At 44.3% G+C, this 288,358-nt stretch overlaps 2 protein-coding genes across 2 annotated transcripts; one reads left to right on the forward strand and one right to left on the reverse strand.

The window, feature by feature from the left end:
* The first annotated feature begins 51,329 nt into the window (after positions 1–51,329).
* R3HCC1 (R3H domain and coiled-coil containing 1) lies at positions 51,330–116,355 on the forward strand. Its single transcript, XM_082256026.1, has 8 exons — positions 51,330–51,426; positions 65,761–65,905; positions 78,938–79,075; positions 80,418–81,891; positions 83,853–84,025; positions 85,833–85,903; positions 96,394–96,489; positions 116,195–116,355. The coding sequence occupies exons 2-8, from the start codon at positions 65,853–65,855 to the stop codon at positions 116,308–116,310; spliced, it is 2,121 nt and encodes a 706-aa protein (XP_082112152.1). The 5' UTR covers positions 51,330–51,426; positions 65,761–65,852; the 3' UTR covers positions 116,311–116,355.
* Positions 116,356–117,276: 921 nt separating this feature from the next.
* LOXL2 (lysyl oxidase like 2) lies at positions 117,277–180,869 on the reverse strand. The gene is made up of 13 exons (XM_082253159.1): positions 180,482–180,869; positions 178,810–178,985; positions 168,645–168,856; positions 167,859–168,066; positions 165,988–166,171; positions 163,464–163,615; positions 155,760–155,927; positions 152,587–152,752; positions 151,415–151,658; positions 130,015–130,130; positions 129,754–129,890; positions 125,226–125,337; positions 117,277–118,261 (listed from the first exon to the last, which is right to left on the reverse strand). The coding sequence occupies exons 1-13, from the start codon at positions 180,816–180,818 to the stop codon at positions 118,182–118,184; spliced, it is 2,292 nt and encodes a 763-aa protein (XP_082109285.1). The 5' UTR covers positions 180,819–180,869; the 3' UTR covers positions 117,277–118,181.
* Positions 180,870–288,358: the final 107,489 nt, after the last annotated feature.

Consider the following 288,358-nt stretch of genomic DNA (forward strand, 5'->3'; position numbering starts at 1 on the left):
AGAAGGCTTTACAACTACAGTACATTATATATACGACTCCGACAGTTTGACAATTTGCATAAAAGTTGGGTCTATATAATTTTCCGTTAGGAAGAATAATTTCACTCAGATTGGGCAAATATCTGCAGAAGTTGCATCTTCTGCAAGAATATGTGCCCGTCAGTGACCTTTTACATTTACTTGAGGGGGTATAATGACTATGGACTAATTGGTCCCTTAATGATCGAGATCTTTTAAATGTTATCTGAGGGCGGTCTCCAATATGTTTGGATACCTTTTCATCAGCCTCCAAGAGGTACCAAAACTTTTTTAGGATTAATCGTACCTGGTCATGTTGGCCAGAGTACCGTGTAATTAAACGTACCCCATCAGTGTTGGTTGTTTTTTTATTTTTCTTTTTGCCAAAGATCAAGTCAGTCCTGTTCCATTTTTTTTGCTCTGTGATAAGATCTTTTAAGACAAGCCCTACTATAACCTCTACATAAAAGTTGTCTCTGTAGATTTTTTGCCTCTCTCTCAAAGTCTTCTGATTTAGTGCAATTACGCCGCAATCTTAAATATTGGCTATATGGTATACTCGATACCAACGGCTGGGGATGGGAGCTATCTGCCCTCAAAATAGTATTGCCTGCAGTGGTTTTACGAAAGAGGGTGGAGCCCAAAACTCCATCCTCACCTACATAGATTGTAATATCCAAAAAATCCAAGGATTTTTGGTTATATGCATAGGTAAATTTGAGATTAAAGTCATTGGTTTTTAACACCTCAAAAAATCTCAATAACATGGTCAAAGGACCTGTCCAAATCATAAAAATGTCATCAATGAATCTTCACCACAGGAGAGAAATGACTCAAGATCGTCCCTAGAGAAGAGATCACGTTCCTATCCCCCCAGGTGCAGGGGGGGGCGTTTTCACATTTTTGCATTACAGTCATTTTTTGATATCACATTTTTAAATGTTTGCTGTAACATACTTACATTGTGGCATTACACGTTTAGATTTGCAGGGTTTCACTGTTTTGGCGGTCTATATCAGGTGTGTAGTCACGATCAAACAGCTGTGGAGGTTAATGGTAAGCTTTCAAGAGACAGCCTGTAGCTTGCTAAACCTAACTGATAGATTTGATTTGAGAGAGAATAGTACAGCACAATCACTTTGCAAAATGACTAGGCAGAAAGCACATGACAATGTATTTGTCTTAGCAGTAGTTAAGTCCAGTCCTAAAAATAAAAAAGCTGGCGCCCCTGCATGTTTACTCCATAATGTAAACGTATGCACTGCACACTAGTACAATATGATAGACTTACCTGCAAATAGAGCCCTCCAACAGAGAGCTGTCACAGCTCCCCTGGCACTTCTATCTTCCCCCGGTGTTCCTTCTGGGTTTCCCATGTTTGGCCGCTTGAGTGGCCAGGATGCTGTGACGCCCCTCCCGCGCATGCGCACGGTAGTGACTTTGCTGCAGGCTCACAGAGCCGGCCGTAAATGTGATCTGAGCTGCGCATGTGTGGTTTAAATCACATTACCCACTGACAGGCAGGGGGGACACTTATGACAAAATAAATCTCTATAGTCTCTTCTGTTATCAAAACCCTGTCTGTCAGCGGATTTTAAACACACAGACTTTACTATCACTTTAAGGTAATATGGTTCCTTCCATGTATATATGAGGTGAATGATCATGGATTTAATATATTTGTATTTTTGTGTAAAGGCTGATCTCTATCTTTTAGTGAAGTTTGCTTGGACCAAGCCTGCTGTTAGCGCTGTATGTATCCTCATCTTCATACAGTATAAGGCCAGTAGAAGGAGCTGTAAGCTCCGAGTTCATAGCCTCTGCCTCCTTGCGTGATAGCCCATGGTCTAGACTTCCACCCCGCACCAGTGACATCATTTCCATTTCTGCGTTCCACTCTGGTCAGCGTGGAGGTTCACTGCTGGATATCCAGACATCAACAACCTTCTTTTGGTGTTTGGGGAGATTGTGAAGTTCACAGGACTTCTACAACCATCAGGAGCACACAGCTTATTGCGGGCTTGAATTGTTTCTCTTTCGTTCATTGACCGACACAGCTCCTTATCATCTTGAGCATTGGGTTATACTGCCCCATATGTGAGTAGGACACTAGGCATTTTTTTCCTATCTTTTGTTATTTTGTTACTGTGAGAATCTACAAACAACTGCCGGACTGGGCGACGGACTGGATAATCTAGATCCAGAGGGTCTCCCCAGTCTGGCCAGCGAGGGCGTGCAGGCCTCCGCTCCGCTCCGCACTAGGTCAGCCGCTACATAGCCCCTCTGGACGGGGGCTGGCCTGCAAGTTAAACATCTCAAAAGGGCGCACACAACCTGGTCTTGGCCTTAATCTCAGCATTCCTCCTGGCAGACAGCCCCCCATTTCGATGGAGCGGTGGTCTGTCAGGAGTGGTGCCCACCCTGTTCCTGGTATGTTAATTAACTGTCCCCCCTATTCCCCTGGAGGGTTTCGGGGTGGACGTGTGCCCCTCCCTGGGATGGTGGGACCCTCAGCTTCCCCTCCTTCCACCCCTCCCAGCCCCTCAAAAATCTCAGTGGTCACTGTGGGTCTTATGCCCCCCCCTTCTCTTGGGGAGGTTATGAGCTGTCTTTTACCCACAGGCTCTTAAGGGGGGCTTGTTGAAGTTGCTGCTGGCTGGGTTTTTCCTGGTGCGCAACTGGCCCAAGCGGCTGGGCGTCCACAAGAATTTAAGCCGCGGCTTGCGGCCTACTAGGCCATGCGCCTCTGTTGGGGGGAACCCCAGTGAGGTTAGCTGAAGCTCCTGCTCTTTCTTTTGGGCATCTGTCTGGCTGGGATCCGTGCACTTGTGGCTGGGCCCCCCAAAAATTTTAGGCTGCGGGTTGTGGCCTACTATGCCATGCGGCCAGCTTAGCGCCTCCCTTGGAAGGGGTGGTGCTGTGGGGGCGGTTTTATTTTTTGATGTTAGCCGCCACTATTGTGTAGGGCATATGCCCCTTTTTAGAACTGTGGGACCATCAGTCGGCGGCCCGCCGCTGATTGTTGATATTTTTTCCGGGTGAGCTTAGTATATAGCGCCCTCCCCTGCCTCATCTGTCTCATCAGATCCTGAATCTCTTTCGGCCGCCCCGGACGTGAGTCACCCTACTGGGTCTACGTCCACACACCCTGGGTGCTCAGATAGTTTCATCTTCTCCTCTAGCATGCATAAAAAGGATCTGGTGGATTCACGGATTGTGTCAGTGCGTGAACTTTAAAAATGGATGATGCGGCTGATGCTGGGTTGGAGGCGCCGGTACCTTTTGACACCCACAGCACCTTCAAAGAGGCAAGGGTGTTGCCCTTTTCCGCTTACTTTGACAACATTGTCACAAAACAGTGGGGTTGTCCAAAACGTACTCTTGTGGCCCTTAAGGGGTTGTCCAAAACGCACTCTTGTGGTCCCTAAGAGTTTTGCTATGCAGTATCCTCATGAGGATTCCCTGCTTAAAAGTGTAGGGTCCCACCTGTAGTGGACTCTCCAGTTTCCAGGTTAAATAAAACTTCCTTAATTCCATTTGAGGAGTGCCCCCCCTTTATAGACCTGGCTGATAGGAGGGTGGAGGCTCTTGCCCGGCGAATGTTCGCTGTGGCTGGTTCGGCACTTAGGCCGGTATTTACCGAGTGGGCTAAACTTTTACGCCGAGACTGGAGGGGAAACCACTTCCTCCTGCCTTTGTGGAGCAGTTCGTCCAGGGGCTACAGTTTATCTGTGATGCCTCTTTGTATGGGGCTCCTTTGATTCTAGGCTGTCTGTATCAGCAGTGGTTCTTCGGCGTATTATCTGGCTGAAATGCTAGTCTGCAGACCAGACGTCTAAGAAGGCCTTATCTGGTCTCCCCTTTGTAGGGGATTGCCTGTTTGCAGCTTCCTTGGATGACATAATGGTCTCACAGGGGGGAAGAGTACTCTTCTTCCGCAGGCTACCAAGGGCAAGGATCCCCGTCTTACAAGTGGACCATTCTTCTTGGCTTAAAGAGGACTTTCCGTCCCTCAAGGTCTCAAGACAAGTGATCAAAGCCCTTTAGGGCCTCCACCGGAGGCTCCAAGAGAACCTGGTCTGGCAAGCCACGAGCGGGCTTTTCCAGACCTGTGGACCAGGCTTCCTCTGCATGAGGTGGCGCCCTCACCTGTATCTGGAGTGGGGAAACTTCTTTGCTGGTTTCCGGATCTGTGGACCTCCCTGGTACAGGACAAGTGGGTCCACTAAGTCATTCGGTCTGACTACAAAAGCAAGTTTCGGTCTTATCTTTCAGAAAGGTTCTTCCCTTCCAACCTGCACTTGTCCCCAGATCGCTTATGGGGTTTCTTTGGGCAGTGCAAGACTTGTTACTTTAAGGGGTGAATGTTCCGGTTCTGCCTTCTGAACGTTTTCAGTGGTTTTACTCAAACCTCTTTACAGTTCCCAGGAAGGAAGGCAAGGTATGTCCACTTTTGGACCTCAAGGCACTAAACTGCTTTGTATGGGTACAGACCTTCCGAATGGAGTCCATTCGCACGGTAGTGGTGTCCCTATATCGGGGGGATTTTCTCGCTTCTTTCGACATTGAAGCCTACCTTCACATTCCAATATGTGCCAGACACCTGCGCTTCCTCCGCTTTGCCGTGGGCGAGGAGCATTATCAGTTTGTGGCATTACCCTTTGGTCTTGCCTCTGCTCCTTGGGTTTTCATAAGTGTTGGCCCTGGTGCTAGCATTGTTACGTCAGTGGGGGATCGAGGTACTGGGGTACCTGGATGATCATCTTCTGCAAGCAGGGCCTCCGACTGCTCTGATGGATAACTTGGAGATTACTCTGCAAAGTCTGAGGGAGTTCGGTTGGATTCTGAACCTTCAGAAGTCTGCTCTGGTTCCATCCACACATCCACAAAACTGGACTATCTGGGTCTGACTCTGGATTCGGCCTTAGCCAGACTGTTTCTTCCTCTGGAAAAATTCCAGACATTGCAGGAGGCAATTCAGCTTCTGTTGTCCAGCAGACAGTGTCTACCTTCGAGGCAGTTCCATTTGCACAGTTCCACTCGAGATCTCTGCAAAAAGAGATTCTGGTGAAATGGGACAAGAATCCACAGTCTCTAGAGGTGTCTTTGTTCTCTGTCACTTCGAGAGGGAAAATCCTTTCTCCCCCCTGTACTGGACGGTTCTCACCACGGATGCCAACCTGTCTGGGTGGGGAGGTGTCCTCGGCACAGATTGTGCTCAGGGGGGGTCTGGACTCTTCAAGAGTCCAGACTGTCGATTTAATGTACTGGAACTCCAAGCGATCAGACTTTGTCTGGATCATTGGGCAATTCGTCTTCAAGGGTGTCTGGTACAAATTCAATCGGACAATACCACGACTGTGGTCAATGTCAATCACCAAGGGGGCACAAGAAGTGTCCTGGTGGATCAGGAAGTAGCCGGCATTCTAAGGTGGGCAGACCGATTCTTTCCAGCCCTCTCTGCTGTACACATTTCAAGGAAGGTACAGAGGTTTGTGGCACGGTCTCGGTATCCTCTGGCCAATGCCACAGAGGCATTCTAGTGGCTCCAGACTTTTCTCTCAGGGAAGGTATGCTGTCTCTTCCATTCTGCTTCACAGTTGCTGGCTTTAATGGTTTTGCTGTTTTAAAGCCAGGTGCTAAAGGATAGGGGTTAGTCTGAATCGGTGATTCCTACGCTGTTAAAGGCTAGAAAATCTACCTCTAGGAGGATCTGCCATCGTACTTGGAAGACGCACATTACGTGGCGTGAGTCTTTTGGGGATCCCCCTTTTCCTCCAATGAGGGGTTGAGCAGCACCTGGCCTTGGGTACCATTAAGGGCCAGGTTCCGGTCTTGGTTTTCTTTTGGCGGCAAGGTTTTGCAGGCTGCTGTTTAGAGGACCTGGTCCTCTTTGAGGATGTATTGTTTTTTTCAGGTGAGCTCCAGTTGTTTATGATTGTGCTCTGTTACCTGGTTGGCTACCGTTTAGCCTTGGGAATTTTTTTTTCTCCTTTCACCCTTCCAGGACGGCCTACATATGAGAGATTGTGGCTCCGCCTCACAGGAAACACAACTAATTTGCAGCTGTTAAAAAGGTCCCACCCATCCTTGAGCTTCAGTTCAGTTGTGTTTCCAACCTCACATCGGAACGTTTGTTTTTTTTCTGACCTGAAGGCAAAGGACTGTCTGATAGGTACCCCTGGAAGGCAGCTATGGACGGCCTAATGGCAGGTTCCTCCCTATCTGCATCCTGGAAACAGGAACTTTCAGGTGGCCAACATGCCAGGTAGTCGGTTTACCTTACAGTGAAGGTCCCTCTATACCTGAAGTCCTGTTGTCTCTGCAGGAAAAGTCTCCTCCATTTGCTCCTCTAAGGCGGTAAGGATTTTGAATTTCCCGCCAAGGAGCACGCCTCAAGCCTCGCTGTGAAGACCGGAAGTTCCGGGCGGAGAGGAGCGAGCGATACCCGGAAGAGAGCGCAGCATGGAGGAGACGCCGGGTCCATGTGAATTCATGGCAGAATCTCCGGCTACGAAGGGGCTGAAATTGCCCCAAAAAGAGACCAAAGCACAACGCATCCCTTAGAGGTATAAGCCAGTACACAGGTGACTGCAGGGACATGAGACCGGGTAAGTGAATTTACCGAATAATGGGGCCTACTGATGCCTACGGTCTAGGATCAGCAAGCCTTTAATTGTTCCCTTACTGACAGCCCTGTTAATTATCTGTGTCTGGGAGTAGCACATATGTTAAATAAGAGAGCGAGTTAATCACTTTGTTTCTCTCTTTATTGTTGCAGGTCGCTCCTCGGCCCAGAAGGCTTCTGTCAGACCCTCCTCTACTTTAATAGCACGAGCATGCTGGAAGTGCGGTACTGTGGGGAGTCTGTTTAAGCCTTGCACACAAACCCTTTGAGCCATACATGTGTTGGTAAATTGGCTGAGAGTATCTGTTTTAATGAAGATTTTCTTAAATCAGTGCAGGAGGGTTGCCTAATCCAGTCCTTGTGGACTACAGCTGCTACTCATCAGAGCTTAACGCATGTGATCACAGATTAAGATAGTCTGTCTGCTCAGGAATGTATGTTCTCTAGAGCAGGACCCTCTTTCCTCTTTTCAGAATCTCAAGCCATCTCCTCTGCAAGCAAGGGATGAACGAGATCCAAGGAAAGACACTAGCCAGCCCAGGTCCTTAACTAAGTTCCAAGGAGGGCTCAGGCGGTAACAGATTTAAAGAGAAAAAAGTTCCAAAAAAGGACAAAAATCTTTTTCCTGGAAACTTTGGTGTAGTGGGCTATGCTCGTAAACAAAGATTGCGGGGTCATGAGCCAAGACCCAACCAGGCTAAACACCCTGTATGTCACAGTTAGGTGGTGTGATTAGTTACTATGGAAGGACTCCTTAAAGCAGTGTACACCACTAAAAGGATCCCTAAACCAGCCTAGAATGTACAAGGACTTGGGGACACCCAGTCCAGAGTTATTTCTATTCACAATCCCTGAAATATATCATTTTTTCAGGAATGGATTCGCTGGTAAAATACTCTACTTAGGCCTAATGGGCCATACACACTATAAGATTTTCGGAAGACTTTTTCCGTTAGACTTGCCAAAACCATATGATATGGGAGCAGACCTAAACACTTTGTATTTGTATGCAATGGCAGGCCCTTGCACTACATTGAAAAGGTAAATCTAAAGGAAATCTACCAACAAAGGTTGGATAGTGTGTTTCCAGCTGTAGACTGGCCACGTAACTACACGGCATTGGGGTGTGGTGATATCTTGCACAGGACCTCTGATTCATTATCTTAATCAGCTGTAGGTGCAAGTTTAACCATCCCCACTTAAAGTGGAAGTAATCTCCCCTAAACAACTTCCCACGTACGAAGTATTTAGGATTTGAGATCTTTGGAGTGCTGGTCACATTAAGGACAGAATCCTTGTTAAAAGAAGGCATGAATTGCTAATTCTTATAATGTGGTTACAGCTATAGCAGATATCTGCTTACTATCTGGCCAAAAAATTTGGAATTCAGGAGCTTACTAAGTTTATCTCAGTAATTAAAAGCTCATAAGACATCTTAAAGTTCCCTGTCTGTAGTTGGGGGGTATGATGTCGTACATAACAGACTCAGCTGTTCAGTCAGTTATAGCCTCTGCAAGAACAGCGGCTCTTGTGAATGCTGCTAGGAGAGCAGTGTGTGTAAAGCTTGAGAAGGAGATGTCTCTTCCAAGTTAAGACTTTGTGCCTGGCCTGGCAAAGGGTCCTTTTTGTTTGTTCAAGGCTTGGAGGATGTTTATCCAGATCCTTAAAGAAAGGGAAGAAATTTCCTGCTAACAGGAAAAGAGAAGAAGGGAGATATGCCTTCGGAACTCCCAGAATAGACACCCGCGGCAAGGTGGGGGGACAGGTTATCCCAATTTTTTTCCCGCAATGGAAAAACATCTTAACCAGCCCCTATGTCCTCCGGATCATTCGGAGAGGATACAGACTGAAGTTTTTCTTCTCAGCCAATGGCAGAGATAACTGTATCATATCCCTCAAAGAAGAAACCCTGTTAAAGGGGATTCAAGAGTGGGCGGAGCAGAGGGTAAATACCCCTGTACCGTGAAATCAGGTCTTCCAAGATTTTTTACTCTCACGTATTGTGGTACAAAACCCGCAAGTAGATGCCGTCGTGTTATATATCCCAGAAAGCTAAACAAGTACCTGATATACAAAAGATTCTCAATGGAGAATATTCAGGTAGTCAGAAAAGGATCGGTAAAGAGACGTTTTTTTTTTATGACTACCCTGGATTGAAGAGACGCCTACCTTCATGTTCCAAATTCATCTGGAACTCCAAGCATTCCTAAGATTCGCAGTGGAAAGGACTGCAAATAGGACCGCTTCATCTTCACCTGGGCAATAAGTTGATCTTTGCAAGATCAGCAAAACAGGCAGACACACAAAAAGTGATGTCAGTCCTACAGCCGGCAGGGTGGCTGATAAATGTGGAGAAATCCTCAATAGAGCCGGCTCAGGTTCAAGTCTACCTGGGGTATAAGATAGATTCCAGAGTAAAGAAACTGTTTTTCCCAGAGGAAAAGGAAAATTGGTCTCGGCGGTGGAAAATTTCGGTTTTCATCCTCGGTGTTTCAGGAGACAGATCATGAGGATGTTGGGTCTGATGACAGCTTGTATCCCAGCTGTAGAGTGGGCCCAACTACACTCACGAGACCTTCAATATTTCCACCTGCTCTCTTGGAACAAGAGACAGAAGTCCCTAGACAAAATAAATCACGCTCTCCCCTCTAATAATATCATCATTAAGATGGTGGACAGTTCCCCAAAACCTTAGGGAAGGCCTACTCTGGGGTCAAGAACAACCCTTAAAAAGTCACCACGGACGCAAGTTCCAAAAGGGGGGGAGCTCACCTAGAGGGGGCTCATACCCAGGGTACCTGGGATATACAGATAAGTCAGGCCTCATCCATCTACAGAGAGCTAAAAGCTGTGGAAAAGGCCATAAAAGCTTTCGGAAAGGAAATTTTAGGAAAAAAAGTCCAAATCTATTCAAACAATGCTACAACAGTAGCTTACCTGAATCATCGAGGCAAAGACCCTATTAAAATTAGCTCAGGAGACACTGAGCTGCGCAGAAAAGAGAATAATTTCTCTATCGGCAGTGAACATAAAAGGGAAGGACAACTGGGAAGCGGAGTTCCTCAGTCGTCATTCCATCAAACAGACAGAATGGGAACTGAATCCCAGAATATTTCAACTTCTAGTCCAAAAGTTGGGTCAACCAGAAGTGGATATGTTTGCCACGTGACAGAGCAAAAAAGTAAGCCAGGTCTTCGCCTGGACATAACAAAAGGATATGTTAGGCTTGGATGCTCTAGCACAGCCATGGCACGTTAGGCTAGCCTATGCCTTTCCTCCTCAAAATCTGATTCCAAGAATTATACAGAGACTCAGTGGATGGCTGCAACTGCGTCTCATAGTGATTGCCCCTTGGGGGCCAAAGAGAACGTGGTTCGCGACTTGATATCCCTATCAGTGACAGCTCCTTATTCACCCCAGGCCACAGTTTTTTTCATTTAACAGCCTGGGTAGTGAGCGCCAAATCCTAAAGGAAAAGGTTGTTCAGATAGGGCCATTGATACCCTCCTTCTAGTAGAAAACCAGTGACTAGGAAAATTTATTCCAAAAAATTTTGGAAAAAATCCTGTACTTGACAGAGTCAGAAGAAGAATTCCTCTGCCTCAATCCCCATTATCCTGGAAACTTTACAGGATGGGGTAGATAAGGGGGTGGCAGTTAACACCCTTAGAGTACAGGTAGCGGCACTTCTGTTTTCTTAGATAAAAGTCTGGATAAAGAGCCTTTTTAATTAAAAAGATTTGGTTAGCTCGGGGATGAACGACCCCGATCAATAGAGCTAATGTTTCAGTATGGAACTTAACGCAAGTACTAGAGACATTATCTTGTGAACCCTCTGAACCTTTAGAGAAGGTTACCCTGAATATTTTGTCAAATAAGTTAACTTTGCTGTTGGCAATTACCACAGCCAGAAGAGTGGGAGATTTACAAAAGTTGTCCATAAAGGAGCCCTTTATGCTAATTCTATAAGACAGAGTGTTTCTTAGACCAGACCCACTGTACCTACCCAAGGTAGTTTCTTCTTTTCACAGAAATCAAGAGATGGTCTTGTCACCTTTTTTGTGAAAAACCTAGCTGTGCAATAGAACGGAAATTCCATTGTCTGGATTTAAGAAGGTGTCTTCTCACAAATCTGGAAAGAACCAAGGGGTTTAGAAGGTCTAGCCACCTGTTGGTTCTACATTCTGGACCAAGAAAGGGATTGCAAGCATCAAAACCCTCGTTCTCTAGGTGGATTAAGCAAGCCATTAGCATGTCATATAAGGTGTCAGGTAACCCCACACCCGCAAAACTAAAGGCACATTCCACAAGGGGCATGGCAACTTTCTGGGCCGAAAAAGCCGGAGCATTCTGGGAGCAGATCCGCCATGTATCCATCTGGTCCAGTCAAGATACATTCCTAAAACACTATCGTGTGGAAGTACTGTCTCAACAAGACCTTGCCTTTGGCAGAAAGGTTTTACAGGCAGTGGTCCCACCCTAACGTAGGCCAGTATGGATTCCTTTATTATCCTCTCATATGTAGGCCGTCCTGGAAGGGTGAAAGGAAAAAACTTACCGTTAGTGTACTGGTAATGGCCTTTCTCTTAATCCTTCCAGGACGGCCGGCCTACTTCCCACCCAAAGGTGGTGGTGAGTTAAAAAAAAAAAAAATATATATATATATATATATATATATATATATATATATATATATATATATGTGTGTGTAACTGTATGTTATGGAATAACTGTGTCCCTTGGTTCGGTTGGAAAGGTACTTTTCTATTACTGAAGCTCAAGGATGAGTGGGACCTTTTTAACAGCTGCAAATTAGTTGTGTTTCCTGTGAGGCGGAGCCACAATCTCTCATATGTAGGCCGTCCTGGAAGGATTAAGAGAAAGGCCGTTACCAGTACACTAACGGTAAGTTTTTTTGCTGTTCTCACCCCTCGTGTTTGACACTGCTTTGGAACGTCCCAATGGTCAAGAAGATAAGAAGCGGTGTCTGTCAATGAACAAAAGAGAAAATGGGATTTCTGACTTACCGTAAAATCCGTTTCTCTGATGTTCATTGACGGACACAGCACCCACCCCTCTGTGGAGTTGGCTTTCTTCTGACACTGCTTATAACAAAACTGAGTGGCTATAGTGGAGTGTGTAAGTATACCCCCTGGAACTGCCCCATAAGCGTAGTCAAGCTTTTTCCTGCCTAGTGTCCTACTCCTATACGGGGCAGTATAACTCAGTGGTCAAGAAGATAAGTAGCTGTGTTTGTCAATGAGCATCAGAGAAATGGACTTTACTAAGTCAAAAATCCAATTTTTCTTTTATCTCTTGTGTTTTTAACCTTGCACAATAAATGTTTACAGTCTAATACTACACTTAGTGGCCTCTCCCCCCTCCTTGCTTTCCACATGTTTTCCAGAGCTTCTGGACACACTCTGGGGATGACTGCCTCGTTTTAAGTGCACATTCCCATCTGCCTGTACAGCAGACTTTTACTATACCTATTTTAAACAGTCTGTTCGGTAAATTTTCACTAGCACATATCCGCCCATCCCCCTCCCCAAACTTACAGGGGGAAGCCACTAAAAAGCCAGGAGGAGGTGCGCTGTGTTGTACTCTCCCCTCCAGTCAAAAGAGCGCTTGTTCATAGAGCACGAGACCGGATCGCTCTTACTATAGATGACATTGCACTGTACACACACCACCCCCTATCTCCTTTAAGGGCTGCTCTTGTCCCTGCGGCAGGAAATGTGGATAGGTGGGGTGTGTGTGTGTGTGTGTGTCAGTGCAATGCGATCTACAGTAAGAACGATCTGATCCGGAATGCTCTTCTGACAGGAGGGGAGAGCACAACACAGCCACCTCTTCCTGGCTCTTTCCTCTGACTCCCACCTCTTCTCTTTGCTCCAGCGTCCCGTCTCCTTGTCCCGGCAGTGAATGCGGGCGTGGGGGGAGAGCTCAGCAGCGGCAGAGGGCCAGACTTCTCATTCAAGGAAGGGCGGGCCTTGGCCCTCCGTGTCTCTCACCCAGCAGCTAAAAGCCAGCAGGAGGGAGAGGGGGAGAAACCTGCTTTCAGTTGCTGGGTGAGACACACGGAGGGCATTGTTCTGTCATCATTCCTTCTCTGCTTTACTGATCCTGCTGCTGTCCGGGTCCCCTACAAGAGGACCGGTTGTCTCCCCCATCAGCAGCCCTGCTGCTTTGAATAAATACAAAGCTTTCTCTGATTGGCTGAGGTTGGCTGACTCATTTGTAAAAGGCAAAGCTCCCTGTGAATGGTTGAGTGGTGCTCAGCCCAACTCAATTTTGTTCTGGAAGCGGGACTAGATGGTCTTGTTCGTCCAAACAATTTAGGGTTCACTAAAAGATGGAGATCCGCTTTAACACAATCCCTGCGTTTTGTCAATCCAAAAAGCAGTGGGCAGGACTAGGGATGGCCAGATTTTGACTAAAGAGCTATAGGCTTGTGAATAAGGCTTGACAATTCCCCCTGCAACGTTTCTTTTATTCCACTGTAGTGCATGCAAGTACTGCCTATTTGAGAGTTGCAACTCTGCTCTGAATTCAGGAGCACTGCAGCATAGTTGCCACACCATCACGGGAAGCTGCTTTAGGATCAACAGGTATTTGTGGGATTTTGCAGGGGTGCTAAGAGAAAACTGAAAGTGCAGATGAGCTTATAATAAATATTTAAATGGGATGCAATTGCTCCACTTTAGTCACACATGATTTTGTGATTTTTTTAAAATCTGTTCTGCAGATCTCCAGCCACTTCATGTCCATTTGCTCCAGTATTGTCTGCACATCATTGCTCAGAAGAGTCTTACTGTTACTGACAATGGACCACTTATGTGCAATGTGTGTCGGCTTTATCTAATGCTTCTACTTTTAGTCGTTCATTGACGGACACCACTCCTGATGTTCTTAACCATTGGGTTATACTGCCCCCTACAGGAGTATGACACTATGCAGAAAAAAAGTCTGGCTACGCCTATGGGCAGTCCCAGGGGGTATACTCCTTCTCCCTGCTATAGGTATATTCTGCCTAGTCAGGAGTAAGGACCTAGTTCCTTGCTGGGATCTCTGGTCCTGGAAATTGTTTTCTTTTTACACAAATTTTTTTTTCTGGATTTTTCCTGTGAGATCTACAATTAACTGCTAGACTGGGCGACAGGCTGGATAATGTAGATCCAGTGGTGACCCCAGTCTGGCCAGCGAGCGCACACAGAACTTAGCTCCGCGCTAGGTCGGCTGCGAAATAGCCCCACTGGATGGGGGCTGGCCTGCAAGTTAAACACCTTGTGAGGTCGCATACGACTGGGACTCAGCCCGAGTTGTAGTGTTCCTCCTGGCTGACAGCTCCCCTGTTTCGATGGAGAGTCGGGGCAGGGCACTATATTAGCGATGGGGATCTGGGAGGGTGCGCCGCCGGCGACGGGACGATCGGCTGTGCGGGTGGGATTGCACCTGGTGGGGGCTCCTGCTGGGGCCCCCCATTCTGCCTGGGTCTGTCCATGAGGCCTGATGATCCCTCCTGGGTCCCTGGAAGTCTTGTGGGGCCGCCATTTTCTTACAACCTGTGTTTCTTTGCCTGGCGGCTATGTGTGTGTAGTCCGGCGGCCATTTTGCAGTGGTTTGCCATTTAAAATAGCGGCGGCCATGACAGTGGGGTTTTAGTGGTAGGAGCCCCTCCTTATCCCCTGGTGTTGATGCCTGGATCCTTTTACTTCCTGATTACCGCGCATGCAGTGCAGATTATGCTGGAGGCTGCAGGTGCCTGTTTCTGCTGGGTGGTGAGTCTGGTGGGGTTCTCTTCCTCTCTGCTGAGGATCGCTCGGTGCTCTGTGCCTGGCAACTGGGTGGTGCTGCCAGCGCGGTGAGGTTGTCCCTTGCAGTGTTTTTACAACTGTTTTTTGGGGTTCCCCTGGTTACTCATGGAGTCTTTGGAGCACATCTTTCCATCTGATCCCCTCTCTGAGGCTGCAGGGTCCCAACCATCCATTGATGCACTAACGGCGGTCCTGGAGTCCTTTGTGTCCCGGGTGGAGGTGGCTTTTAGGCGACGGGTTAGCAAACCCGCACCCCCCTGCCTCATCTGTCTCATCAGATCCTGAAGCTAAATCGGACGCTGCGGACGTGGGTCACCCTGCTGGGTCTGCAACCACGCACCTGGAATCCTCTGATAGTAAGAATGATTCCTTCACGTCTGCAACCGTGCACAAAAAAGCGATGGTGGAAGCACTGTTTGTATCTGTACGTGAGACCTTGAAGATTGAGGACGCAGCTGCAATGGGGGCAAAGGTTCCCTTTGGCACTCACAAGCCATCCAGAGTGGCAAAGGTGTTTCCTTTCCCTGCCTATTTTGACAGAAATGTTGCTAAAGAGTGGGGACGTCCAAAGTGTCCCCTTGGGGTCCCTAAGCGCTTTACTAGGCATTGCCCCTATGAGGAGTCCCTTATTAAGAAGTGGACTGTTCCACCAATGGTGGACCCTCCGGTTTCCAGGTTGAACAAGGCAACCATGATTCTAGTTGAAGAGTCCCCGGCCTTTAAGGATCAGGCTGACAAGAAAGCGGAGGCTGTGGCCCGCAATGTGTACACTCTGGCTGGTTCGACACTGAGGCCAGTATTCACCATTGCCCTGGTGTCGCAAACTCTGACGAGTGAGCTAAGATTTTATGCCGTGACCTGGAGGGAGAACAGCTCCCCCTGCCTTTGCTAAGCTGGCAGACCAGCTGGTCCAGGGGCTGCAGTTTATCTGTGATGCCTCTTAAGAATTTTTTTCGTCCCTCGGGGGCAACTGACAAGGGCTCAAAGCCTTTACGAGCCTCCTCTGGAGAATCCAAACGAACCTGATCTGGCAAACCGAAAGCGGGCTTCTCCAGACCCGCGGACAAGGCTCCTTCAGCATGAAGGTGCGCCCTCACCTGTAACGGGGGTGGGGGGGACATCTTCGCTGATTTCCGGATCTGTGGACTTCCCTGATACAAGACAATGGGTCCTCAATGTCATTCGGTCCAGGCTACAAGATTAAGTTTCGCTCTTGTCTCCCTGGCAAGGTTCTTTCCTATCCCCTGACCGCTTACAGGGTCTGTTTGGGGTGGTACAAGACCTGTTGCTTCAAGGGGGTGATTGTCCCGGTTCCGACTTCGGAATGTTTTCAGGGTTTTTACTCAAACCTGTTTACAGTTCCCAGGAAGGCAGGAAATGTGTGTCCAATCCTAGACCTCAAGGCGCTGAACTGCTTTTGTGCGGAGCAGAAGTTCCGAATTGAGCCCATTCACATAGTGGTGGCATCCCTGCGTCGGTGATTTCCTTGGTTTTATCGACATCAAGGATGCCTACCTTCACATTCCAATGTGCAAGTCACCAGCGTTTTTCTCCGCTTTGCTGTGGGAGAGAAGCATTTTCAGTTTCTGGGGTTAGCCTTTGGTCTCGCCCCCGCTCCTAGGTATTTCCCAAAAGTGTAAGCCCCACAGCTAGCTTAGTTATGCCAACAGATCCGAGTGAGTCGGGGAATGAAGGAGTCCCTGATTAGTTGGCTATGTTCTCCGGCGCTTCGGCTGGGCAAATCCTTCCTCCCCTTGTATTGGACAGTGGTCACCACAGACCCCACCTTTGAGAACATCATCTTTGATGAAACGTGTCAGTCACGGCGTGCTGACGTCACCTTTACGCTATTGTCCTACGAAGGAACGGGCGAGCGGAGCCGTCCGGCCGGTGGCTGTTTACCTCTCTCCTTTCTGGCATTTGACATTCGATGTTTGTAAGTGTTTGCCCTTTTTTTACCAATAAATTATCCGTGGGTGTTACGCTATGGTCTGCCTTTCTATATTTTACGGTTGACATCTTCACCTGCATGCTGAGTCCCTATCAGTGTCCCCAGTGGAAGTATATTGGTCGATCCCGGAACCCTCCTGCCTCATACAATTTGGAATTGGTAAGGGTATATATACGGTTAGCCTTCTTCGTTTGCACGGCTGGGACTTCATATATGTTCATCACATTTGTTCCTTTGGTAAGCTGCAGTCCTATCGGAGGCTTTCCTGACTTTATTCTTTGCTGATCACTTCTCATTACTCTGGTAAGGAGTACCTATTGGGTTCTAGTGGGATCTGAGCTTTTCACATCTACTCACCAGAATCATTTCAGCACCTGATTTTTGGCATTCCTATCACTTGGGGTGTTTTGGTTTTCTTTTGTATTTTTGGTTTTACGCTATGGCGTTTGCACTTTTTGTATTTCACATGTTAATACTACACTGAGGAGATCCATCCAGGAAATACGAGGTTCATTTGACGTCTACTTCCTGAGTACTTCTGGAGTTCTTTTGGCCTATATACTATTAGTTTCCGGTAAGCGGTACCTGCACAGTTATTTCATCTGACGTGCTGTTTTGCTTATACATGGACTTAATTACGGACTTTCACAACATACAATCAACATATGTTTTTCATTTTTTAGCGCAACTTATTTCTATATTGTTTTTTAAGGTGTCGGTCACACTTGAAGTTTGCAGCTTTACAATTTTTTCTTTGGTCTAGCGCAGTTGTTTACTTTTACTTCACCACAGACCCCAGCCTGTCCAGCTGGGGTGGGGTCTTCTGCAAGCATTCTCCTCAGGGGATCTGGACACTGGAAGAGTCCAGACTACCGATCAATATCTTGGAATGCCAAGTGATCAGACTGTGCCTGGACCATTGGAGGAATCGTCTTCAGGGATGTCCAGAGTGCATTCAATCAGACAATGCCATGGCCGTGGCTTATGTCACTCACCAGGGGGGCACAAAAAGTGTCCTGGCGGCTGTGGAGGTAGCTGAAATTCTAAGGTGGGCAGAACGATTCATTCCAGCCCTCTCCGCCGTACACATTTGCAGGGTGGAAAACTGGCAGGCAGATTACTTCAGTCACGGGATCCTTTAGTGGACACCACAGACGTGCTGGTGGCCCAGTGGGTCAGTATTGTTTATTTTATGCCCCCCCGCTAGTTTCTGACAAGACTTCTACGCAGGTTCGAAGCAGAAGGGATTCCGGTCATCTTGGTGGGCATGGACTGGCCTCGCGGGGCTTGATACGCCGATCTGGTGCTGCTGGTCGCCGACGTACCTTGGAAGCTTCCTCCTCAAGGAGGATCTGCTGTCCCAAGGACCGATCTTCCATCCTGCTTTACAGTTGCTGGCTTTGACGGCTTGGCTGTTAAACGCCAGGTGCTGAAGGATAGAGGTTTATCTGAGTCGGGATTCCTACACTGTTAAAAACTAGGAAATCTACTTCTAGGAAGATCTACCATCGTACGTGGAAGACGTACATTGGGTGGTGTGTCTCTTGGGGTTCATCCTTGCTCCTTCTCGGTCGGTGGCTCGGATCTTGACCTTCCTTCAATGGGGGGGGGGGGGGGGTTGAACAGAAATTGGCCTTGAGTACCATCAAGAACCAGGTGTCAGCTTTGGCGGTCTTCTTCCAACGACCTTTGGCCACACACACTCCCTGGTGTGTACCTTTCTTCAGGGTGTCCGACATTTGGTTGCTCAAGTGCAGTCTCTGTTGCCGCCTTGGGACATCAATTTGGTCCTTTCGGCCCCCATGAAGCCTCCCTTTGAGAATCTTCGGGAGATTCCCTTGCTTACGCTGTACCAGAAGGTGGCCTTTTTGGTGGCTTTCACCTCTCCATGCAGGGTGTCGGAACTGGTGGCGTTATCCTGTCATTCACCTTGCCTGGGGATTCACAGAGAAGCCCCTGTCCATCGTTCCTTCCACAGGTTGTCTCCGCTTTTAATTTGAAAAGACATTGTGTTGCCTTCCCTGTGTCCCAGGCTTAAACATCCGAGGGGAATTGCCTTGCATGCCTTGGATGTGGTCCGGGCAATTAGGGTGTACCTGGCAGCTATGGAGTCTTTCAGGAAGTCGGACTCACTATTTGTGCTCGCAGATGGGCCTTGTAAAGGGTTGTCCGCTTCCTCTGTCTGATCCATCTGGAAATGGTCGCAGACAGTGATTCAGGCTTATTCCATCAAGGGTCAGGTTCCTCGTTTCCCTGTTGGGGCGCACTCATGAATGTAAGAGAAAATAGGATTTTTGACTTACCGTAAAATCCATTTCTCTGATATTCATTGACAGATACAGCACCCACCCCTCTGTGGAGTGGTAATTTGTCTGACACTGCTTGTAACCAAACTGAGTACCTATAGCAGGGAGAGGGAGTATATCCCCTGGGACTGCTATAAGGATTTTTTTTTCTGCCTATTGTCCTACTCCTGTAGGGGTCAGTGTAACCCAATGGTTAACCCAGGTTGAGAGGAACCAATGCTGAGAGATCTTACTATTGGAGTATCCTAGATACAGTAAAAGAAACCAGAATAACTTGGGCCATCCATAGATACACTATCACTTGGGGTTGTGTGAAGCTGTGAGACAGGAACATTTTCATCAACAGGACACATATACTTAGGCAAATATGATGCACTAGACAATTTATTGCAAAAGTGAACTAACCCATTAAAAAGGCCTTGTAGGAAAATGCTGCTTTTGCCTCCCCTCCCCATAAGGAGCCCATAAGAGAAAAAAAACATTTACCTAAAGCTTCAATTTCAGAGGAGCTCAGCTAGGTGAGAAAGCTGTCTCTGTGCCTTTTTCTCTGGATCTTTGGGAAGCTGAGGTGCGCAAATCTCATGAGAAGTTGCTCCTAGACAGTGTTCTAGTGACTTCATAAGATTTGAGTCCCTCAGCATTTTCAGGATCTCTGGTGAAGATCGCAAGACACCACCCTTGCCTTTAGAATAGGAAATCATCGGAAGCCAGGATGTAAAGTAACCTTTTATTTTTTTTTCCATTTCACATAGGGGTCTATTTGTTTGTTTGTTTTTTGTTTTTTTTACAATCATTCAACCTTAAAAAAATCATTCAACCTTTCCAATAGGAAACACATAGGGGCTATTTTTATTTCCCTCTCCAATAGAAAACACATACCACCCCTGGCAAAAATTATAGATACACCACTCTTGGAAAATGTTCATTAAATTATTTAATTGTGTAGAAAAAAAAAACTAATTACAGACATGCCTCAAAAACTATTTTCATTTAACGTTCCAACCTTCTGGCTTTTTAAAAAATTAAAAAAGAAAGAAAACTAGTTAATTGCAACTGTTTTTGCAGATCAAGTAGAGGAAAAAAATATGGAATAACTAAATTCTGAGGAAACTTTTATGGAATCCTGAAAAAAAAAACCACTACAGTGCAGTACACCACTAGTACTTTTACTTTGTTGCACCACCTCTGGCTTTTATAACAGTTTTAATTCTCTGAAGCATGGATTTAACTATCGACAAACAGTATTCTTCATGAATCTGGCTCTAACTTTTTCTTATTGCAATTGCAGGATCCGCTTTGCAGGTTGGAGCCTTGTCATGGACCATTTTCTTTAATTTCCACTATCGATTTTCAATTGGATTGACATTATATATCTTTTTGAAGGAGTTTTTTTTACAGCTTTTGCCCTATGGCAAGATGCATTATCATCCTGAAAAATGATGTCATCATCACCAAACATTCTTTTAATTGATGGAATAAGAAAAGTGTCCAAAATCTCAATATAAACGAGTGCATTTATTGAAGATTTAATCACTGTCATCTACCCGTACCTTTACCTGCCATGCAACCTCATATCATCAATGATTGTGGAAATTTCCATGTTTTCTTCAGGCAGTCATCTTCATACATTTCATTGCAATGGCACCAAACAAAAGTTCCAGTATCATCACCCTGCCCAATGCAGATTTGTGATTTATCACTGAATATCACTTTATCCAGTCATCCACAGTCCATGATTGCTTTTTTTTTTAGCCCACTGTAACCTTGTTTTTTTCTGTTTAGGTGTTAATGGTTTTCGTTTGGCTTTTCTATATGTAAATCCCATTTCCCTTAGGCGATGTCTTACAATCCAGTCTCAGACATTGACTCCGGTTTCTGACCATTTGTCCTACATTTGTTTTGTTGTGCTTTTTCTGTTTTCAAGGCATATTGCTTTACATTTTCATCTTGACGCTTTGATATCTTCCTTGGGCTACCAGTACGCTTCCCTTTAACAACCCTCCCATTTGATTTGGTCCAGATTTTAGATGACAGCTGACTGGGAACAACCAACATCTTTTGTAACATTCCATGATGATTTACCTTCTTGAAGAAGTTTTATAATCCTCTCCTTTGTTTCAATTGACATCTCTCGTGTTAGAGCCATGATTCATGTCAATTAGATTGGTACAACAGCTCACCAAGGTGTGCAAGCACTCTTTTTAACTGCAGACTAATTAGCAGATGTAATCTAATGCAGATATTTATTTTAGAACTGCAAAGTACATATTCAATAATATTTTCCTCAGAATTGAGTGATTCCATATTTTTTTTCTCTGCTTGATCTCTGCTTGATCTGCAAAAACAGTTGCAATTGACTACAGTTTTCTTTCTTTTTTATTTTCTTTTCAGGCGTTTCTTAAATCCAGAAGGTTGAAATGTTAAATAAAAATAGTTTTGAGGCATGTCTGTGATTAGTTTTTCCTACACAATTAAACAATTGAATGAAGATTTTCTAATCTTTCCTTTTTGCCAGGGATTGTAGGGTAGTTTCCCTCTCCAATAGAGACAATTGAGTACTGTCCGGGATACTTTTTTTATTTGCACTAACATACAATTTTTCAGGACAAGCTTTCGGGGTATGTCCCCTTCTTCAAGATCCAAGCAGTACTGATTCACAAAATGTTTAGCAGAATGGTAAAAAAACACAAAATCTCTAAGCCAAAGAAAAAAAAGAGAAAACCAAACAAACATAAACAAATTTAACTGGCAATGGTAATAAAACTCGCATAGTTAGTGAGATAAGACAGAGGGAGAGCTGAAGCCAGGGGGGAAGGTGGGGGGGATAGTCACAGAGGGGGTCATAAAACTGTGGGATAATGAGAAACCCATATCAAAATTTAAGCAGCTATTTTTTGTGTCAAAAAGAAGTATCATTCTTAATTCAAAAGTTTTCCTTTCCTGGATAGTTCTGAAATTCCCTTTAAGAACTAAAACATTGAGGTCTTCTATAGTGTGGTCCGCTTGTGAAAAATGATGTCCCACAGGTGTGCAGATAATAATGTAACACATTGTACGGGACCCGTGGGAGGATCGTATGCAATGTGTTACATTATAAATAGCGTGCAGATAGATGCGGACATTGCCTTTGAAGATGTCCTAGTTAGGACGAAACGTCAGGCACGCCCGCATGTCTTCACGCTTTCCATGGTTACTATTGATGCGCATTGAATTGTCCTGAAATGTAAGTTGCCATTCTTTGTATTATTTGTCATCAATAAAGATGTAAAGTTTACTATGCCATTGGAGTCTCCCTCTTGATTTTGAGGTCTGCTATCATCCCCACTTACTGCTCTGGCGTATCTGGAAGTGTGTCCAATCTGAAGTGAGTTTAACAGGATCGGATTCCTTTACTTAGAGGACCCTCTCCTTGGATTTCTTTACCATCTGCTCATTTGACCCGCCTTAACAGGGGGTCTGGAGGATCTGGTAAGCAGACATCTACTACACTTTGTTGCACGCGGTGGTGATGTTTCCATCTAATTGACTCCATCTTGGGTGGCTGGACTTATTCATCTTTTTTGTGGATCATCATTTGTGTATTGTTGGATTTATACCTCATATTGTCTTGTCCACACACCTATGATTGGCGCTGTACTTGTATTTATATTTTTATGCTAGTTTTATTACCATTGCCAGTTAAATTTGTTAATGTTTGTTTGGTTTGCTCTTTTTTTTTTTTCCTTTGGCTTAGAGATTTTGTTTTTTTTTTACCATGCTAAAAAATTTGGTGAATCAGTACTGCTTGGAGCTTGAAGAAGGGGACATACCCCGAAAGCTTGTCCTGAAAAATTGTATGTTAGTGCAAATAAAAAAAGTATCATGGACAGTACTCAATTGTCTCTGTCGCAAGTGCGCTAATACGGCTACAATGACCTCTCCAATAGAAAACACATAGGGCTCTATTTATATTTTCTTCTCCAATAGGAAACACTTAGGAGTCTATTTATAATCCTTCTTCAATAAGAAACGCATAGGGGTCTATTTATAATATTTCCGCACTAAGAAAAGCACTTTGGGGTCTATTTAAAAAACATTTGTTGTGCAAATGTCTCAAACATTCACACAGCCATCACAAATAATTCCTGGATTTTACCTGGTATGTTTATTTGCTATGATCATCAGCTCAATCTGGAAAGATGGATGGATTTAATAGCAGGCTTCAATTTCTAAGGGGGTAATGTCTGCTTCAAGTATAGTCTGATTCAGCGGGCAGAGACAGGCTAGAAAGAAGAGCTGTGCCTTTTCATTTAAAATTTTTAAAAAAATGTAGTATGCTTTCCCAACCCTAGGCTTATAAACTTAAAGCGGAACTTTACCTCTAAAGGGAAGTTCTGCTTTTTTGCCACCTCCTCTTCAACTTTTGACACTTTTTTTTTTTTGGGGAGGAGCGGGTACCTGATTTGACAGATCGCCTAGGCTGTCCAAGCGGACGTTTGAAACCTGCCTGCAGCTGCTTGGGAAACATCACAGGTCCCAGGAGTTTGCGGCACCATTCACAGGGCACAGCAGGGACTGTGAAGCCACAAGGTGTCACAGCTGGCTTCCCACAGTTTGCATGGAGACTCCGGTGACCCAAAGACATGTGCAGAACTGACTCAGGTGAAGACAGGTAAGCATCCTTTTAATATTTTGGGGGAAGACTGAAGGGTTAGTTGATCTGTTGAATCTATTATTCTGTGAAACAGAGTGAGTTTGTCATGGAAAAGCCGTGAAGATCACGCTTTTATTTTTCATTGAGCAATAAAAATCTAAGCCACCAAAATGCTTGTCTGACATTGTTCTTGCATATAACAAAAGAAAAATGTGTCACAAATCAAGAAAATAAATGTAAAAAATGAAAAAGTTATTCCAACCAAAGACAGCAGCACTAACTCTATTTCACATAGCAATACAAAATTAACAACTAAAGAAAATGTGTTGCTCTATCGAATAAAGTGCATTAACAATTCATACCATAATTCATGTGCTAATAAATAAAAAAGAATGAATACAAAATATATCAGTGTAAATGAAGAATAATATTTAGAAAAAATAATACATTTTCTCGAAATTCTTATAGAATGAAACAGATCAGTCCCAAAGAAAGTGCTGGAAAAAAAATCAAGATGCTCTACTTATTCATCTGAAAACATCCAAAAAATGTTGTGCTTCCAGTGATCACTAGAATGTACTCCACCAAGAGGAATATTAAAGTCTATTACCAGATTCTAAGATGTTCATGAGAAAGGTGCACTTAAAGGAGAAAACCCTCCTATGGATGGAATGCAGCCCCGCTCCAGTCTAGGGTCAGCTAGCGTGCCAAGCAGTCACACATATCCTCATTAGGTGCTTCCCAAACCGCCGTCATACATTGGAGGAAAGACAATGTAGTCTCAAACCAGGTAAATCCAGACAATCGTATGCTAAGAGGAAGAGGAGCGCTTATTGTGCAGTATTAAAAACCAAATTTATTAAAAAAAAGGGTATCTACTTACTTTACAGAGAAGCATAACAAGTATAGCATAGAAGAAGGAAAATTCCCCTGGTGATGGGACTTTAAAGGCACTTGTAAAAATAACAAAAAATTGAATATACTATTATAATTTGTATTAATGAAAAACAAAGACAATAAAGCAAAAACCATTAAAAAGAGCAAGCAGTGTGTTCCAGAAACTATACAAAATGCAATAGATGATCAGATTTATAGCACACAATGTATACCAAATGCATTTCGAAGCGGATGCGCTTCTTCTTCAGGGGTGACACTGATGGCTACAACTGTTCCTCTAAGATTAAGTCATACAAAGCAAGATTAGTAAATTTGTTGTTGCAATATTACAATAACATTTTTATATATGTAAATGTACATGCATATGATTATAACATCAATAGAGGAATAAACACTTACATGCATTGTGTTAATGTATATTCTATTAACATTACTGGCTATATATAGCTCATTATTTTGTGGATTTTCTTTGATGCCAGGGCTCCTGACTTTTTTTGGACTTCATTCATCCACAAGGTCCATCCCTTGTAGCATAGCCCCTTGTGGTAAAATTGCTGGTGATATACTACTCCTTGACATTTGAACTATGGTGATCCATCGGGCAGACGACTTCTGACTGCTTGTTTTTAAAGTTCGCAAACAGTGTAAATCATACATTAACACAATGCATGTAAGTGTTTATTTATTCCTCTATTAATGTTATAATCATATGCATGTACATTTACATATATGAAAATGTTATTGTAATATTGCAACATTAAATTTACTAATCTTGCTTTGTATGATTTAATCTTAGAGGAACAGTTGTAGCCATCAGTGTCACTGAAGAAGAAGCCTATCCGCTTCGAAATGCATTTGGTATACATTGTGCTATAAATCTGATCATCTATTGCATTTTGTGTAGTTTCTGGAACACACTGCTTGCTCTTTTTAATGGTTTTTGCTTTATTGTCTTTGTTTTTCATTAATAAAATGTATAATATTATATTAAATTTTTTGTTATTTTTACAAGTGCCTTTAAAGTCCCGTCACCAGGGGAATTTACCTTCTTCCATTTAAATAGGGATGTGGCACGACTATCAGGGGTTCTGCTGAGGTCAAACTATTTTACGAGTGTAGCATAAAACATTGAGCTCCCCGGCAGGTGTAATCATGTCACCGCTGAAACGGTCTGAAAGGATGTCATCACTGGGGCAACAGGTGAGTATTTTTAACCACTTACCGACCGCTCACTGAGCTTGTATTGTGGCAAAGTGGCTTGTTATCATCCAGCGACGTAGACCTACATCGCTGGACAACGCCCCCTCTCAGCGGCGCGCTCCCGCTGTATTCAGACACAGCGGGAGTCGGGCCAGGGGAGGAGAGGCGGTGATCACCGCCGCTCTTGCCCAACCGTCGGGGATCGAGTGAGGAAATCCGCCCACTTGTGTAAACAAAGCGGGCGGATCTCCTCTGTGACAGACAGTCACAGATTACAGGATTCAGCATAGCTGAACCTGCGATCTGTGTCACAATCCTATCCCCCCACACACGTCAGTAAGCATGAGGCATACATTTAACCCCTTGATCACCAATAAAGTTAACCCCTTCCCTGCCAGTGTCATTACAGTAACAGTGCATATTTATAGCACTGATTACTGTAGTAATGTCACTGGTACCCCCAAAAGTGTCAAAAATGTCAGTTAGGGGTCCGATCTGTCCGCCGCAATGTCGCAGTCGCCGCCATTACTATTAAAAAAAAAAAAAAACAATAAAAATGACAAATCTTTCCCGTAGTTAGTAAACGTGATAACTTTTGCGCAAACCAATCAAAATACGCTTATTATGATTTTTTTTACCAAAAATATGTAGCAGAAAACAAATTGCCCTAAAAATGTTAAAACATTTTGATTTTTAAACTTTTTTTGGGAATGTTATATATCAGAAGGTAAAAAATATTGTTTTTTTTTTTTCAAAATTGTCGCTCTTTTTTTAAAAAAATTAAAATCGCACAGGTGATCAAATACCACCAAAAGAAAGCTCTCTTTGTGGGGAAAAAAAGGACATAATTTGGGTACAGAGTCGCATGACCGCGCAATTGTCCGTTAAAGTAACGCAGTGCCGAATCGCAAAATATAGCCTGGTCAGGAATGGGGTAAAATCTTCCAGTCTTACAGCGGTTAAAAATACGCTCATTGAGGATTTTTTTGTCACAGACATGTAGCTAAATACATTTTGGCCTAAATATATGACAAAAATTGAATATAGTGGATATTTTTAACTGTCAAAGTAGAAAATGTCAATTTTTTCGCAAAATTTTCGCTCTTTTTTTATTAATATCGCAAAAAATAAAAAGCGCAGAGGGGATCAAATACCACCAAAAGGAAGCTCTGTGGGGAAAAAAAGGACGTAAATTTTGTTTGGGTACAGGGTTGCATGACCGCGCAATTGCCAGTTAAAGTCGTGCAGTGCCAAGTTGCAAAAAGTGGCCTGGACGTAAAGCAGGAAAATCCTCCGGTGGTAAAGTGGTTAAAAACAAATATGCTTTTTATATGGTGCACAATAAGCGCTCCTCTTCCTCTTTGCATATGATTGTTTGGATCCATTGTGTTTGAGAGTACCTTTCCTTTAACGTATGAAGGAGGTTTGGGAGGCACCTAATGAGGATGAGTGTGGCTGCCTGGCACGCTAGCTGACCCTTGCGGGGCTGCATTCCATCCATACATCCATTTTAGGGTTTTCTCCATTAAGAGCAGTTAGATCATTCTCATGAACATCTTAGAATCTGGAAAGAGGCTTTAATATCCCTCTTGGTGGAGTACATTCTGGTGATCACTGGAAGCACAAGAATGTTTGGATGTTTTCTGATGCACAAGTAGAGCATCTTGATTTTTTTCAGCACTTTCTTTGGGACTGATCTTTTTCATTTTATATGAACCTTGTGCATTTCAGGAATATGTATAATTTTTTTTTATATATATTATTCATCAATTCACTTATATTTTATATTCATTAATTTTTATGTATTAGCATGAATTATGGTATGAATTGTTTATGCAATTTAATGAATAGCGCACCACATTATTTGTTCTTACATATACTTGAGGAAAACCTTAGGAAACAGTGCTTAACCACTTGCCGACCGCCGCACGACTATTTACGTCGGCGGTCAGCCCCTCACAGGCAGAGCGACGTAGTACTACGTCGCTAGCCTGTGAGGGTCTAGGGAGCGAGCCGCCGGAGGCTTGCTCCTGCTCCCGCGTGGTCACGGACCCCCCCCCCCCCCGCGCGTGTGACCGGTGGACCCGATGTCCGCCGGTCACTCGCGATCGTCGGGTGGAGAGGGAGAAAGGCAGACGGCTGATGTTAACAAGCCGCCTGTCATTCCTGTCATTCTCCCCTGTGTAGGAATGGTGATCATAAGGTTCTACTATGTAGGACCGTTGATCACTGTTCCTACACCTCAAGCCACAGCCAATCACAGTTAGAAACACGCCCCTAGGGATACACATAACCCCTCTCTCTCAAAAAAAAAGTTAACCCCTTCACTGCCAGTGTAATTTTACAGTAACAGTGCATATGTATAGCACTGATTACTGTAGAAATGTCACTGGTAACCCCAAAAGTGTCAAAAATGTCAGTCAAGGGTCTGATCTGTCCGCCGCAATGTCGCAGTCCCGCAAAAAAAATTGCAGATCGCCGACATTACGCGTTAAAAAAAAACAACAAAAATGACAAAAATCTTTCCCTTTGTTAGTAAACGCAAAAACTTTTGCGCAAACCATTCAAAATATGCTTTTTGAGATTTTTTTTTACCAAACATATGGTAAAAAAAAATTTGGCCCAAAATGTTAAAAAATTTTGATTTTTACTTTTTTTTGGGGGGGGGGGGGATTTCGTATAAAAAATTTGAAAAATATTGTTCTTTTTGCAAAATTTACGCTGTTTTTTTGTTTATAGCACAAAAAGTAAAAATCGCACAGGTGATCAAATACCACCAAAAGAAAGCTCTGTTTGTGGGAAAAAAAGGACGTCAAATTCGTTTAGGTACAGCGTCACACGACCGCGCAATTGTCCGTTAAAGTCACGCAGTGCCGAATCGCAAAATAGGCCCTGGTCAGGAAGGGGGTAAAATCTTCCGGGGCTTAAGTGGTTAAAACAATATCCAATTAACAATATTACAATTTTACATGCATTTTTTTTGCAGTACATAAAGTGGTAAATCTCTGCTTTGCGTACAAGAGAAGTGCAATGCAAATATGGCAAGTACTTCACCAGCCGAGCTGTGGATATTCTAGAGTCTACTGCAGGCTGTGTCATTGGTTGTTTTGGCAGAGATTTGGATGCCTTTGCCAGCCCTGCTGAACCAGGAAATCTGGGGTGCTGAGACAGAGGCTTTAATTTCCTGCACAAGCTCCAGACGCTCTTGCCTGTGATATTTAATTGTCAAGAAGGAATTTGCATTTGATTAAAACCTTATGTGGATATGCAGGTTGTAAATATTTAAATGTTATAAGGATAATAACCATTTCAAGTACATATTAGGACATTTCCCAAGTATTAGAAGGATTTAGAGTTATCAGGCCAAATTGTAACTAATTAACCAGATTATCACTGGAAATAGAGTTTATTACAGGAGGAGCAGTTCTCAGTAAGTGCACAATACACAATCTCCAGCACACAGCAGAATAAGAGTCCATTCACACTTGTGCGATTAAAAAAATGTGCGATTTTCATTGCGACTTTACTGTGCACTTTGGTACGATTTTGATGCACTTTTGGATTAGTGCGACTTTGTTACGACTTTGGCTTTGACCAATGTGATCGTTTTGTTTGTGCCCCACAAAGTGGCTAGACCTGCAGAACGATAAAATTAGTTTTGTTGAATTTTTTGAATTTCTAATGAATTCTAAACTTTCAGAATGATTCGAATTGGAATCAGTCGAAAATGTATCGACCAGTTTGAATTCTGTGTGCAGATTGGCTGGTTGTTAAGGAGCAGGCTGAGAAGCCGGCTGCCATGTCCCTTACAAGCGCTGAATCATCAACGTGGGGAAACCCACTGACAGCCAAATGTAGAATGTAAAAAAAGAATGCCAGCAATGAAAAATAAATGAAAAAGTTGGCGTGGGGTCCCCCCCAAAACCTATACCAGACCCTTATTTGAGCATGTAGCCCAGCAGGCAGTAAAAGGGGAGGGATGAGCGAGCGCCCCCCTCCCGAACCATACCGGGCCACATGCCCTCAACATAGGCACCTTGTGGGGGTCTGCAGGCCCCCCAGATCCCCCCTCAATGTGAAGGAGTATGGGGTACATAGTATTCATTCACCAAAAAAGTGTAAAAAAGTCAAATAAAAACACGACACGTTTTTGACAATTCTTTTATTAAAATATAACAAAATGTCCCTCGGTGTAAATTCATCATCAATCATGCCACCCGCAGCCACCGTCAACCCAAAAAAAGAAAACAAATAACTTCTGGCCCTGATTATTGAAATCTGGAAGCTGACTTTAACAAGGGGGCTCCCAGATCCTGTCGCCCCATGTGAATGAGTGTGGGGTACATTGTACCCTAAGGGTCCTTTCACACGGAGCGGATCATTTTTTGATCCGCTCCGGCACTTTTTTTTTTTTTTTTTACGGACACGGATGACACTTGTGTCATCCGGTTCGTATGTCCGTTTATCATCCCATCCGTTTGCGGAAGAGAAATGGAGATAATGTATGTCAATGGGATTGGGGATGTCAGCTGATGACACCGCTGACAACCGTTTTTGCGTCCGTTCCGTTTTTTTAAACGGAAGAAAAATAGGGTTCTCTTCCGTTCCAAAAAACGGAACTGATAGGAAAGGACGCAAATCGGATGTCAGCTGATGGTCATCCGCTGACATCCGCAATCCCATTGACATGCATTATGTCCGTTTTTCATCCGCAAAAAAATGGGATGAAAAACGGACATACGGACTGCCCGTGTAAAAGGACCCTTACTCATTCACCAAAAAAGTGTAAAAAGTAAATTAAAACACAACACAAGTTTTTCACAATTCCTTTATTAAAAAATCAACAATAAAAAAAGATGTCCCCCGGTGTAGATCCATCGTCAATCAAGACTCCCACGGCCACCGACGAAAAAAATAAAAATAAAAAACTCCTGGCCCTGATCATTGGAATCTGGAAGCTACCTTTAACAAAGGGGCTCCCAGATCCCACTTCCCCCATGTGAATGAGTATGGGTACATTCTACCCTTACTCATTCACCAAAAAAGTGTAAAAAGTAAATAAAAACACAACACAAGTTTTTAAAAATTCCTTTATAATAAAAAAAAACTTCCCCCGGTGTAGATCCATCGTCAATCACAGCGCCTGGTGCCACCGACAAAAGCTAAAAGAACCTCTGGCCCCAACAAAGGCTCCTGCTGTCTGCCAGCTCCTAAATAACTAAGGGGTGGGATCATAGAGTAACATCATTGACCTATGGCATGCTGGGTTGTTGACGTCACAAGGGGGCAGTGCCATCTGGTGATGTAATGGTGGCCCTGCTCCTTAGTTATTTAAAAGCTGTCAAACAGCAGAGCTGGCAGATGGCGGTTACGGAGTAGAAGCCATCCACAAAAACCTATAAACCAAAAATACAATAAAAATTGGATTATAGCTCTAACTACTCCACATCAGTAATAATGTAGGGTAGTTCAAAAGAAGGTATGCGACCAAAATAAATTACTCCCTGACAGATGTCATTACAATAACCTTTATTAACAAATACATAAAACTTAAAGTGAGAACACATAACAGACAGTACCTAACAAATCATAAAAACACCACCCATCATGTCCCCCAAGAATATAAATATTAATCATATTTTGAGATAATGATGTAAACTCAAAATAATCTATATCCATATCAAATAAATATAATGGCTATAAATAGGCTGCTGAAGGATAGATATATTTATTCAAATATGTCTTGTAAATAGAAGTGGCTTTACTGATGTTGATAGTTGATGAACTCAGGGAATTTGTAGTAACAATCAAACGTAGCTATAGAAAGGCGGTCCAGAGGGGGAGTATGGGCTGGCGGGTGTTTACAGTCGATCAGAGGCAAGTGATTGTTTAAGCATAGCCCCTCTCAAACTCCCTCACACCTGAAACAAGGAAACACCACTCGAAGGTACTTCAAGAAAAATCGATCCTCATATATCCAGGGTAAAAACAATAAATTTGCAAGCCCACTATGGAAGCAGATGGGAAACCAATCCCTGTTGTCCAGAGAAAGTAATGCTGTTGATATTATGCATTATGCACTGTACAGTGGGGATCGAATGTTTGGGCACCCCAGGTAAAAATTTGTATTAATGTGCATAAAGAAGCCAAGGAAAAATCTCCAAAAGGCATCAAATTACAGATTAGACATTCTTATAATATGTCAACAAAAGTTAGATTTTATTTCCATCATTGACACTTTCAAAATTACAGAAAACAAAAAAATGGCGTCTGCAAAAGTTTGAGCACCCAGCAGAATTTATAGCATGCACTGCCCCCTTTGCAAGGCTGAGACCTGCCAGTGTCATGGATTGTTCTCAATCATCGTCTGGGAAGACCAGGTGATGTCAATCTCCAAGGTTTTAAATGCCCAGACTCATCTGACCTTGCCCCAACAATCAGCACCATGGGATCTTCTATGCAGTTGTCTAGAACACTGAAACTGAAAATAGTTGACGCTCACAAAGCTGGAGAAGGCTATAAGAAGATAGCAAAGCGTTTTCAGATGTCAATATCCTCTGTTCGGAATGTAATTAAGAAATGGCAGTCATCAGGAGCAGTGGAAGTTAAAGCAAGATCTGGAAGACCAAGAAAAATATCAGACAGAACAGCTCGCAGGATTGTGAGAAAAACAATTCAAAACCCACGTTTGACTGCACAATCCCTCCAGAAAGATCTGTCAGACACTGGAGTTGTGGTACACTATTCCACTATAAAGAGATACTTGTACAAATATGGTCTTCATGGAAGAGTCATCAGAAGAAAATCTCTTCTACGTCCTCACCACAAATCAGCGTTTGAACTTTGCAAATGAACATATAGACAAGCCTGATGCATTTTGGAAACAAGTTCTGTGGACCGATGAGGTTAAAATTTAACTTTTTGGCCGGAATGAGCAAAGGTACGTTTGGAGAAGAAGGGGCACAGAATTTAATGAAAAGAACCTCTGTCCAACTGTTAAGCATGGGGGTGGATCAATCATGCTTTTGGATTGTATTGCAGCCAGTGGCACAGGTACATCTCACGAGTAGAAGGAAAAATTGATTGAATAAAATTTCAGCAAATTTTGGATGGTAACTTGATGCCATCTGTGAAAAAGCTGAAGTTATAGAGCAGGGGTATCAAACTCTAATTTAATCGCGGGCCGCATCAGCATTATGATTGCCCTCAAAAGGGCCGGTTGTATCCGTAAGACTAGATGTCAAGGGCATCCCCTACCCTTACATAAGACGTCAAAAGCCTCTCTACCATCACAAGTTGAGTCCCCTACCCTCCCTTACATCACAGTGCACCTCCCTTAGCTTGTGGTGCTGCTGGGAAGAAGCTGGAGGCATTGCTGGAAAGCAGAAAGTATAAGGTCTGGAGGAGGACTGGAGCTCTCCTGCAGCTACAGGAGAGGTGCGAGGGCCACATAAAATGGCCTGGAGGGCCGCATTCGGCCCGCGGGCCTTGTGTTTGACACCTGTGTTATAGAGGATGGCTTCTACAAATGGATAATGATCCTAAACACACCTCGAAATCCACGGGGGATTACATCAAGAGGCGTAAACTGAAGGTTTTGCCATGGCCTTCACAATCTCCTGACCTCAACATAATTGAAAATCTATGGATAGACCTTAAAAAAGCAGTGTGTGACAGACAGCCCAGAAATCTCAAAGAACTGGAAGACTTTTGTAAGGAAGAATGGGCAAAGATACCTCAAACAAGAATTGAAAGACTCTTGGCTGGCTACAAAAAGCGTTTACAAGCTGTGATATTTGCCAAAGGGGGCAGTATAAGATATTAACTCTGCAGGGTGCCCAAACTTTTGCAGACGCCATTTTTTTGTTTTCTGTTATTTTGAAAGTGTAAATGATGGAAATAAAACCTAACTTTTGTTGACATATTATAAGAATGTCTAATCTGTAATTTGATGCCTTTTAGAGATTTTTCCATCTTTCCTTGGCTTCTTTATGCACATTAATACAAATTTTTATCTGGGGTGCCCAAACTTTCGATCCCCACTGTATATCAATGAGGTTAAGTCATTCAATGCTTTTCTTTATACCTTCAATAACCTCCCTCGCACAAATACTTGGTATATTTAAAAGAGGCATCCACAGTAAGTTCCTCAATATACAGTATATAACAATCCAGATTAAGAGATCTACACTTAATTGGTCTTTCCCTTAAGGCCCTTTAAAGCAGCGAGAGCTAAGTAGATACATAGTTCATAAATGCTTCAATATACTTATCAATCTTCCATAATAGTGGTGAAAAATGAGGTCCATGGTGGGTGGGATGAGCCTGACTGGTTTCGCCCATTCCACCAGCTACATCAGTGTGCTAATAAAGTTTATTGTAATGACATCTGTCAGAGAGTAACTTATTTTGTTCACCTACATAATAATTGATGTTGATTAGTTAGAGCTATAATCCAATTTTTATCGTATTGTTGGTTTCTAGTTTTTTTTTTTTTTGCTGTTTTTCCATGTTGGAGACATGTTTGAGACAAGGGATCCAAACCCTTCAGGGCCTTCACTGGAGGTTCCAAGAAGTCTTGGTCGGGCAAACTGAGAGCGGGTTCTGCCAGACCTGCAGATAAAAATTCCACTACATGAAGGGGCGCCCTCACCCGTATCGGGGGTGGGGGGACGACTTCACTGTTTGCCGGATCCGTGGACCTTCCTAATCCAGGACAAGTGGGTCCACGAAGCAATTCGCTCCAGCTACAAGATCGAGTTTCAATCATATCCCCCGGAAAGGTTCTTCCCTTCCAACCTGCACCTATCCTCAGATCACTTAAAAGGATCTCTATTGGGCAGTGCAAGACTTGTTACTTCAAGGGGTGATTGTTTTGGTTCCGACGTCGGAACGTTTTCAAGGTTTCTACTCAAACCTGTTTACGGTTTCCAGGAAGGAGGGCAAGGTGTGTCCAATTCTGGCCCTCAAGGCGCTAAACAGAAGTCCTGAATGCAATCCATTGGCACGGTGGGGGCTTCCCTACATCAGGGGATTTTCTCGCTTCCATCGACATCAAGGATGACTACCTTCACATCCCCATATGTGTCGCCCATCAGCGCTTCCTCTGCTTTGCCGTGGGTGAGGAGCATTATCAATTTGTGGTGTTACCCTTTGGTCTCACTTCCGCTCCTCGAGTCTTCACAAAAGTATTAGGCCCGATTCTGGCATTACTGCATCAGGGGGGGGGATCACGATACTGGGGTACATGGACGATCTGCTTTTGCAAGCAGAGTCTTCGACTGCTCTGTTGGCCAACTTGGAGATTACTCTGCAAACGCTGAGGGAGTTCGGTTGGATTCTGAATCTTCAAAAGTCTGCTCTGGTCCCATCCACAAGCCTGGACTATTTGGGTTTGACTCGGCCTCGGCCAGAGTGTTCCTTCCTCTTGAAAAATTTCACAAGTTGCAGGAGGCAATTCGGCTTCTGCTATCCAGCAAACGGTCATCTCTGCGGGCTTGAATGTGGGCGCTGGGCCTGATGGTGTCTACCTATGAGGGGGTCCCTTTTGCACAGTTCCATACGAGATCTCTGCAAAAGGAGATTCTGGTGAGGTGGAACAAGGATCCTCAGTCTCTGGACGATCTGATCTTGTTGAGCCGGAACACAAGGGGGTCCCTGGTTTGGTGGTTGCGTTCTCTGGCACTTCTTCTGGGAAAATAATTTCTTCCCCTGTACTGGACGGTTGTTACCATGGATGCCAGCCTATCTGGGTGGGGAGGCGTCTTCGGCACAGAGTGTGTGCAGGGGGTCTGGACTCTGGAAGAGTCAATGTACTGGAGCTCCGAGCGATCAGACTGTTTCTGGATCATTGGAGAAATCGTCTCCAGGGATGTCCGGTACGGATCCCATCGGACAATGCCACGGCCGTGGCTTATATCAATCACCAAGAGGCCACAAGAAGTGTTCTGGTGGCTCGGGAAGATAGCCGGCATTCTAAGGTGGGCAGAACTGTTCTTTCCAGCCCTCTCTGTTGTGCACATTCCAGGAGTGGAAAATTGGCAGGTGGACTATCTCAGAAGACAGGCATTAGACCAAGGAGAATGGTCTCTTCATCCGGAGGTGTTCCATCAGTTGTCTCTCCAGTGGGGAACTCCCAAGGTGGATCTGTTGGCCTCTCGCCTCAACAGAAAGGTACAGAGGTTTGTGGCACGGTCTTGGGATCCTCTAGCCAACGCCACAGACGCCTTGGTGGCTCCCTGGAATCAGTATCGTTTGGTATATGCCTTTCCTCCTCTCAAGCTTATGCCAAGACTCCTGGGCAGGATCGAGGCGGAAGGGATTCTGGTCATCCTAGTGGCTCCAGACTGGCCTCACCAGTCTTAGTACGCCGATCTGGTACAGCTGGTCTCCGATGCTCCTTGGAGACTTCCGCTCAGGGAAGATCTGCTGTCCCAAGGACCGATCTTCCACCCTGCTTTACAGTCGCTGGCTTTAATGGTTTGGCTGTTAAAAGCCAGGTGCTGAAGGATAGAGGGCTGTCTGAATCGATGATTTCTATGCTTTTAAAAGCTAGAAAATCTGCTTCCGGGAAGATGTACCATTATACTTTGAAGACGCACAGTGCGTGGTGTGAATCCCTATGAGTTCACCCTCGCTCCTTTTCAGTGACACGGATTTTGGCCTTCCTCCAGCGAGGGGTCGAGCAGCCTCTGGCCTTGATTGCCATCAAAGGCCAGGTCTCTGCCTTGGCAATTTTCTTTCAACGTCCATTGGCTACATACTCCTTGGTGCGTACCTTTCTCTAGGGAGTGAGACACTTGGTTCCCCCTGGGGTGGTCTCCATTGCCGCCGTGGGATCTCAATTTGGTGTTGTCAGTTCTCCAGAAACCTCCCTTTGAAAATATTCCAGAGGTTCCCCTGCTTACGTTGCCCCTGCTTACATTGCCCCAGAAGGTGGCCTTTTTGGTGGCTATTACTTCTGCGCACAGGGTATCTAAGCTGGCGGTGCTGTCTTGCCGTTCACCTTACCTAGTGGTTCACAGGGATAAGGTGGTTCTTCGGCATGTCCATCGTTGCTTCCAAAGGTCGTCTTCGATTTTCATCTGAATGAAGACATTGTGTTGCCCTCCCTGTGTCCCAAGCCTAAGCATCCTAAGGAAGATGGTTTGTGATCCCGGGGTGTGGTTCGGGCAATTAGGGTGTACCTGGCAGCTAGGGAGTAGTTTCGGAAGTCAAACTCACTATTTGTCCTTACAGATAGACCTTGCAAGGGGCTGGCTGCTTCTGCTGCGACCATTTCCATTTGAATCAGACAGACTGTGGTTCAGGCTTATTCTATTAAGGGTCAGGATCCTCCTTTTCCTGTCAGGGCACAGTCTACTCAGGCGCTTAGTGCCTCCTGGGCCTTCCGTCATCAGGCGTCAGTGGTGCAGGTTTGCAAGGATTTTTTAAAGTGGATGTGTTGGCATCTGCAGATGCTTCTTTTGGCCGCAAAGTTTTGCAGGCTGCTAATTAGAGGACTTGTCCTTTTTGAGGGTGTTTTTTTCAGATGAGCTCCAGTTGTTAATAGTTTAGCAAATAACCTGATTGGCTATGTTTAGCCTTGGGAAGTTTGTTTTCTGCTGTTCCCACCCCTCATGTTTGGCACTGCTTTGGGACATCCCTACGGTCATGAAAATGAAGAGCCATGTCCGTCAAGGAACGAAAGAGAAAATGGGATTATTGACTTACCGTAAAATCCATTTCTCTGATGTTCATTGACGGACACAGCACCCGCCCCTCTTTGAAGTTGTTTTTTTTTCTTCTGACACGACTTGTTACAAAACTGAATACCTATAGCAGAAAGTGGGAGTAAACCCCCAGGGACTGCCCCATAGGTGTGCTCAAGCTTTTTTTTCTGCCTAGTGTCCTACTCATGTAGGGGGCAGTATAACCCATGAAGATGAAGAGCTGTGTCCGTCAATAAACATTAGAGAAATGGATTTTACGGTAAGTCAAAATTACAATTTTTTGCTACATAGTCTGACGAAGTGATATTGTTCAACTCCTAAATCAAATTATTAAAAAATGAAAAGAATTATGTATTAAAATATTCCCATGATTTGTGCACTCAGCACCTTTTGGGATGTATATCAGAATACAGGATAGAGACAATGGCCATTGTGTTTATGTCATGACATCCTACACTTCTCACTTACAAGTCACCCCCATGTCTGTGCTCCCGGGCCCAGAGTAAAATTACAGTGCCGGTTATTGGGGGGTCCTGAGAGACCTATTTCTCCAACAGTCTTGCTCGGGTGAGCGCGGGTAACTCTAGTTGCATTCTGCTGGGGACTGCAGGGACATAAAGACCGCAGTGTGTGTGTCTGGGCAGGGAATAAAGGAGACATTATCCACTGATAGGATCTCTCCCAACGCATTTCCAAATCCATCAAGATCAGCTTACATGCTTGGATGTGACTGCTTCTTGTGTCTTCAGCCAGGGAACAATTACAATGAATGTGTCAGCACAGCAAGGCCCACACAGTGTGTTGGTCATATAATAAAACATATAACAAAAGTCGACGTAAAGACTTCTCATACCATTCCCAAACAAATATTGTAATATTTAAAAAGCTCTGACACATGGGATATCTTGCCTTATAGTAACTATGAAGCTAATTGCATGTCAGTCATTTTAGGCTAATAGAGATATCGTTTTTTTTTCTTTTTTTGCTGTTTTTCAGCTTTTAAAAATTAGGGTTATCCACTTTCTTGTCAAAGTATTGATGGAAAATCTTTTGTTAACTAAGGTTTTGTTACCAGATGCTTCAACTTGACTCCGTCTGAGTCACACCAATTTTGAGAGTAGTTCTTGCACTACTTTTTGCAACTTCAGGTGCGACTTACATAGACATCTGTGCATGAAGTCACACAGATGTCTTCCAAGTCACCCCTAAAGTAGCATTGAAATGCTAATTTGAAATTGTGCTACTTTAAGTAAAGTAAACTTCAATGTCAGGATTGGTGTGACTGGGGGTGTAAAGTGGTTGTAAAGGCAAGACATTTTTACATGCATTCCCTGCATTAAGGTAAAAAAATGTCTCTGTTAGTATATTGCTTCCCACCTCCCTATATACTCATCTGAGTCCTATATTGATCCAGTGCTGTGCCTGTCTGCAGCCAGTTCTGCTCTCTCTCCCTTACAGCTACAGAGACAGCAGTGGGAGTCATTGGCTCCTGCTGCTGTCAGTCAAATCTTGTGAGGAGGGAGCGGAGGTGGGGCTGAGCCATACTGTGTGTGTCCATAGACACATACACCCAGTCTCGAGAGCCAGCCCGCAGGTGTGCCCCTTATGGTGCTTCCTATGGTGGTACGTGAAGAAGAGGAGGATTCGAGAGTGTCAGTGGGAGACTCCAGAAGAGGAGGATTAGGACTGCTTTGTGCAATACTGCTTCATTAAAAGCCACACAGGGAGATCAGTGCTAGTAAGTTTCTAACTCCCCCCACCGCAGCACAGATCAGTGCCGGGGACAAAACGGAAACAGACTTGGTCTGGGGACAGTGTCTTCATTCCGGGGACTGTAAACCATCTCTGGGTGCAGCCCTGAACTCTGCACTCTGTACATAGTGCGACTCCGCCCTTTTTTGGTGAGAATAAAATACAAAATATGCATTTAACAGTTTTTACTTTATCTTATCTTCTTAACATTTGGTAGTCATATTTCAAAAAATTCTAAGAAGTATCTTTTATTAATCTCATGGACAAAATGTGAGAAATAATGTATATATCATACAATCATTCCATAAACACATACCACATATACTGCATATATCATTTTTTAGAAATTATGCTTATAAAATAGTATAAAAAAATATGTCCCCAGATTTCATTTTACAAATCTGGTCACCTTAGTAGTATGGGCAGGAGAAGAGTGTGAAGTATATGGTGGTAGGTAGTATGTGCAGGATGGTGTCAGTAGGGCAGTGGATAGTATCAATAGAGCAATAGACAGTGTAAAAAATTTTTTGGTTTAACCACTTAAGGACCAGGCCTATTTCTGACACCTGTTGTTTACAAGTTAAAATCAGTATTTTTCTCTCTCATTCATTGATGGACACAGCTCTTAACTATTGGGTTATACTGCCCTATACAGGAGTAGGACACTGAGCAGAAAAAAAAGTCTGGCTACGCCTATGGGCAGTCCCGGGGAGGGGGGGTATACTCCCTCTCTCTGCTTTAGGTAGTTCCTTGCTGTGATCTCTGGTCCTGGCAAATGTTTTCTTTTTATATAGAAATTTTTTTCTGTGAGATCTAGGCTGGATGATCTAGATCTAGTATTCACCCCAGTCTGGCCAGCCTCCTCAGCCCCGCGCTAGGTCGGCCGCGATATAGCCCCACTGGACGGGAGCTGGTCTGTGAGTTAAACGCTTGCGAGGTCGCATATGACCAGGTCTCAGCCTGAGTTGCAGCGTTCCCCCTGGCCATTTTGATGGAGAGGGGTTCTGTCTGGAGCGGTGCCCACCTGGTTCCTGGTATGGTGAGTAGCTGTCCCCCCTCTCCCCCTGGAGGGTTTTGGGGTGGACACTGACCCCCTTCTTGGGATGGTTGGACCCCTGGGTTCCCCTCCTTCCCATCAGGCACCCCCTTTCATCTGTCCCCCATCCTACCCCCCCCCCACTTATGCTGGGGTTGTTTGGGTGGTCTGCTCCACCTCCTGGGGTGGGGGCAGGGTGCTATACTGGAAATGGGTGCTGGGGGGGGGTGCGCCGCCGGCGAACGGACAATTGGTTGTGCGGGGGAATTATACCTGGTGGGGGCTCCTGCCAGGGCTCCTGGCCTGCCTGGGTCTGTCCGTGAGGTCTAGGGATTCCTCCTGGGTCCCTGAAAGCCTCGTGGTGCTGCATTGGGCCGCCATTTTCTTGTAGCCTGTGTGTTTCTACGCACAGCGGCCATGTTTGTGTAGTCCGGTGGCCATTTTGTGGTGGTTTCTCATTTAAAATAGCAGCGGCCATGACAGTGGAGCCCTGTGGGCGGCAATTTCGTGGTGGGAGTCCCTCTTCATTTCCTGGTGTTGACTCCTGGATCTTTTTATTTCCTGATCGCTGCGCGTGCAGTGCAGATTATCTTGATGGCTGCAGGTGCCTGTTTCTGCTGGGTAGTAAGTCTGGAGGGGTTCTTTCCCTCTCTGCTGAGGATCACTTGGTGCTCTGTGTCTGTTGACTGGGTGGTGCTGCCAGTGCAGTGGGGGTGTCCTTTGCAGTGTTTTACAGCTGTTTTGTGGGGTTCCCCTGGTGACTCATGGAGTCTTTGGAGCACATCTTCCCACCTAATCCCCCCTCTGAGGCTGCGGGACCCTCTGGGTCCCAACCATCTATCGATGCACTGACAGCGGTCCTGGAGTTCTTTGTGTCCTGGGTGGAGGTTGCTTTCAGGTGACGGGCAAGTAAAAGGTGCCCCTCGCCTTCCTGTGCCTCATCTGTCCATTCTCATCTATTTTTTTACAAACATTTTATGAGGGCAGTGGGCAGTGTCAGTAGAGCAGTGGATGGTGTTGGTAGTTTTTTTATTTTTATTATTTTATTTTGTATTATTTTTTACAATTTTGTTTTTATTCTTTTTTTTCAAATATTTTTTTAAAAAGTGCAACAGTTGGGGTGGGGGTTGTTGACAGTTATGGCTGATTGGTGTCAGTAGAGAAGTGGACAGTGTCAATAGTTTTTTTTTTTATTCATACATATTTTAAAAATAACGGAAAATTCCTATCAGATACTTACCGTAATTTTCCTTTCCTGATGCTCTCCATGGCAGCCTACATGTGGATTTAACCCCGCCTCCGCTCCAATGGTATAGGACCCCCCTCTATAAATTTCAGCTTGCAGGTACAGCCAGTGTTCCATATCTTAGCCGAATCCAAGACCAGAGGGTGGGAACTCCGGCTGCCATGGAGACCATCAGGAAAGGACAATTACGGTAAGTATCTGATAGGAATTTTCTGTTTTACTGACAGTCTCCATGGCAGCCTACGTGTGGGAAATAACTAGCCCAAACCACACGGGTGGGAATGCTTCAAACAAGGAAAATTTAATTCAAATTATTAGCAGACAAAACAGTCAAGCCAAAATTAACTGAAGACATGGAGGCTGGCTCCACACAATAATGTGTCATAAACGTATTGACAGAAGACCAAGAAGCTGCTCTGCAGACTACTTCTGGAGCCACGTGATGTGAAGCCGCCCAGGACGTCGAGATGCTTCTCTATGAGTGGCTGTCACCGCCTCTGGAGGAGCCAAACCCTCTACACTTTAAGCTTGTTGAATAGCAGACACAATCCAGGCTGCAATAGACCTCGACGAGGCCCACTTCCCTCTGTTCCTGCCTGAGAAGAGGACGAAGAGGTTGTCTGATTGCCTGAAAGGAGCTGTTGCCTGAAGGTAGTCCCTTAGAGTTCTACTCACATCCAGGGGATGAGGTTCAGTATCATCAGAGGACCGAAAGGTAGGAAGAACAATCTCTTGGTTCTCATGAAAAATCGATGTCACCTTAGGATTGGAATTGAGCATAGGAATGAGGACCACACGATCCGGAAAGAACGTGAGGAATGGTTCTTGGCTGAAGTGATTGCCACCAAAAAGGCTGTCTTAATGGTAAGATCCCTGATAGAGATGGAGTCTGTCGGACTAGTTCTTTAGAAGACGTTGAGAACAAGAGGAAGGTCCCATTTCAGAAATCTTGGTTTCCTTCTGAGGTCTGAGTCTGACCGCTCCCTTGAAGAATTGTTGGACAAGTGCATGCTGGGCCCAAGGAAAACCGGAAAACACAGACAAGGCTGATATTTGAACCCTGAGAGTGCCAACTGAGAGAGACTTATCCAGACCTGCTTGGAGGAACTTCAGTACTTCTTGTACTCCAAACTCCGAGGGTGAATTTCCTTCCGGATATGTGAATTCTAAGAATCTGGCCCAGACTCTGCAGTAAACCTTGTTCGTGCTTGGTCTTCTAGAATTCATCAAGGTAGGGATTGCTCCAGGAGGGCACCCGAGGGATTCCAACCTCTCCCTTTCAAGAGTCAGACTGTCAACCGGAGCAGAGCAGGGCAGGGGTGTAATGTCGTTCCCTGCGAGAGGAGGTCTGGTCTGAGAGGAAGGGGAATCGGGTTCCGATAACTGAGCTGCAGGAGAAGTGGGAACCATGGCCTGTTCGGCCAGTGTGGGGCCACCATGACGATCTCCACATCTTCTGCTTGGAGTCTTTGCAGAAACTTGAGGATAATTGGATATGGGGGAAAGGCATATGCCTTGCTGAATTCCCATCTGTCGGTCAGAACGTGGAGGCCACTTCCCCTGAGCCACTTCTGCCATACAATGGGCTTCTCAACCAGAGTTGCTGGCGTCTGTTGTGATAATGGTCCAGGAGATGGGAACTAAGGAATGACAGTTGAGCAGGTTCTTGCGTTGTAGCCACCATAACAAGATTGTTTCTCATATTGTGGGAGATAAAGATACGCTGCTCATGTTCTTCCGGATTCCATTGATTGAAGGAAGCCTCTTTGAAAAGGCCGTGTGCGCCATAATGCCCACTTGACCATAGGGGCCGTTGAGACCATAGTGCCGGTGATCTTGAGACACTGGGATGCCCTCGGAAAGGAGGAGGAGAGGGCTGGTAGGACCCTCTCTCGTACCACCGGAATTTTCTCTAGAGGTAAAGAAATTGTAACTTGAACGGTGTTGAATTGAGCCCCTAGATAGACCAGGTGACATGCTTCGTCAGTCTGGTGACTGCCAGACTCCAAGGGAGCTGACTCCAGATGACTAACATCTTCTGATTTGAAGGGGTATAGTTTTGCCAATTTAGAGGATAGGAGGCCTTGCCGTCCCCTTTGCTCCATTCCTCCAATATGACATCCTTTAACTCTGAAAGGAGTGGGAAGTTCAGACGCTCTTTCCCCAAGTGTTTGAAGAACTTGCGCTGTTTCGTCTGCGGAGTGACGGGATCTTCCCATTTCAGAGCTTCCTTGACTTCTCTGATAAGAGGTGAAACAAGGGCAAAATAAAAACCCCCAACTGCACCTTCTTCTTCTTCCGAGTCACTTTCTGAAGATCTACCGGGAAGCGAAGCTCGGTTGAGAGGGGCCTTGGTCTTCAGGGGCCTCAGCAGGAGAGCTGGATGTAGCAGGACCAGGTGCGGGACTAGTACCCCATTCTTTCAGGGATTGTTGAACAAAAACAGGGCTCGCAAAGGGACTTATCCTCCTGGACGTGCGCCCCACAACCCCAACAGGCTCTCTGGGCCGTATGGCTACTGTGACGGTGTGTGCGGTGTCTGGAGGAGGAACTTGAGCGTCTCCTCTGAAGCCTGCTCCCTGTTGGAGACTCATGGCGTCTGGACCTTGAAAATGATTCTCTTCGTGGCCTGACAGGGTCTCTTTCATGAACATCAGACCTGGAAGAGCTGGGAGAAAGAGAGATCCAGGGAAACACAGGATTTAGCCAGGAATCATGAGCCAGCATCCCCCTTCACGCCCCCCAAAATGTACCAGCACTCACCTGTTGTGAGAGGGCTGGCCACATGAGGGCGGTGACACAGGATCCATGCTTCAGGCAAAACCACAACTGACAAGGGAAACATAAAGGATCATGAACAAAAAAAGCATAGAGAGCTATGAAATGTCTTCCCCCATCCATCCATCCATCCATCCACCCCCCCCCCTTTTCCACACCGCCAGTAACATGCAGCATCGGGCCAACCAGTCCCCACATACCTGGATCACTCAAGGTAGAGGCACAGGGAAGCTGTCGCTATGCCCACAGTACTTCCCAATAGCACTGGGGCTGACAGCTGTTTAAAATTTTGCGCCAGGATGATGTCAGCGGTGACCTGGCTGCGATCACGACTGCGCATGCGCGAACCAGGCCTCTATTCAGATCGCAGCAAACTGCGCATGCGTGAGCTGGGGACGGAGCCCCGTTCCCCTACTGCGCAAGCGCGCGCCGGACCGAGCGGAGGGGGGGGAGCAGGAAGAAGATGGCTGGAACGCAGCGAGCGTTCCAGCGGCCATTGGACCACCAGGGATACATAGGAAAGAAAGTAGACAAATAATACAAACACACTGCCATGGAGGAAGTAAATATCTTCAGACCCTGCCAGGATGTCCGCCGACCAAATGAAGCACCAAATGAAGCACCGCACAGAGCCAAAAAGGAATTAAGTGTCACTCACCCGCCCGTGGCTAGGCCCTGGAAACAGACAACGCATTGAATCCTGAGGTAAGCCGGCCAAAATTTTCACAGGAATAATCCAAATAGGGTCCTTGGAGGAGGAAAAAAAAAAAACACTGGCTGTACCTGCAAGCTGAAATTTATAGAGGGGGGTCCTATACCATTGGAGAGGAGGCGGGGTTAACCCACACGTAGGCTGCCATGGAGACTGTCAGGAAATATTTATTTATTTTTTTTACAATTTTTTTTTTTCTTTTTTTTTTTTCACAATTCTTTTTTGGGGAGAGGAGGTTGGCAGTGGATTGCATCAGTAGGGCTGTGGATGGTGTCAGGAGAGAAAAGGTTGGTGTTAATACATTTTTTTTTTCATTTTGTTTTTGTTTTTTATTTTATTTTTTACAATTTATATTTTTTCTTTATTATTTTTAAAATGTCATTTTTAAATATTTATTTATCACAGTTCTTTTTTATTATTTTTTTTTTATCAGCCCTGTCTGGGGGCTTTGGTGAGATATCAGGGGTCTAAACAAAGAAAGAAGAAAGGGACTTAGGGCACAGATTCCCCAGTCCCTTTCTCTGCAGCCTCAGCTGCACTGAAGATGAATGGACAGGAGACATAAACTGAAGCTCAGTTATGAAAGAACAGTCAGTGATCACTAACTCTGCTCATTCAGAAAAGGAAGGAGCCAGTAAATGAAATATTTACCGGCCCATTCCTCCGCTCTCCATCCTAACAGATCCAGGACAAGAGGGGGACCGGAGGAGCACAGAGGGGGGCCGAAGGAACACAGAGGGGGACCGAAGGAGCACAGAGGGGGATCATGAGAAGCCCAAAGAGGACCAGAGGATCACAGAGGGGGACCCGGAGGAGGACAGAGGGGGACTGAATGAACACATAGGGGGAGCAGAGGAGCACAGAGGGGGACCATGAGGAGCACAAAGGGGGAGCAGAAGAGCACAGAGGGGGAGGAGCAGAGGAGCACAGAGGGAGACCAGAGGAGCACAGAGGGGGAGCGGAGGAACACAGAGGGGGACCTGAGGAGCATAGAAGGGGACCATGAGGAGCACAAAGGGGGAGCAGAGGAGCACAGAAGGAGACCAGAGGAGCACAGAGGGGGACCAGAGGAGCACAGGGAGAAAAACAGCAAGATCCTTATTAAAAGCAGCACACATTACACACTGTTAGGCACACAATTAACCCCTTGATCTCCCCTAGATATTAACCCCTTCACAGTCCGTGTCATTAGTACTTAGCACTGATCACTGTACTAGTGGCAATATCAGTTAGTCAGTTGGTGTACCCCACAGTCAGCGTCAACTAGTGTCAGATTGCCCGCTATAAGTTGCAGATTGTGGCCATTACTACTAGTTTAAAAAAAAAAATTGAAATACAATTTCCAGTATACTATATATATATATATATATATATATATATATATATATATATATATATATATATATACCATAGTTTGTAGAAGCGGTAACTTTCACCCAAACCAAATAATATACACTTATTAGGATTTATTTATTTTTTTACCAAAGACATGTAGCAGAATACATTGTAGCCTAAGGTCCGGTTCACACTTATGCGAGTGCGGGAAGGCTGCGAATCCGCAGCCTGTTCCCGCATCGCACACGCACCCCCGGCAGTTCACACTGCCATATGCGATACGCTGGGGGTGTCAATGTAATCTTAACGACACCCCCAGTTTGATCGCATATCGCAGTGCGGTCGTGCAGTTCGCACAGGATCGGATCGCACAAGTGCGAACCGCTGTGCGATCCGATCCTGATGCGGCTAGAAAAAAGGGTCCCTGTGCGTGTTTGGAGCGGCTGCGGTGCGAATTTAGCCATACAAACTGTATGGCTAAACTCGCACCGCACAGCCGTTCGCATGTAATGTCGGAGCAGTGCGCTCCGACATTACATGTGAACCCCGCACACGCACAAGTGTGAACCGGGGCTCAAAATATTGTTTTCTTTTTTCCACATTTTTGGTCTTTTTTCAATTATATAATACAAAAATAAAAGCCCCAGTGGTGATCAAATACCACCAAAAGAAAGCCCTATTAGTGTGAAAAAAATAAATATATACTTCATTTGGGTACAGTGTTGCATTACAGTGCAATTGCCAGTTAAAGTAGCACAGTGCATACTACTGATTTTGCAAGTCTGTCTATTCATGTGACCTTGTTATGCACTATTTTTGCACATGTTTGAAAATGTAATTTTTTGTTAAATAAAGGAATTACAAAAGTAGCGCAGTGCAGAATATAAAAATATGGCCTGGTCATGAAGGAGGTAAAAGCTTCCAGAGGGCAAGTGGTTATAGAAGGACACAAAGTAACATAATGTTGCTTTTGTATCATTCTGTTTATTTATCTGTGGGTAAAAGGGATGAACTTAGATCTGGAAATGATGTTAGCTAAAGCAACCTGACAAGTAAAAAAAAAAGTTTAAATAAAATGTTACTCTGTTTAACCCCTTACTAACCCTTAATTTACTCTAATTATCTCTTTTAGCCCTAATTATGTCTTTAGGCCCCTTTCACACATACGGTCCGTTCAGTTCATCATTTCAGTCCCGTCAAAATGTATCAGTTTTTCATCTGTTTTTCATCCTTTTTTTCATCCGTTTTTCATACGTTTTGTCATACGTTTTTTTTCATGCATTTTTTCATACGTTTTTTTTTCATCCACTACCAATGCAAAAACGGATGAAAAACTGACCATTTGTCCATTTACATCCGTTTTTCGACCGATCCGCTTTTTTGACGGATTAAAAATAGGGCATTCATCCGTTCTAAAAAAACGGACACTGACAGAAGCGGATGAAAACGGATGTTAACGGATGATCATCCCTTGTCATCCGTTTTTACATAGAGATGCATTGATGTCCGTTTTTCATCCGTCAACGGATGGATGAAAAACGGACAAACGGACCGGACCGCATGTGTGAAAGGGGCCTTATGCCCCATACACACGTGCAGATTATCTGCAGACTTTTGTCTGCAGACTTACCAAAACCATATAATATGAGGTCAAACCTAAACACTTTCAATTTGTATGCAATCCGGCAGGCCCTTGCACTACATAGAAAAGGTAAATCTGAAGACAAAAGTCTGCAGATAATCTGCACGTGTGTACGGGGCATAAGTCTCCTCACCCTTCAATTTTAGTCTCATCTGACCATAACATCTTTTTCCATGTGGCCTCAGAATCTTCAAGGTGCATTTAAGGTGGTCAGATAAGACTAAAATTGAATGATTTGGCCTGAACACCAAACAATATGTCTGGTGGAAATCCAATAAAGCTCACCATCCAAATAACACCGTTCCTACAATAAAGCATGGGGGTTGTGATATCCTGTTATGGGGGTGTTGCTCTGCAGCAGGGACTAGAACGCTTGTCAGGATAGAAGGAAAAATGGATGGGGCAAAATACCATCAAATTCTTGAGGAAAATCTGCTGCTCTCTGCCAGAAAGTTGTCAATGGGAAGAAGGTTTACCTTCAAACAGGACAATGACCCAAAGCACACAGGAAAAATGCCCACACTGTGGTTGAAGGAGAAATGGGTGAATGTTTTTGCATGACTTAGTGAGAGCTCAGACTTAGGCTCGGTTCACATATATGCGATGCGGGAAGGCTGCGAATTCGCAGCCTGTTCCCGCATCGCACACGCACCCCCGGCAGTTCACACTGCCATATGCGATACGCTGGGGGTGTCAATGTAATCTTAACGACACCCCCAGTTTGATCGCATATCGCAGTGCGATCGTGCAGCTCGCACAGGATCGGATCGCACAAGTGTGAACCGCTGTGCGATCCGATCCTGATGCGGCTAGAAAAAAGGGTCCTGTGCGTGTTTGGTGCGGCTGCGGTGCGAATTTAGCCATACAAACTGTATGGCTAAACTCGCACCGCACAGCCAAACGCATGTAATGTCGGAGCAGTGCGCTCCGATATTACATGCGAACCCCGCACACGCACAAGTGTGAACCGGGGCTTAAAGCGGAATTCCGGCCACAAAATCGACGTAATCGATTTTGGGCCATCCGCTTGCTATTTGTCACCTGAAAAAGAAATGGATAGTTACGATTTTTTTTTTGTTTACTTACCTTGTTATTGAAGAAAAATATACTCACCTTTCTTCCACTTACTCCCTCTGCGGCCGCGGCCCGCGCCGTCACTTCCTCTTTGCATTGATTCCTGGGAGCTGAACGTCATCACTCCCAGGAATCATTGCGCTCGCACCGGCCCCGCTCGTCACTTCCGGTGCGGCGCCACATTCCCTGCTAAACAGCTTCTTGACACCTCCATGGGTTGACAATGTTTATGTGTTTAAAACCCCTTATTATGGGTGGCACCCATCCTGACCGGTCATCTGTCAGTCATCTGCCCTTGTTATAGGTGTAGGCCATTTATGTACCTCATGAAGCCTGAATGGAATATTCCTAGGACGTTACTAAGAGATGCCTAGCTGTTACTGTTCACCTCCATTGTCACATGAGCGATTCAAACCCCGCATATGCACTTTCTTTCCCCTGATGCAGTAGCTCTGAGCTCAGGTGGGGTTCACATATATGCAGCCGTGGTTCACAGCATGGGGTCCTGTGCATCCCTGTTCACCGGTTTCTATTCAGGTCTAAATTTTTGCCTGAATTTGCACCTGAACCGGACCTAGTGATGCACAGGACTCTTCTGCAATGGGGACCGCATCTGCCCAGACCTGTGTGAAACGTCTCCATTGTGAGCCGGTCACACTCGCCTGTCATGCGAATTGGATGCAGGAAACCTGTACCTAATTTGCATATATGTAAACCTGGTGTTCTAAAATTTAGTCCGACCCGTGAAAATTCCGGACCCTCGTCACTTCCGGTGATACTACGTCACCACCAACTGGAGCGACAGCTGTTGCGAGCCCCAGTGCGCATGCATACAAGACATTTTCCAGGTCCGATGAGATTTTAAGACTTTGCTAACAGCTGACTGAGAGGAGGAGGAGGGGCTGAGGTAGGACGACAACACCGCCGTGGGAAAATTTTATAACACCACCGCATCACCGAGCAAGGAACATGTTGCAGAGCTGACTTAGAGGGGTTCTCTATTGGTTTCCATAGAGAATGTGGAATTCACTTCTATGTGAGGGCGGAAGTCTATGGACCTCAGGCGGAGGTATGTGTCAGTAAGGGCGGAAGTATCGGGAGAACAGGCGGAAGTGGCTCTATGTGAGGGCGAAAGTCTAGGGACCTCAGGCGGTGTTCTAAAATTATATATATTCACTTCCTTCCCGCCTCCTCGGGACGGACAGTCCCCTCTAAGTCAGCTCTGCAACATGCTCCTTGCTTGATGATGCGGCGGTGTTGTAAAATTTTCCCGCTGCGGTGTTGTCGTCCTACCTCAGCCCCTCCTCCTCTTCTCAGTCAGCTGTTAGCAAAGCCTTAAAATCTCATCGGACCTGCAAAATGTCTTGTGCGCATGCGCACCGGGGCTCGTCGCTCCAGCTGGTGGTGACGTAGTATCACCGGAAGTGACGAGGATTTTCACGGGTCCGACTAAATTTTAGAACACCGGTGTTCCGTGAAAAAACCATACCCGTGAGAAAACCATACCCTCGTCACTTCCGGTGCTCCTACGGAGGGTATGGATTTCTCACGGTAGTTCCATTTGCGGCGGTTCGATTAAAACAGCTCCTCTGCAACATACATCATCTCCGCTCCTTCCCCTGTCACTTCCCTCATCTCCGGTAATAAATATAAAAGCGGATCACGGAGCCGCGATCGCCGTCATTTACATCTCATACACCCGCCGCCGCTTTTATATTTATTAGGGGAGATCAGGGAAGTGACAGGGATTGGTGAGGAGATGATTGATGTTGCAGCCGAACTGTTTTAATATACCCGCCACAAGCATTAAATTACACACAGTGCCGTGAGTATTTCATGCCCTCCGAGCATGCGCACTTGTCAAATTCTGTGATTGTCAATTAGGTATCCGGGGCTCTGAGCATGCGCACTGCTGCGCTGCTCAGCTGTTTCCCACAGGAAGTGACGAGGGTATGGTTTCTTCACGGGGTATGGTTTTTAACGTTACACCGGCCTCATTGTTTGAGAGCTCACTCCTGTGATGGTGAACAGTAACAGCTAGGCTTCCCTTAGAAACGTCCCAGGAGTTTTCCAGTTAGGCTTCATGACCTATGTAAATGGGCTTCACCTATAACAAGAGCATTATTCAACTTTAACCATGTTTTTTTCTACAGTTCTTCCTTATCTGCATAGGTAGGTTCTTGGTAAATGTGAACTTAGCCTTTAGGGACAGCATATATTATATATATATATATATATATATATATATATATATATATATATATATATATATATATATATATATATATATATATATGTGTGTGTGTTTGTGGATTAGAATTCAGTTACTGTGTGCATTTCTGTTCTGTTTTGCACACGATAAACTCCAAAAACCAGATGCATGAGGTAGATTTGGAAACCTGAGGAAATCCTTAAAAGCAGGAAGTTAGGGGCAGCAAGCACAATATTGTGGGCAGACGGGGGCCACTGTGTGGGAATTTTTATTTAAGCTTCCCTGGCAAGAATCGTTGGAGCACCCATATCTCTGGGCTGGCATGCTCATATACTACATCTGACCATGAGGAGTGTGACACAGCAAACACCTCAGATATAAGCCGTGCTGTCATTGGAAGGGGCCACCGGAGGGCGCTGTGTTCCGGTGCGGCCGCGGGAAAGCCGGGGTGAAAGAGAAGGACGGTCTATCCCGGCAGGTACTGGAGGGAGCCGGGTGAGGGGTCGGGTAGATTGCACAAGGTGGGAGAGTTGTACACAGGGGGGGACTGGGGGTGCAGAGTCCTGTACAGGGTGCTGGGATGGGACTGCGTGTTCCTAAATGTTCTGATAGCCACACGTGTATTTCCAGCTGCTCTGGTGTTACCTTCTGCATGGGGCATGCTGGGACTTGTAGTCCTTCCATAGAGTAGCCTTATAATATATGAGGAGGGGGGCTGTTGTCATGTGCTTCATGTAAAGAAATTCTTCACTGGAAGGAATGTGGAGACTGCCATTGCTGAGCACAGGCTGAAAATACTAGTTACCTGGCTGCCTGAGAGCCAGACTGGGAATAGGAGTAGAGCCAGGTAGGGCAGAGCGCCTGGTCTGTTCAGGGGGAATTGGCTGTGACTATGGAATCATTGTAGGAGATAGGCAGTAGTGATGTGTGCATTATATATGATTCCCTCACCTAAGGCCCCTTTCACACCTGAGCGTACCCTTTTCAGGCCTTTGTAAGGTGTTTTTTTGCAGGTGTTTGGAGGCAGGCATTGACCTCTAACAAAAAAATTGTAATCTGCCAAAAAAAAGCTCATTTACCCTTTTTAGCTTCAGGTGCCAAAATGCTCATATGTGAACAGGGGCCATTGAAATGAATGGAATTTTGCTTGTTGGGTGTTTTGAGACTTCAGAGATTTACAAGCTGCAATACGGAGAGGTGTGAACAGGGCCTTCACTCCATAGCTGCAAGGGACCCCTTAGTTCTACCCCTTTATAGAAGCGAGGGAACCCTTAGTTCTACCCCTTTATAGAAGCGGGGGACCCCTTAGTTCTACCCCTTTATAGAAGCGGGGGACCCCTTAGTTCTACCCCTTTATAGAAGCGGGGGACCCCTTAGTTCTACCCCTTTATAGAAGCGGGGGACCCCTTAGTTCTACCCCTTTATAGAAGCGGGGGACCCCTTAGTTCTACCCCTTTATAGAAGCGGGGGGCCCCTTCTACCTCTTTATAGAGGCGGGGGGCCCCTTAGTTCTACCTCTTTATAGAGGCGGGGGGCCCCTTAGTTGTATCTCAGAAGCCGCATGGGAGCTGCTAGTTTCGCCAGGTAGCCACAGGGGAGCCTGTAGTGTCGCCAGGTAGCCGCAGGGGAGCCCCTAGTTGTATCTTTTTATAGAAGTAGAGGACCTTTAATTTTACCCCATAGTTGGAAGGGATCCTAATTGTATCTCAAAAGCCACATTGGGAGCCCCTGGTTTCACCGGGTAGCTGCAGGGGAGCCCCTGGTTGTTCCTCAAGGCAGTAGGGGGATTAATAATTGTGCCAGCATCCCTTTGTATAGCAGTGGTGTTCTGCACCCAATGTCAATTTTTCAGCAGCAATGGGAGTGCAGTGTTGCTCCCCATTTACCTTTATGGTAATTAGAGCAACAAACGGACATACTTGTATACACTGCACAGCAGGCACATGGCAAGCTTTGTTTATCATATATATATATATATATATATATATATATATATATATATATATATATATATATATATAGTGAAAAGATTGCTATCCTGTACAAATATCGGTGCCCTGAGTTACATGTAGTCTGTATAGACTGCGCTCCCCAAACTATGTGAGGCCCCAGTATGCGGACCCCTGTGGCTTTCTAGTTTCTTGGCACTGTTGCCTGGCTTATTTATGGCGCTTTTCCACTGCATAGAACCGTACCGGCTCGGCATGCTTTTGTGCTTTTCCACTGCGGTACCGCATGGTATAGGGTCGGTACGGTATAGGTTTGCTTTTCCACTGCATGGAACCGAACGGTACGGCTCTGAAAAAACAGTACCTACTCGATTGTGGTTCCAACAGGTACCAAACTGGTACCATATCCCACAATCCTTTGCATGCAGTCACTACTAGCCACTGATTGGTCAGAGAATCATACCCACCCCGTTGTTATCCCACCCACTTAACTTTAGTACTACTTTAGTGGAAAAGCAAACCTATACCGTACCGTACCGAACCATTCCGACACTATACCATGCGGTACCGCAGTGGAAAAGCAAGCAGGGCCGAGTAGAGCCGAGCCGGTACTTGCAGTGGAAAAGTGCCAGTGCTCCATAGCTGGAGAAGGCTTGTACCCAATCACCCTTTTGAAAGTTTTGCACTCCGTGTGTCACATAAAACAAGAAGACAGCCTACAAACCACTCGCACCCTTATTTGATAAAGTTTTATTTAGGTTCAGTAACCCACAGCAACCATGACCTGTCATCTTGTATTGGTTCACTTCAGCAGTGATATTGGCTTGATTGCTATGAGCTACAGCACTTAAAGAAGAATTCCAGGTATAGATATTTTATATATACAGTAGATTGGAACAAAGTAACTGTATATACCATACCCGATAGATGCCCCTGAAAGCTGGACATCACTGTAGAAGTCACAGCTAATCTCCAGTGATGTCCACTTTCCTCTGGGTCCCATGCCGTCCAGCTGGCCTGCTGCATTCTGAACACAGGTGGTTGGCCACTTGGCACAGGTGCTATTCAAAGAATGCTTTGTATTTTCTGAATGAATGGCATTGGGGGGGGGGGGGGGGGGGCTGTTCCCTACTTTTATCAAAAACTAAAACCAGTCAGCTATACATGCACTTTGGAGTAAAATTTCCTTTCGCTGTAAACAACCATTTTAGTTTTATTTTGGAAAGCAAACTTTAGGAATTATGGTTGAAAGCTGATTAGTGGGCAACAAGAAAATGTCTACTATTTTTTATTTTTATTTTATTTTCTGATTTAGCAACTGGTATTTGGTTGATCCCAACTCCTTTTATTTTAGTTTGTTGGTACAGAAGGGTGTTCAGATTGCCCCTGGAAACTTTTTGTTTTTGGACACAGTGGAGAGGGAATAGAACACTTGTTAAGTTTATATTGCTGTCTGTGCCACCGTAGGGGAGATTATGTGGCGGTTCACACATATGCCATGCGGGAACCCTGCAAATCCACTGCGGGTACCTGCATCGCATGCAACTTGCAGGCAGTTCACACTGCCATATGCGAATTGCTTGGGGTGTCAGTACAAAGTTAACACCCCCAGATCAGTTCAGATATCGCAGTGCGAACTGTCGGTTCGGACATAAATCGGATCGCATAAGTGTGAACACCCATGTGATCCAATTCTGTTGCAAAGCTAAAAAAGGGTTCTGTGCGACTTTGGTCTGAATCCGATGCAAATTCAGCTATTCAATCTGTATGGCTGGATTCGCATCGCACAGACATTGCATGTGATTTGCAGAGTGGTGCGCTGTGAATCACATACGATGTCTGTCATCGCATATATGTGAATCGGCACTCCCTCTCTCTTTTGTCCTGTTTTACCATCATCAGTACCATCAAGTGGAACTCTTCCAACGAGGACACTAGTTTGGATGACCCTGCTGACAACCAAGAGTTTCCTTCCAGGGAATTTCTCTCTTTCTATCTTGGCTATAGGACACAAAGGGAACAAAAAAAACACTTTTTCTCTTACGTCCTCCGACAGTCGCCGCCTCTTCATATTCGTCACATATGGGGTATTAGACTTTGCTCCGAAGGCGTAGCTAGGCAACAGAATATGTTAACATTAAAGCTTTTAACATATCCCACCCTCAAGGGGTGGTCCCCTCAGTCAATACCCTCCTACTTCCTGCAACCATATCTCAGTTTTAATGTCTAGCTTGTCAGGAGTGGCTGGCTCTCTCTGTGCTGGGGCTTTGTGCCCCAGACTCTTTCTTCTTTTTTTGATTTTTGTTTGAGTTTTCTCTCTACCTTTACTTAGCTGTTCTTTTTGTCAGCGTTAGTTAGTTCTTTGGATGAAGAGGATCATGCGGGCTGGGTCTCGGGCTGATCCCACTGGTCGCAGGTCGTGGGTCAGTGGCTTCCCAGCCTGCCATCGAGCGTTCAGCCAGGTAACGCTCCTGGCACAGTGAACGACCCATCCCTGTTCGGTGCAGGAATGATTGGTGAGGTGGCTACCTCACTGGACGCTGTGCGGTTTCTTAACCCCCATTCTGTGCGTCTTGTATGCGACTCTCCCTGCCTCATGTGCAGCGGCTTGTTCGCCTGTGTGGGTCCCCCACGCCATTGTGAGGTAAGTGTATCTATGTGGGGACCTGTCTGTCTGGGGGGGTGTCAGTCTGGGACTGTGTAACCTGCCTCTATTCACACTGTTTGTCTCCCTATCTCTCGGCTGCATGCTGCGGGCTGCAAAGGGGGGGGGGGGAGCTGTGTGACACTGTGTGTGTCAGCCTTGTCAGTGTGTGAAGCTGTGTGCTGTGGGGCATGTTTTGTGGCATGTTTGGGCACTATACAGCGATCGCTGCGGCGATCTCACATGTTGTTTTATACATGGATGACATGTGTGTTTTACTGTACTGTGGAGCGGCGGTTTCGGCGCCATTTTGCCTATCGCTCCGGCCGCATGTTCTACATGCATGGCGGCCATTTTCTTGTAGCCTCCCATAGGCTTTCATAGAGCGCCCTGGCAGCATCACTTCCTCTTCTCCAGGAACACCGATCGAGGCAGCAGCAGCGGCGAGGGTCTCCTCAGGTTATATCCTTCCTATCCATTGCCTGTGTCAGTTTTATTGTCCCTGTGGGGGTCTCATTGTGCTTGTGTGTGGTGCGGTGGGCTGCGCTCGCCGCGCTTGTTAAAGGGGCAGTTAACCCTTTATTATCCGGCATTTGTTATAGGGGCAATGGATTCTCAGGAGGGCAAATTTCCTACTGCCTTGGTGGAAAGCCAGGGGACCGCTGTTTCCCCCCCCAGGGGGGGATTTAGCCTCTATTGTGGCTGGCCTTGCTGCTCAGGTGCAGATGCTGGTGGCTGCTTAATCTACTAAAAGACCCAGAGTTGCTCTTTCCTCTGATTCTGAGGGTGAAGGTGATGGGGCTGTTATGGCGGGGGCCTCCTTATCGGGGTCCCGCTCCTCCCTGGATCTAGTGGGGTCTGAGGTGGAGGCTGAAGTTGAAGGGGTTGATAATTCTCCCCCTGGCTCGCCTGAAGAGCTTGCAATCATGGATGAATTGATTGCTTCCATAAAGCAAACGCTGCGTTTGCAGGATGAAGTGTGTCCCCCCGCTGCCTTGGCGGCTTATGGGACGCAGAGAAAACGCAGGACGCCGCAGGTTTTTCCCTGCAATGATGATTTTCAGCGCGCTGTTAAGGAACAATGGCGCAATCTGCGCAAACCTTTTGCTGTGCCTAGTAGGTTCGAGCTGCGTTATCCTTTCTCGCCTTCCACTGATGAAAGGTGGTGTGTGCCTCCCCCAGTGGATCACGCAATTGCGGTTTTAAACAAATCCACTGCGATTCCTGCAGAGGATTCCCCTGTGTTCCGTGATGCCACGGATAGGAGATTGGAGTCTCTTGCCCGTCATACTTATTCTGTTACGGGTTCTATGCTTAAGGCTCTGTTTGCTTCTCTCATGGTGGCCCAGGCGATCGCAAGTTGGACGCAGATGCTTAGGCGCGTCCTAGTGGCCGATTCGGCCTCGCCGGCGACCCTGGATATGGTGGATCAAATCCACCAGGGTGTCATGTATCTGTGTGATGCGGACTTGGACCTAGTTCCGTTGGCTGCACGTGTGCACAGCGTGGCGGTGTTGTCTCGCCGCCTGGTTTGGTTGAAATGTTGGTCGGTGGACCAGTCTTCACGTAAGACCTTAGCCAATCTGCCTTATGATGGGTCTCGCCTTTTTGGGGAGTCCTTGGATGTGTTGATTAAGGGGATCACCGGAGGTAAGAGCACTCTCTTGCCCCATTTCCCCAAGGCTAAGGGGGCTTCTGGGAAGAAGCATGCTAATTTTCGGCCCCCTCAGGGGTCCTTTCGTGCCTTTCGGTCGCACTACAAAGGCAAACCGTTCAAAGGTCAAGGCTCTCAGAAGAAGCCCTGGTCTGGTAAACAGAAGTCCGGTCAATCCGGATCCGCAGCCCATAACAGTGCGGCCTGAAGGGGCGCCCTCACCCAGTTTTGGGGTGGGGGGACGCTTGCTCGGTTTTCTTCAGCCCTGGCTGGCCCGCGTGCGGGACAGATGGGTTCAAGAGATCGTTCGATCTGGTTACAAGATCGAGTTTCTCTCTCGGCCGGAGAGCAGATTTTTTCCCTCAAATCTTCAACTGTCTCCAGAGCGTTTACGGGACCTGCACCTGGCGGTGCGGGACCTGAGGGCTCAGGGAGTGGTAGTTCCGGTGCCTCATCGGGACAGATTTTGGGGGTTTTATTCCAATCTGTTCACTGTGCCCAGAAAGGAGGACAAGGTTCGTCCAATTCTGGACTTGAAGGCTCTGAACCGCTCTGTGCGGGTTCGCAAGTTCCGCATGGAATCCCTGCGGTCGGTGGTGGCTGCCTTGGTTCCGGGGGAATTCATGGCCTCCATCGATTTGAAGGATGCGTATCTTCACATCCCCATTTTCGAGGGTCACCAGAGGTACCTTTGATTTGCCATTGCGGAGGATCACTACCAGTTCGTGGCGTTGCCTTTTGGTCTCTCCTCGGCTCCGCGGGTCTTCACCAAGGTGCTTGCACCGGTTCTGGCATTGTTGAGGGCCCAGGGCATTTCTGTCCTGGGGTATCTGGACGACATTCTGGTTCGGTCTGCGACCAGCCAGGGTCTGGAGAAGGACCTGTCTGTCACGATGCAAACTCTGCAGGAGTTTGGTTGGACGATAAATTTTCCAAAGTCGACGCTGAGTCCGTCAGTTCGTCTTCCCTACCTGGGAATGATTCTGGACTCGGTGCAGGCGAAGGTCTTCCTGCCGGAAGACAAACTCAGAACTCTTCAGGAGGAAGTCAGGTCCCTCAGGGACGTTCCGCACTCGTCTCTGCGGACGTGCATGAGATGTCTGGGATTGATGGTCTCGGCCTTCGAGGCGATTCCCTTCGCCCAGTTTCACACGCGGGGTCTCCAAGCGGAGATCCTGTCCATGTGGGACGGGCGACCTCAATCTCTGGATCTTCAAATCTCGTTGAGTCATCGCACCAGAAGAGACCTTCTGTGGTGGCTCCAGTCCCCGATGGTGTCTGGGGGCAAGTCGTTTCGTCCTGTCTCGTGGACGGTAATCACCACGGATGCCAGCCTGTCGGGCTGGGGTGGTGTTCTGGGCGTTCTGTCCGCCCAGGGGACTTGGTCGGAGGGGGAGTCCTCCCTTCCGATCAACATTCTGGAATTGCTTGCGATAAATCTCTGTCTTCATCGCTGGACGGCCCGGCTGCAGGGCTGCCCAGTTCGGGTGCAGACGGACAATGCCACGGCGGTGGCCTACATCAACCACCAAGGGGGCACCAGGAGTGCCCGATCGGCTCGAGAAGTGGCCGACATTCTGTCCTGGGCCGAGGCTCATGTCCCGGCGATAACGGCGGTTCACATTCCGGGGGTGGAGAACTGGCAGGCGGACTATCTGAGTCGCCAGACCCTGGATCAGGGGGAATGGTCTCTCCACCCGGCTGTCTTCCAGATGTTGTGCGCGAAGTGGGGTCTTCCAGATGTGGACCTGTTCGCGTCTCGTCTCAACAACAAGGTGAGAAGGTTCGTGGCAAGGACGCGCGACCCTCGGGCAGACGCGTCGGACGCGTTAGTGGCCTTGTGGCATCAGTACAGGCTGATGTACGCGTTTCCACCGATTCAGTTGCTGTCCAGGTTCCTTCGCAGGTTACACTCGGAACGCAGCACGGTGATTCTTGTGGCACCGGACTGGCCTCGCCGGTCCTGGTACGCAGACCTCGTGAATCTGGCGGTCGACGCCCCGTGGCGTCTGCCTCTTCGAGACGATCTCCTGTCTCAAGGACCGATATACCATCCTGCTTTACAGTCGCTGGCTTTGACGGCCTGGCTGTTGAGACCGAGGTCCTGAGGGAGAAGGGTCTCTCCCCAGAGGTCGTTCATACCTTGATCAACGCGAGGAAGTCTTCCTCGGGGAAGGTTTATTACCGTACTTGGAAGGCCTATTTTGCTTGGTGTGAGTCCAGGGGATTTTCTCCCCGCACGTACTCGGTTTCCCGAGTGCTGTCCTTCCTTCAAACGGGTGTCGATCAGCGTTTGGCGCTGGCTACGATAAAGGGTCAGGTGTCTGCGCTGGCCGTTCTGTTTCAACGTCCCGTGGCTTCCAACTCCTTGGTTGGCACCTTTGTTCAGGGTGTGCGGCATCTGGTTCCTCCTAGGAGGGATCCTCTGCCCCCTTGGGACTTGAATCTCGTTCTATCTGTGTTGCAACGTGCTCCTTTTGAACAGATCAGGGAGATCTCGTTGTCTATGTTGTCCAAAAAGGTCGCCTTTTTGGTGGCGATCACTTCGGCTCGCAGAGTGTCGGAGCTGGCAGCTTTGTCCTGCAAGTCTCCGTATCTGGTTGTTCATTTGGATAAGGTGGTCTTGCGACCTAATCCTTCTTCTTTTCTTCCGAAACGAGTCTCGGAATTCCATCTTAATGAGGATATTGTCTTGCCTTCGCTGTGCGCGAAGCCTAAACATCCAAAGGAGGTGAGATTACATTCTTTGGATGTTGTTCGAGCGATAAGGGTTTACCTTAAATCAACTGAGTCTTTTCGAAAGACGGATTCCTTGTTTGTTCTTCCAGAGGGTCCTCGGAAGGGCATGGCGGCGTCGGCCTCTACCATCGCCAAATGGATCAGGCAGACCATTGAGCAGGCCTATGCTTTGCAGGGGAAGGTTCCCCCTGTGCCTGTGAAGGCGCACTCTACTAGATCTCTGAGTACGTCTTGGGCCTGTCGTCATGGGGCTTCTGTAGCCCAGGTGTGTAAGGCGGCGACTTGGTCGACCGTGCACACTTTCACAAAATTCTACAAAGTAGATGTTCAGGCATCGGCGGATGCTTCCTTTGGCCGCAAGGTTCTTAGTGCGGCAGTTCCCTATGGTCCCTTGTGGGGACCACTGGCTGTTGGGATAAGTTTTTTTTATCCCCTGGTTATTTGTTTTTTCCTGGGTTGTTGCTCCTGTTGAGCACCTTTTTTTCCTGTTGCCCAGCTGGGTTCCTTCCTTTGGTAAGGTTCCTTTCTTTGATGCGGAGACTGCGTTGCCTTTCGGCGCGGATGCGTTTCCCTCCCCTCATGTTTGCACTGCTTTGGGACGTCCCCATATGTGACGAATATGAAGAGGCGGCGACTGTCGGAGGACGTAAGAGAAAACGGAATTTTTGTAAAATCTTACCTGTAAAATTCCTTTCTCTGAGTCCTCCGACAGTCGCCGCCCCCGCCCCTCTTTTGGGGTTTGGTTGTATACTCTACTGCTATTCCACTAAAACTGAGATATGGTTGCAGGAAGTAGGAGGGTATTGACTGAGGGGACCACCCCTTGAGGGTGGGATATGTTAAAAGCTTTAATGTTAACATATTCTGTTGCCTAGCTACTCCTTCGGAGCAAAGTCTAATACCCCATATGTGACGAATATGAAGAGGCGGCGACTGTCGGAGGACTCAGAGAAAGGAATTTTACAGGTAAGATTTTACAAAAATTCATTTTTTTTTTTCAAGCTAGTGGTAGTTATTCACATTCAACTGGACTTGTTCTGTAATGTTGGAAACACTTCATACCTTATCAAAGCCATTTCTTCTAGCCAGTTTCACTGAGTGTTAGGAAAATACCACGGCATCCCTGACAGTAGTGGCAGGGCAGTGATCAGCGTATAGTGGGGTGGCAGGGCAGTGATCAGCGTATAGTGGGGTGGCAGGGAGGTGATCAGCGTATAGTGGGGTGGCAGGGCGGTGATCAGCATATAGTGGGGTGGCAGGGAGGTGATCAGCGTATAGTGGGGTGGCAGGGAGGTGATCAGCGTATAGTGGGGTGGCAGGGCGGTGATCAGCGTATAGTGGGGTGGCAGGGCGGTGATCAGCGTATAGTGGGGTGGCAGGGCGGTGATCAGCGTATAGTGGGGTGGCAGGGCGGTGATCAGCGTATAGTGGGGTGGCAGGGCAGTGATCAGCGAATAATGGGGTGGCAGGGCAGTGATCAGCGTATAGTGGGGTGGCAGGGCGGTGATCAGCGTATAGTGGGGTGGCAGGGCGGTGATCAGCGCATAGTGGGCGTGGCAGGCAGTGATCAGCGCATAGTGGGCGTGGCAGGGCAGTGAACAGTATCCAAGGTTACAATGGAACAGAACTTCCCAAGGCATCAGTCTGTCAGCAGCGTGGTGGGCAGGGGAATTCCTGCAGGAAGAGGTTTCTCCCTCCTCATTGGTTGGTTGGAGGTAGAAGACTTGCCCAGTTGCCATCTCTGTTGCTCCGACGTGTCATCCCATTTTAGGCAGCAGGATCAGCCAGAGCAAGGCTACATTCACACTTGTGTTTTGCAGGAACATGTGTAAATCATGCGCTTTCCTGCAACACACAAAAGCACACCGCTCTTTTGCAGACGCTCAGTGGTGCCATTAATTCTTCATGACAAATCTTTGCATCTTGCTAACACGAGCACCAAACGCATGGTAGCAAGGTGGCATGCATTATTTGAAATTATTTGGCTGTTTTAAAGATGACACAATGTAAATGAGCAAAAACGTGCATGCGTTCCGCTGCAGCTGCAAAGGTGTGAACAGGGCCCAAAGCATCCAACTGTGTGAGGCGGTCACACACCCTGGCACCCTCTGAACACTTCTGCCTGTTGCACTTTCAGAATGCGTCCACCAGCTGCCAGCCCCAGCGCAATCCCGGGGAAGAAATATACAGGAGCCCACAGGGACACAGCCAGGCCCCTTTGGTGACCCAGTGGGCTCGGAGCTTAGTACAGGAGGATGGCCTGTACTGCCTTGACAGTGGCCCTGCTTGTGGATGTAACTAAAGTCTGGGTAGCCACAGTTTCAAATCGCTCCTGAGATATGTGTTCCTTGTCTTTAGACTCTTTGTTCATTGTTACCATCTCAGCCCGATGTTGCAGAGTCCTACCAACTCCCAGTTTGTATTTCTGTGGGTGGAGAGTGTCAAAAACCCAGATACTGGTTAGTGTGGGTGGATTTTATATGGACCTCAATTCTAGTCACACACAGTCTGAGAAGGGTCAATTGTTATACAGTGAGTCTTCCTGCGTAAACTTGCCTACTGAGTTTGTATTCACCAACGTATTATATTTCCAATGTTCTACTCAGATGTTATTTTAATGCAGTAGGGCAGGCTTAGATCAGTGGTTGTCAACTCCTCAGCTAAAAGGAGGCCTCAAATAGGGTCACTGACAACACCAAAGGGCCACTGATAATATTCAATATGTGTTAGGCTCCATGCACACAGGGCGTCATAAAAACGAGCTCCAAAGCTGTTTCTTGATGCCGGGAAAAAGCAGCTGTAAAAACGTGCTTTCAGTAGCTTTTTCCATTAGCGTTATTGCACGTTTGGCCACAGTAGCTTTTAGCAGCGTTATTTCTGCCTCCATTCAAAATCAATGGTTCCCTGTGGGAGCCTATTGATTTGAATGGAAGTCGCACCGCAAGTCGGATCAGGGTGATCCGACTTGCGGTGCGTCTTGCGCTGTGAGAATCTTGAGGGGGAACTCCATGCCAAAATGGGGAAAAAAACGGCGTGGGGTTCCCCCCCCCCCCCAGGTTCCAAACCAGGCCCTTCGGGTCTGGTATGGAATTTGAGGGTAGCCCCACACCGAAAAAACAGCGTGGGGTTCCCCCCAAAATCCATACCAGACCCTTATCCGAGCATGCAGCCCGGCAAGCCAGGAAAGGGGAGGGGACGAGTGAGCGGCCCCACCCCCCTGGACCATACCAGGCCACACGCCCTCAACATGGGGGGGGTGTGGGTGCTTTGGGGCAGGGGGGGCTCTGCACCCCCCCACCTCAAAGCACCTTGCCCCCATGTTGATGAGGACAAGGGCCTCATCCCCACAACCCTGGCCAGTGGTTGTGGGGGTCTGCGGGCAGGGGCTCATCGGAATCTGGAAGCCCCCTTTAACAAGCCCCCCAGATCCTGGACCCCCTCCCTATGTGAATGGGTATGGGGTACACTGTAGCCCTACCCATTCACCACATAAAAGGCAGTGTATGTGAATAACGATAGGAGACGTTTTGGAAAGTTTATTAAAAATCTTCATCCAGTCTTCTCCTCTCCGGTCTTCTGTTCTTTTGCTGTCCGCTCTTCTTGTCTTCTCCTCTCTGGTCTTCTGCTCTTTTGCTGTCGGCTCTTCTTCTTCCTCCGGTCCTCCTCCGACGACGTCTCCGGTGATTATGCCGGTCTCTGCAGCTTATTATATAGCCATTAGGGGCGTGGCCGCCAGATGACGTCATCTGTGACATAAGGGGGCGGGGGTCTCCCGATGACGTCATCTGGCGACCACGCCCCTAATGGCTATATAATAAGCTGCAGAGACCGGCATAATCACCGGAGACGTCGGAGGAGGAACCCCACGCCGTTTTTTCCCCATTTTGGCGTGGAGTTCCCCCTCAAGATTTTCACAGCGCAAGTCAGATCATCCTGATCCGACTTGCGGTGCGACTTCCATTCAAATCAATAGGCTCCAATAGGCACGTTAAGCAACATTATTCAGCCTTTAGCAGCGTCAGACGTTTTTACAGCTTGACGCTGCAGCTCCAGAACGCACAGTTCCTTTTTTTTTTTTTTTGGAGCTGTAAAACGCCTATGCCACTTGGAGCTCCTAAAAGCTCTATGTGTGCATGAGGCCATAGAATTGCATGGATGGGCGTTCTGCAGCTCCAAAAAAAAATGTCTGACGCTGCTAACAGCAGCTCCAAAAACGTCCAGTGTGCATGAGGCCTAATAATGCTTGAGAGCACTGTCAGAAACTGCCGACCTATTAGAGGAAATGAGGGTCAGAGATTGTGGACATGATACATTTTTGGCTGGGGATATGCTGCAGAAACAAATATGAAACTGGGAACATGTTATATGAGGCTACTAGAGATCAATGTTCCCACTGCAGACTGCTGAGGTCCAAGGGCCGCACATCATATATCCTAGAGCTGCAAGTTGGGCACTAGAGGTTTGGATCATCTGGCCAAGACAGACTCCAGTAATACCTTGAGTTTTTATCTCTTTACCATTCATTGATCTAGACAAAATCACTAAAATCTTATCTACTTTTAACCTTTTTAAATGGAATTAAACTCCACTATAATTTTTTTAATATCCCCCTACCCCAGGAGGTTGCTTGTATGTACTGCATATTGGCACACTTACCTGTCAAATGTCAAACGAAGCCCCCCCAGCAATGCGCTGTCAGTGCTCCAGCTGGTCCCAGGCACTTCCATCTTGTCCTGGTCTTCCTCTGGAGTTCGCTCTGTTCAGCTGCTTGAATGGATGCATTTCGATAACGTCATTCGGCAGGAGTCCCTTCATCACGGCATAGAGCCGTAAATGTACTCTGAGCTACTCATGTGCCACTCTGTGTATATTGGCACTGACCGGCAGGTACAAGCATTTATGACCGAAAAGACCACCTGGGTCTCTTCTCTTCTGTCATAGAAACCCTGCCTGTCAGCTGTTTATTTTTTTGAGTTTAATTTCGTGTTTAATGATATTTCAAAAGGCATTTTTAATCCTTTTTCTGTGTTGTATGTGTGTTAGACTTCATGTACACGGGACGTTTGAAAACCTCTCTTGAACGCTGGAAATTGGCAGCTAGTAACCAACCGTTAATAATGTCAGTTTTGCCACGTTTGCATTTAGAAGCTTTTTTACATTGTAAAACGGTCAGAAATGTATCCCTATTGCAAACACCTATAAACGAAATGCTTATAAATGGGAGTTACCGCGCTTCTACAAGCATTTGGTGTTTGAAATGCCACGAAACTCCACTCCCTCTAAACGACTATAAACGACTCTGGGCATGGACAGATAAGATAATATAGAGGAGAGCTTAGATGCTGCTGAAAAAAAACACCCAACTGTCCCTGAACAGGATACTTTCTCATACAAGTACATGGTACAGCAGGCAGATATCAGGAATAAAAAATGTTGGGGTAACAATCCATTTAAGCTCTACAGTATATAACCTAATTTAACTTTTTTTTTGTTTTGTTTGTTTGTTAAAGCAATGAAATGTAAAATTGTAGCCAGGGCAGACCCTTTGTAGAGAGTTGAATATGAGGTTCCCAATTCCTGGCTCTTCAGCTCTGTCATTGTATCTAGAACAAGATGCCTCCATGAGATTACGTGACAGATGTATAGTATTGGGGATGGGAAGACATGTTTAGCTTTATAGATGGCACTATACAAAGGTTGATCATTTTTCTAATGTGAACACAGCCAGGAATACAAATTAAATAAGAAATGTTTTAATGCCCCCATTGTAAAAATAATGTCTGAAGTTTGCCTAAATGTAACATGTTGTTTTTTTATTTTTATCAGCTTTCTCTTTATTTGATACGTGGAGCGTTATAAACCTGGATCTACCGTGTATAGATGGGGTGTACCTCTCTGGACTGGAGCATGATTTCTACATGCTTGTGTCAGCAGAACTTAACCACTTTTTACAACAGGGAAACCAAAAGGCGTAAGTGTGTGTGTTATTCATACTTTCATACATCTGAAGCTTCTTGATGAACAACTGTTCCAAAGGATGTTATATTCTGATAACAGTATGTGGCTAATGCATGTCAAGATTGTATTTAGTATAATAATTAATTTCCCATTTTGCATGCTAAAGGACAGTTGTGATAAAATTTAAAGTGGTTGTAAACCTCATACATGAAATATGAACAAAGCATATCCGTCTATAGGAATTAAGTGTAAAGGTTGGTTTGTGGCACTGTATGCACTATAGAGATCAGTGTGCTTGTACAGTATCATCAAAAATCCCTGTGTCTGTTATTATATCAAACATATGCAAAAATGCTGCCAAGATTGCTCATATTGTGCAAAAAATACATGATTGTGCGTTATTGTGCAAACTTGGCAAAGGGTAAAAAATGCAGTTAATGTGCAGAATGCACCAAAAAGGTGCAGGTGCTACATTCAGTGAAGCCTTCAAACACACAAATTTTAAATAATTACTACATGAAACATAAAATGATCTATAATAAATAGAACCTAACTAATACACATAAAGCACAGTGTTCTGTGCTTAACCAGTTCTGGACTGGAAGGATTTGTCCCCTTAATAACCAGGCCATTTTTTGCGATTCGGCACTTTGTTACTTTAACTTGTTGCCATCCGCGCTATAGCAGAAGTACGGCTGCAGCGCGGACTCACATTTCCGGGAGGCCGTCTTTAAACGGCCTCCCAGAAACAGGCTCCCCGCGAGCGCGCATCGGGGAAAATCTGTTTTGGCCGTGTCCCTTGGACACAGCCAATCACAGATCGTGGTAAATGGCCAATCACAGCGGCCATTTATCACGTGATCGGCTCATGCAATGAGAGATGATCTCATATGTAAACATATGAGATCATCTCTCATCGCCAGCTCTCCTTCCTCACACGGAGACTGCAGTGTGAGGAAGGAGGAGAGCCGATCAGCCATCGGGGACACAGTAGAATGTAATCAGGGAACTGATCACCAGTGCCCTGATTACTACAGAGGTAAAAAAAAAAATGTGCCCACAATCAGTGCCCATAGTGCTGCCAGTCAGTGCCCATCAGTGCCTGCTCATCTAGGCACTGATGAGAACTGACTGGCAGCACTATGGGCACTGAGTGTGGGCACTGATGGTGCTGCTCATCAGTACCGCCCATCAGTGTCCATTAGTGCCGCCTATCAGTGCCCATCATTGCCGCCCGTCAGTGCCGCCTCTCTGTGCTCATCAGTGCCGCCTCTCTGTGCTCATCAGTGCCGCCTCTCTGTGCTCATCAGTGCCGCCTCTCTGTGCGGCATATTAGTACCTCTTAATCAGTGCCCATCAGTTCAGCCTATCAGTGCCACCTTATCAGCGCACATCAGTGAAGGAGAAAAATGTATTTATTTTCAAAATTTACTCGCAGAAAATAAGAAAAACGTCTTTTTTGTTTTTTTCAAAATTTTTTCTTTTTTTGTCTTTTTTTTTTTTTTTTGTAAGAAATAAAAAACCCAGAGATGATTAAATACCACCAAAAGAAAGCTCTATTTGTGTGGAAAAAAAATGATAATTTTATGTGGGTACAGTGTAGCATGACCTCGCAATTGTCATTCAAAGCGTGAGAGCGCTGAAAGCTGAAAATTGGCCTGAATGGGAAGGGGGTGAAAGTGCCCGGTAGGCAAGTGGTTAACTGACAACTGCACGGTCGTGCGATGCTGTCCTCAAATAAAATTGACGTCCAGCTTTCTTATGGTCGTATTTGATCACCTCTGCGGTTTTTTGATTATGCGCTATAAACAAAAAAATAGCGACAATTTAAAAAAAAAAAAAGCAATATTTTTCACTTTCTGCTATATAACATTCGCAATAAAAAGTTTTTTTTTTTTCATTATCTTTGGCCAATTTGTATTTTGCCACAGATTTCTGGTTAAAAAAAATCCCAATAGGTTGTATTTTGATTGGTTTGCTCAAAAGTATTGCGTCTACAAACCTAGGGGAAAGATTTTTGTCATATTTATTTATTTTTTATTAGTAATGGCGGCAATCTGCGTTTTTTAGCGGGACTGCGACATTTCGGCGGACAGATCGGACCCCTTACTGACATTTTTTACACTTTTGTGGGGACCAATGACATTACTACAGAAATCAGTGCTAAAAATATGCACTGTTACTGTAATAATGACACTGGCAGGAAAGGGGTTAACACCAGGGGCGATCAAAGGGTTAAATATGTACCTAGGGGGTGATTCTGACTGTGCTGGGGCCAGACTTGGTGGATGGAAACGGGGCTCCTGTGTTCTGTGATAACAGGAAATCAGTGACAGATGAGCAGACACCGCTTCTTTCAGTCCCTGCAGCGATCGCTGGGTTCCCGGCGACCATCGCGGCCGCCTGACCCGTTGCTTAGCTGCAGGGCTAGAGAGCGGACGTGCGTGCGTGCGTGCCCAAAACCCGTTGCCGCCAGTTTGCGCAGGAGAGACAGTCTGCCACAGTATATTTGCGGCGGCTGGTCTTTAAGCGGTTCTTAAATTATAGTGCAAGTGTCCTTTTTAAATTTCACTCTCCTCGTGATCTTGTTGATCCTTATGGTGCCCTCAGCATAGGGGCCTTAAATGGTGCTGCTACATGCCGCATGCCCAGTATTTCCAATCGTGCCCTCCTCTTATTATCACACTCACCAGATGACTTTGCAACGGGGGTATCTCGCTTTAACAATTTTGCCTGGCTTGTATACCGCATCCACAGCCTCTGTATTCAGATGTCTTTTCCCCTTTATATCAGGAGCCCATAGATTGGGGGGGAAAACTGGTGGATGGATGTTACCCCACTAATTAATATGCATATGAATAGTCAGACTTGTATCAAGCCACTATAGATCATGCATATTTAAGACTATATAGAAGGGGACATCCTATTTGGTGTTGTTATATATTTGTTGCTTTTATATATATTGAGGAGATAGTGTTCTTGTGCCTAGTGTACATTTTCTATAATTTTGGAGGACAGGAAGCGGAAACACTAATATATGTAAGAAAGTTTGTACAGAAAATTAGGAATGATTCCTGAGCCTACAGGGCCTAAAAGTCATTTTGTTGGATATAAAGCAATTGAGGTTGATGTCAATATTAAGGCCCTTTTGCAAGGAGAGTCTGTGGTATACTAGCCAGCAGTGATGGTAGTAACTGCGTTTAAGTAAACTGCGTTACTTAACGCAGTTACTTTAGAGGGTAACGAGTAATCTGATTACTCTTACTCTTCCCCTCACGGTAACGCCGTTGTCACTGCTTGGGCGGCATTACCACAATTACATCTACCGCCACTAGATGGCAGTAGTGTAATTGTAATTCCTCCTCTCCTCTATGACCGAGGCCGGTGCTGTCTGCGGACTGGCCTCAGTCAACGAGAGAGGAGGAGAAAGCAGAGAGTGCGGACTCCGAGTACAGTGCGCCAGGCCCAGGAGGGCAGAGCGAGGCCATTGCCACTTTGCCAGTCTGGCCATTTAATTTAATATAAAAAAAAAATATAGTATAAAAAATATATATAGCAGGCAGTCCACCACCGCACCATCACAGCCAGCCAGAGAGGAGAGAGGCGCACAGGCAGACAGACAGGCCTGAAGGAGGAGGACGGAGCCAGATGGACCCCAGGCCACACCACCGCCAGTCACCACCACCGCCAGCAGGTACCAAAAAAAAAAAAAAAACATAAAATACCACAGTCAGGACTGGAGTGGACTCAGAAGTCAGACTCGGGTCAGGTACCACCATACCACACTGCCAGTACCCCCACCAGTGCCACACCACCATCCACCACTGCCCATCACCACAACCACCAGCAGCAGCAGTTACCACTCAAGTAAAAAAAAAAAAAAACTCAGTCAGGAGTCACGCAGGAGGACTTGGGTCAGGTACCACTGCCAGTACCAGTGTACCACCACCACCATGCAACCAGTCGGTACCACTCAGCAAATACCACTCAGGTACCCACTGCCAGTGTACCACGAGGCCAGCCAGTACCACTTAGCAAATACTACTCAGGTACCACCAGTGCCACTTGGCAAATACCACTCAGGTATCGTACCAGTGTACCACGCAGTTGGTATCACTCAGCAAATACCACTTAGGTACCACTTGGGAATCAGGATTCACCTCACCACATGGGTGTCTCATTGTCCCACAGCAACATTAAAATAGTGTAGATTACTGTACAATGTTTTATAATAATTGCTTCTATTTAGTGTTCATTTCTATCATTTCACATATTTAATATTGGGGGCATTTGACATATTTTTTTTTTTTTTTTTTTTTTTTTTTTAGAGTAACGCAATAGTTACTTTCCCTTGTAATTAGTTACTTTTTTACTGATGCAACTCCGTTACTAACTCAGTTACTTTTTGTGAGAAGTAACTACAGTAATCCCCCGCTACATCGCGGTTCAGTTTTTGCGGTCCCGGTAATTTGCGGTTTTTTTTGTAATGTTATTTTACTATATAAATCATTAAAAATGAAAGATTTTTGTGTTTTTCATAGCTCTTGCTCTGTCTCTATCTTTTATGTGTTTAAATGAGTTTCTATTGTTTTAAAAGTGTGTTTAAAGACCTTAAAATGCTTTTACACGTACAGTGACAGTAAAAAATCATGCCTACAATGCATTTTAATAGGGTTTTTCTATTTCGCGGAATTTCACTTTTCGCGGCTGGGTCCGGAATGTAACCCCCGCAATGGAGGGGGGTTTACTGTATAACTAATTACATTTTTTAACTTGCATGACCAACACTGCTAGCCAGACACCATTGCCAAAGCTGGATACGCCCAATATAAGGGGAAAAGACATCTGAATACAGAGGCTGTGGATACGGTATACAAGCCAGACAAAACTGTTAAAGTGAGATATACCCCCATTGCAAGGAGAAAGTCATCTGGTGAGTGTGATAATAAGAGGGTAGCAGCCCCATTTAATGCCCCTGTGCTAGGAGCACCATAAGGATCAGCAAGATCACGAGGAGAGTGAAATTTAAAAGACATTTGCGCTATAATTTATGAACTGTTTATTAAACACATGTGCATATGTGTATTAGTTATGGTCTATTAAAGGATCATTTTATGTTTCATGAAGTAATTATTTATAATTTGTGTGTTTGAAGGCTTCACTGAATGTAGCACCTGCACCTATTTGGTGGATTTTGCACATTTTTCGCCTTTGCTGTATTTTTTACACTTTGCCAAGTTTGCACAATTATGTATTTTTTTTTTTTTTGCGATCTTTCCACCATTTTTGTATTGGTTGCACATGTTTAATATAATAGGCATTGGGATTTTTTGATGATATTGTACAAGCACACTGATCTCTATAGTGCATACAGAACAGTGCCACAACCCAACAGCGCCACAACCCAACCTTTACACTTAATTCCTTCGATAGGCACCACCCAGGTAGGAGTCTATATGGGGGGCAGCAGCTCATACTATTTCCGATTTGTTAGACTATCCATAGAGTGGACTGCACCTACGTTTCTTACATATCCGTCTATAGTGAGTGGTTGTGTTTTTTTTTTTTTTTCCCCCTTACCTGCAAGGCATAGGCATATTGTGCTAGTTGAGCTACCTTCATTCCGGTTAAGGGGTCCCCAGTTGGTCCAAGGACTACAGTTTGTCTGTGATGCTTCTTTGGATGCCGCTCTTCTGCTTTCTTGACTGTCTGTCTCAGCAGTGGTCCTGCAGCACATTATCTGGCTGAAATGCTGGTCTGCGGACCAGGCTTCTAAGAAGGCCTTGTCTGATATTCCATTTGTGGGGGATCACCTGTTTTTTTTTTTTTTTTTAGCTTCCTTGGATGACATCATCAAGGGCCTCACAGGGGGGGGAAGAGTATTCTTCTTCCTCAGGTTTCCAGGGGTAAAGAGTCCCTTCGCAGACAGGGACCCTCCTTTTCGGCTCACAAGCGACTTTTTTGACACTCAAGGGATCCAAGCCCTTTCGGGCGTCTGCTGGGGGTTCCAAAAAGTATTGGTTGGGCAAACCACGAGCAGGTGCTGCCAGACCTGCGGACAAAAATTCCTCCGCATTAAAAGGTGCCTTCACTCGTATCCGGGGTGGGGGGACGTCTTCGCTGCTTTCCGGGTCCGTGGACTTCCCTGATCCAGGACAAGGGGGTCCACATAGTCATTCACTCCGGCTACTAGATCGAGTTTCGATCATATCCTCCGGAAAAGTTCTTCCCTTTCAACCTGCACTTATCCCCAGATCGCTTAAATGATCTCTATGGAGTGGTGCAAGATTTGTTACTTCAAGGGGTGATTGTTCTGGTTCCAAAGTCGGAACGTTTTCAAGGTTTTTACTCAAACCTGTTTACAGTTCCCAGGAAGGAGGGCAAGGGGCGCCCAATACTGGACCTCAAGGCGCTAAACGGCTTTGTGCAGGTACAGAAATTCGACATGCAGGTCATCCGCACGGTGGTGGTGTCCCTACATCATGGGGATTTCGTCGCTTCCATCGACATCAAGGATGCCTACCTTCACATCCCAATATGTGTTGCCCATCAGCGTTTCCTCTGCTTTGCCATGGGGGAGGAGCATTATCAATTAGTGGCGTTACCCTTTGGTCTCGCTTCTGCTCCTCGGGTCTTCACAAAAGTGTTGGCCCCCGGTTCTAGCATTACTGCGTCAGCAGAGGATTGTGGTACTGGGGTACCTGGACGATCTGCTTTTGTGAGCCTTCGTCCGCCTTGTTGGACAACTTGGAGAATACTCTGCATACGCTGAGGAAGTTCGGTTGGATTCTCAAGTCTGCCCTGGCTCCACCCACCAGCCTAGTCTATCTGGGTCTGACTCTGGACTCGTCCTCAGTCAGTGTGTTTTCTTCCTCAGGAGAAAGTTGCAGGAGGCGATTTGGCTTTTGCTGACCAGCAGTCAGTCGTCTCTTCAGTCTTTCATGCACCTGTCTGAGTTGGGAGGTGTCCTAGGTACAGATTGTGCTCAGGGGGTCTGGTCTCAGGAAGAGTCCAGACAACCAATCAATGTACAGGAGCTCCGAGCGATCAGACTTTGTCTGGATCATTGGACAAGTCATCTCCAAGGGTGTCAGGTGTGGATTCAGTCGGACAATGACATAGGCCATGGCCGTGGCAATCACCTAGGAGGCACAAGAAGTGTCCTGGCAGCTCGTGAAGTAGCCAGCATTATAAGGTGGGCAGAAAGATTAGTTCAAGCCCTCTCTGCTGTGCACATTCCAGGGCTGGAAAATTGGCAAGTGAACTATCTCAGTCGACAGGTGTTAGACAAGGGAGAATGGTGCCTTCATCCGGAGGGGTTTCATCAGTTGTCTCCGGTGGGGTACTCCAGAGGTTGATCTGTTGGCCTCTTGCCTCAACAGGAAGCTTTAGAGGTTTGTTGCACGGTCTTGGGATCCTCTACCCGCCGCCACAGACACTTTAGTGGCTCCTTGGAGTCAGTATCATCTGCTTTTCGCCTTTTCCTCCTCTCCAGCTTCTGCCGAGACTACTACGCAGGATCGAGGCTGAAGAGATTTTGGTCATCCTAGTGGCTCCAGACTGGCCTTATCGGTCTTGGTACGCCGATTTGGTCACTGATGCTCCTTGAAAACTCCCTCTCAGGGAAGATCTGCTGTCCCAAGTGCCAATCTTCCATCTTGCTTTACAGTCGCTGGCTTTGACAGCTTGGCTGTTGAAAGCCAGGTGCTGAAGGACAGAGGGTTGTCTGACTCTGATTCCTACACTGGTTAAAGCTAGAAAATCTACTTCTAGGAAGATTTACCATTGTAATTGGAAGACGTACATTGTGAGGTGTAAATCCCTCCGGGTTCACCCTCGTTCCTTTTCGGTGGCTCGGATCTTGGCTTTCCTCCAACGGGGGGGTTGTGCAGCGCCTGGCTTTGAGTACCATCAAGGCCAGATCTCGGCCTTGGCGGTTTTCTTTCAACGTCCATTTGCCACACACTCCTTGGTGTGAACTTTCCTCCAGGGCGTGGAACACTTGGTTCCTCCAGTACGGTTTCCATTGCTGTCATGGGACCTCAATTTGGTTTTGTCAGTTCTCCAGAAGCCTCCCTTTGAAAATATTTGGGAGATTCCCCTGCTTACATTGTCTCAGAAGGTGGTCTTTTTGGTGGCCATTACTTCAGCGTACAGGGAATCTGAAGTGGCGGTGTTGTCTTGTCCACCTTACCTGGTGGTTCACAGGGATTAGGTGGTTCTGCATCCATGTCCATTGTTCCTTCCGAAGGTCGTCTCTGACTTTCATCTGAATGAAGGCATTGTGTTGCCCTCTCTGTATCACAAGCCTAAGCATCCTAAGGAAGTTGCCTTGCACTCCCTGGATGTGGTTCGAGCAATAAGGGTGTATCTGGCAGCTACGGAGTCTTTTAGGAAATCAGACTCCCGATTTGTTCGCAACAGAAGCAGCCAGCCCATCCGTGAGATCATTTCCAGATGGATGACAGACTGTGGTTCAGGCTTATTCTTTTAAGTGTCAGGTTCCTCCTTTTACCTGTCAAGGCGCACTCTATGCGGGCCCTGAGTGCCTCCTGGGCCTTTCGCCATCAGGCGTCAGTGATGCTGGTCGTCTGTACTCACATTCACAAAGTTTCATAAAGTGGATGTGTTGGCATCTGCGGATGCTTCTTTTGGCCGCAAAGTTTTTCAGGCTGCTGTTTAGAGGACTTGTCCTCTTTGAGGGTGTGTGTTTTTTTTTTTCTTCTTTCTGCTGTTCCCACTCCTCATGTTTGACACTGCTTTAGGACATCTCTACAGTCAAGAAGATAAGGAGCTATGTTTATCAATGAATGAAAGAGAAAAATGTATTTTTGTCTTACTGTAAAATCAATTTCTCTGATGTTTATTGACAGACACTGCACCAGCTGTTGGCGTTGGGTTTTTCCTTCTGACACTGCTTGTTACAAAACTGAATACATATAGCAGAAGTGGGAGTATACCCCCAGGGACTGCCCCATAGGCGTGTTCAAGCTCTTTCTCTGCCTAGTGTCCTACTCCTGTAGGGGGCAGTATAACCCTACAGTCAAGAAGATGAAGAGCTGTGTCCGTCAATGGACATCCGAGAAATGGATTTTACAGTAGGACAAAAATCCCATTTTCTCTTTCGTTCATTGACGGACACAGCTTCATATCTTCATTGACCATTGGGTTATGCTGCTCTCCTTAGTAGTAGGACACTAGGCGGAAAAGAGTTAAAAAATCTTCACTATGCCCCTAGGGTAGTCCCAGGGGGTATACTCCAACTTCCTGCTATAGGATCTGTTTTTTTTTTTCTGCCTAGTCAGGAGTAAGGAAAAGCCAGGTACTGAAGGACAGAGGGTTGTTGGATTCGGTGATTCTTACTCTGGTAAAAGCTAGAAAATCTACTTCTCTGAAGATTTATCAAGTTTTGAAGACATGGTGTGAGTCTCGGAGGGTTCCTCCCCGTTCCTTTTCGGTATCGCGTCTGCTGGAGTTTCTACAAAGTGGTATAGATCAGCATTTGTCCCTGGGCACCATTAAGGGCCAGATTTCCGCCTTAGCAATTTTTTCCCAATTCCCTTTAGCCACAAATTCCTTGGTGCACACCTTCGTGCAGGGGGTTCGCCATCTAACTCCTCCGGTAAGGTCCTGTCGTTTCTTCAAAACCGCCATTTAAAAATATTCACGAGATTCCTCTACTGACTCTTATCACCAAGGGTGGTTGCATGCAGGGTTTCAGAACTGGCTGCGTTGTCTTGTTGGTCACCTTACCTGGTCGATCACAGGGTTAAAGTGGTTCTCCATCCCTGTCAGTCTTTCCTTCCTAAAGTCCTCTCGGTTTTCCGCTTGAATGAGGACATTGTGTTACCTTTGCTGTGTCGTAAGCCAAAACATCCAAAATTTCCTTGCATTCCCTGGATGAAGTTTGAGCCATCGGGGTGAACCTGGCGGCGACTGAGCCGATTCGCAAATCAGATTCCTTATTGTCCTTACGGATGGTTCTCGTAAGGGCAGGCCACATCTCATTTCCAGATGGATCAGGCAGACGGTGGTGCAGGCCTATTCCATTAAGGGTCAGGTTCCTCCTTTCCCTGTTAAGGCGCATTCGAAAAAGGGCGCTTAGTGCCTCCTGGGCCTTCCGTCATCAGGCGTCGGTGGTCCAGGTTTGCAAGGCGGCTATGTGGTCGTCTGTGCACACATTCACAAAGTTTTACAAGGTGGATGTCCTGGCATCTACGTATGCTGCTTTTGGCTGCAATGTTTTGCTGGCCGCTGTTGCAGAGGCTACGGCCTCTTGAGGGTGTGGTGTGTTTTTTTTTTTTTTTTTTTGTTTTTTTTTCTCCCCCCTGGTAGGTGAGCTACAGTTGTTCCTGGTTGGGCTCTTTGGTTACCTGGTTGGTTATGTTTAGCCTATTTTGGGAATTCTGTTTTTTTGCTGTGTTTCCCACCGCTCATGATGACACTGCTTTGGGACATCCCAACAGTCAATGAAGATATGAAGCTGTGTATCTGTGTCTGTCAATGAACAAAAGAGATGGATTTTTGTCTTGCCGTATAATCCTTTTCTCAGATGTTCATTGTTGTAAAATTAAGTCGCGCTATAATGTGATCAATGGAGATATAAAGTCCATACAGTCCAAGCATAAAGTGAAGATGTAATCCGGGACCAGGACCCCAAAGGGTATATGCTTACCAGATTGAGGTAAGGTAAAGGCAGATTCTTTGGATAAACTTGTCACCTTGATAGTAGATCCAGGTCCACGTGAACGGTTAGCTCAATGGTCATTGGATCATGGAAGTAAAGGTAAAAGCGCAATAGCGTAAAACCTTACAAACTAAATTAATTGGACACCACAGTGTTCTTAAAAAAGAGTTCAATTTAGTGAATAAATAAACCTCCACCAATAAAATTGATCACTGATAACAGTGAATAAAAAACATGCAAAAATTATAATATAAAAATTGTGATGGGTACCCCTTACCAAAAATGATAAAGGTAAACACCAAAATTAATATTATGACGTGTTGTAGCTGAAGTCACCTCTTACCGGACAACGTTAATTAAATAGCCAATAAAGGAAGGCAAAAGTGTGAAATTTGCGTGTTGAACCACCACCTTTTGTAGCTAGATTCGCCTCTTACCATATGAGATAAGGATTATAGCAAACGTGCAGATGACAATTCAGTGTGAACCCGGAGCCAATAATAAGATATACCAATAGGGGTCGCCTCTTACCAAATACAAATAGTGTTGAGCCTGTATGGTGATCAAGCATCCAAGGACCCGACCCTTAATCTGGGGTGCTGTTTTCCTCAAATAGCGGAGGTATTGCAAGTGTTCACCCACATAAAGAAAAGAGAGGCTCCCATAGCGTAAAACCATTAAAATTTATTCTTAAATAAAATCAGAAAAACTTACAGCAAGACCAGGAATGAGGAGCAATGTTTGTCAGCCGCCGGCCGGACGGCTTCGCTCGCCCGCACTCTCCGGTCGCAATCCGATGACGTCAGTACGCCGTGACCCAAAAAAAAAATGTTCAGTGACAGACACCGCACCCGCCCCTCTGGAGTTGGGTTATGTCTTCTTCTGACACTGCTTGTTACTAAACTGAGATCGTATAACAGGAAGTTGGAGTATACCCCTGGGACTACCCTGTTGTGTGTGTGTGTGTGTGTGTGTGTTTTTTGTTTTTTTTGTATCTGATAGCTTGCTAATTAAGATTTTTTACAAAGGCGGTTGAAGTTCCTTAATAATGTGCAATAGAGGTGCCTCTCTGCAGGCACAAAATTACAAATTTGTGGACAGAAACGGAAAGGTGTCTAAAAGTTATAGCTTGTTGTTTTAACCGGTTCCCGACTGGCCAATGTACATTTACTGCGGCGGGGCCTGTACCTGTACGCGATCCTGCACTTTTGGAGCACACATGCCCACCACCAGCGACCTGCTCTCTCTATGATTGGACACAGCAGGAGCCAATCAGCGGGTCTGGCGGACTCGATATCCGCCGGGACCTACTGATCGTTCAGGACAGAAGCGGAACGACGGTTGCACTGCCAGCAACCCGCTCCCACTATGATTGGACGACACAGAAGCCAATCAGCGGGTCTGGCGAAATCGTCCACCAGGACCTGACGATCGTTTGGGACAAAAGCAGAATGGTGGTCTGCTCATGTAAACAATGCAGATCACCATTCTGTCAGTAGGAAAGGTAGTGATCCTTTGTTTCTGCAAAGCAGGAACACGGATCTCTGCATTTCCATAGTACAAGCACCTCCCCCACAGTGGGTATATACATTTTAGGCACACTTTTTTTAACCCTTTGATCGCTCCTGATAACCCCTTCTTTGCCAATGTCCGTACAGTGTCAATGCATATTTTTAGCACTGATCACTGTATTAGTGGTCATTAGTTCCCAAAAAAGTTGTCGGTTAGTGTCTGACTTGTCCGCTGCAATGTCGCAGTCCCGATTATGTTTAATAGCAGAAAGTTATTTTTTTTTCAAAATTGTTGGTCGTTTTGGTTTTATAGCACCCAAATTAAAAACCGCAAAGGTGATCAAATGCCACCAAAAGAAAGCTCTATTTGTGGGGGGAAAAAAAGCACATATAGCAGTTTTTTTGGGTACAGTGTTTTTTGGGTGTCAGTTAAAGTAACGCAGTGCCGTAACACAAAAAATGACCTGCACATGAAGGGGGATAAAACTTCTGGAGCTGAAGTGGTTAAGAATATTTTACATTATGCAGATCAAAGTAATCAGTCTTAAATATTTTATATATATAATATATATATATATTTGTCTTTAGAGATTGAAGGGGGAGCTCAGCCTCATTCTTCAGGGAGTGAATCTTAAATTTCCTCATCTAGATGTCCCAAGTAATTCCAGCTTAGGGCTGAAGCTGTACAAACAGACATTGTGTGAGTGAAGTCCTTAAATATGACAGTTTTTAATATATATATATATATATATATATAAAAAACATGGATTCACCTCCAGCATTGTGCCTTTATTACAGACCAAAATTGTCTGAATATTGAATGGCTTATTTGCTTATTGCCTTTCAGAGTTCTTTTGTTCCCGCCTGTCTCTAGCCGACTGCGTTACCTTATCCACCGGCTCACAGAGCCTTATGATGGACTTAGCAGCTTTTCTGTGGGTGAAGGGTGGCAGCGCCGCACTGTAATATGTCATGCAGAGATCAGGTGAGATATTAAATTTTGCTCTTTCTAGATACGCCAATGCAGGCGGTATTTATGTATGGCCAGATCAAAGTGGTTCTAAAAACTTTATTTTTTTTCCTCCTAAAATAAGTTTATACTAACCTGCTTTGTGCAATGGTATTACACAGAGCAATTTCTTACCTCCTCATCTGGGGTCCCCCACCGATGTTTTCCGCTTCTCTTCCGACTGCCTCCATTTTGAGCTGGCTTCTGTGGGGGCACTTTATATAAACACAAAGAGAGGCTTAGCCCCAGTCCCCCCTTACAGGTTTTGAATGTCAGCAGCAGGACCCAACGGCTCCCACTGTTCCCAGTAAAACCTGTGAGAAGAGAAAGAAGGTAGCTGGGCAAAACGCAGGATTGATAGAGTACTCAGGAAAGTGTTTTGGTGTGGGGGGAATAGTTAGTGGGGTGATACAGAGAGTTTATTAAAGTAAAGAACCACTTCAAAGAGAAGGTCAATGGGAGAGCATGGATTGTATTTTATTATATTGTATCAAATGTAGAATTTGGTTTTGCATTATATTAAACCTTTGTGTATTGGTACTGCTGTGATCTGATGAGGGTTGATCTATAAAAGAAAAAGAAGCCTTATCCTAAGCCAGAAAAATGTTGAACATTATTTTTATAATAATCAAAAAACACATTTTAAAACATGGAAAAGCAAAACATGTCAATAAGAAAGCACCTTTTGCTGTAAAGTAAAACATACCAGTTTCAATGTGCAGACATGTCTGCCTCTTTTTGGGTGACAAATCTGCATGTCACCAGTTGTTCATATCTGCTGCTGCTGTACTACAAGCCAGCATCTGCAGCATGATGCCCCTTCTTCTTCCTCCAGTATTACAGCATGTTCAACATTTTTCTGGCTTAGGATAAGGCTTCTTTTTCTTTTATAGATCAACCCTCATCAGATCACAGCACTGGAGGAAGACACTGGTCACTCTGTACCACAACTCTTCCCTGGTGAATGATGTTACATACTTCCCATCTGCTAAGAGCTGGAGCTGTAGAGTGCTATATGACATCAGTGCTTCCACAGACATATTTCTCCATCCCCAGCCCATACCCAGGAGATTACAAATAAGTATAATAGTCACATGACAATTGCTAATCTCAGCAAAATTAGAATTTAGGAAGCTACTCCTACTTTTATTTTATTTCTGTAATATTATTGCTATGACCAATACTGCTTCTTGTTATAGACTTTACATCTGCTTTCATGATTTTCTTACATTGACTGCCAGTCTAAATTGTACATACAGTATGCTGAAACTATAGATTTCTAAATGTTTTCATAAATTTCCCAATGTCCTGTTTGTAGACTCCCATCGCAGAGTGAAGAATCCAGAAGCGATGCAGCAGATAAAAATTACAGCCGAATTTGGCGTGGCTCTTACAACAAAAAAACAGAGACAGGCAAAGGAAGGCAAAACTGGAGGCAGAGAAAGGATGCAAGACCAGACCGAGCACTGTATGCAGCCAAGGGGAAGCCTTGGTGGAAAGTCAGAGAAGAACAGAGAATAAAGGACCGAGAAGAGAGCCAGACTACAGAACCAGAAGTTAGAGAGTGCCATAGATATACATATCATGGGGGACAACTAGTGCAAGTGACAAAGAAAGATAACTCGAATGAACTGGGAAGCACGAGCACAGTGTTTGAAACAGACAAAGCGGAAGCTTTGGATGGAACAGAGGAGAGTTTGGTGGACCTTGAGGAGCCAGAGCATGGATCACAGGGCCACATGTTACCAAAGGAGAGACTCTACCAAGAAATGCCAGATGCTCGGGAAACAGTTGTGCAGGACACAAGGGAGGAAGGCCAAAATGTGTATGATACTGGCATTGAAAAACATCAAGAAGCTGAGTTCTATAGACAGGAGAATCAAGAAAGGGCATCAAAAGTCCCTGATGAGGTACAGGACCACACAGCAGTGCTGATCTTATCTAGTCTGAATGAGTTGTCTAAAAGCTTAGAGGGTCCGGAGGTCGGTGAGAAGATACAGGAGAAGCAAGTTGAGGAAGAAATGAGAAATCTCTCAGGAGAACCAAAGGACCCAACAAAAAGATCAGAGAATGAAGACAAGCTAGAAAAGGCATCACAGGATCTGGAAGAGAAAAGGGAGAGTCCTGTACCGGTGCAAATATCTCAGGAAATTGATAAATCTAAAGGCATTACAGAATATCAAAATGTAGAAAAGTCACTGGAGAGTCACATAGGAACACAAAGCAAAATGGAGGACCATGAAGTGGGGACAGAAGACGGCAAGGAAAAAGCTGAGAACAATACATCAACTTTAGACTTAATCTGTGATACAGGTGAATCTGAAAGACCTGAAGACTATAGAGCAGATATAAATGAAACCGCCAGCTGTGACAAAGTACAAGATGATGCAATAATAAACTCTAAACCAGACAATAGATGCAGTCCTTCAGCAGGGCACAATGATGAAAATGGTGAAAGTGTAACTGGCGAAAACAAACTTGAAAGACTTGGTGATGATGTGGAGATAGAAACAACCAGTTTAGAATCAACCTCAAATACTATTTTAGAAAATGTATATGTAGATAGTGGCAGTAATACTAGGAAAGATGAAAAAGTACAAGAAGTGTCTGGTAGTGATTACATAGAGCCTGCAATGCCTGAATCACACCTGACATCTGACCAAGCAAGGGAAGAAGACCAAATTGTGACAGAAGTTTCTATAACTAGTAGCAGCTGTATGCAAACAGAAGTGGAAAATTCAAAAGGTAATGATGAAGATCCACAGAAGAAGCTTGAGCAAATTATGACTGAGGTGAGTAGTGATACTTGTAAAGAGCAACTGGTAATTTGGAACAGACCAGTATATGCACCTTTATCCACCAGAGAGATATGAAGGGGAATAAGATTTAAATGATTTGAGGGTTCTATACACACAAGCAGAATCAATGGCCATAAAGCAATCAAGATTTCTTTCTCATCCATTGAGAAATAAAGGAGGTTGAGGTACGGCAAACAGAAAAATGTAATCCAGCCCCCGTATAACACCTCCTTTACCCAGCATGCCTTAGTTTTTGGGGTTTTTTTTGTTCATGTCCTAGGAGGTTTGATACCCTTTTTATCAGCTCTGCTGAAAAAAAATAAAAGGCTTTCTTTTTGGTGCCTTTTAACTTTATGGTACTTTTCCTTGGTGACTTTAATCAAGACTCTCCATGCGCTACTGTTGTTTTTTTTTCCTTAGTGACTTCAGTCAAGATCCTTGGCCCCTCTGCTGCTTGAGCTGGTCTCTACATAGCAGCTTTCTAGATTGACAGCTCCTTGGCATTAGCTGTAAAGCTGTTCCAGGACCCCAATGGTCTGGGTGTTTGCCTGGAATGTGACTTGTGGACACAAGGCTCTACATTGTTATGCTTCAGACTTGAATGTGCTATGTTAGCCTTGAAGTTAATTATGGGTCCAGAGCCATGGCACAGGCCCAGGTGTAAGTGAAAACTTACTTTCAGAATACGGCCCTTCTGGCTGCAGTACCAGAAGCTACCTCACTATTGCACCACTGGGCACATTTCAGTTTCCTGCTACTTCCATTTTACTGCAGTAAAAATTACAGTTGATGGGGTGCTGCTCTTTCTTTCCTTCTAGCTTAGAGGGAGCATCATCCTGTTGCCGCCGCTACTCTTGAAGCACCTCATGGATCTGTTTTTTTTTTGTTTTTTTTGTTTTTTTCCCCTCACTGCTAGCCTTTAGTGACCTCCAGGTGCCTGAAACCTTCAGCAGCCACTGTCTGGGTTTGTGAGCACTTGAGGCCTTTCTTCACTTTGGGCCTAGGTGCACTATCATTGTGCGGACACATGTCTTAGCTAAGACACAGAGAGGACTATCCTGCTGCCAGGGGTGGTGACCCCAGCCCATACTTCCCTTGTGGTTCTCCAGAAGGAACAGACATCCAAAACCTGGGACTTCTTATATTTATAGTCAGAGGAGGGTTCTAAGGAGACAGACTTTGTTTTTTCTGTTTGCCAGTGTCCCAACCACCTATAGCTAGCACTATAACCCAGCTTTTTTTGAATTCCTGTGTCCCTCTATGAATGCTAAAAAATCATATTTTTACATACCCAGAATAGATGGGTTTTCTTTTTAGGTTGACTCATCCATTGGAGGTTGGATTTTAGGAAAAGGGGTACACCCCCCCCCCAACCTTGTACTCACATTCAAAGAGATTTACTGTGAGAGTAAGCCCATGCCCCAATATATGCAAACACAACTATCTAGAGACCCCTACTTTGTCTCTAGATAGTTGTGCTTGTACTCACTTTTATTTTATGTTCGGATCTTACCACTTGGCCTACTTGATGCAGGGTTTTGGTTTATCCTCTGGTTTCTGAAGCAGAGATGCCCATGATTCTTTATGGTAGGGGCAGCACGTGTTCACTGTTTCAGAGACTGCAGCACACCACAAACTAATTTGATTGTGGGGTTTTTCTTTATCATTTTATACTTAGCAATTATAAAATAAACTGTAAAAGATATGTGCTCTTTGAAAGCAAATACAGGTTAATAAGGAAAAAGAGAAATGTGTGCATTTGTGATATTACATGAAACGATTAAATGGAATTCTTTGTTGAATGTTGCCACCAAGTGGTAAACTGCGGTAATTCAGGAGTGGATATGTATGTAATGCTAGCTGGGGATGAAAACCATGTATAACAGTATATATGCTATTCTGAATATATAGCATGTCTTTGCTCAGTACTGTTTGTTTTTTCTCCCCAATTTCAGATCATTTCCAATGTAAGTGAGAAGGATGTGCACATCCAGCCTCTTTTGGCCGATTTCTCAGAATTTGCAGAAACTCAGGTGGATCATGGGAGATTTGGCCATATTATTGAGGTGTATGGCTTTTCCTCCACACTTGGCACTGAGGACCTGATGGAGCCATTTCAGAAATACAGGTAGAAAAACCCACAAAGACATGCTAAAAATTGTAGTTAACTCACAACAGTGATCGGTGTCTTTAAGCACACTAATAGTGAGCAGCTGAATACTCAAGAGACTCCTGACAAGTGTTTTTAGGGGTGAATTCCAGGTATTCTTTAGCCTTTGCCATTATGCAGTCTTGACAATCAGGAAAATCATATGTAGCTTTTTTTTCATGATGATAATGTGTGCTAATTGTGTTTTTCTAGATAGTATTTCAGCTATTTTCACTTTATAAATGAAAAAAGGACGAACCATAGTCTCTAAAATGAAATTTTAACTTGACTCAAGGTTTGTCTCACAAAGACGTCTAGCACCTTTATATATGATCTGGTAATCCCATCTGAACCTGCTAAGATGCATGTGTGGAATGTCAATTTTAAAGCCACATTTTACACCCATTAGAAGTGATTTCGACCTCTAGCTACAGATGAGGTGAGATGACAAAAAAATGTAACAAAGCTACAGTATATGCTGGATCAATTCTGCTTTGTATCTTGGGAATGACTTTCAATATATTCTTCACTGAGAAGTAGCTGTTTGCATAATCATTGCCTTCAGTGATGGTAAGGAAATACCAACCTTATCAAATCCTCCCAGTTTGAGTTCTGGTCACATGGTCTCTGGTCACATGGTCTCTATCAAAGTTGTTTTAGGAAACTGACATGCAGGTAGAGGCAAGCAATTCTTGAACACAGATCCATAGAAATCATAGTGTAAGGCTTATTATTTTCACCAGCATTGGATCACATAAGAAGTGCAAATTCCAGGAAAATTAGAAATATGATTAGGATATGTATAGGCAACCTTTTAAGGCTAAGTTCACGTTTTTAGGAACATGCTACATAACATGCTTATGCTTGTAGTGCCACTCTAAGCAAAGAAGGGAAATGTGTATGGTCCCGCTGGTGCTCAGGAATGGAGTGCTGGCATGAAATATGAAATATCACCATCCAATAGTGTATAGCTGCTCTCTCAATCCAGTCTGTTGTAACATGTGTGAGACGGCCTCAGCATTGTGCTACTCCACCTCTTCTCTAAGTAAGTTACATAATATTTTACACCTGTACTTGAAGTGTAACTTGTTCCTATGCGCACCCACTTCTCACCCCCAAAACCCCCACCCTTTGAACAGTCTTCCAGAGCCCCCCTTCTGCCCTGCCCACACATCCTTTTCATTCGTTTAGAGATCTGTGAATACATACATTACATGTCCTGTCTGCAGCCCTTTGCAGATGGATTTGTAGTTCTCAATAGGCTTTTGTAATCGCTGCACTCGTAGTCCAATGACCCTTCCTCCAGCTTTTTAACTGTGAGCCTGTACAGAGTTACAGGCGGAAACTAGGAGGAAGAGAGTGCAGGAGCTTAACCTTGCATGCGCAGTCCACTGATTGTGAGTGCAGTACTTTGCAGGCTTCTGAACTTGGCTTTTAATTAAATCCAAGCAAATATTAAACACACTTTAATCAAGCAATGTAGTCATTAAAAAAACATGAAATTTTATGTAGAGCTAACATTATTACCTGAATCTGTCTTTTTATACTAACTTTCCAGGGGGTGATTTGTCCAAGTGGAGCATGCTTTTACCAAGAGTAAGTTAGGCAAATGAGAGGCATGTATTTTAGGTTCCTGAATTGATGTTTGCCCAGAATCCTGCTTTAGTTTATCCTCATCAAAACTGATTATAAGGCTGAGACATTTGACGATGCAATCTTTGTTTACTATGCACTGCTAGTTGTTGGTAGGTGGTATGGCTCTAAGGCAGTTTTCTTTTGTTTGCAGAGACAGAGGTTTCCGCCTGCAGTGGGTTGATCAGTCGCATGCCCTGGGAATATTTTCCAGTCCTGAGGATGGTAAGATGTGGCTGTGATGTCAGCTCTGTGGAATGTGGCATGCTGGGAGAGGGTTGTTCAGATGCGAGTGTGGATTTCTTTGCATTTTCACAGCATGCCTCCGTGCATAATGATGCATTGCATTAATGCAAAAAATGTGAATAGGGCCTCAATGAAGAGCAGATCAGCATTAAAAAAAAAAAAAAAGTATGGCCAGAGAAGGGCACTCGACATCGAGTTTGGGCACATGTACCTGCGAGTCTAGTGACTCATTTGATCCAGATTTCCCCTCCCTTCCTCTTTTGTGACGGGTGGCAGTCAGCAAGGGACAATGGGGTTGATTTACTAAAGGCAAATCACTGTGCACTGCAAATGCATTTTAGAAGTGCAGTCGCTGTAGATCTGGGGGGGGGGAGATCTGAAATGAGGGGAAGCTCTGCTGATTTCTATCATCTAATCATATGCAAGCAAAAATTCTGTTTATTTTCATTGCATGTACCCTCAGATCAACAGTGACTGCACTTGTAGTGCACAGTGAATTTGCCTTTAGTAAATCAACCCCAATGTTTCTAAAGGATGGACCACGTAAAACACTGAGGCTCTTACACCTCCTTCATCCATCCAAATATTCACTTTTTATTTCCTCATTTGTGTAATACAGGAGTCTGGAACCACAGATCTGTCCATATTTAGTTGGTTAGTATCAACCCCCTCCCCCCAAAGGCATATTCACACAGGTGCTGTGGCCTGTAGAGTGTGAATTAGCATCTTGTTTATGCACCTGTAGCTGCACAAGGGCAGCCCATGTTTTTAAATGAGGCCTAGGCGAATGCTAGTGATTTTTTGCTTGTTATGTTTGCTAAAATCAAGGGCATTGATGGTCACGTGGGGCCTACAGATGAAAGCCATAGGACACTGTCTGAAGGGTTAACCCTACTTCTGTTCTAAGAGGAGATCTGGAAAGCATATGTTTTGATGTCTAAAGACAGGGTTACTAATTGATTTGTAGCCCCCCCCCCTTGTATCTGTGCATGAGATACTGAAGATGGAGGACGCAGCTGAAGCTGTGATGGAGGCGCAGGTGCCCTTTGGCACTCACAAGCCATCCAAAGCGGCAAAGGTGTTTCCTTTCCCTGCTTATTTTGAACAAAATTGTCGCTAAAGAGTGGGGATGACCAAAGCGTCCCTGTGGGCTCCCTAAGCGATTTGCTAGGCGTTACACCTATGAGGAGTCCCTTCTTAAGAAGTGGACTGTGCCACCGGTGGTGGACCCTCCGGTTTCCAGATTGAACAAGGCAACCATGATTCCGGTTAAAGAGTCCCAGGCCTTTAAGGATCCGGCTGACCTGAAGGCGGAGACTGTGACCCGCACTATGTACACTCTGGTTTGTTTGGCAATGAGGCCAGTATTCATCCTTGCCCTAGTGTCGCAAACTCTGACCGAGTGGGCTAAGCTCCTACACCTAGAGGCGTAGCTATTCCCCCCTGCTTTTGCCGAGCTGACGGACCAGCTGGTCCAGGTGCTGCGATTTACAGTGGGTACGGAAAGTATTCAGACCCCCTTAAATTTTTCACTCTTTGTTATATTGCAGCCATTTGCTAAAATCATTTAAGTTCATTCTTCTTCCTCATGAATGTACACATAGCACCCCATGCTGACAGAAAAACACAGAATTGTTGACATTGTTGCAGATTTATTAAAAAAGAAAAACTGAAATATCACATGGTCCTAAGTATTCAGACCCTTTGCTGTGACACTCATATATTTAACTCAGGTGCTTTCCATTTCTTCTGATCATCCTTGAGATGGTTCTACACCTTCATTTGAGTCCAGCTGTGTTTGATTATACTGATTGGACTTGATTAGGAAAGCCACACACCTGTCTATATAAGACCTTCCAGATCACAATGCATGTCAGAGCAAATGAGGATCATGAGGTCAAAGGAACTGCCTGAAGAGCTCAGAGACAGAATTGTGGGAAGGCACAGATCTGGCCAAGGTTACAAAAAGATTTCTGCTGCACTTAAGGTTCCTAAGAAGCACAGTGGCCTCCATAATCCTCAAATGGAAGACGTTTTGGACGACCAGAACCCTTCCTAGAGCTGGCCGTCCGGCCAAACTGAGCTATCGGGGGAGAAGAGCCTTGGTGAGAGAGGTAAAGAAGAACCCAAAGATCACTGTGGCTGAGCTCCAGAGATGCAGTCAGGAGATGGGAGAAAGTTGTAGAAAGTCAACCATCACTGCAGCCCTACACCAATCGGGGCTTTATGGCAGAGTGGCCCGATGGAAGCCTCTCCTCAGTGTAAGACACATGAAAGCCCGCATGGAGTTTGCTAAAAAACACCTAAAGGACTCCCAAGATGATGAGAAATAAGATTCTCTGGTCTGATGAGACCAAAATAGAACTTTTTGGCCTTAATTCTAAGCGGTATGTGTGGAGAAAACCAGGCACTGCTCATCACCTGTCCAATACAGTCCCAACAGTGAAGCATGGTGGTGGCAGCATCATGCTGTGGGGGTGTTTTTCAGCTGCAGGGACAGGACGACTGGTTGGAATCGAGGGAAAGATGAATGCGGCAAAGTACAGGGATATCCTGGACAAAAACCTTCTCCAGAGTGCTCTGGACCTCAGACTGGGCCGAAGGTTTACCTTCCAACAAGACAATGACCCTAAGAACACAGCTAAAATAACGAAGGAGTGGCTTCACAACAACTCCGTGACTGTTCTTGAATGGCCCAGCCAGAGCCCTGACTTAAACCCAATTGAGCATCTCTGGAGAGACCTAAAAATGGCTGTCCACCAACGTTTACCATCCAACCTGACAGAACTGGAGAGGATCTGCAAGGAGGAATGGCAGAGGATCCCCAAATCCAGGTGTGAAAGACTTGTTGCATCTTTCCCAAAAAGACTCCTGGCTGTATTAGATCAAATGGGGGCTTCTACTAAATACTGAGCAAAGGGTCTGAATACTTAGGACCATGTGATATTTCAGTTTTTCTTTTTTAATAAATCTGCAACAATGTCAACAATTCTTTGTTTTTCTGTCAGTATGGGGTGCTATGTGTACATCCATGAGGAAGAAGAATGAACCTAAATGATTTTAGCAAATGGCTGCAATATAACAAAGAGTGAAAAATTTAAGGGGGTCTGAATACTTTCCGTACCCACTGTATCTGTAATGCCTCTTTGGATATGGCTCGCCTCTGTTTTGGCAGTGGTCCTTCGGTGTTTTTTTTTTTTTGGCTCAAGTGCTGGTCTGCAGATCAGACTTCAAAAAAGGCCTTGACTGATCTTCCTTTTCAAGGAGATTGCCTGTTTGGAGCTACCCTAGATTACATCGGTAAAGGTCTCACGTGGGAGAAGAGTACTTTTCTTCCGCAGGCTACTAAGGGCAAGGAACCTCGTCGTAGACCTTGGCATTCCTTCTCCACTCAAAAGAAGGTTTTTTTTTTTTTTTTTTCTCTTGTCCCTTAGGGTTGACTGACAAAGGCTCAAAGCCTTTCAGGGCCTCTTCTGGAGGATCCAAACTAACCTGGTCTGGCAAGTTAAGATCCGGCTTCTCCAGACCCAGGGACAAGGCTCCTTCTGCATGAAACCCTTACCCGTATCGGGGGTGGGGGGGGGATGTCTTCGTTGGTTTCTGGACCTGTGCAAGACAAGTCATTCAGTCCAGCTGCATAATCGAGTTTCGCTCTTATCCCCCGGCAAAGTTTTTTTTCCTTCCAACTTGCTCCTGTCCCCAGACCAGATGTCAGGGATTTCAGGGTTTATACTCAAACCTGTTCACAGTTCCAATCCTGGACCTCAAGGCTCTAAACTACTTTGTGCGGGTACAGAAGTTCCGAAAGGCGTCCATTTGAACAGTGGTGGCATCCCTGCGTTGGGGATTTCCTCGCCTCTATCGATATAAAGGATGCCTACCCTCACATTCCAGTATGTGCCAGTCACCAGCGTTTTCTCCTCTTTGCTGTGGGAGAGGAGCATTCAGTTTGTGGTGTTACCCTTTGGTCTTGCATCTGCTCCTCGGGTCTTCACAAAAGTGTTACGCCTGGTGCTAGCTTTACTACGCCAATAGATGATCGAGGTACTGGGCTACATGGACAATCTCCTTCTGTGAGCAGAGTTCCTTTGCTCTGGTGGAGAACCTGGAGATCACAATATGAACTCTACGGGAGTTTGGCTAGATTCTGAATTTTGGGACACAAAGGAGTCCCCGATATGGTGGCTTCGTTCTCTGGCGCTTCGGCTTGGAAAATCCTTTCTCCCTTTGTATTGGACAGTGGTCACCACGGTTTCCAGCCTGTTCGGCTGGGGAGGCATCCTCGGCAAGCGTTCTGCTCAGGGGATCTGAATGCTGGAAGAGTCCAGACTCCGATCAATGTTTTGGAACTCCGAGCGATCAGACTGTGTCTGGATTGTTGGACGGATCATCTTCAGAGTTGTCCAGTGTGCATTCAATCGGACAATGCCATGGCTGTGGCTTATGCCAATCACCAAGAGGGCACAAAAAGTGTCCTGGCGGGTCTAGAGGTAGCCAGCATTCTAAGGTGTGCAGAATGGTTTGTTCCAGCCCTCTCTGCCATACACATTCCTGGGGTGGAAAACTGGCAGGAGGATTACCTCAGTCAGCTGACGTTGGACCATGGGGAATGGTCCCTTCATCTGGAGGGGTTTCATCAGCTTTGACTTGGCTCAACAGAAAGGTGCTGAGGTTTGTGGCTTGGTCAAGGGATGCTCTGGCTAACGCCACAGACTGGCTGGTGGCCCAGTGGGGTTCTCTATCGTCTGATTTACGCTTTACCTCCTCTCAAGCTTCTGCCAAGACTTCTACGCCGGATCGAGGCAGAAGGGAGATCCTGTCATCTTAGTGGCTCCGGACTGACCTCGCCAGGCTTGGTATGTCGATTTGGTGCAGCTGGTCGCCCACATTCCTTGGCAGCTTCCTCTCAGAGAGGATCTGCTGTCCCAAGGATCAATCGTCCATCCTGCATTATAGTCGCTGTCCGTCGTCCCTTCTAAAGGTTGTCTGATTTTTATTTGAATAAAGACATTGTGTTGCCTTCCGGTGTCCCAGGCCTTAAACATCCAAAGGCAATTGCCTTACATGCCTTGGATGTGGTCTGGGTAATTAGGGTTTACCTGGCAGCTACGGAGTCTTTCTTTCAGGAAGTCACTCTCTTTGTGCTCACGGATGGACCTCAAAAAGAGTTGTCCGCTTCCTCTGCGACCATTTCCAGATGGATCAGACAGACGGTGGTTCAGGCCTATTCCATCAGGGGTCAGGTTCCTTCTTTACCTGTCAAGGCGCTCTCTACTATGGCGCTTAATGCCTCCTGGGTTTTCCGTCAGTCAGGCGTCAGTGACACAGGTTTGCAAGGAGGCCACCTGGTCGCCATCAGTGACGCAGGTTTGCAAGGCGGCCACCTTACAAAGTTTATAAAGTGGATGTGTTGGCATCTGCGGATGCTTTTTTTGGCCGCAAGGTTTTGCAGGCTGCTGTTTTAAGAGGATCTGATCCTCTTTGAGGGTGTGTTGTTTTTTTCCAGGTGGGCTCCAGTTTGGTTGAGCTCCTGTTGCCTGGTTGGCTAATATTTAGCCTTGGGAATTTTTTGTCGTCGTTCCCACCCCTCATGTTTAACACTACTTTGAGAATTCCCAATGGTTATGAGAATCCGGAGCTGTCCGTCAATGAACAATAGGGAAAATGGGATTTTTGACTTACCATAAAATCAATCTCTTATGTTCAATGATGGACACAGCACCCACCCCTCTGTGGAGTTATAATTCTCCTGACACTGCTTGTAACAAAACTGAGTGGCTATAGCAGAGAGAGGGAGTATACCCCCTGAGACTGCCCATGGGTGTAGCTAGAATTTTTTTTCTGCCTAGTAGCCTACTCCTGTAGGGGCAGTAAAACCCAATGGCTATGAATATCAGGAGCTGTGTCCATCAATGAACGAAAGAGAAACCGATTATTTTTAAAGGCTCATAGGCAAATCTTTCGTAAGTACAGATATATAATGTGCACATTAAACTGACTGGGGGGGCTACAAATCAATTAGTAAGCCTGTCTTTAGACATCCAAACATATGCTTTACAGATCTTCTCTTAGAATAGAAAGAGGGGTTAACCCTTCAGACCGTGTCATATGGCTTTCATCTGTAGGCCCTACGTGACCATCAATGCACTTGATTTTAGCAAACAACATAACAAGCAAAAAATCACTAGCATTCACCTAGGCCTCATTTAAAAACATGGGCTGCCCTCCCATGGGCCGTCCCCCAGCTGGTATATAACTCCGATCTCTGCTGTAGGTAATCAGTTTTAATCTGTCTAGTCAGAAGTAATGCCTAGACTCCCGGCTGGGATCTCTGGTCCTAGCAACTTTCTCCTGCCTTACATCTTTTTTTTGTTTTTTTCTCTCGGGAGATCTACAATCCACTGCCGGGCAGGGCAACGGGCTGGATAATCTAGATACAGTGGTCATGTTTGTGTAGTTAATTATGTCACAGGAATGCTGGAGGACTAAGGCCTTGTGGAGATGCGAAGATCCTCCTTAGTTTCCTCTTCCTGTGCCTGGGGCATGTGGGGGCTCTTTTCTTTTCCTTTTCCTTTTCCTTTCCTTTTCCTTTCCTTTTTCCTTTCCTTTTTCCTTTCCTTTTCCTTTCCTTTCCTTTCGGAACCGCAGGGTCACATCTCCCCCCATTGACCCCGTCGTGGAGGTGACAGATCCCTCAGAACCCAAGCTTCCTATGGTTGCGGTCCTGCAGTCCTTAGCGTCCCAGGTTGAAGTGGCGTGTGGGCAAAGGCCCAAGAGGAAGCGTCCTCTGCCCAGTCTCTCATCTTATTCGGAGCCTGATGCCGGCGTGGATGTGGCCTGTCCAGGGGGGTTTAATGTCACACCCCCCAGATCCATCCGATAGTGAGGATGATTCCTCCATCGTCGCAGCAGTGAATGAAAAGCCGCTGGTAGACGCACTTATTACTGTAGTGCGTGAGACTTTAAAAATGGAGTCTAAGGGGTGTCCTTATGTGTCTTATTTTGACAGGTTTTCCTGTAAGGAATGGGAACGACCAAAATGACCCTTTGTGGTCCCCAAGGTTTTGCTATACGTTACCCTTTTGAGGAGTCACTTTTAAAAAAGTGGACTAGTCCTCCTGTTTCCAGATTGAATAAAGCAACCATGATCCCAGTAGAGGAATTCCCGTCCTTTAAGAACCCAGCTGTCAAGAAAGCGGAGCCGGTGACAAACAGCATGTTTACTATGGCTGGTTCGGCATTGCGGCCAGTCTTTGCCTCAGCCCTGGTGTCTCCAACCCTAACTGAATAGGCCAAGCTTTTGCACCAAGGCCTGGGGGGTGAGCAGGTCCCCGCTGCTTATGTTGATTTAGCGCACCAGTTGGTCCATGGGCTGCAGTTTATTTATGATGTAACTTTGGCTACAGCTCCTGTGCTGTCCAAATTTTGTTTCAGCGGTGGTGATTAGGCGTGTGCTGTGGCTTAAGAATTGGTCCGCAGACCAAGCCTCTAAGAAAGCTCTCATTGATCTGCCCTTTCAAGGGGATCGCCTGTTTGGGGCTACCCTGGATGACATCATTAGGGTTTCGGGGGAAGAGTACCTTCCTTCCACAATCCAGGAAAGGGAGGGAGCCTCATCGCAGAATAAGGAAAAATAGATCTTTTAAATCTTCCCTGGGAGGTTCCAAGCAACCTTGGGCTGGTAAGCCTAGAGCTAGCTTCTCCGGACCCACAGACAGGACCCCTTCACCATGAAGGTCTGCCCTCCCCCCCATTATTGTGGTGGGGGACATCTTCGCTGGTTTCCGGCCCTGTGGACTGCTTTGGTGAGCGCCAAGGAGATCCGCGAAAGGTTTCTTTTGGGGGGTACCCTGAAAGGGGGACAAAGCTTGTCCTTTTCAGGTTTTTTTAGGTCCTGAGTCTCTCCTTGTGCGGATTTAATTCCTGCAAAGTTTCAGGTGATGTCTGGACTACCTAAGGTCCCCCACTATCCCTGTTAAATTATTTTACCTAGGTCTGATTTTAATTCTGGACAAATTTCAGGAACCACAGGCCGTGATTCACCGGCTGCTGTCACACACAGTTCTCTCTCCCGATTTGCATACAGGTTCTGAGTCTGGTGGTATCCACCTTCAAGACAGTTCTGTTTGCACAGTCCTACATGCAGCTCCTTTAGCAGGTTCGGCCCCACAGGGGGATACCGAAGTTCGTGACTTGATCACGGGGTCCTCTGACAGACGCCGCAAGTGTCCAAGGGCCACAAAAAGGCCAGCATCATCCTCGGCCCAGGCTTCTTCCGCAGTTCCTGCGAGGAATCAAGAGCGGGGATCTTCCAGCCATCCTGCTTGCAGTCACTGGTTTTAGTGGCTTAGCTATTGAAAGCCAGTTACTGATGGATAGAGGTTTGTCTGAATCGGTGATCCCTACTAGGGTGAAGGCGAGGAAGTCGTCTTCCAGCAAGACAGACGTACATTTCTTGGTGTGAGTCGATTGGCACTCATCCTCGATCCTTTTTTGTGGCTCAGATGTTAACCTTTCTTCAACGGGGCATTGATCAGATGTTGGCCCTGAGTACCATAAAGGGCCGGATGTCTGCCTTGGCAATCTTCTTTTTAGAGACCCCTAGCCACGCACTCTTTAGTTTGTCTCTGCATTCAGGGGGTTCGACGTGTGTCTCCACCTGTACGGTCTCTTTTGCCGCCGTGGGATTTAAATTTAGTGCTTTCGGTTATCCAGAAACCTCCATTTGAGAATATTCAGGAGATTCCCTTGCCTACATTATCCCAGAAGTTGCCATTCTATTACCTCGGCCCGCAGGGTTATCCGAGTTGGCAGCGCTCTCCTGCCGCAGTCCCCATTTGGTGGTCCATAGGGATAAAGTGGCTCTTCGTCCCTGTCCATCATTCCTGCCCAAAGTTGTGTCTGACTTCCATTTGAATGAGGACATTGTGTTGCCAAATTGTGTCCCAAGCCGGTTCATCCCAAGGTACTTGCTTTGCATACTTTGGATGTGTTTCGTGCGATTCAGGTGTATCTGGCAGCTACTGAGTCTTTTCGGAGGTCAGACTCTCTTATTGTGGTTACAGACGGACCAAGAAAAGGGCTGGCCGCTTCTTCGGCTACCATCTCCAGACAGACGGTGACTCAGGCCTATTCTATTAAAGGTCAGGTTTCACCTTTCCCTGTCACGGCGCATTCTACTCGGGCGCTGAGTGCTTCTTGGGCCTTCCGACATCAGGCTTCAATATCGCAAGTTTGCCATTTGCCAGTTGACGGCCATTTGGTCGTCTGTGCATATACCTTCACAAAATACGATAACGTAGATACTTTGGCATCTGCGGATGCTTCTTTTGGCCGCAAAGTTTTGCAGGCTGCTGTTTAGAAGGGGCTGTTCCCTCTTGAGGGTTTTTTTTTCTTAAACCTTTATTTTTCAGACGGGGCTCCTGTGACCCGGTTAAGACTTCTGTGTCCTGGTTAAGGGCCCTTATTTTTAGCCTTGGTTATTTTCCTCACCCCTCAATTTCCTGTTGGCACTGCTTTTGGACGTCCCACTAGTTATGATGTATAGAGTGCTGTGTCCGTCGATGAATGAAAGTGGGAAACGAATGACATACATTTCATTTTTTTGTGTACAGCGTCACATGACCACGCAATTGTCAGTTAAAGTAACAGTGCTATGTTGCAAAAAATGGCCTGGTCATGAAGGGGGGGTACATTTTCCGAAACTGAAGTGGTTAAAGAGCGGCATATCTTACTACAAAGGAGTATCCTTTGAAATTTTGATATGGGAACCATGGTTACATACCCCTGGCCTTACTCCACTACCGCTAGTGTCCTTATGGATATTTCAATGTTACCTCTTTGATTTACTCTGCGTCCTGCCATGCATCTAACTGCTATAGTCACTTGGCTTGTGTAACTAGTGGGCACAATTCTGACAATAGTGCACTGTACTTAAACCTGTCATACTTGCCTTCTCTATGTAATGGTATTGCACCGAGCAGCCCTGATCCTTCTCTTCTGGGGTCCCCTGCCAGAGCTTCTAGATCCTCCTGCCTTCAGAGTGCCTCTATAGCAATCCGCAAAGTATAGTATATTGTGCCCCTATAACCAGGTAAGAAAACCTTTAGCCTTTAGAATCGCTTTAAATCACTTCCTTCTCCTGCCCAGGACTACATGTCCCATGAGGCATTGCTCTTCACACATTCACATGTTCTCAGGCACTTATTGACATGTATGTACAGTGTACTTAGCTGTATGTGTGTTGTGCAGTATTTCCTGATATGTAAACAAAAAATGCATTCTGTATGCAGGTAAACTAATCGGCTGACCAACTAATTGATTATGAAAATGGTTGACAATTGGTTTTATAATCAATTATGTCGATTAGTTGTTCCAGCCCTGGACACATTATCCTAGTGAAGTATATTCTCTGTGATTATCTGCTGTTTTTTTTTGCTTTCCCATTTGACTGTTATTCTCTTTTATAGCATATGCTGCATCCTGCAGGACTCACCCTGCTATGAAGTTCCGCCCTTTGTCTCAGGGCAGCCGTCCGTCCAAAATACTGGCCTATGACAGAACAGGTAAAGCTGCATTACAACATTTTGATATTGCTTTTCATTTTCTAACTGGGCCTTAAAGTGATTAAGGAAAAAGTTTTTTATTTGCTTTTTTTATTTATTTATTTTTTAAACATGTCATACTTACCTGCTCTGTGCAGTGGTTTTGCACACAGCAGCCCTGATCCTCCTCTTCTCTGGTCCCCGCCAGTGCTCTGGCCCCTCCCCCTTGCTGAGTGCCCCTATAACAAGCCGATTGCTGTGGGGGCACTCGTACGTGCTCGCTCCTGAGCCAGCTCTCTGCGTCCATAAGACAGCGCAGCTCAGCCCAAACCCCTGCTTCTGCCTCACTAGCTATTATTGACAGCAGCAGGTGCCAATGGCTCTTGCTGCTGAATCACAGCCAATCAGGGAGGGAGAGGGAGAGACCCAGCAGAGCCTCTGGTCTCATGCACAGCGCTGGATTGAGATCAGGCTTAGGTAAGTATCAAGAGGGGAGCTGCACACTGAAGGTTTTTTACCTTCATGCATAGAAAAAAAAACCCTCCTGGCTGTACAACCTTTAAAGTAAAACTAAAGGCAAAACTTCCATGATCCCCCCCCCCCCAGGCAAAACTTCCCATGTTTTAAAAAAATGAAAAGGCTAAATACCTTTTGTCACATTGTTGCTGTGCGGCCATGTGATCCCCCTGTCCTGGTAGGTCCCAATCTATGGAGAGAAGCGGGAGGGTCTGAGATTCCCCTGTGCTGGTCTGTTAATGTCACAGGGGAATCTCTGCCCCTCCTGCTTCTCTTCATAGATTGGAACCGGTGTTCCGTGAAAAAAACCTACCCGTGAAAATTTCATACCCTCGTCACTTCCGGTCAGCGAACAGCTGAGGAGCTTACTACTGCGCATGCTCGGAGGGTATGGAATGTGTGTTATAACGTTACACCGCATCAGCTGTTGCGGCGCTTACATTAAAACATCTCCACCGCAACATCAATCATCTCCGCTCCTACCCCTGTCACTTCCCTGATGTCGGCTACTAAATGTAAAAGTGGATCTCCGTGATTTAGATTTCATTCACCCGCCGCCGCTTTTACATTTATTAGCCAAGATCAGGGAAGTGACAGGAGTAGGAGCGGGGATGATTCATGTTGCAGCCGAGCTCTTTTAATGTAACCGCTGCGTCGGTGTAACGTTACACACACTACCGTGATAATTTCATACCCTCCGAGCATGCGCACTAGTCTGCTCCTCAGCTGTTCCATTTCCTTTCTAACAGGAAGTGACGTGGGTATGCGTTTCTCTCGGGGTATGCCTTTCTCTCGTTACACTGGCTAGCACAGGGGGATCACGTGGCCACACAGCACAAAAGTTATTTAGCATTTCAGAAATGTTTCTGAGTGCCTTGTTCTCCATCACCCCTCCGGCTCATGCAACACAGTTGACTATTGGGGGTTTCTGTTGTTCCCCCTCTTTTGTTTACTATGCATATCCTGCCTTATGGCTGTATTGTTACATGTCTTTTATTTTCTTAAATAAAGATTATATAAAAAAAAAAAAGTTGTTTAGCATAAATCACTGTAGTGAATGGCAGCATGCTCTGGAGGGGGTACATGTAAAGTCACATATTGACTTTACAGTCACTTTAAGAGAGATTTACTAAAACTGGTGCACACATAATCTGGTGAAGCTGTGCATAGTAACCAGTTGGTTTCTAGGTTTTATTGGCAGAGCTTAATTGAACAAGCTGAAGTTAGAAGCTAGTTACTATACAGAGCTGCACAAATTTTAGTAAATCTCCCGCATTGAGGCTAATTGAGAAGGCTCACAGCAGTTGTGTGAAGATTCAATTATCCAGTCATGTACAGAATAAAATAAATATTCTGCTGCCTTCAGAAGATTGGACACTTGCAAACCAAAGCTATAAGGACAGCTCAGTATACCCACCCCCAGAAATTGGTTAAGAAAATATGATCTCTTTCGTTCACTGACTGATACAGCTCCATGTCGTCTTAGACCCTTGGGCTTATGCTGCTCTCTTCAGGAGTAGGACTAGGTGGAAACAATTTTGGCAACGCACCTGAGGCAGTCTTAGGTGGTATACCATCACTTCCTGCTATAGGACTTCAGTTATTTCTGCGGTTCTGGCTTTTTTTCCTTTTTAAATGGAATTTTTTTTATTTTATTTTGTTTTCTGTTTCTGTGTGAACATACAATCAATTCTGTTCCTGTGTGAACTACATTCAACAGTGGGACTTGGCGACGCACTGGATATCATAGATCCTTATGGCCTTCCCAGTCTGGCCTGTGAGCGTGAACCCAATTATTAGCTCTGCGCTAGGTTGGCCCCACTGGACGGGGGCTGGGCGGCGAACGAAACACCTCACGAGGTCGCATAGCCCTGGTCACGTCCAGAGACGGGCTGGGGCAGAGGGCGATGGGAGAGTGCCGCTGGCGGTTCCTTTTTTAGGGGTGGCTGCATTTTTTTTCGTGTGTGTGTGGGGGGGGGGCTCTACTACTAATTCCATTGGGGCTGTGAATGGTTATATTCAGCCTCGGCGGCCATGTTTTTGGGGTTTCCCATTGTAGTCTGTGCGGCGGCCATTTTCTTGAAGACCAGTGCGATGACGTGCTGCGGGGGCCTCATTCTGATCACAGCGTGGCAGGCTGTTTGGCGCTCTGGGTGCATGGTGGTGAGTCCCTGTGGGTATACAGTTTTTTTTTTTTTTTTTTTTTTCCTCTGCTATAGACAAGTGCTGCGGTGCGCTGATCCTTGTGGTTTTCAAATCTGTTTACTGTTCCCAGGAAGAAAGGCAAGGTCCCAGCGATCTTGGACCTCGGGGGTTCTGAACCACTTTGTGAGGGTTCAAAAGTTTCGGATTGGAGTCCATTCGCACGGTAGTGGCATTCCTTCATCAAGTGGATCTTTTGGCTTCTATCGATCTCAAGGATGCTTTGCCTTCATATTCCAATATATGTCAGGCACCAACGTTTTCTTCGTTTTGCCATAAGCGAGGAGCACTATCAATTTGTGGCATTACCTTTTTGGTCTTGCTTCAGCTCCTCGGGTGTTCAAAAAAGTATTGGCCCCGGTGTTGGCCTTGCTCCGGCAGAAGGGGATCGGGGTACTAGGTTACCTGGACGGTCTGCTTCTGCATGCAGAGTCTTCATCAGCTCTAGAAGTTGACTTGGACATTACTGTGCGAACTCTACAAGAGTTCTGATGGACGCTGAATTTTCAGAAATTTGCTCTGACTCCATCCACCAAGCTGGATTTCTTGGGTCTGACGCTGGATTCTTCCTCGGCCCGGGTGTTTCTTCCACAGGTGAAACTGCTAAAGTTGCAGGATGTGATTCGGCTCCTATTGTCCAACCATCGGTTGTCGCTCAGGACTTGCATGCAAGTGCTGGGTCTGTTGGTCTCCACCTTCAAGGCTGTTCCGTTTGCTCAGTTCCATACCAGACCTCTGCAAAGATATTCTTGCCAAATTGAACAAGGATCTGCAGTCGCTGGACAATCTGATCCTGTTGAGCCGGGGTACGAGAGGGTCTCTAATGTGGTGGCTCTGCTCTCTGGCGCTTCACCTAGGGAAGTCTTTTCTTCCCCTGTATTGGACAGTAATTTCCACGGATGCCAGTCTGTCTAGGTGGGGAGGTGTCTTGGGAGTATAATCAGCTCAGGTGTTTGGACTTGAGAGGAGTCCAGTCTGCCGATCAACATCCTGGAGATTTGGGCATTCAGGCTTTGTTTGTCTCAGTGGATGGTTCCTCTGCAGGGATGCCCAGTGAGGATACAATTGAACAATGCTACGGCTGTGGAATATGTCAATCATCAAGGGGGCACAAGAAGTGCCCTGGCAGCCCGGGAAGTAGCTGGCATCGTGATGTGGGCAGAACGATATGTTTTGGCCCTCTCTGCTATACATATTCCGGGGGGTAAAGAATAGGCAAGCGGACTATCTCAGTCGGCAGACGTTGGATCAGGGAGAATGGTCTCTTCATCCGGAGGTGTTTCATCAACTGTGTCTCTGGTGGGGGACTCCTGATGTGGACCTGTTGGCCTCCTGTCTCAACAGGAAGGAGCAGAGGTTCATGTCAAGGTCACAGGATCCTCTGGCCGATGCCGCAGACGCCCTGGTGGCCCCCTGGGGTCAGTATCATCTGATTTACGCTTTTTCTCCAATACAACTTCTGTCTAGACTGCTTCGCAGAATCGAGTTAGAAGGGATTCCAGTCATTCTGGTGGTGCCAGACTGGCCTCATCGGTCTTGGTACGCAGGCCTGGTAATGCTGGTAGCAGACATCCCTAGGAAACTTCCTCTGAGGGAAGATCTTCTGTCTCAGAGACCAAACGTCCATCCTGCTTTACAGTCGCTGGCTTCAGCACCTAGCTTTCAATAGCCAGGTCGTTAAAGGATAGAGGGCTGTCAGAGTCGGTAATTTCTATTTCTACACTGTTGAAAGCTAGGAAATCTACTTTTAGGAAGGTTTACCATTTGAGTTTGGAAGGCGTACATTACTTGGTGTGAGCCTCGGGGGGTTTCTCCCTGCTCCTTTTCTGTGTCTTGCCTGTTGGAGTTTCTACAACTAGGTGTTGATCAACGTTTGGCTCTGGGCACCATCAAGGGCCAGTTTTCCTCCTTGGCCATATTTTTCCAAAGGCCATTGGCGGTGAAGTCCTTGATTCACACGTTTGTGCAGGGGGTTCGCCATCCAGCTCCTCCGGTTCGATCTGTGGGATCTCAGTTTGGTACTTTCGGTACTTCAAAAGCCTCCTTTTGAAAATATTCGTGAATATTCTCTGCTCACTGTGTTGCAGAAGGTGGCCTTTTTGGTCACTATTACTTCTGTGCGTAGGGTGTCGGAGTTACCTGCGTTGTCCTGACGGTCTCCTTACCTGGTGTTTCACAGGGACAAGGTGGTGTTATGACCCTGTCCGGCGTTCCTTCCTAAGGTTGTCTCGGGGTTTAATTTAAAGATATTTATGTCCTAAGCCGAAACACCCTAAAGAAATTGCTCTACACTCCCTGAATGTAGTTCGGGCAATTTGGGTGTACCTGGCGGTGATTGAGTCGATTCGGAAATCCAATTATAGGTTTGTTCTTACGGATGGTTCTTGTAAGGGACAGGCCGCATCTGCTGCGACCCATTTCCAGATGGATCAGGCAGACGGTGCAGGCCTATTCCTTTATGGGTCAGGTTCCTCCTTTCCCTGTCAAGGCGCATTCTACGAGGGTGCTTAGTGCCTCCTGGGCCTTCCGTCATCAGGTGTCCACGGTTCAGGTGTGCAAACCGGCCATGTGGTCGTCTGTACGCACATTCACAAAGTTTTATAAGGTGGATGTACTTGCATATTCGGATGCTGCGTTCGGCCGCAAAGTTTTGCAGGCTGCGGTTGCAGAGGCTCTTGCCTCTTGAGGGTGTATTTTTTTCCTGGTGGTGAGCTCCAGCTGTTCCTGGTTGAGCTCCTGTTTTATCTAGTGGGCTATGTTTAGCCCTCCTTGGGAATTATATGTATTACCGTGTTTTTCCCACCCCTCATATTGACACTGCTTTGGGGCATCCCAAAGGTCTAAAGCTGGATACACACAATACAATTCTCTTTTAGCTTTTTTCCTTTAGATTTACCGGATCCAAATATTATGAGGTCAAACCCAAACACTTTCAATTTGTATGCAATCAGGCAGGCCCTTGCACTACATAGTTGAAGGTAAATCTAAAGGAAATCTAACAACAAAAGTTGTAAAGTGTGTATCCAGCTTAAGAAGATATGGAGCTGTGTCAGTCAGTGAACGAAAGAGAACTGGGTTTTTGTCTTACCGCAAAATCCTTTTCTATGAGGTTCACTGACGGACACAGCACCTCCCCCTCTGTTGGGTTGAGTTATGTATTCTTCTGACATTGCTTGTTACAAACTGAAGTCCTATAGCAGGAAGTGATGGGATACCCCCTGGGTCTGCCTCAGGGGCGTAGCCAAAATTGTTTCCGCCTAGTCCTACACCTGAAGAGAGAGCAGCATAAGCCTAATGGTCTAAGAAGCCATTGAGCTGTGTCCATTAGGGATGATCGAACGGTTTGGGTCCACCATCGGTTCGGCCCGAACATTGGGTGTTCGAGGTTCGGCCGAATTTAGAACTTTTTGCCCAAAAAGTTCGGAATTCGGCAACCAGAACCGCCCAAAATGCAATGCTTCAGGAAATGGGCTTTAAAAGCCCGTGATTGGACCAGAACCATTAGCAAAAGCCAATTGAGGGGGCAGGAAAATGCTAGGAATGTGATTGGAGTGACTAGGGGGTCCCTAGACCAATCATTAGTGAATACGCCCCCCAGTATATAAGATCGCCCCCGCCATATTCTTAGCATCGTTATACTGGACATGGAAGAGAGTGGAATGCTGTTCTGTTAATTTTACTTTAAAAGTGTCATTTAGCTATTTTTAGTGTGAGGAAAGGGATATCTAGTGTAGTTAGAGTGCTCCTTTACACTTTAGTTAGCTTCAAAAATTTAGTTTCTGTAGGGAAAGTGTTAAGTGTCAGGGGACCGTAGTGTAGTGTAGGGTTAACTGGCAGTGACTGCTATGGCAGGGTGACAAAACCCTTCCATAGCAGGGTGACCGCTATAGAGAAATGATCATTTCTCTGAATAGCTTCGGAACTGGAATATGGCATCTCACCAGCCAAGCATTTTTTATGCTGCAGGGGCTGCCACTGCCAGTGCTTTTTTGAGGACATGTTTGATGTCAGACATGACATCTGAACATGTGTATAGGGGGTATATATAGACATATGTCTGAATATATATACCCCTAGACATATATAGAAGTGATAGTAGCAGAAATAAATGCTTGCGCTAATGAAATCATTTACAGTAATATATTTCTGCTACTATCACACCTATATATGTCTAGGGGTATATATTCAGACATATATGTCTATATATACCCCCTATACACATGTTCAGATGTTTTGCCTGCCTCAAAAGAACCCAAAAAAATGCCAAAAAAAACACTAGCGTCAAAAAAAAAAATGCCCAGGTGTGTTTTTGCTGGCATTTTTTGGGGGGTTTTGGAGGCAGGCAAAACATCTGAACTTGTGCACAGTACCACTATACACAAGTTCAGATGTTTTTCCTGACTGCAAAGATCCCAAAAAAATGCCTTCTATTAAACCGGCAAGGTGTTACAGGAGCGAAGCAAACCCCCTGTCAGAAAGTTTTCTAATACAAACAATCCTTTTTTTTTCTGGTTCTGGACATGCTACAGAGCTGAAACTTCACATGTACACCTTTTAGACCCCACAGATACTAAATCCAAAGTAAAAATAAAAAAATCTTTTTTTTTTTTTTTTTTTTTTTAATTTTTCAATAATTGGCTTTTTTTATCAAAAATGACAATTTTTAAGAACTTTTTTTTGTGTGATTTTGTGTCTGGGGGGTCTAAAAGGTGTACCTGTGAAGGTTCAGCTCTGTAGCATGTCCAGAACCAGAAAAAAAGATCATATAGGTGTTAAAGTTAAAGGAGGGTCCCGACCCACATCCCTGTTCTACTGAAAAATTATCTTTTTTTTTTTTTTCATGGTTCTGGACATGCTACAGAGCTGAAACTTCACATGCACACCTTTTTAGACCCCCCCCCCCCCAGATACTAAATCCAAAGTAAAAATGAAAAAATCTTTTTTTTTTTTTTTTTTTTCTCAATAATTGGCTTTATCAAAAATGACAATTTTTAAGAACTTTTTTTTGTGTGATTAATAGTTAATGGGGCATGACCCAGAGGCACTTTTTAGGGGCATTTATTGGGTTTTAGGGCTTCAAAATGGTATTTTTTGATTACCGAAGTTCGGGTCCCATTGATTTCAATGGGGTTCTGAAATCCGAACCGAACTTTTCAAAAGTTCGATCATCCTTAGTGTCAATCAGTGAACCACAGAGAAAAAGATTTTACGGTAAGACCAAAAAAACATTTTTTTTGACTTGCCGTTAAATCTTTTTCTTGGTGTAAATTACATGACACAGGTTCCTCCACTCTGTTCCTATAATCACGTATGCTATTGCTTGCTAACAACTAATGCATGCCGAGTGCAGGAATTATACTTGGCTGTCCTTTGTTTTGTCATCTCTGCTGAAGGCAACAGTGTAACCCAATGTACCTAAATAACTATTGTTTTCCCATGATTGGATAATTAAACTGAATCTTTTCTTTTTATGTGTGAACATTCTCTGCCTTCTTTTTTATGATTTTAATGGATTACCTACAAAAATGTAATGTCAACACACCAGTAATCTGGCCAGCGGGTTTTTTTTTTTTTTGTTTTTTTTACCTAAACTTCCTGTAACACAACATATTGGTGCAAACAATCCCTATTAAAAACCTTGTTTTTTTCTGTCTGCATTTTGCTGCATTATAGAAATATATGTTGTGATTGGATTTAAAGAGAACGCTGCATTTATGTGATATGCCTGCTAATGCGTTATTCACAAGTTTTAGAGGGGATCTTTTGGTTTAAAAAAAAAAAAGTCAGCAGCTACAAAAACTGTAGCTGCTGACCTTTTTAATAGACACTTACCAGTCCAGGGATGCAGCACTGTCCTCATCCAGGTCAGTTCTTTGCCGGTCTTCGGGTCCCTGGCGCTGCCATGCTTGCTGTAACTCCTTGCGGCTTCACAGCCGACTCCCCACTGCGTGCATTAGACACCTTGCGCTCTATGAATGGTCCCACTGCCTCCTGGGACCTGTGACATGCCCCAGGAGGTTGCGGGGAGGGGAGAGAGGGGGCAAACTCCCGCTGAGATCGCCTAGGCATTTCCAGCGGAAGTGGCAGCGGGTATCTGTCAAAACTAGGTACCCGCTACCAAAAAGTGTTTTTTCATTAGTGGCGTAGAGTAGGAGGGAAGAAGTAGGAACAGCGGAACTTCCAATTTTAAAGTGTAAGTTTGCCAGAAAATCTGTAAGGTGAACTTACATGAGAACCCCATCCCCCCCCCCCCTCCCGTCCCGCTGTCCTGGAGTCCCACTGTCCTGGAGTCCCACTGTCCTGGAGTCCCACAATCACCTGCTGTGAGACATCGGGTCACCGCTTTATCGGTCCGGGGATTTAAAATCCCACAGCTTTTTTTTCCTCTTCTTCAGCGCTGATAGGATGGGCTAGGCGGACTCTGATTGGTTAGCGCCGACCAATTAGAATGCCAGATATCCCAAGTCTCCCGTGAGGTGTGGGAGTCTCCCGCATTTGGGCTGTGGCTCACTGACACCTGCAAGTGCCACGTGATATCCTGGCTGTCAGCTGCAGCAGCCCTTACTATGAAGAAAGGAGCTGATGCATTGTGTATAGTTCCGATTCCAGTCACAGGTGGAGTGATGTCAAATGCACTCCCCCTGTGACAGGAGCCATACAGAAAGCATCGGCACTGCTCTCTACTGCAGCTGCATGGTTCCTCCAGCGCAGCTCCTGTCACACTTAGTTTGTGTCTCAGAGGAGCCAGCTGTGTACCCACCAGCATTACCAGCCCTGTAGGACAGCCAGCAGCAGACAGCGATACCTGCAGGAATCCTGAGTAAAAAATGAAGATTGAGGTCAGTTGAAGTACAGGTAAACCGAAGTGCATCCGTGTGAAAGGAGCCTTAGGTGCCTTTCACACGATCGGTCTGTGCATTAGCGTGTGTAAATTGTTGCAATATGTTTTTTAATAACTAGTTGTGTTCTGTCATAATAAAATGTCATGTCTTTGTTCATACATGTATGAACAAGGACATGACATCTGACATCTTCTGGCTGCCTAAGTCACATGTGCTAGGGCTACAATTAGCCCCCAGCACATAATTGTAAATATCCCAGCATGTGCAATGTTTGACTCCTACCACCATGACCCCACTGAAGTGGTCATGGTGGTTAAAGTGTTCCTTTTAATATCTCTCAGATAGTAAAGTAAACCTCTGTATACTGATTCCATTTTGATTGATCATCCTCTAGTTGTGTTAAATTGGTGGGGGGCTTGCCACCTCCCTGAAATGAGTTTTTGCAAGTTGGGATGTCTGGAATGCCTCCTATCCATACATGCAAAGAGGTAAGTTTAGGAAATTAAGCTGTGGGGATTTTAAATCCTCCGAACCAGTAAAGCGCGATCCGATGTCTCACAGCGGGTGATTGCGGGACTCCAGGTCAGCGGGACCAGGGGGGGGTCTGCGGAAGGGGGTCCAGTGTAAGTTCACCTTACAGATTTTCTGTAAAGGTGAACTTACCCTTTAAGTGAAGTTCTACTTTAGGATGCCTTTGTTTTATCATCACTTGTGTAGAATGGTGTTCGTTCAGAGTGCAGTTTAGGCAGTAGGCAGGCATTAGTGTTCTATATCCATGTGCTTCTATTTTATACTTGGTTTTGAGAGTGTATGGTAAGTTTCTGATCTACAAATGCCTGAAACCTTTTTTTTATTACTTGTAACCACATGTACAGTACATACTTGATGTTCTTTTGCTTTATTGTGACTATAAACCACTGTCCTGGTGGCAGTAAAATTTTCCATGAAGGTTCTTCTGCAGGAAGATAATGCTGCCACCTAGAGGTGCTTTACTGAACTTGAATACAGTGCAGTACAATAATGCTTCCATCTAAGATTGCTTTAGGGCCCTTTCACACTGAGGAGTTTTTAACACTGAGCGCTGTTAAAAAAAAAAAAAAAAAAAAAAAAAAAAAGTGCCTGAAAAGCACAAGACAAATGCTTCCCATTAAAAAGTGTGTTGCGATGAAAAAAACCCTGCTGCTTGCAGCATCTTTGGGGGACCTAAGAAAAAAAAAAAAACACACAAACACTTCTCCCTATTGTAAGCAATGGAAAATGTAGTAAAACCACAGCAGAAACGTGCCCACTATGCGGTTTTGGTGCAGTTTACATGACACACATGCAGTTTTTTACATTTTTTTTTTTTTTTTTTTCAGCGGATCAGTGTGAAAGTGCCCTTACTAAGCTAGAATACAGTGCCAGTTACGGGGTGCTTTACTTAACTAGCCAGCAGAGAACATCAGTCCCTCTTATTACAGCGGTTATGGCTGACAAATGTTTACTAGGTAGTCCTAGTGTGATTTTAATAGGTCAGCACCTACGAGAACTGCCAGATAAACTCACCCACCCTTTTTTTTTTCCACTTCAGCTCTGGAAGGTTTTACCCGCTTAATGACCAGGCCATTGTTTGCGATACAGCACTGCTTTTGCTTTGTTTAACTGACAATTGTGCGATCCTGCAACGCTGTATCCAAATAAAATTGTTGTCCTTTTTTTTTTTTTTCCTTTTCCCACAAAAAAAAGCTTTCTTTTGGTGGTATTTGACCACCTCCTATGGTTTTTATTTTTTGCGCTATAAACAAAAAAAAAACACAATTTTGAAAAAAAAAAATTCTGTTATAAAACATTCCCAATAAAAAAATGTAAAATCTAATTATTTTTTTTTCATCAGTTTAGGCCAATATGTATTCTGCTACATATTTTTGGTAAAAAGAAAAAAGTCAGTAGGAGCCAATAGAAGGTGCGCAGAATGCATTAAGGTTAAAAAAAATATTTCTCTAGCGCTCATTGACAGACGTAGTCCTCGGTGATACACCACCTTCGGGTTATGTTGCCTCCACAGGAGCAGGACTAGACAGGAAATTAAAAAGCTCTGGCCACACCCTAGGGGCAGTCCCAGAGGGTATATCCTCTCTCTCTCTGCCTCAGCAAATCAGTTATTTTCTGTCTAGTTAGGAGTAAGGACCTAGATACCTTGCTGGGATCTTAAGGTCCTGGCAAGAATTTTTTTCTTAAAGGATTTTTAGACAGCTTTTTTTCTCCAGTGTTCCTGTGAGATCTTCAAGCAAGAAAGCTGAACTGGGCGACGGGCTGGATGTTGAGATCCGGTGGTCACCCCAGTTCAGCCTACGAGCGCGTGCAGGCCATAGCTCTGCGCTGGGTCGGCCGCGACAAAGTCCCATTAAAAGGACTGAACCCGCGAGTTAAACGTCTCGCTGAAACGCCAAAGACCATGAGTCACGGCGTCCGTATCGGTCGACAGCCCTCCCGCCCCGGTGGAGAGGGGTACTGTCAGGAGTTGGTGCCCGCCTGGTTCCGGTATGGTGAGTAGTATGTTCCCCCTTTTTCCCTGACGGGTCTTGTGGTGAACGCGGGCCCCTCTCTGTATGGTAAGAAAGAGGCCTTTCTATCCTATAACATGTCACAAATCCTCCTACTTTGAGTGTGATTTTATGTGTGCAAAAGCCAGGAGGCTTGGTTTGGGAGCTAACAATCTATTGTATACATGTTTAAAAGATGTAATCTGTGGCATTCTGGGAATCTTATGGGTTAAGTATAAGCTACCTACCAGTCAGAAGCCACGGACATGTAGACTGCCTTCCAAATCAGATCTCCAGCTATTAGCAGGCCTCCCGAACGGCCATGCGGTCCGCCAGGGCCGGTACCGCCAACCACGCCATATCCCCATGCAGAGAGAGTGTTGTGTGCCCTGCAGCACACCGCTATTCAGTACAGGCCGCCGCCATTTTTTTTGCTGGATCGCACGAGCCGCCATTTTGGCGTAGCCTCGTGTCTCCAGCATGGGGGCGGCCATGTTTGAGGTGATCCTACACCTCGTGGAGCTTGGGGGAGGCGCCGGAAGGCGTGCAGAGGGGCGGAGCCACCTCCTTTCTTCCTGGGCAGCCAGCCAAAAGACTTCCTGTTTGTCAAGACAGCGCTGTAAGCTGTTGCAGTTTAACTCTGAGCATCAAGTGGTGAGCCTGGGGGTCTATCTCTCTCTCTCTCAATCGATAGGGATCCCTAGCAGGTAACACTAAGGGGCTTTTTGTGGCGCTGGGGGTCAGAAAAAAAAAAAAAACAAAAGTTTTTTTTTTCTTTACTTTTGAATTATATTATCCAGGAAGTAACTGGAGTTATTATGGACCCTGCCACACATATTCCCCCACCTGTTTCCCTCGAGGGGGCCTCGGGACCCGCCGGTGCACAGAGTATAGAGTCATTTACAGCAATTTTGGAGTCTATGGTGGCTCGGGTGGAGGCGGCCTGTCAGGGACGGGGGTCAAGGAAGCGACCCCCGCCTACCCCTATACTATCTGACACCTCTGACTCAGATTCAGAGATGGTCACGGCAGTTGCAGGTTCCTCTGCAAGGGCTGTTATCTCAGGTAAAGCTCCCTCAGACAGTGAGGAGGACGTTTCTTCTCCTGCTATAATTCAGGAAGAAGCATTGGTGGACGCACTAGTTGTGGCAGTGCAAGAAACCTTAAAACTTGAGGCTTTACCGGCAGAGGCAACTGAAACAGAGAGGCCTTTTGGGACTAATAAGCCCATCAAGACGGCGAAGGCTTTTCCTGTACCTAAATGTTTTGGTAATCAGATTAAAGGAGAATGGGAGCATTCTAAACGTACCTTTACTATTTCCAAGCGTATTGCTAGACGCTATCCGTTTGAGGAATCCATCATTAAGAAATGGACGGTACCACCAGTCGTGGATCCGCCTATTTCCAGGCTGAATAAAGCCACGGTTATTCCAGTGGAGGACACTTCGTCCTTTAAGGATCCGGTGGATCGAAAGATAGAAGCAGAGTCCCGCACTATCTTTTCTCTGATAGGGTCAGCATTTAGACCAGTAATTGTTATTGGTCTAGTTTCCCAGACACTTACGGAATGGGCGAAAATGGTACGCCAAGATCTTAGGGGAAAAGATATTCCCCAGGAGACATCTGATTTGATGGAACAGATCATACAAGGGCTACGGTTTATCTGTGACGCAGCCTTGGACACTACTCCTTTGTTAGGGCATGCATCTAAGTTAGCAGTGATCCTCAGACGTGTGCTGTGGTTAAAATGCTGGTCAGCTGACCTAGGTTCCAAAAAGACCTTGACCAATCTCCCTTTTCAGGGGAATCGTCTATTTGGGGCCAACCTAGATGAAATCATTAAGGATGCCACTGGGGGCAAGAGCACTTTTTTGCCACAGGCTGCAAAAGCTAAGGGACCTCGCAACAAGCGAGGACCTTTCTTTACCGCCCATAAAGGGCGCCCGGCTGGTACTCCCGGGAAAGGCAAGACTCCTCCAGGAGGGTTCAAGAAGGGCTGGTCGGACAAGCAGAGGACCAACCCAGCCAAACCCGAAGTAAAGGAGTACACAGCCTGAAGGTGCGCCCCCACCCGGTTTCAGGGTGGGGGGACGTTTTCACCGGTATTCAGGACATTAGATCGAGCATCAACCACTACTACCGGTGCGATTCTTCCCTTCCAACATTTAAGTACCACAGGAAGCGGTAGTTACCGTTCCCTGAATAGATCTTTTCCTTTACCTTTTCCTAAGATTAGTCCCGATACCTCACAGGAATCGGATCTGATTGACCAGATAGGCCAAATAGCCTCTAGTCGGGTGACTTCGGTCCCTGAGGTTCAACCAGAAAAGATCACCTTTCCTGATAACTATCAGGTATCTGATAAATGTGTGGAAACAGAAAACGACCAGACTTTCTCGGATGGTCGGGGCCAGATAGCTCTAGGGACGCCTGGTTCAGATCCAATCAGCGCCAGTGGTCCTAGAAATTCTAGGCTGGCCTCCTCAAGCCGGCCTGGCCGACTTGGACATGTTAGTCGCAGACGTTCCGTGGGAACTTCGTCTCAGGGAGTGTCTGTGGTCTCAAGGACCAATTTACCTTCGTGCTTTACAGTCGCTGGTTTTAATGGCCTGGCCATTGAGACCCAAGTACTGAAGGACAGAGGTTTGTCTACTTCAGTCATTCCTACCCTTATTAAAGCAAGGAAAGCGACTTCCAGCAAAGTCTATTATCACACATGGAAGACTTATATTGCGTGGTGCGAATCTTTAGGATTTCCTCCACGTACCTATTCGGTGTCTCGAATATTGGCCTTTTTGCAACAAGGGGTTGAGCAGAAGCTAGCCTTGAGCACCATCAAGGGTCAAGTTTCAGCATTAGCAATCTTCTTTCAGAAACCTTTAGCTACCAAATCCTTGGTGCGGAATTTCATCCAGGGGGTGCGGCACCTGGCTCCTCCAGTCCGCGCGCCCTTACCGCCCTGGGATCTTAATTTGGTTTTGTCGGTTCTACAGAAACCTCCCTTTGAAAACATCAGGGAGATTCCCTTGCTTACTTTATCCCAGAAGGTGGTCTTCTTGGTGGCTATTACTTCTGCTCGCAGGGTGTCAGAACTGGCTGCTTTATCATGCCAGTCCCCATACTTAGTGATTCATAGGGATAAGGTAGTACTTCATCCTAAGCCATCTTTTCTTCCCAAGGTGGTTTCAGATTTTCATCTGAATGAAGATATTGTACTACCTTCCTTGTGTCCTCAGCCCAAGCATCATCGGGAACATGCGTTGCATTCCTTAGATGTGGTTCGGGCAATCAGGGTATACCTGAAAGCTACGGAATCATTCCGTAAGACGGATTCACTTTTTGTGATCACGGATGGCCCCAGAAAGGGTTTGCCTGCATCTGCCGCGACCATTGCCAAATGGATTAGACAAACGGTGGTACAGGCTTATTCTATTAAGGGTCAGAGTCCTCCGTTCCCTGTTAGGGCGCACTCCACTCGAGCGCTCAGTACTTCCTGGGCCTTTCGCCATCAGGCGTCAGTGGTCCAGGTATGTAAGGCGGCCACTTGGTCGTCGGTACATACCTTTACAAAATTCTATAAAATTGATGTGACGGCATCGGCGGATGCCTCATTTGGCCGCAAGGTTTTGCAGGCCGCAATTTGAGGAGACCGGTGGTCTACCTCGAGGGTTTTTTTCTGTTTGAAAAAAAAAAAAAAAAAGAGAATTTTTTTTTTTTTCTCTCTTTTGTTGAGTCTCATCATTAAGGATGAGCATTGTAAACTTCTAGTTGGCACCGGTTGGGCCTTCTAGATTGGGATTTGATTTCATTTTCCCACCCCTCAGTTGTGATACTGCTCTGGGACGTCCCGAAGGTGGTGTATCACCGAGGACTACGTCTGTCAATGAGCGCTAGAGAAAAATGGATTTTTGTAAAATCTTACCGTAAAATCCTTTTCTCTTAGCTCATTGACAGACGTAGTCCCCGCCCCTCTGTTTTTTTGAGTTGGGTTGGGTTAAAATCTCTAAAGACTGCTTTTTCACATAACTGATTTGCTGAGGCAGAGAGAGAGAGGATATACCCTCTGGGACTGCCCCTAGGGTGTGGCCAGAGCTTTTTAATTTCCTGTCTAGTCCTGCTCCTGTGGAGGCAACATAACCCGAAGGTGGTGTATCACCGAGGACTACGTCTGTCAATGAGCTAAGAGAAAAGGATTTTACGGTAAGATTTTACAAAAATCCATTTATATATATCTCCATCCTGTACAACCACTTTGATAGTTAGCAGGGCATTGTCTGTAGTCTGAGCAAGTCACATGGACAGATCTAGCTATATACGGACAATTCGCTAAAAAATGAAGTCAATGGCAAGGCATGCGCTTTTTTTTTTTTTCTGTTTTTATTTAATCTTGGACCACCTGCATTTTCTTATCTTCAATTTAGGTTTTGGATTTTACTCCTTTTATGTGATGGTAAAGGAAGAGGAGGAGCTGAGCTTGCCCACCTACAAAGAAATTAAGTCTTGAATTTTTTGCTTAGCTGTATTTTTATATGATAGAGACAGACTGTCAACCAAAAATCTAGAAAACAAACAATACAATTGTTCTAAATTGAGTTGCAGTTCAGTGAGTAAAATAGGTATTTGATCCCCTACCTACCAACCAACAATATTTCTGGCTCCCACAAATTGGCTACAGTATGTGCTAATGTGTTAGACAGATTTTAGGAAGATGCTCCTAACGACAACTTATGTGTATAAAAGACTCCTATCCACAGAACCTTTATCTTCCATTCAAACCTCACCATCATGGGTGGGACCAAACAGCTGTCGTAGGACATCAGGGACAAGAGTGTAGACCTGCACAAGGCTGGAATCGGCTATTAAACCATCAGCAAGAAGCTTGTTGTAAAGGAGACAACTGTTGGAGCCATTTTTTTTATTTGCAAATAAAGAAATCCAAAATAACCATCAATTTCCCTGGAGCTCCATGCAAGATTTTGGCTCATGGATAATCATGAGAAAAGTTTGGGATCAGCCTAAAACTACATGGAAGGAGCTTGTGAATGATCATAAGGCAGTTGGGACCACTGTCACCAAACAAACCATTGGTAACCCCATACGCCACCATTGAAATCCTGCAGTGCAAGAAGCCACATGTGCAGGCCTGTGTGAAGTTTTCCAATAAGCATCTAAATGATTCAGAGAAGGATTAGGATAAAGTACTAGTCAGATGAGACCAAAATTTAACTCTTTGGCTTTAACTCAATTCTCCTTGTTTGGAAGAAGAAAAATGCTGGTTATGACCCTAAAAACACCATCCATACAGTCAAGCACGGAGGTGTAAACATTACGCTTTGGGGCAGTTTCTCTGCTAAAGGTACAGGCTGTCTTTTCCGCATTAAGGGGCCAATGGACAGGGCCATGTATTGTAAAATCTTGGATGAGAACCGTCTTCCCCAGAACACTGAAGACGGGTCTTCCAGCATGACAATGACCTTAAACATAACGCCAAGGCAACAAAGGAATGGCTCGAGAAGAAGCACATTAAAGCGTTTATTACCCTAAAAAAAAAAAAAAATTTGATCCTGTCCCTTTTAAAGGATGTTATACAGGACAGTGCTTGTGCTGTCATTTGGCCCCCTGTGTCACCTGAAATACTTGGTAGATCCTGCTTGGTTCTTCCCTCCCTACTATAAACTGACTACGGTTTATCATGGCTGCTGAGCCCTGACACCATGGTCAGTTTACGTACCTCCGTCATCCTCTGCTCTCCTCTGTCCTCTCCCCCCCTCCCTGGCGGTCAGCTCGTGACAGTGCCTGCCCCTCCCCTCCTGCTGCTATCATAACTTTATAATTTTCTGGCAATCCCCTGTGTTAGATAATGCAATGTCTCCAGTGTCTGTGTTTTTATTTAAAAAAAAAATTCCTCTGTATACCTTATTTCTGAGCACTGCTCTGTGCTCGTGACTGGCCGCCTCTTCTCTCCTGCTCCTGCCTGACATCAGTGGGGGATTCTCGGCCCTTCCCGTTGTAGCTGTCAGATATGGAGAGGGAATGGTGGCTGGTCACGTGAGCGGCGCTCGGAAATAAGGTATACAGGGGCATTTGTTTAATAAAGCACAGACACTGAAGACATTGCATTATTTAACACCGGGGATTGCCAGAACTTGATAAAGTGGGTTTGCAACCACTTTAAGGTCATGGAGTGGCCTAGCCAGTCTCCAGACCTTAATTCTATAGAAAGTTTATGGAGGGAACTGAAAACTTTGAGTTGCCAAGGGACAGCCAAGAAACCTTAAGGATTTAGAGATGTTTGCAAACCTGGTAATCAACTACAAGAATTGTCTTACCTCTGTGCTTGCCAACAAGTGTTTCTCTACCAAGTACTAAATCGGGTTTTGTTTGGGGATCAAATTAGTTATTTTACTCACTGAACTGCAACTCAATTTATAATATTTGTATCGTGTTGTTTTTTTTTCTGTATTTTAGGCTAATATTCTGTCTCGATCATTTAAAATACACCTATGATAAAAATTCTAGACCCTTCATTTCTCTGTAAGTGGGCAAACTTACAAAATCTGCAGATTATCAAATTATTTTCCCCACTGTAGCAGGGGATTTTCGAAGGTCGACTGTCCAAAGCATAGATTTTTTTTTTTCTTCACTGATGAGTTAAAGTCCTATTTTCTTAAAGGAGTAATTTTGGGTGTATAAACAATGCTATGTTCTATGCTGCATTTGTTCCATCTTCGCTTTAAGCTTAAAAACTTGAGTGATCACATGCCTGCTGATTGATCATTTCTCAGTCTGCTCCAAGCAGAGAGTAGTGGCTATCAGTCACCAATTCCTGTTCTGCCCCTCTAGCATTTACTGGCGCTCCAAGCTGCGGAGGGGGCAGGCCCAGCTATCTTTGGCTCTCAGCTGCATAATAGGAGCAAGAGCCAGCTGTCATTTAGGCAGCTAGGAGGATCCTGACAAAATATTCAGGATCCCTCCAATGACTGGATCGGCTCTGTACTATAGCCTGCTATTAGCTGACTTTGGGTCACAGTAGAGCAGAAGTAAGTGCACTTCTGTGACCCAGAAGAGTAGTATGACCTAAACGAACTTTGCCCAAACTTCTCTTTTAAGCAAAATATTTCAGAGCCCTCTTAGCTGAGTTGAAACTGATTGCATCTAGATTATTTGTGTTTCACTTGTCTTTCTGCAAGTCATTCATTTTTTTTTTTGTGTTATGAAGTAACAGTCAGCAAGAAAAGGGACACTGTGTGTATACTCCCCCCCCCCCCCCTTATCCATTGTAGGGGATCCAAATCCAATCACTGAAATCTTCTATAGCCTTTAATATTTTAATGGAATTCTAAAATTTTTGTTTTATAATTTTCAAATCTGCACTTTTCATTTAAGTAATACTTGAGCCTAGTCCTGAGCAATGATGTGCACCCAACACTGGAGGAAGTGCATGTAGATGGAAATGTGGCTGAGGGAGGTACTGAGATGTGAAAAAGCATGAAAAATAGTGAAAATCTTTTTTTAGAAAAACTAATGGCAGTTGATTATAAAACATAAGGCTTTAGCAAAATAAATGTCATTCTGTTGGGGTTTAGATTTACTTTTATCTACCGTCTCACCTGTGACATAACTAGGTCTATTTCTCCTTTGCAGTATCTTTGCAGCCTTACAAGGAACGACCTCCGGCAGATGCATCTGTGGCAAAGAGAATGGTGAACAGAGCACTGGGGCAGCAGAAACAAGAGCCTGATCGGTCTGTGAAGGAGTGAGCTTGGAACCTTTCAGTATTGAGTGTTCATGCAAAGTCCACAGCGCACACTCTACGTCAGTGGTCCTCAACTCTGGTCCTCAGGGCCCACTAACAGGCCAGATTTTAAGTATTACCTTGGGGAGAGAGATGCAGACTAGAGTACTGCAATCACTGAGCAGCAAATTATATCACCTGGGATGGATTTCAGTTATCTTGCAAACCTGGCCTGTTAGTGGGCCCTGAGGACCAGGATTGAGGACCACTGCTCTACGTGGTTTTCTGCACACTAGAGGTGCAGCACAGTCAAATGGGGCAAGCCGGGTCGATCTGTTCAAGGAATTTGGCTTTTCACATTGGGTGGCCTTTAACAATATACAGATTCTTACTTTCCTTAGATCTGCCTTGCTCAGAAAATGTAAAATGTGTATGAAGGAGACAATATACAATAGTATGGAAGCCCATTAAATTTATTCTGGGACATGTTATGCTTTCTTTTTATCACAAGCTGTTTGCTTAGTTAGGCAAGGAAGGCTATTATGCCATAAATCATTTAGTTAAAGAAGCCACCATCCTCTGCCTTTTCAAGTGCCTTGAAGCAGCAGAGACTTGGAAGTTTTTTGTTTTTTTTTTGTTTTGACATGTTACTGCAAAAATAAAATTTCTTTCTGTTTTTGTTCATTCTGGATGCCATGTTTTTAGCATGTGCCCATAACATGATGTAATTGGCAGCTGCGTGAACCGTGTCTTTATTTCATTTTTCTCCCATGTCCCTTTGCAGGAAATGATACACACAGATTTATTTTCAGGTTTATTCCCCCAATAACCAAGGAAGGTAACAGAAAAAGTTTTTAGACTCAAGCATTAAGCAGGATGTCTCACCATTGTAACCTGCCACTCATGTCTCCCCTTTCTGCCTGGTGGAGTATATGCAGAGTGGTTCTTGTGTGTGCATGCATACTGGGCATTAAGTGATTGAGAGCAAATATAAATAGTAATAAGTTATAATTTATTCCTAGACATACACAGAGATATATATGTACTGTTTGGATGCAGTGCTGGTGACTTTACTGCGGGCTGGTGGGAGAAGCTGGAATGGTGTACAGGGATGTGTATTTCACATATCAATACATAATACATAACAGGCCCTGCAGGGCAGTTCTGCAGCTCTGCTGTGAGTTTGAGCAAGTCCGTCTGACAAAAGGCATATGACCTCGAGAACAGCCAAGTGCTGAAGGATCCAATGGCAAAAGTTTATTAGCACCATAAATGCCCTATGGAATCCATAGTATGTGGATATAATGGTCCCAGAGTGCAGGGAGAGACTGAAACAGGATCAGTTGGCTAGGTCTAATGGTGCGGTCTCTGATGCTGTACATCTGAATGACACAACCACTCAGCTTCCATGGCAGCCCTTCAGTGATTAGCGTCATGCCACTATCAGTGCACCATGTACAACTTGCCGAGTGTACAATCAAGTGAATTTGCAGCAACAGTCTTCAGTCCTTCAGATTCACAGCCCTAGATTAAATGGGTATTTACGGTGTTCTTCTTAGTCGAATTGAAATTGTGTGCATCCAGATTACTGGCTTGGGAATCCTGTCACGTGGGTATATCTGATAGTGGGGTTCCCTTTTAGTGACTTATATGTAGCGGATAGGCTGTAGAACATACAGATTCAGACTGCTCATCATTTGAGGTCTGCTTTGTTACCAAGTACCAGAGAATGTAAGATTATCAAGAAGATTCAGCTTTACAACCCTCTCCCATAAGGACTAGCGCCACAGCCAATAGACCCCTCCCCCTCATCGGCAGGCTTGCTGTTAGAGCACTTGAGGCTGATCCTGTTCTCCTCTGGATGTCAAATAGATGAACTTTTGTTCCCTGTCAGTTCTACCGGGCTGATAGCTGGTTGTTGATGAGTCCACTGAATTGTTCAAATCTTTCCTCAGTTTCTGTGCTGTATGAGCCACCTAGAAGTAAAAGTACATAGTATGTTAAAACACTAGCTGTAAGCAAAAATTGGACTATCCAGCGCTGATGCTTTAGTATGTGTGTAATTGACAAGTACTTGTAGAGTTTCAAGTTCCTATTTCCTAAAAATACATCACAGGAGTTGATATTCCTGACTACTTGTCACCTGTCACCTACAGGTAAATGGATATAGGTAAAAAAAAAAAAAAAAGGAAGGAATCTCCTCCCAGACATAAACCCCTCCCAGCTCAGCTAAGTTCAGTTTTTAGCCAGTGTCCTTAGGCTATGGATATGCTTCCCTGTGTCTCTGCAGATGCCTTTTATGGGCTCTAAATCACCTAATTCCTGGCCTGTTCATTACACCCCTTGTGGGGCAGAGAGGAGCTTTATCCAGATATGTTGCAACAGCCAGTAGGCAAAAAGGTCTGTACCTGGACCCTGCATACAAGAGCAGGGATGGCCTGTAATGTCTGCCGGTCAGCAATGGATCCTCTGGGTAGTGATCTATTGTGTACCCTGTGACCTTGTTGGTGGGTTGCCATACAGGTTCCGGGCAGTGATGTCCCTGGAAGGCCCTGTGGGGCATGCCCACCGTAATGTGTCTGGCCCTGCAGCTAAGTGCCTTTTAAAAACTAGCCCTGAGCCTACACAGCCAGGAAATCCTGTTGAAATGCACCATGCTTCTGTCTAGTCAAAGCCATTATTCTTCCAGCCATGCATAGTCGCAGTTGCTGCTTCAACACCAGGCACAGAAAGTATTGGGACGCTTGTCTACTGGGTGTGACTGGTTTAGACTAACACTCCTCTCAGCTGGATGGCTACTTTCCTCTGGGATTTTGCAGCCTTATTTTTAACCCTCAGCAAATTGTGGCCCTGCACAGGCCGAATTCCATTACCAACTAGGACGGACTACCCTACAACATTTACCCTGCAGTGGTCCCCTAAAGGGTCAGATTAGTTCTAAATCCCTGTCCTTATCTGGTAATTCCACTATTTCAGGGGCACAGTCCTTTACTTCCTCTGTGTCAAGAAATGTATTTTCTGCAGCCATATCTTGGCTGTATGATCAACTGTCAGGTTCTCACTGGTTTGAAACACCTAGTACACAAATGTGTGCACTTTGCTTCTCCCCTTTTGATGAAGGATGAGGCATTGGAGGAAAATCTTCAGGAAGAGGTTGATTTAGGTATCCTATGCAACAAAAGGTCATTTTTGATGAGAGACTCCCTTAGGGTAGACCTCTAAGTTTTGGTTCACACCAGCACAGCTTCAAAGTCACCTGACTTTGAAGCAACATGGCACAGCATGTCTTTATTGCGGCTTGCAAACGGAACCTTTTTTTTTAAGTCGGAGTGACTTGAGCTGCTCTGATTAGAGTGGTTACATTGCACTGAATGGGGCTTGACTTGTCAGGGGACTAAGTCGCCTGACAGGTAGCTCCAGTGTGAACCAAGCCTTAATGTAAGCAGATACTACAACTTTTCTCAGAAACATGAAAGAACATCAGCTGATTTAAATGTATTAGCCACTCCAATTTAGAATCAGTATCTAAAGATAGTGGAACAAACCACTTTTTCTTTAAAGCAGAAACGAGTAGGAAGGAATCTACAACAAAGTTTGTTTAAAATGCTTGCAATGATCATACATTAGGCAGTCTTTTTTTTTCTCTCAACAAAAGTTACTGCTACCAGAGTCCTCTTTCCCCAAAAGTCACAGGAATTTTTGGTGTCCACCCTGACCCAAAACCAAAGTCCTTTCCAGTGCATTCACTTTCACCACCAAAGCATTTTGCTCACCAGTACTCCATGGAGGAAAAATTCTACAAGAAATTAAGTTTTTGTTTTTTTTTTTAAGCTGTTGACCTTAGCCATCTTTGTCATCCTTCTCGCTGATAGTAGTGGCTCTGCAGCTAGCAGTGGGAGTTTGCCAAGCCCTTAGTCTGGGTGAAGCGTTTGCTCCATTCTAAAGAATCAGACCCAGAGGTTCCTGCCATTTGGCAGCTCCTAAAATACTTTTCGAGAGCCTTGAGTTTCTTGGTGGATGCCTTGTAAGACACCTTAAGGCAGCTTTCATGGGTGAGCACCACGTTTATCCACATAAAAGTGTTGGTTGGTGGAACTTCTTGCATGAAGCAAATTGAGAGGCTTCCCTCTGAGGGTAAACACTTGTTTGGGCCAACTTTGGATGTCTTTCTTCCAGAAAGGATTGTGTCGAACCGCATGCTCTTACACCATATAAAGAAGGCAAATGTGACCGGTCAGAAACCGGTGACTCCTTTAGAATTCAAAAAGAGTTCTTTAATAAGCACCCAGCCTCAGGCTCTAAGAAAAAGCGAATGTCCCAAGTCCTCCCAACGACAAAGCCTCACAGTGAAAGGTGCCCCCCACAAGCCCAGGTGGGGGGGGGGGGCGTCTATTGGCCTTTGCGGCAGCTTGGACTCAGGAAGTCGCAGAGGACTATAGCAAGGGGTCCAGAGGGCAATAAGCTATTGCTGTTCCCCCCTCAGTGCTCAATGTTCTCATTGGTATCTTCAGATCCACATAAAGGCAGTTTTCTATGTGGCCCTGGAAAGATTACCGACCCAGGGGGTCATCACACCTGTGCCAGCTGTGTAAAGGTATTACCGCTTCTATTCCAAACTGTTCATGGTTTCAAAGACAAATTGAGACGTCTAGCCTATTCTGGACTGTTAGGGTGGAGTCCACCCTATCCATGATTGCTTTTCTTCATCAAGGGGACCTTCTAGCATCGGTGGATATCAGGAATGGCTACACATTCAGATCTCCTGGCCTCTCCAGTGTTTTCTGTGGTTTGCAGTGAAGGATCACCACTATCAGTTTGTATAGTACTAAGATGTTGGTTCCAGTTTTGGGGATGTTGAGAACCCAGGGTCTCTCCACTGTGTTGTACTTGGATGAAATGGCTCAGAAACTGGCGTTAATGTCAAGCAGACAGTATACAAGTCCTGGAGAAGTTAGACTGGATACTGTCCCTTCAGAAGTCGAACCCTGGTTTTGGCACAATGTCTGAAGTACCGAGCCTTGGTACTTGACTCAGCATGGGTGAAGGTAATGCATCTGCAGGAAAAGTATCCATCTCTTCAAGCCCAAATAGGAGTCCCTTGATTCAAGCCTGCATGGTAAGATGGTTGTAACCTTTTTGAGGGATCTCCTATGCCCAGTTTCACTTCAGAGCTATATAGCTCTAAATCCTGTTAGTTTAGGACAAACATCCTGAGTCCTTGGATCTACCAATGCATCCGACTGTCAAGACCGAGTCTGCTCTGGAATGGTGGATATTCACACATATGCTGGACACTGAGAAATTCTTTCTTACACTGAACTGGAAGGTCTTGATGATGGATGCCAGTCTTTTAGGCACGGGAGGTGTTCTAGAGAACCTCTTAGTTCACAGAACGTGGTTGTCAGTGGAGCAGAAGTTGCCAATCAATATCCTGGAACTTACAGTATCTTCAGCTGGCTCTCCTACCTACACTGGGTCTGCCCATCTTCGGGGTCCTACCATCAGGGTGCAGTCAGAAAATACTATGGCTGTGGCATACATAAACCATCAAGGAGGGACAAGAAGCTGTACTGCTCAGAAAGAGCAAACCTATCTTGTCTCGGGCAGAACTTTTATTCTATCCCCCTCCTTCTTGAGGCTAGAAAATTTAACCTCCAGAAAAGTTTTATCATTTTACACGGCAGGCTTATTTTGCCTGGTGTGAGGCTTGTAAGTTTCATCCCTGACAGTATGTCATGGAGCGTATTTCTCCAGTCTGGCTTTGAGTGCCATTAACGGGTATATCTCGTCCTTGGCCATTCTATTTCTATCATGTCTCACTCCTTGGTGCAGGGTACATGGATTGTTCCACCTGTGCAGGCCCTCTGTTCTCCACAGAACCTTAATTTGGTTATGTCTATTTTGCAGTCTTCTTCCTTTTGAACCTCTCCTCCAAGAGATTCCCTTGTTGCTCCTTTATGTGCAGGGTTATCTTTTTGCTTGCCATTACCTCGGCTTTCAGAGTTCGCTTGCGAGCAGGGAACCCTTCTTGGTTCTTCACCATGATAAAGTGGTGTTAAGGCCTTTGTCTTCTTTCCTACCTAGGGTGGTTTCTTCATTCAACCTAAATCAGGACATTGTTGCCACTTTTTGTTCTTATGAAAGGGTCTTTCAATCTTTGAATGTTGTTCAAGCTGTTTCAGTATATCTGAGAGCTACAGCTTTATTCCCTATCTGTTCAGCCTGAAGGGTCCTCACAAGGATCATGCTGCTTCTCAATCCACTAAGTGGATTTGTCGGCTCATTTCTCAGGTCTATAGTATCAAGGGCAAGGTTCCCCCAACTGTCAAGGGCCAGGAGTGTCACTGTTCCTTGGGCTATTTGGCATCAAGATTTTGCTGTTCTTGGGCTATTTGGCATCAAGATTTTGCTGTTCTTGTTTGTAAGGCCTGTTTTATACGGGTTACAGCTTGTATCAGAGCAGTGTGAACCGCAAGAAAGCTTTTGCAAGGCTCTCGGAAAGCTACAAGCAGCTCTTCTAAGCCTTTAAAGAGCCTTCGGCTCCTGTTTGGAAATGTTATAGACAGATTATAATAGGAGTGTTGATTGTCACTGTAAACAAGCTTCCAGCAGGCTTTAACATTCTTTCAACAATCTTCAAGTAGTGCTGAAGCCTGCTAGGAGCTTGTTTTCAAGTGACAATCAGGGCTCCCATTTGGATTTGTTTGCAGCATTTATAGACTCGAGCTGAGGGGTGTATTTGAAAGCTTCAACAAAGCTTGCTGTTCACACTGCTCTTATACATACTGAAACCCCTGTGAAAGAAACCTTCAGCTGCTACCTGGTCTTTTCTTTACATTTACGAAGTTTTACCAGGTAGATGTTTATGCCTCTGTGGCTGCCAGTTTTGGGTGGAAGGTCTTACAGGCAGCTTTGTAGTTCTGTTTCCTTTCTTCTGTGTTGGCTTTGCTGCTGTTACCCACTCCTTAGGTTCATTGCTTTGGAATATCCCAAGTTGTCATTTTTTTTATTTCCTTTTGGGTTTAGTAATGTATGATTGAGATATTTGGATTTCTGGTTTATCTGTAAAGTTATTTTCTTGGCGTATATCACAGGACACAGATCTCTTTACCTTGTCTATATTTTGTTTGCTACAAAACTGATGGTGGCAGCATAGCCCACGTAATCCTAAACAATGAGGTTGATTTACTAGAGGCAAATCCACTGTGCACTTGGAAGTGCAGTCGCTGTAGATCTGAGGGGGAAGATGTAAAATAAGAAAAAGCTCTTCTGATTTCTATCATCCAATCATGTACAAGCAAAAATGCTGTTTTTATTGTCCTTGCATGTCCCCCTCGGAGGTTTTTGATCACCATCTGCCTATCAAAAATGTAGGTTTTGCCACCGTCCTTATTAAAGACATACTTAGGGTTGGTACCTCAGGCCATATGAATATATGGGGACTTTATGGGCAAAGTAATAAATAATAATATAGATACAAAATAGTAAAATAAGACATGTGTTTACTGTCTTTGTATATGCATTACTATACCAAAGTATATCAGATATTGTGAGGGGTTATAGACCCCAGGTGAAGAGGTGTGGTTTAGTTCAGAAGTTGGTGACAAGTGTGAAAATTGTGACTATTTTAGGATAATTCTCTATCAGGTCAGAGGGTTTCTCCTGCGTTTATGTCCCAACGCGTTTCCATGTGTGATAGTATTGATCCCTCTGGAGCAACGAGAACCCGAGCCGTTTAGCGGTCCGTGCTGCTAATAAAGGCAGCCACCTGTTCAATCTCTACTGCTGGTTTTATCCAATCAATGTGTCCTCTTGTGTGTATTGTATTGGCCCTTGATTGGATCCTGATACGTCCAATCTAAGACTGTATTTTGGTGCCAATGGGGATCACTTTCTTGTATAAGGTCAGTAATGTGGGACCTCTCTTATATTCTTGGGGGATTCCTATGGGTCTCCACCTTTTTGGCATATAGTAAGTAATATTACAGTGCTGTTACCATTCAGTAGTCTTTAATGCCAAATGTGTACAAGTTTCCAATCGTTATTGACTTACTTCTTGTGTCCCAGCTTCGGCTGCTTGGCTGCTGCGGTCCTCTCTCCTCCCTGTCAGCTACGGAATGAGGAGGACAGTGGTTCCCCGGCCTATTTAGCGGAGCCGCGCATGCGCAGTCCGCGCTGCACGCCTCCTCTGCTGATCTCCTTCACCTGATGTCCCCCTCAGATCTAAAACGACTGCACATCCAAGTGCACAGTGGATTTGCCTTTAGTAAATATCCCCTTATGGCTCCATGTCTTGCGATGTACTTCAAGAAAAGGATTTTACATGTAAATCAAAAATCCTAATTTTCATCTGCTACCCCTTTAAACTTTTTTCTGCTGCTCACCAAAAGATTTATCAAATTAACACCTCAGCTTTGGTCTAGTCAGGATTCAAGAAATCCACGAAAGTGTAAATGCTCTTATTGTTTGAAGGAGTTGCCATTTATATTACCCAGCATTTACTTGGAGTGACTGCAACACCCCATTCATGATTTTCAACAGTATGCTGCAAGTCTGAGCTAATAGTTCTTTAAATGAATGTCCTTTCTGTTTTTTTTTTTTTTTTTTTTGTAGCAACAGCGAAATGTCCCTGGATTTTCATATCTTGGCTCTCCTACAAGGTAGTACATTTTGGAATGTAGCCACATTGAGCTCATCCCTATGTGCATATTTTTGCTTGCAAGCTGATTTTTTTTTTTTCCCAGCAAGTAAATGTAGACACTACTACCTGAAATTCAAACGCAAACCAATGCAACTCAGACGTCCTTTAAAAACATACTGCATTTGGTGCACTTTTGAGTTTAAATTCCTTAATCAGATACTGCACTCCAAATGCGAATCTGTTAGTACCTAAAATTAAATATTTTGTGACCCTAATGCTGTCGCTCAGGCTCCACTCACCTATATGGCAGTTGTACATCCATATACGTTGGCCATCATATCGACATCGACACTTCATGATGTTGTTGGTGTAGTCTGACTCTGCCACCTCCTGATTGGGATTAATAATAACCTGTAGGGCACAAACAATTAAAGAACACATGAAAAATAATGTAAAACAGGGACTGATGCAGCAGCTGTGTTGGTCAGTAGAGGATACTTTACTCCAGTTTTAGGAAAACTGAGAAATTGTGGTGAGATGACTGTTTTCCACGACGATCTTATCTGTTACTTTGCCCCCAATGCTACTTTATTACAGTTTGCCATTGTGTTAGATCCCTAGTAGGAGAAAACTATTAGGAAAGTTCCAAGAAGTCTTCTTCAAGATGAGTAATCATTTTCCAATCTTCAGTATGAGAAACAGCTGTGGCTCTTGAGAACAATCCAGGTTTTTCATGAGGTAACTGAACTGTGACTTGTAAATGCTAGCATTTTACCTATTGTCACATGCTGCTATGAAAGGAACAGATAAATTGACTAAAAGGGGATGACTTGGCAATGGAAAGTATTTAAAAGTGGGTTACAAAAACCAAAACATCTGGTACAAGGCTTTCAAAGAAAATGAAAGGTGATAAAGTGATGCCGCCAGCAGTAGACTCTCCATAGGATAATGAAGAGAAAGCACTCCACTGGAACAAACGTGTCAGCAATGCCTTAAGTTTTTTTTTTTTTTTTTTTTAGAGGAGGTGAAAAGAACTTTTAGGTGAAGACCAGTACCAATAATGACCTAAGAAAGAACCTATATTCCCCACTCTATTCTAGAGTACCCTGACTTTTCCAGGCATGCTATCACTTTTATGTTAGTGCAGGCACATTGTTTTGATCAGGTAACCTGCAATGACATTGTAGCAAAGCTCTAGACAATAACAATTGGGAGGATTCCACTTATTTACTGCAGGGGTCACTAGAAGCCTTCATAAGTTACCCTAACAATCTCCTTAAGCCTTCAGACCTGCCTAAATAGCAGGCAGTAAAATACAGTTAATTGATCTGGCTTGGGGAAGCAGAACCTTTTAAGGCTTCATGTACACAGGTTGTTTTTAAACCTCTCCTGAACGCTGAAACTTGACAGTTAGTAACTGACAGTTAAAGTCAGTTTTGCCAAGATTATGCGTGTTTACGGCGTTTGCATTTAGAAGCAGTTTTTAGATTGTGAAATGGTCGGAAATGTATCACCGTTAAAAACACCTATAAACGAACTGCTTATAAACGCGAGTTACGCGTTTGCACGCTGTTACAAGCATTTGGCATTTCTAATGCCAATAAACTTCCGGCTGAACGCATGGTTTTGCTTTAGAAGCAGTTGAGTTCAGTGGCATTTTTTTTTTTTTTAAACGCCTGGACAGAAAAGATAATATAGAGGAGAGGTCAGGGGCTGCTGAAAAAAACGCTCAACTGCTCTTAAACCTCTGTTTATCAGCAGCAGTGTACATGAGGCCTAAGACTTGCTGGCTAATGCAAGCCACAGGATTGTCCAAAAAAGCTACCACCAAACAGGTATACATCTCTGCAGAATTCCTAAAATCTTCCTTTTTTTTTTTTTTCAGTGTTTCAAGCTCAACAATAAGCGATATATATTATACATAATAACATTTAAGCAAGTATATACCATGTTTAGGATGTTGTAGAGAAAGGGTATGGCTGAGTTTGAAACATTATGCTAATAAATAGCGAGGATTTAAATATCATTTGATATATTATTTAAAGTTTACAGTTTGAAGCAGTGATCTACATCCAATGCCAATAATGGATTTAGGACCTCATGCACACTTTCTCATGGGGCCATACAAAGTAAACCGCAAGCATATTGCCACTCCTGGGAGACAGCTGCAGTGTACTGCTGTCCATAGTAATGAGTGGATGTACGTTGACTGTATACAGGTTTGCATCATGCTTGCATAAACATGGACATTAGCATGAATCCCTGGGCACAGCTTGTGTGTGCGTCTATGGATTTAAGCACATGCTTATGTAACTACAGCAAATACCTGCTTATAGCTACCATACAGTTCCTCATTACTAAGGGCAACTGCATGGTGCAGCTGTGTCTCCCAAGCACAGAAATATGCTCCCAATTTACATTGTACAGCCTCATACTCCCATGCACATAAAGCCTAAAGGTATGTGTGAGAGAAATATGGGTACATTAGAAATTTTGAATGAATCTTTTGTTTACTGCTATACACCCTTATACATTTCTAGCAAATTTTTGCATAAAAACTGGGTTTTTTGGTTTACATACCCTGCAATTCATGTTCAAGCTTGCCAACTGTGTCAAGTAATCTCTCAAAAATACTTAGTTATTACAAACTTTAGCGGACACACAGTGCCCATATGGGGTAGACAGATAAAGCTTGAAGAGAGCTACACACTCAGGTCTGATCATTTAGCACCTGATGTGTTATATGTATGTAAGCTATTTGGATTTGAGCACAGACATACAGTGGGGAAAATAATTTTTTGATCCCCTGCAGATTTTGTAAGTTTGCCCACTTACAATGAAATTAAGGATCTATAATTTTTTATCATAGGTGTATTTTAAACGATAGAGACAAAATATGAACCAAAAATCCAGAAAAAACACATGCTACAGATGTTATAAACTGAGTTGCAGTTCAGTGAATAAAATAAGTATTTGATCCCCTACCAACTAACAATAATTCTGGCTCCCACAGACTGGCTACAGTATGTGCTCATGTGGTTCACAGATTAGTCCTTTCAATTTAAGATGGTGCTCCTAACAACAACTCATTAAAAAAGACATCTGTCCACAGAATCTTTCTTCAATTCAAACCTCACCATCATGGGCAAGACCAAAAAGCTGTCAAAGGATGTCAGGGACAAGATTGTAGACCTGCACAAGGCTGGAATGGGCTACAGAGCCATCAGCAAGAAGCTTGGTAAGAAGGAGACAACTGTTGGATTGATTATTCACAAATGGAAGAAAAACTAAATAACCATTAATCGCCCTTGATCTGGAGCTCCATGGAAGAATTGTTCTCATGGTGTAAGGATGACCATGAGAAAAGTGAGCGATCAGCCCAGAACTACATGGGAGGAGCTTGTGAATGATCTCAAGGCAGTTGGGACCACAACCCCCAAACAAACCATTGGTAACACAATTCGCCACCATAGATTGAAAATCCTGCAGCACCCGCAAGGTTCCCCTCTTCGAGAAGGCACATCTACAGGCACTTCTGAAGTTTGCCAAGAAACATCTAAATGATTGAGAGTAGGATTGATTAAAAGTGTTGTGGTCAGATGAGACCAAAATTTAGCTCTTTGGCATTAACTCGACTTGCCGTGTTTGGAGGAAGAAAAATGCTGTCTATGACCCTAAGAACACCATCCCTACAGTCAAACACAGAGGTGGAAACATTATGCTTTGGGGCTGTTTCTCTGCTAAAGCTACAGGCAGACTTTGTCGCATTGAAGGGCCAATGGACGGGGCCATGTATTGTAAAATCTTGGATGAGACCCTTCTTCCCTCAGTCAAAACACTGAAGATGGGTCTTCCAGCATGACAATGACCCAAAACATACAGCCAAAGCAAAAAAGGAGTGGCTCAGGAAAAAGCACATTTAGGTCATGAAGTGGCCTAGCCTGTCTCCAGACCTTCATCCTATAGAAAATGTATGGGGGGAGACGAAACTTTGAGTTGCCAAGGGACAACCAGGAAACCTTAATGATTTAGACAACATCTGTAAAGAAAAATGGACCAAAATTCCTCTTAAGATGTGTCCAACCCAGGTAACCCAACTACAAAAAATGTCTTACCTCTGTGCTTGCCAACAAGGGTTTTTCCACCAAGTACTAAGTCATGTTTTGCTTGGGGATCAAATACTTATTTCACTCACTGAACTGCAACTCAATTTATAACATTTGTATTATGTTCTTTCTGGATTTTTGATTGATATTCTTTCTCTTTTATTTAAAATACACCAATGATAAAAATTATAGACCCTTCATTTCTTTGTAAGTGGGCAAACTTACAAAATATGCAGGGGATCAAGTAATTATTTTCCCGACTGTATATCCTCCATTTCTATTGAAATAAATATGAGAACTGCAATTGCTTATATGCTTTTATAATTTTAGGCTCTGAGGTTGTCATGCCAATCCTTGTTTTACCACCTGGATTATCAGTGACCCACTAAGTATTGAAGCCAGGACCAGGATGAATGTTTCAGGAGGCTGTATGTTTAAAGACTTCTTAGTAATGGCAGCATTCCTATTGTTAAGCTGTATTATAGTATTCTAGGGAAAGAATACAACTAAATAAAAGCACCCACAGCTATCGCTGAGAAGTGAGACTTCACTATTCTAATATTTATAGAACAGACCTATTGATTCTTAGCATGCTCAGTACTGAGTGTTTCTCATTAAGATATGGAAACCATTTTTTAAAAATATACATCTGAAAGGTATGTCGATAATAAAACAGATTGTTACAGACATGATTTGTTAGGAAATGATTTAGGTATCTCACCTGGAAGAAATAATCTCCTGGGGCCACATCAGTGATATCAACCCACTGACAGTCGATATCATGTCTGTAAATGTCCCAGCAGCCAACACTGATCCCTTGTTCACCAAAATTAGCACACACAAACTGCTTCTGTGCATCTGTGAAAAGATTATGGGAGAGTGTAAATATCAGAATTAATGCTAATGAAATGATACAAGGGTGCCCAACTTTACAAGGACATAAGAGAAAAATCAGAAAGGTATAGAATTTGTGTGCACACACCTGTCTCACACTCTGAGTCCTCCAGACAGAAGCTGGCCTTGTGCCCCTCAGCAACCTTGGTCCCATTCACACTCAGCAAGTCGTAGTGAGTGAAGACTTCCATACTGTGGTAGTGGCTGCACACAAAAAAGTCTCCCTTTAGTACACTAAATAACAAATAATGTTACTTCTACCCTCCATTACAGGTAATGTTTATTTAACACTACCATGATATTGAAATCATTTTTAAAGGCTACTTATAAATAACATTTTCCCAACAGCCCTCCAATACTATTAATTATACCCCCGTATACTTTCATAAAATCTGCAGGCAACCCCTGGACAGGAGCTGTGCCCTTCTCCAGGCAGCACTTCAGTCTTACACTAAGCCAGATTGGTATTTTGCATGCACTCTGTCAACCGTGGGTGCTCAACCTGTGGCACTCCAGCTGTTACGGAACTACAAGTCCCATGAGGAATTGCAAGCCCCTGACAGTTACAAGCATGACTCCCAAAGGCAGAGGCATGATGGGACTTGTAGCAACAGCTGGAGAGCCACAGGTTGAGCACCCATGCTGTAGACCCTGATAGAGAGGCCCCCAACCTGCAGGTTTGTAAGTAGATTGCTTTTCCATTTGGAGGTTATGGACAAAACCCACACACCCAGAGGCCCTCTCTTTCACTGGTTTAGAGAGGACCAAAGCACCGCTCAGTGTAAGCCACAGATCCTGGGCCAGGGTACCTTCTGATCTGAGGTAAGTAAACAGATACAGCTAGCATGGAAAGGAAGGAAGGTTGTTAGATTTAGGTTAACTTAAAACCATAATAAAACCGCATCCTCCCTGGACACACTTTCTCCCCTCTGTATGTGCAGAACCAGAAGTTGCCTGCTACAACCCTGGCAAACAGATAGCAGTGGAAGTCTCAAGAGACACAGCCATACTGTTAATCAGCTGCGGTGTTAAACTACATCTATGCAGAACTTCGCCCTATACAAATCTGCCCTTTTAAAATACAACTTCTGCTTCCAAGCTGCTAAACCAGGGGTTCTCAACTCCTGTCCTCAGGACCCACTAACAGGCCAGGTTTGCAAGATAACTGAAATACATCACAGGTGATATTATTTGCTGCTCAGTGATAGCAGTGTTCTAGTCTGCATCTCCCCAAGGTAATACTTAAAATCTGGCCTGTTAGTGGGTCCTGAGGACAGGGGTTGAGATCCACTGTGCTAAACAAACCTACTTTGTCACTCTCATCCAGCCCTCGTCAACTTTTTTCCCTTAACTCTTATTTGCCCCCTACTATCTCTATCCACTGACCTACTTACTGCCCAGGAGATTGCCAAAGAGTTCAAAAACAAGATCAATACAATTTGTGATGAGATCTCCACAGTCCGGCTTTCCCCTCCAGCCGACATACCATGTCCACTACCACATTTAATACTTTCTTCCTCTGACCCTAATACCACTGAGGAAGTTGCTAAACTACTTTCTGAGGCCCCCTGTATCCTGTCCCCTCTCAACTACTATGGTCCCCCTCCTGCTCTGTTCTACACTCTACTCACATCTTCAATATTTCCCTTCCTGATAGCACTTTTCCCTCCCCTCTCAAACAGGCTCTAATGAGATGGGGGGAACCTCTGATCAAGTGGGGCTTCTGATTGATTTACTATTGATACGTAACATTTACATATTTTAAGATGAAGAAATACTGATTTAGATAATGCAGACACTCATTTTAGGTTAGCATTGCCAATGAATATTGGCAATGCATCCAGCGTGTTTTAATCTATCAACCACATTCCAAGAACTCTCTGTTCATTAACCAGCAACTCTGAAGTCATCAAGCAATTATTATTTCTCTTTCATTGATGGATACAGCTCCTGATATTCTTAATAATTAGGTTACACTACCCCCTACAGGAGTAGGACACTAGGCAGAAAAAAAGTCTGGCTATGCCCATGGGCAGTCCCAGGGGGTATACTCCCTCTCTCAGCTATAGGCACTCAGTTTTTTTATGCCTAGTCAGGAGTAAGGACCTAGTTCCCTGCTGAGATCTTTAGTCCTAGCAATTTTTTTTATTTTTAGATAGAAAAGTTTTCTCCTGGTTTTTTCCTGTGAGATCTACAATCAGCTGCTGGATTGGGTGACGGGCTGAATAATCTAGATCCAGTAGTCACTCCAGTCTGGTCAGCCAGCACATGCTGACCTCAACTCGGCTCTAGGTAGGCCGCACTGGATGGAGGCTGGCCTGTGAGTTAAACGCCTCGGGAGGTCGCATAAGACCGGGTCTTGGCCTGACTCCCAGCATTCCTCTATTTCAATGGAGAGGGGGTCTGTCTGGAGCGCTGCCCGCCTGGTTCCTGGTTTGGTGAGTAGCTGTCCCCGCTCTCCTCCTGGAGGGTTTTGGGGTGTATATGGGCCCCTCCTTGGGACATTCGGACCCCCGGGTTCCCCTCCTTCCCATCAGGCACCCCCCCTTTCCAGTGTCCCCCCATCTTACCCACCCCCTCCACTTATGCTGGGGCGGTTTTGGGTGGTCTGGTTCACCTACTGGGGTGGGGGCAGGGAGCTAACTGGCAATAGGGGATGGGGGGGGTGTGCCGCCGGTGACCAGATGATTGACTGTGAGGGGGGGGTTGTACCTGGTGGGGGCTCCTGCCAGGGCTCCCCTGTCCTGCCTGCCTGTCACCACAAGCATAGTGAGGATTATCCTGGTGGCTGCAGGTGCCTGTTTCTGCTGGGTGGTGAGTCTGATGGGATCTTCTCCCTCACTGCTGAGGATCACTTGGTGCTTGTGCCTAGCGTTCGGGTGGTACTGCCAGCACGGTGGGGGTTGTCCCTTTGCAGCGTTTTTATGGGGTCCCCCTGGTGACTCATGGAGTCTCTGGAGCACATCTCGCCACCTGTTCCCATCTTTGAGGCTATGGGGCCCCCTGGGTCTCGCCCATCCATCAATGCACTGACGGCAGCCCTGGAGTCCTTTTTGTCCTGGGTGGAGGTGGCTTTCGAGCACGGGGCTGGCAAAAAGCGTCCCTGCCTTCACCTGTCTCATCAGATCCTGAATCAGATTTGGCCGCCGCGGACGTGGGTCACTATGCTGGGTCTGCAACCTCGTGCCCGGTATCCTCTGATAGTGAGAGTGATTCCTCCAACCAGGGCCGAGGCGGGTGCGGGAGGTGCACTGCACCCAGGCGCCGCGTGAGGGGGGGCGCATGCCGCACATAACTTTAATCTCCCGCAAGTCGCGGGATTCTTACTGCAGCCACTACAATTATTTTTTTTTTTATAATTCCGGCACACAGGCGGAGTCAGGGCTCGAGTCCTGCAGGAGAAGCCAGCGAAGTTATGTTACTTCGTAGCTTTTGCGGGTTGGTGTCCCACACGCTACAATCTCTCTCTGGCTGCTCTGTACGGCACGCAGCATCTGTCTCCCCCAGCCGCCCTTTACAGAGCAGAGTGAACCCGCCCCTCCTCCCTCGGCTCTGTCTGATGTATACAAACAGAGGAGCTTGGGAGGAGGAGATCGCTGTGGAGTGTCCATCTTCCGTGCGGATCTCAGGTCTGTGATTAGAGCAGACACACAGTCACACACACTGTACATAACTCTTGCGGGGGGGGGGGGGGGGGTGGGTCAGAGGCACTCAAGGAAGGAGAGTGAGGGAGGAAGACAAGCTAAAAGTTAATTCTTGCAGGGAATGAGGTGTGTGTGTGTGTGTGTGGGGGGGGGGGGGGGTTCTAAGTTCTAACAGAATACTGTATGTCCTAGAGGGGCTTTGGAAGAAGAGATGACTTATGCTGGGGGAGGGGGGTTGGATATGAAATCTGTTCACCCCCACCCCCCCCCCCCACTCCCAGCACAAGTCATCTCTCCTTCCAAAGCCCCCCTAGGACATACAGTATTCTGTTAACCCCCCCCCCCCCCCACCCAAAATCAATGAGATGCTGGCTGCTAAACAACTGATAGAGATGTAGGGCAATCGCCCAGGTGCCCACATTAGTGCCCCCCTGCCAGGCAAGTCCAAGTCAGTGGAGCCAGGTAGGGTGCACTGATATAAAGGTTCCCCCATATATCAGGACCCACCCCTTCCTTAGTGCATTCACTCTGCGGAAGGTGGTCTCTGGTGATCAGAGTCCCCCCTATATCAGAGTTATCGGCATTCCCCTTTACATTAGTCTGCAGGATTCCCCTTATAGTGCAAGGGGGAACTCTGTGGACGCTGACGTGAAGAGGAACTCTGATGTAAAGGGCAACGCTGCGGACCTTAAATAAGTGAGAACTCTGATGCAAAGGTGAACGCTATGGACTCTGATATAAGGTGGTCTCTGGTCACCAGAGCCCCTACCTTGTATCAGAGTTCTCCTTTAGAGCATGATCTGCAGAATTCCCCGTCAGAGTTCAGTTGCACTGTAAGGGGAAATTCTGCAGACTCTGATGTAAGGAGGGACTCCGTGCTGACTGGGTTACATTAATCGACCTTCGTGCACTGCCACCACAGAGCCCACACCACAGAGCCAGCACTGCCGCCACAGAGCCAGCACTGCCACCACAGAGCCCACACCACAGAGCCAGCACTGCCACCACAGAGCCCACACCACAGAGCCAGCACTGCCATCACAGAGCCCACACCACAGAGCCAGCACTGACGCCACAGAGCCCAGCGCCACAGAGCCAGCACTGCCACCACAGAGCCCACACCACAGCCAGCACTGACACTACAGAGCCCAGCGCCACAGAGCCCACAGAACACAGCACTGCCACTACAGAGCCCAGCGCCATAGAGCACAGCACTGCCCCTACAGAGCTCAGGACCACAGAGGCCAGCGCCACAGAGGCCAGCATCACAGAGGCCAGCATCACAGAGGCCACAGAGCCCGGGAACCACAGAGCCAAGCACCACAGAGACCACAGAGCCCGGCACCACAGAGGCCAGCATACCACAGAGCCCAGCATACCACAGAGACTGGTACCACAGCCCAGCACACCACAGAGACCGGCACACCACAGAGGAGCCAGGAATCAGGACCAGCAGCCAAGAATCAACGACCAGCAGCCAGCCCCAAGGCCCCAGGATCAGAAGCCAGCCCCAAGGCCCCAGCAGCCAGACCCCAGGAGGACCAGCAGCCAGACCCCAGGACCAGCAACCAGAAAACAGACCAGCAGCTCAGCCCCAAAAACCAGGACCAGCAGCCGGGAATCAGGAGGACCTGCAGCCAGACCATAGGACCAGCAGCAAAGCCCCAGAAGCCAGGACCCAGTCCCAGAAGCCAGGCCCCAGGACCAGCAGCCAGCCCCAGTACCCATTATTTAAGGTAAGTGAAGTCTTCTAGTCTTGGGCCTTGGCATCAAAGTGCTATTAATTAATATAATATTGTTTATTTTTCTATTGTTCAGTGACACTCTAATGTAGTTTCTCATGGGGGCTGGAGGGGACTCTTTCTATCAGAGACTCTCCAATAGGCACAGAGAGGGCCTCTGTAAGATAAACCCCCCTCCAGGTTCCATTAGACTCAGTTGTAGTCTCTAATGGGGCCTGGTGGGGGGTCTTTCTAACATAGATTTTAAAATGCACACAGAGATGACCTCTGCTTGAGAGACCCCCCCTCCAGGTCCCATGATACAACCCCATTGTAGTCTCTAATGGGTCCTGGTAGGGGGGGGGGGGGTCTTTCTAACAGACAGTCTAACAGAGGCCCTCTCTGTGTTCCTTGGAGAGACCCCCCTCCAGGTCCCATTAGGAAAAGGGGAGGAGTTAGTAAGATGACCACGCCCACATGGGGGGCGCCATAAATATTTCTGCACCCAGGCGTCTGCTACCCTAGGATCGGCCCTGCCTCCAACCACGCACAAAAAGGCGGTGGTGGACGCACTGATTGTATCTGTGCGTGAGACCCTGAAGATGGAGGATGCAGCTGCGACAGAGGTGCAGGTTCCCTTTGGCACTCACAAGCCCTCCAGAGCGGCAAAGGTATTTCCTTTCCTTGCCTATTTTGACAGAATTGTCGCTAAAGAGTGGCGACGACCAAAGTGTCCCCTTGGGGTCCCTAAGTGCTTTACTAAGCTGAGGAGTCCCTTCTTAAGAAGTGGACTGTTCCACCAGTGGTGGACCCTCTGGTTTTCAGATTAAACAAGGCAACCATGATTCCGGTTGAATAGTCCCAGGCATTTAAGGATACGGCTGACAGGAAGGCGGAGGCTTGGCCCACAATATATACACTCTGGCTGGTTCGGCAATGAGGCCGATATTCACCATTGCCCTGTTGTCGCAAACTATGACCGAGTGGACTAAGCTCTTACGCCGTGACCTGGAGGGAGAACAGCTCCCCCCTGCCTTTGCTGAGCTGACGGACCAGCTGGTCATGGGGCTGCAGTTTATCTGTGCAGCCTCTTTGGATGCGGCTTCCCTAGTGGTTTGGCTCTCTGATTTGGCAGTGGTCCTTCGGCGCGTCTTTTGGTTCAAGTGCTGGTCTGCGGACCAGACTTCCAAAAAGGCCTTGACTGATCTTCCTTTTCAAGGAGATCGCCTGTTTGAACTACCCTGGATGACATCATTAAAGGTCTCACAGGGGGGAGAGTACTTTTCTTCCGCAGGCTACTAAGGGCAAGGAACCTCGTCATAGACGTGGGCCTTCTTTCTCGGCTCATAAGAAGTTTTTTCGTTCCTTTAGGGCCGACTGACAAGGGCTCGAAGCCTTTCAGGCCCTTCTCTGGAGGATCCAAACAAACCTGGTCTGGCAGCCAAGAGCCCTGGTGCAATGGGTCCACAAAGTAATTTGGTCCAGCTACAAGATCAAGTTTTGCTCTTGTGCCCCGGCAAGGTTCTTTCCTTCCAGCCCCTGACCCCGAACCGCCTACAGGGCCTGTTTTGGGGCAGTACAAGACCTGTTACGTCAAGGGGTGATCATCCCGGTTCTGACTCTGGAAAGTTTTCAGGGGTTTTACTCAAACCTGTTCACAGTTCCCAGGAAGGCAAAGTGTGTCCAATCCTGGACCTCAAGGTGCTAAACTGCTTTGTGCGGGTGCAGAAGTTCAGAATGGAGTCCATTCAAACGGTGGTGGCATCCCTGCATCAGGGGGATTTCCTCACCTCTGTCGACATCAAGGATGCCTACCTTCACATACCAATATGTGCCAGTCATCAGTGTTTTCTCCACTTTGCTGTTGGAGAGGAGCATTATCAGTTACCCTTTGGTCTCGCCTCTGCTCCACGGGTCTTCACAAAAGTGTTAGCCCCGAAGCTAGCCTTGTTACCTCAACGGAGGATTGAAGTACAGGGCTACTTGGATGATCTCCTTCTGCGAGCGGAGTCTCCTTCTGCTCTGGTGGAAAACCTGGAGATCACAATGCGAACTCTGCGGGAGTTCGGCTGGATTCTGATTTTTCAGAACTCTGCTCTGGTTTCGTTCACGAAGCTGGACGATTTGGGCCTAACTCTGGACCTTAGCCAGAGTGCTCTTTCCTCTGGACAAACCCCAGAAATTTGTCTACTGCTGTCCGGCAGATGGTCATCCCTCTGGACTTGCATGCGGGTGCTGGGCCTGATGGTGTCTACCTTTGAGGTGGTTCCGTTTGTTCAGGTCCCTGCAAAGGGAGATTCTGACCAAATGGGACAAGACTATGCATTCTTTGGACAATCAGATCCGGCTGAGTCGGGGAACAAAGGAGTTCCAGATATGGTGGCTTCTTTCTCCAGCACTTCAACTGGGCAAATCCTTCCTCCCCTTAGACAGTGGTCACCACAGATGCCAGCCTGTCTAGCTGGGGAGGCCTCCTCGGCAAGCATTCTGCTCAGGGGATCTGGACGCTGGAAGAGTCCAGACTACCAATCAATGACTTGAAACTCAGAGCGATCAGACTGTGTCTGGACCATTGGATGGATCGTCTTCAGGGTTGTCCAGTGCGCATTCATTCAGACAATGCCACGGCCGTGGCTTATGTCAATCACCAAGGAGGCACAAGGAGTGTCCTGGCAGCTCTGGAGGTAGACGGCATTTTAAGGTGGGCAGAACAGTTTGTTCCAGCATTGGACCAAGGGGAGTGGTCCCCTAATCCGGAGGTGTTTCATCAATTGTGACTCCAGTGGGGCACCCCCGAGGTGAATCTGTTGGCATCTGGGCTCTACAGAAAGGTGCAGAGGTTTGTGGCTCAGTCAAGGGATCCTCTGGCGGATGCCACAGATGCGCTAGTGGCCCCGTGGGGTCAGTATCGTCTTATTTACACCTTCCCTCCTCTCAAGCTTCTGCCAAGACTTCTCCGCAGGATTGTGGCAGAAGGGATTCCGGTCATCATAGTGGCTCCAGACTGGCTTTGCGGGGCTTGGTACGCCCATCTGGTGCGGCTGGTCGCGGACGTTCCTTGGAAGTGTCCTCTCAGGGAGAATCTGCTGTCCCAAGGACCGATCTTCCATCCTTCTTTACAGTCGTTTGCTTTGACAGTTTGGCTGTTGAACGCCAGGTGCTGAAGGATAGGGGTTTATCTGAGTCAGTGATTCCTACCCTGTTGAAAGCAAGGAAATCTACTTCTAGAAAGATCTACCATCGTACGTGGAAGACGTACATTGCATGGTGTGAGTCTCTTGAGATTCATCCTCGCTGCTTCTCGGCTCAGATCTTGACCTTCCTTCAACAGGGGTTTGAACAGAAACTGGCCTTGAGTACCATCAAGGGCCAGGTGTCGGCTTTGGCAGTCTTCTTTCAACGACCTTTGGCCACACACTCCCTGGCGCGTACCTTTTTTCAGGGTGTCTGACATTGGTTCCTCCAGTGCGGGCTTCGTTGCTGCCTTGGGATCTCAGTTTGATGCTTTCGGTACTTCAGAAGCCTCCCTTTAAAAATCTCGCGAGATTCCCCTGCTTACACTGTCCCAGAAGGTTGCCGGACAAGAATTTTTGAACATTTTTTCTATCCTCGGTTTCCGACTTGCTTTCTCATTGGAGAAAATTGGCCGATCGTTTGCCCAATTTTCTCATAGTGTGTACAGGGCTTAACTCACATTCATACATACACATACTAGGGCCAGTTTAGACAGGAGACAATTAACCTACCGGCATGTCTTCGGAGTGTGGAAGGAAACTGCAGTACCCAGAGGAAACCCACACAGGCGCAGGGAGAACAGGCAAACTCCAGGCAGGTAGTGTCATGGTTGGGATTCGATGACCCTAGTGCTGCCAGTGGAAAGTGCTAACCATTTAGGATCTTGGGGAATTTAAACCCTGTGCAACTATATAAAGTTAGTTATATTGTGGTATCTGTACTTTTTAGGGCCGAAAGCACCGGGAGAGGAGGGCGGTGCTCTCTAACAGCAGTTATTTGTGAGACACAACAGTGATTTTACATATGTACATCACACAATGTACTCTATAGTACATTGTCTATTTGTTAAAATCCTGCTTATTTGTCTTATATTTTGTTTTAGCAGTATACCTCAAAAGTGCTCATTTCAGTCACCCTGTAAGCTATTTCTAGAGCATCTGAAATAACTTTACTGGTAACAAAAACACATCAGGATCCCATAAAACTAGATCTTTCTTGTAGAAACAAATTAACGAAAAGCATTCTTGTGCAGTAATGGAGTACATATGGAAACCCAATGTTGCATCTCACAAACATGGGCTGTTAGAGAGCATTACGCTCCCCTTAGAGCTTTATATAGGGTACTTCCCCCCCAACCCCCCTATGCTTCTAGTTGCCAAGTTCTGAGGCGGCTGGGAAATGTCTTGTGATTTCTGGAACTGTAGGGGAGTAAAGGATTGACTTATATGATTTCCTGCTGAGCGTTTGTTATATCAATTGCCTTCTACATTTTATAAACCAACAAAGGATCAGTGTACCCAAAAGTGATAAAGCAGTTTTATGGTAGATGCCGGAGAGTTACATCACCTAGTGGTTTCTACAGATGGCCAGATTAGATTTTCGTTAGAACGTTCATAGAAATATTGTTTGTCACAACATTCTTTCTTGCTATTAATTAATTATGTTTAAAAGCCCTTAAAACTGTTATCCAGACCTGCTATTTGAATGGAATCCCATTATATTATATTAAACAAGTTTCTTAATAATATTAAAAATTTCAGAAGAAATTCTCTTGATAAACGACCAATTTTATATCACCCAGGGACTTAAGGTGTAAAGTCTCTTCTTGTGTAGCAAGTTCTCTACCTTTGGGATTCATATTATACTATGGACAACTTACTAGAAGAGATGGATACACCTATTTTAGAAAGAGATACTCTCCAAGATGAGTAGAAACATATCCAGGAACTATAGTGACCATCTCACCACTGAAGTCTCCATGAGAATAAGGAAGGTAGTGGATGCCTAAGCCCCAAGAACTCTCCTATAACTAAAATATTACTTTAGAGTGGACTGCCCCTTAACTGATTATGCTTTTTTTTTTTTTTTTTTGGGTCATAGGATGGAACATTTCTGCTTTCCATCTCTAACTTTATCCTGTTTATTTGAGACTCACTAATGATTAACAACTATTACATTTACTAGCATTATATTGGCTGTATTCCCTACAAGCCTTGCAGCAAACCACATTGTACAGCATGAAATTGTTCTAACCTTGTAAGCTGGAGACAGTAGAATAAAAGGGTTGCTGATTTCTACTTCAGTTCTTCTCTCACTCTTAGGCAGAACTTTGCTCTATAATAGGTCCCAGATAAAAGACAGGGCCTTACAATATGGGAAAGATGAAGCTTGGTGCCACGTAAATATAAAGCAGAGATCATGATCTTTTTCCCAGATGCAAAGTGTGCGCTACTAATCAGTATTATCTGTAAGCAACTACTAATATTACCCACAGACTGGAAGCAAATGGTATGCAGTCCAAGGCAAGCCACAAACCCTAATATAATTCCAGCTTACACCAACTTGTTTTAAAACTATACAAAAATGCCCAAACTGTATTGGCATGAACTGTTATAAAACTTTAAATTTATTCTAAAGCTGCAATAATTATTTCCTGCAGTCAGTATTGTGTGAAGGGAGTCGTGTAAGCTGATAAAGCAAAAACTGACACTGCTCTGCTTGAGTTTTCCACCCACTAACATGCAGAAAAGCACTCTTAGCCCCCCGTTTGGTCACCCTGTTTGAGCACAGTTTCTCCCACGGCTCTCTTCCGCCCTCTATGATGGAGGCGGTCATTGTGCTGGTTCACAAGCCTGGGAAGGATCCGGAGGACTGTGCATCTTATAGGCCAATTTCATTAATCAACGTTGATGCCAAAATCTTAGCAAAGGTGCTGGCACGCAGGCTTGCTGGGGTCCTCGATGTGCTGGTGCAGGCGGACCAAACGGGTTTTATGCCAGGGAAGGGGACTGATATTAATCTGCGCCGGCTCTTTCTCAACCTAGTGGCTGCTCATGTCAACAGTGGTCAACGTGTCATAGCCTCTCTCGATGCCGAGAAGGCTTTTGACTCTGTGGAGTGGAGGTTTCTATGGGCGGCGCTGCAGCGCTTTGGCTTTGGTCCTAAATTTCTGACCTGGCTACAGATGCTGTATCGCTCACCGGTAGCAAGGGTCCGCACTTCGGAGGGGCTCTCCGAATCCTTCCCACTGCGGCGGGGTACTCGGCAGGGCTGCCCGCTTTCGCCCTCCTTATTTGCGTTAGCACTGGAACCCCTAGCCATTTTGATCCGGAGCTCGCCTTCCGTTGTGGGTTTGCGGGTGGGCCCCCTGGAGGAGAAAATATCTTTGTATGCAGATGACGCTCTTCTATACCTGCAGGATGCTGACTCCTCCTTGAGGGCTGCCCTGGAGATCTTCGACGAGTTTGGTCGCTTTTCTGGTATTAGGATCAACTGGTCCAAGTCGTTCCTGTTTCCCCTGGACGGGGGGACCAGGGCGGGTGCTGCTGTGACCCCTCTGCGGTGGGTGGATCAATTCCGCTATCTGGGTGTGGAGGTGCGTAGGGACCCGGCCACCTATAGAACGTTGAACCTTGTCACCCATCTTCGGGAGCGCTGTGCGCTGTGGGCCTCTCTTCCGCTTAACCTCATGGGAAGAATCAACCTGCTCAAAATGATATTTTTACCCAAATTTCTGTATTTTTTCAGGAATTGTCCGAGCTGGCTGCCTCTTTCTTTTTTTAAACTCATTGATGGGCTTGTGAGCTCCTTTGTTTGGGCTGGGAGATCTCCCCGCTTGGCAAAGACTACCCTGTGCCTTCCCACTAGCTGTGGTGGTTTGGCCATGCCTGATTACCGGACTTATTACTGGGCGGCGGTGCTGGTTACTGTAGGCTGGTGGTATGCGCAATCGAGAGGAAATGCGGCTGTTTGCTTGGAGGCGGCTCTGATCGGCTCCCTACAGGGCCTTAGCAATTTGGTGTACAGAGGGCTGCGGGCTTGCCCGCCGGCTCTCCTGCCCACTAGGGTTACTCTGGGTGTGGGTGGCAGCGCGTCGGCGCTTTCTGAGCTCTACCAAGTGGTCCCCCGTGTGCCCTTTGTGGGGGAACCCCAACCTGCAACATTTATGGTCCCTGCAAGACCCTCAGTTATGGGCTAGGTATGAGGTGCGGACTCTCCGGGATGTGTGCCCGGCGGGTTCCGTCCTTCCTTTTGCTGATCTCCGTCGGACACGGGGTCTGCCGAGATGGATGTATTTTCGGTACCACCAGCTGCGGCATGCTCTCCGGGCTCAGTTTCCTGAGGGTTTGACCTTGGAGATGGACCCGGTTGAGGAATTATTGGCTCATGAGGTGGTAACCAAGCCGCTCTCATCCCTTTACCTTACGCTGCAGTGCACTCACTCTCCACGTATGGACAAGCTCTGGGACCTTTGGAAGGGGGATATCGCTGACCTGGATAGGGAGGAATGGGAGGATTGCTTTGAGGCTGGTACTAAATTAATGATATCTGCCAGGGACAGACTGATTCAGACCAAATTCTTGCACAGAATCTATTATAACCCCCAGAGATTACATAGGATCTTCCCCCAGAGATCTCCGAATTGCCCGCGCTGTCTGACCTCGGAAGGGACTTTCTTGCATATGTTTTGGGAATGCCCAGTGATAGCGCAATACTGGGTGCAGGTTTTTGATGTTATTAATCACAGACTGGGCCTGACTCTCCAGCTCTCACCGGCGCTGGCCCTACTGGGTATGGTGGATGATGATCAGAGGCCTAGACCCACAAAACTGCTCATTGGTTACCTGTTGTACTATGCTAAGAGGGAAATAATTTTGAAATGGATTGCCCCTTCCCCCCCCCCTCGGTAATCTCCTGGGAACGCTCCATTGATGCTGTCCTACCGCTGTATAAGTTAACCTATATGTTGCGAAACTGTCCTAAGAAGTTTGACAGGGTCTGGCAACCTTGGATGGCACCTATGAGTTAGGTGCGGTGACCGGCCCTGGTTCTGCATGGGGTGTTCCCGGCTGGAGGTGTGGAGGGAGGGCTGAATGTTTATCTCTCCTACACGAATGTCTTGGGTTGCTGTGAATTATTTGCTCGATACTGTATTTCCTGTTGACCTGTTCTGTATTTGTTATATTTGTACATGTGTCTTTCCACTTTATTCAATAAAGGAACCTTTTGTATTGTAAAAAAAAAAGAAAAGTGGATAAAAAAAAAAAAAAAAACATGCAGAAAAGCTATACAGGCCAAGAAGGAGGCTCAGGTACAGATAGGGATAGCATGAAAAACGGTATCCTGCCAGGAAATTAAATGTTAATCCTATAAATTACCAAGGAGCTTGGATAAATCTATGGAGAATGCAGACTTTGAGCTGTTTGTTCTGACCACCAATTGATCTCTTGTAGCTCAATGCATGCATTCAACTTGCACATACATTATCCAATAGCTATCATACTGTATAAGTCGGTCAAGTTATCCAGTCTTTCAATGCAGAATCATATCTGTAACCCATTGCAGTGTTTTTTTTACATCTTTTTCCGTTAAGTATTCAGCTTTCAGCCTTGGCATAATAAGATATAAGCTCAGAACCAATTTTTCAATCTGAGTTAGGCACAAAAATTTGCTGATCTACTGTACATCAGCAAGATAACCTATTTTTTAAGTCTGGATACAATATCTGGTTGGCTGAGAGGAGTATCCATCTTAAGGTCCCTTCTGAAGTTTTTTTGCCCTTGCTCTAGTACATCCTATTGACTTTAAGTCATTGCAGTATTTGGTCAGCTGTAGCCTGCACAGGTGGGTTTGAGGGCCACAAACTGGGAACTGTCCTGCAGCAAACTGCATCAACCTTTGCACGGTGCTCTGGTGAATATCGGGTGCTCCTTAGAATCTGCGCTTTAACCATACACTTGCCAAATATGTAGGCATTCTGATCCCTACTCTTTTTGTCTCCTGAGCCTCTGATGTCATTCTATCCTAGTCCCTATGCTCAAAAAACCCCAGGGCCTCCCCTCCCTTCGAGTACAGGGGCATAGGGCATGCAGTCTAACATTACAGTTTTTTTTTTTTTATCAGATACAATTTTTATTTATGGCCTCCATTGCTGTGTAGATCATACTGAGAAATTATAATGCTCCTTCAGTGAGCAGATAGTTGAGGTTTAAAAAATACAGTTTATACTGAATAAAATCTCAGTTAAGCTGTTGCTAGTGGGGAGTGCTGGGATTGCTCATCCTTCACCAGTTGGATAGGTGCCTACTGATCAGACTGAATTATGAAAATGCTCTGTATTTTATTCCACTTCAAGGAAAAATAATTACAATCATTAACCAGCTAAATCACAGGTATTGCCTATAAATCCTACAAAACTCTAAAATGTCTGTAACCCTAAGCCCGAGGACAGGGAGTGCACTAATAATATCCCCTGTATTAAAGGGATCCAGTCAGAGTAGGGCCAGAAGGGATGTGCAGCTCCATGACAAACACACTGTTAATTGAGAACACACAACCTACCACAAATACAGACACCAATAAAAATAAAGGGGAGATAAGGAATCCAACAGTTTTCAGCTAGCAAGGACCTACAAATCTCTGCACAGGTTGCAGTCTACTGGAGGACAATTACTGTAATACAAACCTTGGTTCTTTCTCCAAAAATGTTAATCGGCAGGAAAACTGTATCATGTTGGACTACCTTTGGCCTTGTTAACAACTGCCATAAATCAGGCCAATAACTCTTCAAGGACCCTGTAATATCCCAGAGTTAATGCTGACCCCAAGTTCATCCCAGAGATTTATCAGACTAGGGTGGGGGTGATCAAGGGGTCAAGTGTAAGCCTAAATGTGCTAGCTAACGGTGGGGGGGAGGGCTCTGGGAAAGGCACACAAAGATCGGTGTTTCAGCTTAGCTGAGACACACAATCTCACTGTGCCTGTCTGACAGAAGAGCCGCCTGCTTTGTTTGCAGAGGCAGGCCGCTCTCTTGTCAGTTTCCCCGAAGATGGCGGTCTGGCTCCCCCTGTGTCTAATCACAGAGAGACCTCGTGCACATAATCACGTAGATCTATGTGATTATGCACAGCTGAGCTGCCCTCCTGCAGTAAATCTGCGTGGGGCGGTCGGCAAGTGGTTAATATTGCTACTAGTGCACTGTAGGGTATTTGTTGTATTGTGGACTGGAAAATCTCTTCCCAGGCCCCAGTCAAGTAATATCTCCCTCATTCCTTAACTATAGACGTTATTTCAATTAGATGATCAATTTTGTTGCAGTCTAAGGCAGCACAGATAAAAATAATGAGCCAGATTTACCATAAGATACTGGCTTATTGGGAATTTATAAATCAGTATGAAATGCATTGCATTGTTCTTGTTTCCATTGCCTTTCAGTGTGACAAAATTCACAAATCTTCCCAACTGCATTCCTCTGAGATTGGTACTCAAAACTCACTTTCTGTACCAGATAAGATTGCCTGTTTTGAGAGCTGGAAAGTAAACATTAAAGTGGTTGTAAACCCTTATATATACCTAGAGAAGTGACTGATACACAGAGATTAAACAAACTCTCCTACATACGTTGTACCTGTTTATCTGTAGCCCTCTCTGCTCTACATCCGTTCAAAGTGCTGAATTTTAATGCTTGTCTGAGAGTTCAGAAAATAAGAGGGCAGAGAGCTGAAGTTACACTCTGCAGAGCTTGGTGAGGAGGACTCTGACAGCTGATTGGAGGGAAGACAGAAATGACACTTAGTGCTCTTAATTGAGACAAGTACACACTATAGAGGGCTATGCTTTGTTCATGTCAGAGGTTTACAACCACTTTAAGCCCATTCCCACTAATTTGTTCACATGCAAAGTATGTGTGGAAATGGATGGATGCATGTCTCTGTACATAGAGCTTCATATATGCAAATTAAATAGTGGGCTATCCTCTGCTACATAGACATGGATTCTAGTTTTCTGGCCACTCTGTAGGTGTATACATACCCTTTGTATAAACATATTTAAAAGTATATATTGAGTAAAACTCAAGTCAGGGAAAGAAGAACCAATTAGCGGTTGTGCTTTTTTTTTTATCACCAAAATGGCTTTAATTAACAATACATTACCAGCTTGAATTAATAGCTAAAACGTGCCAACGTTTCCTTATTCTGAATCAAATCTACCAAACTTGTGAAAAAAATATATTTTTTTAGCTAACAACTAATCATATCATGATGATGGTTCCATTAGAGCAATATGAGGAGCAAGAATCAAACATTCTTGAATTAGGGCCACAACTGTGGCCCCCGGGAGCTATAGGCTTGCTAACAGCATCTATTCTATATGGTCCGGGTCTCCACAGCTGTGTTTATTTAATACAAATAGTATTTACAAGGATTCAGTGCTTCATGAATGGCTTTTGTAGCCAAAACCGATACAAACATCGGTATTCATAACCTGCGCATGTAAAATCCAAAAGTAGGCCCGGATAAAAGGTTATAGACAGCAAGTTTAGGTAAAGTTTGTATTTTTGGGGGAGCCTTTATTATTTCTTGCCTTTCTTCCTGTTAAGATCAAACAAGCTTTTAAGAGAAGAAAATATTGCTAAGATTCTTATCAGCTGCTAAATACCTTCCAGCACTGACACCTGCACATAGCTTCACATGATCCCCAGCTGAACCCATTTCCCCTCCACCCAATATCTTGTACGTGTCTTCCTATCCCAGGTTATCTACCCCACCATGTTTTCCAGGCCTGATCACAAAGACTCCACCCCCCAACTCCCCCAGCTTCAGGGCCGTGGCTTCACTTTGAATTAACCAAAGCTATGTAGCCACCCCACCCAGTTCCCGGTCCAAATGCCAAGAAACAGGCATGTCTTTCTTCTCATTCTGCATTCCTCGACTCCAGCCTGGCACTCTGTCCCTGGCATGTATAATTAGGAGGTGCGGTGTACTCGGCTTCTTGGACTGGCAATGACTCTCTGCTATATTTGTTGCTTGTTTTCACTCCCATGTGTTTATTAGTTCTACTTTTAGCATAGAAAATCTAAATCTGATCAGCAGTAAATAACATTAATGGTAAGGAACTGCTGGCTTCACAGCAGCAGGAAGGAAGAAGGGAGAGATGCCAGGGAGACTTTTAGACCCAGGTTAAGATGTAATGAAATAAGTTTTAAAATATAACTTCATTCTTTTAAGTGGCATTAATAATTTAAAGGTAAAACTGCAAAAAATCAAATTGAAATAATATTCCATTATTTTTATGCAAGCATGTGAGGTTCTCACAGTCAGAGGTGCCAAAGAGATATATGGAATTAATGTAGAAGTAAAGAGGTCCCAGCACATCACCAGCTCAGTTTAGAATCATTTATTTATCACAAAGGTAAAAATAACAGGAACATTTTTGAGTACATAACAGCCTCTTCATGTAGACAGTTGCCTGATAAAGGGGTTATTTTATGCTCCAAAATGCTGCTGCTTTTTTTTTTTTTTTATGGCTAAAAAAATGACTGCAAGCTGAGTTGCTGATGCTCTTTGCTTGTGGAGATTTTGGATCGCAGCGCCATCCACTTTCACTACAGCATTCACTTCAGTTACTGTCCCTACCCGTTTGGAGTGGACCATACCCTCTGATATTCAACACTGTGTCTATGGTTCCTCCAAAACAATGACTAAATATGGATTGTTTATGTCTTCTCCTCTATCCTCTCCATAGACATTGTGGATCAATGCTTTCCCAAGGAGAATGTCGCCGTTTATGAACCCAGCCAATGCTTCTACCTGAAAGTGGCTGCAGTTTGCTGACTCGTTCAACTGCCCTGTAAAATTGAAATGTATGTAAACCCCAAAAATGAACTTCTCTTATTTGCTCCCTTTTGATCTGTTAAATAAGGTTAGTGTTTTGTTATAGCTGTCTGATAAGTGCAAAAAAATTCTTTTTGATCTTGTCATAGCTGTTCTTAGTCCCCTGGACATTTCCTGAGTTATTTTAATGAGACTAATAAGCCCTAGATGTTATTTTTGGACTATGAATAAGTAGACTTAATATTGCAGAGATGAAGAGAGTGGGAGGGTTTGACTAGTTTAGCAAAAGACAACTGGGCAGGGAGGGATGATACCACTCAGTCCACAAACATTCTGTGTACTGTCAGTCTACAACAGGACTTATAGGTAAAATAAAAAATAAAAAAATAACATCTTTTACAAAACCATTGCACAGAGCAGCCCCGATCCTCCTCTTCTCAGGTCCCCTACCAACACTGCTGGCTCCTCCTCATCTCTGAGTTCCCCCATAGCAAGCAGCTTGCTAGGGGTCACTAGTGTGTGCTTGTTCCCGAGCCCTGCTCTGTGTGTTTATAAAATACACAGAATGGGGCTCGGCCCTACCCCTGCTCCCTCCTTACTGGCTGTGATTGACTGCAGCGAGTGCCAATGGCTGTCACTGCTGTCTTTAGGCCAAATGAGGAGGCAGAGACCCATAAAATGCATGAAGGTAAAAAGCCTTCAACCTTTAGAATAATTTTAAGAGCAAAGTGTATTTCTGGCAGAGCAAGATGTAATTTTCTGTAATTGCAGATTCTTTAAGAGGGGATACAATATAAAGAAATATGCCTGTATTGCAGAGATGTACTTCCTGCGTTTTTTTTTGTCTTGACATTGACTTTAGGGGTTGCCCATAAAAACAAGGATTTGATATAAACTAATAAACATATTTGATTTAAGCTATTCTCTTTTAATAGTATAGCTAATAAAAAGACTATAGTTTCCCTAAAAACTGTGACAGCAGAACTACAAGAAGACATAAAAGTGGAGGACATAACCTAATCTGTGTGCTGAGGGTTGGATACTGTCAAGGAAACATTTCCATGGCTAGAGCATGTGCTGAAGATAAAAGTGACTGGCTGAGCATGCCCCCCAAACCCCCCTCTCCCCATATGGCCGAACTAGTTTTGGATGTAAAAATGCTGCCAAGTATGAGTGCTCATTTCTGACGATGATTGCGGAGAAGTATTTGGCTGCATGTAAGTGAATGCCTGACTTGTGCCAAGGCATGCAGAAGGGAAGGGGGCAAAGCTGTAAACATCCTCTGATATTTTGTCACCTGAGCTGACTGCGCCTTTGCCAAGTTCTCGACCATTCATGTAAGACATCCATACAACAACAAAAAATATACAAAACCATTGAAACTCAACACAAAAAATATAAGGCGTATGTACATCTAAATTTAGTAGCACTCATAGGCACATAACTTGTTAGCTCCCAGATGCTGCAAGGCCCAGGAAGATCTAATATAAATAGCTTCACAAGGTTTGAGACCATAAAGGCCATCTTCAAATGCTCCTTTTATATCTTCAAAACAAAGTTATTCAGGGACTCCACATGTTATCTTCAAGGTCACAAGTACGCCAGGCATAGCAGTAAAAAACACAGTTTATTTTTCCAAATGTTATCGTCAACATATTGCACATAAAAAAGTTAAAGGAAGTATTGCCAGCTTGCCAAATCAGAACAAAGCTAAACAAGTTTGCCCTTCCAGAAGCTTTCCCTTTTCCTTTCCCTGCAGTGTTTCTTCCAGCTTGTGATGTCACATCCGTGTCACCACCCGCATTATTTCCGGTCCACAGTTAGCTGTGGTCCAAGCCACGGCAGACACCAGAATTCCCTCTGCTCATCAGCAGTCTCAGAGGTGACATCCAGGATTTGTTCCTTATACCATGAGACTGGGTCCAACTCCACTGTATGAGGGTATGTGACTGCTTTGTTCCAGTTTGGCAAGCTGGCAATATTTCTTTTAACATTTTTATGTGCAATATATTGATATTTGGATAAATAAACAGTGTTTTTTACTGCTATGCCTGGCGTTCTTGTGACCTTGGAGATAAAATGTGGCGCTCCTGAATGACTTAGTTTTGTGTATTCCTCATATACGTTCATATAAGTAGTGCACTGCATGTTGTGGATTTTCTCATAAACCATCATTCATTATGTGACCCTAGCACCCCTGCTGTTTGTTTGCTTTGTTTTATACTTAGGGCACGCAGTACACACATGAAATAAAACCTGTCAGGATATGTTACTTTTAAAGTGAAACTGTGCTTTACCTTGGCAAGTTCACTTCAAAGCCCAGCTCTGAGCAAAGTTAACCTCCTTCCTCCCAACCATTCTGCCTTCATGTGTCCATCACTGGTGCTTCTATTTGGAGTGGAGACCAGTGATCCATAAATGAGCAGTCTGTGCAGGATGATTACTGGTTCCCTGATTGTAACAACATCACACCACTGTTGTCTTCTGGAGCATGTGAGAACCCTGCCAATGAACAGCCAATATGCAACATAGGCAATCAAAGAAGTACCCTTCCACTTTGCAGTCCAGAAGAGAGAAGACTCCATACCTGAAGTGTCATGTGAAACACCGATTTGGATATGTAAAAAAGGCTTCAGATTATGATTTTTTAAACTAACTTGGCAATTAGTTCTGTGAAGGCGAGGGAAAAGGGGGTGTTAAAGGGTACTGTAAGGATAGTAGGGTATAACAAGTGATGAGGTTGTGATTACAGTGCTCTTCTGCCTTAAGGGTGGTCATACTTATTACAAGCTTGAGAAAGGAGCGCACCTGTCACTAACATCATCAGAGCGCATGTTCTGAAAAGCGTTGCGGTCATTTCTGGTGACATCAAGCGCCCACCGCTGCAGTCCACGTGCGTTCAAGCCCTCCGTCCTGTTCCAGTCGACACACAGAGCCGACGATTGGCGTCCACAGGAGAAGAGGCAGAGCAAGGCACACAGAAATTAACCAGCAAGCACAGAGACTCACCATCACAGGATTCCCTGATGTGCCTACCTTCACTTACCAAGATGTGAGTGTTTTTATACTTTGTCTTAATAAATGCCATACAGTTTTTACTTAAGAGGCGCCTCTGCTTTTGTCTTTATACATATTACATTAAATTACTGACCCTTACATGTATTGCCACTATAAAAGTGATCAGGGATTGTAATACATAAGCCACTTTTGTTACAGGTCCTCCTTTAATTAACACAGTGCATTAGTATTATTGTGGGCTTTGATTAATCACTTACCGGTGGCATTCATGCCATACCCAGGCATGGCGCCCAGTCTTAGGTCGGAAGTCAGCTTGTCCATTGTTATGTATCTGGGAGCTGAAGCGTAGAAGGCGACGGTATCCAGTCGTAAAACTGGCACGGTCAGCTGAGGAGGCGAGGCAACGCTCTTCATGGGCACATTGAAGCATAAACATGGGTCTATCCTCTAAGTATGTGGTCTGCTCAACCAGAGGGGCATTGAGGACAAGATCAGGGGCAGCTGCCAGGGAGAAAGAGAGTCAGGTATATATTATTGTTGCCAGGGCTCCTTTAATACAAAGAAACATCATGATATATAACTAAAACGTCGGAAGGGAACTCGGCTCAATTCACCATTAAGGCAATCTAGTCAAATCCCTAGGGTGAGCAATACTCTGGGGCAGCTCAGATGTGTTTTTCCAATTAATTATTTATGATAGTGTCATTAGAGTGTTTCTTAGATTTATGAAACTAGGTATCCCTTTATAAAAGCCAATGTCTACCAAGGTGAGGGAGGGTCAGCTTATCTGAAACACCCCCAACATGTGCACCTTTACTACCTGTACCTCCATATACTGTAAAAATGTTTTCCAGACAACCCTCCCTTTTAATTAGCTAAACAGACAAATCCAGGTCAGCTTATTATATATTATGTAAAATTTTAAAGAGGACATATATCTTTTGTAATGTTTTTGTTGACCTAAACGTAAAAGATTTAATTACAATTTATCTTAGTTACTGTTTTAAACACCTTCCCCTAGTCCATTTTTTTTATACACAGGATCTCCGATAACGTCTGTCTGATTGAAAATACTAGATTATAATCTCTAACAATGTCAAACACCAACAATTCACCTGGGTAGCCATGGACAACGTTTAGGTAGTAACTGTAAGGGGAACTCACAGACATATTTTTACAATTATGGAAATAAATATGTACTTTTTCTTATTGAAAATATATTATTTGGAAAAGCTTTATCGTCACTTTAGGTGTCACTAAGATCCACCTCCTCATCAGTGTGCTGCCCCAGCTCCTGCAAGTAGTGGGAAAAGTGTGTAAGTGACAGTAGGGGGCAGGAAGTGGGGACAGAATCTTGACAATTCACACTCCTGGTATAAGCAGCTCGGAATATTGTAGTAAACCTTGATATGGGGTATAAAGAACTCACTCTCTGCACAAGACACTCCAGCAGCGAATCGTCCACCTCCTTTAGGGCAGTTGATATGGGGCCCGTCATGTCTGCAGTGTGACAGGGACATCTCTGTGCCTGAGCACTTCACTCCACTCATAACGACATCATCAGCCGTGACATCACCCTGCCAGTACCAGGTTTCCTGTGGACGGAATACAATTCTCAATGCTCTGCGAATACCAAAATTATGGATACTACACTAAGATCTTATCACAGATATCAGGCCTAATGTCCACTCTCTTCTATGAATATGGATTATAGGAACTGTAAGGATATTGCTCACAGCATGTTTTATCTTCACACTTGCACAAAAAAACAGCTTTATTGCTGCTGGCCACCTCTCTGCTATATACAGCACAACATTAAAGGGCAACTCTAATAACTAATATCATTCTGTGAAAAGCAGACATTATCCAGAAAACACAGCATGTATGCTTAAACACATCTCAATCCAAAACCAATGATGTAATATATATTGTGGCTTACTAGTCCTTAGATGAGGTAGACTCATTAGTTTTCTCTTTTCAGGATTTTTTCCTTAATGTTTTCCCCTAAATCCTGCCAATAACAGACTACCTGTTACTGGGTGACAATGCTGCTCACCATACTGTACTATGGAAGAGTAACGTTGTCACTCAAGGACGGAAAGTAAAGACTAGTGAACACCTCCCTTCGCATCCAATGCAGCCAGATTCAGCAAGCTTCTCATAAGGCTTCTAAATAGGGCTACTGTCTCTTGTCACATGATTCTATAGTACAGGTTCTTTTTTTCTGACCCACTGAGCACACTGGTCTTTCGTTTTATAGGATAAGTCCCCAGCTTGTAGGCTGTGTCTCCTAAGTCACTTTAAGGCCCCTTGCACACAGGGACAACTGACTGCTGTCTGTACATCCTGACATTTTTGTGCCCCTGGGAGGCAAAGGCGCAGCATCTAACCCTGCTGCCTGCAGCCTGTCAAAGTCTATGGAAGGGCAGCAGTTGGACAGGGCTGAACGCTGTACAAGTGGTACTCATGTTTAGAGCCCTACGCATTCAGGGACAAATGAAAGGATGTAAATTGTAAAGTGTTCTTGCTTGATGAAGTTCTCCATTGTACTGATTTATATAACCTAGAGAAAAGTAAACAGACTGTGTTGCCCAGAGCAGCCAATCAGAACTTAGTAGTCATTTTTCTAGTGCAGATTGGTCTTTCACCGCAAACACCTGGTTGGTTTCTGTGAGCAACTTGCCATTTCACACATTAAGCCTAGATGAGTTATTTATTATCCTTCCCCTAGGTGAGATACTAGTAAACAGCTCACACAGACTTCTTTGTTGAATATTATTATTGCAAACAGTGGTGCTTTATAGACCACCGTCAGGATGGTGTGGTGAAAAAAGAAGGAAAACATCATGAAAAGTGGCAGAGATTTCTATGCATCGAGCTAACCATTAAGATGGGTTCTCATGGTTTCTGTGTTGAGTACAGACATTCCTAGTTACACCTCTGAGCACAGATGACAACACCATTCTGGACAGTAAATATCATACCCAGCAAAGCAACATACTTTCCATTCACAGTCTGGCCTGTAGGTATAAGCGTAACATACGTAACCAACGTTTAGAATGTGTTCACTATGGCTTTTTCCAGCCCTGTAGGCACAGATAGCTGACCTCTGGGTCTCCACATGTTTCAGAACTACATGTCCTTCCATGCCTTTCCAGCAGGCTGTTACATGGTATGAAGAACATATAGAATGAAGCCAACAAAACATACACTATTTTACCAAAAGTATTGGGACGCCTGACTTTACATGCACATGAACTTTATCCGTGGGGTTCAATATTAAGTTGGCCCACCCTTTGCAGGTATAACAGCTTCAACTCTTCTGGGAAGGCTGTCTACAAGGTTTAGGAGTGTGTCTATGGGAATGTTTGACCATTCTTCCAGGAGTGCATTTGTGAGGTCAGGCTCTGATGTTGGACGAGCAGGCCTGGCTCGCAGTCTCCTCTCTAATTCAACCCAAAGGTGTTCTATCCGGTTGAGGTCAGGACTTTGTACAGGCCAGTTCCCCCACCCCAAACTCACTCACCCATAATTTTATGGACCTTGCTTTCTGCACTGGTCCAAATCATTTGGTGGAGAGGGGATTATGGTGTGGGGTAGAGTTTCAGGGGTTGGGCTTGGCCCCTTAGTTCCAGTGAAGGGAACTCTCAAGACGTCACCATACCAAGACATTTTGGACAATTTCATGGGAACGGTTTGGGGGTGGCCCCTTACTGTTCCGACATGACTGTGCACCAGCGCACAAACAAGGTTCATAAAGACCAGAATGAGCGAGTTTGGGGTGAACTTGACTGGCCTGCCTCAACCCGATAGAACACCTTTGGGATGAATTAGAGCAGAAATTGGGAGCCAGGTCTTTTTCGTACACATCAGGCTACAGGAGAAAGCCTGCATCAGTAGCATTGAGATGAAAAAAAAGATGAAAAAGTCCAAATTATTAATATACATTTTATGCGGGAAAAATTGCAATTGTTTGATAGCAGAGTAAATGTCATCCATATAGTGTTTACATCTACTGTAAAATGCCTTCAAATGACGAGTTAACCTTAACACTCAGCAGCTATTTTAACAAGATGCAACTTTACTTCAACACTGCTCTTTGCATTGTGTTATTACATACCATTCCATGGGATACAGGAAAAGATATCCAGTACTGCCTGGGCTAATATAAGCTTTAGAGAAAATTCTGGTCATTTCTCTTTTACTTATATTTATGTGCATCTCTGGTTTATGAATCCGAGGGGTCTGATCGAGAACATCTATTTTATTACAGACATTATAAATTGCCACCCCCAGGGGCTTTGCCATTGCTGATCCTACATGTTGCACAACATTAAATGATCTGCTTACAGCTGCTGTGCATGGAACAATGTCTGGTCTCCACACTGTGGAATGAAGCCAGGGAACATTCCTGTAAGGACTCCAGAGCAAGACATGTTATCCTGCTTCCTTATGTCACCAGCCAAGCCAAACCTGATGGAGGATTTTCTTAAAGAGAATCTTACACACACTAAACTGTATATCCATTTTCACAAAGTAGACAATGTATGGTGATCCAGTATGCAGAACAGGACAGCTGTTTTGGTAACATCTACTCCTTACCTGGAAAGCATGGCTGGCAAATCCTAGTCCTAGCTGGCGGCAGACAATCATGGCTTCCATTGTGCCCCAGCCCTCACTGCAAACAGTGCCCCAGCGCAGGGTGCCATTATTCTCCATTAGAACTTCCACTCTTCCTTCTGTGGGGTTACGTCCGCCATTCAGACGAACCTGTATATAAACAGGACAACGCAGGTAAGGAAGTACTTCCAACAGCAGTTGCATGCTCAGTTTACCCTCTAAGTTGTCAATATAGTATGGAGCTGTATACGTAAAGCACCAACTTTTTTTTTAAGCTTTGGATAGAGTAGGGAAGGCTTGGGACCAGGGGCGTACCTAGAGCATTTGGCACCCGGGGCGGATCCTATATCTGGCACCCCCCCCCCCCCCCAGGCGACGAACTGCCCATTGACGTGTCACGTGTAAAATGTATGAAGACCCCCTTTTACATTACACAGCCCCCTTACCCCTGGACACCTTTACATTACACAGCCCCCGTACCCCTGGACCCCTTTACATTACACAGCCCCCTTACCCCTGGACACCTTTACATTACACAGCCCCCGTACCCCTGGACCCCTTTACATTACACAGCCCCCGTACCCCTGGACCCCTTTACATTACACAGCCCCCTTACCCCTGGACACCTTTACATTACACAGCCCCCGTACTCCTGGACCCCTTTACATTACACAGCCCCCGTACCCCTGGACCCCTTTACATTACACAGCCCCCGTACCCCTGGACTCCTTTACATTACACAGCCCCCTTACCCCTGGACCCCTTTACATTACACAGCCCCCGTAGCCCTGGACCCCTTTACATTACACAGCCCCCTTACCCCTGGACCCCTTTACATTATACAGCCCCCTTACCCCTGGACCCCTTTATATTACACAGCCCCCTTACCCCTGGACCCCTTTACATTACACAGCCCCCATCCCCCCCTGGACCCCTTTACATTACACAGCTCCCACCCCCCCCATGGAACCCTTTACATTACACCCCCCCCCCAATAGAACCCATTACATTACACAGTCCTATCCCCCATACAACCCTTTACATTACACAGTCCCCCAATATAACCCCTTTACAATACAAAGCCCCCACCAATAGAACCCCTCTACAATAAATCCCCTCATAGAACCCCTATACAATACAAAGCCCCCTCATAGAACCCCTATACAATACAAAGCCACCCCCCCAAAAAAAGAACCCCTTTACAATACAAAGCCCCCCCGCAAATAACCCCTTTACAATACAAAGCCACACCCCCCCTCAAAATAACCCTACATGGCCTCAGCCGAAACACAGAGGTATTCTTGTGGCATTTTACTGATCAATCCATTTTTTCCTCCTGGCAGAGATCAATGACCCTGAGGGACAATACCTTATTTTGATCGGCCATTTGTTTGAATGCAAGGTCACTGTATATTCCTACTACACTCCTAGAAAAGATCAGACCACTTTTCTCTCCCATTTACTGCACTATTTAGTGGATGAATCACACAAAAAGAGCATCTCACTGATCTGTGGGGTTCTCTACCTATTTCTACATAAATCTCCTGCTTCTGCCCCTCTAGCCCGGTACACTTTCTTTCCAACAACTGTTACACCAACATTTCTTGCTAGATTCGTGGTGAGAGCACAACTCAGCCAGCCAAAGTGGATCATACTTCTAAGCCTATTCACCTGAAGCTCACTAAAGACTCTTATTCCACCCTTTACAATACAAAGCGCCCCCCCCCCCTACCTTTTTAGGAGTAGAGCGGAGGAGGAGGAACTGTTTAAAGCAGAGAGGATGAGAGAGACTCACTGTCACTCCCGAGCCCTGAATACACAGCGGTCGGCGCCTCGGCGGGAACTGCAGAAGTTACTGTGCTAGTTAAAGAGCAGGTGACTGGTTGATAGGCGGTCCTAGCAACCAATCGCATTCTCATTAACCAGCACAGTAACTTCTGCAGTTCCCGCCGAGGCGCCGACCGCTGTGTATTCAGGGCTCGGGAGTGACAGTGAGTCTCTCTCATCCTCTCTGCTTTAAACAGTTCCTCCTCATCCGCGGCGGAAGCAGTTTGGCGGCCGTCCCCGGGTGTCACCCTGGTCTTCCCTGACACCCCCCTAATGTGTGGCACCCGGGGCGGACCGCCCCCCCGCCCCCCCCCTATTGGTACGCCACTGCTTGGGACCTCTGTCAGATTTTTTTTGCTGATCAAAGAAAAAGCCAGCATGCCAAAATGAAGCTAAAATGTTATTGAGGTTCCATTATAAAGTGCCGAGGAATGAAGTACCGAAAAGCATATCCACTGAAGTTTTGGTGCCAGGCCAGGCCTCCTTTTGAAGTGCTTGCTATTTTTTTGATGAGTTATAATACAAAGTCATTATTATCTGTGTACCCCTCAACAGAGCAAGAAGAGTAAGGTGCTGGCTGGATTGGACTGCTATTAGATTTTGTTTGCTGTTTATGTCCCCACTGAGGAGATTAAAGGGGAGGTTTGGGGTTCTGAAAAATCAAACCTTCATATTTACCTCTATTCTGCAGCTGTCCCACGTTGGCTCTAAGACCAAGAACTGAGCAATCACATGACCAGCAAGTGCTCAGTACTTGGTCTGCTCAGATTGGACAGCTGTGGCATTCAGTAACTCTGACCCGCCAGTGCCTACTGGAGCGCTGGGCAGGAGACCCCTGGAGCCAGTTGTCAATCAGGCAGCTGGGTTGTTTCCAGCAATATGGGGGTCATGATCCTTCCAGAGCCGTAATGGCTCAGTGATGTCAGCTGATAGAGGGCAATAGCCCGCTTTAAGCTGACTCTGGGTTACAGGAGAGCAAAATAAGTGCACTCCTGTGACCCACAAGAAAAGCATGGCCAAAGAAGCTTTGTTCATTCTTCTCTTTTAAACATCACTGCTGGTCCTGGTGATCCAGGGGTGATAGCAGGGGTGTCCAACCTGCTGCCCACAACGGCTAAGAATGCGGCCCTACACAAAAGCGTACTTACATAAAAATTTTGATTTTTTTGGGGGGGATTTCTTTTGTAAAAATGCATTTACACTTAGCGAACACATGCGACCAAAAAAAATAAAAAATTGACAGTTCCTCTTTATTGGACCTGTATAAGTTTTATTTTCCCAAAGAAGAATATCCCACTCTGCACAATCATGGCTTATTCATGTCATCAGTTTTCGGGAGCACCTATATTTTTGAGCAACTATTTTCAAGGATGAAGAAAACTAAGGGCAAAATTAGAAACCAAAATATTTGATGAGCCCCTTGAGAATTGTTATTACATCTATCCAACCAGATATTGATGCGTTAGTTTATAAAAAATAGTGGCAAATATCGCATTCATTTTATATTGCCTTCTTTTACTTTTAAAATATAAAATATTACAAAAAATTGTGATCTGCCCGACTTTTTCTGCTCATCAGTTATTCTTATTGTTAGTGTATTTTATGTGTGGCCCAACATGATTCCTCTTCTTCCAATGTGGCCCAGGAAGGAAAAAAACTTGGTTACCCCCGATGTGCAACTACCTTTCCTGACAGATTTTCATGGTAGCATACCTTCAGGTAGCCCCGCCCTCGCTCTTACCCCATAGGACCCTGTGCCTTTTTTGTCCTCCTCACTCATAAGGACTATTTTGTATGAACTTTCCTACCTTTTGGAAAAATGTGGCGACTGGGTTCTCACGCGGGACAGCCGTGCGGATATTGGGAGCGTCCTGTGGTGTCCAGAAATTCCAGGATGGCTCCAACAGTCACCAAATGCCTGGCTAACAGCAGGGTGGTGAATGGCACACATGCGTGGAAGATTGACACCTGTAATAACGGAAGCTCTGCCAATGGTGAGCAGTTGTGCTAGGTTCGATGCCCTGCTAAAAGTGGGTGACCTTTTAAAGTGTGCCCAGCATGACGGTGTGCTCTGCTGTTCTTCGGACCTGGGTCACCCTGCAGATGCATTATTTGCTCTGTGGATGAGGTCCAGGAAATGTGAGTATGTTTCGCTTGAGGTCAGCAGAAGGGACCAGACGCCATGCGGGCTGCTAGGGAGTAACTCCATTTGTGTTAGAAAAGAAAAATAAATAAATAGTAACCAAAATGAAAACTTATGGAGATGTCTATGCTCTGATGCGCATTGTAGCATTTTTATCAAAGTTGGGAGCAGTTGCTTTCTGTCCTGATCGGATATCTGTTTGTTTTAGCAAGGTTTTTCTTTCTGTGTTGGAGGCTCTGTCTAATGAAATCACCTGTGTAGAGAAGTCTGCTGTGGTCGTATTCCTTTAACAGTGGGGTTTTCTCTCACCTAGCAAACAAACTTTGTCTCTCTGAACAGCTTAAGAAACTTCAGCAGCTGCAGTTTATATTGGAAAGGTTATTTAATAAATTACTGCATGGCTTGAGTAGAAATTGTACATGTTATAATATTTATTTTCTTAACAATGTGGAGTTCTCCCTTAAACTTACAGAGATTTGTTTAGTTTTGCAACAAGTCCTCTGCAGCCTTATACCTCTATGCCTTGTCTGCTCTAAGCAGGTCATACCTGAAGGGGGGCAGTGTCTTCCTTACTGATCCTATTCCTGGATTGTCAGCCCTTCTGCGGGCCTCTTAAAACTAGTGTTTGGAAAGCTGACTAATGGACACTTGCTATTAAGTGTCTCCAGATCTACGTGTATTATGCATACCATAAACTGGGACTTTGCTACTCTTGCCTTGGTTGGTAAAACATCAGGTTGCCACGGGTCGTCAAGACACTCTAAAGAAGTCTGCTACAACTCTCCCTGCGCAAGGATTCTCTACTCTGACAATGTCAAGCTTTTCCTTGCAGGACCAGTCAACTGGCCAATTTAACTCTCTTCAAACAATTCCTGAAAGGAATATGCAGCTGAGGAACATCTTTGAGCAGGTTTTTTGTAGATTCTACAAGTGGGACAATCTTGTCTGCAGTTTGAGAGTCTAAACAGTCCCCTTCCAGGGCTAGCTTAATTTGAGAGCTAAGAGCTGTGCTTAGTTTGACCACCTTCCCTCAGAGTACATGTCTGTTGAATGGAAGAGGACTGCAGTTCAAGAGTCAGTGTCTAACTCCAAAAAGGTTTGCTCCTGCAGTTTCGGCCTTGAGTCCAGAAAGAATTGAAGAGAGAAAAAGTCCTCAACCAAGTAGTCAGCAAAGAGCTCACCTTCTGGTGCAGAGGTTGCTTACTGGCCTTTTTCATATTTGTGCCACCCATACATATCTTATGGGTACCTGGTTGTTCCTCTTCTGATAGGAAGATACAGCTTTGGTCTCGGACAGTTGAACCTTCCGGTCAAGCACTTCAGACCATGTTGGTCAATCGGCCACCTTCAAGCCTCTGACTGTGCCAGGAGGAATCCTTTGCTCCAAGAACAATAAGCAAGTTCTGCTAGCCAATGTGGTTCTTACCATCTCTAGGGATGGCAATTCCAGTTCCAGCAAATGTGATTTTGGGTGGAGTAGAATCTTCCTAATTTCTTTTGAGTCTACATAGAATTTCTGGGAAGAATCCATATTCTGTGGCCCAATTGGGCAAGAAGTGGTTCCTACATACAGGTCCCCCCAAGTGGATTTTATCTCGGGACAAAATTTCAGAGTTAGATCTGGTAGCATCTCCTACTGTTACAAGCTGGAAATCTTTTCCCTAGGGGCCTGGGCCAAACCCTAGGTGCGGATACTTTGTCAGATCAGGAAAGGTCTCACAAGCCATACGCTTTCCAGTTTGATCCAAATACAGTTTTTTTCAGGGGGAATCTGTTGTCAAGAGCATGGCAATGTTTGCAGTAATTCCCTATTGACCAAACAGGCCTTGGTTCCTCCCTTTGATACTGGGGTATCGGATTGAAGTCCTTTCTATCGTATGAGATCGTCTGTCGTAAAGAGCAATATTCCACCTTTGTTCATCTCTTCCACATTCTCATCTTGGCAGGAAGACACTAATTAGGCTTGGCTGTTGTTTCTCTAAGCTATTATCTAAAAATCCTACAATAGGATTTAAATAGAGCTTGTTCAATTTGAACTTCTTTGTTTTCTTTGCTTCAGTCCTCTGGTCAGGTCCATTCTGGACTTCAACTGATCCTAAAGCTCTTAGAGGGCACATCTCTGCAGTCCCTGTCATTTCCAATTTCTCCTGGGTAGACTATTCCTTACTCATCCAATACTTTGATGGGGGGGCTGCATCCGAGACTCAAAAGATAACCAAGACTCTCTAGGCAGGGTTTACTTCTTGCTCTGGATTTCCATGCCGGCTCTAGATGAGATCTTTTTACAGTCCAAACTGGGTAAAGACTGAGCTATGACGACATGCACTCTAAGGGCTATCTCTTTAGACAGGAAGTTTGCCAATATCACAGCTTTAGATTAGGAAGGATCCTTTGGTGACTTACAGGTCCAGATGGGATACCCCCCCAGTCCAGTTCGAGTAAGGATTGAGCCATGATGTCAATCTCTCTAGGGCTACATCCTCAGAAGGAAGCTTGGCCAGAATCAGGGCTCTTAAGGCTCCTTGACAGATTGCTGTTCCAGATGGAATCTCTTTCAGTTCAGTTTTTAGTAAAGTCTCAGTCATGAAGGCAGCCTTTCTATGGGTTATTTTCCTCAGTCAGGAGATTTGCTGGGATCTGGGCCTTGTCCCGAAAGGGAACCTTGTGGCTTTCTGCCCAGTACAGGTAGTGTTTATACCCATACTTAGTGGCAATCTGAGGTGGCTTCGGCATTCTATGAGAACAAAGGATTTCTTCCTCCCATTTGCAGGACCACCAAGAATAACTGGTTCCATGCCATGTATATTGGGATTTTTCAAGCATGCGCTCAAGCTACAGCTTTAATCAGACATATTTGTCACTCTCTCTAGCAGAATCAGCTGGAAGGAGATGTCATGCAGAATTTTTGCTGGATGGGCCATTCCAGCTAGTCATTTGGCTTATAAAGCTTAGGGCTTGGTTCCTACGAAATTAGTCACCACACACTCATCCAGGAGTGTGTAGGCTTTGTAGGCTCCCTGTGAAAGGGTGCCAGGAATAGTTGTAGGATGATGACATGTCTTCCATTAAAGCTGTTCTGGCTCTTTGTCAGGTGTCGCTAACTTCCTTATGCTGTCAATATCTATCCATAGGGTTTGTTGGCTAGGATTGAAACCCTAGTTTTCTGACATCCCACCCTTGTTTTTTGAGCTAGTTAGTTCCCAAATGTATACTGCCATAGACGTCTGTCAGGAAAACAAAAAATGTACTATCAAATACTTACCGTAATTTTCCGTCCTGATGGACTCCATGGCAGCAGGAGTCCCTCCCAGAGTCATAAGTAGGCTAGTTACGGAAAGCGGCCTCTGACTCAGCGTTATGCTGCCATGGAGTCCATCGGGAAAGAAAAATTACGGTAAGTATTTGATAGTAAATTTACATTTTTTTACTTAATGAGTGCAGTTTATCTGAGGGTAGCCGGCTACAAAAAGTCACTCCAAAACTCAGCCATGTCCAATTTGACCACTACATAGTTTTGTGACCCCCAGACACCTTTATAACTGTCCTTGTTCTGAGGCAGATCTACACACTGTTGTGATCTCTAATAAAAATCATGTTCAGTATAATTCTATAGTGTGCACACATTTGGCAGCTTGAAAATGATTAATAGAAATATGTGCCTGTATACGTTGTATACCTGACCTTTCAATGGTAATCTTGCTGGACTGAGCTCTTACCTGGTTCTGGAAACCCATGGCCGGTATATTGCACTTCACTGCTGCATCCTCCTCATGGGTACAGCTGGGGGTATGCATGTTAAATTTGCAATCTATAAGTGACTTCTCAAAACCGGTGCACTCGATCTCACTCATGTGAATGTGGCCCATCCCTGCAGAGACACAGAGACATGTGATTTTTCTATACAATTCAGAGACATGACTAGCTACGTACACTGTGACCTTCTACTGCGGTATGTGCACAGGCTGTAGGCTGCATTCACACCTGAAAATTTCCTAAACACACAGAAAACACAAAGAAATGTGCATTTTGACGCACTTTTCGGAAACACTCTGCGAACGCTGCAATTGCATGTCACACTTGCAGTGCCATTTATTGTTAATGGCACGCCAAGCGTGGGTAACAGATGCGCGTTTTGTCGCACCTTTGTCATGCGCCAAAATGGGCTACAAACGTGTCAAAATGCGCATTGATAAAATACTCAATGCTCCATGACCAAAAAGGTTCTGGAGCTACTTTGGGGCAATTGTCATGCCTAGGGCAGCCTATTGAAGTGAATGAGCTGCTCTAGGTATTACATGCCTTAATGTGTGAAGAACGAGCCAAAAAAGGTGAGCAGGAATGCGCATTCCCACTACACTCAGGTGTGAATGGGGCAGTAAAGACTTACATTGGAAAGGAAACTCATGCAAGTTGACCAGACAATTAAGAAATCTCCAATGTGTATATGTATTCATTTTTTACAGCATGGTCTTCACGCCAAAAGCAACAGAGGCAAAAACTCCGGCACTCCATGTTATATTGCAAGCATGCTCTACAAGGATCTATATTCTGACAATTTTCAGGAACGCTTTGTCAAGGTACAACAATATCCACTCAGGTATAGGCATGAATATCAATACATGGTGCCCAAATGCACAAACTAATCTGAAAATCTGGCATACCTATGATGGGGTGTTTCCTTTGCCACATTTAAATATCTCATCGTTTTAGATAATTATTTCAATGTGTCTGATTTATCATCTATTTTTTTAGCACTTCTGTTTTCATGTTAATTTAATCTTGTAATATTCCCTGGAACCCCTAGTCACTTCTTTGGAATTTTAAAAGTTTTCTGCTATGATTGTCCAGAGAGCTATAAAGACCCCAAGGTATATTAGCTCTAGTCAGACCACAATGACAGGAAGCAGCTTAGTCAGATCCAGGGATTAAACCATTGTTGCCTGAACACTTATGAAAAAAAGAACATTTGCCTGTAGTGGCAGCAGTTTTCAGTGAGGATATGTGCTGAGAATATTTCCCTGGTATGACTCTTATTCTCTAATTGCCATAAGTAGCGAAGTCCATCTGGGACATCTTACATAGTTTGTGAGGTTGAAAAAAGACATCAGTTCATCCAGTTCAACCAATGATGTGTGTGTGCGTTTGCTGTTAACCATACATTGTATACCCCTTTATGTTGTGGTCTTTAAGGTGCCCATCTAATAGTTTTTTGAAACTATCGATGCTCCCTTCTGATACTACTGCTTGTGGAAGAGAATTCCACATCCTTACTGCTCTGACAGTAAAGAACCCCTTACGTATTTTAAGGTTAAACCGTATTTCCTCTAGTTTTAGTGAGTGGCCACGTGTCTTATTGTATTCCCTTTCTCTGAATAGATTGTTCCCTATGCTAGGGTCCTCACCAGTATAGTATTTGTACATTGATATCGTATCCCCCCTCAAGGTCTCTTCTCCAGAGAGAATAAGTTCAATGCCTGTAGCCTTTCCTCATAGCTGATGTCCTCCATTTCCCTAATTATTTTTGTTACCCTTCTCTGGACTCCCTCCAGTTCCAGCACATCCTTTCTGAGGACCGGTGCCCAGAACTGGACAGAATACTCCAGATGTGGCTGGACCAGAGTCTTGTAGAGTGGGAGAATAATCTCTTTATTTCTGGAGTGAATCCCCTTTTTTATACACGCCAGTATTTTGTTGGCTTTGCTTGCAGCGGTTTGGCATTGCATGCCACTGCCAAGCTTGTTGTCCACCAGTACCCCCAGGTCCGTTTCCATCTTAGATTCACCCAGAGGTTCCCCCCTAGTGAGTAGCTTGCTTTCGTGTTTCTGACACCCAAGTGCATTACTTTACATTTTTCAACATTAAACCTCATCTGCCATGTAGTTGCCCACCCCATTATTTTGTTCAGGTCTGCTTGTAAGGTTTCCACATCCTGCATAGAAGATATTGGCATGCTTAGTTTAGTATCATCCGCAAATACCAAGATTGTGCTGGATATTCTCTCCTCTAGGTCATTTATGAATAAATTAAACAGGATTGGTCCCAGGACAGCCTATCTCTATACTCTGAGCAGACATTCTCCAGACTTATCTCAAAGGAACAATGTGACCTGATGGAAATTTTCATTCTATATAATTGTTAAATGGCTTGTGCTCACATCTACAAGGGACCGTGAAATTAAAGCATGTGTTTAATTTGGTCAAGTATCCCAGAAAAACCAATCACATTTACACATAATATTACCTTGCCCCATCTGTGATCCTGATAAAGCCTCTTTAGCACTGCCAAACCCAAGCTCCCTGCAGACCACACTGGCAGAAACCAAGTTCCATCGATCATCACAAACAGTTCCCCACTCATTATTCTTCAAGACCTCAACTCGTCCTTCTCCAGTGTTGGCCCCACCCCTCAGGCGCACCAATGGATGCTGCAAAATCCAGTAAAAAAAATAAAAGCATAAATGAGACATGATAAATATAACCAGGTTTAATGCTTTAAGAACAAACAGAGAAGCCATGTTGGGGAAGCTGTTTGCGCAGTGTTATTGGTCTAACCAATTTCTTCATAGATCTCAAATAGAACCTGTCTGGCCAGAAGTAGGACTGATATAGAAAAAATATGGAGATCAGGAACATCATCTTATTTCTGGTTCAATGGGTAAAAGTACTGAAGCAAGAGGGTCAGCATGACAGCCAGAAAACTAGCATTCAGCTCCCATGTTTTTTCTTATGGTAGGTTCATTTAAATGGATTTGATTTAGCTCCTTTTATTCACTCCCTTAAAGTTTTGTTGAGCTGCTAGGAATAAAAAAAAAAAAATACCCAATGTTTTCAGATATGGAAATTCATATGACTCACTTTATGTGATAGTGCTGGGCCATTTATCAATTCACAGCAGTCACGTTCTAGCTGTGTGTAAAGTAAGACTTTAGAGACTGGTAGCTTACACAGAGCAGCTTCTACCGCTCCCAACACTAATTAGAGCAGCAGGGAAGTAATGGAAAGATGGATATCTAATGCTAAGGATTGAACTTATTGCTTTGACCTGCATGGGGCAAAGCACAGGTTCACTTTAAAGAGGGACAAGCAGTGGCGTAAATACAGGGGTTGCAATTGCAACTGGGCCCCATGCTCCAGGGGGTCTGTGTGGCTCCCCTGTACACCTGGATATGAGGGGCGGTGGGGGTGGCATGTAGAAAAATCACTGTCCTCCTTTTTCCTCCTGTATCTGCAGGAGGAAAATGGAGGAGATTGGTTCCTCTGCATGCTGCCCCCGCCACTCCTCCTATCCAGTTCACTTGTGTTCTGCTGTCTCTGGGCCCCTGTGTGCTTGCCTGGTCCCCCCCCCCGTCCCCTCCACTGTGCTGCCCCCCCTCCATTGTGCTCCCTCCCCTCTCCTGCCGGCTGCTGCAGGGGATGTGTCACAATAGAGAACCAGGAAGGGGTCAGTAAATATGTAATTTACCAGCTCCTTCCTTTTCTGAATGGACAGAGTCATAGTCAGTGACATTGTAAAAAAATAAAATAAAATGATAAAAATAATACAATTAAAATATCAAAAAATAAAAACTACTGACACCAGTGGGTGAACTTCCAGGATCGCAAAGGTCACACTTGCAACCTGGCCCTGGCATTCCACCACCATGGGGAGGCCCCAATATGGCAGGAAGGGGGCCCACTGCAGAACTTGTGAAAGGGTCCCGCTGCGGGACTGTAATAAAGGGCCCCGCAATGAGAGTAAAGGGCCCCAGGATCAGTGGGAAGAGCCCCAGGCTTGAAGGGAAGGGCCACGGCCAGGGGTCCGGGGGAGCCCTTCGTGATTTCTTGCATGGGGGCCCTGAAGGCTCTAGTTACGCCTCTGGGGACAAGTATGCAGAACTGACATCCCACCACCATCTGCATGTTTGCTGTGAATAAGTGACTTACTAAGTAGAAAATCTAGAACTAAAATGAAAGTCACGGAACCTGCAACAATAAGAACAAGTCTATAATGGCAGCACCCATACCTCTATTTTTTTCCTTTTCATATAAAAAAAAGGAAGCCACTTTTGTATAAACTGTATAATAATAATAATGATTTTCCCCCAACATACACACAAGTAAAATCGACCGCACCTCTTGACGGAATGCCTTTCTATAGCCTGTGTTTGGACTTGGGGCGAAGGCTCTTCCTGGGGTGCAGCTGACTACTGCAGGAGCCCCATCATAACAGGTCAGGTTTGAAGGAGTACTGCCAACACTGCAGGAGGATATATGGGCCTCATTTCCAGTGCAGTTAGCAGAGAATTCCCAGTAGGTGTGCTTCTTACGAGTTGCAAATATTCTGGAAAAGAAAAATCAGCCTGATTTAGTGACTATTTAAAGCTTTAGTTGAAATCTCGCTATCTTTTTTCTCCTTCCAGTCCTGTACCTCCACATGTTATGATTTGTAACCAATTTTTATTGGAAAGGCTTTAAAATCTATATTTTTTTAGCACTGAAAAAGCTGCTTTTAACTCTAACACTGCAGTGGTCTGTGCTGACATAGCTAAACAACAGCCACTCCCCTCAACATAAGCCTTCTCACTCAGACTTATATTGCAGAGAAGGGGCGTGTCTGACCAGTTCTGTATGAATTATTGAGAGCTGATATCAAAGTTCATCAGGTCTGATTGTTATTGGACTGCACTGCCATATTTAGACAGTCTGCACAACTGCAGTAATATGAAAGTAGAGAAAGTAAGAATGAAAGTGGAGCTAGTTGGTACAATGACTGTCTCACTGTAAATCTATTTCAGTAACTTGTCTGCTCTAAACTGATAAAATGTAAAATTGGATTGATTGCTATGGGTGGCTGCATCCTGTACTGTATTATTATTCTCTGCGCCTACATCTTTACCTTTATACTGTATGTTCACTTACTTGTAGACCTTCTGGTTGTATTTCCTCTCCCCTGGAAACCCGAACATGCCACATATTACTCTGCTGTTCTTCTGGGTCCAGTGGGTGTCGCACACCTGCTTCCAGTAGTCATTAACTTTGACTTCCACGTAGCCCTCAGTAACAGGCACACGCTTGCGGTATGTGGCAAGGATGGGGCGGATGCGCACATCTTCCACCATAATGTTCAGCACCTGCGGATGCAGCAACATGGTATAGGTGAAGGACATAACTGTGGTACTGGATAATTAAAGAGGAGCTAAACCATAAAACATATTTCTGAAACGTTGTCATGTGGGTGCAATGTACTATCCAGTCTCTGATGGCAGGTCAGGGCAGCTCTAATTATAGAGAAATCATTTTTTTACCAGCTGCTGTCTTATTTCCTCAAATTCCAAGACCTAATCACTTGTAGGAGTGAATATTAAAGAAATCTTCAACCTACGTTCCAAGTCAATATCGGTTGTGTACAAAGCGGCGTAATATAATGGCTCCTTATATTGGAGCTGGTGTATAAACAGGTGCGTGGACCAGACTGATGGTCAGCAGAAACTGAAAATTTCAGCAGAATTTTTATCTGGGACTAAAAATTGCCTGTCTGTAAAAATATAAAAATATCCTCTAAGTACAGGTTGCAATAACACATGGATGGTTTCACTGGCTCATTCCTCCATTCTGCCAAACATATGGCCCTGCTTAGTTATCAACAGTTCACTAAGATCTACTGTTTTATTGTCATCACGATCATCATCATAAGGCAAATATACATCATCTACATATTATATAGTCCAGTGTTTCTCATCTTTTTTTCAGTCAAGGCACCCTTTAAAAATTATGGACAATCTCGAGGCATCCTTTAAAATGATGGACAGTCTAGAGGTGCCCCGTTCTAAAGTGTATCAGCTATTCTAATAGTTTTACACAATGCAGCAACATCCACAAGTCCAAGTAGGACACCTACCATTAGAGGTGATTTATTCTTGCAAAGCAAATAAACTTTTGCAAACTAGTACTGACTAGTATTCCAATGTTTCTCTTCTCAGTTAGTTTTTCTTCATCACTCAGCTAATATGATGCCAACGCTTGTGGAGAGGGGCAGGGGAGGGTCAAACAAGGATGCTATGCAGGCGACTGACATTGTCCATGACCATTGGTCATTAGGACACCGGCAGCTGGAAGGTTGTAATGGGGCACAATGAAAACCTGTGACTTAATTTACCAAAAAAGGAAGCCTTCATCCACACGCCGGCTTGTATAGAATTTTTGGGCAATTTGTAGGCATTTTGCCAAGGCACCCCTGAAGGAACCTCAAGGCACACCAGGGCGTCTGGGCACCCTGGTTGAAAAAGGCTGATATACTCCACTACAAAGAACCAGTCTTTACTAATGTTATCAGAACCGCAGGTGGAGGTAAATGTGGTCATACCCATCTTTACATTGTTCGTTTTCATTCAATTTTCCAACACTTAAATCAACAAACGTTTCCAACCATAGTAGGCCAAAAAACAAATGAAAGTCTAACAATAAATGTAGTCATAAATGTAGAAACTCAAAGATATTGTAATGCGCATGTGCTAGGAAAACGTCCAATTAGAAGTAGACCATTCACAGACATGAACATTTGTTAGTTTAAAAAAATGTATAGGAATGTGTGAAATTAAACACAAATAAAGGTTAAATATTATTTTCTATTATCTTTTAAGGTGCCTTTAAAGATTAGCATCTCATGCAATGCAACACATCCAAAACATTCTGCCATGCAAATCATTCATCATCAGATGTTGGATGGCATCTCAACCTAGGAGCATGCAATGACTGCCATAGTGAAAGATTGTTGTTTTTGGGAATGATCATCCCCTAACTACAGTAGTATGAGGAAGTGTCTTATTAGATCTTTCAAAGTAAATTAGTCAAGTCAAAGATGGCATCATCGAAAGTTCCAATGAACAACACACAGTATAACATATATAAAGTGTTGACTGTACAGTTTAGCCCTTAAGGTGGAACTTCACTCTCCCAATCAACATTGATTATTTTTAATTCTTATGCTGCTGTTTTAAACGTTTTTTTGTTACATTTCTTTAGTTACTTCCTGGTTTCTGACCTAGGCAAATTATGTCATACATCCCAAGAGTCTTCAGAAGGGGAGGAGAGGAGGCTATTTTTCAGCTAAGCACACTCTCCTGCATGCATACTTGAGCTAAGGGCAGGAAGTAAATGCTACATGAATCAATTGCCCTTGCTCAAGATGGCCACAGCCAGAAATGGTAGGGGGTGTTTTTTAAAGTGATTTCTCACCAAAATAAAGCATAGAGACCTGGACGGATGGGGGAATTTGCCTTGAATATTAAAAATGAATTAAATAGAGTTTGTGGTTTGGTTTGTGGTGCTCAGATGCAGTGAAGATCCACTTTATTTTTAATTCAACACATTCACATTCCCTTCAATCTCTCACTGCTCCAATCAGCTTCTGGATGCAAAGAAACATGGGCGATGACTGGACAATCAGGCACCAAGCAGTTTGACACTGGGGTGGGAAGGAAGTCCTTAGTCCTCTGGAAGCTTCAACTTGACTACCACATTGAAGACAGACTTCCTAACTTACAGAGACTATACCTCCTTCATATAGATGTTTAAATCAACCACAGAAGCATTCAAACTTATTAAGGAAGGCATGTGCAAGGTACAAAAACCCAGTATCACAAAAGCCAATTAAAGTTAATCTTCTATTGATCCGACTCCCCCAACTGAAATCAGATTGTTTGTCATGGAATGGTAAAAAGTGCAGTAATCCACTTTGACTGTCAGCTCATCTGTCCATATCAGATTTAGTGACAGTGGTCTATCTGAGCTTGCCTGTGTTTCGCACACCCAAAAGAGCAAAGCCAGTACTCCGCTCCACATGACCTTGGCAGATGGAGCAGGTGCCAGCCAGATGTCTGCTTAAACATTGTGTGACCATTACATCATGAATATGCTAAGTGCCATTTCTTTACAGGGAGGATCTTATTATACAGGAAAACATAAAACACAAGCATATTATTCATTTCTGGTTTTAAAGCTTCTTCTGTTTAACATAGCATATTTCTGTACTGTATGTGCCATAGAAAAATATCATACCAGAAGCTTGGATTCAGTATCCAAACACACTGAGTGCCACCTATATCCAGCCCCAGAGTGAGCCACACATTGAGCTCCACCTCCACCTAGCCACGGTGAGCTTCTCCTCCATCCAACCACACACTGATCTTCTATTCCATCGAATGACGCACTGAGTTTGACCTCCACCCAGTCCCACATTGAACTACGCTTCCACCAAGCCACACATCAAGCTCTAACTTCTTCCATCCACCATTGAGTTCCACCTCCATCCAACCACACATTGAATCCAAACCTCCATCCAGTCACCCATTGAGTTCCACCTCCTTCAGGCCACTCATTGAGCTCCACCTCCTCCAAGCCACTCAATAAGCTTCACCTGCCCCCAACCACACATTGAATTCCACTTCCATGCAGCAACGCATCAGCTCTACCTCCACCCAGCCATACATTGAGTTCCACCTCCACCCAACTGCTCTACCTTCACCCACCGACGCACTGAATTCCACCTCTACTCAGCCACTCATTCAGCTCCACCTCCACACAGACAGACAATGAGCTTCTCCTCTATCCAATCACACAGTAAGCTTCTTCTCAATCCAATCACACAGTGAGCTCCACTTCCACCCAGTCATGCAATGAGCCACACATCGAGCTCCACCTAACCACTCATTGAGTTCCACCTCCACCCAGCCACACATTGACTTCCACCTCGACCCAGCGACACTCTGAGTTTCACTTCCACCAAGCCAAACATTGAGTATCACCTCCACCCAGCCACTCATTGAGCTCCACCTCCAGCCACATGGTGAGCACCCATTGGATTCCTCCTTTATCCAGACACACAGGGAGCTCCACTTTCTTTCAGGCATATAATAAGCTTCCCATGTACCCGATCATGCAGGGTAGGATATTCCTCCTCCTCTATTCATGCACACTAAAAACTCCCCATCCCTTAAGCATACCATTTGCTCCTCCTTATCCCAGTCACACAAGCAGCTCCTTTCCACTTCTACACACTGGGAGGAACTCCTCTATTAAAGCATATAGTCATATATACTGTAGAACACAAGACACACATTAGGAAAGGACTGTTCCAGCTAGCATACACACATTTAAATTCTTACCCCACTTCACCAGACCACAATGCACCCCTAAACGGCCACACAGCTTCATGGCACATCTGTGTAAAGGAAATAAATATATTTTCGAGAGTAATTATCAATTCCTTTTCCTATTTTCAGCTACATAGTGCAAATGCCACATATAAAACAGGGAAAATGGTTTGCAAGCATTAAGAGAGACCGCTCATTAATTCCAGGGCTTCAGGGCTTATACTTCTGATAACTAAATAGACAGCACCTTCTCATAGGAACCAACAAATACAGACAGACATACTACAAGCATTAAATATACATAATTCACAATGAGCACCTACTTCAAACTACAAGCAAATAAACCCACAGGTAGACTAATACAGAACATTAACTACTGGCAGCCAAAAACAGAGCCCTTACTAAGGCAGGCACACACGGAGCACTTACTATGGGCAGGCAAACACGGAGCTCTTGCTACAGCCAAGCACACACACAGTGCTTATTAAGGCAGGTACACACAGAATGCTTACTACAGTCAGGTACACACAGTGTACTCACTACAGGAAGGCAAAGCGCAAAGTGCTTACTAGAGGCAGGCACACACAGAACACTTATGGCTGTTTTCTACTGCAAGTACCGGCTCGGCTCCACTCGGCCCTGCTTGGCTCTGTTTGGTTTTCCACTGCATGGTATCGCCTAGTACGGTGTTGGAACGGTTCGGTACGGTTTGGTACGGTTTGCTTTTCCACTAAAGTAAAGTGGGTGGGATAACAACGATTCTCTGACCAATCAGTGGCTAGTATTGACAAACAGTCAAGGCTGCATGCAAAGGATTGTGGGATATGGTACCGATAAGGCCCTCTTGGAACCACAACTGAGGCGGTACTGTTTAAGCGAGCCGTACCGTTCGGTTCCATGTAGTGGAAAAGCGCCGCCGTACCGTACCGCACCGTTCTAACCCATACCATTCGGTACCATGCAGTGGAAAAGCGCAAAAGGGAGCCGAACCGTTCGGTTCCATGCAGTGGAAAAGCGCCATTACTACAGGCAGGCACACATAGAGCACTTATTACAGTAAGGTACACAGAGCACTTACTGTACTACAGGCGGGGACACACAGAGCCCTTACTACAGGCAATAACACAGAGAATACTTACTACTGGCAGGCACAAAGGCAGAAAATACTACAGGTTGGCGCACACAAAGCACTTTTAAAGGCAGGCTTATACCAAGTGCTTGGTAAAGGCAGGTTAAAAAAAGGTTGCCTTTTACACAGACCTATATATAGTTCTCAGTACACACAAGCACAGAGGAAGTACCTACTACAGGCAGGCCCATAGAGTACTTAGTACAGGAAGGCGCAGAAGGAGTTACTACTACAGGCAGGCCCATACAAAGTACTTTGTATAGATAGGCACAGAGGGAGTACCTACTACAGGCAAGCCCATACAAAGTACTTCGTATAGATAGGCACAGAGGAAGTACCTACTACAGGCAGGCTCATATTGAGTACTGCAAAGGCAGGGATAGAGGCAGTACTTACTGTAGGCAGGTCCATACAGGGTACTTAGTGCAGGCAGGCACAAAGGGTGTACATATTACAGGCAGACCCATACAAATTTCTTGGTAAAGGCAGACCCAGAGGGAGTACCTACTAGAGGCAGACCAATACAGAGTACTTAGTACAGGCAGATATATAAAGGAGCATATACAAAACATAGGCACAGGTAGCGCTACTACAACTGTAAACAACATATCAGGGGAGATTTACTAAAACTGGAGACTGCAAAACATGGTGCAGCACTACATAGAAACCAAGCAGTTTCCATTTTTTTTTTGTCAAAGCTTAATTGAACAAACTGAAGTTAGAAGCTGATTGGCTACCATGCACAGCTAAACCATATTCTGAGTGAACCAGTTTTAGTAAATCCCCCCATTATGTTTTAAACAGTCTGATTCACTAAACTGGCTACATGATATAATAAAATAGTTTGAGGTAGTTGTATTCACAAACACATGGTGGTGGTGGGAGGTGAACCTAGACTCTAAATATATTCACACACATACATAAACCCTCTGTGCAGATGTGTACACATGACCTGCAAAATGTCAGCTATGTATACACAGCTCTTTTAGCTTTGACCACGCTCTGAGTAAACATATTTTCGGCAGAAGACGCACTTCTTGAACTTGTGACCCAGACGTTTTGTAGGACACCCAGACCAACCACTCTGGGCTCAGACGCTGGGTTCAGTCAAGTACAGCCTGGGCACATTGTGTAAACACAGCTCAGACTGCGTTGGCATGGCCACACCTAAAGCAAATGGCACATCATGGTAAAACCCATCGGAGTAACAAAATGGAAGAACGTCAGGGGAATAATAGATTCAATCTTAACATGATAGACAGCTGAAAGGAGCAGAGTGTCTGTCACAGCGAGGGAAAACCCAGCGCACAGTATACATGACGCACAATACAGCACTCTGTACTAAGTGCGTTGTGTAATAATATGTGTGTACTGTACACTAGGTGTGATTACCTTGGACTGGTGAGAACTGCAGGAGAAGAGTAAACACAGACCCACACACTGCAGCCTCTGACAGCTCACATATTATATGGAGCAACAGTAACAGCAAGTACACAGAGGAGACCTGTCATACAGCACATGTGTATCCTATGAAGGATACTGGGCATGTTCACTCAAGCCCACCATTTCTTTTCATATAACGCTCTCACTGTATACTTGTATTTAACATATGGGCATTGGGGAACTTTGGAAAGCTGTGTTCAGAATCAGCAAATACTTTATGACTGCAGGTACAGTATGTGCATGTGCAGTGGTGTATGGAAGTAATATAAGAACAACACATGTAATGTACAACATAGGGGTACACACATGTACAGGACAATGTACTTAGATGCACAGCACATATGGTATATGAGAGGTACATGGATGTACATAATGGTATATGAAGAAGGTACATAGATGTAATGTATTGTATATGAAAGTGGGACAAGGCTGTACAGGATGGTATATGAGGAAGGTACATGGATGTACAGAATAGTATATAGGAGAGGTACATGGATGTACAGAATAGTATATAGGAGAGGTACATGGATGTAAAGTATGGTATATAGCAGAGGTACATGGATGTAAAGGATGGAATATAGGAGAGGCACGTGGATGTACAAGATGGTATATAGGGAAGGTACATGGATAAAACAGAATGGTATATAGGAGAGGCACCTGGATACATGGGTAAGTATATAAGGGAGGTATATGGATAAACAAGATGGTAGGATAGGTACATGGATGTAAAGGATGGTATATAGGAAAGGTTCATGGATGAAACAGAATGGTATATAAGAGAGGTACATGGATTTACAGAATGGTATATGAGGAAAATACATAAATGTACAAGATGGTATATTGGAGAGGTACATCAATGAACAGGATGGTATATGAGGGAAGGACCTTGATGTACAATATGGTATATGAGGATGGTACATGAATGTAAAAGATGGTATATAAGAGAGGCACATGGAAGTACATGAGTGTATATAAGAGAGGAGCGTGGATGGTCAGGATGGTATATAAAAGAATTACCTGAATATACCGTATGGTATATCAGAGAGGTACACGACAAACAAGATGTTATATACAGTAGGGGAGGTCCATGGATGTACAGTGCCTTGCAAAAGTATTCGGCTCCCTTGAACTTTGCAACCTTTTGCCACATTTCAGGCTTCAAACATAAAGATATAAAACTGTAATTTTTTGTGAAGAATCGACAACAAGTGGGACACAATCATGAAATGGAACGAAATTTATTGGATATTTCAAACTTTGTTAACAAATAAAAAACTGAAAAATTGGGCGTGCAAAATTATTCAGCCCCTTTACTTTCAGTGCAGCAAACTCTCTCCAGAAGTTCAGTGAGGATCTCTGAATGATCCAATGTTGACCTAAATGACTAATGATGATAAATAGAATCCACCTGTGTGTAATCAAGTCTCCGTATAAATGCACCTGCACTGTGATAGTCTCAGAGGTCCGTTTAAAGCGCAGAGAGCATCATGAAGAACAAGGAACACACCAGGCAGGTCAGAGATACTGTTGTGGAGAAGTTTAAAGCCGGATTTGGATACAAAAAGATTTCCCAAGCTTTAAACATCCCAAGGAGCACTGTGCAAGCGATAATATTGAAATGGAAGGAGTATCAGACCACTGCAAATCTACGAAGACCTGGCCGTCCCTCTAAACTTTCAGCTCATACAAGGAGAAGACTGATCAGAGATGCAGCCAAGAGGCCCATGATCACTCTGGATGAACTGCAGAGATTTACAGCTGAGGTGGAAGACTCTGTCCATAGGACAACAATCAGTCGTATACTGCACAAATCTGGCCTTTATGGAGGAGTGGCAAGAAGAAAGCCATTTCTTAAAGATATCCATAAAAAGTGTCGTTTAAAGTTTGCCACAAGCCACCTGGAAGACGCACCAAACATGTAGAAGAAGGTGCTCTGGTCAGATGAAACCAAAATCGAACTTTTTGGCAACAATGCAAAACATTATGTGTGGCGTAAAAGCAACACAGCTCATCAACCTGAACACACCATCCCCACTGTCAAACATGGTGGTGGCAGCATCATGGTTTGAGCCTGCTTTTCTTCAGCAGGGACAGGGAAGATGGTTAAAATTGATGGGAAGATGGATGGAGCCAAATACAGGACCATTCTGGAAGAAAACCTGATGAGGCTGCAAAAGACCTGAGACTGGGACGGAGATTTGTCTTCCAATAAGACAATGATCCAAAACATAAAGCAAAATCTACAATGCAATGGTTCACAAATAAACATATCCAGGTGTTAGAATGGCCAAGTCAAAGTCCAGACCTGAATCCAATCGAGAATCTGTGGAAAGAACTGAAAACTGCTGTTCACAAACGCTCTCCATCCAACCTCACTGAGTTTGAGCTGTTTTGCAAGGAGGAATGGGCAAAAATTTCAGTCTCTCAATGTGCAAAACTGATAGAGACATACCCCAAGCGACTTACAGCTGTAATCACATTAAAAGGTGGCGCTACAAAGTATTAACTTAAGGGGGCTGAATAATTTTGCACGCCCAATTTTTCAGTTTTTTATTTGTTAAAAAAGTTTGAAATTTCCAATAAATTTCGTTCCACTTCATGATTGTGTCCCACTTGTTGTTTATTCTTCACAAAAAATTACAGTTTTATATCTTTATGTTTGAAGCCTGAAATGTGGCAAAAGGTCGAAAACTTCAAGGGGGCCGAATACTTTTGCAAGGCACTGTACAAGTTGTGTATGAGTGACACGTTTTGATAAAGTGTGACAGTGAATGTGCGGAATGGTATAAGGGTATACTGTATGTTACATGTAGTGTATATCACACACAGTATTTGTATAGGCTGGATATGGAATAGATATTTGGGCTGTGTGTACAGATGGGATTAGAGCTGGTTTCAGGCTGGACAGTTAGAAAATGAAATACATTTGGTGTAATGCATGATACACAAAGCTGATGATTAATGGAAATAGTGACTTTGCCACAGGCAGTCCAGTCAAGCCTCATCCTCACGGGAGTCAGAGCAAACCCTTCATTCCCTCTGGACCTCCCGGGACATTTGTTATCACTGTTATGGTAGGCCTTAAGGACCTGAAGCTAAAAGAAAGGACAGCCCATCTCCTGGCCTAGCTTTAATGAACCCGTAATGTACAGAAACCAATCAGAAAATGTCTGCTTTAAAAAAATGCTTTTTTTGTTGGCGTCTATGTCTTTCTGCCTATATGAACTATGTCTTCCATTTCACTAGTGATATATAAGTTCACTGCCTTCGTTCTATGAATTAACACTGAATGAAGTATTACAAAATATCTCATATCTCCATCTACAATTCCTAGGTGTGTTGTTTTCTCCACAGTCCTCACCTCCAGCCGCTCCACCAAAGCATTATCATATTTGTACCCAGGGATCCTGCGGTCGCTGCACTGAATGCCGACGTCCTCGCTGTGCTTGCAGTCCGATACCCCCCAGCCGTTAGAGCTGCAGGAGGCAATGCTGTTCTCTCTGCCATTGCAGTGTACGTTGTCCAGCCAGATGGGACCTGAGGAAATAGGAGAGGGACAAAATTAAATATATGTTATCACAGTGATATGTTACGGTGAACTGCAGGTGTGCCCAACTTCCGACCACAAAACTGTTAGACTGTCACTGCTCAGGGTCTTCAATGTGTCTGCATGCAAATGTTCCAATGACCATATTCAACAAAGCAGTACAAGAAGCAATCATAAAATGTAACCAATTACAGTTTAGTTTACTCTAGTCAGACCAACATAATGCACCGATGTTATAGTGGGTTTAATACACATTTAAAAATAATCTATAATTTCCTGTAATTTTACCGTCATCAGAAGCAGCCTGCTGCTCCTGATGCCGTCACATCGACAAAATGCGTAGAGCGTAATCGCGTCACTTCTGCCTATTTACGACTGGAATTAAAATTTACGACAGGATTCATGCAAATGCCTAGTTGGTACAATAGCTCTTAAAATAGCAACAGCAAAAAATATGAAAATAATGTATAATATATATGCTCTAAAATTGGAATTTGTTTGTAATGCATATCATTAGGAATGTAGAGGGTAAAGTTGGCAAAAGTATAATAAAACCTTTGTGCACTATGCCACTATAAGCATACAGGCGTAAATTATTGCACCATGTTGCATTTCATACATTAAAAAACAGTCATAGCTGTGGGTGGTGTGTAGGCACATGGGAACATTTATAACACTGGTACTGAAATCAAAAAGATTTATTACAACGCTGATTAAAAATTACACAGACAAAAAATGTAATGTGGCCTAATTTGTAACTACGTCTGTTGCACCTTTGACAATCATGTTATCTACTCTACCAATTATGTTATGATGTATGGGTTACTGGTTCTCTGTCTGTAATGGTTGGCGGGATTTCTTCGCATGTTTTTCCTTATTTCTATAGTGGTCATTCCATCACTCTTTATGGACTATTGACCTCCCTCTTTATATGGTATTGTATGATTCGTAAATTTAATCAATGATGGTCAAGTTTCTGATACTATCTAACACTGTGCTGGAGACCATAAGTGCTTGATGGCTGATAGTGGAACCTGCTCCTCCATGTCTATTTCCTTCTGTGATGAAGTTCTGTTATTGGATGACAATTCCAGCAGTAGATTATCCATCAATATATGTTTGAAAACAAGTGTTAAGAGTTCCAGCATTTGCTGATTTTACTCACATGTATTCCCAAAGAAGAACTTTTGAAACGCGTTGAGTTTGCATGTGGAGGTTCTCTATATTTTTTCATCCAATATGAACCAAAAATAGACATATTTTACATTTTGTAGTGTTTTTTGTCTGTGTAATTTTTTGTCAGTGTTGTAAGAAATCTTTTTGATTTTAGTACCAGTGTTATGTATGTTCCTATTTGTCTACATACCATCCACGGCTATGCCTGTTTTTTCTTGTATTATAGAATTTATGTAGATGTAGACATATAGCATACCCTGTCTATCTGGGAACAAAATTGGATCACATGTTGCATTTCAAATGTACTCACCATCTCCCTTGCCATACTTGGAGCCTGGTGCCCATGATAATGCCTCCATAAAGCCTAGTTCTCTACAGATGACATGAGCAGCATGGATGGAGAAATCATCATCACACACAGTGCCCCACTCCCCTTTATAGTAAACTTCCACTCTCCCTTCAGTGTGCTTGCGTTTCTCTCCTGCTAGACGAACGTGGACTTTCTGGGGAGGCTTGGGTGGCTCTGTTGGCTGTGGAGCAGGTGCTTGTTGCGCGTGATATTCGGGATAATACTGCCAGTGCTCATATTGCCCCAGTGCAGGTACAGATAGTGTAAGGAAGACGAGGAATGCAGGAACCACCAACATGGTTTAGAAATGACACCAGCTCTGACTGCAAGCCTAGAACAAGAAAGAGCAGCAAGGTTATACCAAAAGTCTGTGCTCATTTTTCACATCATTAAGCAGGTTAAGGCAACAAATGAAGGCATTCAGTGGCCTACTAATGATATCCAGTAAATAATGCAGGTGTGCTAGAGGAAGAAAATTCTGTCAGATATTTTAAAATGTGTTCTTCTGTTTTTCCCACAAATAGAGCTTAGATTTGGTGGAATTTGATCACCTCTGTGGTTTTTTGCGATATAAACAAAAAAAGACAGACAATTTTGAAGAAAAATAATAATAATTTTGACTTTATGCTTTAAAACATATCCAATAAAAAAATGTAAAAATCGAATTTCTTCATCAGTTTAGGCCAATATGTATTCTGCTACATATTTTTGGTAAAAAAAAAATCCCAATTAGCCTATATTGATTGGTTTGTGCAAAAGTTATAGCGTCTACAAACTATGGGATATTTTTATGGAATTTTTCAGTTTTTTTACTAGTAATGGTGGGGATCAGCGATTTTTAGTGGGACTGCAACATTACGGCGGACAAATCTGACACTAAGTAACACTTTTTGGGGACCGGTGACACCAATACAGTGATCAATGCTAAAAAAAAAATGCACTGTACTAATGACACCGGCAGCGAAGGGGTTAACATCAGGTGCAATCAAAGAGTTAAATGTGTTCGCTGGAAGTGCTTTCTAACTGTGGGGGGGGGAGGGTGTTTTGACTGGGGGAAGACAGAGATCTCTGTTCCAGCTTAGCAGAAACACAAGATTTCCATCTTCCTCTCTGACAGACCACTGTTCTGCCTCTCTCAGGAACAATTGGGGTGCTGGTGAACATCAGGGTCCGCTGATTAGCTCCCACTGTGTCTAATCACAGCAGGAGCGGGTCACTGGCAGGTATGTGATTTTGCCCAGGAGGACTGCACTGCCGCAGTATATGTGCATGGGGTGGTCCACAAGAGATTAAAGGATAAGTTCACCTTTTTAAAAAACAAAAATAACCACATTTTTTGCAGGTAGAAAAATGTGCATGTACTATTTTTTTTTTAGGAGCCTGGAAAGCATTGTACCAGCGATCAGTAGATCGCTAATGCCATGCAGGTCTCCTTCAGACTGTCAGTGTAAGCTGGCTTGTCTGTACATCGTACGAGCAGGCAGTTTTACAGGAAGAATCAATGAACTACCAGAGCGCTCAACAGCACCGTGGTAGTTCATTGAGAACTACAAGCCAACAATTGTAGTCTATTCATTCACAGAACACTGTGAATGGATAATGCGGTCGGACAGATCTCCGCAGGGCCGGTTTTTTTCTGTTGATTGTGGCAGCGAGTGGGGGAAAAGATCCCCCACTCGCCGCCAAAACAGAGAATCAGGGGGGTGCCAGAATATTTGTAACATGTTATATGCTACACCCTAAATATGAGTGTAACATGTAACATGTTACAAAATGGGAACTTATCCTTTAACCTTCCATGGCAGATTTAAATCTTATTGGTGGTTAGTTGACATCTGTTTTTAAATCAGATTTTTTGTGTGTGAGATGCAGAAAGCGGGTGTCCCAGCATCTCCAGCAGATGTGTTCCAGGATCACCAGATTACATGCTTCTTGACTGCCGGTTCACCTTTGTGCGATCACAGAGATCGCATGGAATTCGGAGCGCACTGCTCCTAAAATTACATGCAATCTCTGTGTGGTGCAAATTCAGCCATACAGTTTGTATGGCTGAATTCGCACCGCAATCGCACTAAAACACGCACAGGGCCCTTTTTTTGGTCCGCAGCAGAATTGGACCGCATGGTGCAATCCGATTCTGTGCGAACTTTCAGATCGCACTTCGATATGCAATCTGATCTGGGGGTATTGTTAACTTTTAGTTGACACCCCCAGTGTATCGCGTATGGCAGTGTGAACTGCCAGGGGTGCGGATGCGATGCAGGAACACGCTGTATATTCGCAGCGTTCCCGCATCGCAGAAATGTGAACCGGCACTAAAGCTTAACTTTAGGTAGATATAAACAACACAAATTAATGCAGCTCATTATTCATTAAAACATACCTATGGTCAAAATGTAAAATCATATATTCATTTCTACACTGTATTTCAATTATTTCTAGCCTACTAGAATAGGCTAGAAAACACCTCTTTGTCTAAAGTCATAAACTGACTAGCTGCTTTTCTGTAAAGCTGGCTATACACTGTCAGATTTCTCTTGTTCAGCCCTCAGAGAGACAAATATCCTCTTCTATTGTATTCTGGCAGCAAAAGCCTACAGCTGCCAGAAAACTCAAACAGCAGCTGCATCTGTTTGGGTGAAGCCACTGTTCTATGAACAGTTTTCTGTCTGGCTCCTTCAATTCTCAGATTGAAGGATGTTGGGCAGGAGGGTGCCAACTGGGCCATCCACAGCTTGACATTTGCTCCATGTAAGGCCAGCTTAAGGGTTGCAGCAGTAATGTGTCCTAGAACCTGTTCCCATATCTATCCTTTCACTAATAAGAAGAGACCTCAGAACAAACCATGTCATGGTCACTTCAATATAAGAGCAGTTTAGTTGAGGCAAGTCAAGAGCGAGGTATGTAGCTTATCACAACTGATCTCCTTCTAAAAATGCTAGTTACCTGTCTATCTCTGCTTTCAACACTCTAAAGCCCCGTACACCCGCACAGATTGTTGGCCGTAAATTGTCGGCCAACGTCCGATCTGCCGATTTTAGGCTTGTTAGTATGATGCTTCCGACAACCAACTGCGAATTTTCGGCCAAAAAAAATCTGGTGTGCATGTTATAAAATTTTTGTTGGCCAACAAAGAACGGCCGATTGTTCCTCAGTCAGTACAGATTTCGGCAGACAAAAATCAGATGAGCAAGACTGGGCATGCTCAGAGAAGAAAAAACACACGGAAAGTCAACCATCACATGACATCACTTCTGAAGTTGGTTTTTGTTGGCCAACAAAAGTCCAGTGCAAGTCTAGAGCACATTTCAACCAACAAACAACACTGGACAAAAGACGGCCGATCGGTTGGCCAACAATCTGTGCGTGTGTACGGGGCTTAAGCCTCTGATAAAATACAGGCATAAACAAGTGAATCCAGAAAAATCAGACTACATATTTTACTCCATACAAGCCAGTCATATATAACATAGTGTTTTAGGTCAGCGTTTCTCAACTAGGTTGCCTTCTGGGCTCCTCATGGGTGCTTGCAAAAAAAAAGGTCATGAGTTTCCATGGTGCAAATAAGCCAACGAATGTGAAGGGAACGACGACGACTGAGTACTCTTATGTGAAGGGGGGATGAGGACTTATTTACAAAGAGGGAGGAGGGGTACACGAGGACTCTGATGTGAAAGGGGGGGACTGAGAACCCTGATGTTTAAGGGGAACTGAGGACTCAGATGCGAAAGAGGGGGGGGGGACTGAGTACTCTGATGTGAACGGGGGAGGGGGCTTAGGACTACCTCAAAGGGGTACCTCTAAATTTTGCATACTTTTAAAGGGTACGTAAAAAAAAAAAAAAAATTGAGAAAAACTGTTCTATGTGTCTGGTTTAGGTCCATTTCACACAGGCTTTCTGATCAGGTCCACCTGAAAAACTGACAGAAAAACTGTTTAGAAGCTCTATAGACTGATGGATGTAAACGGACCTGTGTCTGTTTACATCCACCTACCTCCGAGTCTGTCCAGGTCCAGAAAAATAATGGAGTCTGTTTATATCCGATCACCCATAGAGCTATCATGGGTTTGTTTCTTTCTGCTGGACACAAACTAAATGGATACGAATGTAAAAAAACTGACACCCGTCCGATTCAGCTCTGATTCAGCGGGGGATCTGCTCACAGAGCCCCGGCTGATTAGAGCAGGCCCGTTTCATGTGAAAGAGTCCTTAGAAGATACTTGTTATAAATTATTCCAGTTTCAGGCACTGTGAAACATTGTTTCAGATTTGAGAGTTTGCAACTGTTTTGACAATATTTAGCTCAGTGCCCCAACATATGTAACAAAATCTAGCTCCCTAGGTTTGAATATTCTGTTCATTACTCTCACATGGTCTTGGCTGCCTGTTCACAGTTGCCACAACAACTTCAAAGAAGAGATAAATGCTGAGTGAGCAGGTGCACATCTGGTTCTGTGTACGTGGCCCCATGTGTCTTGCACTTGCCTTGAACTTAGATATACATAGCCTCCTATAAAACGTATTTGACTTCAGAACAGAACACGCCGTCCATGTGTACCAATTTGATTGCCTCCAGCACGTATATCTTGTGCAGAACATAAAATAAACCAGCATCTGATTATTGGGGAAGGTGTCGATATTTACAAATATAAAAAGTTTTGTGTATTTTAAAAATAACAATATAAAAGCGCAAGGTATAGAGCAGTGGTGGCAAACCTTGGCACCCCAGATGTTTTGGAACTACATTTCCCATGATGCTCATGCACTCTTTTTTATTTTTAAATTGTTTTTATTGTCGTTTTTCAAAAGGTGGTAAAAAAACAGAGCCTATCTGGCATACCCAGGCTCGTAAAAAAATAAATAAATAAAATACCATAACTAAAAAGAAAAAAAACAACCTATACGTCGATACGCTCAGACCACATAAACAGGTCGGCTCATAAGGATAATGCAAGGAACGTTCGTAGCACTCAGAGTGGAAGCACAAGAAAATTATGAAATATACATTCTCCCAGGACCCAGGTACCTAGGGAATTAACCTCCTACCAGAGTATATAGGAACAAAACCACTATTACACTTGAATTTAAATATAGGACAGAATACTGGTTATTCGTCTATAGCGTCTGCTTTTGTAGCAGAGGCTTACACCCATATTTTCCACACTTTATGGAATTTTTGGCACAGCTGTGAAATGAAATAGATAAGTGGCCTTATACAGTGGTAGAGCCAAATTAACCAAATTCTTCCAAAAATTGATTGATGGTGTCATGGGGGATTTCCACCGGAGAACAACAGCCTAGCGCGCATAATAAAGTAGCAACACCATGAGGGTTCTGACTGCTCAACCAGGGGCCAAGGGATCATCAGGTCCTAACAGACATGCCTCCACTGCTAGCGGTATTTGGACAGTAGTGGCAGACATTATGTGCTGACCTCAGACCAGACTTTTCCAATCTGAGGACAGGACCAGAACACATGAGTAAAGTCTGCTGATGGGGAACACACCTCCAACAGGAATCTGGTATAGAAGAGTATATTTTGTGTAGACGTGGGGGTGTTAAATAGACCCTGAGCAAGATTTTAATTTTAAATAATCTGTCTCTGGAGGAGACCAGGCGAGAAAAGGAGCACCCCCACATATCCTCCCAATCTTCTGCAACTAATGAAGGAAAGTCACCCAGTCTTCCACCCACTTGATCTTGAGAGACTCCATCCCCACGTGCAAGTTGGGCAATACATTTTTATAGATATTAGATAAAGGCTTGACCAAAGACTCGCCCCTGAGCAGATCTTCCAGAGTCGAAGTATAGAAAGTCACATGGGAGCTCTCAAACTGGGAATTAAAACCATGCCTGAGCTGTAAAAATCTGAACAGGTACGAGTTGGGCAAACCATATAATTGTTTTAACTCATCGAATGTCCGCATCTGGTCTTGAGTACATATTTGGTCTATATATTTAATACCTTTGGATGCCCAAACACTAGGATCAGGTACCGTCATAGACTCTGGCAGCTTTGAATTAAATCAGAGAGGATTATGTGGTGAAATATGGCCAGGAGGTATAGAGCGTAAGGAATTAGCTGAAGGCAATGCTTTTAGAACCTTTTTTATAGCCTTTGTCAGGGGGAAAGGTGCGCAGGGCCCCCTATAAAGCAGATTCCTTAGCGCCTCATAGGAGCCCAAACAAGCAGCCTCTAGAACACCACTGCTGTATTGGACTCGTCTGAGATTAGCCAATTGTGTGCATGGGACAATAAGACGGCCAATAAGTATTTAATCAGAGATGGGAGGATCGTTTGTAACTTGGTTGCTAACATTTTTGTCATTATCTTGAAGTCATAGTTTAGTAAGGAAATTGGCCTATAGGAGGCACATTGGATTTTATCTTTGCCTGGCTTAGGGATGAAGATGATATGTGCCTGCTCAAATAAGGGAGCAGAGACATCTGCTCTTTACTTTCGGCATACATTTGTAGGAGTTTAGGTGCGATTAGGGCCACATACGTTCTGTACCATTCTCTGGGCAAACTGCCCGGGCACAGGGTTTTACTGCTGGGAAACTAACGGATCAATGTTTCAATTTCTTCAACAGTAAAATCTTTGTCAAAAAACTCAAGGTCCTTATGTTGAGAGAGTGGGCAACTGCAGGACCCGCAAGTACTCACTGAGCCTTTCCGCTAGCCAACCAGGAATTGCTTTGTAGAGCTTCTCATAGAATGTCCTGACATCATTCAGGATGACGTCAGGGTCAGAGATAACTCGGCCATCTGAGGAACAGATTTTAGACACCACCATTTGCATTTTGGAGTCAGCTACTAGATTTGCTAGGAGTTTGCTGTTTTTGTCCCCAGACTCAAAGATCCTACCGGCCACTGAACTAAGATCCAAATGTGTAGCAGTGGCGAAATGTACAGACAATGCTCTTCTCACGTCAGCCAATTGGCTGAAATAATCCGGAGTCAGGGAGACAGAAAAAGCAACTGCCTCCTTGGATTCACTGTCTTCCAACTGTCCCACTTGATATGATAACTTAGAACGCACTGCTTTAATAGCGGAGATGTATTCTCCCCTCGCACTGGCCTTAAAGAGACCGGCCCACCAACCTTGGGGTCCTGTAACCACTTGGTAGCTAACCGCCAACAATTTTGACCTTGTTTCTCCGACAACCTCAATTTGATAACTAAAGGGGCATGATCTGAGAGACCCACAGTTAAGTATGGGACCTCCTGCACTGCTGCCAAGGCGCAGGTGTTACCAAAAACCATGTCTATCCTGGATCCGGATTTGTGAGTGGTGGAGTGGAAGGAGTAGGCCCTAGAGGTCTACTACTTCCATCTCCAAATTTCAGTGTATCTAAAGGCTTGTGCCTATTGAAGTAAATCAGGGAAATACAGTCTGTTTGGGTTGGACTAGTTTAAATATGGGTCCAGAATGGAGTTAAAATCTTCAGCTAAGTATAGTCTGGAGAATTGTAAAGTGGCTAATTTTGCATACACAGTGTACAGGACCCGCTGGTTGAAAGGAGGGGGAATGTACACATTAACTAGAGCATACACAATCGCTTTGATCATCAGTAGAAGAATAATGTATCTTCCCTCTGGGTCTGTTACCAGGTGTATATCCTTGTATGCTAACGACTTATTTAGCAAGATAGCCACTCCCCTTGCATAACTGCAATATGTAGCATGGAATGATTGTTGTATCCAGGGTCTGCGAAGAGCAAGGATCCTATTGCCCAGGAAATGAGTTTCCTGCAGGAATAGTATATGAGGTTTATGCTGAGTCAAATACTTAAACATCAAAGATCTCTTAATCTTGTCATTCAGACCCCGGGCATTCCATGAAATAAGTGTAAGTTCCATGACCATCAGGTACCCTTAATCCAATTGTTCAACTATTATACAATCAGAATGTATAGTGTTTGGCTCATATCAGTTTTAAAATATATTTTACTCATTTTTATATATATTTATTCTCATTAGGTCCACATATTAACCAGAATGTATTATTTTAATATTAGTAATAATCATTTTTATATATCCAGTTGACGAACTGAAATGGTATGGTTTAATATTAATGTAGTCATATTTGTCTCAAGTTTTTGCATATTCATTATGATACTTCAAATACTAGTGGCTACTTGTTTTAAATATGCCCCAGAGGAGGGTATATTGTATTGATATCGGATTGATATGGAGATGTCCTTATGTTTTTTCTAACCCTGATGAAGGGGACCCCTGAAACAATTTGGATACTTTTTGGTTTGCCCTCTTGATTTTAATTAGAATAAAGTTGTATCTGGACCTCTTACCAGTGATATGGCACTTTAGTTTTGATTTGGTGATTTTAGTTTTGATTGGGTGTCTATCTGCAGCCCTTTCTTCACTTCTCTACATCTGTTCAAAGTGCTGAATTTTAAAGGTTGTCTGAGACTTCAAAAAAAGGGGGCGGAGAGCTGAAGTTACACTCTGTTGAGCTCAATGAGAGCTCTGACAGCTTATTGGAGAGAAGGGACACACCTCCTTCCACACAGCACACAGGAACAGAGCTGAGACTATCAATCAGCTGGATGTCCCTCCCCTGTCACCATTTTTCTTTTGGTGTCAGGAAAACTTGTCAGAAGTGATTCATGCTGATATCAGAGGAATGAAGCAACAGACAGAAATAGCACCTAATGCTATTCATTGGGACAAGCAGCTATTAATTGGGACAAGGTTGGGTGGATATGGGCTTTGATATGCAACAAATCAATGGTGTGCAGAACCCAGATGCCATCTTTCAACAGATTGAAGAACTTAAAACAATAAACTCTTATCGCTGATTGGTTGTAATGGGTTAACACGTGTTAAACTTTCTGGTATCTTTAAATTTAGGACTCTCGTCTATGGGGCCTGCTGTATCTGGCTGCGTTGAAATATAACTAAAACCAAACATTTCCAACTTTTTTAGCTGATCTCTGCTGCAAGCTTATGGTTTTCAGACACGACTCCCCTGGGCTTACAATCTAATTTTAGTCTGAGACAAAGACGTATTGTATAGATGCTGTGAATTAAGCTGCTCAATGCTGACCCATGAGATGTCGGTGAAGTCCTTTCAGTGGCCCCTAACCACCGTGAGAACCTGTTATCCTCCCTAGGGTGATCTCACACTTTAATTAGATCCAGCTACTACCAACTATGTGTTCTCATATACATACAGAAAATGCTGAACAATGCACAAAAAATAAAAAACTGCCCGGTTATCGATTCATTACAAGCACTTACAAATTATTGTGTATTATCGCTTTGTATATATTCCACATACTGAACAAATTTCAGAATGATTCAGTAGTTTGTTCTCTATGTGGAGGTGGAAGTCCATATCCTCTTGTAAAGTAAACCTTTCCTGTAGTCCCTTCCCCCAGTCTTGAACAGAAGCTGACCCCTCCCTGTCTCACTCTCCCAGACTCCTCTAGGTGGTGGGGGTTCCTGAGTCTGAATATTTCCAACATGAAATCACACTGGAGATGACCTCACTGGAACGAGGGGGATACCCCAGATCCGGGCGATATTTGCTGAGCTGGTAGACTGTAAGGCACGTAGGTTCCATAGTAGCAGACATCTGCTGCCATGGAGACATTGCACAATTTCTGCAGGGCTATAATAAAGCTCATTGTTCGGAGCCCCTGGTAACATTGACACCAACGCATGGAACTTTTTTCCAGACCTTCTGAAATAACACACTAAAGCAGCTTGTGGTCCGATGTAAGAGAACATATTTCATCGCACCCTCGACTTCCTACAGAACAATAACCTCTCTTTATCATGCTGGCCACATGTGGGGCTATACTGGGGCCTAAACTGGTACATTGGATAGAATGTCTGACCTGTACAAGAAAGCAGAATTAGTTCAGTTATATCATGTCTGACACCAAGACTTAAAATAAGACAAAGAATAATACCCGAGTAACCATCCCCGGGAACAGTTACTTGCTCAGAGGCTAGGTCTAAAATCACTGCGTAGCATTAACAAGGATTTATTATGTTCTCAAATATGGCATGTTTATTAAAACTGAACATGTTAAGATTCTGCATCTTAATGCTGCTCAGCAGGACATTTTAACTTTAGGGTCTATTTTTATTGTTGTATTTTAATGTACGTCTTGCAATGCAATAAATAGTAAAAATACTGTCTATTCTTTTCTCACCGTGCTACAGAGCAGTTCATTTTGTTACCTGTCCATTTTTTCCCCCTGCATTTTAGTGCAATGGAAGGCTTAAGTCCAAACTAAAGGTATTTCAATGCGCTTCCAACATGTTTTAACAAGCCTTGGTCAATAGCTGGTAACTCTATACCTTAAAAAATTTTAAATTAGAACAAGCTGCTTAATGAACAGATGTTGACCATCCGCAACGACTCTCATGCCACGTTCCTCAAAATATGGAAACCATGGCTGTCTTATGCCTTTCCTACCCTCCCCCCAGCCAGCTTGGGCTGCCTGTGACGGACGGTCCAGATGCTCCCGAACCCTACCTTTTTCCCATCTTTTGGCCTCTATCCTTCTGGCCTCTCTTTCTTTCCTAGACTCCCCTATCCCTTCTCTGGCTCCCTACTTGGTAGGTGACCAAACTCCCTTCTTCTAGGTTCACCTTTCTGTCTAACTTTCTTCTGATTTCTGCTCCTTTTATCCTTTTCAGTTCAGTCTAGGCTGTACATTGCACCACCTTTTGGATTTTGATGGGCCCAGGGGGTGTCCCGTAGTTGTGGGGAACCTCTCTGGGACCCCTTGGTCCTTTTCTGTTTATTTCTGTTTCAACCTCAATTCTAGCTCCTGCGTGTTAACCACTTGTTAAAACTGAATAAAAACGATTGAAACAGAAATTAGACCAAGCATTGAAAATGCATGTTAACACACGTCAAAACATATGAACTTACAAAGGTAATGCACATTATTATTATTATTAAGGATTTCTATAGCGCCAGCAGTTTACACATCGCTTTACAATATTAATTTATGCAAAACAGTGCACCTGCCCAACGCTACAAAAAAATGCACCTCTACGCCCATGCACATATCTTAATGGGTATTGAAAGCATAGTAAACATACAACAACTATAGAAAGTTAAAATGTAAAACAAAAAAAAAAGAAACAAATTGTAAGGTGTTTTGGGAACCAGGGGCATTTCCAAGGAATAATGGATGCCTGCCAGGACAATGGATGCCTGCCAATGTGCAGTAAGCCAAAGCAACCAGACAGCATTTATTCTTCACTGGTTTTCCTTCAGAAAACTGAGATTTGATTGGCTGGTATTTTTGGTTGTGGTTTGCACCTTTTTTTTCTATCTATTTAAAGTAAACTTGTCACCATTCATAACTGCTTATGTCAGACAGTATGGCATATGCTACAACAAACAAGAGCACCATTATTGGCAGTTATTGCCATTATATGGGTAGTAAATGTTAGAGTAGGGACAAAGCTGGTAGGATTATATGCTAACCTGCTGATCATGGCAGTCTCCCCACACTCCTACTGATCAGCAACTTCAATAACATTGCCAAGCACATTTGAGGCTGCTACTCAGTTGTTCATCTCTTGCCAGGCCAACATTGGAAATGTATTCCTTCACATTGTATTTTCATGGCCAGACTGTCTTTCTTTCACGAGTTCATTAATAAGCATTGCCCACCAATGATTAAGAAGTAAACATAAGGGTTTTCCACTTTCACCTTAAAACATCTTTGATCCGCAAAGGTTTCTCAGTCCAATTGCTAAAAAAAAAAAAAAAAAAAAATCGGCCCCAGGTTCCAACACCTATAATTGCCAGATGCATGTGAATGAAAAAAAAAAAAAATCATCTTAGTTCCAGTGCGTAGACACTGCTCCTCCCCAGCATGTCATATTCTAGATATCCAAACTAGGAAGAAAGGAAAGCTTAGCTTCAATGATGATATAATGGGAGCCTGATTCTTACTAAACCACCCATACATGTTACAATGTGAATGTACATTCTCTTTATAATCTACTTTTAGATTTACCAAAGCCATGTAAAGGAGGACCTACCTTAACAATCTAATGAAGTTACATCCAGTCAAGAGGGCTCTTAAGCTGGCCATACATGGATCGAAATTCAGCCAGTTCAGCAGGGACCGACCGAGATTCGATCCATATATGGGCAGGCTGACTGTACCCAAGTCGAACCTGCTTGTTGGATATTTTATGTGCAATTACTGCCGGCAGCTATACCTACTAGCAGTAATGATTGTGGTCTGCCAGTCAAGAAGGATCCCAGCGCACCCCGCGAGCAGAACACAATAGTGCTGCGGGAGGCATTCAAGCGATTGTCCCATGGTGGAAGAAAATCAAATCATATATGGGTTGCTTAACGCTTCATAGTTTTTGGTAGATTAAAACAAAGTTGTACAATCAGATTGTAATATATACGGTCAATTTAAGTCCCCATGATGTAGCAAATGGGAAGGTGCATAGATATAGTTTGACAAAGTGGGATTTGCTGGAATGTGTATCAGCTGCTCTCATTACAAGTGACATGGTTATATGTTGTCATATCATCAGATCCCTATTTTAATGCAATAGTCTTTTTAATTAGAATGGAGTTCTTTATCAATCATCACACATTTTTGTGTTACTTCTATCATAAAGCAGTTTGGGATGGCCCCAGGTTATCCAGAGACTCTTACTTTCCAGTCCCAGATCTGCGCAGTAAAGACATAACCTTAGATGTTGCCCATAGTGTACAATTGTCAGAGTGATAAATTCTGGATGTTAGAGAATTTTCCATGCCGGGGAGACGTGCAGAGGGGAGACAGCCATGCAGAATGTATGGACATAATGTACCAAGATTTTATCGTCATTCGGAAATATTTACAAACCAATAAATGAAACAGCACCTTGCAGCACACCCAACTCCAGCTGTAAAATCACTAAAGCATGTAATTCGTCATCTCATAAAACATAAAGTGTCTCAAAATGGGAGATACGATGACACGCAGCAGACACTGACTATGCAACTGCAATATTGCTTATGCAGAAACAGACTGGTGACTGTATATAACCATCAGCAGCTGCTCCACTTTGATTATAATCGGCTGGTCAATATAATGTACAGTACCAATATTACAACATACTGCAACTTACTTCTATAAATAATCTTTTCTTCCATAACTTACAGCCATCCTAAAGTGACAACAGTCCTGACTTTTCAGACTGTGGGTGTGGTTTTGCCCAAATATCTTGTTAAGCATGGGTGGGTTGTGGGCCCAATTTTGATAATAAAATGTTGTAAGCTGATTATTAAATACGTCCTAAGTATAAAACATGGTTGCTGTTTGTGTAATTCACCCAGATGCACATTATGTTGCACTACATATAATATCATATATCATTTAAATGTAGCACCCTACAGGTAGGTGCTAGGTAAATGTATAGTGGGCCTTGTCGGCCTAACAGCAGGGCCATGTTTTCTTTTTGGTAGGGTGTCATGGCTTCCAGGTGTGTCTGCTGAAGAGGGAGTCTCCCCACTGGCTCTGTGAGAGGTTTCTCATAGGGCAGTGGAGGAAACCTAATCAGGGATACATTCAGGCATGTAACTACCCCAGAAGGCAGATTCTGCCGCAAAGGATTCTGAGAGCAGGTATAAGTTTGAGGGAGGGCATGACTCATTGTCTTTGGCGGGAGCAGAGTCCCAGGAGGGAGAGGACGGCTGTCTCTCCTCCTGTCAGAGGAAGCGGATGTCTCGGGTGCTGCCTGAGGATCCAGAGAGTGCTGAGTTGAGCTGAGGGGATCCGGTGTGCAGAGAACCAGCGCAGAGCGAGAGGGGTCCAGTCCCAGGAAAGCCTACACAGGTCATGAGTACTGAGAATTGCCCCTGGAGGTCTGCCTAGAGTCAGTGGGGACCACTCCGGAGAAGGTTCTAGGATCCAGGAGTCAGCTAACTGTAAAGAGGGTACCTAGTCAGAGGACCCTGAAGTGAAAGAGGGGGTACCTAGGTTGAGTACCCTGAAGTGGTAAAGGGGGCGCCTGCAGTTTGGGCCCTGAAGAATTAATGCACAGTGTGAGTGCATCAGTTGAGAGTTGCAGCCACGAAGGAATACAGAGCAAACTACCTCAAGCCAGCGCAAGGCTGGAGAGAGTAGTCAGTGACTTTGCAGTGCAAGTAGTGTCAAAAGTTAAATATTCTACAGTCCTGGATCTTCTGGACTTAAGCCGGAGTTCCAGCACAGCTTTCAGAGATACAGTGTGTTCAAAGCGCCAGTAAGCGTTGGCTAGCGTCGGCTGGCATCAAGACAGAGCTAACGGGCAATTTTGCTATAAAAGTCCCAGAATTGTACATAGTCAAGACAAAGGAGTATCCCACTCATTCTCTTCTCCCATCCCCTAAAACTACAATAAAAAAAACAAACAAAGATGCCGGAGTTGTCAATGTCTTAGTTCTCACACCCAGGGCCGCAGCTCACATGGGCTGGAGAGGTAACCGGTAACAATGGCAGACCCACCTCAGGCCACAGGCCTGGAAACATTGCTACATTAACAATACGGAAAAAAAAAAAAAAAACAGTACCAACAGTATACAGTCGGAATCCATCTGATATCAGCTTGGCTTCAGGAAAGTGAAATATTTTTGGTTACTATGAGTTTCTAAACAGTTTACTATTTATCTATGAATCCAAAGATCTCAGAGTGATCAATGAAGGGTGCAATGCCCAGTATACAGTTAGGTGCCACAAGGTTGGTATTGTCATTTTTACATTTCTTAGACAATTGTGTAATATTAATTATTGTATAAAAAAACTAAAATCGCAATTATTTTTTTCTTACCTCTTCTTTGTCTAACCTCTCTAAGGCTCCATTCACACCTGAGCGTATCGTTTTCAGGTGTTTTTTCAGGCTTTTTTCAGGCGTTTTTTGCAGGTGTTTGGAGGCAGGTATTGACATCTAACAAAAACACTTGTAATCTGCCAAAAAAGAAGCTCATGTACTTTTGTGAGCTGCAGGCATTTTGCTTCAGGCGACAAAATGCTCAAATGTGAACAGGGGCCATTGAAATGAATGGGATTTTGCTTGTTGGGCGTTTTGAGACTTTAGAGATGAGTATTTTACGAGCTGAAATACACTCAGGAGTGAACAGGGCCTAAGCTATAAAGGGTCAATATTATATTATGCTCTGGGGACTATTTAGAATTTCACACAAGATTTACAGGTTTTACCTAGAATACAAACATTTTTTGCAGCTGAATCCAGTTTTATAAATGTATGAATCTTGGGTAAAATGATTATGAATAAAGCCCTATATGTTTTAAAGTGGTTCTAAAGTCAAAACTTGTTTTACCTTAAGGCCCCTTTCACACGAATGGACCTATTGGGTCCGTCTGTCCGTTTTTCAAGCGGGCCCGATCAGGCCACCAATTGTCCTTTATGGGGAGGCGGATGTTAGATCCGACAAAATCTGCTGAAAACAGACGTATGGCAATACGTTCACCATCCGTCCAGCGGGTTGTATAGGATGGGATCGGATGAAAACAGACAGGCTGTCCATTTTCATTCGATCTCCCCACAGAGGGACTATGACAGGTCCATCTCTGCACAGTGAGCAGAGACGGACCTGTCATCCGCCTGCTCGCTGATCGCCGCTGAGCCCATCAAAACGGATCCGCTCTGTGTGAAAGGAGCCTAATGCATTTCATGCATTAGCAATGATATTCTTCTGCGCATTGGTGTGATAGTCCAAATCAGAAAAAAAAACTCCTTAGTCAGAAGTGGATATTACTTAAAAGCCCTGCTGCCCTCTTGAGGGTTTTGGGGTTGTCCTCAGAACACTGTGGAAAATAGATAAAAACAGAGGGTGCACTGGCCTAGTGCATTATCCAACAACAAATTTGTTGAAGATAAAATATAAAAGTACTCACAAGTGTAGGTGGTAAAATCGCTCATAAAGCCACTACAAGTGGCTGCAATCTCTCAGCTTTGCCAAAGCCTCTAGCTCAAGGAGGACCTCACCAGAGTCTTCATCAGAGTCTGAGGCTCTGTTGTACCTGTTCTACCCCACCCCAACCCTGAACACTTACCTGACTCCCCTCACCACTCCAGTGCTGTCCCAGCCGCAGCACCACTGCTCTTACTTCCAGGTCTCACAGGAGACACTAACTCCTGTGAGGAGGAAGCAGGGGCATGGCTTACTGGCTCTGGTTTTTGTCTATGGACGCACGTAGCCCAGCTAAGGAGTGCACATGCCCAGGTGCTTCCATAGCACCTGGCTAGCTAAGGAGGCTTGCAGAGGAGGGGGGAGCAGATTGCACCAGCAAGGGACTGCCAAAGAGGAGGTAAGGGACCACTCTGTGCAATATTGTTGCACAGATCAGATAAATATAATCTATATTTTAATTTTAACCCAAAAATTGTATCTTTTAGTGTCACTTTACCAGTTGTTAGTACGAGTGATCAGTAAAATTGGTGACTTGCAGACATCCAAAGAGAACAAAACATTGGTGCCCATTGAGCTGGAGGGTCTGTAACCATAATTACTGTATGTAGTATTTGAGGAGCAACAGTGTCCACAGTTATGACGGTGTATACATAAAAAATGGAAAGACTTCATCACTGAAGAAAAATAGTGTCCAAAATGTGATACTGAATGACAGCAACTGTTAACGAATAATGGGAAGTGTGACCATACAACACAGAACTACTGCAGCAAAAGTGACCGCAGAACGTCATACTGTATATACTTTCAAGACCACAAAAAATCTCTGCAGAGAACTTCAGAAAGCCAACATTCACCGAAGAGCTGCAATTCCCTAATATTTAAAGCTAATGTTTAGGTAGGGATATTTTTGCATAGTTACATTGGTCCAGGATCTGTGGGATCCTTCATCTCCGTGGAAGCTGGAAATCACTGTAGCAGTCTCCACTACTACAGTGATTGTCTCTAGCATCTGGGTCCCAGGACAAGCTGCTGACCTGCTGCTTAGGGAACACATGAGGTCTTTTTCACAGCATGGGTGAGATTCAGAGAACACTTGACATTCTCTCAATTGATGCAAAGTGTTCTCTGAATGGATGAAGTGGAGATTGTGACCCCGCCTCTCCACTCATCCAATCAGCGACTGCTGAGCAAGAGCAATTTTAATATCATAACCAAACGCCTATAAAACTAACACTCATGGCCTGGCTGTCCATTTGTGTCACAGGTTGACTGCACATCACACCTTACCAATGAATAACGTGCATGTCAAACCAAAAAAATTTTTTTCTAGTTTTTGTGAAAGTGGGGAAGTATTAAAATGGCTGTCAGGTTTTTACTACTAAATGTTTATAACAGTGCCTAGTACAAGTGATTAAAAACAAAGACAAACAAAAAAAACAAGACAAACCAGCACAAAAAGATCAGAGCGTAACATGTATAAAATCCAATTATAATAAATAATCAACATAAATGCACTCACAAAAGCGCACAGAGGGTTGGTAGGATGCTAAGGCAACAGCTCGGCAAACTTCAGTGTGCCACTGAAGGAATCAGGTCCACTGTGGATGTAACGCCTAGCCAGGAAAGCAAGCAGGAATCCCTGTGGTGCTGTGGGTATAAAGAGGTCCAAGATGCTGCAGAAACAAGGCGAGGTCAGAGAGGAGCCAACCCCCCAGATTACATAAATCTGGAACTGGTAGCCAGTAGCGGGAATATGTCTTTAAGAGAACTTTCCTTTCTTCAGCCTCTCAGTAAGTGACTTGTCAGACATCATAATAAAACAAATTATTGGTGCATATGTAGCTGGATTGTCTGTAACCAGCCAAATTGTTTGACGTGTCAAGTTTCCAGAACAACAGTTTCAATGGTAATGACTGTATGCGCAAATAATGGTGAAGAAGAATAGAAAAACAGAACTTCATGTTCACCTTGAAGACCGTTTCCACAAAAAAAAGTCTGGAAACTTTGGAAAGCCAACATTTGTGGAACAGCTGCAATTCCTAAACCTTTAATCATAGAAACCAAATGCTAAAAAGGTAAAAAGATGGTCAAGATCATAGTACCTTGGCTGTACAGTCTTGGTTTGAGGAGCACCAAGATAAACTTCAACATCTGTTGAACTACTGTGATCAGTTTGGAAAAAAATAGTGAGAATCAGATTTCCTTCTTCAAAATAATTGGCAGATGGTCTGATAAAAGAATAATATAGTATTATTCCACTGGAGATTATTCAAAGTTCTAAGAATCAATTCCAAGAAGGACAGAAACAGTGGTCCAACACCTTTGTAATTAAAGTGGAACTTTACCCATAACAGTATGATAACAATAAAGAACATACATTCCACATTAATAATTATGCTAACAAAATTAGTGGGTGCTGTAAATTGCCTCCAGCATTGCTCCTGTTTCTTCTTGCTGGAGCTTGCCATTTTGACACTTTCTATAAATAAAATATGTACTTTTTCAGCCTTGATTGTATGCCTTTGCTCAGCTAGAGAGGAAGATTGACAGAAGCTTTACTGCAGTATTTATCAACCTTTTTTCAGTCAAGGCACCCTTTAAAAATGATGGACAATTTCGAGGCACCCTCTAAAATTATGGGCAGTCTTGAGGCACCCCATTCTTAAATGTAAAAGCTATTCCAATAGTTTTACATAATGCAGCAACATCCACACACGCAGTGAACCAAATGTTAGAGGTGATTTATTCTTCCAAAGCAAGTAAAATTTTGCAAATTGGTACTGACTAGTATTCCAATGTTTCTCTTCTCCCTCACTCACTGTGACCCCAACACTGATGGAAAGAGGCAGGGGAGGGTCAAACAAGAATGCTATGCAGGCGACTGACATCCTCCTCAAATTATGATGTTATTGGTCATTAGGGCGCTGGCAGAAAGAAGGTTGTAAGGGTGCACAATAAAAACCAGTGGCTTTGTGTAACTAAAAGGCAGGCTGCAGCTACACGCTGGCTTGTATACAGTTTTTGGGCAATTTTTAGGCATTTTGCCAAGGCACCCCTGAAGAGACAATAAGGCACCCCAGGGTGCCTGGGCCCCTTTATTGAAAAAGGCTACTTTACAGTGCATCTGGGACAAAGACATCAAAAAGTGAAGTTCAAAGGCTGCCAAAAGAGGGAGAAAGGAGCGGAAATCAGGGAGATAAGATCAGACACTATCCTTGTATGGTTAACTTCTTTGTGTCGCCCAGCAGAGTTTGGCCTGTCACCTTTTTGCTTTTCTTTTCTATCTCCCTAATCTGTGTTCTCTCAGAATAGTCTGTGTCATTCCTGTTGCTGTCTTCCTCCTTCAGCAACAGGAAATCTTAAAGCTGTCAGCTGATTGGACTCTAGTGGCTCTGATATTAGGTACAGTGTCGAGAATAGACAGCAACTGAGCATATGCAGAGTAAGGGGAGACAGTGCATTACTTTACTGGATTTTAAAGAATTAAGGGGCTTATTTTTATTGTTTTACTTAGCTATACCTGCAAAAAGGGTCACCAGTTAGTGATCTTTCAGGACTGAATTTTCTGACTAAAGGTCCACTTAAAAACATAAAGAGTATGTTCTAGGTGTTTCCCCTTCTTTATAGCTATACACCAGACCCAGAATAGGTGTATTTGTGGAGTAAAGATGGACAGTGGTATTCAGGGCCAAGACGGGAATTGCTGGCAATCATGTCCATTCGTGTCTTCTAAAGTGCAGCAGAAACAGCTTGCAACTCAAATAATAAGCTATACAGTACAATTCTATATTAGCAGGAATTATTTGCAAGCTGACATCATGTCACCGTTTCCTTAAAGGATGTTGGTCTAATATAACTCTATTAAGGACTCGGAGACAATAGATATTAACATGTAAAGCTCACAAAATATTGTTGGTAAGGGAAACATTTTTATACACTTTAAATCAACCTTACATGTAGAAATCTTTTAAATCTGGGACTTTTCTTCAATATTGTAGACAGTCTGTTCTCTGAAAACACCATGTGCAGAAGTTCAGGAAATAAGGGGCCAATAAGGGATTATTCCTGTGTTTTTAATCACGATGTGTTTCTGTATCTGTCAATGGGATGACTCAACTGGCTGATGTTCTGCAGACCTCTAGAGTTCTTAAACTAATAATTAGCTACTTATTGTTTCGGCAGGTAGAGAAAGTGCAGAACTAAAAGGATTCAAATTATTAATGCCTATGGATGCATAGACTGAACACTTCCATATGTAGGTAGAATTATACTTCTATAGGAAAATGTCACATATTTTAATTATACAAGCTGTTTTGTTTAGATTTCAGCTAGCTACTATTTTGCGAACAGAATTTAAAATTTCTCTTCCGTGCAACCGTTGTAACACTGGTCAGTTTGTTGACAACTTTTCCCAGAATCCTTTCTCCCCCTTCCTGTAACTGGCCTCTAGCAGAAGTCTGCAAAGAGCTTAACATTAAAGTAGAACTATAGGCAAAACCTTTTTTTTTATATTTTGGATAGAGTAAGGGAGGGATATAACCCCTGTAAGGTTTATTTTTGCCATCTTTGTCCCATTTTGGAGATTTCTTGTCACTTCCTGTCCCATTGCCAAACAGGAAGTGAGAGGAAATCCCTGCAAATTAAGGGAATTCTTTGGGGAACCCCAGGCACCAGAACTAGTGTCCCTATTGGAAGATTTCCCCTCTATTACTTTTCTGGGGACATCCCAAAATTGGGGATTTTCTTTACTTTCACTTTGGATGATAACAGTAAACAGGACAAATAGAGAGGGAGAATCTCCTTAATGGGGGGAAGGACAGCAATAAAAATTGACAGGGGTTCTAATCCCTCTCCACTCTATCCAGAACTTTAGTTATACTTTAATGACTGTTGCATGGATTACAGCATCCCTGGCAGAGCTTTTAGATTTACTGCACAGGGAGTTTCATCCTTGGTGAGTTACTTGCATGCCCAATAGAATTTTGGGGGGATTTTTTTCTTCCCAATACTGAACAGAAGCAGGTAAGGTAAGGACTTGCATAAAAGTGATATGTAAACCTTGTAACATATATACACATATATTCAGTGCAATGTGACAAAATCTCTTTAGAACTAAGTAGCTTTAAACCCTTATATATACACCCACTGAAGTGGCTAAGCCTCAGGTGATACACAGATACATAGATACGTTGTATAAGTTGTACCTGTTTATCTGCAGCTGTCTCTTCTCTACAGCCTTCTAAAACACACAAAACAAAGGCTATTTCTCAGTTCCAGCAGGCAGGGGGGGATGGGATCTCATATCACACACTGCACAGCATGGAAAGGAAAGCTGAGTGTAATCTGAGACCTTAGTGGAGGGAAAGGACACCCCCTCTACACAGTCTCATAGGGAAACATACACAGCTGAGGCTGTTAATGATCTTCTGTGTGATAGGGGGTGGGGTGGGGGGCTGGCATCTCCCGAAATTCTTTGGTATCCAGATAACCATATAAGAAGTCAGTAATTCAAGTGAGTAATTCAGATAGCAGAGGGAAGAGAGAGGAGACAGAAATCACACTTGCTTCTTTGGATTGAGGCTAGTGGACAATTTAGAGAGATATGCTCTGTTTATTTCTCATTTCAGAGGTTTACAACCACTTAAACCCTTAGTCTATTTATACCCCCTCCTTGGCCGCCCTCCACCCCCACTCCACCACTACTGCGGGAGTCAATCCTGTGCAAGCCTCAAGCTGGACAATGTCTGTGATTACACAAGGTTTGTGATATTATAGTCCTCCTCAGATGTTCCTCCATACCCAGATGCACCAGATATTTTTCAGTGGCCCCAGTGGTACAACAGAGTACCCCAACCCAGTAAACATGGGTTGAGGTGAGCTTTTAAGAAACTTTTGAACCTGGCAGGTATTCTCTTCCTCAACAAGAATTAGGCTGGACATATACAGCTCAAATTTTCAATGATTTCTGCTGAATTAGATGATATTCGAGCTATGGTTGATCTTGCTGGCACCTCCTGGCGCAACATACCTTGATTAAAAGGTCAAAGATGCTGGGTGGAAAATTGTCAGCCAGTCACTGCATCCCATCCCATCAGATTCAGTCACTGTCTCTTGCCGTGAAGAAGGAGCGTGGCTGCCCTCCCCCAGGCAGCAAGCACGCTCGGAAACGCGTCGCATGCAGATGACATCATCCAGGTTCGACTATCCACCAAGCCTTGCTGTCATCCTAATACACTGAGCCTACTTCCTGGTTCTAACCTTGCCATATAAGCCGGCCACGGCGAAAGGATTTCGGCTCCAGCAGGACGGATGTCCATGACCGGATGATGTACACTTCTTCACACTGGAACTTTGTTTTATGGGCATGAATATATGCTTACTAACGTGAGTGCATAATTTTATTCATTAAACCTGTTGTATAAAGTCTACACTTAGAGGCGCCTCTGTCTGTCTTTATTCAAACAGCTAGGGGTGTTGCCATTGCTTAAAATCAATAGCAGGCAGAGGAGATTCCTCGATTCACACTGTATAGTGTGGATGGAGGAATCTATTACATTTCTTTTGTTCGGCCTGCAGGATGAACAAGAGAAATCTATACATGTATGGATTAAACCACTGATTGGCTGAATCGTGTGCAACCATCTCCATTTGTAGACAAGTATTTATAGCTTTCCAGATTAAATTAATTATAGGGCAGGGGTGGTGGAAAAAAGCTTAGGGCCTCTTAGCCTTCTGTTACCCTTTAGGCTGGGTGCACACTTATGCAAATTGGATGCAGGTTTCCCCGCATCCAATTCGCATGACAATGGAGTCAGGTGACACATCTCGAGACCGGCTGCGGAGCCAATTGCACAGGGGTCCTGCGATCTTTGGCTCTGTTTCAGATCCAAATTCAGCCAACAATTCAGGCCAGATTCGTCTCTGAATTGGAGAACAGGGACGCACCGGACCCCTACTGTCAGCAGCATCCGTTTCAAGTGTGAACCCAGCCTTAATGTACTATGCACAAATACAAAAGTTTTACAGCTTGTGCAGACAACACATGACTTGCATTTCCTGGATGTATTTTGGTTTTACAATATTTGAACCACCGCAATTTACATAGAGACGGATTACTTTGAGGATTGAATGTTGATACGAGTTCAGGCAGAGGACTGTGAAGACAGAACTGGGGTGGAGGAAGAGTACTGACAACTCACAAGATCAGCACAACAAGAACTCTGGGCCACTTATCATCTTGTTGTTGTTTCTACGCCAAGTTGCAAACATGGTGTGGCCGGACTTTTTACCCCAGAACAAAGTACATTTAATTTTATTTACAAAATCAAGAGGAAATGAGGCTTATACTGGCTGATTGTCATTCTGTAAAGGATCCAGGTTATAGGAATCGCTGTGTCCCTCCTACATCGCTGATCTCCATGGTAGATTGTGGATTGTGAATATTTCATGAGGACCAGTACGGTGTACACAGCATCCATCTACTGTAGATATTGACATTCATGTCTAATTTTATATAGCATATTTGAGCGCAGTAGTCTGATGCATTGAGCATTATAATACTAGGAGGGACGGTTAGAACTAAGTGCAGGCTTCACCTGTCTTTTTCCTATAATTGGCTATAGTATAGTGAGCTTCTTAAATGAGTTATACACTTAACTAAAGTTCAAGTTAATCCCCCTGAACTTGTTTAAAAAATGTTGGAGTTATACACTTAACTAAAGTTCAAGTTAATCCCCCTGAACTTGTTTAAAAAATGTTGGCACCTTTCCATGTAGGATTTAGGTTTTAATGATATCACTCTATTGGAGACCCCCTCCTTTTGTTTGCGCTCTTTCAGGGTAGGCACCAAGCAGTTCAAGAAGTTTAAACACATGAATCTGCTAGTTACAATTTTCTCATATTACTATTTCCTTCCCCTGATTTTATTTTATTAGCTCCAACATATTATTGCAATGATCAGCCAAGACTGATTTTTTTTAGCAATGAGTAACAGAAGCCCATGGGTGAGCTGTAGCATACACATACACATATGGTATAGTAATTAGATTTTCAAATGAATTGTTTGGCTGTTTTTTTCCACAGCTTCCCCCACAGAATCATCATCCATAGAATGGGGTGACATCATTATTGCTAAACCACAAAGAGCTGGCCCCAAGTAAATCTGCATTATATTTTCCATATACAGGGAGGTAATAAGATGTGTGTGCCAGAGTTTAGGGGTTTTCTATCGCATAGGCTAGGGGGATAAACAAGGTCTTCCATTGAAGCCCATTACTTATCATAATGGGAAGTCTCAGCACTGGGACTCTAGCCATCACCACAATGTTCCTCTTCATGCACTCAGTTGTGCTGGATGTTGTTGCTAGAATGGAAAAACTTTATAATTTAAAAATAGGTATAATATCCCCAAAAAATCTCTTCTTTCTTTGTGTTGTTTTTGGTTCGGCCAGTACAATATGGCTGCTGTACCTTGAGGACTGTGACAATAAAGTCTACAATAAGGCCCCTTTCACACATGTGGACCGTTTTTCCTCAATCCATTGACGGATGAAAAATTTACATCAATTCATCTCTATGGAAAAACGGATGTAAATGGATGAAAATCCCTTTACATCAGTTTACATCCGCATCCCTTACATCCGTTTTTTTTTAAATGAATCAAAGCCCTATTTTTGTTCTGTTTAAAAAATGGAACGGACGAAAAACGGATGTATATGGGAAAACGGTCCGTTTTTGCATTGGTAGTGGATGTAAAAAACTGATGAGAAGCTGATGAAAGAAATATCTAAAACTGATGTGAACTAATCACAAACTGAAGTAAACTTCATCTGTTTTTTCTTTGAAAAAACCTGACTAAACTGAACTGAACGGTCTGCATTTATGAAAAGGGGCCTTAGGCCCCTTTAACATGGGCTGTCCAATCAGCTCCCTCCGTCTGTCGGTTTTTCAGGCGGACCTAATTTGACCCTCCAGTCTCCACTATGGAGCGGCGGATGTCAGCAGTGACATGTCCCCTGATATCCGCCACTATCCGATCCTGCACGCAAAATCCAGACAGACGGTGGTCCTATTTTCCACCCATCTGGCGGATCAGATCAGATAGGATAGGATTGGATGAAAGCAGGCAGGCAATACATTTTCACCCAATTTCCCCATACAGGAGAGCAGGACTGTGCAGAGTGGAGGCGGACCTGTCATCCGTCAGGGCGGAGGCACCCGTGTGAAAGGAGCCTTACACTTCTGAATGGCACTGCTTTAACCAACCTGCCTAACGTGCATTTTGGCAATGCTCGCATTACCACAACGCAATAGTGTGAACAGGGCCTTAAGGTTATAGGGAGGTTGGTGTAAGGCCCCTTTCACACGGGCGGATCCGTTTTGATGGACTCCGCTTGCTCAGTGGGGATCGCTCCACTGATCACTGCTGAGCAGGTGGATAACAGGTCTGTCTCCACTCACTGTGCAGAGATGGACCTGTCAGAGCCTTTCCGTTTTCATCCGATCCCTCCTGATCCAACCCGCTGGACAGATAGCGAACATATTACCATCCGTCTGTTTCCAGCGGATCTTGTCGGATCAGATGCCAGGCAGGTGTCAGCGGACACATGTCTGCTGAAATCTGTCTTCCCATAGAGTACAATGGGTGGCCCAATCGGGTCCGCCTGAAAAACAGGCAGGCGGATCCGATTGGTCTGATTGTGTGAAAGGGGCCTTAAGAGTTATCAGAAGGGTTATTGTGAGGGTTACAGGGAAGGTTAGCATTAGCATTCCCATTCACAGCACAACATACAGAAAAGCACTAATGTGTTTGTACAGCCTATGCTGCATGCACCTAACCCAGCACAACAATGTGAATGGGGTCTAACACTAACCCTCCCAGTAACCCTTATACTAACCCTTCATATAATCCTAGCTTTACCTCTCCCTCAAGTATGTGCCCACCCTCTGTATCACTAACACTATACTTCCTTTACTTCTTTATGTAAACTTTACCTTTTGTTGGCATGCTCACCTATTCTCCACAAGGATCCTTGTCATGGAAGACCAGCCTTCCTAGGCCTAACAATACTACTGCCGATGTCCAGGCACCCCAATCTACCGATATGTTCTACTCATGGAACCACCTATGTACATCATCCAAGGGGCCATTTATGTAATAACTCAGAGACATCTTGGAAGTATAAACTTCACAACATTTAGCTGTATTTGCATTCGGGAACTACAATTCCCATCATGCCTAGTCATGTCTGTGAATGTCAGAGTTTTACAATGCCTCATGGGATGTGTAGTTCCGCAAAAGCTGGAGGGCCGTAGTTTGAGGATCCCTGAGCTAGATCATTTGTCTCTGTGGAATTGCTTTATACTTGCTCTCTCTCTATTTTTCCTAGTGACTACTTTTACTGGTGCTATAAATGAGGGAACATCCAAAATTCTGAATTGTCCCCAGAACAGGAATAGAGGTGAAATCTTCCAATGTACGTAGATAACTTTTCCAGGCACAGCTGTCTAAGGGGGTAATTTCCCTTAGTTTGGAGAGATTTATTTTCACTTCCTGTATCTCTCTATATACTGTATCTCCCTCTCTCTATATACTGTATCTCCCTCTCTCTATATACTGTATTTCCCTCTCTCTATATACTGTATTTCCCTCTCTCTATATACTGTATTTCCCTCTCTATATATAGAAGATCTATCTCTTTCTCTCTCTCTCTCTCTCTCTCTTGGGACCCCCTGGGACCCTCTCTGTACCTCAACAATATGGTTCTGGCATATGGTTCTGGACCTGTAAAATATAAACCCTAGAGTTTGGCTTTAAGTGCTGCCATAAAAATATATTAGAGGACACTGTAGTTAGACTTCAAACAAACTTGCCTCACTAATGACCCATTACCCTAAATCCAAATTCTACATGGCCACCACTCTTGGACATAATTAAAATAATGAGTCCCCCTTTTTTATTTAAGACTTATGAAAGCCACATCTTTTCACAATATTCACTCAGTCTAGCCTACAGCTTAGTTTTCAGTAGTAAACTGAAAAACTGTAAAATTGATATTATTATTACTGATCCTTAAACGGGTCCGTAGATTAAAGTAGCTTTGAAGATGAAAGTGGATATGATCAGATCAATGTCAGCTGTGTGCTACAGCCAGAGTGCACACGTGTATCCTTCTGTAGTATGTGCATTCAGACATGTAGATAGATGTAATGTAGGGATGGGCTATCTAGACAGAGTATCTGAAAGTGTAGACTTTATTAGCCTTTAATCAGAGATTCCTGTGTGTCTGCCCCAGGCCCGACCACACTCCCTCCCAAATATCATATAAAGTGACAGAGCCTGTGGCTGCTTGTTCTGGTAAGCGGTTTCCCTTTATATAATAAGAAAGTGCTTGATGAAACCATACAGGCCCTTCACACCAAATCCTGTACTCGCAACATGTGTATATTGTTATGCTATAACAACTAACCAATGCTACATATATACATTATGGCACAGGTACCAAACACAAGGCCAGCGGGCCGAATCCGGCCCTCAAGGCCATTTCATGTGGCCCTTGCACCTCTCCTAGAGCTGCAGTAGAGCTCCAGCCCTCCTTTGGAGCTCCTCGTCACCCGGCACTTACTACTTCCCAGCTCTGCCACCAGCTTCTTCCCAGCAGCAATACAAGATAGGGGTGCTCTTTGATGTAAGGGAGGGTGGGGGGGGGGACGCTTGACATCTGATGTTAGGGAGTTGGGATACTCTGGATATCTAGTATTACAGATACAACCGGCCCTTTGAGGGCAATCATGATGCTGATGCGGCCCTCTATGAAGTTGAGTTTGATACCCCTGCATTATAGCATGAACCTAGTACTACATGTATACACTCATATATGTATTGCTATCAGTGGTGGCTGGTGCATTGGGGGCACAGGGGTCCACCCCCCTATCCATGTGTCCGGCCCCCTAATTTACATGCAGGGGCGCCGGACGCAAGGAGTTCAATGGGGCTTTTTTTTTTAACCATGTGATTAGAACCAGAGGCTGTAATAGGCTAAAAAAAAAGGATGGGCACCCAGTTGTGTGACAATAGTGAATGAAAATTCGCTATTGTCACATAGATCCTCCTCCTAGCCAATCAGGAAGCGTGTCCTGAAACCCGTTTGCCGATTGGCCGAAAGGAGAAGCTATGCCATTGGGCATGGAGGAGGAGGGAGGAGACGCAGAAGACCGAGAGGGGAGAAGCAGAAGCCGCCACCGCTGCTCATGTCCAGGCGTCCGGGCAGGGTGAATGAGCCGGGGGCACCTGCTGTGGTCCTGGGGGGTTATGGTGGGGGTCCTGGGGGGGGTTTGGTGCGCGGCCTGGTGTGGTCCGGGGGGGGGGTGTATGGTGCGGTCCGTCTGCCGCCCCCCCCCCCCCCCGGCCCATGGAGCACCAGCCGCCACTGATTGCTATAGGCACACACTTTTATAGATCTATACTTTGTTAAATTGCAATGACTTGGTTTATTTACGATGTCATATGTACAATATAAAGTTTATTTATATATATATATATATATATACACATATACACACACTGGGGTTGCCACCTCATCCCTTTAAACCCAAACACATATGAATTACACAGGTTATGAGGCTAATTTAATGCAGATAAGGCACCAGGTGAGTTTAATTACCACCTTAATCAGCCACAGAACCTGTACAACTAATGTGTGCTTGGTTTTAGAGCCAGTTCACACATACGCGATGTCAGACATTGCATGTGATTCATAGCGCACTGCTCTGCAAATCACATGCGATGTCTATGTGATGTGAATTCAGCCATACAGACTGTATGGCTGAATTCGCATCGCATTCGGGCCAAACTCGCACAGGACCCTTTTTTGGGTCGGCACGAGAATCGGATCACATGGTGTTCACACCTATGCGATCCGATTCATGTCCGAACTGACAGTTCGCACTGTGATATGCGAACTGATCTGGGGACGTCGTTAACTTTGTATTGACACCCCCAGCGAATCGCATATGGCAGTGTGAACTTCCTGCGAGTTGAGTGCGATGCGGGAACCCGCAGTGGATTCACAGGGTTCCCACATTGCATATCTGTAAACCGGGACTTAAAGGGATGAGGTGGCAACCCTAACACACACACACCTTTACCCTGTGATGTGGATGAATTCTGGGTGTACAGTTTGTTACCAGTGATCTTGTGTTGAAAATAAAAGGTAAACTAGTTCTATGGGAAACAGTCTGAATTTTAGCTAACAAGGTTAAATGCATAAATGGCCATACTAATACACCATGGTAAATACACAATATTATACATACTATTACAAATATAAATGATACACTCACAGGCCACTTTATTAGGTACACCTTGCTAGTACCGGGTTGGGCCCCCTTTTGCCTTCAGAACTGACTTCATTCTTTGTGGCAAAGATTCTACAAGGTCTTGGAAACATTCCTCAGAGATTTTGGTCCATATTGATATGATAGCATCACGTTGCTGCAGATTTGTCAGCTGCACATCCATAATGCCAATCTCCCACCACATCCCAAAGGTGCTCTATTGGATTGAGATGTGATGACTGTGGAGGCCATTGGAGAACAGTGACCTCATTGTCATGTTCAGGAAACCAGTGATGAGATGATTTGAGCTTTGTGACATGGTGTATTGTCCTGCTGGAAGGAGCCATCAGAAGATGGGTACACTGCAGTCATAAAGGGATGGACATGGTCAGCAACAATACTCAGGTAGGCCGTGGCGTTTAAATGATGCTCAATTGGTACTAAGAGGCCCAAAGTGTGCCAAGAAAATATCCCCCACACCATTACACCACCACCAGCCTGAACCATTGATACAAGGCAAGATGGATCCACGCTTTCATGTTGTTTATGCCAAATTCTGACCCTATTATCTGAATGTCACAGCTGAAATCGGGACTTATCAGACCAGGCAAGGTTTTTCCAATCTTCTATTGTCCGATTTTGATGAGTCTGTGCTAATTGTAGCCTTAGTTTCCTGTTCTTAGCTGACAGGAGTGGCACCCGGTGTGGTCTTCTGCTGCTGTAGCCCATCTCCTTCAAAGTTCGATGTGTTGTGCGTTCAGAGATGGTATTCTGCATACCTTTGTTGTAACGAGTGGTTATTTGAGTTACTGTTGCTTTTCTATCATCTCAAACCAGTCTGCCCATTCTCCTCTTACCTCTGACATCAACAAGGAATTTTCCTCCACATAACCGATGCTCACTGGATATTTTCTCTTTTTTGAACCATTCTCTGTAAACTACAGAGATGGTTACATGTGAAAATTCCAGTAGATCAGCAGTTTTTGAAATACTGAGACCAGCACGTCTGGCACCAACAACCATGCCACGTTTAAAGTCACTTAAATCTCCAATTCTTCCCCATTCTGATGCTGTTTGAACTTCAGCAAGTCATCTTCACCACATCTAGATGGCTAAATGCATGTGATTGGCTGATTAGCAATTTGTGTTACCAAGCAATTGAACAGGTGTACCTAATAAAGTGACAAGAAAAGCCGGCACGCGAATACTTTGTTTTGATGCAATTTATTCCAGCATGACAGCAGTGTACAACATGGTAAAATTCTAACGTGTTTCAGCTGTAGCCTTACTCATGGCATACAAAAACATAATAAAAACCAGACTTATATAGGTACAAATCAGCCCTGTTACATAGGGGCAGTAAATTCTTGATTGCAATTAAGATAATTGAAGAACACAAAAGAGGGATGTTGGGACCAGTTTGAAGAGTTTGAAGAGAGCTTTTCTTTTTCTTTTCGTTCCTCTCTTCAAATTGACCTCAACATCCCACTTGTGTGTTTTTCAATTACCTTAATTGCAATCAAGAATATACCGCCCCTTTTTGACAGGGCTGTTTTGTAGCTATATATGTCTAGTTTTATTATATTTTTGTATGCTATGAGTAAGGCTACGACTGAAACGCGTTAGAATTTTACCAAGTCATGCTGGAATAAATCGCATCCAAACGAAGCATTCGTGTGCCGGCTTTTCTTGTTACTTGGAAACAATTGCATGCATCTGGATGCTACAGCCTGAGCGCCGACAACTCAGTTTCATATTCATTCCACTATGCGGTAGAGCTAGGGTGAGTTTGCATCTGTACCTAATAAAGTGGTTGATGAGTATACACTTTATATATTATAGATATACATACTTAAACAGTAGATATTACATATACTGCTAAACATGCCATGGAATGTATAACATGTTATTGCAATGCTACACTTTTTACACTAGGCATAGACATAATGCTATAAGTATGCTAACCTTGACTGTGTATGTTTTGCATATACTACTACATTATAACATTATTATAATACATGCATACATTAAAATACAATAGTCTGCTTTCTTTATGTCATATACTTTGTATTATGCATAAAATGCTATATAATGTTACTTTAAAACTACTAATCTACACATCAGAGAACTAAGCAATATGTTTACTTAGTTATAGTACAAGCATGCCTGGTATGTATAAACTCACCAAGCATGGGGGATTAAGAAAAAATCTTTCTTTATACACTTTAATTAGGATCTGCAGTTGTGCTACGCTAACTGGACCCAGCCACATACAATATGCTGACTCACAGCACCATAGTATATGGTACCTGAGGGATGGCCATCCTGTTTAACACTAAATTAGCCTTTCTCAACTTTTTTTACCCCAGAGTAACTTTTAAAATTATTCAAGTCTTCAAGTCTAGAATCCTAGCTAAAATTAATTATTCAGAGTCAGAGTGAAGAATGTTCCTTACATTGATGGTCGGTGGAGAGAATGTTTCCCTTACCATGGTGGTCAGAAATGCCACCAATACAGACATCTAAAAAGATCATGAATTGGAGGCAGAACCATGCAGGCACCATCAGGTGAAAGGTCAACCAGTCATTTTTAAGAAACCCCTAACAATCTCTCGAGGAAACCTAGTTTAGAATGGCTGCACTAGATCATCATGTCTGACATACAGTAAATATCTACAACAGAGGCATTACTGTAACTTGTCTCTAATGCCATGTACTGTATAATGAGTTTGAACATTGGCACCTTCACTGCTTCTTAATGCCAAACTCCTGTTAGCCTATGGAGCCAGGAGAAAAAATCTTGCTTAGGCTGCAGTTTTCCCATCCCTCAAACACGTATTCAGTTACCAGGGAAAGGTCTGACTGAGCCTAGAGGTCCTGCAAGACAAATCTCTATTCCTAGTGATGTCATGCCTTAGGTATGTCAATGATGGGACCAGGGGGGAGTATAAAAAAGTAATAGCAAACCTAAAGGGAATTTCCAGTCTCAACTAAAAGTTACTAGACTTTCTCTGCTCACAAATATTTTCATTGATCAGGTGATATTGTAGAATAAGGCTCCCTGGAAAAGTAATATACATCAGCAGGAAAACTGGAAGTAGGAGAACGCTCATAAGCACGCATATATCTATCACTAACCAAATAATATCACCTCCACTGCTTTCCATGTGTGGAGATCAACAACACACTTGATGTGCATAAAATGTTTGAACAAAAAAAGTAGTCTGGTTGGTTTAGATAGGCAAACCAGTTTTTTCATATCAATTCTAATAAACTGAGTGCTAGACCATAGTTACTGCGCACAAGGGTTCTTTTTCAGTTTGGGAAGTACAATCACATAAGCACCAACACAGCAACAAAAGATCTGTGATTAGCTGTTGAACAGTACTGCCCTTCAGGCAGTGGGTGGCTTGGTCACTATGATGACATAAAAGTGACATACATGGGAAGTTTGGTGCGAGATCCGACCACACATACTGTACACTGGGCAATAGGAGCATTGTATAAGAGCTGCATTCACCGATGGCTGATCAGAACCATTTAGCAGAAGATACTTATCTCCACAAATAATTTGTGTGTATAGGCACCTAAAAAATAAGCTTCAAGATAACGAATTCCATTCCACTGTATCCAAAAAATAATAAACAGATAAAATCTTAATAAGGTGGCTATAGAAACCCTTTACACGTCACGCAACCAGTTGGAACATTACTTGCATTAATTTGATGATTTCTGGGATAATATGCAAACAAATGCTTTTGGCTCCAACATGTGCAACGTGGACTGTTTCCTCTTTACCATAAAAAGGTGATAATCCCTTGATTGCACACAGGGTATGCTTTGCCTGAATCAAGCAAACAAGTCAAAACAGGTTTAGTGGTCCCATCACGTTGGTTGTCTGCCATTTATTATTGAGAGATCTACCCATCTGTGGGCATGAATATCTGGTGGTCAATTCTGTGTTCAGACTATTTGGGCACTCAGATTCAGTAGATCATCCTGCAGCTTATAGAAGTTTTGCATTTTTATAGCATTTGAAGAAGGTGTCTGCCAGTGAATAGCAGCCATGTCTATGCCTCTATGAGAATACACATACTGCATAGCAGCAGAGGCATTGTTTTTGTGCAGAGTGGTTTCACATGAATACAATTTCTAAAATAATATACATTTTAGACTCTTCTGAAGAAAAACGAACCTCTGATATATTAACACACAGCCAAGATGTTTTCCATTTGCCAGCATGCGATGCAATAATTCTAAATGCCGGTCATGGTCTAGGCAGCAATAAACACGTTTTCGGATTAAAAAAGGTACCATTTTCAGGGTTTTGCTTGGACACAATTAACATTCTAGATGTTCCCTATAACAGTGTTTCTCAACCTTTTTTCATTCAAGGCACTCTTTCAATTTCTGGATAATTTCCAGGCACCCCTTTCTAAAATGTAAAGAACTAAATGAATAGGTTTACATAATACAGCAACATCCACACATGTAGGACACCCATCATTACAGATGATTTATTTTTGCAAAGCTAATACAACTTTGCACACAGTTATTGAATAGTATTCCAGGATTCCTCTTAGCCCTCACTCAAGCTAAAGCGGCCCCAGTGCTGATGGAGAGGGGTAGGAGATAGGGTTGCCACCTCATACCTTTAAACCAGGACACATATTAATTACACAGGTTCTATGGCTGATTAAGGTGGTAATTAAACTCACTTAGTGCCTTATATTAGCCTCAGAACCTGTGTAATTAATATGTGTCCTGGTTTAAAGGGATGAGGTGGCAACCCTAATAGGAGAGGGGCAAACAAGGATGCGGGCACCTGACATCCTCCTTATCACACTGCATCAGTTGTTAGGATGCACGTGGCTGGCCCTCACAGTGCCCAAGATTGTAATGGTACACAATAAAAACCTGTGGTTCGTGTCATAAAAGGCAGTCTTGGTCCACTTGCTGGCTTGTTGACAATTTTTGGGCAATTTGGGGCAATTTCTAGTCATTTTGCCAAGGCATCCCTCAAGAACGCAGAAAGCACACTAGGGTGCCTGGGCACCCTGGTTGAAAAAGGCTGTGCTGTAAGATAGCAAATTTTCACTTCAGGCCCACTTTATTTACCATGTTTAACATTAATGAAATAGAAATAGCACTTAATTGAATGAATTAAAGTGTTTGTTCACCATTGCCAGAAGTCTGCCAAGCAACAAAGGGGAGTTGGAAGCTCTGCTGCACGAGGTGAACCATGATTTAATTGGTATTGCTGAATCTTGGCTTTATTCTTCACATGACTGGGCTATTATTATTCCTGGCTATGCTCTCTTTCGGAAAGACCGGGTAAAACTGAGGGGTGGTGGTGTTTGTCTCTATGTGAGAAGTGATCTCAAAGTGAGTGTGAAAGAGGACCTACTTGATGGAGAGTGTGCTGAGTCTGAAGCAGTATGGGTTGAAATGTACATGGGTGTGCGTAATACAAAGATTATCATTGGAGTTTGTTATAGACCTCCCAGTATTAATGAGGAGGCAGAGACACAGCTCATTGCACAGATAGGAAGGTCTGCAAGGGGTGGGAAAGTGATAATAATGGGGGATTTTAAATACCCAGACATTGACTGGAGTAATGGCACTGCTGGAACAGGTAAAGGGCAAACATTTATAAATCTATTACAAGACAATTTTTTGGTACAGTTTATTGAGGCCCGACTAGAAATTATGCTCTGTTGGACCTGATAATCTCAAACCAAGCAGAACTTATTACTAATGTTCATATAAAAGAACATCTTGGTAGCAGTGACCATAATATGATTTCATTTAATGTTAGCTGTAAGCAACAAACACATACAGGAACTATAAAAACACTTAACTTTAGGAGAGCAAATTTTCCAAGGATGAGGGCTGCTCTCCAAGATTTAGACTGGGAGGGAATATTGGGATTGATGAACACAGAACAGAAATGGGAATTCTTCAAAAAGACTTTATGCAAATAAGCAATAAGTTTAAAAGGCTAAAAATAAAACCTATGTGGCTCACGGCCAAAGTTAAAAAAGCTATAAATATTAGGAAAAGAGCTTTAAAAAATATAAAAATGAAGTAACACTATCATTGTTTAATTGTTACAAAGAATATAACAGAATATGTAAAAGGGAAATCAAGGACGCAAAAAGTCAAAATGAACGACAGATTGCAAAAGATAGTAGGACAAGCCCCCAAAAATTCTTAAAATATATTAATAGTAAAAAGGTTAGGTCTGAGCATGTAGGCCCTTTACGAAATAATCAGGAGTGGGTGACTGGGGACAAAGAGAAGGCAAATGTATTCAATACTTTCTTCAGCTCTGTGTATAAAAAGGAGCATGGGGGAGCTCCTGACCATAATGAGGATGGTATTGACACATCCCCAAATGATCCACAATGGCTAAAAAGTGATATGGTCCAGAAATATTTAGACACAATAAGGGTGGATAAAGCACCTGGGCCAGATGGCATCCACCCACACATCCTCAAAGAATTGAGCACTGTAATTTCAAAGCCTTTGTTTATAATTTTTAGGGACTCGTTAAGGACTGGAATAGTACCACTGGATTGGTGTAGGGCCAATGTGGTGCCTATATTTAAAAAGGAAGTAACTATAGACCTGTTAGTTTAACTTCTATAGTCTGGAAGATACTGGAGAGTTTAATAAAAGACCACATAGACGAGTTCTTGCTGGAAAAAAAATATTTAAAGCAACAGACAGCATGGATTCATGAAAGACAGAAGTTGTCAAACAAACCTGATTTCTTTTTATGAGGAGGTAAGTAAAACCTTGGACAGAGGGGTGGCTGTGGACGTAGTATACTTGGATTTTGCAAAAGCATTTGACACAGTTCCCCACACACAGCTAATGTGTAAGGTAAAGTCTACAGGCTTGGAAATATCAGTTTGTAAATGGATAGAGAATTGGCTAAAAGGTAGAATTCAGAGAGAAGTGGTTAATGATTCTTACTCTGAATGGTCTAAAGTTATCAGTGGTGTGCCCCAAAGTTCGCAGTGGAAAAACTTCCATACAGGATGTTTCCAACTTACAAGACAACCTCAATGCACTGTTTCATTGGGCAACTATGTGGCACATGAGGTTTAATGTTAATAAATGTATAGTTATGCACTTGGGGGCTGAGAATTTGCATGCATCATACATACTAGGGGGAGTACAACTGGGGGAATCCATAGCAGAGAAGGATCTGGGTGTTCTGGTAGATCATAAGCTTAATAATAGCATGCAATGCCAAGCTGCGGTTTCCAAAACAAGCAAAGTCCTTTCTTGTATTAACAGAGGCATGGACTCCAGAGAGAGAGAGACATCATTTTGCCCCTTTACAAATCATCAGTAAGACCTCATCTGGAATATGCAGTTCAGTTTTGGGCACCAGTTCTCAAAAAGGATATCAGGAAACTGGAGAAAGTGCAGAAAAGGGCAACCAAACTGGCAAAAGTCATGGAGGAGCTCAGCTGATAAGAGGAACTGAATTTATTCTCTCTTGAGAAGAGGAGATTAAGGAGGGATATGATCAACATGAATAAATACATAAGGGGTCCATATAGTGAACTTGATGTTGAGTTATTCACTTTAAGGTCATTACAGAGGACAAGGGGGAACTCTTTACGTCTAGAGGAAAAGAGATTTAATCTCCAAATATGGAAAGGTTTCTTCACAGTGAGAGCTGTGAAGATGTGGAATAGACTCCATCTAGAGGTGGTTCTGGATTCTTTCCTAGGTGTAAATAATATAACTGGGTACTAATATTCATAGGTAAAGTTGATCCATGGAATATCTGATTGCCTCTCAGGGAATCAGGAAGGATATTTTTCCCCTGCTGTAGCAAATTGGACCATACTTTGCTGGAGTTTTTCGCCTTCCTCTGGATCAACTGCAGGTATAGGATTGTGTATATGGGATTGTAGGGTTGTGTTTTCTTTACTGTTTTTTGTTTTTTTATTAGTTGAGTCAGATGGACTTGTGTCTTTTTTCAACCTGTCTAACTATGTAACTATTTAACTAGCAGAAGCTATAGCAAATCTTACTGTATGTAATTCTGTTATGGCAAAAATGGTATTCTTAAAGTAGAACTAAAGCCAAAGTAGGGGGGGGGGGGGTTATAACCCCTGTCAGGTTTTTTTGTCATCTGTGTTCCATTGGGGAGATTTCCCTTTACTTCCTATCGGAAATCTCTGGTTGTCAGCAGTGTCACCAGAGCTAATTTCCCCATTTGAACATTTTCTTTAAATTTTGTACTAATTCCACTCCACTCTATCCAAAAATTTAGATCAATCCTATTTTGCTTTGTTTTACTCCTGAAAAAATAGCAATGCGTTTTCCGTGTCTAGGCACTCCCGTGCCACTGACTGCTAGTCTTATAAGATCTGGTGATGACAGTCTTATGCTGCTCACTGTTCTCCTTGATGGAGGGGAAGCTGTACCTGAGGACCTGCAGTGCAAGAATCTGTCTGTTTCTTCTTTATTCATTTTCTGGATCTTTGCTTCCTCCACCTTTTCTGCTGCTGGTTGATAATTACCCCACCAGTCAACAGGTCAACCTTCACTTGGAGGGCAGCTCCTACATGAGGAGTGCTTCAAGATAGTTGCAGAACAAGGTATGCTAAGCCAGCAATGTGAGCCTACAAGAAATACTGGTGACTAGTCTACTTAGCCCCTTGCCTGCCTTTTTTTGGGTAGCTGCGAGAGCTTAGGTCCTTACAGAACATGAAAGAGAAGGCACAGAATACCTGCTGAATGGCTTTAGTTTTAGTCATGGCATTCCGCAAAATTGTAAGCATTTTCATTGGTTCCAGAACTGCTCTCTCTCTCTCTCTCTCTGCAGCCTCATCCACACATTCCCTTTGATTGCCATCTTGGAGACAAGCTCCTAAGCAGATATGAAATGGAAACTCATATTTCATAAATCCCGCGTCTATCTTTCCTCTATCTACATCCTCCTGTCCATGACTATTTCCTCCTCTATATCCTCTCCCAGTAGAACGCAATCAGCTGCTGCGCCTCTCTCCCCTGCACCCCTTCGCAACAATCAGTTCTCTTCCTCTTCTCTCCATGGTCAACTTCCGATTTACCTCCTTCTGCCCAGAAACAATAATTTTCGAATCTATAGATTTCCTTGCTCAGAGCAACCTAACCTACTCTTCCAATGGTCCGAAATCCAATACCGGATATAGGTGCCAGCCTTTTGTCTACAATCAGATCCCAATGCCTTCTTTTTCTTCCACCAATCTGTGAACAACTCTGTACCTCCACTTTTTCACTTCTCACTTGACTTGGTCATCTCACAGTCTGAATCTTCTCTCTTCCCCAACATGATCATTCACTATCTTTCTGTTATTCTGCCTCTCCCTTGTTCCTTCATGATCCATGAACAGAGCCCCCACTCTGCTCCCTAGACATCCTGCTCTATAAACAGGTTATACTCTCCCATGATTATTAAGATGGCACATATGAGCAAATAAAATGTGTTCAGGTAAACTGTATTCAGTTTGGACAGTATAGCATATCAGTGTGTTTTAATTTAAATTAAAAAAAATGTTTACTCTAAGTCCTGGTGTACACCAGTGCGGGTTTAAAATAGCTCTATTTCAAATTTGCAGATCAGTCCGATTTTGATATGCGATTTCATTGCAGCTTGCAGCTTCATTTAACAGAAGTCAATGCAAGTCACAATCAAAAAAATAGTGCAGGAACCATTTTCAGTTGCTGCAACTTGAGTCGCAACTATTTGAATGGTTCTATTGCCAGCAGTAGGGTGTGACTTGCCATGCGATTCTGAACTGTCAAATCGAACAACAAGTCAGCATGTTCCCTCCTAAAGACTGGTGTCCAGAACTGGGCGGCATACTGAAGATTCATCCAAACCACTCCAGTGTCGGCTGCATGTCATTGCTCTGGATGGGCTTTGTCATTAACATGGTGCCAACTGTCAGGCTAATATTCGGGCACATAAAGATGCGCGCTGTCTAGCTTATGCGCATGTGCATTTCTGCGGGTATAGAGGATGGACTGCATGTACATCATTGCTCACAAACATGAGCATGCGCAAGTGGACTATTTTAACCTAAACTCTGCACTAGCTCTTTGATAAATGGTCTTCATCCTTGGTCCTGTTATCCAGTTCCTGATACGCATCTTGATTCTTTTACCTACCCGGCTTCCCTTTCGACCTTGCTCTTGGATTATCCTAGTCTGCTGATGTTTGCTGTCTGCCTCCACTACCAACCTCAGCTTGGACTTCTAAACCTTGCTTTTGCATAGTGAATCTGTACCTCCCTGCCCGATTGTTTCCGACTTCTGCCTGTTCCTGATTCTGTTTACATCCTGGTGTCCTTCCACGCAGCTATCACTCGACCAGGTTTGAGACTTGATTCCACCTTTAACTGGACTTGGCATCTCCATGGTGCATCAACAGCTGTACTTCTGTTTATCAGATACCAGTGCTCCCAAATTCTTGCTCACAGTGTCAACACCTTGGCACTTTTACATTTCCTTCGCCTCTGCAGACCTCAACATCTAGAGGTTCTCAGATGGGAACTGTGCAAGAGACCACCCTCGTCATCTCAGTCTCCGCGTACAGGGCGGCTTCCAGATAGTGGCAATGAAGAAACACACCTTTGTAATGTTTGCTGGCACAGTTGCTTGTATTTGGAATCAGGGGAGAATGTGATCAGGTGACAACACAGGAACACAAGACAGTTGTCACCCCAGGAAAGGAATGGACCAAGGACCTTTATGTGGGGATAACTGGGTTCTCCTATAATTAAAGCTTCCGATTTAAAAGATTTAAAACAACTTTTCTATCTTATGCCCCCCGCTCCCTACATCACACACTCACATTCTAGGCTGTGAGTCTGAAACTCTGCTTAATTTTAAAGTGTATGCAAACCCTAACAGTGAGCATCTCTGATTTTCTCCTTTTTGGTCTATTAAATACCTATTGGTTGTGTCAGAAATTCAGAGCTGTCCTATGTCCTGTGCACACTTCCTGTGTTATCTTAAGAAGTCATCCTAGTTCTTATCTTGCACCACAGAAAAATTAGTCCATCTGCAGTGAAGATTAGGAGAATGGATGAAATTGAGTAGTTTAACAACAGACAAATGGGCAGGGCTGACACCAAGTCTTGCTATTTTAGTCCTAAAAAATGTATGTAGTGTCATTTCACAAGAGGAAAGCGGAGTGCATTTCTGGCATTTCTGGTATTTTTCTGTACTTACAGGGTTATTAAAGGGGTAAAACATGGGGGAATGTGTGTGCATTGCAGAAATGTACTACATCTTTGTTTTTTTGCCCTGACATACACTTTAATGCCACAGTCTTCATAATAAAGATCTTATGAAAAATATTTTATGGTTAATAAAACGGCACAGCATTTTAATAAAAACATTTTGGGCAGCATGTGATATTTCGCTCACACATCATTTTAGTGTAACCTGATACAAGCCCTTTGTGACCTACGCTGTGTAAGTACAGATTTATGTCTCTTTATTATTGGGGTAAATGCAGAGTAAATTGGCCATATGGTTAATAAAGATATAAAACTACTCGAAAACAGCCTATTAAATTGATGCCTGTGCAGACATAACATGCAAGAACATGGGCTCCAGGGCAGTCAAACTTTCAAGGTCCCCAAACCAGGAGGACGAGGGAACATGTTCCTTTTATAGACCACATACAATGCACCGCCATCACACTGGTGACGTCACTGGACTAATTCATTCCCCTGCTCCTTGCGGCTAAAGCACTACAACTATTAAAGTCTGCAAATTGCAATATTTAATACAAAGTTGAACTTGCAAGGAGGAAACTGTCAACAATCAGCGGCTTCAGCTGCCATTTTGGAAGAGTCTGCAACTTGGAGGAGTCTGCAGCCTGCAAAGTAAAGCGTGAACTAAACAGGAGACAAACTGATTTAGTTGCACCTTAACCAACCCCAACCCGAATCACAGAGTCCCAGCATCAGCCACTCCCTCAGCTTAGGTCACTTAGGTCCCATCCAGGGACTGCCCCCTACACCCCCATCTAACAGTTCTGATAATATGTAAGTATAGTATACTATGTTCAAACTTTTTATTCTCTGTTAGTGTATAATAATGTGAATGGGAATGAGAGACACTTGCATGCCTGGCTTCTACAGGTGGATGGACCTGTAAATTGAGGTGGGAACAATTCACTGAAAAAGTGAATCGGTTACCTTTTACCACACAAGTCAAAGAGGAAAAGGTGCCACAATGGAAATAAATACTTGCTGTAAGTTGGATGACCTCAATGAGACAGGCATGCATGTTTATACTCTCTTCAAAGTATAAGTGGATTCTTGTTGAAGACATCAGTAATTTTACTGAACATTAATGGAACAGTAAACCGAAAATAACGCCCCAATTGGAAGATGTATGGGTTTCCACTGTGCAGTCTGGTGCTATTTTTTGAAGCCACAATGATGACTGATTCATGACCTGTGAAAGTAGTTAATTCTAAAGAGCTAGACCTCGCATGAAGATGGCTGCACCTGGTGTCCGCAGACAGAACAAGGTTAAGAAGTCAGCCAAAGAGACAAAGAGTGCCTGTGGCACAGTGAGAACCCAAACAGCTTCCTAAATAGTCATTAGTAATGAAAGCATCTGTGGAAGGAGAGGCCAGCAGAGAAAGTCTGGAGGATAGGGGAAGCGAAGTGTGACAATCAATGCAATGGAATGTAGACAGAGAGGTGGAAAGTGACAGGAAACCGGCTGACATTGGGATATGGTGTGCCAAGGAGGATTCTACAGCACTATGAGGTAAGAGGGTTCAGTTGGTGAACTTGAAAAATGTAGGGACTGCCTTTGCTGATCCTAGCTCAAAGTGAACCTGTGTTTTGCCCATGCAGGACAAAGCAACAGGTCCCCTTTAATGACCCCATCCCCAGGAGCATATACTTACCTTTACCTTGTTTCCCCATTCATTTGAAGAGTGGGTGAAGAAAGCGTCATATTGTGGGCATTCTACCCATCCTCATATGATACCACTGGGCCAATCACTAAGTACCAACGCTAACACATGGGAGGAAAGGGAGCGAGTCACATGCTCCTTCATACCTGGAAATATGGAGTATTTTCATTGCTCCTGGCAGATGAATAGAACAGAAATCAAGTTAAGCAAAGGCGAATATGTGCTGAAATAAAGTTAACTTGCTGCTTTTCCAATGCCTACGAAAGCACTGTTTGCTTTAACAACCTAGTAAGTTACAAACCTGGAACAAGTGATAAGCCAATGGAATCTGAGAAGACTAGGGGCAGCACAGTGGCTAAGTGGTTAGCACATCCGCCTAGCAGCACTAGGGCTGCCGTCAGTTCGAATCCAAACCATGACACTACCTGCCTTGAGTTTCTATGTTCTCCCTGTGCCATTGTGGGGTTTCCTCACACACTCCAAAGACAGGCTGGTAGGTTAATTGGCTCCTGTCTAAATTGGCCCTATTATATGTATGAATGTGAGTTAGGGACCTTAGATTGTAAGCTGATTAAAGAAAAGAATTGCTGTGAATGTACAGTATATACATATATGTGTATATATATATATATATGTAAATTGGTGGTCCTATATAAGTAACTGTAATAAATAAATATGCAACAAAGCTGGGATCAGAAAGACAGCCCTTGGAGCCAGAATGTTGAAATACAAGTCAATAATGGCAGCACCTATGCTTCTGTCCTTACAGGTTCACTTTAAAGCAATGTTGTTATAAAGCATCTCTGATCAGAATCAAGAGCCTTGACCTGACCTGTGAAGGAATGTACCCTCTATAAATCTTTAGCACATATGACATGTTAACATTCACATGATTAACCCAGGTAAAATAGACATACTGTACCATAATGCAGTGCGCTACAAAGAGGTTAACATGGCTCCATTACAGAAATTACCCTCAATACTATACTCACTGACCACTGCCCTTCAAACAGGTCAAAGAAGTACAACAGTCAGCATTTGTCAATGTGTACACAAGTGTTAAAGCGCGAAACAATCACCTCAAAAGTCCATTTATCTTTATTCTTGACAATATAGTGACAATCAGTGGAAATACAGTATCCAATGTGTTTCAGGGGCAAAAGAACCCCCCCCCCTTTCATCAGGGCTATAACAAAAATCCATAAACGATTAATTTTTATAAAATGTGCAACATTTATTATTCAATAATGCATTTTTATAAATATTATTTGTAGCACTCTACAGGTAGGTGCTAGGTAAAGATATAGTGGGCCTTGTCTGCCTAACAACAGGGCTGTGATTTATTAGTCAGGGTGTCATGGTTTCCATGTGTGCCTGCTGAAGGGGGAGTCTCCCCACTGGCTCCTGTGAGAGGCTTCTCATAGGGCGGTGGAGGAAACCCAATCAGGGGACACATCCAGGCTTGTAACTACCCCAGAGGGCAGATTGTGCTGCAAAGGATTCTGGGAGTGGGTATAAGTTTGGGGGTGGCACATGACACAATGTCTTTGGCGGGAGCAGAGTCCCAAGAAGGAGAGTGCGGCTGTCTCTCCTCCTGTCTGAGGAAGGTGGATGTCTCAGGGTGTCGTCTGAGTGTCCAGAGTGTGCTGAGTGAGCTGTGGGGATCCGGTGTGCCGAGAACCAGCGGAGAGAGAGTGACAGTGTCAGAAGTTCTACAGTTCTCAGTCCTGGATCTTCTGGACTAATAATTGAGGATTCAGCACTTCTGTGTTCTACAGGATATTTACAGTGTTAGAGAGCGTTGGCTGGCGCCGGCTGGCGTCAAGGAAGCGCCAACGGGCATTTTTCAGGAGCAAAGTCCCACATGTAATTAGTTCAAGCCTCAAGGAGTATCCCACTCATTCCCTTCTCCCATCCTCTTTAAACCAAATAAAAACCACAAACAAAGATGCCGGAGTTGTCGCTGCTTCAGTTGTCACAACCAGGGTCACAGCTCACATGGGCTGGAGAGAGTACCGGTACTGATGGCAGACCCACATCAGGCCACAGGCCTGAAAACCTTCCTACATATTAATTTATGGATTTTTCTTAAAGCCCTATTGAAGGGGGATCCTTTGACTCCCGAAACATGTTGGTTAGTGAATTCCTTCTGGGGGTCACATGACCTTGTATGAACTTTTGAGTTGATTGTTTGGTACTCTTGTTCAACACATTGTGTTCTCTGAGCAGCCAGAGTCAAGTGTGCAAGAGTTACCATCTACCTGTATATGAAGAAAGCCAAATTTGAATCCAGCACCTCTATTTTGTTTTGGTTTATTGCAGCATTTGTCAATGAAGCTCTAACGAGCAAGGCCCTCTGATTCATTTGTATTGAATTGTATTGTAACTGTATTGTCTGCCCTCAAGTTGTTAAGCGCTGCGCAAACTGTTGTCACTATATAAATCCTGTATAATAATAATAATGAATAGATAGGTCCAAAATCAATTACACGGCTATACTATGCCGGAAGTTTTCATGATACAATGGAACCTTTCCAATCAACACCGGACTGGAAGCACGTTCCTAAACACATAGATTACACTGCATTCTGCAGAAAAGTAAAAATTGTGTTTAAATTGAGGCACAATAATCATTGGGTTCCTAATGCCCTGACAGCCTGACAGAGAATCGGTAGAACATAGAAACATCTGGTTTGTTTTGCACTCTGTTTTTTCACTGGGGAAAGTTTATCTCAGTTCCTTTCCTGCTGACTGGGTGTCAGAGGGACAGCAAGGGAAGGGCAATGCCACTAATGGGGACAAAACCAGCAGGCACATTTATTACCGTCTGTGGTCTATTGTCCAATTGACCCCCATTTCTCTAATTTATGATCTTGGTGTCACAGAGATAAAGAGTGATGGAAATCTCCCAGAACTGCAAATTCGTCCAACACGCCTACCGGATACAGCTATGAAGGGCTGGACCTGTGTACATAACTAACAATATCACTGGAATTACGAAAGGGTCACACAGCCACAAAGCTCCTGCCAGCAACCGGGTCAACGGGACAAGCTAGACATAGACAGTGATTAATGGTCTGAATAGACATAGGAGGACACCGGCCAATTGTACTCATGAGGCCTGAACGCTGCATGAATAAGGACATTCAGTCCTTTTCTGCTCGGGTCAGTGGCAAGGGCAGTGAAAAAAGATAAGGTGGGGCTGGCAGATATTGCAGGCCCCACTAATTTTGAGAGTCAACCATAGCAATTAGGTAATCAATTTCTTCTCTGGAGTGATTGAAGCGCACTCACAGACATGAGAAATCACCATGGATGACTGGTATCTCATGTATATCATTAGGTGTAGGATATGTCAGTAAAACAGTTGGCTATACTATATAATGGATAAATCTCTGTCACTCTGAGATATTGTAAAGCACCTAATCACTCAACGGGTCTTGCATCTACAACGGGTCTTGCATCTAAGCTATATACCAGCCAGGCCATACAAAGTAAACACTACACTAATTATCCCCTGTCACTAAACAAAGGGTAGCATCTGTATACTACACAACCAACCAGTCCCTTGCCCTGAGACACAAGACAAATAAGTCTGCAAGTAATGGAGCTTGGGTTGTGTGATTGGAAGGGTAAGTTCACAAAAACATCCAGCACCAGGCTCTCTTTTAAATCAGTGAATCAGTTAAAGCAGTAGTATACTCCGCTTTTTAACTTTTACCTACAGGTAAGCCTATAATAAGTCTTGCCAAAGTGTCGATGGTTTGGAGATCACCTGGAATCTGACAGTTGCATCCTGTCCACTGGCCCATCTCATACATATTCTTTCAGAAGAAGGTAATGTGTGAGGCCAGGCCAGTTAACATTCCAAATTTTGGCCTTCTGATTCTGGTTAATAACGTCAATTCCCATATTTCTGTCTTGGCAACCAGAGACAGAATAAGGCAGAATGGGACCCTAGACAATCTAACAGCCCTCCACCCCCATGGGACTGTAGACCACACTCTCCCACCCTAAATAGGCCTGAAACCATAATTAAGATAAATAAAACAAGGCATGCAGTATTTTGGCAAAAAAAAGGCCGCGGCACACTTTATTGGTTTTATCCATATTCAAAACTCAAACAAACATTTGAAAATGACTCAAAATAATCTCATTATAAATAACCATATGAAATGTAATTGCTCAGTTGTTAGAACTCGAGCAACAGCAATTTGAATATAACAAATAAAAATACAATGTCCCCCCTAGAATGCTAGGGTGACCCTACCACACAAAGGTGCTCGCGACAAAAGGGGAGGGGGGGGGCGGGGAACTTCTTCTTTGCACTACAGCTGCAAAAGGAAGTATTCTAGACCATCACAGGCTTTTATAGACTTACCCCTGAGATCCAGAAACTTCCCTGCTTTCCCATTAGCTATTCCTTGCCCCAGCACTAGTGGGCAATTTAACCACATAATTACCCAAATCCCCTGAGACTAATGCTGCTAAAACTCCAGATACTAGCATGGGTGGTCACAATCCCATGAAAGTGGGTGCTTACTGCTCCCCCTTTTTTATTCCTTTTGAATGACATTCAAAAGAGTTGCAACATGTACACAGAAGCCACCCCATCTGCATTGTCTGTATAGGTATGTCCTACCCCATCAGACACCAACTGCCTACAAGTACATTCTCCTCTGTGAAGTGACAGGCAGGTGCACAACTTTGAACAGATGTGCTATCCCTAGACCAATGGACATCCACCAGGCCCAATGCTCCTGTTTAATTGCCTTTTGCATAACCTGGCTGTGTTGACTCAATAGAATGAGATACATATCTAATACTGGTAATAAATGATAATTAGTATTGTGTTTCATTTTAGATATTTGGCATGCTGTATCCCTTTTCCGCTACGTTTTACTAACTAATGTAGGATCCCATCAGAGACAACTGTCATTCTGAACCTCTTTCCTCGTCCAGACCTGCTCAGCTTTACTGGTTAGGACTAGGAGAGGACTGACATCATACAGGGAAATATCTTGTAAGTGTCATAAATATTACAGATGCTTTTCACAGGACACGTTGTAGAGTTTTAAAGATTATAATGTTTTCTTTGGACTATTTTAGATTCAAACACTAATTGGAGTTCTCCTTTAAAATGACCCGGCTTTGACCTGGTATTAGGATACTACTGCATATTTGTGATGTTCCTCGTCTTGAAAGTGATAAATAGTACTAATATCTCCTATATAACAATTCTTGCAATGTGCTGCACAAAGCAGTATGGGAGTTAAGGACAGGTGCTCCCTGCAGCTATAGTCACCTCCTTTCAATTCCATATAGAAATTGGAGCTGGATGTTATATTAAGAATGCTGGTAGACAAGTCTACACATTGTTTAAAATTAAATAAATGTAAAAAATGTTTGGTACAGCTTCACATCTCTCTTCCATCACAGAGTTTTTTCCATCACTGAGTTTTTTATATATATATCACAGTTTGAGGTAAAGTTTGCATAGCTCCTGAGGACGCGTTGGACGCGGAACGGCCGTAGAGCTATTAACTCAACGCTTAGGGTCCAGCCATCACTCCATGTTTGAAGTAGTGGCTCTTGATCCTCTTCTTTTTATTTGAACTTTCTCATGTGATGTGCTGAGCTGTCAACTCTGTTGGAGGGTGTTCTCGTGGCTGGATGTCATCGTTAACCCAGACTTCCCAAGACCATGATGTTTATTGACACATACCCTATTGCTGTCCTATAACATAGACAGCATTTGGCTCTGGTGAGTTTGAAATTCACTAAACGGTGAAGGATACAGCTGCACGTGTGATCTTTTACAATTTTTTATTGCACTGGGATACTTTCAATGAACATTTGTATGAATTGATTCCAATCGTTTTTCATTTCATAACATTTAATGGGACATTTCATACATTTTATCCACTATAATATGTTTGCACTTTATTGTATTTGAGCGCTTCGATTTTTTGTAGTTTTGATGTTCTAGGGCAGGGATCCTCAAACTACGGCCCTCCAGCTGTTGCAGAACTACACGTCCCATGAGGCATTGTAAAACTCTGACAATCACAGACATGACTAGGCATGATGGGAAATGTAGTTCCTGAACAACTGGAGGGCCATAGCTTGAAGACCCCTATTCTAGTGTATGTATATTTTGCACTTTTTTTGCTAGCAGCTTTTCCCTTATATTATAAGCGCTGATTCACATTTTTTGTTATTCAAATGTAAAATATGTTGGGAACAGCTTCCCATCTCTCTTCCATCACAGAACAGAGGCACAGTGCGTGTGCTTATCGCTCCCTGTGTACTCTCCATGTGTGAGCTCTGCTTGGGACGCAACCAAAAAGCACATGGTATACCTCCTAGATCAGGGATATGCAAACTGTGGCCCTCCAGCTGTTGCAAAACTATCATGCCTCTGCCTCTGGTAGCTCTCAGAGTCTTGGTATGCCTCATGGGACTTGTAGTTCTGCAACAGCTGGAGGGCTACAGTTTGCATATCTTGTCCTAGATGATTACTGGCCAGGCACAAGAGAGTAAGGAGGGCCTTATGTTGACCACACACACACTGGTGGACTTATTCTATGAGTCAGTGCAAAGCGCAATAAGCCATATCAACCACTAAGAAATGACCTCATAACTAATCTAAACTATCACTGCTGTTTGGATGAACACACATCTGGTTGTCAAGAAGAAATATGATGGATGTTTTTGTGCTTATGTTTACAGCATGCTGTTTCCCCAAGAATGTACAACATGTTGGGAGTTATGAATGCGGAACAAATGGGGATCATGTGAACATTTCCAACAAAATTGATCCAGCATCCCTCCAAAAAAATCCTTCCAAGGTTGTTTGTTCTGGTTGCTTGATCTCCATCCACTGTTCACTTGACATTTGACAAAAGGAATTTCCAAAATTTTTGATGACAGTTGGGGTTCCTACCGTTGTACCAACATGCTTCTATTTACACTTGAAAAAATGGTGACTTGAAATGACGTGTGGATTTGATATTTTTCTCTAAACGAATGCTGCCCTATGATCTACAGTGCTGAACCCTATTCAGTTACAGGTTGGGGATTCAGGATCTACTTTGTTATTGATGTTCTTGCATTAATTGTTCTATTGGTACTATTTGTGCAATTTTCTAAAACCCAAGCTAAAGATTAGTAAACCTAATTCTTTATTGCCAGTTTGTGTGGTTTTCAATCATTTACAATGACAGAACCTATAGTGTCAAGTGGGTTGGACAACGTTCAGGGCAACCGAAGTGAGGAGGATGTGTCTACACTTAGCCACTCCCCAGGGGGCAGGGCTACATAAGGATATTTCAAGTAAAGACTGATAAAAATTTTAATGAAATTCTCTGAAAATACTAATCAGTTAGGATATCTCTAAGTGTGTTGAGGACCTTTGCAGTTTTCCCAAGGACTCAATGGCACTTAAACAATAGCTCCACTTCCTACACTTGGAAGTTTCTGTATTGTTTAAAAATCTTATGCATGGTTCAGGAACTCTGCATAGACCCAACCTAGCTGCTGCATGGATAGGGGCTGATCAGTCTACTATTTTTAGAGAAGGGGTTAATTTTGGGAAAAACAGACTTCAGGAATATCCATCAGAGGCAGGAAGTACCCCTAATGGGTAAACCAGAGAAGTCTGCAGAAAACTGTGTGCCTGGGGTTAGGACAAATTTATGGGGAGCATTTAAATAGCTAATGCTAAAACACTGCAAGCCCCGCCGGTCTTTTCATACATATGGTGAAATTTACAAAGCTAACACACTGGGATAAAGATTAATTTCGTTATTTTCATCTAAGTCCAATAAGATTTGAAAATTACAGTCACATGGCTAAAATAAAGATCCCCACATGTTAAAACTTTGTGAATTAAGCCTATAATTCGTCTAACTATCCTTTCTTCAGTCTGCATCCACACTTAGGCAGGCCATACATCATTCAATTTTCTTTCCTTCAACCACAGCTTGAAGGAAAGAAAATTACTTGATAACCCCATCAACGCAGTCAGTACTGATGGGGGAATCCCTCTCAAAGAGCTATTGTGTTCTGCTGGTGGGGAGTCTTTCCCACTAGCAGAATAAAATGATCACAGCTGGCGGTTAGGCAGGCCATAGATTATGCCATTTTCTTTCCTGCAATTCCGGGTTGAAGGAATGAAAATGGCTTAATTACCCATCAACACAGTTCGTTTTAAAGGGGGATTTCCTCCTGCAGAGCTATTGTGTTCTCCTGATGGGAGGGGGGGGGGGGCACAGGAAGCCGTCCCTACCAGAGCACAGTGATTGTTGCTAGTGGCTATAGCCACTGGCAATATGCGCATGTAAAGATCCAACAGGCTGGTTGTCCCCAAGTCAATCGATGGAATGACTTGGGTACAATCAGTCTGCCCATAGGTGGTCCAAATCTTGACCAGTCCCTACTGAACTGGTCGAGATGTGAACCATCTATGGCTAGCTTTACAGCCGACGGCAGTGATTGGGCAAATAGAAACCAACAGGCTGGATGTGCGGAAGTAAATCGATGGTCTGACCTCAGTAAAACCAGCCTGTCCATAGACCAAATTTTGGTCTGTCCATGGCTGGCTTAAAACTGAATATTTTTGGAGTTTTACAGGCGTTCATTTTGATAAATTGTACAGGCATTTTGAAGTGTTTTTGTTTGAGTGTTTCTTATTTAAAACAAATAAAACTATTTGAGCCGGTTCACATTAGCGTGACTTGTCAGGCGACTTGTCAGCCTGACAAGTCGCGCTCCTTCGCGGTCCAGTGACCACTACAGAACCTGTTCTAATAGGAGCGACACAAGTCGCTCCGACTTAGAAAAAGGGTCCTGTACTACTTCGGGGTGACCTCGGAGCGACTTGCATAGACTTCCATTATGTGAAGTCCCTGCAAGGTGCTCCAAAGCCGTGGTGCATGGTAATGCACAAGTCGCCCCCGAAGTCGTGCAGAGTCGCGTCGCCTTAGTGTGAACCGACTCTTTATATCTGATCTCCCACAGTGCACAGAACATGGAAATGCAATTATTTTAGTAAATATAAACTGCTAAATACTTTTTCTTATCAGCAGTATATATCAGTATTGTGAATTCTATCAGCATGTGGTTAAAGCTTATAGCAGGAATTTTCAATCTTCTCTGACTGTCCTGTAAAGCTGCATGACTCCTGTCCCTCTGTCTGCAGAGTGCTGATTGGCCCTGTGCTGATCACATGCACTCTCCCCATATAAATAAAATTCTCTTACAATAAACACCAAAATGAGAAAATGAGGTCCTGCTAGATGATTTCAGGTTGGTCCCTTTTGCAAGTATATCTTTATAAAACATAAAAAATAAGTGCTTACACTTTTTAAAATCCAGTAATACACTGTCTCCCCCCTGCTCTCTGGGCCGGGACAAGGGGTGGGCAGGAGGGACGGCTGCCCTGGACACTGTGGTATCATGTGAAATGGGGCCACCACAAGGAGTTGGGGGGAGGGTATTTGTGTTGAGTGGGGGAATATGGGGGATATTACGGGGTAAGAATTGTTCTAGGAGGGGGAGATTGGGGGGGGGGTGCTAGTAAAGGGGATTTGGGGGTATTGGTGGGAGGGGGGAAGAGGATTTGTGCTAGTAGGGCGGATTTGTGCAACAAAAGAGAGAGGAGGGAATTTGTGCAAGTAATGATGATTGGGGGGTATTTGTGCTAGGACGGGAAATGGGGGGGGGGATTTGTTCTAGAAGGGGGGAATTTGTGCTGGGAGGGGAGATTTAGAGTGGGGGGGATGTTTATTCAAGGGGGGGGATTTTTGGAATAAAGAATTTGTGCCGGGGGCTATGTGTGCTGGGGAGATTTAGGGACAGAGAGGATTTGAACTGGGAGGGGGGATGGGGGGGGGCAAAGATTTGTGCTCTGGAGCAATTATGCCTTTAGGCCCCTTAGGCACCCTCCGATGAAGTCTGTTCTGCTCAGCGGGGGATTGATCCGCTGATCCCCCGCTGAGCAGACGGATGACAGCTCTGTCTCCGCTCTGTGTGCTGAGATGGAGATGTCAGATCCCCGCTGTCCTCTATGGGGAGATCGGGTGAGAATGGACTGCCTGTCCGTTCTTATCCCATCCCATCCCATCCTCCAGACGGATGGAAAATAGCGTGAAAATACCATGCGTCCTGATTTCACGGACAGGATCAGATTGGGAAGCAGTGGGTGTCAGTGGACATGTCTCCGCTGACATCCGCTGCCCCATAGGGATGCATGGAGCATCCGATCAGGTCTGCCTGAAAAACTGACAGGCGGATCGGATTGGATCGCCCGTGTGAAAGGGGCCTTAGTAAATCAACCCCATTGTGTCACCACCCTGAGAAATGCCAAGCGGCCACTGCTGGAGTGCATGTAGACAAGAAGTGGCTGCAAAGGAGTTGCAGGAGATCAGCAGTACTGAGATGCAACAAAGGAAACAATGTAAAAACAAGTATTTTAGGAGTGACAATTGTTTATAATACACTGAGCTTAGGCCAGTAAACGCCATCCAGTCGTTCAGGTTTACACCTACTATCATGTTTCTTGGTCAGTCTTGTAAATATTTGTCTGCAGTAATAATGTGATGTTTATATAGCTGGATATAGAAATAATGAGCGTTAATTGAACATGTCTGCAGCCACACAGACCCGGCCACAGTTCAATGACACTATTTGTACTAACAGGAAGTCACATATTATTTTTTGTTTTTTAAACCATTCCCTGATCTAAATTCCCTGAAACTTTGAAAATACAAAGACTATTGTGGTAATAGCAGATCATCACTTATCATACAGTGGGATCTGCAGATCATCTCTCCATACAGGGTCATGTAAGCAGAACATCACTTATTATATAGATTTAATTTAATGTAATGGCTGTAAAATCTGCTCAGCATCACTCATCCACCTCGTTTATGTAGAATGTCACTTAACAAAAGGCTATGCAGAGCATTGTCTGCCATGACAGCTAATAACTGCAGAGCATCATTCGTTATAGGGTATGCATTTCACAATGCAGATCATCACTTCCAGTAAGATACACAAGGAATGGCAGGGATCACTCATGGCAGGCCAAAATTGAAATACAAAAGCTGTAACGCATCATATATATCAGCCAATCATTCATAGGAGGTTATGTAATGCAAGCAGAGCGTCACTAACAAAACGCTATTTATTACAGACTGAGCATTACTTACAGAAGGATATGAAAAAAAGGGCAGAGAATTACCTGTGAGAGACTATATAGTCCAAGCAGCAAAATACTCATATAATGCTATGTAATACAGGCAGAGAATCACTCATAGAATGCTATGTAATACAGACAGAGAATCACTCATAGAATGCTATGTAATGCAGGCAGAGAATCACTCATAGAAGGCTATGTAATACAGGCAGAGAATCACTCATAGAATGCTATATAATGCAGGCAGAGAATCACTCATAGAATGCTACGTAATACAGGCAGAGAATCACTCATAGAATGCTATGTACTACAGGCAGAGAATCACTCATAGAATGCTATGTAATACAGGCAGAGAATCACTCATAGAATGCTATGTAATACAGGCAGAGAATCACTCATAGAATGCTATGTACTACAGGCAGAGAATCACTCATAGAATGCTATGTACTACAGGCAGAGAATCACTCATAGAATGCTATATAATGCAGGCAGAGAATCACTCATAGAATGCTATGTAATACAGGCAGAGAATAAATCATAGAATGCTATGTAATACAGGCAGATAATCACTCCTAATATGCTATCTAATACAGGCAGAGAATGACTCAAATAATGCTATGTAATACAGGCAGAGAATCACTCATAGAAGGCTACATAATACAGGCAGAGAATCACTCATAGAAGGCTATGTAATGCAGGCAGAGAATCACTCATAGAATGCTATGTAATACAGACAGAGAATCACTCATAGAATGCTATGTAATACAGGCAGAGAATCACTCATAGAAGGCTATGTAATACAGGCAGAGAATCACTAATAGAATGCTATGTAATACAGGCAGAGAATCACTCATAGAAGGCTATGTAATACAGGCAGAGAATCACTAATAGAATGCTAAGAAATACAGGCAGAGAATCACTCATAGAATGCTATGTAATACAGGCAGAGAATAACTCATAGAATGCTATGTAATACAGGCAGAGAATAACTCATAGAATGCTATGCAATACAGGCAGAGAATCACTCCTAACATGCTATGTAATACAGGCAGAGAATCAATCATATAATGCTATGTAATACAGGCAGAGAATCACTCCTAACATGCTATGTAATACAGGCAGAGAATTGCTCATAGAATAGAGAGAACACTGTTAGTGTGGTTGGGGATACTCTGTATACACACACAGAGGATGAAGGGTGTATGTGCCATGTAGCAGAGCATCCCTCAGCTCTGGTATGTGAAGTATGGAGACACACAGGACTCCCTGCAAGGAAAGTGCTACAAGATAATCAGCAATTACATTGTGATGAGTGAACGGCTCACACTTGGCTGACAATGGCTCACACTCCAGAGCTTCCCTGAGGACAACCTGCACCATCTGCACACCATACCGCCTGTGTCATATCTTCACAGACAGGCTGGGGGTCCCCTGCAGAATATCACTCCCTAACATAGGAGATCTTCATACAGACTTTGTGACTGCAGACTATCACTCCTTAACATAGGAGATCTTCATACAGACTTTGTGCCTGCAGACTATCACTCTCTGCTGTGTAAGTTCTGCAGAGTCAGTTTGGTATGCCATTTGCAGAGCATCACATCATAATAAGTGAGATCTTTATACACACACTTTGTGCCTGCAGAGTATCACTCCCTACTTTACAAGCTCTTCAGAGCTAGAATGGGTGACACCTGAAGAGCAGTGCTCTTTAGGTGTCAGTCCCACAACATCAGGCTGTTTGCTACCTGCAGAGCATCACTCACTGCTGTGTAAGCGCTGCAGATTATCACTGTGAAATATTCAGAAACATGATTTATAAAACTTCCTTGTACTGAAGTTTACACCAATGTTATCAACTACAGCTTATTCATTTGTGTATTGTTGTTCTTTACAAATTAATAAAAATTGATTGTTAAAAAAAAAAAAAACTGCAGAGTGTTGCTTCAATTTTTCTGTAAAGGACTACAAGTCACCTGCAAATCATTAGTGTCAAATGGGTTTTCATTTAACCTGCAGATTATTTCTCCCTAATTTAAATCTCTAGACACAAGGTTTTGCATCCTTGCAGAGCATCGCATAAAATGTGCTAAAATGTAAGACTCTGCAGAGTATCACTCCTAAATATGTCAACCCTTAAGACACAGAAGTGTAATCTCCTGATGTGTCACACTACACCTGCAAAGTGTGACCCACTTTTTGTGGGATCTTTAGAGGTAGGCGGTGGCTCTGCAGAGTATCACTTCCAGAAAGTCTCCAGAAGCAGGCTGCTGGTCATAATGTAATGTAATGAACTGCCTGTATGTTGCCTATCAGTCTGCAGTGTAAAAGCTTGCCTTTTACACTGCACCCACCCCATCCATCAGCACCCCACATACTCACAGATCAGTAGCAGCCTCCAGGAGGATGTCCTGTGTCAGGCAGGTTCTGATGATGGTCCCTGGCTGCAGTGCTATAGAAGTTCTCCTTCAAGTCTCAGCCCTGTATCCTTGCACACTTTTTGAACACACAGAAGCCTCCCTCCCTCCCTCTCCCCCCGCACTCCCCTCCTCTCCCAGCCCCCAGCAGACTAGTGAGGGTGAGCTCATACTCTGGAGCTGTGTAATATGAGTTCACTGGCTGAGCAGCAACTTACACAATGACCTCCGAAGGGTTAATCATGTTAATAATTCCCAATGTTAATAGGAAGGCAGCTGGAGAGAGAAATGTGACAGAATCTGCTATAACATGTTCTATACTGCTATATACACACATATGCAATATATAAATATATACAAAGAAATTATGTAAGGTTGTCAAAAGACTTTATAATCTATTAGATGGATTTAGTGTGCAATATGTATAGGAAATGATCACAGTGGCCATACCAATGAGTGTCCCCCTTTCTGCAGGACATTATCCTTGGCCAGTGTTTCTCAACCTTTTTTCAGTTTTAAGGCACCCCTGTCCAAGGCTTGGTTCACATTACTGTAAAATCGCACAAAATCGCGTTCGTTCACACCCACATACAGACACATGTATATATGCACACATACAGATACGTACACATGTACACACACACACAAACACATGTACAAACAAACACACACATACAGATACACAAGTACACACATACACACACATGTACACAAATACAGACACATGTGCACACACACAGACACATGTACACACACAGACATGCACACATGTATACACACATACATACACACACGCGTACTCATACACACACATGTACATATATACACACACACATACATATACACACACACGTACTCATACACACACACGTACATATATACACACACATACATATACACACACACGTACTCATACACACACGCGTACATATATACACACACACGTCCTCATACACACACACTTACATATATACACACACATACATATACACACACACACACACACGTACTCATACACACACACGTACATATATACACACACACATACATATACACACACACACACGTACTCATACACACACACGTACATATATTCACACACATACATATACACACACACGTACTCATACACACACAAGTACATATATACACACATATACACACACACGTACTCATACACACACACGTACATATATACACACACATACAAATACACACACACGTACTCATACACACACATATACACTCACACGTACATATATACACACTCATACATATACACACACACATACATATATACACACACATACATATACACACACACATGTAAAAAGCCCTTTTAAAATGTTTTAGCACAGTACCTTTCCTCATTCAGCCAGTTTCTGCACTGTAGAGGAAAGCAGAGAGCACAACACACTCCCCCCCCCACCTTTAATTTCACTTTGCTGAGGTCGACTTAGCTCCCTCACAGTACCGATGTACATTCCGTTAGGGGATCAGGAGATTGGGCTCATCTGACAGGCCTTCTGTCCCATGATCCCATGGCACACCTGAGGACCTCTGGCAGCACACCAGTGTGCTGCGGCACACTGGTTGAGAAAGGCTGTCCTAGGCCTCCTATGATTAACAGCATGTTCTGCCAGGCAGGGGGTAGTAAAAAAGTTACCATGGTTGGCGGCACACAAGATACGCTGCCATTTTTTCCTCAAGCATTCTCCTGTTTTTTTGGAAATGTGGTATCAATGCATACCCCATCCAATCCACACATTCAGAGCTCTTAATGTGGTCACTGTTCGCAATGATCAAAGCAAGATTTGAGACTTTTCTACTTGTAGAATCTCCTTGCAAAGAACTGATCATTCCCTTTAATGTAGAGAAAAGGAAGTTCAGTATCTGCAGTGCACACTGGATATATATCTTTTTTTCCCAGCCAGATTATAGTGTGTATTCTGACAGAAGTTCAAGGACAGACAAATGTCCCACTGCCTAGGGTTCTTAAAAAGCCATATATCTGTCTAGGGTTGTTGGTGAGCCCTTTGCTTGTCTAGGGTTCTTGGCAAGACATATGCCTGTCTGGCGTTTTTGGAGAGACATATGCCTGTTTAGAGTTTTTAGAGAGACATATGCCTGTTTAGGGTTTTTGGAGAGACATATGCCTGTTTAGGGTTTTTGGAGAGACATATGCCTGTTTAGTGTCCTTGGTGAGACATTTTCATGTTTAGGGTTCTGTAACGAGACACTTGCTCGCTCGCTTCCGCTCTCCCGACACTCCTCTGTTTCTAGTGAGTCAGCTTGCAGATCGCAACGTCTGATGGTTCGGTGAACCAAGGCTCCGGGATCCGAACTACAGCTATGTGCCATTCGGAATCCATTAGAACAAACACCAAGCAGGCTGTATGTAAGTTCAAACAGGAAGACGATTTATTGGAAGAACACAGCACACTTTTATACAGAATTTGGAACATCCTGCCCCCAACAACCGCTTTCCCATTGGTCAATTGCACAGTACATGCTGTTCTCCTTCAGGTCCTCCTTAGCCATGCAAATGAGGACTTGAAAATGAGTCAGCAGGGATTGGCCCGTTAGCTTGCTTAGAAGGAATGTTATGTGTAATGAGACAGAAGCCCCCAGGGGACAATCAATGTACACAATAGCCAGACACAGAACAATGGTTCCATAACGAGCCCCCCTAATACACATTACTCTGAGTGTCAATACATCCCTTAGCAGACAACAGGTGAGTTCATTAGCACACTTGACAATAGGTGAATGGAAAGCCACCTCAGACAAAAGCAACATTGTTAGACAGTCAGTCTCCTCATTGAACTTCCTGGAATGACCATATTAGGAGTTGTACTTCCTGGTCAAAGACCTCATGGTAAATGGGAACAAATCTCAATATTTCTACATGGAGACCTTACTGACAAATATGAAGCAATCCAAACCATCACCCATCTGTCCTTAAATTCCAGTGACGGTGAACACCGTCACAGGTTCTTGAAAAGACAAATGCCTATTCAGGGTTCTTGGTGAGCTACATGTCTATTTAGGGTTCTGGATGAGACATGGGGTTTTCAGAGAAACATATGTCTCTCTAGCGTAAATGCCTGTCTACGGTTCTTAGTGAGACATTTGCCTATCTAGGGTTTTGAAGAGACATAAACTGGTCTAGGGTTTTTGGGTAGACATGTGCCTGCCTGAGGTACTTGGTGAACCACATGCCTTTGTAAGGTTTTTGAAGGGTTCTTGGAATGACATATAACTGTCCAGGCTTTTTGGGTTAACATATGCCTGTCTAGAGTTTTTGGTGAGACATAGGCCTGTCTAGGGTTTGGGAAGAGGCATATGCCTGTCTAGGGTTCTTGGTGAGACATATGCCAGTGTAAGTTTCTTCAAGAGACATATCCCTGTGTAAGGTTCTTCAAGAGACATATAGTATTCCAGTCTAGGGTTCTTGGCGAGACATCTGCCTCTCTATGGTTCTTGGTCAGACATCCATCTAGAGGTCTAGGATTCGTTTCGGATATATTTGACCCTTTATCAGTTTTTTTTAGCTGACCTCTTTATCTCTGCTGGGAAGAATAACCCCCTTCATTTGTCTTTGTGAATGGAAAGAGTATCTTAAAGCGTAACTCCACTTTTGTTGAGAAAAAAACATTCCCCTCTGGGTGATCTCTGTACATTGTAAGAATTTTAACAAACATTGTTGCAGATTCCTACCTTTTGTTATTCTGAAGAAATCACTGTGCGTTCCTCTGTGACCATGTGTTAAGTGAGTCTAATGGGAGTGGTTTCATAATTATCAGTCAGCTGCAGCAGCTGCAGGGCTCTAAAGAGGAAAATTGCATGGTCTGCATCCTTTTAGACATGTTCATATTGGGAGTATCGCACCAAAAATGCCATTTTTGTTTGCAGGGGATGCCAAAATCTGACTTGTATCTTAGTGCAGACTTCTGGGAAAATCAGTCAGCCAATCACAGCAGGAAATTATGTTTCTGGGAGTGTGGTCAGGATACAATCTGTGTACAGAACACCTCCAGGTAGCCATATACTGCATTGCATTTTCAGAAAATTACAGCGGCTGCAGATTAAAAAGGAAAGATAATTTTTTAATAACATTCAATTACAATATGATTTGTGTCGCAATTGTATACGCTATATTATTTTACTTTAAGTGCTATTATTTTTTCCCCACAAAAGTGGAGTTGCCTTTTAAATTTGTGAGTGGTTTCCTGAAGATTGGGTGAAGCCAAATTTTTCTATAAGGTGAAAGAAAATATCCCCAAAGGGACACAAGCAGCTAATGAATAAATAAATAAATACATAAATAAACAAGTAAATAAATAAATAAAACTTACAGGGGGTTAGTCTTTTCATACTCTCACCAAAAGCTTGGCTAATAATACATTTAAATTAAGTTGTCAAAAGTATCTCAGTCTCTTTTAATATGATAGCAGAACTTTGCATTTTCCATCAGCAGCAGTCTCTATTATTTTCTTTTGAAATAGTTAACAGTTTTACATGCTGGTTCCATGTAAAATGCCTGTCTGAAGGGCCGGCGTTACCTATAGGCTAGGTAGTCCCCGGCCTAGAGTGTACAGCAACCGGGGGCAGCTGCCGGCCCATTTGCAGTGTCACCCTGTCCTTACTTATTTATACTGACACCCTCTCCTTCTAGCTGTGCTCCGACCGCCACTTTCTGAGCTGACTTGGTTGTCCGAGTTCAGCGATGGGCAACGAGCGCCCTGTGATTGACCTGGTCATGTGTGGGCGGTGGGGCTGGCCTGTGGGTGATCGCAGTTGGCGCATGCGCAGCCGCTTGCTCCCGGATTCCCACCTCTGCCTAGACTATGTCTTTTCTGCTCCAGACCAGATCTCCTTGTTGTGACAGTCTAGCAGAGGCAGAGCAGATGGGAGACAAAAAGGGCAGGCTGCTGTTCAGCATAAGAAAATAAAAAGGGGCACTCAGGAGGCTGCAGGGTTGTTGCCTGAAAACCCAACAGGGGCTGCTTAGCCACATTTTGAAAAGAGGTAACCAAATATCGCTTTTCAGAACATTGGCTACTGTGATTCTGGACTTTTAGTCTGGAGTTTTAGAGCTGCAGATACACTTGCAGAGTTGGGAGCTCCAGTGGTATCCAACACTTTACTTGATGTAGAGGTCAGTGGGAAATCACAGTTCCATTCCCCCAGGAATATTTGATGCATGTTATGATGGTTTTTTTAGTACTTACTTTTTCTGAAGTCCTAAAGCGGTAGTAAACCACACTTTGCTTATTTATTTTTTATCCCCTGCAAGACAATGTATAATGTGCTAGTACATTATGATATACTTACCTTAAAACAGAGCTCTTCCTTTCAGGTTCACATGCTGCAGCCTTCTAATTGGCTGCACAGCGATGACCTCACCCCTGCGCATGACTGTCTGTCCTCACCACACACTGCTCACTGACTGGCTGTCCCCACCGCACACTGCTCACTGACTGGCTGTCCCCACTGAGCACTGCTCACTGACTGGCTGTCCTCACTGAGCACTGCTCACTGACTGGCTGTCCTCACCGCACACTGCTCACTGACTGGTTTTCCTTACCGCACACTGCTCACTGACTGGCTGTCCTCACCGCACACTGCTCACTGACTGGCTGTCCTCACCGCACACTGCTAACTGACTGGCTGTCCTTACCGCACACTGCTCACTGACTGGCTGTCCTTACCGCACACTGCTCACTGACTGGCTGTCCTCACCGCACACTGCGCACTGACTGGCTGTCCTCACCACACACTGTATTCAGGGAGTGCTAAATGTCGACAGGTTAGGGGGCGCAAATTACTTTTCTTGCCCTGGGCATTGACAACCCACGAAATGCCACTGTATATACTACCCTAGCCTGTCCATATACTACCCTAGCCTGTCCATATACTACCCTAGCTTGTCTATATACTACCCTAGCCTGTTCATATACTACCCTAGATTGTCTATATACTACTCTAGCCTGTCCATATACTACCCTAGATTGTCTATATACTACCCTAGCCTGTCTATATACTACCCTAGCCTGTCCATATACTACCCTAGCCTGTCCATATACTACCCTAGCTTGTCTATATACTACCCTAGATTGTCTATATACTACCCTAGCCTGTCCATATACTACCCTAGCCTGTCTATATACTACCCTAGATTGTCTATATACTACCCTAGCCTGTCCATATACTACCCTAGCCTGTCCATATACTACCCTAGCCTGTTCATATACTACCCTAGCTTGTCTATATACTACCCTAGCCTGTCTATATACTACCCTAGCCTGTCCATATACTACCCTAGATTGTCTATATACTACCCTAGCCTGTCCATATACTACCCTAGCATGTCTATATACTACCCTAGCCTGTCCATATACCTACTGACCATGGCTGGCGTGAGGAAGCGAGCCAGTGCTGCCACTATTTTTCTTCAGACCAGGTCCAGAGGTGCAGGTGCAGGCCCGGGGACCACGGCTGAAGAAATAGGTGGAAAGGCGCCGCAAAAATCTCCAATCTCGCCACCTCCACCGTATACATAGGCAGGGCCAAAGGGGGTGGAGTCAGGGGTGGAGCCAATGGGGGAGCTAAAAAAAGTTTGGCCTAGGATGCCAAAAATCCTTGCACCAGCCCTGCCTGTCTGAACTTGAGTCTTTTATACTTTACAGCGGCCAACTTTACCATTGCAGCCATCTCTTTAATTGTTATGGCTTTTATGGTATATGCCAGCTCTCTCTTGTAATATGGTAATCTCATATGATAGTTTATTTTCATGGCAGTTTCTTTTAACATGGCATGGTTAAAGAAGAAAGAGATAAAACCTCAGCAGACTGAAGTGTAGGTAGAATTTGTTTGAAAAGAGGGATGCTATGGGTTGTGGGCACAGGTTTGGGGTTGGTAATTTATTGACATATGTGAAGAAGTACATGGAACAAAAAGGTAGTCATTACTGCTTGGGGCTTTTTTTCTATTACTGGCCCCAGGAGAGAAGGCAATGGCTGTATGAGAAGAATTGTCCATGATTTTTGTATTACTCATTTACAACTGGAACATTTTTACTCTCCCTAGAAACCCTAGCTGTGTAACCAGAGGGTTGGGGAGGGGGAGTTATTTTTGAGATGAAAAATCCCCCCATCACATTTCTCTGCAACGTGCGGCAAAATCCTCGAGAGTCAGCTTTACCCATTATGCAAATACTTTCTGTAACAGTCATACTTACATATAGGTGAAATGTGAGATTTACTGCTAGCAAGCTCAATGCAACCAACTGTCTTCCACACCGCTCCATAAATGACAGAGTCTCCCTGGGTAGAGTTACTACTTTACAAAGAACATAGGTTTATTGTGTCTATGAATACAGAAGGATAATGGAAACATTAGCCACAGGACATTTTGAAATTGCATGTTAGCTACCCCTCTATCACATCTAATTGTGTCTTAATAATAGTCACCAGATCTGTTCTTATTCGTACAGTCAAGAATGCTGACCACACCATATCAGGATGATTAGGAGATGTGGTCAGCATTCTTGAATACTTGAATGAGGAAAGATCCTGAAGACATCACTGGCGCACAACTGTGTAAGATTGAAGCTACCCTCTGTGTACATAGGTAGCAAAAATCTAAGGACAATTAGTTCATCACAAATCACAAATCCATTTCAGTTCTGTTGCTCTCACTTATTAAGGGCATTCATATCACCTAATGTGATAACAGTGCAATGTGTTGAGGTGCCATTCACTTTAAATGACATCCTATAGCATCTACACAGAGCACTTCTGCTACTGTGCACCACAATGCATGATGTGTGTGGCAGGTAAAAAAGACAGCAGAACCTTCCTGAAACTGGTGGACCTGTCCTAAAGTCCTTCGCTTTTGGATAAGGGTCTACTCCCTTATACATTCTGTTACCATGGCCAATATTACTAAAGATGCTCGGATTGTACTATTGAATGAACCCTTGGAGAATATCCCGAGACTGCATAGAAAAAAGATTGACCTGGCTTTAAAGAAGCACAAGTTAACCTGGATCATGCTCAATGAAAAGGTTGTGAGTGTCCTACAGAATAAATACTCCCTATATGAAAAGGTTTCAAACCTCTGGCTCTCTTATTTACAGGTGCCAGATACCTACAGGTGACTCCCAGGTGAGAAGGCGATGGTGTAACGTTCATGCGTTTTTGTTAATGGATGGATTTTCAGCTGCAGAATTATCACACTCAGTAGCCTTGCAGAGATACTGTTGAATAAAGCTATCCAACTCTCAGGACTTCATCACGGTGTACAGCCTGTTATGCAATATACATATACTCAATCAGATGTTTTAGTGGAGGGATAGAACATATGAGAATGTATAGATGAGAGACAGGTTGTATGGTGATTACTAGGAGTAATATTAGGAGAGTTGCAGGTGATGGTAAAGCAGATAGGTTCTGATGTCTAGTATAGTGCAGATGGTAAGAGGACACAGATGGAGTATACTTAGACAGAGTAACCTAGTGCAAGGATAGTTGAAGGTAGTCCCAAGAGCTAACAGTCTATGCAGATGGTATGGAATAGATAGATAGTCCTGGTAATTGCAGTAGATGACAGTAGGAGATTGGTTAGTAAGGAATCCCCTGTGGGGTACTTATCACTTAGATAGGTTAGTAGTAACAATGTCCATAGATAGAGAGGTGATCCCGTAGCGAGATACGGATCAGCGGCGAGGTTCCGGCGTCAGTTCAGCAAAGGAAATGTCAGCAGCTCCGACTTCACAGGAGAAGGTGCGGTGAACATGTGGTTTGAACGAGCGATGAGTGAGAGAAAGCCGGCGATTGAAATAGCCGCTCATAGCGGCGCTCGGCAATGATGTCATCCGGTCTTAAAGGTATATGCGTCTCTTGTTACACAAGATGGGACGCAATTAGCAAAGGAGAAATATGGAACAAGGGTACCAGAGGTACCAGAACATTACAGATGGATTCCTGGCGGGACGCACCCTTGATTACCTATTCTCTTTTTTTTTCTTCTATTTCTTTTCATTTTTGTTTTCTGCTCTACTTTCTTATTGTCTAAGTAGTTTGGATATAGTTGTCGAGACATCCATCCTGACTTTTGGTTATTTGTTTGTTTTCTATAAGTGATACATTACTGTATAGAGAAAGACACAGCTTAATGATCCCGAAGGCACTCCTAACACTGATGGGTGTACCTAGTACAGGGGCCTTTCTCAGTGAAGTACGGAAGATAGCTTTTTGTCATTGATTTGAACCTGACCTCTTTGTTTGGTTATTTAGCTGGTCTTCATTGAGGATCATCTGTTTGGTTGCTTTATCGAGTTCTGACTGCCTCATTTTGCCCTCACAGACTTATACTCATGTAGCACCCTCCTAGGTAGGTGCTAGTGAGAGAGTATCGTTTTTGGCTCTGTCTGCCCATCAGAAGAGCACCGGCAAATCTATATTGCTTTCTACCTACCAGAGAGCAGGATTTGTGAGTTAGATCTGCTCATAGTGCTCAGTGTGTGATTCATCTGGTCTAGGGAGTGTTTCACACTGGTCCAATAGGGAGGCATGTTGGACAGTGGAGGAAATATGACCAATGGATACACAGGCTTTGATACAGCCCCAGTGATTGGCACAGACTGATTGTCTCAGTGCATTGTGGGATGTGGTATAAAGCCAGGAGCACATGTGCTGCAGGGTCTTTGGCTGGTGAGCAGAGTCCCGGAGGGAGGGTGGCGGCTGCCTCCTCCTCTGTAGCAGTGGCACACGGTCACAGGCAGTCGGCCTGGGGACCAGGAAGGAAGGAGCTGAACCCAGAGGTCCATGACAGCTGACTGGAGAGGTAGAGACACTGAAGACCCTTGAAAAACAGTATCGTGAGGACAGGGGATCATGTCTAGGGGCCTGACCTGAGGGGGGCCACCCCGGTGTAGGATAGTCAGAGGACGGGTGTCAGCAGGTGGAGTGAAAGGGGGTACTAGGTGTGTATCCCGAAGATAATTCATTCTAACAAGTCATCTGCATAGAGGCTTAATAGTAAATTCATCTAAGTGGCAAGGTGAATCTGCAGCCTGGCTGAATCCTCAGACAGGAGTCCTCATCTACTGTGAATAGTTCAAGTTGGAGTATCCCACTCTTCCCTTCTTCAATCCCTAATTTAAATAAAACCACAAAAACAACTACATCCCCTAGACTGTTCATTGATTGAGCCAGAGAGTAAAGAGTTAAATTGTGCATGCTGCAGTTGCTTACGGTAACCCAGGGGGATCCCAAGGTGAACAATCCAGCCCATCCTCAAGGGGGCAGTGCTACACTCATCTGTTCAATCATAAACGTCTGTTTTCTAGACTATGGCCTGGGGCTTTTTTTTTCTAATGCCCCTTAGACCTGGATGTTGTGGTTGGCAACCTTTATGCAATACTTTCAGTAATGTAACAAGTCTATTTTATTTTGTATTGTTTTTTTTATTCCTTTGTAAAACAAAAAAAAAACATAACATAAAAAAAGAGCAGAAGCTATTTCTCTTGCATTAGAATCTATTCAAAATTAATAGGCTGAAGTAAGAAGCATGGCGAAATGCACATTAAAGTTTGTTGCTGCCCATGAGTTACCACACACACAATCCTATTTTCCAAATAAACACCTAATACATAGCAAAGGATTCACAGAGAACTTAAGGTTAGCTTAAAAGATAGAACCTGAATACTTATCTCCTTTCAATAATGCTGTTTCTTATTATAACCTCAGAAAAAGCCGAACAACAGGTCTTTTTTACAGCAAATCAGCTACATATTCTTATATGTGATCATATTTGCTAGAAAAAAAATATATTTTTAAGTATTTTTGCTTTTAGCCTTAACCAGAATAAATAAAATAGGTAAGGTAAAATGTAGAAAGCAACAAATTTTCCCCTTTAAAGCGGAACTAAACGCATCGATTTGCCAATTTAAAAAAACAGTTACATTCTTGGCATGCCAGGAATGCTAACTGTCACATTTTTGTGCTCTCAAGCAAACTGTCAAACCTAGAAATGGCTGGTGTCATACCTGATCACGTGCAGCACCATGGCAGTTGCAGATTAGAGACCAAGATGGCAGCTTCCTTGGCTAAAAAATGATAGGAAGGTTTATTTCCACTTTAAATAAGATATGAGGGCCCCCAGTAGCAGCTGATTTTTAATATCAGTACATTTACTTGGCACCCAGCGGATTTTTTAATTGGCTCTCGGGTGCTGCCGTCACCATTCCTTGTAGGGAAAACTGGCAGTGGAGCCTTGCAGCTTCAGAGCCAGTTCCCTTCTGTGCATGTGCAAAGCACCCTGGGCTTTGTGAATGGCCTGGTGGCGAGGGGAGGAGGAGGGGGGCGAACTTCTGGGGGATCTCGCCATGGCAAGGTCTCCTGGAAGTGGAGACAGGTACCTGTCAAAAACAGGTACCCACTCCCCCCGAAAGGTGCTAAATGTGGCAGCGGAGGGGGGTAGTAAGCAAACAAGCTGAGCTTCCCCTTTTGGGTGGAGCTCTGCTTTAAGTTACCCCTGATATATTTTATTTTCCCTAACAGGGCCATGTCACACGGGGGATCTTCACACTGGTGATAACTCCCCAATTTAAGGATTACTAAGAGATTGTTTGCCATTCTCTTTGCAGTCTTTCCCGCCCTGCCCCCTCGCTAGTAAGGGAGATTTGTGAGAATTTGGGGACATCGAGATAGCAATTTAACAGAAGTAAATCTACAGAGTATTTCCGTATAAATCCGGTACTGGAGATGTGTTGGCATCGCCTGAAAAACGTTGGCCTTAGGAATTCAATCACAGAACATTTCCACAATGGTCTCTGGAGATTATCTTTTTTTTTTATATTGTGTGCGGGTGTGATAGTATTCTCTAAGAAAGTACATACTGATCGATTCACTGCGGGGACAAGGTCATCTAGCACCCAGGGCAAAGATGCCAAACGGCACCCCTCCCCCCCATTCCCTTAGGGTTAGGATCAGGGTGCCCCCATCCCTGCAATAAACCATTGCGCCCAGGGCAGCCGACCCTCCTGCCCACCCCTTGTTCTGTCCCTGGATCTACTCATCATGTCAAAGCTATTTATGTGAATGTTCGTGTTTTTCATTTCAAGTACTCTGTAACATAGAAAAAGGGAGTGACAGATTGAATCTGATTGGTTGGTATGATTTATATAGGCGCTCTCCTTTACTATGGACATTATACATAAGCTCTTTTGTCCTTTAAATTTGAGGTCAAGGAGAAAGGAGTTGTCTTGACCCTCTGTTCTTTCAGGAAAGTCCATGAACTTCTTCCATTCCTATGAAGCAATCTCTCTTGTTTACCCAGTGCAGCTTGGCTTCTCTGCCTTTATCTGAACTGAATGGCTCTTGCCAGGAGTTGTAACTTCCTCTATGGGGTGCCCAGCTGAGAAATAGGAGACGGAGGGCTTTCCTGTCACCCTGACCACAAGACTGGCATATTGTTGCATCCCGCTGCGGCCTAGAACAGACTGGATAGCTCATCTGATTGTCAGATAGGCTGTTTATAAACACCACATGTGCAGTGTGTACGTGAGATCTCAAGCATCGGAATCTTCCCACTTTAAACAATAGGAAAAAGTATTGAAGAAATTAGAACGGAGAGAAGTTATTTTCCTACTTTCTGTGTTTAATAAAAACACCATGTGTTCAATGTAGGAGAAATGGATTGTGTATGTGAGAACCACACAAGCAAAGAAGTAATGAAAAGGAAGCTGTAAACCAGATCAATTTGTAATCTTCATACTTGTGAATGATTGTAGGTTGAAAAGATCATGAAAGGATTCGAAGTGAATCAATGCATGCACATTTAATCAAGTTGGATTAACCACTTTACCACCGGAGGATTTTGCTGTTTTACGTCCAGGCCACTTTTTGCGATTTGGCACTGTGCGACTATAACTGACAATTGCGCGGTCGTGCGACACAGTACCCAAACGAAATTTACGTCCTTTTTTTCCCACAAACAGAGCTTTCATTTGGTGGTATTTGATCACCTGTACGATTTTTACTTTTTGCGCTATAAACAAAAAAAGAGCGTAAATTTTGAAAAAATAACAATATTTTTCACATTTTTTTTATATGAAATTCCCCCCCAAAAAAATGTAAAAATCAAAATTTTTTTACATTTTTGGCCAATTTGTTTGGTAAAAAAAATCACAATAAGCGTATTTTGATTGGTTTGCGCAAAAGTTATTGCGTTTACTAAGGGAAAGATTTCTGTCATTTTTGGTGTTTTTTTTTTTAACGAGTAATGGCGGCGATCTGCGATTTTTTTTGCGGGATTGCGACATTGCGGCGGACAAATTGGACCCTTGACTGACATTTTTTACACTTTTGGGGGTACCAGTGACATTACTACAGTAATCAGTGTTATACATATGCACTGTTACTGTAAAAATAACACTGGCAGGGAAGGGGTTAATTTTTATTGGTGATCAAGGGGTTAATGTATGCCTGGTGCTTACTAACGTGTGTGGGGGGAGGTGACTGAGTGACACAGGGACAGATCGCAGGTTCAGCTATGCTGAACCCTGCAATCTGACCCTGTCTGTCACTTAGGAGATTCGCCCGCTTTATTTACACAAGCGGGCGGATCTCCACACTCGATTCCCCGACGATCGGGGAAAAGCGGCGGTTTTCACCGCCGCTCCTCCCCTGGCCCGACTCCCGCTGTGACTGAATACAGCGGGAGCGAGCCTCCGGCGGCGCGCGCGCCGCCCAGGAGGGGAAGAGTCCAGCGACATAGGTCTACGTCGCTGGACGATAACGAACTACTTTGCAGCAGTACAGTCAACGTGACTGGTCGGCAAGTGGTTAAATATCTCATGTTCCCAGTCAATCATCTTTATAAATCAAAACCAAAAAGTAGTGGCAAGGTTTGGTCACAAACATAGAGTAAAAAACTGACCAGCGGATGTCTTCCTAAAAATGCCTGTCTAGTTCCTGTCTAGTGTTTGGATGAAACCTACAGCTAACACCTTCCTTTGATAAGGATGAAGGTTTGGCTCCACAATAAGGACATTTCCCAACAAACTGCAAAATATTTAATGAGTTGATAACTAGCTCGTTCAACGTACTGAAATGCTTTTACTTTCACCCCCATTTGGAGGTTCTGAATGTCCTGGTTCCTGTTTAAGTGCCATATTGGGGAAAGGAACCAGTCATTTATGGCAATGGTCCATGGGCCATCAATAAGGTGCTGATGTATGCCAAATGGTCTATGGAGCCACTGCTTTAAGCAATGCATTGGTGCCAATCGATCCCCTGGATTGGTCTTTGATGTATCCTCACAAGCTTTAAGAGCAGTACGATGTTTAGGGATAGGAACTTGACAAGTAGTATGAAAGGTGAGCAGGAAACAACTCAACAGATCATGGAACTATTCAAATGCCAGGATTTATGACACAGGTCTAATCATGGAATGGGTATTATGTACCCTGCAGGTATGAGAAGAAGGGATGGGCACACATGGTTTTGAAAGCACAACAGTTGTGGTATACCACCATGGAAATTTAGCTAGTCTAGCGCTCCTAACACATTAGACAAAAGGGTATAACCACAACCAGCAGAGGCCGGTGCACAGAGGTGGGCGAGTGGTTGATAAAGAATCTTACCAATGCAATTACTAAGAATCCCAAGAGGGTAGCAAACAGTTAAAGAGGAATTCAACTCTAAACTATGTCCAAAAAAGACAAAAGATTTGTCACCTGTATTGCCAGTGGCCTCTCTTCAGCTAATCTTTTCCCCAATACCAATTTACCATGTCTTATTCTGCCTGTCTCTATGTGGAGGTGGCCATCTTGGTAGAGGCTTGGCTTCCTTCTTTATCAGAGTCTCTAGGAAGGAAATCAGCAAGTAGCAAATCCCCTTAAATATGCCTTAGATTTCTCACTGGATATATATTGTACAGCTATGAGGTTGTAAGCACAGGGGTACCTAAAAACCCTCCCAAACCAGAAATTGCACTGCAATTTTTCAGGAGGAATTCCAGACAAAAAAAAAAGTACATTTTTCAGGGGCCCTGCTAAGGCACAATTAACATTTCTAGATGTTTCACATAAGATAAAAAATCTTTGCTTTTTGAGCAACGCTTATTGGATCGCAGAGTGAGGGTCTTGTGACAGCCCATAAACAGATAGAAACTGGTGAAGGCCCCCTGTTAAGCCATTCTGAAGGGTGCAGCGTGGTGTCAAAATAAAACCATAATTATTTTATTATAAATGATTTACGTAATGAAGTCCATATGAATTGTGAACTTTTTCAAAAATGTATTTCCATATCTTTGAATGATTATATATGAAGTGTATATAAATGAATTGGCACACTTCTGATATACATTATCACATTTGCATTTTTGACCTAGCAGTGATAGTTATATTACATCTGGTTATTATTTATTTACATCTGATTTTGGTTACTTAGAGGCACCTAGTGGTTCTTGCACAACTTGCAGCAGCTCTCATTGCCCTCTTCTACAGATGAATGCTGGGCCGTTCTGACCAGGCAAAACTCCCACACATCTCCTGCTAATGACGGAGCTTGATCATCCCTTCCTACCTCACACACATTCCTATTGTCCAACGAGACAGTGGTGTGCCCATCAGAATGTAGAGGAAGAGAGCAGGCAGATTTCAATACCACCTAGAATGAATTTCCTACTGGATTGGTCTCAGAATAATACTTGTGCTTGTATCACCTAAATCTCCACCCAACCTAACCTCTTAGCTGTATCAAAGAAAAAGCAGGGGGGAAACTATGATATACACTGATCAGCCACAGCATTATGACCATCCACCATACCATTATGACCACTCACCTAATATTTAGTAGGTCCCCCTTTTGTAGCCAAAGCAGCCCTGACCTGTTGAGGCATGGACTCCACAGTAACATCCACATGAATGTTAGGGTCCAAGGTTTCCCAGCAGAACATTGCCCAAGGCCAATAGTGTATTCTGGTAACATCTATTCCCCAGATAAGCAAGTTGCACCTGCACCTGGCCATCCACATGATATAAAAGAAAACGTGATTTATCAGACCAGGCCGCCTTCTTCCATTGCTCTGTGGTCCAGTTCTGATGCTCATGTAGCACCCTACAGGTAGGTGCTAGGTAGATATATGGTGGGCCTTGTCTGCCTAACACCAGGGCTGTGATTTGTTAGGTAGGGTTTCAGGGCTTCCAGATGTGCCTGCTGAGGGGAGAAGTATCCCCACTGGCTCCTGTGAGAGGTTTCTCATAGGGCAGTGTGGGAAGCCCAATCAGGGGATACATCTCAGCTTGTAACTACCCCAGAAGGCAGATTATGCTGCAAAGGATTCTGGGAGTGGGTATAAGTTTGGGGGGAAGTGCGTGGCACAGTGTCTTTGGCGGGAGCGGGGGCCCAGGAAGGAGAGTGCGGCTGTCTCTCCTCCTGTCAGAGGAAGGTGGATGTCTCAGGGTGTCGCCTGAGTATCCAGAGAGTGCTTAGTTGAGCTGAGGGGATCCGGTGTGCCGAGAGCCTGCGAAGAGAGAGAGGGGTCCAGTCCCAGGAAAGCCTACACAGGTAGTGAGTACTGAGGATTGCCCCTGGGGGTTCGTCTGAAGTTAGAGGGGACCACTCCGGAAAAAGTTCTGGGATCCAGCGTCAGCTAGCTGTAAATGGGGTACCTAGGTTGAGGACCCTGAAGTTGTAAAGGGGGCACCGGCAGTCTGGGCCCTGAATTGTACAGAGAGTGTCAGTAAAGGGACAGTCACACAGAGTTCTACAATATACTACCTCAAGCTGTACCAAGCGGGGGAAAAGTATTTAGTGACTTCCACAGCACAGCAGTGTAAGGAGTTCTACAGTTCTCAGTCTTGGATGTACAGGACTATAAGTCAGGGATTCAACACTACTTCAGTTATACAGAGTGTTCTCAGAGTCAGTGAGCGTTGGCTGGTGCCGGCTGGTGTCAAGGAAGCGCCAATGGGCATTTTTCAGTAATAAAGTCCCACATGTAACTAGTTCAAGCCTCAAGGAGTATTCCACTCATTCCCTTCTCCCATCCCCTTTAAATTAAATAAAAACCACAAACAAAGATGCCGGAGTTGTCGCTGCTTCAGTTATCACACCCAAGGCCACAGCTCACATGAGCTGGAGAGAGTACCGGTTCTAATGGCAGACCCACATCAGGCCACAGGTCTGGAAAACTTGCTACACTCACACGCCCATTGCAGGCACTTTTGACTGTGGGCACGGGTCAGCATAGGCATCTTGACCAGTCTGCGACTACACAGCCCCATATTTAACAAAATGCTATGCACTGTGTGTTCTGACACCATTGGAACCAGAATTATATTTTTAGCTATCTGAGGTACAGTGGCTCCTCTATTGGATTGGACTACGTGAGCCAGTATCCACTTCCCACGTGCATCAATGTGCCCTGGCCGCCCATGACCCTGTCTCCAGGTCACTGGTTTTCCTTCCTTGGACCATTCTTGTTTTTTAATTTTTGTAATTTTATTGTTTTTTTCAACAGTTACAGAGGAGCGAACATCGCTCAAAACAAACAGCAGACAATGTAACAAAAAGGTGTCCATTTCGTATAATGTTACATCAGATTACAAAGGATATACCAGATCACGTAAATGTATAATGCCACAGTAATTTAGCCAATAGTAAGAATAAGATACACAAAGGAATCATATTAGTAGTTATATAAGTATAATAACAAAATACATAAGCACACTAATCCTTATCAGGTATAGTGGTCAAGGCAGGGGCTGACTGGAAGCTTTCGGCCCAGGGGGGGCAAGTATAACCCAGAGGCCCATGGTGGAGCGACTCGGCCCCCCTCACACTCTTATTTTTCCTGGCCTCTTTCTGATCCCCATTCCAGACTGAAGCTCCGCTCCAGGTACTCTCTACCCACTGGCCGAATCCGGGTTCCCAACCTGGCCAGCTGGGGGCGGTTTGGGGGAGCTGGGTCAGCTCGGTTAGGGCTGGCCGGGCGGCATGGAACTGGCTTCTGCTAAGACACAGTTTACACCATCCATGCTGGGGGGGGGGGGTTGTCTGCTCTCTGACCTTGTCTTCATCTTGCATTCAGTAGGTCAGCAGCAGGAACGTTTTGCTTCTCTTCACCAGGAATCATTTAGTCTGTGGCAGAAGCAGTGCAGCCTTTTTACAGGGCATCAGAGTGGCCCAGGGGGCAATTTCCCCCCTGCCCCCTGGCCCAGTCCCCCCCTGGGTCAAGGAATCTACCCATGGGAACCAAATCTTATGAAACTGCTTAAGGCAACCTCTAGCCTCCTAGGTTCATTTTTTATAAGAGAATTGCCTTATAGTCAAAACCACTGAGTCATTGTAGGGGGATGCTGTGACTTCCAATGGATTGATAACAATTTTTAACATAGAAAAATACCAAGCGTAGCAGAATTTTATTACTTTTTGGAAGACTATCGTCATTTATGTATCGCAAAAAAAAAATCATAAAGGGTTGCATATATTAGCTAATTGAGTAAGCGTACTGACAAATTCAGTGATGGCAGACCAATAGACTCAGATAAGGGAGCACTCTCAAACCATATGGTTAAATGTGCCCTTCACACAAAAGCATTTATGACATACCTGGGATGACAATTTGCCCATTTTAAAAAGCAGATGAGGGTATAATAGGAGCTATAAAGGAACTTTGTTTGCACAACTTTATCTTTGGATGAAATAACTGTAGGGATTTGTGAGGGGAGTATTTCCTGCCAGGCTCCCTCCAAAAGATCCGGGATATACCAACCCCCCACCCACTGATATTCCGTGGTATGAAGTCTATTCGTTTTGGAGTGAAGTAAAGAGAAATTATAAGTAGAAATGAGTTTGAAATGTGCAGGGTAGGACAATAGGTTTTCCAATGCGGAGGTCTGTAAAGAAACATTCTTTCAGAGTTCCAGCCTTTTTTGCAACTTTAGTGATTCCTGGAGTGCTCACTATGCTGATCAACAATTGGACAGTTTCCACGGCCACCGACATCACTTCTGCCTTTGCATTGCATCCTGGGAGCTGTTTGTCATCACTCCCAGGAGGCTGGAATCAGGAAGAACTCCAAGAACACTCCCTGGAATCAGGAAGAAGGACACAGCAGATTACACTGCGGCTTCAGATGCCCACGTCTAAGATGGCCGCGCCCAGACAGCGTTTTTAAAAGTAATATTTTGACTAAAATACAATACTGTACACCTTGTAAGTATGAGAATAGCGGTTCTGTAAAGGGCGATGGATTAGTATTATAGGGGTATTTTTAGTTAATAAAGGTATTTGAGGCCGGAACTCCGCTTTGAACCAAATTGGGCACCAGCGGTATGTCACAATTGCAGGTATCTAAAGAATGCTGTAGTAGAAAGGCGAAACTTTGCCTAAAAGGCTGACAAACCCTGAGAGTGGCGCTTAACCCAAAATAGTCCATCAGTACGTAGAAAAGTTTCCCGTAGACAGGGATTGTGCCAAAGTGGGGCATTCAGTGAACATCCTCGACCATCCGCAGGAGGAAGCAATTTAGAAAACAAAAGATTCCTTACCCCAATCTTTCTGACTATTTTCAACACTGTTCACTTTTAGGCAATGCCTGAAAACCTTTCTCTTCAGAGAAGCCTATCCTGTCTCCACCTAACAACTATACTTTTACTTTCTCCATCAGTTCATCCCCCACAGTTATTACCTTTTTGTTGTATCACTTGACTCTCCCTTTTAGATTGTAAGCTCTAACAAGCAGGGCCCTCTGATTCCTCCTGTGTTGAATTGTATTATAACTGCACTGTCTGCCCTCATATTGTAAAGTGCTGCACAAACTGTTGGTGCTATATAAATCCTATATAATAATAATAAAAAGGTATGCAGTGTGATAGAGAGTATCCTGGTACTCTGTCCACGCATTCCTTGGACCATTCTTGGTCAGTCCTGACCACTGCAGACTGGGAACATTCCACAAGAGCTGCAGTTTTGGAGTTGCTCTGTCTAGCCATTACAACTTGGCTCTTGTCAATCACTCAAATACCTATGCTTCCCCATTTTTTCTGCTTTCAACACATCAACTTGAGGGACAGCATATTCACTTGATGACTAATATTTCCAACCCACTTATACAGACCAGACGTTTTTTATACTGTAGAGATGTTTGGAAAAGAAAGGGATTTCATGATCTATCTGCATGACTACAAATAATTAAATCCATCATATTAGGTGATGGTAGAGGTAGGACAGTTTTATGTTGTGAAAAGCCTCATGGCATAGTATTTGCAATAGGGAGCTTCTTGAATTGGTTTATCCCATCTACAGCTGGCCTCCGTGGTTGCTTTGTATAGGGAATAGTCATGAGGTTTGCACATGTCACCATATCCTGGGCAGTATTCTGGAGGCAGGGGCCTTCATCTTGTCCTAACAAGTGACCCTGCAAGAAATTTAATGTCCAGAGAAGACAGCTCAATACAGGGAAATGACCCAGCTGGGGAGCCGTTTCAGTGTAAAATATGGCAGGACAGATGTTGCAGACTGGTAACAGATGTGGCCATATATACATCTACACTATCTGAAAGTATAGAAGATGGGCTGTGATTGCTGTGGGGGTAGAAGTGCATGGTGCTAAAGTGATGGATGACTTCTGTATTAACACTCTAGTGCTGGACATTCCACTGTCCAGTGATACATGGAGACCCGCTTTGTATCAGTAATGTCACGTGTACCTGTCATGTCCTTTCTAGAGGATTTCAAACTGCACACTCATGGTGTACGTGGCCTAAATATGGACCTCATTGTAGACTGTGCTTCTGGATGTGTATATGTGCTTAGGAGCCCTCACTCACTGGCTTACCCAGAATTGTGCAAACTACGGTACAGATGTGCAAAGCATGGCATCCAACCAGATTACTGTGGTACAATCTGTTATTAGATTACTATGGTCGTTGCACTTTCATATCTGGATTGCTTGTAGCAATCCAGTATAATTGTAGTGAAATATTTTATATATGTTTTGGATAGTTTGGAAATAGCTTTGATTTTTCTATCAGGTTCTTGCTGTCTGGGAAACCGGAATCCCAGGTGCTCTGCTGCCAGCTGTCTGTCACAATCTATGACAGGCTGAAATACACAGCAGCTGGACGCCGTACTGAGAACTCATGTGTTCAGGGCATATGTCACTGAACGCATACAGTCCTAAACGCAAGTTCCGCTTGGTACAGCGCCCAGCCACCACGTATTTTAGCCTGCCATAGATCTGGCCACGCGCCATCTTGCTGAGCTGACAGATCTACACTGTTTATATGCATGCGGTGAATAGACACGTGAATGTGTCTCTGTGCATTGTGGGTGTCACTCCTTTTTATTCTTTCATTAACCACTTCAGCTCCAGAAGGTTTACCCTTCCTGCCTGACCAGGCCATTTTTTGTGATATGGCACTGCGTTGTTTTTACTGACAATTGCGCTGTACCCGCATAAAATTGATGTCCATTTTTCCCAACAAATAGAGCTTTCTTTTGGTGGTATTTGATCACCTCTGCTGTTTTTATTTTTTGCGCTAGAAAGAAAGAATCACTGAAAATGTTGAAAAAAGAACAACAATATTTTTACTTTCTGCTATAAAACATATCCAATAAAAAATTTAAAAAATCAAATTTCTTCATCAATTTAGGCCAATATGTATTCTGCTACATGTTTTTGGTAAAAAATCCCAATAATCACATATTGATTGGTTTGCGCAAAAGTTAAAGCATCTACAAACTATGGGATATTTTTTTTTTTTTTTACTAGTAATGGTGGCGATTAACAACTTATAGTGGGACTGTGATTATGCGTCAGACAAATCGGACACTAACTGAGACTTTTCACTTTTTTGGAGACCAGTGACACTTACACAGTGATCAGTGCTAGAAATATGCACTGTTACTATACAAATGACACTGGCTGGGAAGGGGTTAACATCAAGAGCGATTAAAAGGTTAAATGTTTGCCTAGGAAGTGATTACTAACTGTGGGGGGGGGGAACACAGAATCCATGTCTTCTGTACTCCCAGAATGACAGTCCGCCTTGTTTACATAGGCAGATTGTCATTCTGTCAGAATACTGAACGATCCGCGAGTCCCAGTGGACATCAGGTCTGTAAAACCACAGCCAGAGCGCACCGCCGTCAACGTGCACGCGCGCACAAAACCCAGAAGTGCAGAATCAATTAATTAATACAATCAATCAATTAATATAAGATTCTGAGCCAGCCCTGCCCCCTCCACAGCCTAGCGCACCACTGAGTGTTGGAGGAGCAGAGAAGACAACTGACAGTCACCGCTTCCTGATCAGTGAAGATCGAGAACTGAGCTATCAGCGGTCATGTGATCTTAGAGCTGGCGAGGGACAGATGCAGCATTGGACCGATGTTGCAGCCATATAACTAAGTATGTGTTTTTATTATTTCAACACAACGGCCGATTTTCGTGCAGTCAGTACAGATTTCGACAGGGAAAAATCTAATGAGCAAGACTGGGCATGCTCAGAGAAGAAAGAACACAAAGAAAGCAATCCAACACATGACATCACTTCTGAAGTAGAATTTTGTCGGGCGAGAAAATTTGTGTGCAGTCTAGGCACATTCCAACCAACAAAACACAACTCTGGACAAAAGACGGACGATCGGTCGGCCGATAATCATTGCGTGTGTACGAGGCTTAAGGCTGAATGAAAAAAATCTAACAGATTTCTCCATTCTCCAAATTAGCTGAGGCTATTGTATTCTAACAGCTGCTGATACCGCTGTTCCGTGAAAATTCCCTACCCTCGTCACTCCCGGTGCACCTACGTCATGGAACAGCTGAGCAGCTTACCAGTGTGCATGCTCACAGCTCCGGAGGGTAGGGAATTTTCACGGGGTAGGGTTTTTTAACGTTACACCACATCAGCTGTTGCCGCGGGTACATTAAATCATCTCTGCTGCAACATGAAATCATCTCCGCTCCTGCCCCTGTCACTTCCCTGATCTCGTGTAGAAAAGAAATCAGGTGCGCTAAAATTCACTGGTGAAACAAATCAGGAAAAGGTGTGACACTATAATGAGTGTCCCCCATATACCTGTGATGTGTTTCCAAAATTGATGTGCACTTGAACGGGTGTACAGTAAATACTATGCACCCTGGTGCATATACTTGGGTGTGTTATGGTGAATAGGTGATGATAAATGGATAATGTGATACCAACATAAACCAACAAAGTGCACAAGTAATTCAAAGAAAAAGTGTCCAATATTTCAATGGTTGCCACCTCAGTGTATAGTCCATATACATATAAAAGTGCATAAAGTCCCAATCGTCCCCTCACAGGCTGAAGTAAAATCCACTCTTTGGGTTCCTCTAGATCCGTGGGGTGCAGATGGGTTCCACCACCTTTGTAGGGATTAGCCCCTTACCATAGAGAAAAGAGGTTAAGGACGGATAATCAGCCCAGTAGTGTCTTGGGAATTCAGGGAGGTCACCGTGAAATAATCAGATAGTAAGTGTGGCCTCTTACCGGATCGCTCAAACCAAAAGGCGACTGTCTCACTGATCTTTCGGTGTCTCAACCCAATCCCGGTCCACTCTTGTTCTGGGTGTTACTCTCCGCACAGGTGAGGGCTTCCACGTGTATCTCACAGAAACAGAATCAGACCATAGCGCAGTACCTTTGACAATTTATTAAAACAAAAGTATCCAGTGCACTTACAGTTAGATGTTAACTAATGGACACAGGAAACCGATACCGATATTGGAGAGGCCGTGGCCGCCTGCAGTGCGGTCCTCGGCAACTTGCAATGACGATGCGGCGCTCCTCTGTGACGCGTTTCGACTAAACAGTCGTCTACGGAAATAGGACACTCCAGTACAGGAGTATTTACTTTAGCCTGTGAGGGGACGATTGGGACTTTATGCACTTTTATATGTATATGGACTATACACTGAGGTGGCAACCATTGAAATATTGGACACTTTTTCTTTGAATTACTTGTGCACTTTGTTGGTTTATGTTGGTATCACATTATCCATTTATCATCACCTATTCACCATAACACACCCAAGTATATGCACCAGGGTGCATAGTATTTACTGTACACCCGTTCAAGTGCACATCAATTTTGGAAACACATCACAGGTATATGGGGGACACTCATTATAGTGTCACACCTTTTCCTGATTTGTGACACCAGTGAATTTTAGCGCACCTGATTTCTTTTCTACACAATTTTATCACCATTTGGTTCGAAGGTTGCAGCTATTCACATTACTGATCCTGCGCACTTATTTAATTTTATACACTTCCCTGATCTCGGCTACTAAATGTAAAAGCGGCGGTGGGTCTATGACAATATAAATCACGGAGCCGAGATCTCCGTGTATTATATTGTCATACACCCGCCGCTTTTACATTTAGTAGCCGAGATCAGGAAAGTCACAGGGGTAGGTGCGGAGATGATTTCATGTTGCAGCGGACATGATTTAATGTACCCGCGGCAACAGCTGATGTGGTGTAACGTTACAAAACACTACCCCGTGAGAATTCCCTACCCTCCGGAGCTGTGAGCATGCGCACTGGTAAGCTGCTGAGCTGTTCAATGACGTAGGTGCTACCCTCCGGAGCTGTGAGCATGCGCAGTGGTAAGTGGTAACGTTACACCGGAATACCCGAATAGCCGAATAGCAGCACATCTGATTGGATGCAGCCACAGTTTAGCCAATAATTTTTTTAGCCCGGCTCCTTTGATTTTTCAATTGAAGGATGTTGGGTGCGCGGGGGGGGGGGGGGGGGGTTCATCAGGAACTAGCTGAAATGCAATCAGTGTATGGCCCGCTGAAGCTGCGGGCAGCACACAGTGCACACAGCGATTCCAAAAAAATGTCCTGTGTTCCTGTAAAAAGCATTAAATAACGCATTGCTGTGAATGGAGCCTTAATATGATTTTACATTCTGCATTATTATTCCATACGGATGTGTGTGTCCGCAGGGATGGATTTCATTTATAATCTGCCCAGTTTACATTTACTGTATTGCCCTTTATTTTGGCGATCGCGCAGCTCTACATACCTCAGATAATATAAACAAGTGCGTTGTGCGTGTTCATTTCTCGGAGAGATTATGAAATAATGGGCAGCCTGCCACCTCCCAGGCTGTGGGCCTGTACTGGATGTTCCAATTATATTTTTTATTCTGCAAAACAGATCCAATAACTGGAGGGTGTGCTTGCAAGAGAGCGTGGCTAAAATGTAATTCACAATAACAGTCCCATACAGAGGGAAAATGATGCCCATCAGTGTAGGGTCAATGGACCCTAAAGTGGGTATTGGGGGGTATTTTCAAGCAGGGGTTCCAGTTCAGGATTGCCATAGAAAAAAGTATAGAGAGAGCGTCTGAGAAGCACTGTGTATTCTAAGGTCATGTTCTGACTGTACTGGAAATTCTGAATGGCACATTTACACTGCACTGAGCAGTCTGTAGCCTCTGCCAGAGGGATGGTTGAGTCAGCCCATGTGGGCACACTCCCTGCTGTCACAGCGGCATTTATCACATACCTGAAGTCTCAGCTGTGTTTTTTCTGGCGCACAGAATAAAAAAAATGTACCAGGTCTTGTCATAGAGATATTAAAGGGACGATGGCTAAAAATGAGCTATGATGTCCATACATCTCATCCATTTACCGCTTTCTCAGTCAAGGCGTTCTCATGAACTTTCACAGTTGCTTGTGCTCTCAACTGAACTATCATGCCTTCAAATGGCTGGTGTCATAACCAAACACATGTGCAGATCAAACAGGCTAAAGGCTCGTACACACTATAAGAAAATCGGGCAAACATTTTCATCCAAAGAATTTTCGTACGATTTTCGTATAATGTGTACCCAACTTTCCACAGCCGAATCTGAATTTTCATATGAAAATTCTCGAAGGGGCACACTCCAAAATTTTTCTCTTATGAAAAAACACAAACGATTTTCGTTTATTGTGTACTGTTTTTGTACCATTTTTGTACAAGAAAAATCAGAAAAGAAAGACTGCGCATGATCAGAAACAATAAACAACAAAAAAAAAAAAAGCCTTTGTCGTATGAGAATTTTCGTACACATTTTCGTTCATCGGTTCTGATTTGCTGCGAAACAACAAGGAAAATCAGATGATCGTTTGCCCGATTTTCTTATAGTGTGTACCTCACTTAAGAGTGTAAATGATAGGAGGATTAGTTCCGCTTTGAAAGCCAAAAATAAAGAAAATTAAAAAAAAAGTCCATTAACCCTTTTTGCATTTTTATTGTACATATATGTAAAAAAAAAAAAAAAAATATATATATATATATATATATATATATATATATATAGATATTAAGCCTGGAGATTGAGTAAAAACCCCAAATATTATACAGTGGTTATAGAAAAGAATAAAGAATCACCTCAATTTAAAATAATCACATTTTGTTCCTTTGCAGCCTGAAATGGAGACAGACACATTTTTTGGTTTATCCAGCTTTATTTAGCCGTGCCACTTATAACATCCAAGTGAAAGATATAACAACAACATTTCAGAAAAAAATTTAAAAAATTTCTGGCAGAGAGCAGCAGATTTTTTTCAAGAATTTGAAGGTATTTTGCTCCATCCATTTTTTCCTTCTACCCTGACAAGTGCTCCAGTCCCTGCTGCAGAGAAACACCCCCATAACAGGGTATTTCCACCTCCATGCTTTACGGTAGGAATGATGTTATTTGGATGGTGAGCTGTACTGGATTTCCACCAGACATATTGTTTAGTGTTGAGGCCAAATAGTTACATTTTAGTCTCATCTGACTATAACATCTTTTTCCATGTGGCCTCAGAATCTTTAAGGTGCATTTAAGGTGGTCAGATGAGACTAAGATTGAATTATTTGGCCAAGCTGTTTCCCTGCGGCCAGGGGCTGACTGGCAACTTTAGGCCCAGGGGACAAGTACAAACCAGAGGCACATGGTGCAGCAACTTGGCCCCCTCCCACTCTCCTTCTTCCCTGTTGACCCCCATTCCAGGCTCAAGCTTTGCTCCAGGTACTCTCTACTCACTGGCTGAATCCAGGTTCCTGACCTGACCAGCAGGGGGCAGTTGGGGGGAGCTGGGACAGCTCGGTTGGGGCCTGCCTGGGGGAGGAGAGTCTCTAGTGGGACATGGAACCGGCCTCTGCTCAGGCACAGTTTACACCATAAATGCTGGGGGGTTAGGCCTGCGCTCTGTCCTTGTCTTCATCCCAAACTCAGTAGGTCAGCAGTGGGGACTTTTTACTTCTCTTCACCAGGAACCCTTTAGGCACGTCTGTGGCAGAAGTGGTGCAGCCTTTTTCCAGGGCATCAGAGTGGTCTGGGGGGGGGGGGCAATTGCCCCCCTGGCCCAGTCCTCCCCTGCCTGCGGCTGAATTTTTAAGAAGGTACATGCACCTTTTTCTTGCGGTAAATGTGGGCACAGCAGCCCATTCAAATGAATGGACTGCCGTTCTCGAGCAAACGCTGGCCGCAGGGCCCGCACTAGTGTGAACTGAGCCTTAAGCTGGGGACACACTAAAAAAAAAATGGGACCTTTTTTCACAAGTTGAACCCGAGGATGGTACTGATTGTAAAAAAATTCTCAGACGACAAAGGCATTTTTTTTTTACATAGAAACGTGCATAGATTATTGTTGGTTCTGTTCCCGTATGAGAAAAATTTTAGTTTGGAAAGTCTCTATCGAATGTTGTATTTACACTGAAAGAAAATCAAATAATCATTACTGATACAGAATTTTTGTTCCGATTTTCCTATAAAGTCTACCAAGCTTTACACAAATCACCAGTCAGCAAAGGCCAACATGCAGCTGAGTTCTGGTCACCAATCCTCAGAAAGGATGTACTGGAGCTGGAAAGAGTTCAGAGAACGGCAACAAAATTAATAAAGGGGCTGGAGGACCTCAAATACGAGGAACGACTACAAGCGCTAAATTTATTCTCCCTGGAGAAGAGACGCTTGAGAGGAGAAATGATAGCGGTATAAAAATATCTCAATGGTAATCCCTGTGCAGGTAGGAAACTATTCAGTCTCAGGGAGTGTAAGAGGACACGGGGCCACACAATGAGATTGGAGGAGAAGTGGTTTAACCTTAAACTGTGTAGGGCAGGGCTTCCCAAACTTTTTTTTAGGCCGAGACCCACTTATGAATACAGATTTTTTTTTCGGGACCCACTTGCTTGTAATTGAATATTGTAAAGCGCTACAGATTTAAGGTATAACGTGCCCCCTTTCAATACAGAGAGACGAGCATGCCTCCTTTCAATGCAGAGAGACGAGCGTGCCCCCTTTCAATGCAGAGAGACCAGCGTGCCCCCTTCAATACAGAGATACCAGCATGCCCCCTTTCAGTGCAGAGATGCCAGCATGCCCCCCTCCAATGCAGAGGTACCAGCGTGCCCCCTTTCAATGCAGAGATGACAGCATGCCCCCTTTCAATGCAGAGATGCCAGCATGCCCCCTTTCAATGCAGAGATGCCAGCATGCCCCCTTTCAATGCAGAGATGCCAACATGCCCCCTTTCAATGCAGAGATGCCAGCATGCCCCCTTTCAATTCAGAGATGCCAGCATGCCCCCTTCAATGCAGAGATGCCAGCATGCCCCCTTTCAATGCAGAGATGCCAGAATGCCCCCTTTCAATGCAGAGATGCCAGCATGCCCCCTTTCAATGCAGAGATGCCAGCATGCCCCCTTTCAATGCAGAGATGCCAGAATACCCCCTTTCAATGTAGAGATGCAAGCATGCCCCCTTTCAATGCAGAGATGCCAGCATGCCCCCTTTCAATGCAGAGATGCCAGCATCACCACCATCCTCAAAATCAACCCCAAAGACCATCAGCTCATCTTGTATACTCTTCACAGACACAGGCATGATGCCACACTACTGACATAAGTGAGATGTTAGTTCTTGTGTCCACAACAAAGCCTCTGGATAAGGCTGCTTGCTGACCTAAGAAGTCCTCCAACCCCAGGCCGATATAGAGCAGGCGATATCCTGCACTCAGGGAGTGAAACTTCCCGCGCTCTATGGGATGTCGCGCTATGCACCTGTGTCCCGACAGTCAGACAAGTACACAGTGCCAGCAAGGCCACAGGGAGGGGCGTCACCACCACCAATCGTATCTATGCATGGACAGTGCTGCCCGGACAAACAGTGAGGCCTGCACAGCAGCAATGCACACACACTGTCTCAGGGTCAGCACAGCACAGACACGGAAGACACAGCACTATCACAGCACTATTCCGGCGGAGCCGCGCCAGCCCGGCAAGATGACATCTATGCACCCTCCTGGCTAGGCGACTGCCTGCGACCTACTCAGATGCGGCTCGCGACCCACCAGTAGGTTGCGACCCACAGTTTGAGAAGTCCTGGTGTAGGGCAATAAGGATGTGGAACTCTTTTCCGGAATCAATGGTGTCAACAAGAAGTATTGATAGTTTCAAAAGACTCTTGGACATACTTCTTATCGAACACAATACACAGGGACATGGGAAATAATTATCTACACAAACACACACACCAATATAGGTTGAACTGGATGGACTATTGTCCTTATTCAACCTTACCAATTATGTAAGGTGGTGCTTATAGGAGGTCGTCAGCTCACTACAAATACCTTCCAGTCTACAACAGACGCCACCACTCTGTCTTTATGTCAGTGCAGGCAACACATGCCTATAATGAGAGATATGGAGTACCACAGCTAGTAAAAGCCAGACAGTGGTAAGAGAGCATTCTAGAAAACTGGACAACGTGTGGTATTTGGCTGGTGGCTGTAGAATTTAGGAGAGCTTTTAATAGAAAAGTGTACTTCTCCTTTAAGTATGAATAGGAAAGTTTCTGAGGTGGGGATAAAAAGAATGACTTTTTTACCTGTCCTACAGTCATCCAAAGCAGGAGTCTTATTGAGATTCTGGCGTTCCCCTTTTTAATAGTATGTGTCTCTACTGGGGCCACTCCCTTGTATAAAAAGGCATTAGGTGGCCCAATTATTTCAACAGATAGCTTTCAATTATTAACCAATCTGGGGATTTGGACAGGGGAAAATGAAGTTGGTTCTAATTTTTTTTTGGTGAAAGAGGGAACCCTATATATTTTTTCCAGTTAAAGTGCCACTAAGCAAATTTAAGTCCAACTCCAGTCAAAAATGAAATTTAAATAGTGCATTGTGCATAGATGACTTTACTCCTCAGTCTTGATTCTAAATAACTCTTCTTAAAGTGGGAGTAAACTTCCATGGTTGACATTTACCTATAGGTAAGCCTATAATATGGCTTACCTATAGGTACAGTAAATATCTCCTAAATGTGCACCATGTAGGAGATATTTACTTGTAAATGGGCAAGTGACGTCGCCGACGAATGCCCTCTGAAGGAGCGGCCACCCAGGCTATTCCTTCAGAGTACTGTGGCGTGAATAGCGCATTTACGGGAGTGAAGCTTCAAGGCATGGCCAGTCGAGCGACTGGAGTTCCCAAATCCGGAAGGAAGATGGGTGAAGATGGAAGCCCTGTCAGCGAGCAGTGTGTCGCTGGAGGGCTTCATTTTAAGTTAAGTAACTTTACCTTGCAGGTTTAAATCATTTAAAAAAGCATGCCAGTTTACTACCACTTTAAGCCATGTGTAAGCCATGTGTGCTTCCTAAGCAGTGTAATGGATCAAAGTCACAGTTTTCTCTACGGGCCAAGCTAATTTCCTGCTCCAAGGACCAAACAATTTTCCCTGCTCGTTGTCTTCTTGGCCACTGGTCTCCTCACCGCCCCCATGAGTTATCCTGCCTTTGGAGCCTATGGGAGACTCTACAGCTGCCTACACCAATAGAAGATGTCTACATTGTAAAGGCAGTGATATGGACACCCAAAGAAGGACCCCAGGAGGTAAGCAGAAGAAGAGAAATTGTCTTGTGACCGTGGCTTTAGGTTAGTAAAATGGGCATTTTGTTAGTTTTTTTTCATACCTGTGGTTGCTAATATCTGATATTCAATACCTTGTTTTAGAGTCCTCCTTTTTCCCTAGTAAGTTAGTTCTTCACAGCACAAGAAAATTAGTTTTGAATTTCCTCTGCTGCAATGTCCTATAGGACATGTCTCTATGATTAAAGCCCTGGTAAGGGTGAAACGTGTTCTATGAGGCCTTGGGTGGGAGGTTGGCAGGGTGTTCTCTATATGTGTCCCCATGGACGCATATTTCCGACCACTTGGCAGTAAAGCCCACCCACCCAGTGACCGCATGTATGCGTATGGGTTAAATGTTTGTAGACACCAAAGGAAGAAGAATCTTCATTTCAAAGGTGAAGGTAGGGAGTCATGGAGGGCCACTTACCACCCACCAATGATAACACTGGTCTACGAGAAGAAAGCCTTGGAAATAAAAGTAGCTCTATTTTACCAGAATTGGGTCACTAATAAAGGAAAATTAAGTCCTGAGTATTAATTGGCTCCAGTTTCCAAGATACAGCTTCAGGTCAAAATTGCATCAAAGTGATTCAAAATTACGAGGAGGATGTGTGATTATCTCCCTCATTTTTCTGCAAAATAAGACTTAGCAATGAGAATGGTGCCACGCCAATCATTATAAATGTATCTTTTTATTGATACCAATAACATAACTTTCTATTCATTTATTGGTTTTTCATGTAATATTTTCATTCTCCCTCCACACCATTGGGACTGAGAAAGGCATGGACTTTTTCTTCTTATTTAGCTAATGTTGCAGATAAGTTGCACATGTAATGCAACAATATTGAGGGCCCAACTCTTGTCCTGATCCCCTATTGTGCATCCAAAATATAGGTGGTATGCCTTTTCTACCACTGCCATCATACTGCACTTTTGAGATGCAAATGTAGCAGAAGTTATCTGCATTGTTTACATAGTTTTGAGGCATCTTGGCTTCTGAGGGAAAATATCATGGAACTGTTCCTTGGAAATGTTAGGCAATGACACTTTCACAAGTCACCAGATGTCACTATATTACCAAAAGTATTGGGACACCTGCCTTTACACGCACATGAACTTTAATGGCATCCAAGTCTTAGTCTGTAGGGTTTAATATTGAGTTGGCCCACCCTTTGCAGCTATAACAGCTTCAACTCCTCTGGGAAGGTTGTCCACAAGGATTAGGAGTGTGCCTATGGGAATGTTTGACCATTCTTCCAGAAACACATTTGTGAGGTCAGCCATTGATGTTGGTAGAGAAGGCCTGGTTCGCAGTCTGCACTCCAATTCATCTCAAAGTTGTTCTGTCTGGTTGAGGTCAGGATTCTGTGCAGGCCACTCAAGTTCCTCCACCCCAAATTCACTCATCCATGTCTTTATGGACCTTGCTTTGTGCACTGGTCCAAATCATTTGGATTAAAGTGCCACTAACAAGCAATAATTGTGGGGTTCTTTTTAAACGTGTGTGTGCATGGGGGGGTTGAATTGCCACTAACAAGCAATGATTTTGGGTTTTCAAAAGGGAAAGAAATGTAGAATGTAAACAATCCAGATTTTTGGCCTGTTTTCCTTTATATAGTTAAAAAAAAAAAAGAAAACAGTGGCTATCATATACAACCACAAGCTCTGTCTCAAAAAGTAATATAAAATTAATTTAGGTGCAGTGTTGCATGATGAAGCCATTGTCAGTCAAACTATCACATCACATTACAGGCTGGTACTCAAATGGTTAACAGAAAAATGGCCATCAATTTGCACAGAGCTGAACTTTCAACATTGCAGACTTTGTTATGACTTTAAATCATATAGGTAAGGGACTGGTATGAATGTGCAATATATAATATGTAAAGCGCTGCCCAAATTGATGGCTCTATATAAGTACCTGTAATAAAATAAATATAGGGATGAACAGCCACATGAATGTACGGGCCATGCCTATTAGTCGAGCCCTTGTGATGTCAGCAGCAGGGAAAGATTTGAAATGTCAGAACAGGAAGAAAAGTTCATGGAAAGTTGGCGCGGGAGAGACTGCAGGAGGACGTAATGAAGGACCAGAGCATAGATGAAGATAAACAGGTTTCGGAGATTCTTCTAACAGCTGCCTCCACTCAACTCTCCTCTGGTCCCCTGAGCTCCTGACTGCTCATCAATGGGTGACAAGGACACATTCCATCACTAACCAGTTGCTATGTATTCTCTGTGACTCATCCAAAGAACACAGCAGAGACATTCAGCCTGGAGCTGCCCAGCTGTTGTGGAACTACAAGCCCCAGCATGCTGCACTAACCTCTGAGGCTGCCTGATGAGAGATTTGTCTCCAAACACTAAAAAATAAGTGGTCAGGTTGTGGTATGCGACTTGCCCCCGGAGCTGTGTAATGTAATATAGATATTTATGAAGAGGTCAGACAAGTTTTGTTCCATGTAGCGATCTTCCCGCAGACCGTTATTCCAGCGGTACAGGATGAGAGGCTGCACTGGTCACAACCATGTCCGGGGCCCAGTAAACAGGGAACCCAATGTGGGATATTTTATTTCTAGAACAACCAAGTTCACTGCCTGTTTCCTGATCCTGTCTCTGTTTCTCTTCCAGCATAAGACTGGCCATAGATGGATTGTTATTTTCTCAATTAGCCAGCAGGCTGATTGGAAAAAAAAGTGAATGGATTTCCCTATCCAGACAAGCAGGTGAAAGGAGAAATCCTCCCTGCTGTGCTATTGTATTCTGACAGTGGTGACTCAGTTATGAGAATACACTGATCAGCACTAGAGCAGATTGGCTGACGACCCTGATCAAACAAAAGTTTTCCAATATTCAAATTCTGGCTGGTCTCTGATGAATTTTGATCCATCTATGGCCAACTTTAGTGTCCCATAACACTAACAGCTGTCTGCTGGACTACAGGGGCTCATAAGGGCGTGGGGGGGGGATTTGCCCTGTTACAAAGGAAAAAACGAAAGCTGCCCATACTCTGTAAGATTCCTTTAGTTTAATCCTGCCGGCTGAACTAGAGAAATTAAACACTAAACAGCACGGATGGAGGAATCTGTCTTGCCTGGCTATTGTATTCTCTCAGCCAACCCTTTCGGCTGACAATTTTCAGATTGAAGATCGATTTTCAGATCGAAGGATGTTGGGCGGGAGGATGTTGAAAGGGCCACCCACAGCTCAAATTTCAGCAGGAACAATTGCACTCTATCCATAATGAAATAAAAAGTATTGGCTGCAATTGAGCTTTAAAGTGGGAGTTAACTCCCACTTGGCGAGGGAGCATGGAGAGCTGTCCCTGCTAGCAGTGGCTTAGCGTGGGTTGTCAGCACCCGGGGCAAGGCAAGTAATTTGCGCCCCCTAACCCGTAGGATTTTAGCACTTGAGTCTCTTCCACTAGATAAGTTGAAGAAACCCTTACCCCCTAAGCACATGTATTGTTTGTTATGAAAATACTGATGTAATTAAATAGATCCCCCTTTAGAGCAGGGTCCCCCATAGAACCTCCTTTAGAGAAGGGTCTCCATAGATCACCTTTTAGAGCAGGGTCCCCATAGATCCCCCTTTAGAGCATGGTCCCCATATAATCTATGGGGACATTTCTCTAAAGTGGGGAATCTATGGGGACCCTGCTCTAAAGGGGAATCTATGGGGACCCTGGCCTGCTCTAAAGGGGATCTATGGGGATCCTGTTCTAAAGGGGGGAATCTATGGCATAGATCCCCTTTAGAGAAGGGTCCCCATAGATCCCCCTTTAGAGCAGGCCAGGGCAGGTCCCCCATAGATCCTCCTTTACAGCAGGTCAGGGTGAGGTGAGGTCCCCCATATAGATCACCCCCCTTACAGTAGGCAAGGGTGAGGGGGATCTATATGGGGGACCCTGGACCTCACCTCACCCTGGCCTGCTGTAAGGGGAGATCTATATGGGGGACCTCACCTCACCCTGGCCTGCTGTAAGGGGAGATCTATATGGGGGACCTCACCTCACCCTGGCCTGCTGTAAGGGGGAGATCTATATGGGGGATGGGACCGCACCTCACCCTGGCCTGCTGTAAGGGGGGATCTATATGGGGGACCTCACCTCACCCTGGCCTGCTGTAAGGGGGATCTATATGGGGGACCTGGTCAACCATATAGATCCCCCCTTACAGCAGGCCAGGGTGAGGTCCCCCACATAGATCCCAGGTCCCCCATATAGATCCCCTTACAGCAGGCCAGGGTGAGGTGAGATCCCCCATATAGATCCCCCTTACAGCAGGCCAGGGTGAGGTGAGGTCCCATCCCCCATATAGATCCCCCCCTTACAGCAGGCCAGGGTGAGGTCCAGACCCTGGCCTGCTGTAAGGGGGGGATCTATATGGGGGACCCCAGACCTAACCTCACCCTGGCCTGTTGTAAGGGGGGATCTATATGGGGGACCTCACCTCACCCTGGCCTACTGTAAGGGGGATCTGTATGGGGGATCAGGTCCCCCATATAGATCCCCCCCTTACAGCAGGCCAGGGTGAGGTCCCCCATATAGATCCCCCCTTACAGCAGGCCAGGGTGAGGTGAGGTCCCGTCATCCCCCATTTAGATCTCCCCCCCTTACAGCAGGCCAGGTTCCCCTTAAAATAGATCCCCTTTACATAGTCTTCTCACTCAGTCAGACAGTGAATAGTACAGCCAGTACACTACTCCTACCTTTTTTTCGCCTGTCCCGACCGACCCCAGGCTAGGTTTTCCTCCTGCTGCAGCACCACTGTCACCAGGCTCTCTGGCCTCTCACCTGCCTTCTTTGCTGAAATTGCTGACTCCTGTCCTGTTGTGACTCCTGTCCTGTCATCCTCCTCCTCGCCGCGCCGGCTTCTTCTGCTGCTGGCCTGGTGTGGTTCTTCTCTCCCCGTCTCCCGCGCTGCGCTGGGTGGCCGCTGCACGGGTTAGTCCCTCCCCCAGACAGTCCATCTCCGCACTGCACGCCTGGCCTGTCTCCCCCCACCACCACTCCACAGTGGGTGACGCCGGCTGGATCACCGATATGACACGTCCCCTCCTGAGTCACAGTGACAGTCTCTCTCCATGCCAGGTGGTCCCTTCAGTCCACTCTAGTCCAAACAGCACTGACAGTCCTGCTTCAGGCTTGCCTTTCAACCATCCCACAGACCCGCACATGAGGCTCCGCCTCCAGCTGCTCCGCTCAGGTCCCTTGTAGCATGACATCACACGACACAGTCAGGCACTGCCCCTGCCAGACCCGCCCCCCGCCACTGCTGCCGAACACACAGTAGCAAGCATTAGGATGGTCTCAGCCGACTCCAGACTGGAACTGCGCACATCCATATTTTTAACTGGCAACCTTTTCCTGTCACTGGCATTTACTGGCAGGAGAAAAGTGCCCATTTTTTACTGGCTGCCAGTAAAAAAGCTGACGGTTGGCTACACTGCTGCAGCAGTACTTGTACTGAGAGGTACTAACAAGTGCCATGCAGCTGAAGGACATTTTCAAACCAAAGAATTCCTGTTGATGGGAGTCAGTTGGATGGAAATATACAGTTTTACAGAACCCACAGCAGAACTTTGTAGACTATGTGTTTGATTTATAAACATGGAAAGTTAGGGTAAAATGTTTAGGTGCAGTACATTTTATTAATGTAGGGAGAGTAGGGATGAGGTGATGGAAGGTGGAAGGAAAATGGCGAACACATTTGTCAAACTTCTTATGCTGACCTTCCATTGCAGGTTTAGTTATGTAATTTAATAAGGTTTAATTAAGATGTGCATTTCTTAACTTCTCCCTTGATATTAATTATTGCAGCTAGAAAAAGGTTGAAAGATTTCTTTCTTCTTCTACAAAACTATGTTAAAAAAGTCCTCATATATGACAAGAGGACCTGTCATATGCTCATACTGTTACATGCTGTGACAGCATGGGCAGCATGTTAGGCTCTTAGCGATGATAGCAATAAAGTTACATTTAAAAAATGCAATAAAATATATAAAAATAATAATAAAACAATTTAAAAGAACCCCTGTTACCCACCGCTATAGTTGAATGCAAGCACGCAAATAGGATGCACACAAACTGCGATTGCGCCACACTTGTGAGGTATAAATGTGAATGTCAGAATGAGAGTAGTAATTCTAGGGCCATCATTAACAGTTAACTCCAAACTGATAACCTGTAAAGGCAAAGTGTCATCTATGGGCAATTTTGAGTACCAAAAATATTAATCATTTCACATTTGCACACAATTTTAGGGCTTGGCATGTTTGGTATCTATTTACTCACCTCAACCTCATCTCTTATATTTTAAACAACAACAAATTTCCAAACACACTTACTAGCTAGCCTGCAAAAAAAAAAAAAAAAAATTTGCCCTGTTTAACGGTGCATGTAATTTTTTCCAGAAATTGTGTATTATATTGTGTTTGTGTGCACAAAAAATCATTTTGTGTTTGATAAATAGCTGTGCAAATATCGTGAGACATAAAGATTTGCAATTGCAACCATTTTCTCCACAGGGTCTGCTTTCACAAAATATATGTGTAGCACTCTCCTAGGTAGGTGTTAGAAGAGAAAGTATAGTATTTTGGTCTTTCTACTTACCAGAGAGATTGCAAGGTAAATTTATATTGCTCTCTGCCTACAAGGGAGCAGAATCTGTTAGTTAGGTATGCTCATGGTGCTCAGGTGCAGCTCAGCAGTTTCACACTGGTCAAATAGGGAGGCATATTGGATAGAGAGAGGAAACCTGACAAGTGAGTGCACAGGAATTTAGTACAGCCCTGGTGATTGGCAGAGGAAAGTGCATTGGCGCATGCTGGGATACTGTATAAATGTCAAGGGCACATGTGCTTGGGGTCTATAAGCTGGAGAGCGGGGTCCTGGAGGGAGGGGGCAGCTCTTCTGTAAAAGCTGCCATGTAGCCTTAGGTGGTCGATCTGAGGGCCTGAGAGTCAGAGAGGAGCTGAACCCAGATTTCCTGCAGAGCTGACTAGAAGTGAGACACTGGAAAGGTCTGATTCTGCCTACAGTGAGTACAGATCTGTGTCGTGGGGCCTTTCCTGACAGGGCCACCCCTTCAGCTTGAAGAGTCCGTGGATAGGTGTCAGTCAAGGGGATGCTAGAGAGTGTCTTGAAGATAATGTAGTTGCATCAAGTCTGCTGCTATAGAGAGCAAGAGGACTTAATTCTCCCATACAAGTGGCAGTATGGTCAAAGCAGTGTGTCTGCTTCCACAAATAACCCGGTGAGGCCAAGTGAGAGTTGTCCTGATCAAGTGTAAATAGTTCCAGTTGGAGTATCCCATTATTCTCCTCTCCCATCCGAGTTCCACAATAAATATAAAAACCAAAACCCCTGGACTGTTTATTGAGTAACAAGCAAATGGGAGTAAGGATGGATGAGTGAAGAATCCCCTAATGACTGTCGGCGGGTAATCAGAGGAGACCCAAGAAGTCATCACACAGCAAGCCCTACGGGGACAGTGCTACATATGGTTTTGGGGGTGAAAAAGTAATTGTTTAGAAAGAAGATTACGTGGAAAATTAAAATATTGCCCTGGTAGAAAAGTGGAACTAAAGGCTAAATTTGGCAAGGATTGGCATCATGCTGAGATGCTGAAGTATCTACTGCCTGCTTTCACTGGAGGGAGCTCTTGAGAGAGACGGGCCCCTCATCTATCTTCAAAAAGCTCTTTCTAGTAACAGCATATAAACGTGTATGAGTCTGCAGGCCATGGTAGGGGGATCACACTGATTTCTCGTGGAGAACCATTGTGATTTTTTGTGTAGCCTGCAGGGACAATGACAATTATCAGATCTGCATCAAAGTACACTTTGGTGTTCTTTTTCCCCGTTGCAAAGGAGGTTGTGTTAGGAGGCCTGGTTCCAGCCCAATGATATGAATATAACATTTCTGTGGTTTTGCCAAAATCAGTGGCACGGGGACCCTAAAACGACATTTTACACATAATTTCCAGGTCAGTATCAGGAAGGTGGGACCAGTGAACACCTGCACCCTCCCCTCTACCAGATGGCACCAACCATGCTCATCCCACAGAGCTGCTGGAACACTTCTCATTGACAGGCGACAGTCGGCCTTCAGATTTACACACACTCCTGGCAGCTGCAGCCACCAGGAGTGTGTGTAAGGCCCTGCCTCCCCCCCAGCCCCCCACTGCCACCAATGTACTATGTATGCCAGTAGCAGTAAAAGTTAAATGGATACATGGTATTTTAGATAAGTTAATCCTAATTGCCCCATCTCATACTTATTCTAGCTATTCAACTTTTTACTTACATCATATTAGTAAGCACCCTGATACGGAAGCTGTATGGGGCCAGACAGTATTCGGATCCTCTTCTGAGCTGGGGAGGCCACCCTGATGGAAAATGTTCAGAAGATCCTGGCTGGAGGAGGTCCAGCATGGTGTAGTCCTTTCCTTCCCTGACTGTCCCTGCAACCATTACATTTATTGCATTTCAGTTATTTAATTTATAGAGGCACACCGTCACATATGGGTGTTACCACAGCTTAGTGCTTTCAGGAAACTATGTACAGCACCCCATTGTCCCCTTCCACCAGCCATGATCTGCTTGCATTGCTTTAAGAGCAAAGAGACCCAGTGATGATGTCCCTTGCTCTGAACTATGTTATATAATGAAATAGAAAGGGTTTTTTTTTTTTTTTTTTTTTTTTATATATTTTCATTAGCATGTTGATGAGGGGGGATTTTGAATGAGGGAGGGCAAAAAAAAGCAGATTCATTTAAAGAAAAAACAAAACATGAAAGTGGCCTGCATATGATCTCAGCATTGTCTCTATAGATAAATTATTATAAATAAATGAATAAAGTGGGGGTAACAAGATCACACCATTATAACAAATCTAAAGGATATTCTTTGCAATTAGGCACAGTTGGCAACCTTTAGCATGTATGAACACATACTTCCTCATCATGGAGAAATAGACGTGCCTTGCTAACAGTGCATGACTATATACAGTAAGTATCAGATAACAGCTTGGAAAATCATCATTTCTCCTAAGATCTGTTTAATTCATGGATGAGCAATAGCAAACATCTGGAAACAGTTCAAAGAACAAGAAATGAGAAACTTCTAAGAGCAATGTCATGGATTGGTTCTGCAGCCACTGTTGCCACCTTGTGGACAATGGAATAACGACAGGAACTGCAAGAGACTTGAGGATTCACATTTCACTAGCAGTGTGGCATGGGGCCAATGGTTTAATGACCTTTTTAGATATATTTTGCAGCTCCTATGCTATATATTGCTACTGTAAAAGTCATACACATTGTACATAAGCCTTTACATTGCAATCCAAGCAATACAGGAGACCTGAGTTGCCTCTTGTACCCAGCAAGTCACAGTACTTTGGTCACCCATGTTCCTGTCAAGATACAATATTAGTTAAGTACTTACTTCCATGTCCGTAGCAAGACATAGTATTAAGTTCTTCCCTGTATATGTAGTACTTAGGCCTCCCCTGTGCTCAACAATATTCAATATTTAGGTTTTGCCTGTCCCCAGCAAGATACAGTACTTAGATCTTTTAGTTCCCAACAAAAATCAATACTTAGGTTTTCCAAGTCCCCACAGTATTTAGGTCTTCTCTATCCCTAACAAGATATCCTGTAGTACTTAGATCTCCCCTGTTACCAGCAAACAATAGTACTCAGCTTTCCCCTGTCCCCAGTATGTAATATAGTACTTAGGTCTCGACCCCTGTCCCCAGTATCATACTATAGTACTTTGGTTTCCCCTGTCCCCAGTATGATAATATAGTACTTAGGTCTCCCCTGTCCCCAGTATGATAATATAGTACTTAGGTCTCCCCTCTCCCCAGTATGATAATATAGTACTTAGCTCTCCCCTGTCCCCAGTATGTAATATAGTACTTAGGTTTCCCTGTCCCCACTATGATAATATAGTATTTAGGTTTCCCCTGTCCCCAGTATGTAATATAGTACTTAGGTCTCCCCTTTCCCCACTATGATAATATAGTACTTAGCTCTCCCCTGTCCCCAGTATGATAATATAGTACTTAGGTCTCCCCTGTCCCCAGTATGATAATATAGTACTTAGGTCTCCCCTCTCCCCAGTATGATAATATAGTACTTAGCTCTCCCCTGTCCCCAGTATGTAATATAGTACTTAGGTTTCCCTGTCCCCACTATGATAATATAGTATTTAGGTTTCCCCTGTCCCCAGTATGTAATATAGTACTTAGGTCTCCCCTTTCCCCACTATGATAATATAGTACTTAGCTCTCCCCTGTCCCCAGTATGATAATATAGTACTTAGGTCTCCCCTGTCAGCAGAATTATAATATAGTACTTAGGTCTCCCCTGTCCCCACTATGATAATATAGTACTTAGGTCTCCCTGGTCTGTCCCCAGTATGATAATATAGTACTTAGGTCTCCCCTGTCCCAGTATGATAATATAGTACCTAGGTCTGCCCTGTCCCCAGTATGATAATATAGTACTTAGGTCTCCCCTGTTCCCAGTATGATAATATAGTACTTAGGTCTCCCCTGTCCCCAGTATGATAATATAGTACTTAGGTCTCCCCTGTCCCCAGTATGATAATATAGTACCTAGGTCTCCCCTGTCCCCAGTATGATAGTATAGTACTTAGGTCTCCCCTGTCCCCACTATGATAATATAGTACTTAGCTCTCCCCTGTCCCTAGTATGATAATATAGTACTTAGGTCTCCCTGGCCTGTCCCCAGTATGATAATATAGTACTTAGGTCTCCCTGGCCTGTCCCCAGTATGATAATATAGTACTTAGCTCTCCCCTGTCCCCAGTATGATAATATAGTACTTAGGTCTCCCCTTTCCCCACTATGATAATACAGTACTTATGTCTCCCCTGTCCCCAGTATGTAATATAGTACTTAGGTCTCCCCTCTCCCCAGTATGATAATATAGTACTTAGCTCTCCCCTGTCCCCAGTATGATAATATAGTACTTAGCTCTCCCCTGTCCCCAGTATGATAATATAGTATTTAGGTCTCCCCTGTCCCCAGTATGTAATATAGTACTTAGCTCTCCCCTGTCCCCAGTATGTAATATAGTACTTAGGTCTCCCCTCTCCCCAGTATGATAATAAATGGATTTTTGTAAAATCTTACCGTAAAATCCTTTTCTCTTAGCTCATCGACAGACGTAGTCCTCGGTGATACACCACCTTCGGGTTATGTTACCTCCGCAGGAGCAGGACTAGACAGGAAATTAAAAAGCTCTGGCCACACCCTAGGGGCAGTCCCAGAGGGTATATCCTCTCTCTCTCTGCCTCAGCAAATCAGTTATGTGAAAAAGCAGTGCTTAGAGAATTTAACCCAACCCAACTCCAAAACAGAGGGGCGGGGACTACGTCTGTCGATGAGCTAAGAGAAAAGGATTTTACGGTAAGATTTTACAAAAATCCATTTTTCTCTAGCGCTCATCGACAGACGTAGTCCTCGGTGATACACCACCTTCGGGACGTCCCAGAGCAGTATCACAACTGAGGGGTGGGAAAATAGAAATCAAATCCCAATCTAGAAGGCCCAACCGGTGCCAACTAGAAGTTTACAATGCTCATCCTTAATGATGAGACTCAACAAAACAATTTTCAAACAGAAAAAAACCCTCGAGGTAGACCACCGGTCTCCTCAAATTGCGGCCTGCAAAACCTTGCGGCCAAATGAGGCATCCGCCGATGCCGTCACATCAATTTTATAGAATTTAGTAAAGGTATGTACCGACGACCAGGTGGCCGCCTTACATACCTGGACCACTGACGCCTGATGGCGAAAGGCCCAGGAAGTACTGAGCGCTCGAGTGGAGTGCGCCCTAACAGGGAACGGAGGACTCTGACCCTTAATAGAATAAGCCTGTACCACCGTTTGTCTAATCCATTTGGCAATGGTCGCGGCAGATGCAGGCAAACCCTTTCTGGGGCCATCCGTGATCACAAAAAGTGAATCCGTCTTACGGAATGATTCCGTAGCTTTCAGGTATACCCTGATTGCCCGAACCACATCCAAGGAATGCAACGCATGTTCCCGATGATGCTTGGGCTGAGGACACAAGGAAGGTAGTACAATATCTTCATTCAGATGAAAATCTGAAACCACCTTAGGAAGAAAAGATGGCTTAGGATGAAGTACTACCTTATCCCTATGAATCACTAGGTATGGGGACTGGCATGATAATGCAGCCAGTTCTGACACCCTGCGAGCAGAAGTAATAGCCACCAAGAAGGCCACCTTCTGGGATAAAGTAAGCAAGGGAATCTCCCTGATGTTTTCAAAGGGAGGTTTCTGTAGAACCGACAAAACCAAATTAAGATCCCAGGGCGGTAAGGGCGCGCGGACTGGAGGAGCCAGGTGCCGCACCCCCTGGATGAAATTCCGCACCAAGGATTTGGTAGCTAAAGGTTTCTGAAAGAAGATTGCTAATGCTGAAACTTGACCCTTGATGGTGCTCAAGGCTAGCTTCTGCTCAACCCCTTGTTGCAAAAAGGCCAATATTCGAGACACCGAATAGGTACGTGGAGGAAATCCTAAAGATTCGCACCACGCAATGTAAGTCTTCCATGTGTGATAATAGACTTTGCTGGAAGTCGCTTTCCTTGCTTTAATAAGGGTAGGAATGACTGAAGTAGACAAACCTCTGTCCTTCAGTACTTGGGTCTCAATGGCCAGGCCATTAAAACCAGCGACTGTAAAGCACGAAGGTAAATAGGTCCTAGAGACTACAGACACTCCCTGAGACGAAGTTCCCACGGAACGTCTGCGACTAACATGTCCAAGTCGGCCAGGCCGGCTTGAAGAGGCCAGCCTAGAATTTCTAGGACCACTGGCGCTGATAGGATCTGAACCAGGCGTCCCTAGAGCTATCTGGCCCGACCCTCCGAGAAAGTCTGGTCGTTTTCTGTTCCCACACATTTATCAGATACCTGATAGTTAACAGGAAAGGTGATCTTTTCTGGTTGAACCTCAGGGACCGAAGTCACCCGACTAGAGGCTACTTGGCCTATCTGGTCAATCAGATCCGATTCCTGTGAGGTATCGGGACTAATCTTAGGAAAAGGTAAAGGAAAAGATCTATTCAGGGAACGGTAACTACCGCTTCCTGTACTTAAATGTTGGAAGGGAAGAATCGCACCGGTAGTAGTGGTAGATGCTCGATCTAATGTCCTGAATACCGGTGAAAACGTCCCCCCACCCTGAAACCGGGTGGGGGCGCACCTTCAGGCTGTGTACTCCTTTACTTCGGGTTTGGCTGGGTTGGTCCTCTGCTTGTCCGACCATCCCTTCTTGAACCCTCCTGGAGGAGTCTTGCCTTTCCCGGGAGTACCAGCCGGGCGCCCTTTATGGGCGGTAAAGAAAGGTCCTCGCTTGTTGCGAGGTCCCTTAACTTTTGCAGCCTGTGGCAAAAAAGTACTCTTGCCCCCGGTGGCATCCTTAATGATTTCATCTAGGTTGGCTCCAAATAGACAATTCCCCTGAAAAGGGAGATTGGTCAAAGTCTTTTTGGAACCTAGGTCAGCTGACCAGCATTTCAACCACAGCACACGTCTGAGGATCACTGCTAACTTAGATGCATGCCCTAATAGGGGAGTAGTGTCCAAGGCTGCGTCACAGATAAACCGTAGCCCTTGTATGATCTGTTCTATCAAATCAGATGTCTCCTGGGGAATATCTTTTCCCCTAAGATCTTGGCGTACCATTTTCGCCCATTCCGTAAGTGTCTGGGAAACTAGACCAATAACAATTACTGGTCTAAATGCTGACCCTATCAGAGAAAAGATAGTGCGGGACTCCGCTTCTATCTTTCGATCCACCGGATCCTTAAAGGACGAAGTGTCCTCCACTGGAATAACCGTGGCTTTATTCAGCCTGGAAATAGGCGGATCCACGACTGGTGGTACCGTCCATTTCTTAATGATGGATTCCTCAAACGGATAGCGTCTAGCAATACGCTTGGAAATAGTAAAGGTACGTTTAGAATGCTCCCATTCTCCTTTAATCTGATTACCAAAACATTTAGGTACAGGAAAAGCCTTCGCCGTCTTGATGGGCTTATTAGTCCCAAAAGGCCTTTCTGTTTCAGTTGCCTCTGCCGGTAAAGCCTCAAGTTTTAAGGTTTCTTGCACTGCCACAACTAGTGCGTCCACCAATGCTTCTTCCTGAATTATAGCAGGAGAAGAAGCGTCCTCCTCACTGTCTGAGGGGGCTTTACCTGGGATAACAGCCCTTGCAGAGGAACCTGCAACTGCAGTGACCATCTCTGAATCAGAGTCAGAGGTGTCAGATAGTATAGGGGTAGGCGGGGGTCGCTTCCTTGACCCCCGTCCCTGACAGGCCGCCTCCACCCGAGCCACCATAGACTCCAAAATTGCTGTAAATGACTCTATACTCTGTGCACCGGCGGGTCCCGAGGCCCCCTCGAGGGAAACAGGTGGGGGAATATGTGTGGCAGGGTCCATAATAACTCCAGTTACTTCCTGGATGATATAATTCAAAAGTAAAGAAAAAACTTTTTTTTTTTTTTTTTTTTTTGACCCTCAGTGCCACAAAAAAACCCCTTAGTGTTACCTGCTAGGGATCCCTATCGATCGAGAGAGAGAGAGAGAGATAGACCCCCAGGCTCACCACTTGATGCTCAGAGTTTAACTGCAACAGCTTACAGCGCTGTCTTAGACAAACAGGAAGTCTTTTGGCTGGCTGCCCAGGAAGAAGGGAGGCGGCTCCGCCCCTCTGCACGCCTTCCGGCGCCTCCCCCAAGCTCCACGAGGTGTAGAATCACCTCAAACATGGCCGCCCCCATGCTGGAGACACGAGGCTACGCCAAAATGGCGGCTCGTGCGATCCAGCAAAAAAAATGGCGGCGGCCTGTGCTGACTAGCGGTGTGCTGCAGGCACACAACACTCTCTCTGCATGGGGATATGGCGTGGTTGGCGGTACCGGCCCTGGCGGACCGCATGGCCGTTCGGGAGGCCTGCTAATAGCTGGAGATCTGATTTGGAAGGCAGTCTACATGTCCATGGCTTCTGACTGGTAGGTAGCTTATACTTAACCCATAAGATTCCCAGAATGCCACAGATTACATCTTTAAAACATGTATACAATAGATTGTTAGCTCCCAAACCAAGCCTCCTGGCTTTTTGCACACATAAAATCACACTCAAAGTAGGAGGATTTGTGACATGTTATAGGATAGAAAGAACTCTTTCTTACCATACAGAGAGGGGCCCGCGTTCACCACAAAACCCGTCAGGGAAAAAGGGGGAACATACTACTCACCATACCGGAACCAGGCGGGCACCAACTCCTGACAGTACCCCTCTCCACCGGGGCGGGAGGGCTGTCGACCGATACGGACGCCGTGACTCATGGTCTTTGGCGTTTCAGCGAGACGTTTAACTCGCGGGTTCAGTCCTTTTAATGGGACTTTGTCGCGGCCGACCCAGCGCGGAGCTATGGCCTGCACGCGCTCGTAGGCTGAACTGGGGTGACCACCGGATCTCAACATCCAGCCCGTCGCCCAGTTCAGCTTTCTTGCTTGAAGATCTCACAGGAACACTGGAGAAAAAAAGCTGTCTAAAAATCCTTTTAGAAAAAAATTCTTGCCAGGACCTAAGATCCCAGCAAGGTATCTAGGTCCTTACTCCTAACTAGGCTTGTGACGGTATCAGATTTTCATGCTGCGATTAATTGATTAGGGTTTTGCCACGGTATACGGTATTATCACGGTATTCTATTATTAAATTTAAATTATTAAATTTCCACCGCACTTCAATTTCATTGCTGAATTTAGGGGCTTTGGTTCACTTATGCACATTATTATATAGTCAGTCAGTACAGACTCTGTGAACCAGGCCTAAAATAGGTCATCAAGCAGTGTCTGGCCTAACTGGTGATAACTGGTCCTGGCGCTCGGCTCCGATCCGATGGCCTGGTCATTAAGAGGGCAAATCCTTGTGGTCAAGAAGTGGTTAAACCTGAAGGAGGTGTTGTTTTTAAATTACTTTACTATCGCTTTAGGCCTGGTTCACATGTATGCGGGTTGGTGGTTCACATGTATGCGGGTTGGCGGTTCACATGTATGCGGGTTGGCGGCCCACATTTGCACAGGCATAGCAGCCCATTGATGTGAATGGGCTTGAGCTGCTATGCCTGCGTTTTCAGCTGAAAACACCATGCGACTGCGTTTTCAGCTGCACCATGCGACTTACCTGCCGTTGCTGCACATGCAAACTGTTTTTAAATGCCGTGCCCACGTATACAAAAAATGCAGAAAGCTTGCCAGAGCAGGAACTGCAGGTTAGTCGCATGGTGCAAAAGCAGGATGGATTTCAAGGCCACTGAATTTTAAAAAAATGCTGCATGCACCTTTTTTCTGCGGAAAATGAGGGCATAGCAGCTCGTTCAAATCAATGGGCTACTATGCCTGTGCAAATGTGGGCCGCCAACCCGCATACATGTGAACCACCAACCCGCATACATGTGAACCAGGCCTAAAGCAATAGTAAAGTCATTAATAGATAAAAACACCGGTCCTCCTGCAGGTTTAACCACTTCTGGATCGCAAGGATTTGCCCCTTTAAAGACCAGGCCATCGGATCAGAGCGCCAGGACCAGTTATCACCAGGTAGGCCAGACACTGCTTGATGGCTATATAATAATGTAATGTGGGCTGCTATGCGTGTGTGTGTGTGTGTGTATATATATATATATATATATATATATATATATATATATATATATATATATATAAGAGCTGCACGATTCTGGCCAAAATGAGAATCACGATTTTTTAGCTTGGAATAAAGATTACGATTCTCTCACGATTCTCTGTGTAACAAAAAAAAAAAAATTGGGATAACTTTACTGTTACGTTTTTTTTATTTTTATTCATTAAAGTCTATTAATTGCGTTTGAAAGACTGCTGCGCAAATACAGTGTGACATAAAATATTACAACAATCGCCATTTTTTTTCTGTAGGGTCTCTGCTAAAAATATATATATATAAAATGTTTGGGGGTTCGAAGTACTTTTCTAGCAAAAAAAAAAACTGATTTTAACTTGCAAGCAACAAGTGTCAGAGAAAGGTCCAGTCTTTAAGAGGTTAAACTTCCTTTCTCCCTGGCAGAGGGAAGGAAAAGATACAATGTAAACATTTTTGTTTATAGTTACTGGGAGAGCTGTGTGAGTGAATGAGTCATCCAGCTCACTGAAATGTATCAATTCACAAGTCAGACCCAGGAGCAGATAAACTCGGTATTTTAAAAATGCCACAATAACAATACCGTGGCTATGCAATACCGCGATATATCGAATTACCGAAAACCGGCATATGTCTACTCCTAACTAGACAGAAAATAACTGATTTGCTGAGGCAGAGAGAGAGAGGATATACCCTCTGGGACTGCCCCTAGGGTGTGGCCAGAGCTTTTTAATTTCCTGTCTAGTCCTGCTCCTGCGGAGGTAACATAACCCGAAGGTGGTGTATCACCGAGGACTACGTCTGTCGATGAGCGCTAGAGAAATAGTACTTAGCTCTCCCCTGTCCCCAGTATGTAATATAGTACTTAGGTCTCCCCAGTATCATAATATAGTACTTAGGTCTCCCCTGTCCCCAGTATGATAATATAGTACTTAGGTCTCCCCTCTCCCCAGTATGTAATATAGTACTTAGGTCTCCCCTGTCCCCACTATGATAATATAGTACTTAGGTCTCCCCTGCCCCCAGTATGTAATATAGTACTTAGGTCTCCCCTCTCCCCAGTATGATAATATAGTACTTAGGTCTCCCCTGTCCCCAGTATGATAATATAATACTTAGGTCTCCCCTGTCAGCAGAATTATAATATAGTACTTAGGTCTCCCCTGTCCCCACTATGATAATATAGTACTTTGGTATCCCTGGCCTGTCCCCAGTATGATAATATAGTACTTAGGTCTCCCCTGTCCCCACTATGATAATATAGTACTTTGGTATCCCTGGCCTGTCCCCAGTATGATAATATAGTACTTAGGTCTCCCCTGTCCCCACTATGATAATATAGTACTTAGCTCTCCCCTGTTCCCAGTATGATAATATAGTACTTAGGTCTCCCCTGTCCCCACTATGATAATATAGTACTTAGCTCTCCCTTGTCCCCAGTATGATAATATAGTACTTAGGTGTGCCCTGTCCCCAGTATGATAATATAGTACATAGGTGTGCCCTGTCCCCAGTATGATAATATAGTACTTAGCTCTCCCCTGTCCCCAGTATGATAATATAGAACTTAGGTCTCCCCTGTCCCCAGTATGATAATATAGTACTTAGGTCTCCCCTGTCCCCAGTATGATAATATAGTACTTAGGTCTCCCCTGTCCCCAGTATGATAATATAGTACTTAGGTCTGCCCTGTCCCCAGTATGTAATATAGTACTTAGGTCTCCCCTGTCCCCAGTATGATAATATAGTACTTAGGTCTCCCCTGTCCCCAGTATGATAATATAGTACTTAGGTCTCCCCTGTCCCCAGTATGATAATATAGTACTTAGGTCTCCCCTGTCCCCACTATGATAATATAGTACTTAGCTCTCCCCTGTCCCCAGTATGATAATATAGTACTTAGGTCTCCCCTTTCCCCACTATGATAATATAGTACTTAGGTCTCCCCTGTCCCCAGTATGTAATATAGTACTTAGGTCTCCCCTGTCAGCAGAATTATAATATAGTACTTAGGTCTCCCCTGTCCCCACTATGATAATATAGTACTTAGCTCTCCCCTGTCCCCAGTATGATAATATAGTACTTAGGTGTGCCCTGTCCCCAGTATGATAATATAGTACTTAGCTCTCCCCTGTCCCCAGTATGATAATATAGTACTTAGGTCTCCCCTGTCCCAGTATGATAATATAGTACTTAGGTCTCCCCTGTCCCCAGTATGATAATATAGTACTTAGGTCTCCCCTGTCCCCAGTATGATAATATAGTACTTAGGTCTCCCCTGTCCCCACTATGATAATATAGTACTTAGCTCTCCCCTGTCCCCAGTATGATAATATAGTACTTAGGTCTCCCCTTTCCCCACTATGATAATATAGTACTTAGGTCTCCCCTGTCCCCAGTATGTAATATAGTACTTAGGTCTCCCCTCTCCCCAGTATGATAATATAGTACTTAGCTCTCCCCTGTCCCCAGTATGATAATATAGTACTTAGCTCTCCCCTGTCCCCAGTATGATAATATAGTATTTAGGTCTCCCCTGTCCCCAGTATGTAATATAGTACTTAGCTCTCCCCGGTCCCCAGTATGTAATATAGTACTTAGGTCTCCCCTCTCCCCAGTATGATAATATAGTACTTAGCTCTCCCCTGTCCCCAGTATGTAATATAGTATTTAGGTCTCCCCTGTCCCCAGTATGTAATATAGTACTTAGGTCTCCCCTCTCCCCAGTATGATAATATAGTACTTAGGTCTCCCCTCTCCCCAGTATGTAATATAGTACTTAGCTCTCCCCTGTCCCCAGTATGATAATACAGTACTTAGGACTCCCCTGTCCTCAGTATGATAATATAGTACTTAGGTTTCCCCTCTCCCCAGTATGATAATATAGTACTTAGGTCTCCCCTGTCCCCAGTATGTAATATAGTACTTAGGTCTCCCCTGTCCCCAGTATGTAATATAGTACTTAGGTCTCCCCTGTCAGCAGAATTATAATATAGTACTTAGGTCTCCCCTTTCCCCACTATGATAATATAGTACTTAGCTCTCCCCTGTCCCCACTATGATAATATAGTACTTAGGTCTCCCCTGTCAGCAGAATTATAATATAGTACTTAGGTGTGCCCTGTCCGCACTATGATAATATAGTACTTAGGTATCCCTGGCCTGTCCCCAGTATGATAATATAGTACTTAGGTCTCCCCTGTCCCCAGTATGATAATATAGTACTTAGCTCTCCCCTGTCCCCAGTATGATAATATAGTACTTAGGTCTCCCCTGTCCCCAGTATGATAATATAGTACTTAGGTCTCCCCTGTCCCCACTATGATAATATAGTACTTAGCTCTCCCCTGTTCCCAGTATGATAATATAGTACTTGGGTCTCCCCTGTCCCCAGAATTATAATATAGTACTTAGGTCTCCCCTGTCCCCACTATGATAATATAGTACTTAGGTCTCCCTGGCCTGTCCCCAGTATGATAATATAGTACTTAGCTCTCCCCTGTCCCCAGTATGATATTATAGTACTGAGGTCTCCCCTTTCCCCACTATGATAATATAGTACTTAGCTCTCCACTGTCCCCAGTATGATAATATAGTACTTGGGTCTCCCCTTTCCCCACTATGATAATATAGTACTTAGCTCTCCCCTGTCCCCAGTATGATAATATAGTACTTAGGTCTCCCCTGTCCCCAGTATGATAATATAGTACTTAGCTCTCCCCTGTCCCCAGTATGATAATATAGTACTTAGGTCTCCCCTGTCCCCAGTATGTAATATAGTACTTAGGTCTCCCCTCTCCCCAGTATGATAATATAGTACTTAGGTTTCCCCTCTCCCCAGTATGATAATATAGTACTTAGGTCTCCCCTCTCCCCAGTATGTAATATAGTACTTAGGTCTCCCCTGTCCCCAGTATGATAATATAGTACTTAGGTCTCCCCTGTCCCAGTATGATAATATAGTACTTAGGTCTCCCCTGTCCCCAGTATGATAATATAGTACTTAGGTCTCCCCTTTCCCCACTATGATAATATAGTACTTAGCTCTCCCCTTTCCCCAGTATGATAATATTATACTTAGGTCTCCCCTGTCCCCAGTATGATAATATAGTACTTAGGTCTCTCCTGTCCCCAGTATGATAATATAGTATTTAGGTCTCTCCTGTTCCCAGTATGATAATATAGAACTTGGGTCTCCCCTCTCCCCAGTATGATAATATAGTACTTAGGTTTCCCCTGTTCCCACCAGTGGCGGCCGGTGTACAGAGGGCGCAGGGGCGCCGCCCCCCCATCCATGCGT

The sequence above is a fragment of the Pelophylax lessonae genome, assembly GCF_965119305.1.
Source record: "Pelophylax lessonae genome assembly, chromosome: 4".
In the NCBI taxonomy this organism is placed as follows: Eukaryota; Metazoa; Chordata; class Amphibia; order Anura; family Ranidae; genus Pelophylax; species Pelophylax lessonae.

Excerpts from the sequence above, each read along its gene's own strand:
- R3HCC1 (XM_082256026.1), top strand. The coding sequence starts at position 65,853 with ATGCTTGTGTCAGCAGAACTTAACCACTTTTTACAACAGGGAAACCAA. Across the intron at positions 81,892-83,852 it reads TTGAGCAAATTATGACTGAG|ATCATTTCCAATGTAAGTGA; the intron begins GTGAGTAGTGAT and ends CCCCAATTTCAG. Across the intron at positions 84,026-85,832 it reads GAGCCATTTCAGAAATACAG|AGACAGAGGTTTCCGCCTGC; the intron begins GTAGAAAAACCC and ends TTTTGTTTGCAG.
- LOXL2 (XM_082253159.1), bottom strand. The coding sequence starts at position 180,818 with ATGTTGGTGGTTCCTGCATTCCTCGTCTTCCTTACACTATCTGTACCT. Across the intron at positions 168,067-168,644 it reads TACAACCAGAAGGTCTACAA|AATATTTGCAACTCGTAAGA; the intron begins GTAAGTGAACAT and ends TTTCTTTTCCAG. Across the intron at positions 151,659-152,586 it reads TGGAGTGTCTTGTGCAGAGA|CTGCCCCTGATCTTGTCCTC; the intron begins GTGAGTTCTTTA and ends TCTCCCTGGCAG.